The sequence below is a fragment of the Cupressus sempervirens genome, chromosome 1, assembly GCF_028749045.1.
Source record: "Cupressus sempervirens isolate cs-2001-9-10 chromosome 1, ASM2874904v1, whole genome shotgun sequence".
NCBI lineage: Eukaryota > Viridiplantae > Streptophyta > Pinopsida > Cupressales > Cupressaceae > Cupressus > Cupressus sempervirens.
In genome coordinates, this window is record NC_143118.1 from 513,204,122 (window position 1) to 513,492,479 (window position 288,358).

General features: G+C 35.8%; 1 protein-coding gene and 2 pseudogenes across 1 annotated transcript; 2 read left to right on the plus strand and 1 right to left on the minus strand.

Moving 5' to 3' along the window:
* Nucleotides 1–6,526: 6,526 nt before the first annotated feature.
* Nucleotides 6,527–180,498, plus strand: LOC149578487 (SMAD/FHA domain-containing protein). The gene is made up of 12 exons (XM_089829395.1): nt 6,527–7,112; nt 42,424–42,509; nt 45,799–45,878; nt 64,094–64,149; nt 66,214–66,262; nt 112,060–112,221; nt 112,367–112,462; nt 139,328–139,441; nt 139,584–139,711; nt 160,596–160,843; nt 178,643–179,515; nt 179,846–180,498. The coding sequence occupies exons 1-12, from the start codon at nt 6,685–6,687 to the stop codon at nt 179,893–179,895; spliced, it is 2,370 nt and encodes a 789-aa protein (XP_089685521.1). The 5' UTR covers nt 6,527–6,684; the 3' UTR covers nt 179,896–180,498.
* Nucleotides 180,499–244,663: 64,165 nt separating this feature from the next.
* LOC149578488 (uncharacterized protein At5g48480-like) lies at nt 244,664–245,112 on the minus strand (annotated as a pseudogene).
* Nucleotides 245,113–260,334: 15,222 nt separating this feature from the next.
* On the plus strand, nt 260,335–261,237 carry LOC149578489 (cAMP-dependent protein kinase regulatory subunit-like; annotated as a pseudogene).
* Nucleotides 261,238–288,358: the final 27,121 nt, after the last annotated feature.

Genomic DNA, 288,358 nt, shown 5'->3' on the forward strand with positions numbered 1-288,358 from the left:
TGAAAATATGTTAGACAATGCCTACCAAACCTCCCTTTTTTGAATAGTGGTCATTGGTCCATAAACATGAATAAAACTTATATTTTCTAACAAGTGTTTGGAGGAAAATAAAAACCATTGCCATGAAACATCTTGACCCATTAAGGATGCCTGTATAGATCATTCATCCAAAGGCACACTAAGACCACTTGAAGGTCCCAATGCTTCTTGAAAACCACTTTTCCATCTGAGAGATCTTAGCATACATTTTTGAATCTCCTTAGACTTTAACTTTGTTTCTTGAAGAAAAACTATATCTGGCCGAGTGCTTGATCCAAACACTATTTGATCAAGAAGAAATTTTTAAGTGGCATTGCAATCCCTGACATTCCATGATAAGAGCTTCATTTTCCCCCAAAAAGGGCATGACCTCTTCCTAATCTCAATATTTTAGCTTGGTTAGCTACACTATCTACCATTGTGAGTTTCTGCAGATTTGTGACCTCTTCTCTTTTTCTCTCCCACACTATGTTTGGTAATTGTTGGAGGGTTTTACTCAATGGTTCTTTCCTCTTGCATGTCAGGGATTTATGAAAGCCCCAACACATCCTGATCATCATATTCTTCTATCCATACTTCTTATGAATCATAGTCTACTTCTCCATTATTGTCCTTCACTCCTTTAAAGGAAGTCTCCAAGTTCCAAATAGGGTAGATTGAAATGTCCTTGAATCTTTGTGCATAGTCTCCTTCAGTGGCCCCATTACCTTCTAAGTTGTTCACATGTAAGATTCCTACCACTATCTCCTATTTTGTTATAGGGTTCATTGATCTATCTAAGAGCACTTGTTCAAACACATGCCCACATAGCTAATTAATATGTTTTACCATTTCCTCATTCAATCTGGAGTCTTATGGGGGAACCCATTCAACCACCTTAATTTCAACAATACAAACAACACGATTCTCCTCATTCATCATGGAATCCACATTGGGATCATGAAACAACACCTCTCTCTTAGGTCCATTAATTTACCCATATTCATCCCTCTAGGAGGACTCATCAATGGACCCTTTTAAAGATAGCTACAAGTTGTGATGTTGATTAATTTCTTCTCTTACTAGGAACATTATATCAATGATGCAATCCACCATTCCATCCTTATCAATTTGAGAAGATAACTTCAAAGCTAACTCCAAAGTAGCATCTTTTTCTAGGCCTTTACCTTTGTTTACCCCTTCACTAACTGGGATGCAGTTATCTTCATGAAAATTTTCCTCCACCACTATTATTTGCTATCAGTTTCCTTCTCGTGTTTGGATTTCAATTTTGTTTAGAATAGAGCAAGAGCTTTTCCCTTTGATTAAAATTCTTATCTGAACCAACATGTTCTTGTGATCAACTACCTCCTCATGGTTGATGTAAGCACCCAACTTGTCACTAATCAACTTCAGAGCGACCCGCTCCAAATATTCTTGCAGGAGATCGCATAACCTGAACCAAGTTAGGATAAAACATTCCACCTTTGTTGTGTTTGGGTTGAAATTTGGCATCCAATCCAAAGCAGTAAGACAACTTCCTTCCATCATGAAAGGGCCTCTATTCATCACCCATTATTTGTCTATAGCAACCACACATATGACTAAATGGAAGTCGTTAGCCAGGGGCTTAATCTTACAACCTTACCTTGGGGATTTTTTCACAACAATTTTTGAGAATGTGATACATGGGCCATAACCCTACCCATTTAATGATAAAAGTATGATCCCTGAGAAAGTCAACAGATTCTACCCATTCCCTATTTTCAATGGCCAACAGGGTAACCAACGAGTGATCTACATTAGAACTTAATGAGTTTTTGTCTTGTATTTGCACATATTATTTTGGGTGCCAAAACTTATGCTCAATGCTTTTGAAATTAAAACCCCGATCAATATTCAAATGACTACTGTCTACTTGTTCAAAATGAGACCACCCCTATTGTCACTAACCCTTGTTCCAAAAGGGTTTACATGAATCATTGGAACATCTCCTGATACCTTTGTCTGCAAAAGCTAAGGACTTCTGTAATATGTTTGAAGCCATCCATGACACAAATTAAGATTTTTTGTTATCTGGCCATCTCATCTCCATACTGCCATAGTATCTATTGCATGTATGCAAAGCCTTAAGATTTCCCCAATCCTTGTCTACACACTTGCCATCCACTAGTCCCTATCCATAACTTTCGTTCTTTGGCAGGACATTGCTTTCATTCAATTCAATTTTTCAATTCAATTTACCAATCAACTCATAGGATTTAAAAGATCAAAAGAAACTTCAAATGTTTATATCTTTTTCTAATTTTTCATTATTTTATAAATCACATTTTTCATTCAATCTATTGGACCATTCTAATTTTGGTAGGGAGAAAATTCAATTTTCTCTAACAAAAATACAAATATTTTCTAACAACTCTATCATGCATTAATGAATGCATTAATTACAACTTTATCTTTTCCACATTTGAGACAAGTTCATTAGGTTTTCAAAAAAGTAATTTTTTTATCTTCCACCTCACACCACTTTACAAAAATGAATGTCTAATCAATATTAATTATCACAAATTATTTTTCTTATCAAGTTCAAATATAGAGTTAAATGTTTTATATTGCTTATTTTAAATATATTTATTAGTTTTACATTGATGTTTATTTTTGTCAATTGTAAAATGCTAATTCTTTAAGTGTACACTATGTTTAAACTAACTACTATTTTACAATCTTGGTCTAATTTTTTTAATACCATTTTACAAATTGTGAAACTAATACTACCCCTCAAACTTACTAAATATTTTGGTAGTTTGAATCAAGTAATCAACAATTTATTTTTTAAAATTAAATATTTTGACTTATAATTGAATTGATAGAAATAAGTAGTTCATTCATATAATATAATTTTTATTGTTAATTATATATTTCTCAAAATAATATAATTATTAATATTTTTTAAATTTTCTTCAACTCTCTCTATCATTCTACTTTTACTTGTCCTTATAATAACATATCAATTCTCTCTTTTAGCTCTCTCTTTCTATCCTTTTTAGTTCCTGTCGTAGGTAGGATACTAACGATTTCGCTGAGTCCACTGTATATTTTCAATTGGCCAATAAAATTTAAGAATTTTCCTATCTATTTGTATAGAGTAAAGTTTAAACATTATAACTTATTAAAATAATTAAAATAATAGTATTTATCTGCAAGTTGTCAGCTAAAAAGGCAATGAACAAAATCTTATTTAAAAAATTTAATTGAACAAAAATAAATTGACACGTTTTAGAGGTTAGTTAGTGTTAAATGAATATTAAAATGAAACATGATAGGTCATTAACTGCAACTTTAACGTGCAAAGTACATGTTCAAGGCGTACACTATCTTTTAATAAATGAAAATAAATACATCAAATGGATTTCTCTATCATTCTTTTATTTATTTATTATTAAAGACTTCATTCTTTTACCATGTTTCACCATCTTTTCACAGTCCATTGTTCAAAAAAAACCTTCACGATATAACTTCAAATGCATTTTTTTGCAGGCCCTTTTTCCCACTAAAGTTGACATTCAACACATTAATCATCCATACTTTTTTAATCATTCATTCTTGGGGTGTCTGTAAAGTTTTTAGATTTTTCTTTGTTGAGGCGGTGAATGCTATATATTTTTATATTTCATTTGTTTCATTTTCCGAAAGATCTTTAACCTCAATGGATGATTATGGCTTTCTGGACTTAATTTTTTTCCACAGCTATACTTTTTCTTCTATTGCCACATTCCACAGGATTCTGAGTGCTTCAATTTTCACACACAAGTACGTTAAGACAACCTAGCCAATGAAACCTCCTTACGATCTGCAGAAGAAAGACGCTTGGGCAAGTAACTATTTTCCTCATATGCTTTTGTTACTTTCTCTAAGATTTTTTTTTTTGTCAAAATTTTGTTCCATTAAATTTATGCATTTAGGTGGCAATTAATTGATTTCCCAATAATTTTGTGTTGTAAATTTTTTTGAAACTTCTGTAAAGAGAATTTACAAGTTTTTCTTTTTGAGAAACAATTTTGTGATGTGAAATATATCCCTCTTTTTTTCTTATGTAAAGAGTGTTGAGTATATGTTTTCTTCCTACAAAATAAGAAAATGTTTAGAGGATGCTCTGTTGTAACACATTTTCTTTTCCTCGGGAAACATTGGGGATTTGGCATGCAAGATAAATTGCATTGTATGAGTAGTTTCTAAAGTGACGTAATGCCATATATTTAATTCTATTTGAGCCTTTTAAGGGCTAGAATGTTTAGGCTTTCTCTTAAGAGGAATATCAACTTCTTTAGTTGTATCTTTGATGGGAGAATTATTTAGTTTTAGGCTTTAAAAGTTGTACCAATTTTGGGCGCGAAAGAATATTCTAGGTTTTAGACATTTCAAAAATCAAAAGGGGAACATGTCTTGGCCATTGTATCGTGTTTTTCCTTTCTTTTACACTATTTTTCGTTGCTGTTTAGTTTTGACTCGTTGAAATTTCGGCGAGATCCCAGGTTCCAAAGTTCAGTGAGTTGCATAAATCAAAGACTCATGTTTACTTCTCACTCTAGCTCATACCTGATTGTCTCCATAGATTATACAAATACTGTGATTTATGTCACCGATCCACAAATTTTGAGCTACATGGAAATATAACAGAACGACAGCTTTGGCTTGGATTGGATGGCTCCATTTAAGCTTTAAAATGATGTATTTGCGCTCCTCAATTATAACGCCTCTTCCTCGCTCTATAACCTTCAAAACTTTGTCTGTGACACCGACAATGCTCACATTTGCAGGTGAATCTTTACACTTTCCCTGGTGTCTAGGGCCTCAAAATCTCTTCGTTTTACCCTATTACTTCCTATCGTGTTTACATGTTTGTAATCTTAGATCTGCTAATGAGATTAACCTTGTCAAGATAGGGTGCAAATCTTATAACATTATTTACAATTTTGAATATGGAATTAGGCTTAAGTGCAATTATAACCTCAATACTAATAATTTCCCCTCTGCTTGTGCCAAATGTGAGAAGAGTAGTGATACTAGTCCTTATAATTCATTTGTTTGTGTCTGCAAGAATGAGGTTAATACTACCACAGATTGTTACATTCAAGGTATTGTTTCTTTACTATTCTTTTGTTGCTTGATTCTTATAGTAGCTTCTTAGATCACATTCTTTGTACTTTTGATCGTAGGATTTGTGCTCAGAATTTGAAGTATTTGGTCTTTTATACTATAATTTCTTTAAGATTTGATGAAATCACAGTTCCTACATAGGCAACACATGATTTATTGTGTAGAATTATTTGTTTATTGGAATTTGGAAATGACCAGTTTCAAATCGAAGTTTGTTAAATAAAAAATCTGCAGCAAAATGTGATCCGAAGGGGAGAGTGACTACTTAGTCTACTATCACTGTAGCTTCCATGGAAATTCTTTTTGTCAAATATTTAATTGAAATCTGGAAAAGAAATTGTTTGTTACAATATGGCATTTATCATTATACTACTGTGACCTCTAGACCATTTTAATATCCAATTTTGATATGCAATAGAAAATAATATAATGTGTTAAAAGGCTTAATTCTCTAAACAAACTATAGTTCAATAAACGATTAAGAAAAGGAATGGTTTTAATAAGGCCAAAACAATGTATATGACCTAATGTTTTCATATTATTTACTAGAAAGTTGAGAATGACATTATCTTTTTGACCTTAATGGAATACTCTAGATGTCATCCTGCTTTACTTCTGCTTCTTAAGATTTTTCAGAGTATTTATTATAGATAACTTGTTTACCTGAGTATTTATTATAGATAACTTGTTTATCTAAGTATTTATTATAGGTAACTCGTTCACTGCAATACACTGTTTTTCCTCTCTTAGTTAAAATAAAATATTCCTTCACTACTTATTATTTGTACAAATTAGATTTTTGAAATTTAATTGTGTGCATATTTTTTTTACACTTATCTTGTAATCAAGTTTCACAAACTTGATATACACTTAATAAGTTGTGAAAATCTTATTAATTTAATTATTTATTATTTTTCAACCATTTAGTTGAAAAACTAGTACTAATTTATTAACCATTTTAGCCCCTCCACAAATTAATTATTAAAATTTATTTATTTCTTATTAAGATTTATATTATATAAAAAGATCATTCAATTTTAATTCTAATATTTTTTTATTACTAAATTATAATCTACAATAACGACCAAGAACAAAAACTTGTTTCAAGCTCCTCATGCCAACTGTCACCATATAAGACAGGAACTTTGATGCTTGCGCCCCTTGTTTTCTATCTATAAATCTCTATTGCATCTTTTGTTAACTTCCATTTTATAAATATTTTTATTTTTTAACCTTCCATTTCCATCTATATATCTCTATTTTTCTTTTTCCATTATAATAAACTTCAACGCATAGTGAACCGACAATCAATATACAACTATCTCCCAAGGGTCTTTAAACAAATTCCCCTATGTGGGGAATCGGGAAATTCGAAATCTAGCTGGGAATGCTTATATTTTCTGCGGAAAGGGGCGGTTAACCAAAAAAGAAACAACTGTTGGTTAGAACCGGAAAGGCTTCTGCTACGACCCTTACCATCGTCAAGGGCTAACCGTCGTGGAAGAAACGATGAAGGTGCCAATGGGTCCTCCCTCTACTCCTGCAAGACCCGAGGAAGAAACGATGAAGGCGCCAATGGTTCCTCCCTCTGCTCCTGCAACACTCCAGGAAGAAACGATGAAGGCATCAATGGGTCCTCCCTCTGCTCCTGCAACGGAGGAACAAACGATGAAGTCACCAATGGGTCCTCCCTCTGCTCCTGTAACACTCGAGGAAGCAACGATGAAGGCGCCAATGGGTCCTCCCTCTGCTCCTGTATCACTCGAGGAAGGAACGATGAAGGCGCCAATAGGTCCTCCCTCTACTCCTGCAACAGTCGAGGAGAGAACTAGCTCCTCAGCTCAGCCTTATGCAATACCTCCCTGGAGTGAAATTCCTCCTCACCCTTACTTTATCGAACTTGTCAAGGATGGAGTCATTCTTGACAATCTCGACGTGTAAGTACCTGCATTTCATTATTCTCAATTATGTTATTCTATTTTGTTTTGTTTTGTAAAACTCAATGCATCACATAATTCTCTCCAAGCGCTACTGTCGAAGCAAAGATCCATATATTTCTTTTTCATCTTTGACAATGAATCGATAGTGTGCTTAAAAAAGTAATGCAAAATAAACTAACATTTTTACCAGAAGCATCTCACTTGCTGCAGATTTTTCCTCCCTGTATATATCATATTTTTCTGGATTGGTTAATCACGGTCCCTCGTCTCAAAAACAAAAAGAATTACAGCCTTTCACCTGATGGATACAGATTCACATTGACAAGAAGCAATTTGCAAATTTCCAACACTGCCAGGGACCAAAACAGAAAATAGATAACCAAGAATTATCTACCAGGCCTTCAAAATGCTTCATTTCTAGATTACACTCCACAACTGCTATCTGCGAACAAGATTGAGAGGATGCTCAGTTGAACCATAAGTCTTTACAGCACTTCATCTGCGCAATCAAGAGGGAGGATTACACCTTCATGATACAAGAATTTTCAGCAGCTAACGTGGAAGTCAGGGATCATCAAATGTCAGTACAACAGTCAGAGATTCTGAACGAAATGGACTTAGCCCTCCAACTGACAATTGATCCTTCACAACTCTCTGACAACCTTACACTAAACAACCGTAACACCTCGAAGATCCCAAGCTTCGGAACAAAATTTCACTGGGGCAAATGTGCCATAACTAAAGCAAAATTCCCCTAAAAAATACATGCAGTATTGAAAAGAAAAGGAATGACGAGGGACACCTTCTCCAAATTGAGGAAAGTCACTAACAAATTTACAGCTAACATGCCCAACTGCTATATTGTAATTGTCTGTTCAAAAGCAATGATTTTAGAAACTGCTGATGCAAAGCCTCCAGTATAGCAGAAAAAATGAGGTTATAATTTGACTAAAATGATCATGAAAGCTTTTAACAAAACCTGGAGCGCTTACACCTTTCAAAGCCTTAAAAGAGCCAGGGTAACAACCCGCAGAATTGTTACCTTAGCCAGATGATCAAAGTCCTCAAAGAAAAGCAGGGGATCCTGGAGCATGTTCCACACTTAACTATATCCCAATTTTGTCTGGGTACATGATTTGACAATAGCAACCATTGTTTGCAGACTTGGACTTGGAGAGTACTCGGCAAGCTGATTTTTTTAACTCAAGCAAAGACTCGGCAAATAGTTGACAAAAACTCAGCAAAGACTTGGCAACTTAGAAAGTTCTAAAAATTAAAATTAAAATTTCTTTTTGGTAAAATTCAATTACTAGTGGGGTATAGCTTATAGTTCTAGTGTAAGAAAAGAAAGCAGCATATTAAATTAAAAATTGACATCTCAAAAGAGAAAATGCATGATTTTATAACAAATACTCCTTGTGAAAAATGCATAGTAACCATTATTTTATCCATGTTGGCAATTTTACCCAAGTTTTCCTCACGTCTATTAAAATGTGAAAGTTAAACTTGTAAAAATTTGCCCAGCAAAAAAAATTAGAGAATACTGGCAGCGTTTGCAAACTGTGATAGCAACATCAACTACTGTAAGAGCTGCCAATAAATAAAAACAAACCAATGACAGGAGAGTAAGAAGATGTCCCCAAGGCAACATAGGCTTCAAGCACAGATGACATGGCAGACTGAAGGCAGTTCATTCCAAATCCATAAATCTTTTAGCTTCAGTTTCCCAGATATTGCAGCCCTATTTTTGTCCATCCCATTGCTCATTTACTCTGTTTAAGGAACCTGGACACCTTCCTGCCATTTAAGCTACATTTTTAAAAATCTGACTAGGGATTAAACCAAGCCTTACACCAGCCTCCAAAATTGCAAGACGGGGAGGCAATTGGGACATGATGTACATTTGTTTGCGTATGGGCATTGTACAGAGTTTGACAATCTTCAACCCTTTTCTATGGACCATGAGCAAGTTAACATATTGGATAATATAGCTTCCAATCCATCAAGAATGTTCTTAATTTCCTGTCATAGTGCTGCAACATCTGTTTGAGTCCTAGTTTAGTGCTTACCCTGAAGGTTTAATGTATCATGAAGGACATTCCGTCGCCCTTGATGTATACTCTGACCAAGAATGCATGGCTTCATTTATGACCTTTACGCCAAGTTTGGTTTTAAATCTGGAGCATGAGCATTTTCCTAGCTCCTGTGTTACTCAAATCATCTCACTTCTCTTTACAACTATGATCACTTTTACAAGGTACCAAAGCTTTTTCATACATATCATAAGAGATAGCCTCTGTACAAGTCAGTCTACAGTCAAACTGCATCTTTGATAGGATATGGTATTAATAAAAGGGCATCTACTAAATTGATAATGAGATGTGGCGATATGGTATAATAGTTTAATTGCCATCTAAGAAGGATGATACAATCTGCCTTAGCCATTCTATAGATTTGTATGGCTTCTGGTGTTGTACCGATTATATTGCCAAAGAGCTGTCAGTAGATGCAAAATATTTTAACAATTCTCATTTCTGTATTAAAAAAACTTGAAATTTTGCTCCTTCATCAGGAGGATGCGCAGATCAGGCCCCTTTGCCATGACTGATTTACAGCTGAGCTTACACATGGACGATACAATCTGCCTTAGCCATTCAATAGATTTGTATGGCTTCTGATGTACTGATTATATTGCCAAAGAGCTGTCAGTAGATGCAAAATATTAATAATTCTCATTTCTATTTGAAACAATTTGACTTTTGCTCCTTGATTAGGAGCAGATCAGGCTCCTCCATTACTAAAGTACAGCTGAGGCTACACGTGTGTTCGTTATTACATGTGCCAACAGCTCCACAGGTCTATCTGCCTGGCTAATTCATTGCTGGAATTTTATCTCTGCAGTGCTTGGAACTATAGCTTTTGCATCTGCAAGGATATTATTAATGTTCTAGTTGGGGGTTGATCCCCATCCTCTTGCATCAATTATCAGTATAGGGTTCCCTTCAACAACTAGTGCTTGGATGCTTAGGCCAATGGAAAGTTTGAGTCCTTAAAGGAGTGCCATTGCCTCAGCTTTCTTGAAGTGCTCTGGGTTGAAGAAGGAAGCTATTCTGAAAGCCTTCTATTGTGATCTCCAAACATGCATCTTTCTCTTGCCAATCTTAGAGTGACTTTTGAGGTCACTTCAAATTCATTTTTGCAAATTTTGGCGTGGATTGTCACTTGACATTTAGGCTCAAGTTTTCACTTGACATTTAGGCTCAAGGTCACTTCAAAAGTGATCTGCAAAGAAAATAATAACAATAACAGATATACACAGAAAATAAGAGCAAGAGAATGCTACTGTATTATGTTTATGGTACCACTCTGAGGGGGTAAGCCTCCCAACAGAGCACAAACTCCAGTTACAATATTCAAGATGCTTTCCCATTGCTAAGTCATTACAATATATGGAGTTTAGCTAAAGGCAATTACTACCATCTTGTGTATGTGGGATTGCTATATTTACTCTAGCTTAGCATATTGGCTGAGTTACAAAGCATATGCATCAAAGCTATTACTAACTAATACAGAATACATACCACATGGAGATCCTAACGTTGGTTTCCCTTATTAAAAGCTTTTGTGCATAAAGATTGAAATAAGGATACTTGGATAGAATGCTGGTAGGCTCCCATTTGATTCTTGAGGCTGTGTATGCCTTTTCAGTAAACTAAAATCTCTTCAATAGCATATTAGCAAAGTTACTTCGTATGCTTGTCTAAGAATACTTCTGGCTCCAAAAATTATGGATCCTTCTTCATCCAATTTGGCAAGATTTGTTAGTACTTCTATAGCTTTGCCCAATAATTCTCTTGAGGCAAGTGACGTGCAAATTTACGTGGATCTTTGAAGAGGTGGAAAGTGGGGACTTATATGCTGCATCTCCTATTTACTGAGCGACTTGATAATGGCCATAAAATTTGGGACCCAACTTATGACTCGCCTTGTTAGACAAGGAGAACTATTTGTAAAGCTGCAGAAAGACCCAATCACCAACTCTTAAGCCTTAAGGTACACTTGAAAGTATGCTGATCCACTTGCTAGTAACTAGGGTTATGCACATGCTACAAGATATAGAGAACTTTTTCTTGGTGGGAAAGGAAGCTATCAACGACTTGGACCCATGAAGAACCTATAACTCAAGTAGCCAAAGAAGGTGGTGTTGAGCGTGATGGAGCCTAAATTTTTGCAAAATTTTTGGGTCTCCATTTGTGAAGTCATGTGAGAGAATAGTGATGAAGTATTGTCATTGATATCATTTGAAGTATCTGAAGCTTGGAGAGCATTTGTAGCATTGAAATTGAAAGAGTTTCGGGATAAGAAAATAAGATAGGACCAACACTCATTCCAGTTTCAAACAGTAAAGAATTGCATCAGTATTTGCCCCAGCTCATCTGGTAGACATCAGATGGCATTAGAAGGAAAGAATTCTAACATAATTCATTGTAGAAGTGCATTTTTTCCAATTGCAGTACGCAGAATAGCAGATTCAGTTTGTTGTAGCATATTTGGAAAAGATATTGTGAATGTTGGGGACCTGCAAGTGAAATAGCTCCAGCCTGATTGGAGACATCTAGAGCTCTTAAAAGTGTCTCACATCTCATCCAGTGATTGAAAAACATGTTTGGGGAATTAGATGGTTTTTGATAAATAATACAGCAGTGTCGTGGCGGGTCTTAAATTGGGAGTAATGAAACTGGAGTGGATTTGCATCAAGTAATACTATCCCTCAAGTGTCAATTGAAAATTGTGTATAGAACTATGAAAATGCAAGAACATATATTGATATAAACGTCTATGGTGAAAGGCTTGCTACCATCACTAATGCAAACATCTGGGCAGTAACGGATATTCATTGTTTTCTCTGTATATGGGCTTGTTGAGATGATGCCATGTCCAGTGTTACAAGAGCAAACTTCTGATATGGATAAAGTTACAATCAAGAAGATTATCGAAAGTGGTATGCAGTATGCGGAGGAGAATACATCATCGTGCGGATTGGTGGGAGCCACGAGGCCAAGTGCCATTGCAGATGAGGTTATTTCTATCCAGCATCCAACGTAAGAAGAGTTGAATACATTCCATAAATGATATCGAAGGCAGCCAATGCCAATAGAAGATCGCAAACGGCAGATGTCTGATCAATACACCTGGACAGAAGTTTGTATTGCTGGGTGAAGACATTGGAACCAAATGTAATATGTCTCTTCTTGATGTCTATGTGTGTTGGAGACAAAGGAAGACAAGAATGATGCAAAGTCTAAAGATGCCATCGGGACATTAAGTATTAATGGGAACTGCTCGTGCTTGAAGTCTTCAAAGTTCAAGAATCCAACTTGCCATGTTATCGAAGTATTCAGGTGAATATAATATTGAAGGCTCAATGAAGAGCAAATATCGCATACCACAACTGGACATGGTGTCTGCACATTCGAAGGATGAAGAAGGGATGTGATTCCCTGCAATACAGCCGAGAGTGGCATTATATGGTCCTACTGGATGTTAATATTGAATTTCTGAATTTAGTATGAAGAAATGAATTCAGAGTATTGTCTGGAGGCAGCAGTTTTGGAATAGTTTCGGTCACCCGATATACTAAACTAGCTCCTTGCGTAATCCTGCAGAGTTATTATTTTAAAACAATTAAAAAATTTAAATAACTTGTGCGGTTATAGTTATTAAATTGGGATTAGGTATTTAGAAGAGGTGTGATGGTTGAGGACATACCTCTCCATCTTCTATAAATATGAGATGTAAAAAACAAAAATATACAGTTTCACACAATATATACACTTCCTAAAAATTTCTCTACATACAAAAACTATACATACACATTTGATATGTTATGTTCTTCTGTTGGTGAAAATTAAATGATTGAACACAACTCGTAGATTTGGATTACGGGATAAAATTTTATGCGATTCTGGGATAAATTTATAGTAGATGGATCATCCGTAAGGAGTGTCTTTATTGCAATTTAATTTCCGGCATAATCAGTAAGCATAATTATTTATTTTAATTTTTATAATTGAAATATTATTAAGTTGTGTCCTTTATAATAATTTTAAAATTCTATAAATAGTTTATATGACAAATAAGTGGATAGGGTCAATTATAGCATTTTAAACTTGATTATTGCAGATATTGTGAAATATTTAATTGTTTCCGAATCTATGTTTGGTTTGTCTCCTAACCATGGGAGATAAAGCACATTCTAGACTAGTTTAAAATTACGTCTATATATTTGATCCATCACGTCTTGATTACTAAATTGTTTATGATTAAAGTGCATAGAATTTATATAGAGTTGTACGTAATAACTTATAATATTGACTCCGTTTGCCCTTTAAATTTTGGCACTGGTCTTTATGTTATTCATGATTCATAATCCATACATTGGCAATTGTTTCACATCTTTTCTTTGAAGAATTAGTATATTCATTTGTTGCATTAATCCATAATTATTCTTATTTTAAAACATTCATATAGTCATTTATTATTCTAAATTCATTATTTGCAAGTTCAAAAGTTTTCTATAATCTTGGCCATTTGGGAAACTTTCATTGCATTCATATTCAAATTGATCTGATATAATTATTTTGGACTCAAGTGATTTGTTCAGGATTAGGTATACCCACCTTGGCCTTGCAAGGCCAGAAGTGCAGAAGACTTGAATCAAATTGATCGGTCTTGTCAAGTTGGCCATAACTGGCTGGATATCCCAGCATCGAGTTGGCAAGACTCATAGGATTCCAATCTGTGGTTTTGGGAACCAACACAGCGTAGAGAGCCTTATGTAGGATCATCTTGGACACATTATGACAAATGGTTGTATCACCATTTTCTAGTGGTGATTGATTGGTTCATTCCCCTTGTTTCTTTGACATAAAACATGAAAGATTGGTTTCTGAGATTTTATTTACAACTTCTGTCTTTGTCCACCAATTTGAGGATGATAGGCTGAACTCATGTTTAAATGAGTGCCTTGCAACTTGAATAATTTTTGGTTGAATTTGTTTGTGAAGGCAAGATTCTGATCATTGATAATGGAGTGGGGCATACAATGAACTTATGAAGCTTGAAGATAGTGTCCAAGAAGTGTTGCAATGATTGCTGCTGTGTAAGGGTGGGGTATGGCATAGAAATGAGCTTACTGAGAGGATCAGAAACTACTAGAATGACTTTTTTTTACCTATAGAAGGAAGTCCAACAATGAAATTCATAGCAGTCCAAGAGCTGTAGAAATCTTAGTAATTTGATCGTCTTCTATTTCTTTGCATTAATGCACATTATACTTGGCCACACATGCTTTGATATCCTGCATAATTATATCTCAAAAAGAACTTCTACTTGAAGCACTCGTGTCTACAAGACCCTAGAGGGACTTTATATTGGGAATGAATAAAATTCCGTGAGCATTTGAGGCTTGAGTTAGTAAGTGTGACATAGTTAATGTAGGCATGACATTTCAACACTCATCCTGACCATATAGACCTTGACACTAACTAAGAATCTTGTTCGAACTATTGGATAATATTCTAAATCTTGATATTAGCTTCTCGTCTACTAGGATAGCAAACCACAAAACTTCCTCTTTATACTTGCATGAAAGTGCATTAGGTACCACATTTCTTTTATCTATTTATAACTTATTTATAATTAACATCATAAGCATAAACCAGTATATTAGTCACTCATTTTTGTTTTTCAAGAGTGGACAATGTTTATTGCAAAAAAGATATTTTAGGCTTTGATGATTATTTGTAATTTGGTGCAGCCCATTATGTAAGGATGCCATTGTGGAATATCATGTAGAATCTCTGTCTCTATCTCTGTCTTTGTCTCTGTCTCTGTCTCTCTCTCTCTTTATGGATTTAGCTAAATTTTTCCTTTTTAGCTACTTCTTGTTAAGGCAAGTTAATAGCCCTCTTTTACACAACAACACGTATACTCGTCCTTGAGGCATCGTGCTCTAGGACAAATTAAGAATTCTCAAAACCAAGGCAGAAGACGTAGCTGCTTTGAGGGCATGAACAACCATTTTTGCTTTGACTTCCACCTAAAAGAATTCTTATTCAGCAATGCCACCAGAGATCTTGTAATTTGACCATAGCTTTGAACAAATTGTTGATGGTGCCTAGTCAAGCATAAGAAACCTTTTAGTCTCTTGATAAGTTTGGCTTTGTGCCACTCTTCCATTGCTTCACTCTTCTTTGGATTCACTTGCTTTATCTCTTTTGTGAAATAATATTTCCTAGATAATCCACTTGTTGCACCTTGAAAACACTTAAAGTGCGTGGCAAAAAGTTAATATTTCTTTTAAATCTTGAGGGCAACATACACATGCTTTAGATGATAACTTTAACTACAAGTGGGATTTCCATCAAATAATATAGATGAATTTGCAGTAGTCTTTGAATACCTTATTCTTTAGATATAGAAAGGTAGAGGTAGCATCTGTCAAGGAAAATGGCATCTCCAAGAACTCATACTAATTGTTTGTCCAAAAAGCTGTTTTAGGAATATTTCCTTCTTGAGTTTTTGGATTTTATGATGTTTAGAGCAAAGGTCTAGTATAGTAAAAATAAGAGCCCATCCAACAAATCATCTGTGATAAGTATAGGAGACTCATCTTTGATAGTCAACTTTGAAAATTAAAAAAAATCAAAGTACATTGCCATCCACCATCTTTTTTATGACGCATCACCATTCTGGACAAATGAGAATATCTAATGGGGTCTAATTGCACATGCCCACATTAGCCTATCAAGTATCTTTGCAATTTCATTCTCTTGTTCACAAGGATATTGATAGGGTTGGATATTTGGAGGTTGGCTTCTTGGTATTAAGAAAATGGCATTGTTTTGTGATTATTGCAGAGATGATTCTTTAAGTTTTGATGCAACCATGGTTGGAGGGTCCAATGAAGGATTGTCTAACCATGTACCCTAAAGAATAAACACAGAATGAATCTAAAGAATAACATGATCCTTTACTGATTTAAAGCTAAGTTAATGGTTAGAGTTCGATTCAAAGTTTGAGTTTGAAGAACCGGTTTGTTGGCACAACAAAATTTTGGAAAGGGGTTGGATTCATTCGTACAAAAACATGCAAAAATTGTAAATTTTTTTACACACACACACACACACACACACAAATTCATGAAGCCTAGAAGCACGGGTTAAAATTAGAATGTCTCATAGTATCATGTTTGGGCATGGTTCACCCTGGTTCCAACTGACAGCTGTTTACCATACGGGTAAATGAATTAATGCACACAGACAATAGATAAGAACAACAGAACTCCTTGTATTATTCGCATATGCCAAAGACATTACATTATGCTTATGATGATTTACAATGACCCAAGAGGGTGTATAAATACTTTTCGAAGAACCTTCTCGAATGGGTCCGTCGACTACATGACAATTACCGAAGGGCCCGTCGGCTACATAAAAAGAACCTTCCCAAAGGGACCCGTCGGCTGATACACAAATTTACCGATGACATCATCCCGCCAAAAAAGAACAGTCGTCTTTGGATGACAATACAACAAAACTCAAAATAACAAATTACCCAAGTACATCAATACGTAAATACTAAACAGCAGGATGGGTCCCTGGCATAGTGGTCCGCGCTCTCAACTTGTTCAGGTCTGCCCACAGCTTGTAGACTTGTTCTTTCCTAACCTTCAACTCGGCCTCCGCTTCCATCTGAAGCTCTAGAGCTGATTGCATCATCTCTCCAACTTCTCCCAGCTCTTTCTCCTTCTCTGCTACCAATTGACTCTGTCAGACTAACAGGGCTTCCCTCTCGGATTCCCAGGCTGCCCTCTCTGAAGCTAACTTGATAGCTAACTCCTCCCGAGCTCTCTTAGCTGCTACCTGATCCGCCTGACTCCTCTGAAGAGTTTAGTATGCCTCCTTGTGTAACTTCACTATCTCATGAATTAGAACCTCCACGCAGCTTTCCACACCAAAATTTGCTGTGGTGGCCTAGTCCTGACGCATCTCATCAGTCTCCACATTCGGCCATCCCTACTCCTCAAAACAGACCATGAAGGCAGTTGGGCAACCCAATCGCATAAATGAGATGACTCCCTCCAACTCCTTCATGACTGAGTCCAATGCTCGAGTCTCCGTCGAATCCAACACCTGGCGAGCCCAAGATGCTAGAGCTGCGAAATCAGCAAGAAATGCCTCTTTCATTCCTATCTCTCATGCTAGTGGGTGTTCCTGTTGCACACCCACTATGCGAAGGTCCAATGCCCTGAACTGGCTCTGCTACCTGCGCCTGCTGAGTGTCCACCTCCGGAATATCATCTCGCATAGGAGTCTGCACATAGTCCATCTGACGAGCCGGAGTACGATGGAACCGTGTACTCAGAAAAGTACTCACCCTTCGAGCTCTACTCTCCCTATCCTACTCCGGTGATGCTAAAAGTGCGACATCCACTGTAACCACTGCATCAGACCCTATGACATCCAAGTGCACACCAGGCGTACTCTAACTCTGCTATCTTCGGTATGGGAAGGTCAGGTACCTCCATGGCAGTCTCCTCTCCACCTTCTGGTATGCTTCCTACTGTAGGTGCCTCAACTGTTGCTACTGGCTATGCCTCAACAACTCCTACTGCTGGCTGTGCTTCGACAACTCCTCCTGTTGGCTGTGCCCCAGATTCTGCTACAGGAAGTGCATCGGCAGGAGTTGGCATATGCTCTTGGCTGATAGGTGCTGCCACTCATGCAAACCCTACGACAAATCCAACTCCTAGTTGAACTAGAGGGGGCCTCACCCCGTGCTGCTACTGTAACTGCCTGCTGGGGTGCTGCAGTCATCACTATTGGCTGTCGTGTTTGTCCAAACCTTGGTATGTGAGCCATGTGCAGACCTGTTGGGACTAAATAGGGAGTGGCAGATAGTGTAGTGCGGGGAAATAGCAAGGGGTTGGCTATGACAATCTGAACCTCCTTGTCATCTTCTTCCCCTTCTTCGTCCCCCACACGGTTTTCCTCAGAAGATGTTTCCTGTTGCACACTGTCCGTATCACCTCCTATATCCATCCGCGGTCTCTTTTGTCCTGTAGGACCCTTCTGCACAATGGCTGAGTCTAAGTGTCTCCACTGCATGATAGGGGGTTCTCCAGGAGCTAATGGCCTAGGTTTTGCCTCCAACGCATCCTCTGGAATCATCCGCGCTGTAGCATCAAGGAACAATCCTATGGCATAATGTGGCATATAAAATGTCTTATGCTAGAGGGTCATAAATTCGTGCATACGTTCCGCCAACACAGATGCCCAATCATACACTTTCCTGTTCATTATACCATTCATCAAAGATACCTGCGAAAAGGAGATATCGGATGCCCTAGATGATCCCATAAGCCTGCTCTTGACTAAGTCCATCAGGCATCGCCAAGGTCCCTCCTGGATGTCTGTTTTCTTCAAATCCCTTCCTTTTGATGTCTTAGCCAATGCTTCCTGCTCCGCTTCAGTCATGTCTCGGCATACCAGCCTAATCAAACAGTTTTACCTCCTTAGAAATTTGCTCAGGCTGAACCTTCTTGCCCTGCAGCCTTGGTATGCCGAACACTTGCGTGAAATCTACTGCCTTGAATGAAACGATTACGTCTTTGTCCAAGTACTGAAATGTGGTCTTCCGAGAGCCTCTGCCATAAGTCTCGATCATGGTGCGCAAGAAACCCTCGTAATCCCAAATGCAAAAAACAGGCATCCGAATTGCCCATTCCACCTGTGCCCTTTTGATGCTGGCTTTTACTGCATGGTTGTCAGGGGTTTCTTGCCACCACTTTCTATAGTCTATTCCACTCAACCCTTCAAATGCTATAGTCTGTGGTGTGATCTTAGTGGTTGTAAGTGCTTGAGCCTTTCGTTTTTGCTTGCTGGTGCCCTCACTCTGGTTACTTGTAGTCGCCATTATCTTACCTTCCCCAGCTATAGATTGTTCCAATTGTTTTTTCCACTTCCTCTTGCTTGTAGAACCTTCCCGAAGGGACCCGTCGGCTGATACACAAATTTATCGACGACAACAGCCAGCAAGTTCAAATTGGGTCCTTGATTTTTGAACCTTGCCTAGACCAGTAGGCGAAATGGACTAGGAACAGGTACCAGCTCGTACCCAGGCATGGTCTAGAGGTGCTAGGGGCATACTAGGGTAACTAAGATTTAAAGTCCTAAGTGAATTACAATCAACCATTATGGGCTTCCAACATGCAAGGGTATAGATGTTTAATTACATATGGGAAAATTTCAAATTTCTAATGATATTGCAATGTAAAATGTAATCCAAAACCTAGATTTCTTGAAGTATACCTTTAAATAATCAAGAGAGATATTTAAATAGCAGTTTCTACTCAAGGAATGATTCTCAATCAACCACAAGGAGGTTCGAAGCAATGCAAGATGTAACTTGTAGATGAATCTTGTAGAATGAATGCTGTAATGATGTATCAATGAATCTTGAATCAGTTCATACTATTAAGCTCTATTGGGTATAATAAATTTGGAAACATGTTCCTATATTGCTGTAGACTTGGGTAAGACTTTGTAAATCATGATTAGTAAATTTGGATTTGATTTTTTTATACTTGGTAATGAGTCTAGAAGTGAATTAGGTCTTTCGCGGTGAATATAATCTCATAAGATTTGGATGGAATGTTGTTGGTACTTTGCTGATCACATGTTCCTAACTACAAGACAGAATGTGCAAAATGTGTGTAATGCCCCCTGTTGGGACCTTATTTTATCCTAAATTTCTCTGTTGGATTTGGATTGTAACGTCCAATGATAGAATTAGTCATTTATCTTATTAGATTTAAGTTTTCTGTGCAAATTATTATCATCCATTCTTACCTTATTACTAACTATTCCAGCTCAAAGAGAGAAGGGGGTTAGTGCTATCCAATTTTCCTAGAAAGCAGCAAATGACTCCCTCAAACTGTATAGGTCCAAGTCTATATCACGAAGGCTTATGGAATGCTGACCCCTACTCTCTCTTGGGATAAGATCCATTTGCTTGGATTTATGCAAGCCCCTCCTTGGAAACATCACAACCTTCCCTTCTCAGATTGTAATAGTAATGGGTCTTCTTTAGGTATTAAGTAAGAACAGATCTGAATATATATATATATATATTGCCTAAATGTACGTATAGTTCTGATTTTACTATTATATAATATTACTATATATGTTTGTATATTTATAATCTTACTGTTATATTTCCTTCAGGGAAAAAACCCACCACCACACAAGGCCAAGCAACTTTGTATTACAGGAACAAGTTACATACAAAACTCTGATTTTTCACAGGCTCAGATTGCCCTCACAATCAACTTGGCTTTCATACACACTACTCTAACGAATTCTTGCAACCATTAAAACATACAGCAATTTGTTTTGGAATTCGGTACAAAAATGGTTACAAGCAAAATGACGGTTACAAGCAAAACAACTTTACTGTACTGGCTGTAGAGACCTTCACACATGAACTCCATTGTACGCCTCATATCTCACCCACCATCCACCATACACAAAAAATTGGCATTGGTTCATCGTACAGTGGCTTCACCTCCATCGTATGGTAACTCTTCACCACCGTACGATAGTCACACCCGTATGGTGTCACCTCCACCATACGGTGGACTTCGTCAGTCCAACAATCTCCCACTTGATGAAGTACGAAGTCACACAAGATGGCTAACAAGAGTGAAGGGCTTTAAGCCCCATAGAGCTTGTGCACCATTTGAACTTGGTTGTGTTCACTGGCTTTGTTAATGCATTTGCAACATTCTCTTGAGTGTTAACCTTTTCTAGATTTACCTTTCCATCTTCAATCATGTCACAAACAAAATGATATTGTACATCAATGTGTTTTGTCCTGGCATGGAAAGTAGGATTTTTCGCCAAACATATTGCACTCTGACTGTCAAAAAAAATTGTAATTTTCATTGCATCATAGCCAACATTAGAACACAAACGCTTAAGCTAAACTGCTTCTTGAGACGCACGAGTAGATGCCATATACTCTGCCTTAGTTGTCGACAACGCAGTTACACTTTGTCGTTTGCTCATCCAACTAATAACACCACCATTCGCCATAAATACATATCCACTGGTGGATCCTCTCCTGTCAATGTCCCCAACCCAATCCACGTCAATATAACCTTGAATGCTTATTGATCTATTAGATCCCACTGAGTTACCTTGATAACATATCGCATTTTGTGACATACCCTTCAAATATCGTAGATCTCTTTTCACAGCATCCCAATGTGACTTGCCCGGATTTGCCATAAACCGATTCAATACTCCCACTGCTTGCGCAATGTCTGGTCTGGTACTGACCATTGCATACATGAGGCTTCCAACAACACTTGCATAAGGTGCCTGCTTCATGTCTTCAATCTCATTAGGAGATTTTGGACTGTTATTGACCGATCACTTTGTTCCATGTAACATTGGAACTACCTGTTGCTTGCAATCAATCATATTAAACTGCTCCAGAAAATTGGTAATATATTTTTTCTGGCTAAGCCAAAGCTTTCTGCAAGCCTTGTCCCTTTTGATTTCCATCCCCAAAATAAATTTTACTGATCCTAAATCTTTCATTTCAAACTTCAGGGACAGTTGAGATTTTAATTCTTAAATCATTTCCTTACTATTGCCTATAAACAACATATCCTCTACATATAGAGCAATAATAAGTATCCAATCACCTTCAACTTTATAATACACGTAGTGATCCGATTTAGATCTCCTAAAACCCAAAGACAAACCATATGTATCATACTTTTGGTACCACATTCTGGGTGACTGTTTCAAACCATACAGAGACTTTTTTAGTTTACATAACAAATGCTCTTTACCTTTTTTTGCAAAGTACTCCGGTTGGGACATGTATATCTCTTCTTCAAGATCACCATGAAGAAATGTCGTTGTCACATCCACTTCAAAGTCATGCGCTATTATAAGTGACAACAAAAATCTGATAGATGTTAGCTTAGCTATAGGAGAAAATATTTCTCCATAATCAATCCCTTCTTTTTGAGAATACCCCTTCGTAGCCAATCTTGCCTTGCACTTTTCAATCCTTCCGTCTGGACCGTACTTCTTAAACACCCATTTACATCCCACGGGCTTTCTACCGTTAAGCAAAGGTACTAGATCCCAGCTTTCGATATTCTCCAAAGATTTCATTTCATCCTTCATGGCTGACAACCAATAATTTGAACTTGGCATATTAATTTCTTCTTTGACAGTCCTAGGCTCATCAACATCCATAAGCAAATCATAAGCACAATTAACATTCAATATAGAATAAATAAACCTCTTTGGTGAATAACCGTACCTATCAGGTTGTTGCCTCTCCCAAGTAGATCTCCTCACTTCTTGTGGTGAAACTTCGTGTGGTTCAACATGAGGTTCAGGAACATGTTCTTCACTTGTATGATTGCTCGAGCTCTCCTCATCCTCATTCAGGTAATTCTGGATTCTCATTCTAACCTTCATTTGGAGTTTGAAATACCTCTTGTCTGGAAGCTAAAGGGATTTGAACTGCTTGCTTTCTCTTCTCAGTCTTCGCTGGCTGTTCTAGTGAGATAGGCTTCATCTCACGAAAGATAACATTCCTGTTGTACAACACCTTTTTAGTGAGAGGGTTCCACAATTTGTATCCCTTCACACCAATACCGTACCTGATGAAGATACACTTCATTGCTTTGTTATCCAACTTTGACCTACTTACTTCAGGTACATGAGTGTACGCTTCACAACCGAAGACACGTAAATATCATAATGAGGGCTTCTTACTAAACCATGCTTCCATAGGTGTCTTGTCAATTAGCGCTGCCGTAGGAGAATGGTTCAACAAGTAACACACTGTTGCCACTGCTTCGGCCCAAAACTTCTGTTCCAAACCATCACCACCCAACATGCTTCTTGCTCTTTCCATCAACGACTGATTCATCCTTTCCACTACTCTATTTTGTTGCGGAGTATAAGGTGTCATCTTATGCCTCTTGATTGCATGATCTACACAGAATTTGTCAAAATCTGCATTGTGAAACTCACCACCATTATTCGTCCTTAAACATCTAATCTTTCTCCTAGTTTGGTTTTCAACAAGGTTTTTAAATTCCTTAAAACGACTTAACACTTCTGATTTGTTCTTCTCAAAATAAATGAATGTTCTTCTCGAATAATCATCAATAAATGATACATAATATCTTGAATTAGATAGAGAAGGAACATCCATAGGACCGAATACCTTAGAGTGAATATAATCGAACACACTAGAAGATTTTTGAGAAGCGGAATAAAATTGAACACAGTTTTTCTTTCCATAGATGCAATGTTCGCAGAAATCAAATTCAAGGTTACAATCAACGAACCCCTCAACCAAGTTTTTATTCTTCAAGGTTTTTAAACCTTTCTCATCAATATGGCCAAGCCTATAATACAAGAGCATTGTTTTCTTAGCAGGAAGTTTAACTTCCATAGTGTTTGTACCACCGGTTGTCACATTATACTTATCAACTTTACAGAGACACTATTACAACATACAGGTTTGGCATCTAACTTATACAGTGTTCCAATGTGTTCACCCTTAGCTAAGACAATAGATCCCTTAGTCATCTTGCAACCACCATGGACAAATGTTACCTGGACTCCGACATCATTCAACTTACTGACTGAAAGTAGGTTTCAAGCCAAACTGGGTATGCAAAGTACTCTGTCAATCCGCTTTACCTTGCTGTTGGGGAACTGGATTCTGACTTGTCCTCTTCCAATGATTTCCAGTGTGGAATCACTTGCCAATAACACCTTTCCACATTTGTACGGTTCATATTTTGAGAACCACTCTTTGTGAGACGTTGAGTGGAGTGATGTTCTTGAATCCACCAACCATACGTTGTTCTAACACTTCGGATAACCTTTCTACCCACAATTCCAACACTTCACCTTGGACTTCTTTCTAGGAGTGGTAGATCGCTCCTCAGACTTTTGACTTTGTGTCCTCTGTACTTTTGTCCTTAGATCTGCCTCGTACACCTAGAGCTTTTTTAGTTGTCTTAGAGGACTTCTTTTGCATCTCCTCCGATAGAAGTGCAACAATTACTCCGTCCATTTTCAACTTGGTAGCCATACTTCCGATAGCCGTTGCCAAATGATCCCACGAATTAGGCAATGAGCATAACAGTAGCATGCACCGATCTTCTTCATCAATAGACACACCAACAGATGTTAATTGTGCAATCACCATATTAAATGAGTTTAAGTGATTTGCAATAGTCGTTCCTCCATCCATCTTCAAGGAGTACAATCTCTTCCTTAGAAAAATCTTGTTTACCAAGGATTTTCCTTGATAAATGTCTCCCAATTTCTTCCACAAGGAATGCACGGTTTTCTCTTCATGGCCATTCAATAAAACTGAGTCTGCAAGACTCAGTCTTATTAATCCTCTGGCCTTCCGATCCATTAGTTCCCAATCTTCCTGTTTCATGCCTGAAGGCTTAATGCTAGACAAGACAGTCCACAAATCTCGATCAACTAGTGGATCTTCTACTTCAAGTTTCCACAACTCAAAGTTGGTGCCATTGAACTTTTCAATGTCCACTCGTCCTGATGTACTCGCTATTTCAATTTACAGACAAACAATTGCAAACTCCCACTGAAACCAAATTGGCACAAAAAACCAAACCCTACCCAACAAGGATAGCATTACTGGCTAGGCTCTGATACCACTTGTTAGGAAAGCAATGGTGTAGAAACGCTTTCCGAATGCCAAAGTACAGGGAAATAAGCAACAACAAATTTAAAATAGAGTCATATGAGCAAGCAAATAAATTATCAAACATATTAGACGCAAGACATAGAGAAAACAAAGTTTAATGTGGGAAACCCTTTCGGGAAAAAACCCACCACCACAAAAACCCATGCAACTTTGTATTACAGTAACAAGTTACATCAAAACTCCGATTTTTCACAGGTTCATATTGCCCTCACAACCAACTTGGTTTTCATACACACTACTTCTAACAAATTCTTGCAGCCATTAGAACATACTGCAATTCTTTTTTGAATTCGGTACTGAAACAATTATAGGCAAAACGATAGTTACAGGCAAAACAATGGTACCGTACTGGCTGTAGAGACCCTCACACATGAACTCCACTGTACGCGTCATATCTTACCCACCATCCATCGTACATGAAAAATTGCCATTGGTTCACTGTACAGTGGCTTCACCTCCACTGTACGGTAACTCTTCACCACCGTACGGTAGTTACACCCATACGGTGTCACTTCCACCATACCGTGGACTTCGTAGCAAATGGAATTATTATATTTGATACATACATACTTCTATGTATGTATGTGTGTTACTATTATATTTGATACATACTTGCATACATAGTATGTATGGTTGGTAATCGCTTTTGACTGGAGTTGTGAACCACTGATGCCGCAAACTCCGGGGGCCTCATCCCCTGAAATCAACACCTGAGACCCAGGAGTACATAAGCCTAGCAGAGACATCGAGCCCAAGGGGCGCAAGAGACACACCCAACGTGGATTTGGCACAAGGTCCACAAGCACTCCTAGCCCAACGAGGGTTTGACAGCTGGATCAACATTAACACCATTATCTTCATCTCCATCGGCAACTATATGCCACAATGCAGTACCTTGTCAGCGATTCCTTCTGACTCCCACGACTGCTATGCTGAATGATGACTCCTTCCGACTCTCATCACCACTTACTCTAGTTATTTCCACGTGCAATTCCCGTTAGATTCAAACCATGTACTTATGCTGAATGACGATTCCTTCCGACTACCGTGCCCAACATACATCATCTAGCTTGAATACAATTCCTGTGATTCAAACATTGAAACTCCCTATCTCAAGGGCTCGCAGCAACCACTGCATTGTGAGCTCATGCTCTACATGTATGTATGTATTAACCATTAATAGTATTCTGATATAATATTGTCAGCATTCAGCATTTGATTCATATATAAGTTACAACATATCACTATGCAGTCATACACCATATATTATAATATGAATTCTCTTTAAATTAGCACAATTGATATGTATTCCTTTGCTGAATATTGTGTATGATTATAATCCTCATAGCAGTGGTTGCATAATATAAATATGGTCTGCTATATGTCAATTCTTGTTACATATGTCTGTTTTCTTTTCCTTTCCATGATCCCGTAAATGGCTGAATTCAATCTATATATGTCCTGTATTACTTAATGTATGGGTTGTATATAAAAAGACATGACTTATGTCTTCCCATAACCACATCTGTACATTATATCTTTTTGGTAAGTGAATCATAATCTTCAGACTGATGCTAATTGAGTTATCATACCAATTATCTCCTTATACTGCATTCTTCACTAAATACCATCTTTTAAATTGCTGTTATTTAATTCATGTTGTGTCTATTTATTTGGCTGCTTGTGATTACCAATAATTAATAGTAATAGTTGATATTTCTTAATATCTCCACACTGACATTAATTAGCATTTGCGTATCAATAATAATATAATGTCTTATTATATTAATCTTAATAAGAAATTGTATTATATTACCTTATAAGATATTATTATTTGGTTTCTCATTAATTTTTTTCTATTTTAGAGGGGCTAGTACAACGTAGTAGGATTTGATGATTGATTGAAGAATAAAATAATATTGAAAAACTTTTAAGTGAAAGCAAAATATTTTTGGCTGGCGAAGATGTCTCTTAAAAACTAGTTCCTCTTGCATCAAACACTTAAGATCCTTTAAAATGGGAGACCTTTATTTTCTGAGGTTAGAGGGGAACCAAAATGGACACCTTAGTTTTTGAACTCCATGATGACATTCCTTAGGCATTCTTTCCAGATTCATGAGTTACTCCTGATATTGTTTTTTCTAGTACTTACTCCAATCCCATTGCCCAAATTGTCTTTAATTTCCACCTTTTTGTTCTTGTGGCATGTGATTCCTCCTTTCTGCTTTTGTGCTACCTTCTCCTAATTCTCCTTGATGCTACTAGTAAAAAATATGCACTATCGAAGATTGATGATATGCTAAAATTCTCTACTAACTCCACTTCATATGCATTTCTTGAATCAATTCCTTGACTATTTGGCAAGCATTAAACTTTTCATCATCAACTTGTTACATGTTATGATAGTAAATTTTGCATTTACTTTCATATGTTTTGCGAACTCTTTTGTTTCCACACTTCTCTTGTCTTCATTTATGACATCCTTCAACTCTAACACATTCCTTTGGCTGTTTCCATTAGCAACCTCAAATGATGTTTTTTGGGACTCTTATTTATTAAATAATCAAAAGTAAATTTTGCTTGTGCTAGCACAATATCCCAAGTTCCTGTCTTTTTTAGTAGGCATCTCAATAAATTTCCTGAGCTTTCTGTTCACTGATATTCTTTACCCATCTATTTGTGGGTGATGTCCTGAACTAGACTTGAAGTTTGTTTTCATCTTCTCCGATAATATATGTCAAAAATATGATATATTCCACAAACCCTATGTTTTTGTTAGAACAATTCAACCTTACAATCTTTTAGACAAATAAATTAGCTACCAAATCATTGATTTTTTTACATGTGATGAAACACACCATTTTAGAAATTTTATCCGCCACAATAAATATAGAATCATGCCCTCTCTATGTTCTAGATTATCCCAATATAAAATCCATACTTTGTCTTGCTAAGGTTTTTCATAACTAGAAACAACTAGCACAATAAGGGACTTTGATAATTTCCCTTTACAACTAGACAAATTCTTCAACCTTGAACTTTTTTTCTCATATTCTTGTATAATTCAGGTAAAAAATAGTATTTGTTTGCCAATACTACTGTTTTAAACTTTTATCAATACCAAAATATTCAACCAAATGCCTGCCATTCTTTTCCTTGATCAAGTTCTCCATCATTGAGCTTCTAGAAATATTCACATTAAATCAAATAATGGAGCTACTAACTCCTATTTATGGTTGTAGGTACTTTACATGAATTCCACTCTATAAAATTAGGAGTAGCCTTATACTTTAGCATCATTAATTGTAAACTTGTACAATCTATACTAACTTTGTGCCCTTCCCTTAGTGGGTCCTATCCTAGCTCTTATCCAAGCCTATTTTTGATTCATACACTGGAAATCTGATGTCATATGTTCACATGGTGATCTGAGCTGCTGTCTTGAACTGTATGCACTTGATTCTTGGTTGTTGGCCCTGTTTTGGCAGTCAATGGTGTTTTCAGTCCATTGATCCACCAAGCTAGGTCCAAATTTAAACGCGTTGGTGCCAGGTTCTCGCCGGTTGATCCTTGATCCCAGTAGTTAAATATGACAGTTAGAGGTCGGCTTAATTCATGAAATACCTTTGGTTGGTAAACAGATTTGTCACTTCAAAGATAATGGGACTCACCAAATTGTTACCATAGTTGGATAGATTATTTGCAAGATAAAATCTTCCTTTGCAATGAGAGGGGTAGATCCCTTGTATGATGTAAATTTGAGATTTTTGAGTGCGCTTTAACCAAAAATCACATAAGATTCATGTGAACTTAAAACAAGAGATAAACTAATGTACAAGCGTTATCAAAGTGTTGGCCCTCATATGTACCCCGATTAAAAAATTTAAAATGTGGATGTTCCCCATCTCAACTCTTGGATCTTTTATCTCAGTTCTTCTTGGGTCTTGATCCTCATTGAACTAAGTTCAATTGGTTCGAAGTAGTTCATATGGTTCGACAGCGTTGTGCAAGTGCACATGTGCTTAAGATGGTACTAGCAACTACATGCAGATATAAATGGGTCCAATATGGTTCATATTGGTTCAAAATAGTCCATGTCAGTTTGTTTCAAAATATTTTCTAGAGGTTCAACCCAATTCAAAGTTCAAACTCATCAATTTCAAAGGTATGGTTCATCAACTCAAATGCAGATTCGTGTTCAAAACACAGGTTCATTGGTCCAACAGTTGATGTTCAATGATTTGAAGTTACATTAGTCCAACCAATTTGCAGTTCTAGCATCATAAAGTTCAAATGATTTGAGGTTTAAAAGTCAAGATTCTAGATGGAAATTTCAAAAGCCTACTCTCCTCTTCACAATCCAGAATTCATAGTTAATTCCTCATTAAACCCATGAACTCTAGTTAATTTTATAGAAGCCGATGCTCCAAACCTACCATACCGATGTCTTATGAAACAGTGGGGTCGTGCTCAACAAAATTTCCAAATCTATTGGCCCACAGCGGGATGATCACGGTTTTAAACCCACAAACATGGAATGGTTTATTTGACATAAAGATGCTTCTGCTTCATGCTTCATTAGCACGTACTCGGGCCAACATGGAGAATGTGTGCAAGTTGTTTGTCAGAATGCCTGATCTATTGTGGCTTGAAATATCAAGGATGTGAAAGTAAAACTGATGTCCCTTCTTATAAATATCAACCTCATTGCCCATGGATGTGACCGATTTCTCGCACCGAGCATGGCAAAGATATCTACGTAGTTCAAGAACCCATGGGCTCCAAGGAATATAAGCATAAGGAGTTAAATGATGGAGGGAAAAATAATGTGCATGACAATCTTGGATTAACACTTTCTAATGAATTGGAGGATGAACATGGTAATCGAATTCCAGTTCCCCTAGTATCAACTTCCTTGCTCTGAAAGATGTGCTTGGCTAGAGTTGAGCATCAGCTTCTTGAAAACGCTAAAACCAAAAATAAAATACAAGCTCCGAGATACATGCTGTTATTGTGTGTAGAACTGAAACATTTTCTGCCACAACAGATCTAAGAGTTAGATATTCAAAACTCTCATGTACGATGAACAAGCCTGGGCCAAACATTTTGATGACTAGGCAAGCACATCACAGTGAAGACACAAGTGAAATATCAGCGAGCATGGTTTTCTTATAATCCCGCGATACATGATTGGGTATTCATCCAAAATTAGATTCTTCCAGATATCGGATAATGTTTTCGGTAATCATCAAATGTAAGGTAGTGACGGTATACATCATCTCAAGGCAGAGCGAAGTATTCGAAATGTTTGACAAAATGCTTACAGATGAACTTGAGTCCGACTCTCCTGTTCTACTAGAGCTTGAAGGATGACAATCAAATAGTTTGACAATATGTTGGTGAGTGCTCGCTCGCAAAATCAATGCTGAGCCTGAAGGATTTGAGCCTCTCGCATGGCATTTCTTGCATAATTCTGCCCTCCCATATGGCCCGCAAACTCCAAAATGATGATTCATGTTAATTTGATGACAATTGGGGTGAAGGTCTGTGATTGCAGACATCTCGACCTTCCACGACATATGTGATGAGTCAAAATCTTTCTTGGATTTATTTGAAGAAATGAGGAATTTAATGCATTTTGAATTCCTTTGAGGGAAGTGACAAATGAGGATCGGGCCATTGTGAACTTGGATGGAGCACGATGAAATTCTTTGTACTGATGGTGCATGATATGTCATGACGAAACCATGATAATAATTATTGGTTTGCATATAAGAATTAGATCTTTGTTTGAAAACCATACAGGAGTTTGGAAATAGTGGAAGATAATTGTAGAAAACATTTTCTAGTGTCCAGTGTAGAAGGTGCTATGTTCTTGGCATAATCAATTATAAGCCATTGATATACGCACATAAATATATATAAAAGGAGTAGGAGAGAAAATGATACAAATGAAATGATGTGGCAATCTGATTAGGGGGTGGAGATTATGCAGTTTTCAAAGATAAAACAATGAAGTGGAAACTATTGCCATGGCCACCTCTCAATATGTAATAAAATAAGGAAGCATGGTAAAGAAAACGAGGTATCTTTGACCCACTTGTCACAAAACAAACGAAAGGAGAAATGAAATCACTAAGGAATTGGAAAGATGGGAAAGGGGGATTTTTTTCTTTTAAAGAGGGGTAAATGCTTTGACTTGGAGCTATGAACTAGTGAGGCCACAAACGGGGGACCTCATCCCCATTAGATTTGAACCTTGATGACAAGGATAACAACTCAACAACTTAACCATCACAACATGCCACTATTGGCACGGGAAAGGGGGGATTAATTAGTAATTTCTCCCAAGAATTAGTTGTTGAAACTAGGTGGAGGTTGCCCATGACTACTTATTGTAGAAGATTAGAAGAGAAAGGTGTTCTGCTTTTTCTTGTAGTGAGAAGCTACAGGAGGGAGGAGAATACTTCTTTTATGTGCTATTTGTAACAAGGAATAAAGGGGGCAGGAAGTTAATTAATTTTCATTTTCTGAACAGTTTGATGGATATGCAGGGCAAAAATAATCTCTATGTTGTCTTTATTGAGTACTCAGAAATAAAGAGAGATTCAATGGTAAAGTTGTAGGTTTATGTATTGATTTCTCTGATTGAGTGTAACGCCCCGCTAGGGAACCCAAGTGAAATTAACCTATAATGATGCTAAGTTTGCTAAACATTCTTTTTCAAAAGATTGAAACATACAAGATAAGATTACAGAAGCAATAGCTCAGATACATATCACATACATAGATAAGCAAAGCAATACTAGTTACATCTCTCAAGGGTTCCATAACGTTGAATCACATATATAAGTTTTATTAAATTTTAAGTTTGATAATCGAACCAGTCCATGACATAGGAATCAGCGCATCTGCAAAATCTCATGAAAGAATATACAAGTACAAAAGGGTGCATACTCATCCACTGCACATTTTGCAGGGTATGAAATGCTAAAAGAACATACATCATGATAAGAACATCATCCCGTAGGATCTCAACAACTGAAGTACAAAATTTCAGAGTATGAACATACAACATAATCATCAGTGGAAAGAATGGAACAACTACATCAATGGTATAATCAACATCAGTGTCCAGCTGTTGGATCTCAATGGCAAAGAATCCCTACCTCCCGGCCTTTGTGGAACCTAAGTGACCTCGTGAGATTTGTAGTGTCTGTCGGATATCTTCTATCTGATTATTGCTCAAAAGGAACCACATATACTCTCAAATATATATATTAATTGACTATATTAAACTGACTCGATCTGTTCAAACTCTGTACATATGCAACGGTCATATCACAGTATGAATATGATTCCATTATTCACTATTATCATGAGCCGCTTCATTGTGTTATATCACTGATTGAGATCAGAAGTTCTGAATTGCTAAATACCAATCATGATTCGATTTCTTGAAGCACTGATTGTGATTTAGTATAATGGATCCTAACTAATGATTAAGGACAACTGTTAAGGGTTGTCTTACATAGAGACATGACCCTATGTGCCCAAAGGGCACGTAGAGTCATGTCTCTACATGAGACACAACACCTCAATCCTTATATATACAAAGTGGCATGATCGTTTGGAAACACATCAATATAACACATGCTATTACCAGCGATCTGCATTCTTATATCCACATGCGATTAAAAGAAGAAAGCATCAACATTATTCATTGAAGGATTCAAATACAAGTAAGATATCAAGATTCATTTCTTGAATGATCTAGTTATATCCTCATTGTGATAAGTATTGGAATTAGAGCAGTCAAGTCTGAACACAATTTAAAGAATAAAGTTCTACTGCTGATCTCATTTTCCTTAACATGGTATCAGAGCTTGGCTGGTATAACGAGCATTAAACCGACTATGATTGATTCAATATCACTGAAATTTTATTCATCACATCAACCATGGTAAATAATTTAAGAGTTGAGGATAGACTAGAAGGCGCCTTTAACTTTGTTTCATGAAAAATTCGAATCACAGCAATACCTTAAAAGAACTTAAATTGGAGTCATTTATAGAGGAAAACAAGGAAATACCTAAAGATGAATCAGAAACATTAACATGGAAAAAACAGAATAATAAAGCTAAGAAATTAATCATTGATTGAGATAAAGATCATATTCTTCCATCAATAGCAAAACTAACAATTGCTTATGAAGTGTTCAAGACCATTCAAGATACACTTGAGATAAACAATGCAACCAAATTGCTTACATTAAAACAACAACTCCTAAACATTAAGATGGACAAAGGAGGTAAAATTGCATCCTATTTCTCCAAAATCTGTGAATTAAGAGATCAACTCCTTACCATTGGAAACAATCTTGAAGATGTTGAATTATCCCTAATAGCCCTTAGAGGACTGCCAATATCATGGGAATCATTTATTTAATGCATCAGTCGTCCCTCTATACCCAAATTTGATCAACAAAAAAATGAATGTACTCAAGAAGAGGCTTGACTAATCTCAAGAGGTATCATCTCTAACAAGGAGGAAGAGATTCAAGCATTATATACAAAATCAAGCAATAAGAACGGAAAATTCAAAAGGAAGAGAGGAAAGAAAACCTATAAGAAAAGATATCTTGTGATATTGCTATCAGGATTTAAAGATATCTGTCAGAAGTCCAATGTTATAAATGTGACAAATTTGGACATACTCACATGTATTGTCCAAAAAGGAAGAAAAATCCTGTCAACATGGCTGAAGTCAAGGAAGTAGTAGACAAGGATAAAAAATATTCACTATTCTACCATGCCTTATCTAGTGAGTTAAACACTAATAAAATCACCTTTATAATCGATAATGGAGCCTCTAGACATATAATCAGATTTAGAGATAAATTTGATACTCTTGAAGAATATTCAACTGAAGAAATGACAATAGGCGACAACTCCACTTACCCTATGAAAGGAATTGGGACCTGTTCCATATAACTAAGCACCGGCGTTAACTTGCACCTAAAAGATGTCCTATTTGTTCCTGGAATCAAAAGAAACCTTATCTCTATATCTAGTCTAGCAAATCAAGGATATTGGATTGCTTTTCTAGAAAATAAAGTTCTGTATTGGTCAAAAGTTTCAAAGATAAAAAATGCTATTTCTATTGGAGTTAGAGAAGGGCGCCTATACAAACTTTGTAATTCCACAAATCTAGCCCTAAATCATGAAATTGGGAAGACAAATGAGATTTGGCATAGAAGACTAGGGCATCTGAATTTTAAAGCGTTACCCTCTATAGAGAAAATTGTAAAAGGCTTACCTAACCTTGAACTTGAAAATGAAACGATATGTAAAGGGTGTGCATTAGGAAAGAACCCCAAAATCCCTTTTCATCCTAGTGAATATAAATCTAAGAACATTCTTGAACTCATTCATACTGATCTATGTGGACCCATGTCAGTACCTTCATTAGGAGGATATTCATACTAAATCTTTGTGGATGACTATTCTAGGAAAATCAAGATATATTTCCTCAAATTGAAAGAATCAAGTGAGGTTCTATCCAGATTTAAAGAATTCAAAGCTTTAGTTGAAAACCAAATTGGGATGAAGATCAAAATTTTAAGATCTAATAATGAAGGAGAATATATCTTCGAGAACTTTAAAGAATCCTGTATATCTATTGGGATTAAGAGGGAGTATATTGTATCATATAATCCTGAATAGAATGGAGTAGTAGAAAAAAAATAGAACTAAGAAACTAAGTAGCAGAAAAAAAAATAGAACTAAGAAACTAAGGCAATGATGCACGATCAAAATTTGCATACAACATTTTGGGTTGAAGCATCTAATACTATTGTATATATTCAAAAAAGATGTCCTCATGGAATTCTAGAAAACATAACCGCTGAAGAGGTCTTCTTAGGAAATAAACCCGATCTAAGTCATTTACGAATCTTTGGTTGTCCTGTATATATCCATATTCTTAGGGAGAAAAGAACTAAACTAGAGCTCTCAGGAAAGAAAGGCATATTCATTGGCTATAGTGATTCTTCCAAAGCCTACAGAGTATATGTGCCAGGATCGAGGACAATTGAAATAAGTAGAGATGTCAAGTTTGATGAAGATACTGCATACAAAACTTCTAAAGATATAGAAGAACCTAATGATGATTCCATTCTTGAGAATAATGAAAGTTCTATGATTGAGACGGAGAGTGGTATAGAAGATAATGGACCCACTACACCTAATCTTAAGGATAACCCAAATCCACTCATTAAGAAAAGACCCTTAAGGGCAAGAAAAGTGTTTGAAGAAAACAATGCGGCCCCTGATGAAATGCCTAGAGAAATTGAGAGGACAAGAAATCATTCATGTTATGTTACTCACCTAAATTAGTCCACTAAATCAGAACCTTTTGATGTTGAAGAAGTTCTAAAATCTCAAGCCTGGAAAGATGCCATGATTGAGGAATGTCAATCTATATTAAAAAACAATGTTTGGGATATTATGCCAAGACCCAAAGACAAATCTGTTGTCTCCTTAAGATGGTTATTCAAAACCAAATAGGCACTTGATGACAATATTGAAAAACACAAAGCTTACACATTTGTCAGAACCATACTTGCAATAACTGCATCCAAAGGTTGGAAGGTACATCAGATGGATGTAAAGACAACATTCCTGAATGGAGTCATTAATGAAGAAGTATGCTTGGAACAACCAAAAGGGCTTGTTATCCATAACAAAGAGTCACATGTATGCAAACTGAAGAAAGCTCTCTATGGTCTTAAACAAGCTCCCAGGGCATGGTATGAGAGAATAGATAGCTACCTTATCAAATTAGGGTACTCAAGAAATGAAGCAGATCCTAAAATATACTTCAAGAAATCAGAGGGAGATATGTTAATACTAGTTCTGTATGTTGATGATGTTCTGATAACAGGCGACGACCATCTTATTGTTAAATGTAAGCAAGACCTCATATCAAAATTCAAAATGAAAGATTTAGTTCTTCTACACTACTTCTTGAGATTAGAAGTAAGACAAAAGGAAGAATACATTTTGCTAAACCAAGGGAAGTATGCCACTGACATATTGAATAAATTTGGCATGATGGACTGCAAATCGCTATCCACACCTATGGAAACAAATCTCCATAGTCTCAAAATTGAGACATGAGTCTGAGGCCATTAATCCTACATGTCATAGACAGATAATTGGATCATTAATGTACTTACTAAACATACTTAGTAAACACCCGTCCTGATATTTGTTATGCCACAATTGCACTAAGTTAGTTAATGTGCAAACCTAAGAAGATTCACCTCATGGCAGCAAAGCACATTTTGAGGTACTTGCGATGCACTATTGGACTTGGTTTGAAATATGAAAAAGTTGAGCTATAGCTTCATGGATATTCAGATTTTGATTGGGCTGGATGTTCTACTAATTGAAAGAACACTATAGGATGCTGTTTTAGTCTTGGCTCTACAATGATATCCTGGTTTAGCAAGAACCAATCTTCTGTTGCTCTAAGTTCCACTGAAGTAGAGTACATAGTCACATCCATGGCAACTCGAGAAGCAGTGTGGTTAAGGAAGTTACTGGTTGGGCTATTTGGGAAGCCTCTAAAATCTACAGTTATACATTGTGATAATCAGAGTTGTATCAAACTCTAAGTGAATCTAGTCTTCCATAACAAATCAAAGCATATAGAGATACTAGTCCAGTACATCAGAGATTTGGTAAAAATAGGTGTCATCAAGTTGGAATACATCAACACTGAAGAGCATTTTGCCAACATATTCACCTAACCTCTTGCAAAGTTGAAAGTGGAATACTTCAGAGGAAAACTTGGTATGACAAAACTATAATTGTAACTCCTGAGATAATCTCTCAGTTGTAATATATGTATATAACTTTTATTGTTGTTCAAAGAGTTACTATTGTGCACATGTGGTTGTTTATGAAAGGTGATGATCTTTCATTTTATGAGATGTTAGGTTTCTATTGTAAGGTGATAACCTTAACAATAGATTGACTTGTTGTCATAGACTTCATTAAGTTATTATCTCGGAATGTGCCGGATAATATGACAATAAAAGTTTCATGATTGACTTCTATTCTTGTCACGGAATGAGCCAGAAATCATGGTACTACTTGTGTTGTTATCTAAGCTCTTGATCCATTTGTCATATGAATACTTGTTTTGGAGTGTACCAAAATTCATAGCAATGAAATCATGATAGACTATCTTGGTCTCGGAATGAACTGAAGATTTCTTGAAGCATTGAATGTGATTTAGTACAATGGATCCTAACTAATGATTAAGGATAATTGTTAAGGGTTATCTCATATAGAGACATGACCCTACATGCCTAAAGGGCATGTAGAGTCATGTCTCTACATGAGACATAACACCTTAGTCCTTATATATACAAAGTGGCATGATCGTTTGGAAACACATCAATATAACGCATGCCATTACTAGCGTTTTGCATACTTATATCCACCTGTGATTGAAAGAAGAAAGGTAGATTCCTTCTGCTTAGTGTGCTCTGCACTGTTCGCTTTGTGTTGTGAACTTGATTGCCTAGTTTGGGCAGCTAAGCATTTTTGGCATTCAACCTTCATGTGACCAAACTTGTCGCAATAGTTGTATTGAATGTTCTTCTTCTGAGAGCCTTCTGAATCTGGAGTAGAGGATTTCTGCTAAGACTTGCCTTTATCCTTTTGCAAGGATTTAGTAGCAAAGGCTTGCTTTGTGGACGTGGAGGTGGAGCTGCTACCAAACTGTTGTTTCCACTGATATTGCTGAAGCAGGAGTGTGGAGAGATCTGTTAATTTCAGAACAATACCAGAAGAAGTGATGTTGAGAGTCTCGATAAAATGCTCATAGCGCTTGGGTAAACTTGGTAAACTCCTGAGAGTGATGACCACAATGTCCTCTTCCTCCATCTTGCGACCAATGGCAAGCAATTGATCACGAATTTCCTGAATCCTATTCAGGTGAGCTTGGAGTGATATTCGCTCATCCATGATAATAGAAAACAAAGTGTTCTTCAAGAAGAAAGCTCTGTTATCGTCAAAAGTTCGTCAAAAGTTTCATGAAGATATTTGAGACGTGTCCATATCTCAACAAAGTGTTCTTCAAGAAGAAAGCTCTGTTATCGTCAAAAGTTCGTCAAAAGTTTCATAAAGATATTTGAGACGTGTCCATATTTCAACAGCTATCTTGCCGGATGGAATTTGAGAGAGCTGATCACTAGCTATAGATAATTTGAGAAGCATCACCGCCTCTTGCTTATTTAGATCCCATGTATCTTGATTAGTACTAGGGGCAATCAGACTCTGTGTAATACCCAGATAAATCTGATTAGTATTTAGATATTGAAAAATTGCTATTATTTGCTGCTTCCAAGTGCCATAATTTTGACCATTGAATTTTGAATTGCTCTCGAGCAAAATATTAGTCAAAGATGTTATAGCACATTTTCCAATGAAAAAACCTGAAAATCTGTGAAGGCACATACTTTGAGGCAAAAAAATGGTGGACCCAAAAAATTTGAAGGGGTAACCAAAAGAGAGCTCGAAAAACCTAGAAAGAATATGTTGTCGGTTTTTGGATCCGCTGGCTCAAAAATTGAGGCACAAAAATCGAGGCACCCAAAAAAAAATAGATGACAACCCAATTGAGATGTCGAAAAACCTACCAAGAATGTAAAAATTGTTTTTTGATCCATTAAAGAAAATTAGGATTTTGAACAAAAATGGCCCTGCTGCAAAAAAGCCACAAAAAATGGCATAAATGTGCAGAAAAAAAAGTGACAGTTGCAGAAAATGGCCATAAGAAGTAGATATCACAGAAAATAATTTGAAAACTATTGCTTTGATAATTTTGAACAAGAAACTATAATATTTTTCAAAACAATTCAAAGAATTGGCTTGGATACCATTTTACAATGTAATTGGTAAAATACTTGCTTGATATTAATAGATACCGGGAGGTCAATATATACAAAATAATAAAACGATGTTTCCTTAAGAAACGATTGTAAAGAATAGAAACATTCTATTCTAGCGAAAAGAAAACTAAAGAAAGCTAACAAATAACTACAGACTAACTAATATTAGAAACATTCTAATATTTACAATAGATTACAAATAGATAATCATTAACTAATAATAGAAACTTATCTATCATTGTAATAAAGCCTAGGATCATTTTTCTATGTTGCTTTTGACGTCTCTTGAAGGAACATTGTGACATGTACTTTACCTTTGCTGAACTTAAGACATTGCCTTGAAAGTTCTGTAAGACTTGAGTGCCTCTGCTAAAATTTAATTCTTAAAAATAATTACAATATTTCTGCTCAGCATTGAAGTAGTATGGTTTTTTTGAACATCATTCAATTCCTGAAAATAGCCATACATATTACATACATCAAGAGTAACAGAAATGACACAGCTTTTTCATTATATCAGCACCAAGAACTTGTTGTTGGTGAATTCTGCACTAATCCTATCTTCAATTTTGTTTTGGATGGTGTGAGTATTGATGCCCGGAAAGTCATTCGATACACTGTAAGTCATTCTGCAGTAACAGTGAGGGGATCATCTAAAACTTTATTTTTTATTTTTTGGCAGGTTGCCAATAACTTCTCTCGTTTCATCAAATTCTGATTAATATTCACAAGTTTCCACCCTATGCTTTTGAACCACATTCCACATTGATTCTCTGTATTTGCAATGATCTTTTCAGCAATCAAGACATTAATATGTACCTGTATTATTTCCTGAATTCTTCAACATCCCTTCCAAGGGTCATTTTTGTTCTTTTGTGCTTTTAAGTTCGTTTGAGTTTCCTGTTCTTGAAAATCTACTTTTTCTTAGGTGACCTTCACTTGAGTAATGAAGTCCAAAGTTTCTGCTTTCATTTAACTTATCCATCCTCATAGCATTTTACCATAAGACCAACATACGTGTATGTTTGTGATGACTCCTTTCTCAATGGTTCCTTTAGAATCAGCTATCTCCAAAGGTGAATTAAAAGGATTCTCAATGGATTTGGTGTAAGATGACAAAACCTACTCTTTGATTTCTTACTTTTTTTTTGTTCTTGGCATCAATTTAGCATCAGAGACCTGAAAATTATGCATATCTCCTTAAGTTGTTGAAGGGCCAAGATCCACATAAGTAATGCTATATCCACCTTTATTTTCCTTTCTATATTCTTCTCTGACATAGGTTGAGCAACTTCAACACATAGGCTACCTGCTAAATAATAAACTGCCAACCTCGATTCAATGTTGAATCTTCTTTGGCTCGGCTGTCCATTCAATTAAATTGGCAACCATATTAAATCCTGGAGCCACTAATTTTATAACTTGCTTCTTCTTTTGTAGACTCCATTGCAACCACGGAGAAGAAGATGCCTGTAAGGACTCTCAAATGTCAATGGATGATGGGTTCATTGATGTATCGATAACACATGATGAAAGAGTCTCATTGTGGGGAACATTTCTAACTAGTATTGCAAGAGGGGCAAAATCATCATGAGGTGGTGATGTAATAATTGTAGAAGAGGAAATGGAAGGAATTTGCTGCTGGCAATTATTAAGAGGTTTGTTAAAGAACTATATACTCCCATTCTTCTTTTGCTTCTTTGATTGCACCCATTGGCTTTTCTCTTGGCTTTGACCTTGTCAACATGATTTTAAGATCATTTTCACATGCTCTTGCAAGTTCTCCCCTTTTAATTGGATCTTCATCATCTCCACCATCACACTGAAAAACATTTTCTGAATTCTTGACTAGAGTGGAAACTCATGGATTAGAAGTCATGATCACTATGTTGTTTTTCTGTGTATATTTAATAGGTGCCAAGCGAGGAAGTTTTCACTCTTCCTAGATACTTATCAGTGGTGCCCCTCCACCAAGGGTTACCACTCTTCACATGTGGCCCTATTAAGTATATTATTATAATAATTATCACTTATAGTTAATTATATATTAATTTATATAATTGAATATAATCATATTATCTCAATAAATATCATTATTATATTATCAATATAATGATAATAATAATAAATATAATTATTAAATAATCAATATAATTATGGTATAACAATATAATAACTATATTATCAATATAATTATTAACAACCTTTATGTTACCCCATTCTTGGCTTGAAGGAATCCGACCATAGATACAATAACATTAGCACTCCCTCTTTGCTAGGGAGGAATCAATATAAGTTATGTAGTAATATCCACCATGGCTACTCTACGAGGGTGGGTTCATCATTGCTACTCCCATAAATGGAAATGCAGATGATGACAAGTGGTCATTGCGGAATCACTCAACATAATGTTGGCATCTTATTATGACGTTCATCATAGCTACACTGGATGGTGAATAAACACAAGTCATGGTGTCTCTCACGTGACATCCATCATAGACATGAAAGCTTCTATGCCTGCATGAAGAAGCTCTAAGCTTTTCCACAATTAATTTGAATGGGTTTCTTTGAGTGTGATTGGAGGGCACAAGATGTCTTGCATCATACCCAATTTGAAGGGTTGTTTATGCTGTTTTTCCTTTATTGCAGAAATGTGCAGAATGTTTGGCATGCCCAGTTCAAGGGTTTGTCATTTCTATGGCTACGGTTTTCCTGAGCAGTGCAACAGTTTTTTCGGCAATTTAGTTTTCCACACTAGCATCTGCTAGAGGTTGGGGTTCTCTGCATGAGATCCTTTGTGTTGGTATTCTTGTTTTGGATGATTTTTTCGACAAAAATAGTGATTTTCTTGCAAAAGGGTTTTTATTGTGCGATGGACTTTTGCTACTTGCAGTACTGTGCAATGAGTTTTTCTGCACAGATTGCTCTTTGTTTCTCTTTGTTTTTTTGGCAAAATTTTAAGAACAAAGTTGTGGCTTTGAATATTTGACACAATGTTTTGAAGATTTTTTATAGAAAGGTTGTTTCCAGCAGGGTAATGGTCGTGTAAGTTATTTTTTTTAAGTCAGTCATATTTAGTATGTTTCCATTCTTCAAGTTGTTTAGTTAGTTTAGTCACTTTCGTTTCTGTCTTTGGTTCTCAATTCTTTTGTAATTGCTTATTCAAAGATTATTCCTCTCCTTTGTTTGAGATAGAATGCCTCAATCAATTATCATATCACTAATACACGTTCATTTTACATATTAAATCTTGCAATACCAAATCGTAAGCCAAATGCCGTAATGTTATTTACAAATATTGTATCTTCTCAAATAATTAGTTGAATTTGAATATTATTATTTTGTAATACTGCCTCTTGTGAAGTTGGCCCATTAGTTATTGACTGCTCATTGCCTATTTACCTGTTCCATTTGGCATATATGATAATAAAATTCTGAAATTTAGTAATTGAACTTGATGTTGAAAAATGATTGTGATTGTGAATGCAGTTCCCAGAAAGGAGCATATATGTTTGGACGCAGTGATCAATGTGATTTTGTTTTGGAGCATCCTACCATTTCTCGATACCATGCTGGTAGGTTTAGTTAGATTTGCTTGATTAAGCAGATTGATTCATGATTCAAATCTCAAAGTTACTTTGGTTTTGCAGAAAGTATAGAATCAAGTACATGATTCAATGTGCTTAATTCTCTGTTCTTATCTATATATTACCTGGACTTTTCATTAATATTTTTTAGTATGTTTTCAATTCCAACATTAGATAGGTATACAAAATCAATTTAATTTTTGGAGTATAAAACAGGAAGGGAGCAGACACCACAATAGCATGACCACAAGATATACATAACACGTACGTTCATGATGTGATTGAACAACAATGTTTGATAAATGATCAGCAATTTCCTTTTTGGTTGTCAAGACTCAATATACTTATAGTCCATTATGTCTCATGTATAGTTTGTTACGAGTCTCAATTCACTTGAATTAACTGATTGTCTTTTTGTTCCTTTATGATCTCCATAGACTGCCTACCTCTTTAATGTATTTGGAATAGCTGTCAATCCCAACAAAATATGAGTAGTTTTCTTTACATGCACCCTTTGTTTTAGGAAATTTAATCTAGTGTTATGCCTTATTCTTCTATGGTACTTATTCTAATGAATACATCCACAATTAGATTTTCATGTTCTCTTTCATCTTTTCATAAACATGACAAGCCAATTCTCAGAAAATTAATCACTGATTGGAAGGGTTTTAAAATTCATTTTTTATATATAACAATTAATATACATTTATGGTGAAAATTAAAAAAATTCAATTTATGTTATTGGTTTGGTATTTTTGTCTTCGTGTTTTATCTGATTTTATAACTTTGCACTTTGGTTTGATTGAATTTCACAGTTTTTATCCACTACACAGAGGTGGCTCTATTTTTAGGTTGCCACGTGCATCCCTTCCCAGATACGTTTATCAGATACCCAGATATGGATATTATGATCCCAGACAGCAGAATTTTGTATCTAGTAATTTATATACGAGCCTGCATTTGGCTGTGTCCAATATGTCTGGATATGAATCCAAACCATTTGATGCTATATCCAGCTTAGGGTTATAAAAAGATGTTAAAAAATAAAAAGTACAAACTAAAGAAATAATACTTCAGAATTAATTAGTCTACACACATTTAAATCATTACAGACACATAGTTTATAACAGATGAAATATCATGAATGAAACATAGAAAACTAATTTCTATGTTAGATGGTGTTGGAGATTTGACATATTTGCAATTTTAGGAGGTACCATATTCATTTCCATGTAACTCCATTTCCTTGTTAAATGGGTGGTGCTTACTTTCAACGTTCAATCTATTCACAAAATTCTTATTGTTTTGGATACGACCTTGTTGAGTTTTACATTGATAATATTGAATACGTTTACATTTTTGTTTCCAAACTAAAGTAGAAATAAACTTTCTCCTTTTTGGTTGGTATTGACTGGCAGCTAGACACCCAGTTTCACCTATTTTAAGATTGAAAAGTTTAATCAATCTATAACATAACATTGATTATCTGATTATAAACTTTGCACTTAGGTTTGATTGAATTTCACAATTTTTATCCATTACACAAAGGTGGCTCTATTTTAAGATTGCTACATGCTTCCCTTCCCAGATACGTGTATCAGATAGCCAGATATGGATATTATGATCCCAGACAGCAGAATTTTGTATCTAGTAATTTATATATGAGCCTGTATTTGGCTGTGTCCAATATGTCTGGATATGAATCCAAACCATTTGGTGCTATATCCAGTTTAGGGTTATAAAAAGCAGTTAAAAGTACAAACTAAAGAAATAATACTTTAGAATTAATTTGTACGCACACACTTAAATCATTACAGACACATAGTTTATAACAGATGAGATATCATGAATGAAAAATAGAAAACTAATTTCTATGTTAGATGGTGTTGGAAATTCATCATATTTGCAATTGTAGGAGATACCATATTCATTTCCATGCAACTCCATTTCCTTGTTAAATGGGTGGTGTTTACTTTCAAAGTTCAATCGATTCACGAAATTCTCATTGTTTTGGATACGAGCTTGTTGAGTTTTACATTGATAATATTGAATACATTTACTTTTTTGTTTCCAAACTAAAGTAGAAATAAACTTTCTCCTAATTGGTTGTGTATTGACTGGCAGCTATACACCCAGTTTCACCTATTTTAAGATTGAAAAGTTTAATTAATCTATAACATAGCATGATTGAAAAGTTTAATCAATCTATAACATAACATAACATAAACCTAAAGATGACTTATATTTTTGTTTCTTGTATAAGCAGGATTTGTTTTCAGAGGAGCCTTAGATAGTAGCTTAATGTTTCAGTAGTCAGTAGAATCAATGCATGAATCTAATAAATGACATGGCCTGCTCATAATCTTAAGTAAATTGCAGTATTTTTATCCACATTGTTGTATTTAAGTTGACCGCTTTGTAAATTGTGATATTGCTATCAAGATTCAATGGTGCAGTTTTTGAGTCAAATCCATTGACCCATGTTTCATGAGTGACAGTTCACAAAAACCCATCTCTCATGAGAATGAATGGAACACTTAGCACTCATTGCATCTAGGTGATGCTTATAGGGATGAAACGTCAAATCCTTTGTGGGAGGTCACCCATTCTCTTATTGCTCCAACTCAAGCATGCTTAACCATGGAGTTTCCTCAAGGTTAAGCCCACTTAGCTTGCTAGTCAGTCACCCATCCTAGTAGTCCTCTACTTTTAACTTAGCCATGGATTTTCCTCCAAGGTTTAGCCCTTTTAGCTTAACCTTTGAGCAGAAAGCTAAGTGGGCTTGACCTTGGAGGAAGCTACATGGCTAACCCCACTTAGCTTGCTACAATATTGGGACAGGGGACCTTCATTGAAGGGCCCGATGCTTCACCCTTGTGAGCATCACCTAGATAAAATGAGACTTGGTGTATCATTCATTCTCATGAGAGATGGGTTCTTGTGAACCACTACTCATGAAACATGGGTCAATGAATTTGATCAAAAACTACATAGTTGAATCCCAATAACAATATCACAATTTGACTTGCTATGGAAAACATCTCCTACTTACGTTGTAAATTGTTCATATGATCCCAAATGTAATTCACATTCTTCTTACTGAGCCTCTTAATGAGCATACATGTTTTGTTTTAGACTCTAATGACATTAGATATGGATAATTTTCTTGTGGAATGAACTCAGTATTGTTTCTGCAACTGCATTTAGTGTGCAAAATGATCACATGTATTTTGATGTCTTTTTAGTCCAGTAATCTTGCATGTGGCTGTGTTTTCAGTTCTACAGTACAGAGGAAATGGTGATGCATTTCTTTATGATCTTGGAAGTACTCACGGTTCGTTTGTCAACAAGATCCAGGTATTAGTCTGTAGAAAGCAATGAACAATATTTATCAAATTTGATGCATGTTTGTTGTGAACATACTAGGTTACAAGGCATTTTGCATGGATATACACATTGCAAAGATTCTATTTTCTTTGCTTAGGTGTCACATAGTTGGATTTGTTTGCACGTGCTAGGAAAGTAGTAAATTGGTTATAGATCCTTTTGTAATAACTCACAATCTGCTTTAATGAATCAATATGAGTTTTGTTCAGTTCTTTTTTTATGAAAGTGGTATGACTATGAAACTCTTGGTTACCTATGAATCATGTCTTGTGGATCATATCAGATGTATTAATTCCGATTAGACAGTTTTTTAACTTCCTAGACTCATGGTCTACCCATCAAATGGCAAAAAGAAGCCAAACCTGAGTCTTACTAAGATTGACCACGAGCTGCCGTTGATCGCAAAAAGAAGCCAAACCATCTAGGAGTCGCTGTAAATTGTCAAGGGAAGAGGCCAGCAGGATTACATCGTCTGCAAAAAGGAGAATAGAGCTCAAAACTTGATGTAAATAGCACCCATCACCAAGGTGTGAGGAATTCACGAGGAAGTCCTCGAGCTCGTCGATATATAGACCAAATAGAGTGGGCGAGAGGGGGCACCCCTGTTTGACCCTGATAGTGCTCTAGATCAGAACAGAGAAGCCCTCAGGAGTCCTGAATCTACCAACCACAGACTCATAGAGTCTCACAATAGGATTTAGCAACATATCCAAAATCCCAATCTCACTAAGTGTCTGGAATAGGGCCATCTTGGGAGTGGAATCAAAAGCCTTCCGAAAGTCTACAAAACAGTAGTAGTCTTTCTCAGACTGGTGCCTAGTGTCCTCGATAATAGCCTATAGAGTGAAGATGTGATCCATAGTCTGGTACTCAACACGAAAATCGGCTTGGCCTCTTGCTCTACAACCTCTCATGGGAAGTTCACTGGATAACATAGTCTTCAGAGTTGTGGCATAAAGTTTGGCAAATGTATGCCCAATCATGATGGTCCTGTACTTGTCGGGGTCAGAGACAGGCCCAGACTTATGAATAGGATAAATCACATGTCTCGACCAAGAATCAGGAAAACCAATGCAAACCGCTCTATTAAATAGTGTAGTGAGGTAGGAGCCAAGGACTGAGGCACCAAGCTTGAAAAGTTCGGCCTGGAAACCTTCCTCACCTGCTGCTATGTTGCATCTCATAAGTTTGACCTGGAAACCTTCCTCGTCTGTCGCTCTGCTGCATCTTATGGATCTGATGGCCTCGTAAACACTGGAGGGGGTGAATAGATGGTAGTAAGGAGGCGGAGTGAGATGGAGAGATGGTTGGTGAGGAATGTCATAAAGTGTAATGGTATGAGAGGTCAGGGAGTGGAAGTCAAGGATGGAGGGCGGGGGGGAACACTGAGGAAATAAGGTGTGCCAGAAGATCTGGGGATTGTGAATAAGCGTGGAGCAAAGGGATCTACACTGCGAAGAAACAACAAAACATTTCTTACAGCGAAGAAAATGGTGGTAAGAATAGTGCAGATGGGTGAAATTAGGACAATGGGTCTCAAAAGCGAAGCAAATGGAGCGATGAAACAATTTGCAGTCGGCGTTGAACCATTGGTTCATAGGGAAAGTATTTCGACGCTTAGATCTGTCAGAAATGGTAGAGCGATGGGGGATAGAAAGGATGGAAGACTCCCAAATGACATCAACAAGTAAATCAAACATGGAGGAGGCCTCACACGAATCACTGAAGGAAGCAAGTGACAACAACTGTCGAAGATGGAAGGAAAAGAGCTCATCATCACCCTTGAGAAAATAGAAACGAGTAGGTGGTGTGCAACGATAGGCGAGAGGCAAGGGGATAGAGGAGAAGGCAATAGGTGGGGGGAAACGTGGAGAACAATGCTAAGAAGGGCATGGTCGGCAAAGGGGAGACATGAATCAGTGAAGTTGTGAATGGAAGGAATGAGGGAGGAAGAAGTGAGGGCATAGTCCACCACACTCGCGCCACCACCATGGGGCCAACAAGCAAAGAGCTCAGACTCAAGAAAGGAAGATAGGCCGTTCAGAATGAACAAACCAAACAACTCACAAAGTTGGAGGAGGTGACGACTGTAATAGGAAAGCGGCCCAAGAGCATCATCTGAGGTACATTGAAGTCCCATACTCTTCGGATCTATCTCAGTAGTGCAGATTGAATCAAAGCCACGGTCATGGATAGTAAAATCTAAATATTATGTGAGTCTCAAAATAGTTTTTCTACTCAGAGGAAATATATATGTTAGAATTTAAATCTTGCTGGGGCTTGATCAAGAAGGAAAGAAGCTAGAGGGTGAAAGCCTAAGGCATGAATTAGAATTCACTGGTCATCCTCCCTACTAAGAGATCCTTAGAGGTGCTTGTGTATTGAATGGCTTTCGGTGTCCTACAATAATCTAAGTTTTCAGTTTGTGTTTAGGACAGGTTCTCGTACAAGAACTTGATTCGTAGGTTCAAATTTCTTTTTTTCATTATGGCTCGAAGGGATTCATTGCATATATATACCTACATACATATATGCATTATATATACTAAAGAATAAGCGAAATATACAAGAGTGTAAAACTAAATCATTTCATAATATGATGCTTGACCATTGATCAATGCCAAAGATAAACATTATAACATGATTCCATCATTCTAATGAAAATCATTGCATTGAATTACTGAATTAAAATATTTTTCGTGAAAGTTTGAAAGTTGAAACATGACACGAAGTTTAATTGTCATCAATAATCAAAGTTTTGATCAATCATCAAATGGATTATCAAAAAATGCGTTTTCTATAAGATTTTCATTTTCCGCAGTTGCTAGTAGATCCTCATTATCACCCAAATAGGTTTTGCTAGCACTAGATCGACTGAGTTCCATGTCCTCATCGTCATCCACATCAACCATAGTGTCTCTTGCGAGATCCTGAATGGTCATATCCAAGTTAGCAGACTCAATTGCTATACCCCACAACTTCTTTGCTCCTTTTTTGTATTTCGGATCCTTGGGTGCCACAAGATGCAAATTGGTGTGAATAAATACCAAGTCAACTTTTTTTGCAACCAACTAGTTACATTGACTGAGTGGACAAAGGAGTAAGTACTCTAGTCCTACTCAACAAAAAAAGAGCTAGTAACTTGAAGAGAGAACAAACAAAATAAAAAATAAAAAGTACAAGATAAATTCAAGAATTTCAAGTGTAAAATTCTACAATGGAAGTGATCGAAAAAGAGAAAAATTAAAAAATTTAAAACTTACTTGCAAGAGGATCTTAATGGCAAGATGTTGGAGGTACACATAATCCTGACCATGAAGGTACTACCATGTAATTGTGTCCATTCTGTTTTGGTTGTTTATAACAAGAGGGAGATCTTTTCTTGAGATGAATGATCCAAATTCTTCTCTAACAACTGTCTTCACCTTTGGATCACTACAAAGGTTGCTAAGTGGTCTCTTGTACCCACAAACAATCTCAACATCTATATATGGTGGTAGTCTACCACGAATATCGAGTACCTCTACACTATAGTATCTAGGAAAGAGAGCATAGGTGAGGAGGTGAAGAGGCGTGGTCATTTTGTTTTAGCAATGGCTAACAATTGTTATTTTTCCAGAGATCACTGCAAATGTAGCTGCATTGCCATTTTGGTATATACTTTCCAAATGGAAGCCATCTCTCTAATATAGGATGAAGTATGGATAGACATGTACCTTCACAGGACATGTCTATTCATTAATATTTAATTAATATAATGACAAATAAATATCTCATACATTCAATATATTAATATATATATTATATCTCACACTTATATATATATAATATATATATTTGCGTGTATATCCAACTGAAGCTACCAAACGTTAACACTCCCTCTTAGCTAGGAAAGATAAACAAGATTCATATGCAATATGAATAACATATTACCTTAACGTAAAAATGTTTTTTTTGGAATATCAACTCATCTGACTTCTCGGTTTATTGAATGCCAACTCGTTTGGCAAATGTCAACTCATTTGACATTTGAAAGTCAACTAATTTGAGTTTCTAGTTTCTTGAATTTCAACTAATTTAATGTTTGAATGTCAACTCATTTGACATTTGAATGAAATTATTGTAAGATCGTCACCTTACAATAACTATTGCAATTACAAGTCATAATCATTTTGAAGTCGTCAGTTCCTCATGATGTACACAGGGGATAGGCCCATATAGTAATGAACAATATTCATAAATTGCAGTCCTCTTAACTGTTTACAATTTATTTATCATTGGAGAATCCTTCTTAACATGATCTACTCCCTTTGAGTCAATAAGTCCGAGATCATTGAAGTTTGACGAAACCATATCCTCTATCTGCTCCCTCTGTTTCAAGGTTGCATCTAATGAAATGTCAAGCTCCCTCTGAATCTCAATCTTTCTCTGAGTCGAAAATCAATCTTCCTTTTTTTTCTTGCAATAACATTCTTGAAAGATCAAGGCAAAAAACTCTTATAGCATGTTTAAAAATAAATAAAAGGGATTTACAATATTAGAAATATAATACTTAGAAATTGTACTAAAAAGATAATACTTATCTTATGTAATCAAAAGATAGTGCCCTCCAGATGAATTCTATTAAGTCATAGTTTTCAAGATAAGTAACTATTACCAAGGATTCCCTTCTCCATTGCATGACAATCACATATCACTATATCTGTGTTGTGGCTCATATAACAAGTAGTAGTTTATAGTTTATCATATTATGCAATGGTCTTGGATGTTGACCAATCTTAGTCACTACCCAAATGGTCTTCTTCCCCATTGACCGATTCCTCCAACAAATTTTTAAAAATTTGTTTAACATCTATGCCAATAATCATAAGTAACATCCTTAAGACTAATCAAATAAATGATCCAGATAAATGATGAACTCGATACTCCTTTTGTAATATCCAATAAGGTTCCTAAACTTCACTCTATCTCTCTTCGATAACCACATTACTATTTATTTGTCTTCATTCATTCTTTTGTGCACTAGTGTAAATGGTTATTAATCATGCAATGAGGAAAATAGGTTTCGATAATGAATCAAACAAATCAATATTCAAGCCTTTCCATAGTCAGGCAAAACATATCGTATATCTATTTCCTTGGTTTTTGCTTTTCAATTCCATTATTTGATCCTTGATTCCTTTCTCACTTCCTGCGGTTATTAGTCTACATATAATTATATACAATGATTTGTGGTTTTGAAATGATTGGTTGTTTACTATTGTGTTGATGGAGGTAGCACTAGCATCCGTATGGAATCTCTTAGATTTGGCTTGTATCACATCTCTATACAACAGGCTCTTGCTTATTCGGTAGTTCAAACTTACAAATGTAGTCAAATCTACTGCATTGTAGAGATAATATGGAATGCAACAACCAAGTCTCTAAGCGACTACCATTATAGTCGACCAGGCCTAGTCCATTTAGAATTCACTAACATAATTGTATTTCATTTTTCCACGGCCAAGATTACTGTCATTCTTCCTTTTGTCTGTTTATTTGATGACACGCTATTGGACCCCAATACAATACTTCTGGACAAATAGTCATGACATGAACTCCTCAGAACATTTGGATACAACACTACAATCTGAGCCTTCCACGTTGGATGTAAATATTGAAGAACGACTTCATGGTGGGTAGAATCTGCTTATATAATTTATCTCTTCAAAACATTTTCTTAAAACTCTTCAAAAAATTATAATCTCTTTATTTTCATCTCTTTTTCTGCATTTGCACCTTGTCTCTGATATTGCAAATGTAGTTGCATTGACATTTTGGTATATACTTTCCAAATGGCAGCCATTTCTTTAATATAGGATGAAGTATGGATAGACATCCCTTCACGGGAAGGGACATTTTTCATTAGTACTTAATTAATATAAATATTAATGACAAATAAATATCTCATATATTTAATATATTAATATATATACTATATCTCACACTTATATATAATATGTATATCTGCACTATAGTTTATCCAACCAAAGCTACCAAACATTAACAACAATTGCTTCCACCTTTTTATAAAAGGTTTCTTGTGGATTTTTCTCTCTTCTTTGTATCACCTGGGATATCAAGTGATATTCATGTAAGTTATCTTGATATAAGTTATGTTAATTAAAAATTTAGAAATCTCTCAATAAACAAGGATGGAGGAAAGTATTATAAATTAAGATTTATAACTTACTACTTTTATCTTCTCCAACATGGTGTCTATGGCATCATAGACATTCCAAGGCATAGTTTATCAATGTCAACAAATTGAAGCATGGACATGATTGGATTGGTGAATCCAATACACAGTCCACACAACCCCATTAATCACCATCCAGTATCATTGCCTTCACTTATTGTGCCCTTACTATGTTGATTGCTTCCAAATGCCCCACTAGCTGCTAATGACCATCAATGACAATGCTTTGTTTACCTTCACCGGTTGTCTCAAGATGATTGTGTAAGAGGCAAAACAAGTTTCAGGGACTTAAGAACATGTTAATAGTAAGTTAGTACCACATTAAAAATATGTTAACAGAACAAACAATATTTTATTCAAGTATGCAAAATATGACATAAAATGATAAATGAATCTAAAAATGAAAAATTTAAATTTACCTTAAATAGTTCCAATTTTGAGAAAGTTCTAAAAATTGCTTAAGGTGATTTGTCACAAACATCTGAATCTCCTCACCCTTCTAATAAATTTGTTTCACCTAGTCTACTTGGGTGCCAATTGCTTACATCACCAAATTGAGTGAATGTACAGTGCATGGTGTCCAAAATATGTGATCATATCTGGCCTCTACCAAAGCACTTGCAGCCCCGCAAACTTTTGCATTGTTTTTAATTACTTGGACAACATTATAAGTACTTGCAACCTCTATAGTATTAATGAGAATCAGGGAAATAAACTCTACATCTTTTACTTCCCCCTGACAGTCATCAACCTTAAAAAAATTGCCCCCTTGGGGGACACAACAATAACATTGATTGAGGGACGATTTTTGTAATCTTACCATCCATCAGAGATAACTGACACACTTGTTTGAACCCTTGAATTTCTAATTGGTTTTTATTGGGCCTCTACATTTTTCCTCTCTTTATTCAATAACGAGGTGCGCACCTTTTCAAATCTAGGACCTTGGTAACTAGAAGGTGCATTGTTTATTGCTGTTACCATCTCTGTCACCATTTCCCTCCAATATGGTGACCTCACTAAGCTGAATGAAAGACCATTCACATAGTTGCAATGAGCAACTTTTTCATCCACAATATCTCTTGCCTCATTTTGAAATGCGTGATCTAGTGGACCCCTATTGAGGGTGATGAATTGTGGTTCATCTTCATCTTCATCCTCACTTGAAGGCATAGGCAAGAAGGGATGTCTAGAGGCTAGTTGAGTGAGTGGTGTTGGCATTTTGTTTTTTCCTTGAATAACCACTTTGTTTTCCTTTTGCGACTAATTTCTCTGCATCTTCTTGTTCTTTATTGAGTGCTGCTATTTGTCTAGGTGGAAGCCCTTTCTTATCTCCCCTCGGTGGACCCTCACGCATATTACTCCCTTTACCTCTAGGGTCTATAAAATGAAGTTATAGTCGGTAGTAGGAGTTTCTATATTTTGAGTTGCAAAAATTACATTTCCATACACACCTGTATTGGGTGGATATTTTGTAACTGATTGTTTTGTGAAAATCTAGTCACAAAATAGGTAGACCAGCCACAGCGTATGAGATCAAGTCTCTCCTACATTAAAGGGAAGGCTCCCTCTTCTCATTGTTCCTTGGATCAGCTCACAGTAAGCAAGAAGTTGAGATATTTTGTAAGGGGTGTTACCAATATTTTTTCCTCTTAACTTTCAGGAAAGAATCCACTTACCCGCGAAGTGAGTAATGGGTAAGATGAATCTCTAACTACACTTCTATCTTGTAGTTGGAAATGGTGATACTGATAAACCAACACCAACTCAAAGGCCAATTGAAAGCGTATCAGTTTGGCTCTAAGTCTTGTTTGTCTAATTTAAAAGAAAAATCATTACCATTGGGGTGCAAAGACTTCTAGAAGTAGATCTCTATTCTATAAGAAAAATCTCTACCATTGGGGCGCAAAAACTTATAGAAGTGGGGAAATTCAAACTATTTTTTGTGAATTTGAGATGCTAACACAAGCTACAGTCAAAGCTTCTAGTCTATATATTACCACAATTGCTCCTAGTCAAAGCTTCGGCTCTGATTTCTTCTTAACTCACTATGCTATTATTATTGAACACACAATAATATCATGAATCAGACATTAGACACAAATTATAGTCAAAGCCTCTAATTTGCTTTATCACAATTGCTTCCAGTCAAAGCTTTGAATTCAATTGCTTCTTTTATTTACCATTCTCTCAAATTCGTATTACACAATCAAAGTTATGCTTGCACAAGTTTGAAAGAGCTTTCTTGCAAACAACAAAAGACGATTTTTACAATGAGGGGGCACTCCTTTATATAGGCAAAAGAGTTGAGAAAAAGTGGGAGCAACTCAACCAACTTTGACCTGGTCTAACTAACAAGAGAAATTATTGGATTACATGTCATTACACATGATAATTGTATTATATGTAATTACACAATTTCCAGCAAGACATCCTCTACAACTACAAACATGAAAGAAGAAGAAGAAAGAGTTGAGGCTATTAATTCTAAATGAATCAATCTTGTGGATTTTTGGCAAAGGCCTTGTATTTGATGATGATCACGGGATCGGGGATTCTTGTATTCTATGCCACTGCATTCACCATGATGATTTTCCAGTTGTGGTTTGACAACTCGACATGATCAAGCTTTTCCTTATTCCAAGTTGTGAATTATCTTGTCAGACTTGCACATTCTGGATTTTTCGACATTTTGAAGACCTTAATGATGTCTGGAGGTAAACTTGGAACAACTTTTTGACAAGCATTTGCAACTTCCTTTTTTTGTTTTTGTTTTTTGAAACAAAGTGCTTGGCGCATTCCCACACGAACTCAGGTTCTCGGACAATCATTGGCAAAATGGAGACCAAATGAATTACTGCTTCTTTGATTTGAAGCACGTCTTCTTTACTGGATGTCTTCATTCTTTATAGAAATTCTGGCATATGTTGACTTTTTCATGTCCCCTTTCTAGAGTGGACATCATAGACGATAGAGTTAGCCTATTAGGGAGTCTTGTAGGCTGGTAGTGGTGTTTAGAGACTCAGTCAGGGTATATAGTGTTCGGATTTGGAGTTTCAAATAGTTGGAGGGCAGTTGAGAGCAGTTCCTTAATTGTAGGAGGAGTTTCCTACATTTTAGGAGGTGGATGTTTACTGCATAGGTTAATTAAGAATTGCACACAGATAATGAACACGAACACGAACAACATAACTCTTCTTATTATTATTCGCATATGCTAGAACATTACATTATGCTTTTTAATGATCTGATGATTACAATGCTTTCCAAAGGGGTTATAAATACTTTCCGAGGAACCTTCCTGAAGGTATCCGTTGGCCAGATACATTATGTCCGCTACAAACTATTTTTTCGTCGGCTACATAACAAGAACTTTCCCGAAGGTACCCGTTGGCTAATACAAAAAACTTTCCGAAGGGTCTTGTCGGTTGATACACAATTTCTACCGACGACATCATCCCCCCCAAAAAGAAAAGTTGTTTCTTGATGACTAGCAAAATTAGGAGACAACCCACAACCAATAAAAGAAATACTAGAGAGAAGAAGGAGGTGTCCTAGAAGAGTGCTGTTGACGACGTAACTCATACACCTGGTCAATCCGGATGTGCAGATCTGTCTGAATCTGTGAATCTGTCGTTGTAGTATAGTGGTGAGTATTCGCCGGCAACGGCGCCAAATGTTTACCGCATAGGTTAATTAAGAATTGCACATAGATAATGAACACGAACACGAACAACAAAACTCTTCTTATTATTATTCGCATATGCCAGAACATTACATTATGCTTTTTAATGATCTGATGATTACAATGCTTTCCGAAGGGGTTATAAATACTTTTCGAGGAACCTTCTTGAAGGTATCCGTCGGCCAGATACATTATGTCCACTACAAACTATTTTTCCGTTGGCTACATAACAAGAACTTTCCCGAAGGTACTCGTCGGCTGATACAAAAACCTTTCCGAAGGGTCCTGTCGGCTGATACACAATTTCTACCGACGACATCATCCCCCCCAAAAAGAAAAGTTGTCTCCTAACGACTAGCAAAATTAGGAGACAACCCACAACCAATAAAAGAAATACTAGAGAGAAGAAGGAGGTGTCCCAGAAGAGTGCTGTTGACGACGTAACTCATACACCTGGTCAGTCCGGATGCGCAGATCTGTCTGAATCTGTGAATCTGTCGTTGTAGTATAGTGGTGAGTATTCCCCAGCAACGGCGCCAAATGTTTACCGCATAGGTTAATTAAGAATTGCACACAGATAACGAACACGAACAACAAAACTCTTCTTATTATTATTCGCATATGCCAGAACATTACATTATGCTTTTTAATGATCTGATGATTACAATGCTTTCCGAAGGGGTTATAAATACTTTCCGAGGAACCTTCCCGAAGGTATCCGTCGGCCAGATACATTATGTCCGCTACAAACTATTTTTCCGTCGGCTACATAACAAGAACTTTCCCGAAGGTACTCGTCGGCTGATACAAAAACCTTTCCGAAGGGTCCTGTCGGTTGATACACAATTTCTACCGACGATAGTGGAGATGGGTTATAGTCTTGAGTCTCTACGAGATCATTCTATAGTTTCAGCTTTGAGAGATTCGGAGACGTTCCTATTTTTTAGGAGTATCCCTAATTTTGAGGGATGAGACTGTCAGTTATTTCAGATTATCCGGCATTAGTCACAGGGGGTGACAAGTTCAGTTTCATCTTATAGAGGTGTTTTGGCTATCAGTTCGCTATTTGGGAAATATTTTAACATATTTAAATATTCTCCTAAGTTAGCATTTTAATAATTTAAATAAGGCTAAGTTATAGCCATTTTGGAGTAATAAGGGGTTTTTTGGCCTCATTTGGGTGAATATCCCTTGGTGTAATAGCTCGTTGGTAAGGTCTTGAACTCTTCTAAATAATTCTCTTTTGACTCAAAGCAATTCGGTGAATGACTTTCTTTCTATTGGGAAAGAGGTCATTTTCTGGATACTTGACCACTTTAAAAATGAGAAATTTATTATTTTATAACTCAACGCCACATGGAGACGCTTTTAGGTTCAAGCTAAGTTTAGTGGGTTATAAGGAGGTAAAGGACAAAGTTCGAAGGCATTATTTACATATTACATCTTGGATTTGTGTTTTGGGCTCTGATTGAGCTTTTAGCATTTGGGACACCAATCCCATTTGCTTTGCCTGTTTGGGATGTAGCCCCCAAAACAGTGGTTTGGATTCTTGTAATCGGAAGCATCTTGGAGATTGTGCATTGTTTCTTCTGGGGAACGCAGTATTGAGTCAGAGTTTTAGTTGGGGTTTGGGCATTTTACCCACGTGTGGGCACTTTGCAGCTATATGGCCACGCCTGATAGCCATAGTCTTTCCCACGTGCAACATTTGAGAGCTGGATTTTAACTGTAGCTTCCTTCTGGGCTCATATTTCACCTTCACGCCTTCAGGTTGGCCTTATTCTTGGTTGTAATCGTCTGTATATTATTATAAGTCTTCATTTGGTTACATATTAGGCGTATATTCAAAAAATCTGCTTGAAACAACTTTGCTTTAAATGTATTTGGAATACATTTTCAGAACTGGTTCATGTTATTGTACTTCTGTTATTACTTATTGAAAAATCATTAAAAATATAAAACAATCAAACCTATGTTCCACGGAGTTTCAGGACACGGACGTTTTAGGGGACGGGGACGTGTTTCCGGTACGAGTACGGGTCGAAGCCAAAATTTAGGGGACGGGACATCAGGGGACGGCGATTAAAAACATAGGGGATTTTTTTTAATATAGAGACAAAATTCCAAAATGTATATCATAACATTGATAAACCATTCACCATAGACATTTTAGAAGATAAATACATGGAATATTATCAAATGACAAATACTAAGTGCTTCCATTATAACAATATCACATACATATATAGCAAAAATTAAAATGCCTAAAGGCTTCAAGTATCATGCTGAAATCAGAATAAAATAAAGAGAAGTCCAACTAAAATAGTTAGTAAATAGTAAATACCAAATGCAATCTTTCCTCACTAAACACAATCTTTGCTCATTGCTGCTACTGCTCTTATGTTTTTTTCCTTCCTCTTAGCAAGTATGTTAAATCAAAAAATGAGTAGAAGAGTTAGTGTTTTAATGGACCAAATATGGGTTGCATATTGTTATTATGTCTTTAAGATGACTAGAGGCCACACGAACAACAAAAATTAGGAAAAAATATTTTTTTGGGGATGGTTTGCCTTTACTAGATTGATTGGAAAAAAGGGGACGGCCAGCAGTTTCGGGGACGGATAGGGGACGGCAAAACCGTCCCCGATATTGTTGGCCGTCCCCAAGTTTCCTGCCAAGAAAAATTGGCCGTTTTCGGGACGTTTCTGAATTTTTCAGAAAGGGGACGACTCAAGGGACGGTCAAAATCTGTTCCCGCATCCCCGTTTCATCTCCGGTACGGGTACGAGGGTAAAACCCTAGGAAATGCATCCTCGTGGAGCATAGAATCAAACCCTTTTGCAACTTCTATCTAGTTCTGCACGAAAATTTTAATAAACAGGGAAAACATATTTTAAAATATAAAATTACAGTAAATCAGCAGAAGAGATCCATCAGGGATCTTTCAGACTTGTTGCAACACAAAAATTTCAATGGGATTGAATCCATCATTGGAAGATATGGATTCTGACTCCATGAGAATATTGGCAAAATGGATCTTGGAGGAATAGTATATTCGGAGTATTGATTAGATACTTATGGAATATATGCAATGAATTGGATGTGATATGGAAAGTACATGCAAAGGGCTAAAATGGGACTTAGGAAGATGGATGGCATGTAAATGCATATGGGAAAATGATGAGTTCTTATAAAAATGCCTTGAGGAATGAAGGCTAGGTGCATGGAAATGCGTGCAAATGGTAACTTTTGACTGTAAAAGTGTGACCTTTAGTCAAAAATAAGTTCTGTGGATGTCATTACACATAAAGTGAATTGCATGTAAAACGAATATGCATTTAGGTTCAGAAGATGGAAATGCGAGTAAATGGGTATGGAGAGTGAGATTACATGTAATTGTGGATGGAGGGTGAGATTACATGTAATCTCATGTGGAGAATGAGATGTAGTGTGTCATGACATGGAAAGTGGAATTACATGTGCCTTGGAATTACATGAAAGGAATGGATGCACTGTGCCTTGGCATGTAATGGTGAATATGAAATGAAATGATGCACTTGCATGAGAGGTGGAAGGTGGAGTGAAGCGAAATGTGCTCAAGTTCTTGGGAAAGAACTTGCAATTTCTTCCAAATGAAGAAAAACGAGAAAGCAAGCAAAATGCATTTTTCATGGCATATATATGGACAAGTGTGCAACTTCAAGCTAAAATATGCATTGAAATAGCAATATAAGCATGAATTGATGAGCAAGTTTGAAGATGTCCACTTACTTGGAGGTTAATGAGCCAAAATAGCAAGATTTATAGACTTTGAAGACCAATTCTATTCCAAATCCGGATTCTCAAACAATAATTTGACATCTTCCACACTTGCACTCAACAAATATTAATCAGCAATGAAGGGTCGAATTTGACACGGGAATGCCAAAAACGTGCTCTCCAAAGGCAATAGCGTACATTAAAACTAAAAAAAACCCCCATTGATTCAAATGTATGGGCTGGAAATGCCATTTTTTTAGTGTTTTTAACAAAAACATGCCCTTTTCATGCAAAAATCTGAGTCGTCTTTGCAAAAACGTGGCTCACAAATGCATATAAATTGATTGTATTTGGCTTGGGATTGCAAAAATGACTTCCCCAAATGCTAACACATGAATCCAAATGCAAAAACGTGACTTCAAAACGCGTAAGTGGATTAAAAAACCCAATTTTTTGGGCGTTTTTAGCAAAAACGTGATTCATAGAAGGCATGAAATGAAGCGTTTTTGATACCTAAAGCAAATGCAAAAATTTGAGTCATTTTTGTCTTGGATATGCAAAATCATGATCCCCAAATGCATATATATGCATTAAAACTCAAAAACGCCCCCCTTGTGAAATATTTCAAGCCATTATATAGGCATATCTAAGCATTTTTGATGTAAAACGTGTTCTTGGAGGAAGAAACATCATGTTTTTTGCCCTTGAATCTTCAATTTCGGGTTCTATGAGGGCATATGCATGTTTTTCAAGGCAGATCACACATTTTGGAAGAGATTACATGTTTTAAAAACATGTAATAGAGTCTCATTCAAATCACACTTTTTGAGTGCATATACATGTGTTAAAAACATTTAATGGAGTCCAAGAGCAAAATCACACCTTTTGGGGTGCATTACATACTTGAAAATATGTTCACAAATGATCCTCAGTGCAAAATCGTACTTTTCGGGGTGCATTACATATTTCAAGGCCATGTAATAGAAGACTAAATGCAAATCACACCTTTTGAGTGCATATGCATATTTTAAAATTTGTTCACAAATGACCCTTAGTGCAAAATCACACCTTTTGGGGGTCATTGCATATTCTGAAAACACTTAAATATGCATGTCTCACCTTTTAGGAGTTATTGCATATTTTAAAACACATGTATTTACATGTTTTATGTGTTTTAAAATTGCGTTTTCATTCAAAATCATGGTTTCTAGAGGCAATTACATATTTTGATATAAATATGCTTGTAGACATGTTATGCACAACTTAAGTGATGAATTAAGTACATGTCAATTTAAATTTTGAAGAAATATTACTTAAATGGGTCATAAATAATATTTATAGTATATAGATAAATATATAATGTGCAAATATAATTCAAAAAGTAATATTTACTAAAATGTTTGGATTAAAATTCAAAAATTAAATCAAGCTATATAGTTAATTGTGATGTCCCCATTTTAAAATAAAATTTTAAGAAAAAATTAAATAAATAATGATAAGAAAATCATATTCAAGTATAGAAATAAGAAATACAAATTTCATGTATAATATATTATCAATAAAATAATATTTATTATAATATTTTAAAACAATCAAATAGTAATAAATTTAATATGAAAAAAATAAATAATTAAAATTAAATAGAAAAGAATATTGTAGAAAGTATGTTATCTTTCTAAATAAGATTTAATAATAAATGATAATAAATACAAAATAGATAAGTAAGAAACAATATAATATAAATCAACCAAATCTAATAAAAAGTCAAGAGATGTAATAAAAAGATGTGACTCTTTAAAACTAAGGTATAAAAGGGAGGAGAGTTCATTTTAAAGAGTAAGGAAGAAGAGCAGAAGAGGAATTAAAGAAGGATTATTAGAAGAGGAATGAGAAGAAAACAAGTGACTTTTTCAAATATTTTCAATAATGAAAAGATGTGACTCTTTGAAAGGGTTGTGATTATGAATGGTTGTGACTCTTCAAAAATATTTTTATCTACGAAGAGTTGTGACTTTTCAAAAGGATTCTAATTATGAAAGGTTGTGACTTTTTGATAGTATTGTGATTATGAAGTGTTGTGACTTTTTGGTAGTTTTGTGATTATGAAGTGTTGTGACTTTTCAAAAGTATGAAGTGTTACGATTTAACCAAAGGATTATGATTATGAAGGGTTGTGACTTTTCAAAAGGATTGTGATTATGAAGGTTTGCAACTTGTTGAAAAGGACATGGATGAAAAATAAAATATGGGAGGATTGAAAAGCAATTATACCTAAGAGAGTTGAACTACAAAACCATCAGAGTAGAGAAAGTAAAGAAACTAAACTAATATATATTGAATGTCAAGAATTGAAGTAATATATATTCTATGAAGGATTATAAAATGAAAAACTAAGGGGAACTAGAGGTGTGTTTATTTCATAAATAGATACAAATTGTTTGGTAGATAAAATTATCAAGATCAAGTATTGAGATGAGAACTTTATAGTTCTCATAGAGATGAAGTAAGAACTTGGTAGAAGGTATTCATTAGAATGTCAAGTTTCGTTTAAGAAAAGTCAAAGATTAAAGGACATTCTTAATTGAATGTCGGGATTCCGAATTGGATTCCAGAGAGAGATTTGTAGAGAATCTCTTAGAGACAATATATATTGTAGTGGATAATCATATGCATATGTTAGAGACAAGAGGCTTGATTAGAGGTGGGATCTCTACCAAGTATGTATTGTTAATGAGTTCACTTATTAATAGAGATCCCAGAGGCCTTAGAAGGTGCTCTTAACATTATGGTTTCCTAATTGAGAGTTATTCTCATTAGAGGGTTAGGTAGATTTGAGTAGAGCCTCCTTCAAAGGATTAGGCGGGTCTAGTATGGGAATTAGTACTTGATGATTTAATAATATTCATTTTGTTAATTTCTAATTATTGTTTTATACTCATATATGTTTATGTTGTCTTTTCCATCTACTAACATTTGTTACAAGTTTTAAGCATCAAATACCCAAGATGGGAGAAGAGACATTACATTAATATAGTTACTTAAGTGAAAAATTAAAAAGCAACTCAACTTAAAAATATAACATAAAGTGCTCTATAGTTACTTTAAGTGAAAAATTGAAATGATAAAGTAACTTAAAAACATAACATAAAGCAAACTTTTGTTATATTTTTCAAAAAGTGAATGTCAACTTCAAAATATAACATGATATTTTAATTTGTGCAGTTGCACCTAGAAAGTCCACTTTTTAGGCACTAAAATAATCATATCTTTTGATTGCCAATTCCGACTAAGCCCTAAGGTAGAGCAAATTGAAGGAAAAACTGAAAGCAATGACTTGAGCAAAACCAAAAGACCAAAAGCCAACAAACACACATTGAAAAATGTGAAAAGGGATGTTGAAGGCTTAAAAAATCAAGCATAGGTTCAACAAACAAAAAAACCAAAAAGACTTGACGAAATCCTTCAATAAATGGATTCATTATATCAATTAGAATCGATTGGTTGATCAATACTAACCAATTAAATAATGAACTAAACTCAGAGAAATGAGAAACTAAGTTGAAAAAGTTTCGTACTGTTACCTGCATTTTGTGGTGGCAAAATGTAGGACAACCACCCCCACCTCTAGGACATTGAGAAATCTTGTAGTGTATTTCGATAGAGGTGACCCATTATCAATTAATTTTTTTTGAGACCTAACTATTGAGCTTTGAATACTCATTGTTGCAATCTATAACAAAAAATGGAAAAACAAACAAACTTCAAAATTTATACAATAACTTTTCAAAAACTTGAAACAATCTATCAAAAAAATTAAAGAATATGCTTGAAATGCATAACTTAAATATTGAAATGTCCTCTTTCGAAGGATACAATCACTTCACTTCAAACTTGAAAGATGTATATAGCAAAGTGAGAGAGCAAATGTGAAATGAAATGTGTTTGGAGGCTCCTTATTAGGGTCGTTTTAGGGCTTGGAGAAAAAATAATAAAAAATGTCATTTTAATATGTTTTGGCCCCACTTTTTTACTTAACTGCTATGGGTCCTTGGTTTTCCATGTGGGTCTATGCTAGGTCTTCTCGGGTCCCTGCTAGGTACCCCTAAGTCCACATAGGGTCCATGCTTGGACTTGTGGATCTGCACGTGTCCATGGTGGTTTGGACCTAGTCAAACCCATAGGTCCAAGCATGGACCCTGCCTGAACCTGTCATGAACCATTATGCAAACCTAAAACCGAACCCGGTTCAAGGGTCTAGGGTGTGAACTTGATGATGTAGATAATAACTACATAAAATCTATGGGGAAAATAAAAAGAATTCATTAATGTAATGAATTCTTAAATATGATTCTTAAATGCATTATGTGCAGATTCTTAGATGAACATAATACATATATTTTGATTTTTGAAGCTAATATGTTTGAACCAAGAATTATTTTTTTCTGCTGCAATTTGTCAATGTTTTTAACAGCATTTTTATTTTTCATTTTTTTCTTTTCTCAGGTTAAACCAAAGGTTTATCAAGAGTTATATGTTGGAGATGTTCTTCGATTTGGCCAGTAAGTTGACTTGCATCCTTTGCAAAGGTCTAAAACATGATATATATATATTTCTTATTTATGTTTTAAAAGTTTTTGAATTTATGATAGCATTTTTTTGGTTCTTTTGAAATATTTCACAAAATGCTAGTCTTGTATTTGCTAGCTTAATACAACAGCAATTATGATATTGCTATTAGGATTTAACTGTGTAGTTTTTGAGTCAATTTCTTTGACCCAAGTTTCATGAGTAGTGATTCACACATAAATCCATCTGTTATGAGAATAAATGGAACGCTTAGCACTCATTGGATTTAGGTGATGTTCACAGAGGTGAAGCACCAGGACTTTCCGGGAGGTCACCCATCCTAGTACTACTCCAGCTCAAGTGCGCTTAACTACGGAGTTTCCTCCATGGTTAATCTCACTCTGCTTGCATCCTCATTTGCAAAACCTTCACCAATTGTTTATTGTTGTAGGAGATTTTGCAAATGGGGATGCAAGTAGAGTGGGTTTAACCATGGAGGAAACTCCGTAGTTAAGCGCGCTCGAGCTGGAGTAGTACTAGGATGGGTGACCTTCGGGAAGTCCCAGTGCTTCACCTCTGTGAGCATCACCTAGATCCAATGAGTGCTAAGTGTTCCATTTATTCTCATGAGAGATGGATTCATGTGTGAATCACTACTCATGAGACCTGGGTCAATGAGTTTGACTCAAAAACTACATAGTTAAGTCCTGATAGCAATATCATAATTTGACATACTGTGGAAAATCTCCTACAACAATAATTTTTGAAGTGTAAAATTTATCTCTATTGCATTGCACATGTATAGATGGCAACCATATATAAAATGGAGTTGCATATGGGTGGTATGTTTTTGTTGTAGGTAATTGTTTGAAATGTTTACAACCTACTACTTTTTAAGAAGCCTCTGGAAATTTAAATACTAGAACACATTTAAGGTCTGATGTGAAATATTCTGAAGGCACTGAGTAACCTAATGCTGTGTGTACCCTTATCCCTTTGAAAAGAAAAAATTAAAACCAGACTAATAGCTGGGACAAAATATTTTATCTGAGGATGCAGGAGGAGCCTACCTTGGCTGGAGTATTTGTGATGAAAACAATATAGTACAACCAAGACCAACTGCTGAGCCAAATTCCTAACCCTGCTGTAAGTACCAATTCTGCATCTATTGCTGCTTCCCCATTACGATTCGATTGTCTGTACCAACTCCTTACCTGATGCTGCGGTGACCCTAGAACTATTTGATGCTTGTGAATGAATGTATTGTGGTGGCAGATCAAATATGCAGCTTTCAGGAGTTCGTAACTTCAATATTGAATTTTTTTAATTTACAAATGCCCTATCAAATTTCCTGTTTTGATCTTAAATGTTTAAGTTGCTGGCATGCATGATGTATGACTATCATGGTGGCCTACTCTTGTAAGCTATCATGGAAAACTATCGATCCCCATTCATTTCGTCATTTTGTTTTGGTTAGTCCTCCTGCAAAGATGTATATAGTTATACTATATGCCAATAATACTAAGCCACTTCAGTAATCATCCTTCACTTGCATACATAATTTATGCATTCATAAGTAAGAATTTCTTTCATCAGTAAATTTACATCATGTTGGACATTTTCCTTTGGCCAAAGTCTCTTGAAATTTATGACTTCTGCTTTCCCTCACTGTATGTGAATTCTGAATTAAATCAACTTCAAATTGATTCTCTAGATCCTTGTCATCATTCGTGGTTTATTAATTTTCTCTGCCATAGCTGACCAAACAGTTTCATTTGATTATTTATTATTCTTTCTTTATACTATGTTTGATGAAAACACATATTGGCTTCTTTATTCCTTATCCTTGTTCCATTCTATTTTCCTATTCAAATACCATTTCTAGAATTTTGGGAGTATTTGGAGGCTTCCTTTCTGCATTTTGTTGCCTTATAGTTTTTTTTCATGCTAATTATAGCTAAAAATATGCAAGCTCTTTAAATGCTGTATCCAACAAACTTTGATTGCATTTGCTGACTGATTTCAAACAATTAACCTTTTTGTTTGTTTTGAATCAGTTCTTCACGTTTGTACATTTTGCAAGGTCCAACTGAGCTGATGGAAAAGGTTATTTCTTTCTTCAGTCATCTCTGTTTAGTAAATCAAAGAAAATATGTACTCCAATTCTTATCACCTTTGAGCAATTGTATTTATGCATGACATGCTATTAAAAAATAGATATGAAAGAAGAAATTTCTCATTTTACATTACAGTTTTGACACAATTAGAATTTTTTTATAAGTTTCTAAGTAGTTATATTTTTTCTTTTGGGGATTACAGCTAGTTACGTGGAATATTTTAGCATTTGTGGAAGGATTTTATGTTAACGAACCATATATTTGCTCTGGTCTCTGTTCTCTGTTATGGTGGTACTCGACATGAGTTTCTTTTGTAGATTGGATGATTATTTTAATTGATCAAGAAATATAGCCTAGAAATATCACCTACCACAAAGTTCTATGTCTCATTGACATTTTGTTTCAAGTTAAACAATTTAGAAACTTAAATGAATGAAGGAATTTTAATGACATCCACGAGACCAATAGTGTAAGGGACCCATCATAAAATCTTATGTCATCTTCATGTTCTTCTTGATATTTATTTCTCCTGCTATGAATCTTTATAAAGAAATCAACAGCTTTCTGAAGTTTTCCTCTTCAAAAAATTGGTTTAGACAACCCTCCTTCAAGCTGTTCTCATACTATCCATAGATCTCTTGGTAAGAAACACACTTAAAAATGAAGTGCTATTAAGCTTCAACAACTCATCTGTTGCAGAAAATACACGTTCTTTGTTCCCAAGTCTCTTTGGGAGCCGTCCATCTACATGTTTTATACCTTAGATGATGAGACCTGAATCTGAGTTGTAGCCTTACCCTTAATTGCCACTCATAACTAGTCTTTCTTGTCATGATCCCAAGTGGGGTTGAACTCTTTCATATAATGGGCTTCTTTTCACCCCATTTGCTTTGTCCACATGGCAGCCCTGAATTTTTCTAGCACAAGTCTTTTTACCTCTTCATTAGTATTGGGACACTTTTGCAAGTCAATGTTCCATTTACTAAACCATTTCTTGTTTTGTTTCATCCACATCTTCTTTCTATGAACTAGTCTCTCCCCAGCAAGCAGCTTGGGCCAGCGGTGTTTACTTATATTTTACACTTTATTTAAATAGATTAAAAAATGGATAATTGCTGAAGCTTCCATTGGAAATAAACTTGCTTAAGCCAATAGACCAAGTGTCACAACTTTTATTAATATGGTTGTGGAAGCAGTGGTTGGTATGTAGTTTTCTGCAAAGGTTTCAACCAAAGGGCTTAGTGGCAGAGTCACAGAGGTAAGCGTGTTTCTTTTGAAAATGGGAGGTGCCAAGCCAGAGTCTTGGAAGGAGTTGGATGCGTGATGCTGATGATGACCCAACATTGCTTTTGCTGGTCATTTTTGGGTGGGGATCTAGATGTAGTTTTGGCGGCTTCCTATTTTCTTGTGGCAGTTTTGACAATGTGGCTATCCTATGTCTGATTGGAGTTTTCATGGTTGGAGTGATTTGTAGCCTTATTGTTGTTGGTTTTTTCTTTTGTCCTCCTCGAATGTTTGGGTTCTGACCTCCCTCTACTTGCTTTGTTTTGCTTGATGCATATTTGGGGTGTTTTACCCCTTGGATATGCTTTTAGTTGGTTCATGTTTTGGGGAAGCTATTAGCGAGGGAGTTGTTTTTTTTTCTCATAGAGCTTTTCTATGCTCTTGGAGACTTTGTTCTTTCTTTATTTTTTGTTGAGGGTTATGCTCTCTTGTTCTCTAATGGTTTCTTCATCTCTTTCATGGGAAAGTGGAGAAAGAAGCTACCTTTTCTGGGGTTGCCCTTTGCTTTTTTTTGTTGCTTCTTTCCTTGTGAAAAGGGAGGGGGTTGCTTTTGACTTGATTGCCGTGGGTGCTTTGGTGAGCTCCCTTGGGGCTCTCTGTTTAGTTGCTATCAGGTCCAGATCTTTGGAGGAAGACAATGGTATTGTAGATGGAGAGTTGTGGTCAACCCTTACCTTTGGTTGAAGTCTATGGGTGACAATCTCAATGGTTTTTGAGTTGGTTTTGTTTGACTATGGATTGATGACTGTTGACTTTACCTCTGATGCAGACTTCTTTTCTATGCTCTTGGATGAAGACGTACCAGTGTTGGGTGTAGGGTTCTTCTCCCCAGGTTCATGGTCTAGTGCTGTTGGGTAGGAGCTTGTTGGTATTCTACAAATTTGTTGTGTTGGGTATAGAGTTCTGTTTTTGGTTGAGTGTCCCTTCTGCTGCTTTGGAAGAGAAGATTTCCATGGTGTTTTTTGAGTGTGCTCTTGTTCCTGACTTATTTAATTTATTGCTGAGGGCCTATTTAGCTTCTACCCTGCCCTATTTTCATGGGTCTCCTGTATAGATGGAGAGTTCTTCTATGGAGGGGGAGACAGCCCTTGTGAGATGGAGTGAGGGTTTGTAACTTCAGCTGTTGGCATCTTCTTGTAATCGTCCTTATGAGGTTGTTGTTTCAGCTATTGAAGTAGAGGAGATTTGTATGGAAGAGGCAGTGCAGTTGCATGGGGGTTGTTGCTGCCCTTTCTTTGAATATTGGTTGTGTAGTTTCTTTCTTCTCCTTCGTATTGAGGCGGAGTCTTTAAATGGAGAAGACAGCTTTTGGTTTTGCTTGAATATTATGCTAGACTTTTGAAAACCTATGGATTAGGTTACAAGCCTGTCAAAACCCTTTAGTTTAGTGGCTTCAGCCTAGTATTGTTGCATCTCGAGCTTATCTTGATTTATTTCCCTTAGACTGTTGTTTAGCTGATGGTTGGGCTGATGTAGTTATTTGTTTTTTCTTTCAGAGCGGTTTGTAATTGGGTTTTGGATACCATGAAAATCTATTTGCATTGGGTTTTGCTGTCCCTTCAAAACTTGTTTTACCTTTATCCAAAAGCATGAGTTTGGGATAATGGTATAGGAAGACCTTTCTCCTACAAGATGTTTATAATATCTACAAATCTAATGCATTAAATTAAAAGAACAATAAATTGCTACTGTTACTTTAAAAAGTAATTGCTTCCTTGCAATGCAAGTATTATTATAAAATCTCATGCACTAAAACCTAAGTTACTTGTTAAAATTCGGATGTGGATGCAGATGTAGATACGACACCCAGTACATGGATACATGATTTTTTTTTTTTTTTTTTTGGTTCTTTGGATGCCTTCGGGTACGCTTATATATCTATATACAAAATAAATGCAATAAGTTTACAAAAGTAAACCACTCGATAGTATGATATTTCATTATTGATCAATGCGAAGTGCCAAAGATAAATATTAAACACCAATTGATAATTCACAAGTATTCAAATAAGCCATATCATATATATTTATGTTCATGATTCCAATGAAAATTAGATAACCAATACGACTACAAAATTTAGTTCACGATTCATCAATCATCATAAGGATTGTGAAAAAAGTCATCTATCAGATTTTCATCTTTAGCAGCTGCAAGTTCAGAATCATTTGAACCCAAAGCAGTTGTCATCGCACTAGATGCACCATGTGTAGGGATGTAATCATCATCATAAGCTGTAGTGAATCTAGTAAGATCCTCAACGGCTTCAACTAAGTTGGTACATTCAAGGGCTACATCCCAAAGCTTTGCTGCCCCATTCTTGTAATGTTCCTCCTTAGTGACAAAAGATGCAAGTTCGGAATGAATATAAACCAAGTCTTCACCTTTTTTTGAACCCAACCGATTACGCTTCACTGGGTGGATAAAGGAGCATGTACTCCAATTCCTTTCAATGGCATAAGAACTTGCAACCTAGATAGTTTTCACAAAATTAAAATAAAGATGCAAAGTAACTTTAAGAATGATAATTACTAAATTTTAGAATACAAATGACTAAATAGAAACAAGAAAACCTTGTGAGAGGATCTTGATTCCAAAAGGCTGGAGATATCCAAACTTTTGATCATGGATGCACCACCATGTTATAGCTTTCATGTTGTAGTGGTCATTAATAACTGTTGGAGTATGATTTCTAACTAGGGCAATCATGCCGAATTTGTGACTAACTCCTTTCTCCACTTCATCTTGCAAGAGTCTAGTAATGCCCACTTGTATCCATTGGCAACTTCATCATTTGTATATGGTGCTAATCTCCCTGGCATAGAAAGCACTTTCTTTCTATAGTACCTCGGAGATAAGGCATATGAAGGAGGTGCAATGGGGTGGTCATCTTTTCCCAACAATGATGAATGATTGATTCCACCTCATTGCATAAGGTTCGACATTCTGCGGGCTCATCCTCATGATTTTGTATTGCTAGTCTTACTTTCTCTACCATCATGTCCATGTCATCATTGACATCCTTGAACAAGGTGCATAATTATTAGCAAATCGAAGCATAGTCATGATAGGCTTGGTGAATTCGAATACATATTCCACATGAGCCCACTAATTGTCATCCAAGACCAACGATTTGACCTTTTAGGCCCTCTCTAAATGTGAAGCCTTATATACACCCTATTGGTTGTAAATAACCATTCTACCCAATGCCTCTTTCAGCGTGAAAAAGTTGTCTCATAACAATAGTATGAGTCTTGGGATGCAAATCGGGTCTTAACATCCTAGGCAAGTTGATCACGATATCAATATGTAAACAACGCATAAAAACAAATAATTTTCAAGAAAATTTATGTACAAATTAATAAATGAATGACATAAATGAAATCTAGTATTTTCTTTCAACAAGCCAACCTTCAGAAAGATTTGAATATTGATTGTGACATTTGGAGGTTTCTTGAGTTTAACATGCAATATTATTATTTTTGATTGGTAATAATAAAAGTTTGTATTTATCGAGAAGAAAGTTACAAAAATGGGAAATCAGACTAATTCCCATGAAATATCAAAATGGCCTTTGCCACCCCATGATCTAAACTACTAACACATACGTGACAAGAAAACAAAAAGATTTCTGAAACAACAAAAGAGAAGGAACACTGACCATCGGAGAACAACTAGTAACAAAAACAAATGGCCACACAGAGCTACTTGAACCGACCCGCTGCCTCATCCTTGGAGAAGTTCAGGATGACATGGCTATTCTAGACGACCTTGCCTCGGTGCCCTACTGCATGACTGGTTGAAGGAGCAACTCGGGAAGGCAGGAGGGAGGTGTCGATGCCCACCCTAGCGAAACCCTCCGAAGCAACCTCCACTCTAGTGCTCCTAGCTTTCCTGTCTGAGCTTGGCTCCCTAGACACCATGCCTGCCACATCCCCAACCGCCATTGCCAAGTTGTTTTCTCCTGCTAGCATAGATTGCTTCTGCCGCTTGATATCTCAGGGAGGGAGTTGGCACTAAATTAAGAGACAACCTTCATCATCCAATGGAGCATTTGACTTAATCGGGGTCGATTTTTTGCGTCTTACCCCCCCGCCGTCCAACACTGCTCATTCCAAGTTGACAGATTGAAGAAAGAGCAGGAGCTTATGCCATCCCCATTGAGCAACCAGTAAGTGGGTCTCCAGGGGATCATTACTTCCAGACCATTAATTGCTGAAGTTCACCACTTCCCCCACCAATCAAATTTCATGGTAGCTGGCCCATGTGTATATCAACACCCAACTCGGGCCAATTCACAATACCCTTGAGACCACCAGCCCATTTAGCTTCCAAGCATTCCCTGGCGACATAAATCACTTTTGGTTATGATTCCACCACCATCATGGTGATTGCCAAGAATAGAGAAGAGATTTCCAAATTTGACCTTGACCTCCATCCAAAGTTCTAGTGATCTTTGCCGAAAATCAATCTCAATGCTTCCTAGAAACGTTCACAATTGTGCTTGAAGATGTGGCGTAATCGAGTGAGAGATGCTACCTTTGAAGGCCACAATTTGCCATTCGTGTTCAAGGAAAAATTTGCTTCCATTGTTGCGCAGGTGTTCAAGGATTTTGATTTGCAATGTATGCCCAAAAACGCCTAACCCCTAGTTTTAAAGCAAAAAGAGGTCACTAGAAGGTCCATGGATGCATTATCATGAGCCAATTTTTGTGCATGGCCTGAGTATGAGCAATCACTTGATCCTAACTCACTTCGATGCCGAATGGCTAAAAGTTGTACGCAATAGGGATTGATGAGTTGGTCTGGCTAAGGCACACAAATTAATGATGTGCACAAAACTTAGAGTACAAATTTGGTATGTGCCAAATCAATCCTTCTGTTAATCGGCAAAAATGAGTTTGGATAGAAGTAAATTGGTTGAGTGGCAATATCTCCATTCAGAATGCCATGTAGCGAGGATATTAATCAAGATCTGTGGGTTGGATCTTAGTATAACCTTCAAATAGTTTGAATTTTGAAATGATTTTCCAAAGAACCTGCCACCCCAACATTGGATAACTTGTCGGCCAATGTATTCACACCTCTGAGAATGTGAGAAACTTTGAAATCGTTCAAGCCATCTAACAGTAACCTGATTTGTTTCACAAACTTATCAAGATACCAAGAGCCCATGCTACCTTTGGCTATGCCATTTACTACAATTTGTGAATCTCCTTCCAAATGGAGTTTTTGGACACCAAGTTTGACTCCTAGAGCAACAACCTCCAAAGTAGCCAAGCATTCCACTTGATTTTTAGTTCTGTCCTTGATCTTTTTTAGCTCTTGGAGCTAGAATGTTTTCGTCCTCTGAACAAGCTACGACTCCAATACTTGAGGGGCTTAGGTTGCCCTTTGCTGCTCCGTCAAAATTAATCTTAACTCATCCAGTATGAGGAGTCTAGATTGCTATTATAGGTGGAGGGAGAGAATCAACTCTCGGGAGCCCCTGAACGGGCCTAAAAGGAAACATCAGATATTGTGTTGAGAGTGGGATTTGAACCCATGTTAATAGGCTATCGAAATGCCATCTCCAACATATGCATAGCCCAAACTAGTAAAACAATTGCAACTTAGAGAACAACACAATAGTCTCAATACCACTTGAACTTAGCCGAACCATCTACTCTTCCAAATTTCAACACACAACGCTTAATCAATTCACTAGAACTAGCTCCAAGACCGTTCATAGATGAAGGCATCGAAGCTGCTAGTCAATGGGGGTTTTGTACCACAGACTCATACACTATCTGCAGTAACATTTCTTAGACTCATTTTTCCTCTTCCCCAAAACATGGAACCAATTTGTTTATTTTTCCAGCATACCCTCTCATGTCTCCCAAAATTGAGTATAATCAATCCGCGCTTCCTAAGCCACTCCTCCCATTTCATAATGCACAAATTTTTGATAATGTTCTCCATACATCCGATACATCGAATAAGGATGAAGTTAGTAAAAGATTCCATTAATTTGTATGTGGCCTTCCACGATACATTGCATAAGGATAGAGTTAGTAAAAGATTCCATTAATTTGTACGTGGCCTTCTAATTTGATTCATTAGGAAACACTAAATAATTAATAACACTTAAAGTGGCCTCATAAGGATATAATAAAACAAAATTTCAATTTGCTCACTTTAATTCCCATCTTATTATGAAGACAAATATAATTTAGCAAATAATCTCCATGATCCGACTAAAGTCCTTAATTAGCCCTCGGGATTGTAATAATATGGGCTAATGATTGATGTCTAATGCTAGCTCAAAAAGGGGACATTAGAGTTTGTCCCCCTTGAAATTGCTTGTCCTCAAGCAATCTCAAGCTTGGATGTTGCAAGATGTCCTCATTCTCCCATGTCACATTCGTATTTGGAATATCCTTCTAAATTTCTAATGCACCAAGTACTTGTAAGAATCCCTACTTGATTTGATCAACAAAATTAAACTTGGTCTGGCGGAATTTTGTGAAATAGTTGGTATGAAATCAAGGGTCTTAATCAAAGGTACTACTGTAATAACACTTTAGTGATTTTCAACATGAATGCCATGGAATAGTTATATTAACAATGACATAGAGACTTCAAGAACGTAGATTAATAGTGGCACAAGAACAACAATTTGTAATATCAATTTATAATAGTAACAACTAAGATCTATTATACATGATACCATTGATTGGATATCACATTCATATAAGATTAACTTAAATACACAGCTACTGGATATGCGGGTTAGATAAGTGAAGTATAAACCCGTTTGTTGCAATGGAGGATGCCGTAGTGGAAGTTGGTTATATGGTTTGTGCTTGCCCAATGTTCACGTTCAGAAACCCAGTCTTTCTAATCTCATACGTTGCATGCGATCTTCTCGGCCCATTTGCTATAACCCAGTTGCGTTAATTACCTTCACTCCCACACGTTTGGTCTTGACGTTGGAGTTCTGTATTACCAGTGCCAACATCCGCAATTTGCTTGGGAGTCACGTGGTCTCAAACTCGAGCATCTTCCTGGCTGCTATGGCTCTCGTCTTCACCAAATTTCTCTGTGGTGTACATCAGAAGTGCTCGTATTGCTATTTCCACATGCTACAATTGCCCTACTGAAATCACAATGAACTTCCACAGGTGCAAATTATCTCCACTAAGCCGTACCTATCTTAGTCGATGATTCTTCAGCCACTGTCCCAAATATGAGTAATAAACATTTCACAAACTCTGTTCAATATGAACCTCCAAGAAACAGTCGGGGCTACGTCTAGCTCTTCTACTATGCTATTAAGGGTTTGCGTTCTTAAAGCAACTAGTCACATTCAAGCAACCACTTTTCGAAGCAATATATTAATATATTTCATGGTGATAGTTCCAAAGAAGATGCTTGCATTTATAACCTTGAAGTGGGGAAGATGCGAATAATTAAGCAATGTGGGATAAAACCCTATTTTGTCTTTTAGTCACTTAAGTCATTTGGTCATAAAGTGATTGTAAATAATAAAGTACTTTATAAATTCACTTAATAAAACAATGTGACTTAACCTTAGAAGTTCCCACTTAAATATCTCCCCAACTAAAGCCCAAAAGACCCCTGTGACTGGATGGCATCCTAAAATAAATGGCGTTAGTCCATCTGGATGGAAAGATAGACCAACAAGGCACTATTAGGTCTAGAGTGGAGAAGGGGACATTACAGTCCTCCCTTCCCGGGATTGCTTGCCCTCAAGCAATCTCAGTGTCGGATGCTGAAGGATTGATTTGCCTTCCCAAGTGGCATCTTCATATGTAAAATCCCTCCAACGAATCAGATACTCCTTGACGGACTTGTTATGCAGCTTTCTTTCTTTGACCTCTGTCACCTCTGTTGGAACCAAAACTAGCTTCCCTTCCTCATTAAGTGGAGGCAATCCAATGGAGGGTACTACATACTGACCAATTGCTTTCTTGAGGTAAGAGACGTGGAAAACGTCACGAGTTCTATTGTCACCTGGCAAGTCTAGCTCATAAGCGACCTCCCTAACCCTCCAAGTAATGCGATAGGGACCAAAAAATTTAGGCTGAAGTTTTTGAGACCCACTCTTCTTCAAGGAACTCTGCCTATAAGGTTGGAGACGAAGATAGACCATGTCACCCAACTAGAAACTCCGCTCTGTTTGACGACGATCAACGTACATCTTCTGCTGATTCTGATCTTGTAGAAATGTTCTCCTGAAGAGATCAGAGAATATCCTGCTGATCCTATATCCAGTCCCTAGCGAGTGGTCCTCTGTTGTCCTGCAATGCCAGATCTACGAACGACAGAGGCTTGCTGCATGGAGAGCTCGAAATGGAGTCAATCGGATGGACATGTGGTAGGAGTTATAGCAATACGCCCCTAAATATAGCCACTTAACCCAAGCTCTCTGTTGTCTTGCTACATAGTTTCAGAGATAACCGTTTACCCATTTGTTTACTATTTCAGTCTGCCGTTTGTCTAGGGGTGGTAACTTGTACTGGGTGTCAATTCCATACCAACCAATCTGCATAATTCTTGCCAAAAGGTGCTAAGGAACTTGCTATCCCTGTCGCTCACAATGATTTGAGGAAGACCATGTAGGCAAAAAACCTCTCAAAAAAATAACTCAGCTACCTAAGAGGCCGATCAATCTGTCGCTATAGCAAAGAAGTGAGAGAACTTAGTCAATATTTCTACCACCACAAAGATGGAATCTTTGCTCTGCACCCTCGACAACATTGCAATAAAGTCCATGGAGATACTCTCCCATTTCTGTGCTAGAATAGGGAGGGGCTGTAATAATCCGGATGGAAACTCGTGCTTTAACTTGTTCTGCTGACAAGTCCAACATTCTTTGATATGCCAGAGGACATCGTCCTTGAGGCCCTTCTATGAAAACCTTTCCTTGATCTGTCTATAGGTTTTGAAGAACCCTGGGTGTCCGACTGATGGTGCATAATGAAGAGTTTCCATAATCTTTCCTTTGAGTTTAGATTCTGGTACAAGGTAGATCCTATCCTTATAAAAAGTCACATCATCGATTACCTTGTACCTGTTGTACTGAAGCTATCCATCCATAATTTGACATCCTTGAGTATTCTTAGAATACTCAACCAACAACTGGGACTTCCAATCTGCCGATATCTCGAAGATAGCACAACATTTTGCTACTGAAGATCTCTTGGAAAGTGCATCAGCAACTACATTGTTCTTACCTTTGACATACTCAATGTCAAAATCATAGGCTTGAATCTTGCTGATCCACTTTTGCTGTCTTTCATTTAGATCCTTCTGTTCTCAGAAGTAGTGCAAACTGTTGTGATCTGTCTTAATTGTGAATCTGCCTCCCACCAAGTATTGTTTGAACTAGTCTAAAGTGTGCATAATGGCCATCATTTCCTTGTCATAGGTGGAGTACAATCTCTCACCATCCTTGAGCTTCCTGCTCTCATAAGCGATCAAATGCCTCTCCTACATCAGAACTGCGCCAATCCCACTCCCTCAAGCATCACACTCTAGTACAAATCACTGAGAGAAATTAGGCAATGCTAAGACTGGGCATGTGCTCATCACTTGCTTGAGCTTATCAAAGGTCACCTCTGCATCAACTGTCCACCTGAATGCCCCTTTCCATGTGAGATTAGTGAGGGGAGCTGCTCTTTGTGAGAAGCCTCTAGCGAACCTTCTGTAATAGGAGCAAAGACCTAGGAAGCCCCTCAAATTTGATACGTTCCTTGGTGGTGGCCAATTTAGGATTGCCTGAATCTTTTCTTGGTGTACCTTCACCCCATCTGCATCAATCACGTGACCAAGGTAAATAATCTCGGTCAAACTGAACTCACATTTTGACTCCTTCGCAAACAATGAGTGCTCCATAATACTAAGTACCTGAGCTAGATGTTGCAGGTGCTCTTCCCAAGTTCTGTTGAAAACTAGGATGTCATCAAAAAATACTAATACACTCTTTCGCAGCTATTTCCTAAAAATATTGTTCATACATGACTGAAATGTAGCTGACGCATTAGTGAGTCCAAATAGCATAACCAAGAACTTGTAGTGTCCATAGTAGCATCGGAAAGCTGTCTTATGCACAACCTCCTCGCGATCCCGTATCTAATGATATCCAGATCTGAGGTCTATCTTTGAGAAATAAATTGCCTCATGTAGCTCATCAATGTGAGAAATGGTCCTCTTGTTGAGAGCATGGTAATTAATACACATGCAAAGAGTGCCATGCTTCTTCACCAATACAGCTGAAGAAGCAAAAGGACTGGAGCTAGGTCTAATCTGTCCCATGTCTAAGAGTTCCTTAATCGTCTTTTCTATTTCATCTTTATAGTGCCTGGGATGATGATAAAGTGTAATGATGATAGGTTTGGCGCCCTCCTCTAACTCAATGATATGCCCAAACCCTCTATCTAGGGGAATGCTCAGAGCTATGTCCTCAAAATCCCTCTTGTGCTTATCAAGCAGTGACTGAATGTTGATATGAATATGCTGCCCTGAGTCTAAGGTAGCCTTAGAGGAAATAAAACAGTGCGTTGCCCACTCCATGTCATCATGCCTCATAATAGCTTCCATCCTGTGGGCTGAAATCAACCTGAGTTCGCCATCTGGCATAGCCTTAAGGATCACTTGTTGGCCATCCTGTAAGAATTCCAGCTGTATCTTAGCATTGTCAGCTATGTACCTGCCAATAGTTTGCAACCACTGTCTTCCCAGCATGGCATCTAATCCATCCAAATCGACCACATAAAAATCTGCCTCAAGAAGGAAGTCATCAAAGTGAATCGACAGTCTTGATACTTCCCCTGTGCATGTTAATCTCTCACCTCTTGCCACTCTAACCTTCAACTCGGGTATGTCATCAATCTGAACTTCCTATTTGTAACCTAGCATGTGCTTATGAAGTTATGTGATGCACCTGTATCTAACAAAAACACAAGATGCTGTCCCCTGACTATTCCCCTCAAACGAAAGGGATGTCTCGTGGGATCACTGGAAAGGGAAGCAATAATAGGAGGCTATCCCTGAATGGATACCTTCTTTCTCTCTCTAGGTGGCCATTCCTCACTTTCTTCCTCATTGCTGCCATCAGCATCGCTTCCCTTCTGCTACTCATCCGCCTCCTCTGAGAGTACCTCGATGTAATGTATTTTGCCTCTGCCAAGGTATCTATGATCCAGTTTCCATGGCTCCGTGCAAGTGAAGCATAACTTCTTCCTCCTGAGCTCATTCCATGTCTCAAAGTCTAGTCAGGGAGGGGTGGCTTTATGCTGGTTCTTGTTCTTTTGGAATAAAGTGGACCCCTTATAAGGTTTCTTAGGAGGCTGTAATATCGAAGAGGGTGAGTTTAGATCGCGTGCGATCTTAATAGCATCATCCAAAGTGTTTGGCTTAAGCACCTTAACCAAACCTCTATATTTGTCTTGTAAACCCTTAGGAAACAACATTACCTTACACTGTTTTGACATATTCAGAACCATCACTGAAATCCAGTGAAACTCATCTATGAAGTCATCTAGAGATCCACCTTGTCGCAACTGTGCCAAATCCCTGTAATAAGTTTCTATATCCTTCTTGTCAAAGTGAGTGATCAACTCAGAGTTGAAAGTCTCATAAGACGTAATGAGACCATGATCCTAGGTGACCATCCCATGATGCCACCAATCATATGCTGCTCCCTCTAAATGCATCGTAGCGAATCTAATGGCTTCTATCTCTAACATGGGCTTAAGTGTTAGGTAGGTGTCTAGCTTGTGAATCCAAGCTCTTATGGATATCTTATTGTTGCCATAAAAAGTAGGGAGAGATAGCTTGTTCATGGCATGCTTCAAGTCCTTGTTCTGTGCTCTAGGTCTCTTATCTTGCTGTGGTCTCTCTATCTCCCTAAACCCATTTACTCACTATGTCAGTTTGACGGTTGGTTTGAGGGTGGTAGCTAGTGCTTTGGGTAAGCTTGGCCGCACATAACTTGAAAAGCTCCTCCCAAAATGAACCAGCTGTCCCGATTATTGACAATAGTTCGTGGTGATTCATGCAACCTCAATATCTCCCTAAAGAACAACTTCATGACCTGTATTGCAATATATGTGGATGCGACGGCAAAGAAGTGTGCAAACTTTGTCAAGTGATCTACCACTACATATATGCAATTCCTGTCTTAGACCTTAGGCAAGCCGGTGATGAAATCCATTGAAATGCTATCCCATTTCTTTTCTAGAATTGGCAAAGAAGTGTGCAAACTTCATCAAGCGATCCACCACTACATATATGCAATTCTTGCCTTGGACCTTAGGTAAGCCGGTGATGAAATCCATTGAAATGCTATCCCATTTCTTCTCTAGAATGGGCATAGACTACAACAACCCACCTGGGAAAGAGTGCTCATTTTTATTTTGTTGACAAATTGTGCATTCTCTTACATGCTATAGTACATCTGTTTTGAACCCCTTCCATGTGAAACACTCTCTCTCCTATTTGTAAATTTTGAAGTATCCCCGATGACCTATCATAGGCAAGTCACCAAAAGCTCTTAAAATCTTTTGCTTAATAGCAGATCCAGGTACCACCAAATTTGATCCTTATGCATGATTAAATCATTCAATACCAATACCCCTCATCTTGTGTATTACCATCAATGATACTTGTATCTCACTTGTTCTTTGCATATTCTGCCAAAATTAGCTTCCTCCAATCATCTGATAAAGCTCCTAAAGCACACAAGTGAGGTCTTTGAGACAAGGTGTCAACATGTTTTTCTTCCCTTTGTCGAAAACTATGTCAAAGTCATAAGCATGTAACTTGCTGACCCACTTTTTTTGCGTGCTATTAATTCTTTTTGCCCAAGGAAATGCTTCAGATAATGATGATTTGTTTTTAATTACGAATTTGCTACACATCAAATATTGTTTGAACTTAGCCAATGCATGCATAATAGCTAACATTTCATTTTTGTAAATGCTATTACTCCTGTCAGAACCTCTTAGCTTCTTACTCTCAAATGCAATAGGGTGCTTATCTTGCATCAAGATCTCCCCAACCACCTCTCTAGAAGCATCACAGGGTAACTCAAGTGCTTTGTTAATGCTGAAGTGGCTAAAACCAGGCAAATGCTCATCAATTCCTTAAACCTGTCAAAGGACTGTTGAGATCTATCTGTCTACTCAAAAGCATCATTCCATGTCAAATCTGTAAGAGGACCTGTTGAATGTGAATAATCCTTCACAAAGCGGTGGTAGAATCCACATAAACCCATGAATCGTCTAAGATGTGAAAGATTCCTGGTGGCTGCCAATCCATTATATCCCGGATTTTCTTTGAATCCACATGAACATCCTCAACACTAATTGTGTGTCCCAAATATAACAACTCGGTCATCCCAAATTCACATTTCGACAATTTGGCATATAGGGACTGCTACTCAAAAGTATCGTTCTGAGTTAAATCTGTAAGAGTAGCTGCTGAATGTGAATAACCCTTCACAAATCAGTGGTAGAACCCACATAAACCCACGAGTCCTCTAACATGTGAAAGATTCATGGGTGGTGGCCAATCCATAATAGCCCAGATTTTCTTCGAATCCACACAACACCCTCAACACTAATTATGTGTTGCAAATATAACAACTCGGTCATCCCAAATTCACATTTTGACATTTTAGCATATAGGGACTCCCGCTCTAGGATGCTCAACACATAATCAATGTGTTTCAGGTTCTCTTCTTAAGTCCCAGTGTATAACATCAAAAAATATCAAAACAAATCTCCTTAACTGGTCCCTGAATACTTTGTTCATGCATGATTGAAAGGTAGCTGGTGCATTAGTCAAACCAAAAGGCATGCCTAGGAACTCAAAATGCCCATAATGGTACTTGAAAGGTGTCTTTTCTATATAGTTGATGGTAGCTTGATCTGAAATCTATCTTGGAAAAATAGTAGGCTCCATGTATCTCATCAATAAGCTCATTTATATGGAGAATTGGGTACCTGTTTTTGATCGTCCTCTTATTCAATTCCTTGTAATCTATGCACATTCAAAAAGTCCCAACCTTTTTTTTTAGCAGAGCCACGATTGAGGCGAATGGGCTCTTACTAGGTCCAATGTTTCCCAGCTCAAGGAGTTCCTTAATGGCTTTTTCTATCTCATCCTTGTAACTCTTCAGATGCCTGTAAGGATTAATAATCACTGGTTTAGCCCCCTTCCTCGTGCTCCATCACATGGTCCATTCACCTATCCGATGGCTTTCCTAGTGGTATGTCTCCATAGAGTGTTTGGTTAATAACTCCTGTATCTGTGGAGGATAATCCTGGTTCTGCTGCACACTATCCTCTGACATGAATGTCCCCAATCCACAAAACCTAGGAGATATACAATTTTCCTAATGTGTGCAATCTGGAATATAAAGAATACAAAAAATAGACGCTGAAGCCACCAGAATAAATCCTGATCAGGAATATAACAAACTTGCAAACCTGTTTCAATCAAATCAATCAGCAAGGTATAGAGGATCCAACATCTCCCACAAGATATATTTTCTTAAATCCTCAAATGATGAAAATATGATAAGTATACTAGCTGTTTCTTTGTACAAGCTACAATGAAATGTTGAACGGTAATAGTAACTCTCGATAGCACCCACTTAATATTTAATATAAATTACTGATATCAATATTAAAACCAAAAGCCAAGTAGTGCTGTTACAAATAATGGATAAAGAAATTGACTCTGCTTGGCATAATGCAGCATATGTTTAAACAGCAAAATTATAGATGTGATCCGATATAAATCACCCCTTGAAAGCAGACTTGAAATAGATATATTCTAGATTGAAATTGGTTTCTGGTAAATTATCACTCAATCCCACAACTTTAACCAATTGTATACAGCAGCTGATATTGACAGGAATGATTAAAATGTTGAAGTGGTTGAGTTGCACAGTTGTTATGACAGTTAATGTTGACTGGATAGTTATAGCAGGGCTGTGGCCTATGCTTTTCTTGGCATTGTATGTTAACTGGCAGCATATTTAAAAGAAACGATCACCCAATTGCTGCGTGAGTCAAAACCCCAACTCTATGACATAGGTACTGGAATAATATATACAGAAATAGCTATTAATTATGGTAAGGCAAAATTTGTACGGCAGAAATGAAAATTTGCAGAAAATAGAATCCCCATTCACATAAATATATGATAGGAAAATGTGATCGACATAGTTTTACAATGTTCAAAGCCCAACAAACAGTAACAGAGAGACTGAAACCAAAAGATCCAACCTTTGATGGAAACAAACGATTCTTGGTTGCCTCTACAAATAGCAGTGATAATGATTTGGAAGTATACATCTGTTTTGGTTGTGAATATTGATTAATCTTATACTCCACAAAACAAAAACATTTAAACAGGACGATTTTAATCTTTTAATCTCTTAACACCTATGTGATTCCTGGATGGAATCACTGCACATGGCAAAAAGGGTTTTATCCTCAGTTCCACTATGGAAACTAAAGGGTTTGTCATTCCTTCAATCTCTCACACTAAGGTTTTCATTTTTGAATTCTTCAATTTCCAGAATGGCATGATATGCTTTTGATCAATGCCTTTCTTTTATAGTTTGTTTTCTGGACCCTCTAGTTGACTTTACATTTTTATGAAAATATGAGAGTCAAATAGAAGCAGAATAATATCACACAAAATAATGCCATGCTATTTATTATTCCACTCAAATGCATTACATATATATAGGACTTGTGTTTCCTAATTTATGGGGAACATCTCTATAACAATTCTCCTATAAATATTTAGTTGTTTTTAACAACTCAGTTTACGCCACTATTATAATAACTTGTTAAATAAAGCTAATTATTATTTTGTGTATTCTATGACGCAATATTGTTAACACCTGTGTGAACACTAATTTCCAACTTTGCCCCTTAGTGTGAACATGGGGTGAAAGTACATTACAATACTTGATGACCACATCTAGTAGTTTATCATAACGTATGCATAGGGATATATACATCTACTCATAGAACCAAGGATAGGGGCTAACACATCTATCCAAGTTATTACATCAAATTTGGATAGGGATGAACACATCTATCCAACATCTAAGTACTGAACTGGAATACCCACACATGTTCTCACAAAAATTACAATGGGGGACACACATATCCAATTATAGTCACCAACTTATGTGACTGAGAACAAACACTTCCAATCGCTGAGACCATTTTGTGAATGGAGACAAACACATCCATTCACAAACAACCAAGAGTGTGACTGGGGACAGATACATCCAACCACAAATACTCATTTTGAGAACAAAGGCCTCGCTGTCGTATATGCAGCCACCATTATAGATCAATGCCAATATGATCACAAATGATCTAAGATGGTTGACGCTACCACCTAGAAACTGATATTTGCTTTAGTTGTTTTGGCACAAACATGTTTGTCACCAATGAAATTTCATGACCCCATCACTAGTGACTGATGAGAGATCACTGAATTTTCTCTAGCCTCTGGTGCTCTCATCCTCCTCTTGGTTTGCTACTAACTTAGTAAATTTGACTTTTAATGTCATTTTGTTAATGTTGAGGAAAGAATACATTCTCCTCCCTTCATATGAATTTATATAAACAATGGGAGTGTTGAGTACCACCGATCATACACCCCAAATACAATTGAAGCAATTTATTTTTTGTTTTTTTTGACATGATAATAGACCGTATTTTGAATAAAGCAATACAACTTGATTTTTAAATTAACACCTAAAATATTTCGAATATAAAAGAATTAAATTTTAAATAATACGATACTTAACTTGGTCTTACCACTATTTTGAGCACATCATTTTGTCCATTTTGTCCAAACTAAGATATTCTTTGTATTCCCTGTCAAGTGCCAAGTGCACATCAAAGGCTTTTCACAACTCTTAGAAATATTGATGAATTGGACATCATGTATGTTGGGTGGATCTCTAATTACACTTCTATCACGAGCTGGAAACAGTGATACCGATACATTTTAACTAACTCAAAGGCTAGTCAAAATGTACCAGTTTGGCTCTAAGTCCTGTTGTACTTCTATGTAGTAAAATCTTTACAATTAGGGCACAAAGACTCCTAAAAGTAACAACAATCTAACTATTTTGCAAATTAAGACGAACACCCAAGCTACAGACAAAGCTAATAGCTATGGATTTTCACAATTGTTCCTGGTCAAAGCTCTGGATTCAATTGTTTCTTAACTCTTTTCTATCAATCACAAGATACAATATCAATGACAAAAAATAGTACGAATCAAAGGTAACTTGAATGAATTATAGACAAAGCTTACAATTCACACAAATAACAATCTCACTTAATCAAAGTTAAGTCTCAAAAGCTCCTTTGTATTCACTTTCTCTCAAAATAGTGCTACACAAACAAAGTTCTGTTGGCACAATTTCTCCAGAGCTCTCTTGCATAAAGATAATGATGATTTTACAATGAGGGGGCACTCCTTTATATAAGCAAAGAAGTTGAGAAAAAGGGGGAGGAGAAAGTGGGAGCAACTCAACCAACTTTGACCAAGTTTAACTACAGAAACTAATGGATTACATGCAATTGCACATGCAACTCGCATTACATCTTTTACATACATGCAATTCGCATTACATGCAATTACACTTTATCATGTAATGCATCTTAAACAACTACGAAATAGAAATTACATAACAATTTTAAAGATTGCTTCTTAATGCCTTGAATTTCACAATGATGTCACGCATTGTAGGAAGATCAGCAATTTCCATAGTCTTTGATATGGCTTCGATTCTCATTGCATTTTTATATGCTAATTGCACGACTTCGGAATTTGTTGTTGTAGTATTTAACAAGTGTTTTGTCAAGGATTTGTACAAAACGAATTTGTTCATTGTGTGTGAACCAAAATCTTTGGAATCTACATCAGCATCGATTCTGATTGTATATTCTGAATTCACTCTCTTTGCCGCCAAAAGATTACCAAGATTATTAGTAACACGGCATCCCAATTGCTCCAAATCACAAGTAAGGCTTGTTTCAATTGCTTGACAATCTTCAAGAGCCAGTTGCAATTTTGTGATCAACTTTCTTAAGGTCTCTTCCTTGTAACCAATGAGTCCTTGAAATCTGAAGAACATTTCACATGACAGAAGAACGTCACATGAGACCATAGCATTTAGATCAAATTTTATCATTTCATCCCAATTCTCAAGGATTTCCTTTAGGTTATCTACTTCCTGAGTCAAAGAAGAAATTAAGCTTAGTTCCATTTTGTTCATCTCTTTGATACGCTTTAGAACTGCAAGTGTCTCTGTGATAGCTCGAACTCCTTCAACAATGATTTCCTGTATCCAAGACTTAGCAGCTTCAATCAACCTTCTCTCTTTAGATGTTTGTGATGCAACAACAACATTCTGAGAAGATTGCTTTTGGATGACCTCATTCAAACGAGCTATTTCCTGTTTCAATTGATTCTTCTTTTCCCAAAGCTCATGATTGCTTTTTGATACATTTGTCAATGCATCATGAGCATCTTGTAAAGAACTCAAACGAGATTGCTTTCCAACTTCAATCTTAGTAAATTTATAATCAGAGCTAGTGAGTTCTTCAACAGGTTTATCTACTAAGGGCTCAACAACCTCAACATACTTGGTTTTGTCAGAATCAACCAAAATTTTAGAAACAATCTTGTCTTTCAGAGATTTGGATTTAGTCTTCTTCACAGGAAGATTGTTAGGAGGAACAACCACCTTCTTTCTCTTCGTTGCTATTCTACTCAACCATCCAGGTAGGCTGAAACTTTCATCTGTAGAAGCAAGCATAGTGGAGACCATTGGCATTGTTCCAGATTGTATATCTGTAGTGACTGAACAAGATTCAGTTTGCACTGCTGTAGGCATAGGAACATGTTGTGAAGATTCTGTCATGAAAAGTTCAAATCTTGTCAAAGATGTATCAAGTTGGGAAACTTGATCACTAGTAATAGTCGAAAAATCTTAAAACACATTTGGTAATTGTTCAAATTGATCATGTGCAGGAACACGAGGAGCAGCAGATGAAATTGGCAGAGCCATGGTGTCAACCTCCGAGATTTGAATGGAGTGAGTGAAAACAGTAGAAAATGAATCTACATCATCATCAACCTCATGCAAAAAGGGCTCTCCATGTGGAGAAGATGTGCAGGCTTGGGAGGAGATGTGATTCTAATTTCTCCTTCTTCATCTGAATCTTCTTTCTCGGATTCTGTTTCCAATTCTTCTTCTGATTTTGTCACTGATTCTTGAATTGGTTCAGGAACTTGGGATGATTTAGTTCCTTTTCCGCCCTTTAATTTGAATTTGAGAGTATTCTTGACATTTGAAGATGAAGCACCATCTTTCCCTGTAATTTTCAGTTGTGACTTCCTGTCAGGAGGACCAAAGCTTCCACAATGCAGACCCATTTTAGGCCTTTACTTTTCAACCACTTGTCAGTGTTTGCTAAAATGGATTGAAACTTGTCCGTAATAGATGTACCTTCTTTTTGTTGCCATTGAATAGGAAAATGACACATTTTATCAAAACCGGCTTGATGAAATTCCGGATCAAGGATGTTGCCGTCATCTTCAACTTGGAAATCTGGAGGAATTTCCAACATATTAAGATCAATTATTTGTTGCAAGGTTAACCTGCAATAATCCATCTTCATAATATCAAGCTTTGTTCTCATGTCAATCCAAATATCTTCAATGCGATGAACATGAGTATAAGCCCTCTTTATCTGAGAGTTCATCTCTCGATAATCAAAGTCAAATCTAGCCTTGAACCTCTTCAATGTAATCAATTGCAACTTTGCTTCCATATTTTTTGCTTTGGGCACCGAAACAATTGAATAATTGCCAATAGATAAAGGCCTAGCTGAGGTGATGCCAAATCCGGGCCTATGTGATGCATGCTGATCATTCTGCACGTCCATGAGTTGTCTTGCTAACTCTATTAGAATAATTCGATCTGTAGCATACCTAGGTAAGGTATACGGCTCTCCTTTGAAATATCCAACTCTCAAGTATGTGAAAGTGGGAAATTGAAGAAAAATGCAGCCGTACTGGTTTACCTTTTCCCATGCTGCATCAGATACTCTTTTAATACACAACTGTTTGTCCAACAAACATCTGTAATGTCCAAAGAAAGCATCTTGGACTCTTCTGTAATGATATTTACTATTAGCTAAAGTAATTTGGTCATAGTATTCCCAAACAGGTACTTGAAGACAATCACCTTTGGTGGAAAGCCTCGAAAAAGATCCCATGGCAGCAGCAATGTAAACTAGATATGAATTCATGTAAAAAGGTACTGATGTTCCTACATTGCATATCTATTGATAGATCGCAGTACTGATAAGCTCTCCCCAAAAGATGTGTTCTTTGTTCTCTATGATTTGAAACATAAATTTGTACATCCATGGCTCAAAATCGGAAGAATCCTTCAGACCACAGATCCTGCTGAGAAGGATGATGAGATCCTTGTATTCTTGTTTAAAATTGGACCGATGAAGAGTCTTTGGCCACCTGGAAAAATTACTTCTTTTGTTGTCTAACCAGTAAAGGTTGACATACTTCTGATAGTTGCTTTTTTGTTCATTTCAACAAGCCAATGACAAATCTTTGGTCAAATCAACACATTCTGATTTTCGAGGAACTTTGAAGATTTGTTCAATCACTTTAGGATCAAGGCTAATGATGACCTTGCCGTCAACGTCTTTGATATTCTTTGTCTTCGGAGTGAATCGATGAGCGCATCCGTAAACAAAATCAGGTTCTATGGCCGCCATGGGAAATGTAGAAACCAAATGAATGTTGCTTCTTTTAATACGTTTCATCTCATTCGTAGCTGGAGCTTCAATCCTTTGTAGAAAATTGGCTACATCTACGTGACCAATCTTGGTGTCTAGTATGTTATCCAGAATAGACGTAACTGAAGAAGGAACTGCATGAGCCAATTCTTTGTCATATTGGTATTTCATCTTGCCCTTGGATTTGGAAGGCAAGGACATTTCTTGTGCTTGTACTGTAACACAAAAATTCCAAAACACAAATACATCGTTAGAAGGAATCTCCATGTAAGTGGATTCCAGAGCAGCAGTGAAGATTCGAGAATGAGTGACTTTCGAAGAGAAAGCGTATGCATATGCAATGGAATGTGAAATGAAATGAAATGAAAGTATGAATATGGAAAATGGAATAGAATGAAAATGCGCGAAGGTGAAATGCATGGGAATGCGTGCAAAGTGAAAGTTGCTGATTTCAAAAGTGACTTAAATGTTTTCAAGGCTTTATTGAATGAAACATGCATATATGTAAATGCAATATGTAATGGAAGGTGAAAAAATGAAATGAGGTGGAAGTACGAATGCGTATATGAAGATGGAAATGAAACAATGGAGGTGAGATAATGACTTTTGATCAAAATCGGACCTTTTGGATGCAATTACACGTAAGGCATTTTGTGTAATCGTGTCGTGCGAATGGAAGCGAAAAATGAGATGGATGAAAATGGAAACGGAAAATGGGATTACATGCATGTGCGGATGGCGAATGAAATGATAAACATGTAATCGCATTTTTTGAATGAGATGTGAGATGTAATGACATGGAAATAGAATGTGAAAAAATGAAATGATAATGCTTTCGCATGTAGTGAAGGAAAAACAAGTTTTTGGGAAAAAACTTGCAATTTCTCCAAAATGGAGAAAAATCGGCAACGAGCACACAAAACCAAAACAAAAGAAAAACATACCTTTGAAAACAACTCAAAAAATGCCAAGATGCAATGCACTCCAAAGATGAAATTTGAATTTGGAACTTGGGGAAGAACCAAAGAGATCAAAATGAAAAAGAAATTCATATTTAAAGGAAAAATGCATATTCTAAGGCAAAGATTTTTACAAATGGCATCCATTCAACGATTTCATGCATAAAATCAGCAAGGATAAGCATGAATTAAAATGTAAGAAAGAAGAGGTCCACTTACATGATGAATATGTGCCCAAAATGAAGGAAAATATGCTCTTTGTTTGAAATTTTCTTAAAAATGATGAGAACTTTTCAAATCTCCAAAATCGAAATGATGAAGGGCAGCAAACAAGGAGATTATTATGCAAGATCCCAAAATGTGTCCTAAATTGGCTCTTGCCACATTTTAAAGCTTGCATGTTCTTGAGCCGTTTTTGCCAAAACAAGCAAAAAACATGATCTTTGAAGTAAAACGTTTTGATGATTTAACACCAAAATAATGATCCTCAACCAATGTAATCACCTAATGAGGTAAAAATGACTTGATCTCATGCAAAAACGTGATCAAACTTGGCAGATTTATGGAGCTTTATGCAAAAAACGTGCCTTAGCTTGGGAGTTTCAAACACGTTTTTGGGTGCAATAACTTGATTTTTGATGAGGGCACAATGATCACCTCTCCAAAACATGATGAATGCAATTGATTTCATTCAAATCCATGGAGAAAATCAAAAGTTATGAACAAAATCGAAGGTTTTTGGAGCAAGAACATGTTTTCTTCACATAATAGGACATTTTTATGTTCATTACATATTTTAAAAACATGTTATAAGACAAAATCAGACTTTTTTGAGTCCAATGCATGTTTTAAAATATGTTTTTGATCATAATCTCACTTTTTGAAGCCCATTACATATTTTAAAATGTGCAAGTCTCCAAAATCTCACTTTTTGGAGTCACTTACATATTTTATAAACATATCTCACCTTTTTCATGCACAAGCATGAAAACTCAACTTTTCATATCATTGCATCAAAAAGGTCCACTTTTACAAGCTTTTGATGTAATGACTTGAAAAAGGTCCTCAAAATGAGTTTTCATATGCATTAGCATGAAAAGTTTCCACTTTTCATGGTTTTTTACATGCATACGCACATAAAATGTCCACTTTTAGACTTTTAAGTTATGCATTTCACTTATTTTTATAAAAATGTCAACAATATGGGTCAAAAATAACATTTATGCATTATATTAATCAATATAAGTCATAAACATTAAGTTAAAGTGACATTTATATAAGTATTTGATTTAAAAATAAAAAATTTAAAAAGTAACTATATAGTTCTATAGTCACTTTAAGTGAAAAATTAAAAAGTAACTCAACTTAAAATTATAACATAAAGTGCACTATAGTCACTTTAAGTTATAAATTTAAATGAAAAATAATTTCAAAACATAACAAAAAGTGAATAAATGTTATATTTTTGAAAAAGTGAATGTCAAAATGAAAATATAACATCATTTTTTTAAATTCGTGCTGTTGCACCTAAAAGGTCCACTTTTTGGGCACTAAAATGACCATATCTTTTAACTGACAACTTCGATTGACCTCTAGGTTAGACCGAATTGAAGGGAAAATCGAAAGGCATAACATGAGCAAATTCAAAAGACCAAAAACAAGCAAACACAAACTCAAAAGCAAAGAACGAACTGTGAAGGCTTAAAAAATCAAGCAAAAGCTCGACAAAAAGCAAAACAAAAACGACTTGACGAAGGCCTTCAGTAAAACAACTTGATATTTGAATTGAAATGGATCAATCGATCAACATTAAGCAATTGAATATCAAATTCAAGCTTAGAGAAACAGGAAACTAGCTTGGAAAAGTTTCGTGTTGTTACCAACATTTTGTGGTGACAAAATGCAGGACAACATTGTACATGCTTGCACATGAGACAACGTGCAATACCTTTCTTGGCATGATCGTGTAGATTTTGGCACATGGATCAGACATATCCATAGTGAAATCAATGTATACCACCATGCTAAGTTGCCGGTTCGGATTCTAGTTCGTATATGGGTTTGACATTTGCTCGAATTTTTTTTTTGGGCTGGTTTCGGATTCATTCATACAAGCTTTTCAATTTATATATATATAAACATATAAACATATGCTGCAGCAAATAAGTTTATACACCTCTATGCTAATATTAAAGCAATTTAGTAACATACACCACTGTCTTTATATACGATTTAGTTTGAATAGCATGACAAGATGTCAAAATACACCACTATGTCAATGTTTTAGTTCAAAAATAGTAATGTCAATATTACTAATCAGTAATCACTATCAATCATGTGATCAAAAATCATCAAAGAGTTCATCATCATTAGGAAGTTGCAGATTAGAAGCATAATTAGTGCCACTAGCATCAGCAGTCTTAGCTACAGCCTCAGGATCAACTTCAACATCACTATCTATCTCATCATCATGTTCACCATCATCAATTGCAAGTGCATCAAACTCTGCTTCCAACTCTGTAGACTCTGGTTCAACATTCCATCGTTTTGCCTCCCCTTTTTTGTAGGTATTCTCTTTATGAGTGAAATATCCCTAATAGATATTTACTCGTTCTAACCCAAAATATATTTAGAACTGAACATTTACAAATGTATTAATCAAATCCAGTAGAAACCCCAACAAATATTTATCCAGCTTGTTCTTGAATATAGTATTCAAAACTCGAATGTAATAGGATACAATAATAACACCAGAAGATTCTCCGCAAGATAATAACCTATTCTTTCCAAAATAATATTCAAGATTCGAGCATATAACAACGTGTTACAATCAAGTCCTCAACAAGCCATAGGTACATATGATCAACACCTGGATCTCAAACCCTATTGTCATATCCAACCAATATGATAAGGTAGAAATGTATCAATGAACTATGCATAACCCAATAGATGGTGACAACCCGACCTAAATAGATGATGTAAGAAGTAAGCCGCTCAAAAATTGAAAATAACATCATGGGCGCATCAAATACCATATTGTTGTCATCAATCTGGAGAACCTCCGGGTATATAGGTACTATGAATAAGAGTGAAACTGAAAAACCAATCCTTGTGATTGAAACATAACTCTCATCAACACTCCACCAAGTTCTATCCAATGGCCGATGTAGGAAATCCATCCAACTCCTATATGGGGTGAAATTGGAAACCATGTTTGGACTGATCCAATGACAAGCAACAGTAGTTAATTCACCCCTCCCTTCTTGTGACCTACATTCACTGCTAGGAACTGTACTAGGATCCAATATCCTAAAATCAAAATCCTCTTCATGGCAATCAAAAGGAGTTCCCTCGTTTATCACAAAAAGGGGATTATCAGAAGTCCAATCAGCAACAACTTGAAAGAAAGGGTTGTATACAACCTGAATGTGATTTGAAGTTTTGATACTTGATCCTTTGGGGCAGCTATCCAAGTCAAATGTCTGCTGAATGCTATCAAGTTCATCAATGACTTTTTGGAAAAACTCTTGTCTCACTTTACACTCATGTTCCTGAGAGTGATTCATGACCCTGACCTGATTTTCTACTTCTTGAAGAGAAAATTGAGTTTCATCCAATGCCTCACGAGCATACTTAAGCTCAATGTTGAGCTTCTTAATTTCATTCTTTTCTCTATTTGACTGATTAACATATATTTCAGCAACCTTAAGCATATAGTCCCTGTTGGACAACAAATCTAAATAATCTGATTTCATAATTTCGAGAGCTGTTTTGACCACCTGCAAATCAGCAATAGGCCAATCTCCTTTCACTTTCCTCTTGGCCTTCCTGTAGAGATCCTCAACCAACTTGTGAGTGCTGTCATAATGTACCAAAGATGCCACAACCAAATCTTCACTAACCTTCAGCTGGTTCTTTAAGATATGCATTTCATTGTTGTCCTGTTGAAGTGGTTCATTGTTTTGTAGTGTCATCTTAGGTTGTTCCTCTAAATTTATGTCACAGGTATCAAAAATATATAGTTCATCATACAAAGATTCCAATTTGCTATTACCTCATGTGCGACCGACCTCATCACCGTGCTTGTCAAAACTAACTTCTAAATCACCAATGTAGAAATTTGCACCTTGTGTAACATCTACGTGATCGCGAGAAGGCTGCAAATCAATGGTAGTTGACTGTTCTTTTTCAAAACCCTCTATTCGATGATTTTGATCTGTCGAAAATTCTTCATACACACTTTTGCACCGGTTTTTGCAAGGAGATCTTGAACCAATTCCAAATATTTTCGTTTTGCCACATCAGTCTTATTTTGCTGCTCTAAATGAAAATCCAAGTAATCACCGAATGATAAATCATTCTGAGTTTGGGTAGGAAGTTTTGGATACTCCTTGTAAATGTTGAGTATTTCTGTTCTTATATCTACTGATTGGGGCACCCACGGTCTAGAATATGCAACTCTTTCTTCAGGATTGCTATAAACCATGAAGGGTTGCCTATTGACTTGCCTTTCATCCCTTTTGTAATTACTCATAGAGACCTCTTGCAAGAGAAATTTATTCAAATAATCTTATACTGGTGGTTGAAAAGGAACTGATTTTTGTAACTTTGATGAAGCTTCTGAAGTATCTTCTGGTTCTCACATAGTAATCAACTTTTAGTATCGGCTCTAGTAAAACTTTGCACTTTGAGTTGCATTTCAACACTTGAAACAAACTATCCAGAATAACATAAACAACGATGAAAATTATTGCCTCAAAATTTTGTTCCTCTTTGGTTTCTCAACACAATGGGCTGGAATAGATATCTTCATCCCACCATAAACATGCACATCTCCCTTTTAATATTCATATTAATAGACCCAGCAAGACAAATTCAATGGACTTCCTTCACGCACAGTTTAGCCACTCCACCCAGAAAACAAAGATATTGATTTTTTAACAACTGCAGTGACTGGAAAGCATTCAACTCTTTTCAGGAAAGACACTCATCACAAGAATGATCATATTGTGATTCCCTAGCTTGAACTATGTTGTCCCGACCTGTAACTTGCACCCACTTTTTCAAAACTCACAAAAAATCACCAAGAATGTGAGTCCTCCAAAAATACCACGCACAACATGAATGCTAAGGAAAATGATTTCCAATAATGACAAGCATCACCAACTCTTTCCAATTCATACACACATAATATAATACTCTTCTTTGATAGACGTAACTCTTTTATTTCAAAACATATCATCACGGTACCACCAAACCATCCCAAATATGCTCTCGACAATGATGCTCTTCTTGTTCTTGGGGTAACTTTCCACTTCTCAACCAACACCTTCTTTATGTTTGGACATTTGGAAACTATAGTGGCAACACCAACAATGGTTATAAATTGGCAGTAAACCATATGTTATGCTTCAAGTTTTGTGCAGTATTTTACCAAGTAACCCACAATAATATTAGTGATTTTTCGACAATGGGATAGAACAATATCCTTTAGATGTGAACAACCTTCACCCAATGCAGCCAATCCCATGTCACCAACATTCTGGCACATGCTGATGTCTAGATGACTTAGAAGAGGGCAACCCTTTGATATAGCAGTATTTCCAATATCACCCACCCAATGGCAACCACTAACATTCAATCGCCATAGAGAAGGACGACTTTACCCAATAGAGATGAGTGCATCATTTCCAATTCTATCACAAAACCGAAGACTTAAGTCATGGAGATTCCTACAGTTGCTTCCAACAACAATGATGCCTTTATCTCCAACCTGTAAGCGTTATTGAATAGATGATTCCCCTGCAATTGGATTGTTGATCACACCCGGGGTATCCCTACACAAGCTCCATACAATCGGTTGCAATTGTTTCTTGTCACCCTCAATTTCAGAAAGAACCCTATACCTGACCTTTGTACCCTTGTCAAATAGCACAAGCAAAGGGTCTAACAAGCTGAACCCAGTTTTTTTTTTCAATCTCAACTTTTTGATAGCAGAGTAGTTGTCTGGGGTTGAGCAACCTTTGACGTTGGATAAATTACAAACTCAAATCTTGGAAGCCTCCTTGTATTAGACAATGCAGAAAGCAAGACCACTTATGAGCTATTGTTGATTTCTGTCCGTAGTGTCTTCCTAAAGAGTGGACGTCTCTCTTGCAGTTACGAGAGCCCACTATTGTTACCTACATACTTTGCGTGTCTTTCAAACGACAATATTTGTCTGGTATTTTCGATGGCGTTTCAACTCCAGTGGCGATTATACCGCCGTTGATTACATTCGCATGATGGTAACTTTGCTTGATGTGGTCTCCACTTCTCGATCTTTCACTTCCACTGCCGATTATTCTGTAGTACTTCTAATTTCTGCAACGTTTCTTTAAAAACTGCAGTTTTCCTTGTTTGCCCCAGACACATGTCTCTCATACTTGAAACGTTACAACTCTCGGCATGGGACTTCAAATGTCAATTCACTAATGCTAACCAACTCTCGCCAAAACTTATTAACACATAAAAAGCCTATGATTATAACTTCCCGAAGCGACGTTTCATCTTCCTACTAAAACTCGATATCATTCCAATGGAGGTAAAGGCAATCTCTACAATGGTTAATACGACTCCTTTGAAATTGAACTTCCTCAGAAATAACACAAGCCTGTCAACTTTGCAACTGCAGTCTAATCGTGGCTTCTCCAATGTACTGGTCAACTCTTCAACATAAATCGTATACCAACAACCTAGTGGTGTTTCAAGATATATGAAGTCATAGGAGAAACTCTAACTTCTTTTTCATTGTGTTCTTTGCAAGGTTAACGGTGTAGCCTTCTATAGGATTACCTAGCATTCCATTGTGACTTAACAATGCATTATCTCTGTGTAGCTTCTTAAGGTGATTTTTGCATTCCTAGAATCTAAAGAAGGATGCTCTTCATCTGATGGCTTAGAATCTCTTTTAGATGACACAACTCATGATCTTTGCAACGTGATTATAGCCTTAAACCATAAAAGCTAGTGGATCTCAGACAAAACAAATCCAGTGCCATCATAATTTTATTATATCTGCTAATTTTTCTGCTGATGTAGAGAGCCTGCTAACAATTTGGGCTATTACATTTGATCCAATGTACAGTGTTTGAATTTTGGTGCACCCAACATGTTATATTCAGTTACCTAGCTACTTGCCTTTTGGAACAATGCAATTCCTCAACAAGGTTTATCCTTGGCAATGTTTCAATACATTCCCAATTACAATTCTATTTCGGACGACATAGTACATAATACTTCACTTTGTTACTTAAAAGAAATCTTTCATTACCCACCGCTATTTAACCTAGAATCGATATTTTTCAGACTAAAATTTCTTCAAGTTCGATGATTACTTCAAGGCCACAAAACCCTTGATTTATGCTATTCCTTAACCTTCATAGGCTGGTAGAATACATTGGCTCTGATACCATTGAAATATGCGTAACAGATATTTACTCGTTCTAATCCAAAATATTTTCAAAATTGAACATATGTAGATGTATTAATCGAATCTAGTCGAAACCGCAACAGATATTTATCCAGCTTGTTTTTGAATATAGTATTCAAAACTCAAACATGGGTGTAATACAATACAATAATAAAACCAAAAGATTCTCGACAAGATAATAACCCGTTCTTTCCAAAATAATATTCAAGGTTCGAGCATCTAACAATGCGTTACAAACCAGTAATATAAAAAAATCAGCAAACTCTTATAACTCCTTAAAATATGTTATTGCATTATACAACAACAATACAATAACCAGTACTAACAAATCCAATCTTAAATACAGTTTAACAATCAGATTGGAATACCAGAATAAGAACCTGTAAATGTATCTGAAACATCTGAATTGATGTCTCCCCGAACTATGGGTTTGCATCCACTGTCTATCGGCACGAGGGGCTACGTCCTCATACTAGCTAAAAGCTGAAGCTTTTTGAATAACTCTCACAAGAGAGAAAACTGAAACTGAATCATAAATTAAGCATATCAAATGAATGAGTCTCATCTCCTTTTATCTTCACAACTGTGACTCTTCGACACCCTTCTAGCCTTTTGTCTTATCTTTCTTTATCCTTTTTACCCCACTTTACAATATTAAATTGACCTTTTATTATTTGAGTTCACGCTCTCCAAGTCAATTTTAATATTATGCAAATATACCTTTAACTTTTTTAATGTCTCGAAAAAAGGACATTGTAATGAGTTGTGAGCCTCAAGTTTGAATGCACAAAGACCAAGTTATCTGCCTTCTTGGAGTTTAGTCGGTTGCGTTTTATTGAGTGGATAAAAGAGTATGTGCTCTAATTCCTCTCAGATGATGATGAACTAGCAACCTATCAAGATTCACAAATTTGAAATTATAGAGTGAAGAGTTTTGAATATTTATGAACAAGAAATTACAAATTAGAATCTTAAGATTAAAGAACTTACCTGTCATAAAATTTTGATGGCAACAGGTTACAAATGCTAGTACATTTGTCCTTGGAAGTACCACCCTTTATGAGCATCAACATTGCTCTTGTCTTAAAGAGCATCAAGACCACAATCATCAGTGCTCACGAAACACATAAATTTAGACCTCATGCCAGGTCATAGGTGCTCGGGAATGAGTCCTTCGAGGGCTACCTTGTACCCTTGAGCAACTTCAAGATCTCTGTATGGGGTAACTCTAGTGGTACTCTTCTTGAGGACAGCTCGGCTATAGAACTTGAGGCTCAATACAAAGGCAAGTAGATGCAAAGGGGTAGTCATTTTGTTCCATCTCTCTACCATGATTACTTGTAGCTCTTTGAAGAACTTTTCATCAGGATCTTACTCTTTCTCATTTATAATGGTTCTAATATTCTCAATCATCAAGTCAATACCATAATATGTCTGACCCAAGAGCAAGGCCTATCCATGTCAGTGTATCGGATCATGCTCAATATAGGCTCAATTAACTTTAGAAGGTATTCAACACGATCCCATCAAGAGTCTTGTAGTATCCTTGCCTTAATGAAAGCTGCCCCTTCACTATTAGGTTGCCTCCATACACTCTAGTTAGCACTGGTTACCATTCTAGACAATGCCTCTTTAACTATGACAAGGTGTCTCAAAACAATAGTGTTGGATGCAAAGCGGGTCTCAACAACCTATTTTAAGATCAAAACAATCGTAGATAAAAAATAAAAAATCAAGTAATCTATTTAAATTTTAAAAATAAAAAGTTTACTAAACTAATGTGACTAGATTTTTAAAAGTAAATTCTAAAGATGTTTAAATTTTAAACAATTGAACTTACCTTCAAGAGCTCCAATTTAAAGAATTGTCTAAATATGGCTTGCGTCATATGGTGGTTTGTGACAAACATTTGGATATCCTTTGCCTCTACATTCGTTTTTTTATCCACTCAACCTTAGTGCCAATTTTTTGCAGCATTAGGTTAAGTGAGTGCACAGCACAAGGTGTCCAAAAAATGTGTTCATATCGCTCCTCAACCAATAAGCTGGCAGCCCTACAATTCTTGGCACTGTCGATTACTACTTGAACAACATCCTGAGGGCCAACTTGCTCAATGGCTTGGATGAGAATGTTTATAATGAAAGTACCATCCTTTACCTGACCTTCACCATCCACAATTGTCAAGAACATTGCACTTCTTGTAGACATTGCAATAACATTCAGCAAAGGATGATTCCTCACATCATTCCATCCATCCAATACTATTGTGACCAGTGTAATGAGACTTGGACTCGGCTCGGACTCGGCAAGGGTAACTTGACTTGTGACTCGGCTTTGACTCGTGAACCGGCTCGGTGGTGACTTGGCGGTGACTCAGCAAAGTGAAAAAACTTCAAAATTTTAAGATTTTTTAGGATTTAAAGAACATTCCATGCACCCATTATTGAATAAAGTGTAAAGACACAATAACATCATTAAATAGAAGATAATTTGATCATAATGCACATGCCACATACTTAAAGTTAAAAACTTAAAACTTAAAAGTCAAACATCGATTACATATGTACAATACTACAAAGTTACAAACTTACAAAGGTAAATTGCTAAAAGTAAATACTATATTACTAGTAATTAAAGTCAAACTAAGATAAATCCATGCAAACCATCAAAATGTATATGTATTATTATTTATGCATTATGAAATCCAACACATCAAGATTCAATAGTCATCATCAAATTCAAATGTTCCAAACGCTAATCATATATCAAGTTACTGTTAAACAGTTAAACAAAAAGTTAAAACAAGACTATAAGTCTAAAGCTATGGCTCCTAGTCGGAGTCCTCATCATCATCCTCATCCTCAGGCTCATCCTCATCGTCATCCTCATCATCATCGTCATCCTCATCCTCATCCCCAACCTCAGCCTCAACCTCAAGCTCAGGCTTAGTATAATTTACAAAATGCCTCTTAGTAAGGCGTCTAAGGTAGGTCCTGGATGTCTCAGTAGCCATAGCATCAGCTCGTGAGGTGCCTCTAGGATCAACTGTACTCTCTGCCTCTGGCTCTGCCAATGTCTATGAGCTGCCATTAGGAACAACTGGAGCTCTCTGGTCCTCTGCTGCCATAGCCACAGCCTCAACCTAGCCCTCTCTTTTGCCTGGTCAAGCCACTGTAGGTCCTCATCATCAAAGACAGGATCAGTAGCCTCAGTGATCCAATCAGACTCTGGATCAACCTCCTCTAGAGTAATCGGAGAGGTATCACTCCAAAATCTCCCTGATCCTAATGCGTAGGTTGTAGTGCACAAAGACTAGACTATTCATTTTCTGCACAGACAACCTGTTATGCCTCTTCGAGTGGATGTGCTTGAACATGCTCCAGTTGCGCTCACATCCAGAAGCGCTACTTGGCTGGCTCAAAATGCGGATGGCGATTTGCTGAAGGTTTTTGGTTGAAGGCCCAAACATTTGCCACCATCTATCTGAATTTTGAAAAAAGGAAAACAAAAAAATATTAGTCTCATTTCAAAATTTGAACTTTAAGTTTAAAGCTAGAAATTTAGAAACTAGATTGTATAAGGCTTAAGCTGCAAACTTTACCTGGCTACAATTTTGTACGACCTTATTTGCAAATTTGACTTGAAAAAATGGGCCCTGATGCATTATTATAGGCATCCGTCTCAAGCAATATATTTGTGGGATTAGGGGACATCTTCGATACCACTGTGTATAGGCCACTAAGAACCTCCTCATCTGCCTTGAAATCATCAAGGAAACAGTATGCCGGATTGAGGTAATAGGCTGCTGCATCAATGGGTTTATGAAGCTGATTTTGCCATCTCCTATCAATTATGTTCCAAATAGGGCCATAGTTTTCCTCAACTCCTACATATTTGGCCTTAATAGTCTCCTTGACCCTATCCATGTCCTCATAAATGTAGCCCATAGAGGGCTTCTCGCCATCAACAACTTGTAGGAGGGCTACAAGGGGCTCGATGATCTACATAACAATTAAACAAAAAAACAATTTAGTGAATGATGAAACTTTGCAAAGGTGCACAATGAAAATAAAACAAAAATATGTATGAGACAAATTAATTTATAAAATTTTAAGACTTATGCTTTTAATATTTAAAATTTAAATTTTAAATTACCTCCACAATCTTCAAACATGGCTCCCAAAAATCATCATCATCATAAATGCATTTTGTTGCATCTATCCCTGCAGGGCTGCTCGCAAAGGAGGAGGAACTCCATTCTGGACCAACAAACATGCACCTCAACTCTAACTTTGAACTCAACAAAGATTTTAGTGTGATAAAGTTAGAGGCAAATCTTGTGATACCAAGACGAGCCAACTCCTTTCCCTTCGTGTATTTCTTCATAGTGTTGAGGACCAACGCATGATTATAAATGAACTTACAAAGATTTTTGGCCTTGATAACACATGATTTCACCCATACAAGCTTGCCAATATCTTCTAACATGAGGTCGATGCAATAGGCCGCACATGGAGTCCAAAAGATTTTTGGGTGTCTCTCCATCAATAGTTTTCCTGCAACAATTTTAAAGTAGTTAGTAAACAATGAAAATTTTTGATGTATTAAAAAACTTTTAATTTTCAAAATTTAATGAAAAACTAAAACAATTTTTTTAGAAGTAGAACTTAGAAAGTTAGAATTTTAAATTTTACCTACAACAACATAATTAGCTGCATTATTTGTCACCACTTGGACAACATTGTCTTCCCCCACCTCCCTTATGACCTCCTCAATAGTCTCACATAAGAATTTTGCATTTTTCACATGAGGAAGCATCTATGGACCTCAAAAACATGGTGGATCTTGAAAGTGAAAATTAAACAAAATAATTATCATTCAAGAATCAATACTCAATAAAACAAAATTTTCGTTATTCAATAATAGTATACATTAAATTTTAGACTTCAAGAAGTAGAGCATGATGAATTACCTCCACTAGAAACAAGAAAATTTAGGAGGGTTCTGGACCTCCTATCTGTCCATCCATCTATCATGATGGTACACTCCTTTTGGCTCCAAATCTTTTTGTGGTCCTTCAACTCAAGTTTCATTTCCTCAACCATATCTAGCAAGAGGGGGCCACTCAACTCATCTTCAATGGGGGCTTTGAACCCTGCACCATAGATGGAAACTGCATCAATCATCCCCTGCCAATAAGGAGTCCTATTACATTTATAAAAACATTTTAATTAGCATATTTCAAATTTTCAACATCAAGTTAAAAGTATAAAATTGAATATAAATTTTAAAACTTAAAACGTAAAACAATCAAATATAAATGAAGTTGAAAACTTGAAGTATCTGACTGCTATAAATGGAATGTCGCAAAAATACCAAAACTTGCAAATTGCTCTTACTCCAGTTTCATGTATCTCCCTATTCCAGCCCATGCTCTCAAGTGAGGGTTGTGCACCAGGAGTGGTACGCGGTACAAAAAAGTTGTCCAACTTACTAGATTTTATGACTCTAGGACGAAGAAGAGCAACACTACTAGAAGGGGCAGCAGCAGTAGCATCACTAGAAGTGCAACGAATAGATGTAGAAGAAGCACGAACAACAAAAGCACTAGGACGATAGGGGGGATGGGAAGAACCTTCTCCAACATAGCCTACTGACTTAGAAACATTTGCAGATGAGCGTGGAAGGGAACTAGAGCCAATCAAAGCTAACTCTTCTAATTGTTTTTTTTAAAATTTTTTTTCTTGTTCATATTTTTCCAAGGCTACATAACAAAAACGTTGAGCCTCAACAGTTGCAGCTCCACAAGGCTCAATATCATGACCACGTAAGCCAGTAATGTGGTATTTTAATCTATTTATCCCCCCACTATTAATGGTTTTGCAAAATAGGCATTTTGTTTGACTTCTCTTTTTATCCGGAAATTCTATGGTGAACTTCCAACACTCATCTTTTTTGTTGCCTTTAGAGAGCTTGGGTTTTTTACCTCCAGAAGCCATTATGACTTAATTAAGGAAAAATGTAAAGGTTGCTGCATTAGGACATTTTAGACCAAATATTACCATTTCAACATTGCATTTTATGAAGATCTAAAGTAAAAAAAAAAACTCATAAACAAACAAAAAAAATTCATGCAAGAAACCCATAAGCATAGACAAGAAAATCATCAAAATCCAAACAATCAAGTCTTACCTCTTTCAAATGCTTTGAGAAGTGTTGAGAAGAGCTCCTATAAACTCCTTGATGATCTAAATGCAAGCTCCAATGTCACAAATGCAAGCTTTTTTCCTCCTTTCAGCTGGTTGCAAAACAAGAAAACTCTATTTCTCTTCTACCTCTCTCTCTCTTTCTTCTTTTCACTATAGACTGTTATGGGAGCCCTTTTAGGGTTATATGAGTGAGAAATGTAAAAAAAAAAAAACATAAAAACAAACATGTAAAAAATAATATTTTGAAGGCCCGATTTCAAGCCTGTCGTGGCCAAGTCAAGCAGGCCGGGTCACGTGAGTCACACGAGTCACTCCTCGTGACTCGCCGCTCGCGGGTCACGAGTCATTGTGACTCGGTGAGGTCAGCGCGGCTCGCTGACTCGTGTGACTCACGTGACTCACCACGAGTCATGTTACCCTGATTGTGACACTTGTTTCGGTCCATGAATCCTTGATGGGCAACATGACAACCTCTACATGGGCCACCTCTTCATCAAGTATAGTGGTGCGTATCTTCTTATGCCCAGGGCTCTTGAACCTCTTTGGAGCCTCATTAACTGCTCTTATCATGCACTTCCAATATGGTGAGCGAACAACATTAAATAATAATCCATTTGCAGATACGCATCTCACTATGGCTTGATCGATAATGTCTCTAGCTTCATTTTGAAATGATGTTTCCAATGGTCTTGTTGCTTTCTTACTTACAATGTGTCATTGAGGAGAATGTAAGAATGGATGACTATCTACTGGTAGTTCATTGGTAATGGAAGTTGAAGACATAGATGACATTTTTCCTTTCTTTGAAGCCCTTACCACTTTGCAATGGATGAGAAGCATTTTCCCTCCTAGTAGCTTCATTTGCTTGCTTGTGTTCTTGAATGTACTTGTTCACAATGTGGTTTGGAAGGAGGGTTTTAGGTAGCACTCCATTTACTCTCGGCTTCCCTATACAAAATATAATGCCTTTCTAAGGAATAAAGCACAAATGTGCTTCACTCTGCTATAGGAGCTACTTGGTTTCTCTTTGCAATGACTGCAAATCCACACATAACCTCCTCCACCCGACATTGGTCGAACCATTTCCACATATTTCTACAATGAGGAGCATATAACCTCCTCCACCTGACATCGGTCAAACCATTTCCTAATATTTCCATAATGGGGAGCATTTGTCAATTTTTGAAGTGGGGTTTTTGTGTGCCAGAAGCACTTGCAACCATTCTTAGAATGATAGAATATGCAAACAATAGACAACAAAAAAAAATGAAAACAATAATAGTATGACTAAGATGAGAACAAAATTACAACATATTCATTATATTCATATTATTATTTCTTTCTGGATTTTGTGTATCAAAGTTGAAATTTTATAAAAAATCGAATAAATAATTTAATAAAACAATATGATACCATATCGGTATGATATAGCATTTCTTAAATCTTGATAATAAACAAAATTTAATTACAGTTAGACTCCTGAATGATAGGTAATAAACTTTGAAAGTGGAAGCATAGTATATAGACTTAGTATATATCTGTGTACGAAGCCTTTGCCTTTGCTGCGAATGGTCTATTGAGAAGAAAAAATGGTAACCCATAAGTTTGTAACCTTTCTTTTGGATGCAAGATAACTTGCCTTTTGGATGCATGACAACGTTTTTGGCTTGCATGATAATGTTTTTGAATTGCATGATAACTACAATAATGTTTTTGCCCTTCTCGATTTCTGGACGCATGATAATGGTTTTGCCTTTTGGATGCAGAAGAAAAACGACACGATAATTCAAAACAACGAAAAGAATGTCTAAAATGTTATGTAAAATGCAAAAGTAATGCAAAACACTTCGACGTTTTAGGGTTTTAATTAAAGAATGTAAAAAAAATAAGTTGAAAAGTCAACAAGGACCAAAGTCGTTGGTCAATCATTCCGAGTTCTAGATGGAGTCTACGTATATTGTCAACATTCGCTGCAAGATCACACTGTTGTCGACCAGGGTCCTTCCAAGCGAACGAGGAGCGAATATGCTAGTTTGCAGGCGAATGCGCATCAAATTCAAACCGAATTTGAATTTGGACAGTGTTAATTTATATGATCTCTAATAGAAATGATAACAGATTTATATCAGACTTTACTTACTTTGGGTTACTTGAATGCAAAAATGCTGATAGGAATGTAGTTTGTAATCTGCAATGTTGCTTTGTTAATTCTGGGACTGCAAGTATGTTATGTCTCTCATATTGCCTTGTCCAGCGATAAGAGTAACTATATATATAAATGTGAAGGGTTATGTCTCCGTAGGGACATGACTCTACGTGGCCAAAGGCCACGCAGGGTCATGACCCTACGTGGTCATAAACAACCATTTGATAACCATAATCACTCAGTAATTAATCATGCCCGATAACATGTTCGATAATACTCTTATTGTATATTGATGGTAATACAAATGAAGCCCGATTGTTGATTGGTGATGACACTCAATAACTGAATGTAATCCGATGTGAATCAGTAGCAGTAGTAATATCAATCATTGCAGTAACCCGATGTGAATTGGTAACAGTAGTAATATATATGCCCGATTTGAATCATGTCTTGTCAAAGTTATATACATACATATCTATACATATCTATGCATGCATATTATCATATGTGTGTGTATATATATATTTATATATATATATCAGAGCATAATAGATTCAGATACTGAGTATTACTTTGACTGGTGCTAAACTTTCAATACTCCCTCTTTAGCAAAGGAGAAGTAATAAAGAATCCAGATATTAGAATATCTACCCATAATACATTATATGACACACCACTCTAAGAAATAGAGACTCGTTAAATAACATAAATCACAATGCTGTGAACACTATCATAACATAAATTATGATCTCTAATTGTCCAAAACAATATTTGGAGTAATCATAATGTATTTGTTATTCATGACTTCTGGAATATCCGGAGCAACAGTCATAATAATAGGCCTATCATTTTTTAATATTGAATCGTATTCTTCAATCATAGCTTCCTTCCAAGGTTGACTTGATAAGGCTTCTTTAGTGTTAGAAGGCTCTGCTTTGATAAGCTCTATTACTAATGCAATGTAACAAGACTGAGTTCTTTTTTTCTTGCTTTCTTTTAATACTTCATCAGGTTCAACGTGATTTTGTTCTATGAATTTTTTGGCCCAATGTGCTTTCTTTTTATTGTTGTTATTTTCAACATCATCCGAAGTAGCTATAGGAGATGAAGTGTCGTTCTCCCTCTCATTCTCTAGCGAATGATCTTCATTTGTCTCAGTGGTAGGTTTTGTGAATATCTCATCATTATTTTTAGAAAGGTTGAAGGCAACGTCTTCTTCAAATTTAACATCCCTGCCGATTTCAATTGTTCTCTGACTTGGAATATAGACCCTATAGCCTTTGGAGTTTTCACTATCCCCAATAAGAATTCCTTTCTTCCCAGATGGTTCTAGCTTTATTCTCTTTTCTTTAGGAATGTGCACATAGATTGGACACCCAAATATCCTTTGTTCTCTTTTCTTTAGCAATGTGCACATAGACTGGACACCCAAATATCCTTGATCAGAAAGGCCAAATATAGAGACTAGATGCCTTTTAATTCTAGGTACATATAAAACATTGTTAAGTTGAAGAGTAATGCTAGAATTTAGATGAATGGAACAAGACCCAATACCTTTAATTGGATGTGTGGAGTTATCCCTAATGGTTACCTCTTCTGAGTTGCATTTTGAGAAGTTTTCGAATTTTTCTCTAAAAACTGTTATATGTCGAGATGCTCCATTGTCTATGATCCAAGTGTTCTTGTTTGAGTTTAACTCATTGAAGAGTGCTAGATAAAATGCATGATTTTCTTCTATTCCTTCTTTTCTTCTTTTATTTCTGCTAGAGCAGCTTGAATTCTTTTTTCGTTCAGGGTAGACATTATGAGAGTGACGAATTTTGTTGCATTTAAAACATCTCACTTTGACCAATCTCTTTTCTTATAAGGTTTGTTGGATTCTCTCCTATTTCGATTGAATTTTCCTTTCTTGTTGGAACTTACTTGAAGTGCATGAATGTCTCTCTCTTGATTTAGGCTTATCCCCCTTGAGACTAATCTTGATTCCTCTAGAGTGCATTCATTCTTGAGTAATTCAAATTTTGGAAGCTCAGGTCGACAACTTAGTCCTCGATTAAAAGTTTCCCAAGATAGAGGAAGTCCCCTTAGGGCAATCATGGTAAGTTCTTTATCATCAACTTGACTTCCAATTGTAGCAAGCTGATCTTTTAATTCAAAGATTCTTAGAAAATAGGAAGTGATAGTTTCCCCACTATTCATTTTTATGTGTAATAAATCCTGCTTTAATGTCAATAACCTGCTAGTATTATTGATTTCAAAGGTGTTCTTGATAGTGGAGAACATTTCAAATGTTGTAGAAAGGCTAGAAATAGACGGGAGAATATGATCCTTAACAAAGTCTATAATTATTTTCATGGCTTTATTGTTGTGCGTTTTCCACGTTGTTTTGTCTGGATCATTTTCTGGAATAGTTTTATTTGTTTCTACATATTCTTCTAATTCCCTTTCTCTTAGGATTATCATGACACAAATTTTCCATGAAGAAAAATTTGATGCCCCCTCCAATCTATCCTCTAACCTTACGTGGTTAACCATTTTGATTTTTAAAATTTTTTTTAAAAAAATGGTAAAGTCTGAAATTTTATATATAAGAGTTCTGAATAAAATTTCTTATCAGAATGGCTCTGATACCATGTTAATTTATAGGATCTCTAATAGAAATGATAACAGATTTATATTAGACTTTACTTACTTTGGGTTACTTGAACAGGTAGATACCTTCAGAATGCTTTTGATATGCTGTGACTGGAATGCCAAATACTGACAGGAGTGTAGTTTGTAATCTGCAATGTTGCTTTGTTAATTCTGGGACTGCAAGTATGTTATGTCTTTCATATTGCCTTGTCCACTGATGAGAGTAACTATATATAAAAATGTGAAGAGTTATTTCCCTGTAGGGACTTGAATCTACGTGGCCAAAGGCCACGTAGGGTCATGACCCTACGTGGTCATAAACAACCGTTTGATAACCATAAGCACTCGGTAATTAATCATGCCTGATAACATTTTCGATAAGACTTTTAATGTATATTGATGGTAATACAAATGAAGCCCGATCCCTAATCGGTGATGAGACTCAATAACTGAAAGTAATCTGATGTGAATCGGTAGCAGTAGTAATATCAATCATGGCAGTAACCCGATGTGAATCGGTAGCAGTAGTAATATCAATCATGGCAATAACCCGATGTGAATCGGTAACAGCAGTAATATATATGCCCGATTTGATTCATGTCTTGTCAAAGTTATATACATACATATCTATACATATATACGTATGCATATTATCATATATATATATATGAGCATAATAGATTCAGATGCTCAGTATTACTTTGACTGATGCTAAACTTTCAACAGACAGAACCGAATACCGACTTTGAGGTTGCAGGGACGAATATGGCAATTTAGCCACCATGTGCCTTCCCCTTTTCTATAAGCCATTTTATAACTGTAACTTTGAAGGAACTTAGATGAAGAGTTGGTCTTAACTTACTGTTCAACATCAAATATAACAATTCGGCATTGATCATGAGTCTTGTAGAACTCCAAAATATGACGTGGTCATAGACAGGCCTCACCAATTGCAGAAATATGCATTGGAAAAATTGCTCCACCCTTAAATGATTTTAGCGAGCCACTGATTGATAGAGATCCCAGCCAAAATACTTCCCAAAAAGAGTGAAACTAATGCACCCTGAGTTATAAATGTCAATTATAGGTTTCCAGAGAAAACCTCCAGTTCAGGTCCAAAGAAATCAATGGCCAAATGAAAAGTTGCCTGTAAATGGGCAGGAGATTGGTGCATCATAATGCTGAATCAAATAGATTCTCCCTGGTTCTCTGACCTTTAAAGGAGAGTCTCTGATGTTGAGACTAGAAGGTTTATCTTAGAAAAAAGAGAAAAAACTGTGTAATAAATGATCACCACACTTCCGCTGTGCCTTCTATCTAGGAAACACCGAGAATACAGGTACTCCTGCCTTTCCCAATATAATTGTCACATATGAATCTCCAATTACAGATTGTGAACCAATGAATAAATCATCTGTCCAAACTAGAATGAAAATGCACCAATTTATCACCTGAAACATAAAACCATCTCCTTTGATGAAGATATATTGCTCACAATGAAAATGAAGTAAGTGAAATATGCCAAAGGGTGAAAACGTGCGACAAGCAGCTGAAAACACCTATATTTGTTGTGCCAGATCTAATAAAAAAAATTCTCCATAGACAGAAAAGATGTCCAAGGACTCTAAGGCTGTCTCACTGTGGCATAGCACACCTCTATGCGTGAAGGAGAGACTTAACAAGTGGCATGAGCTGTAATGAGCCCTGCTAACTCAAACTCTAATTACTCTGTCAATTGATCAGTTTTTGATGTTTTTGGCTATCTATTGTATTTTTCTTAAGTTTTTGAAGTTTTAATATTTTTATGATTTTTTGCAAAATAATGGGCACATACATGAAAATCAAATCTGAACTCTAGCAATTCAGGAATTGAAATTATTTGTTCCATTCTTTGTAATCTCATTACATAATAATGTTCAATATAAAACCTAAATTAATATGTGTTCAAATATGGAACCTGGATGTTCAAACACTGCTTGATAATTGTGCCAAACCCTTAAAATTCTGATCACAGCTATCACAAACAGATGGAGATCAATGTAACAACATGAGAAGTCTTCCAAACCCTCAAAGATCACCATACATGGCCAATAAGTTACTAGATGCCATTTTGTAAATTATAATGAGCACAGAACATAGCTCATTCGAGTATAGAACCCAACTGTCTCCCCTGGGAGACTCATGTGGTTCTGGTCTGAGTATGGCTGCCCCTTTTGATGCACAGAACCTTCCTCTAAATCGCTGGAAACTCCTATAGCTGACCACAATGTTAATTCGCTGCCATTATTCAAATTCAATCCCAATGGTGGCTCCTGTCTGAAACCATCTTTGAATGCACAATATGAATGGATCTTTCACTATCTCAGAGTGCTGAAAACATTGAAGAATTGTCTCCCTTCTATGCAAACAATCACATAAACCCTCGTTTCTTCCCATTTCACAAGAACAGACACCAAACCAAGTCAGAGAGCAATCATTCATAATGAATCGATTTCCCTTGAGAAGCTTTTTATCTTATTTCTCCATTGGTACAGTTTAGCATTGGCTTTCTCATTAAAATACTTTCTTTTATTACCATATGGTGTTAACCCTTGGTTTAATATATTTAATTTGTCCCCTTTATTATATAATAAAGTCATTAAATGCATATTAATTGAATAACTTGGAGCATCCACTTTATTATTTTATAATTGGCTTTATAATATATTATGAAGAAAGTATGACTTTATTAATAATAAAACTATTGTGAGCACATGCTATAAAATCTACTCCGAGGAATCAGCTGTAAATCGAGATGCACACTGCAAGTGCCATACATCCCAGTGCCCGGACACAAATAGTAACTGGGCTAAACTCTAATTATAAATAGAAAGTATCCTAATAACTGCTCAAGGCAATGGTGCCAAATCACAATACACTGCCACAAACCTGTTCAGGCGCTCTGGTAAAGATAGAAAGGCTGATTTTCTTGAAAGAGACCCTTATGTGTGCCAATCTGAACCAAACTTAAAACAATCCCTACGAGGGTCAATGATGTGCTAAACCAAACAAGAAACTGTGTCATCTCTAAAAGGGGACATTACATGAGCCTTGGTCACGGCTACATGGAGATGCCAATCAAAATATGAAATGGCCAATAGATGATGCAACACACACAATCCAAAACCAAAAATGAATAGAGCCGATGAATGCACCCTTAATGAATTGCATCATATGGGTTCCTACCACTACAAAAAATATGGCTTCAGCCAAAGAATCAATCCAAAAGCTGATCACTAGCATCTGCTCCAATTCCCACTGCGATGACACTATGACTCAGTTTCATACCCCACTCATAGTTGAAAGTGCTAAATGCTATCTCCAATACAAAATCAATCCCACAAAACCCTTGTGCTCTGATACCGTATTAGAAAAAATGGGACAGAGTTAAACAGAAGCAGAATAATAGTACGTAAAATAATTCCGGGCTTCTTATTATTCCACTCAAATAGATTACATATGTATAGAAGTTGGATTTCCTACTTTGTGAGGAACAACTCTATAACAATTCTCCTATAAATATTGTGTTGTGTTTAGCAACTCAATGCATGCCAGTATTAGAATAACGTATTAGATAAACTTTAACAAACCTAGTTATTATTTTATGCATCCTACGATGCAATATTGGTAACACTTATGTGGACACTAAATTCCCAACAATATTTTCAGTCCATGCACTAAAATTACTTTTTGAATTGCAAACTCTGTTTTTGAATTCTGCATCAAAAAATGTTCAAAAACACATTTTATGTGAGTGAGCTGCGAGCTTTGTAAGCTTAGGGAATTCATTTCTTGTTTGAGAAAAATGGTTGTTTGCTTGTCTGTATCTCAATGTTGGCGTTTTCAATTAAAAAATGAGTTGTTGCTAACAAACTAGAAAAATAAATTAATTTTAACTATAGTTGTTTTTAAAGAATTATGATATTTTTTCTATAGCAATTTAACAATCTTCTGTTTCTTACTATCACTCTAAACAAGCTGGTCTAGTACACAGCTTTTGGGTTGTATGGCCAATCAACCACAATTCTAAGCCAGAAATTGATTTGGCTTAGTTACAAAAATACAATATTGTATATGTGTTTCAATGTTCTGTAATACATTTCGCTTACCTTATATCTGTATCATGACATTGTTATTCAACAGTTTTAGCTTATTCACACAGGAAAGGCCAACAAAAGGCAGAAACCAGAGACTCAGTGGAGCCAATAATTTAGAGGACTTGGTTGATATGGAAGCCTCATTATTACGTGCAAAGAGGGAGGCTGAACTTGCTGATGGCATATCATGGGGAATGATGGAGGATGCAATTGAGGAAGATACAAAGGTATTGTTCAAAACTTCAAACCAGTGATAGACTTTTGCTCTTTGAAACTTCAAAAACATTGTTCCTGAATCACACTAAACTGATATTTATTCTTTATGACCAGCATTGAGTGTCTAGTTTTCATTTACTTTTCATCTGTATGTAGGAAGAGGATGAGGAAGTTACTTGGGTAACATACAAAGGCGAGCTTACTGAGAAACAGAATAAAACTCGAGATAAAATTATCAAGCGAAACGAAAAGGTAATGCATACAATAATATTGAAGTAGGATATCTGGATTCAGAATCATACCTTTATGCTGGTAAACTTCTATTCATAAAAGGATAGTATTAGACATTATCTGTAACAGTCCTTAAGGCAATAAAATAAATAAATCCTGGAAACATTAATAAATGTTATGAGTGGAATGCTTTTGGAAGGTTTACTGCATAACAGGGACTGAAATGATATGAAGCTCATATTGTTGGCACGTACGAATTAAGAGATTTGGAACATAAATAACAAATCCATATGTAAAGCCATTGCCAGGAAATTGTAGCATAAGATCAAATGCTAGTGCTCTGGACTTGACCTAGTATCACGAGCTAGCCTCAGATTGAATCAAAAATCAATTCCTTCGAAGTCACAAATGTGGGCATAGAGGTTTCAAAAATATTGTTATGGTTGGTCCAGTGTTGCAAGCTTGGATTGCATACTTGATTGAGGATTCACATTTTAGAAGTGCCCACTAATTACATTAGTTAATCATTGTTGAATGATTTGCACGTTGTTTTGGGCATATCGTTGTTGAATGATGTGCATGTTGTTGTGGACATATCATTGTTGAATCGTGTGCATGTTGTTATGGACATGATTCTAAGAGGACAGGTGGGGATTGCATTTAGCCCTGACGTGCTCCAGTTATTGATAGATAGGGTAGTTATCTGAATTACATCATTTTTGTTAGAAGTCTTGACTCTTGGCCATATATGGTACTAGAACTCCTTCTATCTGGTAGTGCAGATAGACATCTTTTGCTTTAGCAAGGACAGACATATTGCCATACCATGTTTTGAATAGGAAACGGCCATTGTATACTTATGTTCATTGAGTCTTTTGCGAGGAAGATATTGAGTTTTCAAATTATTATGGGCCAGTGGGATGAGATCCAAATTGGAATGGAGTGTGCCTTCTTCATGGAGTCATGAAATATCAAGATTAATAAGAGAAGATACATTATCTTTTAAATTTGGCTCTCTATTTAGGATCCATTATTCCATTAGTCCTTGAATCATGAAGGATGGGAAGGCTTAACACTATTATAAACTTATTTTTTGATTAATTGTATATCTCTTACTTCAATGACCAAATTGTGCAAGTCTAGTGTTTGTATTGAACTCGCTTAGGAGCAGATATATCATTTTGCCAACTTTCCCACCTCCTTTTTAAGGATTTTTTTCATTAAGTTACCACATTCATTGTATTGGTAGCGAATGGTGGCATTCCATGTATTATATTTGCATCAGACCACCTGTCTTGAACGAGGCTAACTTCTTCAGGAAATACAATTTTTTGTGTGGCCTCTTCCAGGGGACTATTTGGATATCTGATCCTATTTTGTCTGAAAAAGATTCTCTACCCCATTTTCTATTAAAAGGCATTCATTGGGATAAACTTCCATGTAATATCCCCAAATTCTTGGCAAATTAATTAATCAAATCGATTATTTTGAAGTTTTCTAAATATATTAAGTAATAAAAGGATGACTTTAATATTTATTATTTTTAATTAAAGTGACCAAAATAAAAATATATTACAAAGTCACTTTTTTTAATAAAATTCCCCAGCTTGTTCGAGAAGCAAATCCTTGAAAGAAATTATGGATGGTTCGCCAGGTTGTTTATAATGGAGGGTTTGCAATTTATTTTGGGATGTTAAGATGTTATGTTAATAATTTGTCTGGCGCATTTGCAATAGCTGTTTTCCTGGAGATGAATTATAAGGTATTTATCTGATTTCATAAATTAAAGATATTATTCTGGCAACATTAAAATATTACTTGGGCACGCTAATAAAATATGCAGTGATTTATTTTATGTTCTGAGTATTACTGGAAAAGACTTGGGGGTCCTAAATTTCGGTTGGGACAATTCATATAATTTATACTACTTTATATGTTTTCCGTGAATGAAATTTTGAATAAATATATCATTGCGGCTAAGAAAGAGCCAATGTTTGATAAATTTATAGCATCGTTTAAATGATTAATTAATCGCCATTGTATAGTTGCAAAGAAATATTGTATTGCCACCAGGATATATTACAGACATGTATTATTGGCAAAGTATATTGAAATACTTTTTCCGTGAATGGTATTTGGGCCTGAACTATTGGTTGATCTATTTCTGAAGCCTGCATCTGAATATTAATTCTGGAATTTGGCATTATTCACCTGGAAGCCATCATATTGAAGCTCCACGGGTACTACTGTGATTATAATCACTGGGCGCAATTATATTACACTGCTAGCTCTCCACATCCTAGCATGATTCTTACCTGGAATGGTTGATACAATTTGATTGAAGACTCCATCAGAAGGTGAAGGGAAATCAAAGAAATATTGGAGTATTGTGCTGGCAGATGCAGACATTACCAGTATACAGCAAACGACAGTAAATATACAGTGGTAAGAGGCATCGATTTTCTGGAGTTGCCATTGGAACAATGCGTCAGTTATATTGCTGCACGTTTTCACAAGATATCTTTGTTACATGCTGAAGGTTTAATGGAGTTGCAGTCACTCTCATAAGCAAAAAAGAAGGATTATCTATTGTTGTGTAAAGACTGAACTAGCTGTTCACTTTTTCTCCATTGTCCTAACTTCCCAATGACAGTTGGCATGTCCGATGTAAAATCTGAACTGGAGATTATTCCTGGATCTGATATTTGTTGATGTAATGTCTCCTTTTTGGGACATTAGGAATTCTGAAGTTAAACTCATAAAATATTAAATCTAACTTATGAGAATTTAAAAGCAAATTAATAAATGGGTCAATTTAATATTGTAAAAAGATTTAAAAGGTGACAAAGAGGGAAAAAGACAAAGAGACAGGAGAAGGAAACTAGAGAGTCATTGTTTTGAGCATAAAAGAAAGATGAGGGGTTCATTTTCAGGATGCTTGGATATATATTTGGAGATGAGGGGTTCATTTTCAGGATGCTTGGATATACATTTGATTTTGTTTGGTTATTGATCTCTCTTGGAGAATCAATTGGAAGCTTCAGCTTTCAGCCTGCTTGGAGGACGAAAACCCACAAGACAGAAGACGGTGGACAAAAACCCATTGTAGTGGAGGCGTCATTTCAGGTGTCTCACTTGCGCTTAATTGCATCTCTTGTTTTAGCATTTCCAATGTGACTGTAATTCTGTTTTTTAAGATTGGATTGTTTGGTGATAATAATAGTTATTGTATTGCTGATGTATAATGCAATAACAAACCTGAGATTATTGAAATATGTTATATTGGAGGAATTGCTAGTTATTTGTTGAATATTTGATAAAGTCAGTTGCAAGTATTTGCTGTTCATTATTCTGCGATTTTTATTTGAGAGTTTGAAAACAATGCCTAGATGTGTTATTAGAGTGGTATTAGAGCTGATTTTTCCGCCAACCTGTGAATCTTTCTAAGACAAGATTACATAAGGTTTATTAGAGGGATTCTTTTTGGATACAAATTTGCAGAAAAATGTCAGAAGAAATATTCTTGTTAGAACAAATTTATAGAAGATGCAGTATATATCATTTAATTTTTGGAGGAGCCGAAATTTCTGTTCACACGAGAAAGAGAACATTTGTGGAATTTTGGGAGAAACAAATCTGTAGGGAAATAAGGAGTTTTCCGTGACTGTTGCGATTGGAGAAGCTTTATTTGATTTTCAACCAATACTTGTAAAATTCCAAAATATATTGTGTGAATTTCCTAGGCGGAGAAAAGTTTCATTTGGCCTGATTGATACTTCAGACATTTGACTATTGGAGAGATTAACAAGGGTGTGACGTCACAATTAATTGGTGTATATTTTATTAATGTCACAACACATGATGAATTTCTCCTATAGTTTGTGATATATATTTCATGATCGCTATAATCTTTGGCTCTAATATTTCCACGAGAGTTATAAGGATTTCAATATTCTGTGTTTTGAATTATTTTATTGGCAAATACTATCAAATTGTTGATCCTTCTGTGATAATCATATGGGGAAATATTTTGGTAATTGTTGTGAAGGCAGACGATGGTTCAAATAATAAATTTCTTTTGGAGTTGTATAAGGATTACCATGAACATGTAGTTTGGCCTTTGAAGATTGATAGTGAGTGGGAAAAATCAAAGATTTGTTGATTACGACCAATTCAAACAAGTTTATAAGGACCAAATTTATTGCAAGTGTAGTCATCTAGCATGGAAGCCAGTAAGATAGCATCAAGCATCCAAAAATGAATATTAGCTTGAATCATCTCCAAATCATCGTATTCGGCCAACTCAGTAGAACAGGCTAGCAAGGATGGTTTTGGTGGAAAGAACACGAGAATACTAGAGACAAGATTTACCGTAAGATATAACATTGGAAGCAAAGAACCCAGATTCTATGTATTGAGCATTGTATTCCCTTCAATTGTTGTTGGGGCTATGAGTCTCCATTGAGATTGAGAATAGAGGTTTTTTTGGAATGCATATGAATATTGGGGATGGAGCCATTTCATAACTAAGTAAAGAGTTCACGATGATGTTTGATATTATGAGTGCAAATCTTGGCAATTTGTTCATAGACTGTAGGACTTCTCCATGGAAACACTGGCCACTTGCAGAGATCTCTTCCAAAAATCAAGTTACAATTCTAAGAATCTAGACACTTGAAGTGTTTATTTTTGTGCAAATATATTGAAGGAAGAGTAAATGGTGATATTCATCAAACCAAAGAAGTTGTGAACGTGTCTTGCCGAACTATTGCATTCATGGCATAGGTTGTTAACTGCAATATTTTTGCCTCCAACATTTAATTTCCTAATGTTTACTGGGAAGAATAAAGGGGTCTAAGGGGTGACGATTATCTTCCAATGTGAATATTATAAGAGTAACGTTGGGTGCAAACACATTATTTCTAGCAAGCATTAATATTGATTTTGCTCAACTATAACAGATGTGTGCTCAAGTATCAGATGCAAATTTGAGTGTTAAGTTGGTTCAGCTGCATGGTGTTGGGGTATACGAAGCTTATCATTAGTGAAGAAGGTTTGATTTAAGGCTATAGATTCTCGTCTGTGAAAGGGTAGTCTTCAACATAGGAATCATACACTGTATAAGAACGGGCTAATGTCTATACTTCAATGTGCAGAACCATTAGCGAAAGATATATACCATGCAATTTATTATTACAGTAGAAGTCTAATAAACGATATCTGGACTGTGCATTAGGGGCATGGTATGCTTAAGTAAAATTCGATAATGACCGATCTGGTGAGCCTTGTGTTGGAGAATTCATTGGGAAGAACTGTTTGACAAATTCTTTGGAAGGAAAGGAGTGAAGCGGGGTATTCGAAATGAGATGTTGACCAAGATGCTCTACGAAACAGGTAGCAGGATGGGGTCAAAAACACAAACAAATGAACATACTCTCATCACTTTGATCAATTTGGATGAATGTTTAAGCATGGTTGAGCAAACACCCTCTGACTTATTGCAGTTTGCTCTTGTTCCCATAGTGACCATATTGGATCCCCTCAAGTGGCTGGAATACTCAAATAGCGGGGTAAAGTTGTTAATAACTACTTGTTTGTTGGAAGTTACAAGGATTTTAGCACCTCAAGAACCTTTTGAAGAAGAGGTAATGACGTACTTCAGCTCATTGTTGATAGCTTTCACATTCTTGGGGATATTTAAAGTCATCAATTTCCTACAAGGGCTGCTATACTGAAGTCATTTAGAGAAATCAGATTATACAATCTTCTTCTTGACATGAGATTGTATGATTCAATACGTACCATGTTTCAAAGTCTATTAGGCACAATCAGGGAAGAACACAATGCAGATGTTGCAGCCATGGAAGACATTATGGTCATGACAATTAATGGGAGTGATGCTCATTTTCAGCCACTACTACAAATGTTGTTAGCAATTTCAAGTAGAGAACAAAAGGCATCAAAGGCTGCTTGTAAGTTGGTCAACAAGGTGCTCAAACAATTTGAGTAAAAAATTGAGAAGTATAAACAACAACGGGCTGAAGAAGAATTAAGGGCAAGGGAATTACAGTTTGAAGAATCTTAGAAAATGAGCAAGAACCAAATGAGGAAAGAGCAGATTGTTTCACTTGCAAACAATTTTGGTCACTTGATCACATTTGTGGGGGTAACAAGTGTTTATGCCAATATAATAGAATATTATGAGCAACATATGAGATGTCTATAGTTCATAACGTTATCGCCACATCTATCTATGTAATTGGAATGATGCACAATTGGTAAAATATATTTTTATTGAATGTACTAGGTCAAGTTACATACCCATGCTAGAATAGTTCCAAAATTCACCATACCATCCTATTCCATGGCGTACTACATATAGTGTCGGAGTTGGTTAAAATACCAACTAACGCAACTCTTGGTATAACTTCCTAACTATTATTACTTTAATTACTCATAATGCAAATTTACCTACTACAACAAGTAAGGAGAGACAACTCAAGAAGTGTAGGTCAGCAATGAGGAAGTTGAAGACTCATTATTCCAACTTCAACGTGATGAAGATCATGAGAGGAATTCCACTATGAATGGTGGTAAGATTTGTACTAGCATCTTATTTGGTGATTTGGAGGTTATTATTGACAAACATTACGATGATCATAATGATGAAAGTGAATCTCTCCACGAGGATGAACTATGTGAAAATGATAATGTCATAGTTGATGAAGCCATACATTTGGAGGTGGAGGTAAGTCGTGAAAAGGGCACAACTCAAAATGATGCTGATAATATATGGGCTGAATTCAAGAGCTAAGCAGAAATTCTATTTTAAGTTGATGATTTCAAAGCATATAATTTGGAGGATAAGCTGAAAGTATCAAATGATATGGTCATTGCAGCCTTAGTGCATTTTGATAACACCCGTAAAAGCATTGAAGAAGCCATGTGGGAGGTTAATAATGTTGAAAAGAAAAAGGGAATAACGAATGGAATCAATAGTGCATACCTTCACACTCTTAAGAGGGCATTGGAAAGAATGAAATCAAACTACTTGAAGTTGCTCAAAGAAAGGGATATGGGAATCAAACATGCCAAAGATGAAGAGAAGGAGATAGATGAGTTATGTCTCCAACTAAGTATGACACAACACTCTTTACATTAGGCTGAAAATCAAAGTTTTACAACAGCCATTTGCATAGATCACGGATCTCATACACATTGTAGAAGGGATTGATACCTGTGATGAGGATGAAGGCGAACTTAGTATTCCCACTTCACCCTATTTATATGAGGCTCTTTATGCTGAGGAAGACCTTAAGGACCGGCAAGAAATGAACAATGACAACTCTGATTTTTATGGAAGCATTTATATATCTACACAATGCCATGTGGATAGGGATGAAACAAGTGAAATGATTCAGAGACTTCACTTGATGGTGATCATTTCATTGACGGAGGTGTTGATTTGAATGATGATACTCATGGAAATGCTGAAAATTAAGACGCGTCCTTAGTGTATACTAGGAGTTCCTATCGAGTATCGAGAGACATATCACCAAATCTTCATGAGATGGCTGCTATTCATTTGTTAGCTGGTGATTCTATCTTTATGCGTACTCCAACTGTCAGTGGGTTCTACTTTCGGTCTACTGTTATATTTTCAGATTTGGCTCAACTTTTGGAAGATATTGAGTTGCAATTTGATTTCCTCTCGAGGCACGTATCTCATGAGATGGTTTCTATTCCTATTTCATATTATAGCAGCAGTGTGTAGGGATCTTATGAGTTGGACTTCCTACATAGTTGAGATGATTATGGTTTTGGAGGGGTGATCGACTCGTTCAGTTGGCCAATTCAAGATGATGACAGGTTGATAGACAACTATTTCTACTCCTAGGATCGAGTTGATAGGTTGGTTTGGAACCTAAGTTTTAATAGGATGTATGTTTTACATTTCATGGGTCATGATGTAGTGCTATAGAGTTGGAGATTTCTAATTAGAGTTGTGTAGCATACAATCATAGCAGAGATTGGGAGATTCACATGGGATCCAGGGATCATAGTGATGGTTGGGTTGCATTCCCACTTTGGGTACCACAACATGGCAAATCCTGACTTTAGAGTTACTAGTATGGGCCTAAGTGATGGTAGTAGATGGATATGGGACCTTGGTATTGGCTGATGGACTCATGATTGCTTGAGGGCAAGCAATCTCAAGGAGGGAGGACTTGTAGTGTCCCCTCTTTGGGACATTAGGAATTCATAAGTTAAAATAAAATATTAAATCTGACTTACAATAATTTAAAAGCAAATTAATAAATGGGTCAATTTAATATTGTAAGAGGAGTTAAAAGGTGACAAATAGGGAAAAAGACGAAGAGACAGGAGAAGAAAACTAGAGAATCATTGTTTTGAGCATAAAAGAAAGATGAATGGTTCATTTTCAAGATGCTTGGATATACATTTGGTTTTGTTTATTGATCTCTCTTGGAGAGTCAATTGGAAGCTTCAGCTTTCAGCCGGCTTGGAGGATGAAAATCCACAGACAGAAGACAGTGGACGAAAACCCATCATAGTGGAGGCATCATTTCAGGTGTCTCACTTGTGCTTCATTGCATTTCTTGTTTTAGCATCTCCAATCTGACTGTAATTCTGTTTTTAAGATTGGATTTTTTGGTGATAATAATAGTTACTGTATTGCTGATGTATAATGCAATAACAAACCTGAGATTATTGAAATATGTTATAGTGGATAAATTGCTGGTTACTTGTTGAATATTTGATAAAATCAGTTGCAAGTATTTTCTGTTCATTATACTGTGATTTTTATTTGAGAGTTTGAAAATGATACCCAACCGGGGCATTATAGCTGAGTCTTGGTTTGTTTAGGTGGTTTGAAACAAAGTTGAAGTGATATTTCTAGTGGTAGAAGATAGGTCTTCTCATTGGAATCTGATATGACATCACCCTTTCATGTTGATGAGCTAAGTTAGATTTACTGTGAATATCAGCCTTGCAGCCTTCGAGAAAATTAAGGCCATCTCTAGACTTCTGATGACTTGTTTTCTGGTTGATATTAATAGATTCTGTCTAGCCCCTCCCATGTTAAAGAACCCTAATTATGATGTCCATCTTGAAAAAGAAATTAATAGTAAGTAAAAATTAAAAAATAAAAGAATAAAAAAATGAATGATATTATCATAATACAAATAAATACTATTATTACTGAAATTTAAATAGAAATACAATACTGTAAATACATAAATATAAACATAAATTGAAAAATATTATTTTTGGAAAAAGATTTAAAAATTTATTGAATCAAATCCATGCTACAAAGCAAAGGCCTTAGTTCCACCAAAATAGGAACAAAAAAGAGGCCAGCAAATAGCACCAACACTAGCATTACATATTCTTGTCCTCCAACAATAACCTCTCTTGGGTCTTAAGATAATGAGGAGGCAACCTATCCCTTCCACCAATGTCCCAACTGGCAACATTGTTAGAAGCCCACTTTGCCAAGTAGTTAGCCACTCTATTCCATTCTCTGGGGATATGACAAAAGGAGATTGAATCCAAGGATCTACAAAGACTATGAATCCATCTAGCCACAAAGGCTTATTTCCAACTAACATCATCCAAACTCAGGTTGTTCAACAGATCCACAATAATGCGATTATTTGACTCACAGATAATCCTAATCTAGTATGAGGAGCATCCTCTTTCAATTTCAATCTTAATAGCAAGGTCCTGCATCAAATTATTGGAGTGATGTTCTTTGTAAACGGGGAACTTCTACCTATACCACCAATACCAACATGACCTAGGTTCCCACGAGAGGAACCATTTGTATTAATCTTTAGGACCCCAATTGGGGGAGGCATCCATCTCCCATCTCGACAAGCCCTTTTCTTAACATTTTAGGGTTTTTTGTCAACAATCAACCCCCTCTACCATCCGCCAAGTTCAAATTCCTCACAATAGCATAATCACCAGTATCTATATTTTCAGACATATCATGCTTAGGAAAATTAGTCTCTTGAAGCTTGCTAGCTATCTTCTACCATAACATAAAACTCTGCAACTTGGAGTTAGTAAAGGTCCTATGGTTTCTTTCCAACCAAAGATTCCATATATAAAAATAGGCCCAATAGCCCAAAGTACCTAAAGGAAAGATGTCTTTGCTGGAAGCTTACCCAAACTTTCCTAGAATTCAATTAGGGAGGTAGCATGAATACAGCCATGATGTCCTCCCACCACATGTGCTAGATCTCTCTAGAAAAAGGGGAAAGAAAGAAAAAATGGGATGTACATACCTCACTATGCATGTAGAGAAAACAAACAGGGGGCCTTAAAAAACATCTTGTGAAGGTTCTTCCATGTGAGGCATTTTCTTTGAGCAACCAATCATAAGAAAAAATGCATTTGCTCCAAGAAAATTTGTTACATTCCTTCTACCAGGGGACCTCAATGAGATTATGTAATTACTTGTCTAGCATTTCATAATATTGAGCAATAAGAAATTTTCCTTTTGGGCTAGGACTCCAAGCTAGAGTATCTCTCTCATTAAGGGAATTACAAAACCTACCTTCCAATACTTAAATCCAAATCGACATGATCCTCAATCAGAATCACCCACGGGCCACTTACAAGGACTCTTCCAGCAAGTAACCTCTACTTGACCATAAGAAAAAAATGCATTTGCTCCAAGAAAAGTTGTTACAGTCCTTCTACCAAGGGACCTCAGTAAGACTATGAAATTGCTTGTCTAGCATTGAATAACATTGAGCAATAGTAAATTTTCCTCTTGGGCTAGGACTCCAAGCTAGAATGTCTCTCTCATAAAGGAAATTGCAAAACTTACCCTCCAAGACTTAAGTTAGATCAACATGATCCTCATTAGAATCACCTAGGGGCCACTCATGAGGATTCTTCCAGCAAATCACCTCCACCTAACCAGTACACTCGATAGTTTTAAAATGCTCCACATTAATCCACCCAACACTAGTAAAAATTTGGTAAAGGGGTTGATGCTGAGGGACACTGTAAAGAATAGGAGGGTGGCCATTCCAAGAGTCATGTTGAAGCAGAGCATTAGAGCCTTTATTACAGATCTAGAATAGGCCATTCTTAGTAAGGTAAGCTCCCTTTTTTCCCAGATACAATATCCCTTGCCTGACAAAGCAATACATGCTAGATCATGGCTATCAACACCTAGAAGATACATTTGGTTAGAATCTTGGTCCAGTCTTGCTCCTAATTGTTACACAACCCCCAATACAACTTGGCCGACTACCAAGTAACAAACTTGAGACTAAGGCCCCCAACATGCTTTGGTCTACAGATAGATTCCCAATTGACTAAACTCCACTTGGGACAGAAGGTTGCCTGATCAAAGGAATTGATGAGAAATAGCATTACATTATCTCACAAAGGTGGAAGGGGGAACCTGCACAAAACACTTGTAAATGTGGGGAGCCTGCAACCCAATCTTTAGGAGAATCATTCTCCTAGCAAAAGATAGCCATCTTTAAGTCCAATGGATAACGTTACTTCGGAATTTGTTCAAAATCCCTTGCCAATAATCTTTAAAGAGAGATTCCATAGCCAAAGGAATCCCAAGGCACATGAAGGGAAGAAAACCAATCTGAAATCTAAGGATCATCGCAATCCTTCTATGGATAAGTTGAGGAGTATTAAAGAAATAGATGGAAGATTTGTTTTCATTAATTCTCTGACCCGAAGCTTTCAAATGGATGTCTAAAGATCTCCTAAACTTCATTGTCTCATTAATTCTGGTAATGCCCATCAAACTAGTGTCATCCTCAAGTGGAAGATGGGAATAGGGAGGAAGATTATTATTTTAGCTCCAACCTGGGATAAAACCTTGCCTCATATAAATTCGAAGGAGCAAAGGGCTCATGTTTACTTAGATCATAGGTTGTCCCTTGCTCCTGAATCTGATGAGTGATATTATCCAACTTATACTGAGTTTCCATCTTCAACCACCTCTTATATATTTCACGTATTAAGTTTGTATTTCACATGTTGAAGCCTTTTCCTAAAGTATACATAGTCATACCCTGAGTGGGCAACCCCTCATACCACTAGTCCATCATAAGATTCTAGAGAGATTGATCTTTCAACCACATCAACTGAAATTTAAAAGGATTTTTGGTAAATATATAAGAGGTTTCTAAAAACTTGAGAGGCCAATAATTATAGCCCGTCCTCCAATCAAGAATTTCTGAACTAGTGGTCACCTATCATGTAGGAGACCAAAATTCACCTAGTAGTAGGAGACCAAAAATCTATCAAGCCTTTCAGAAATAGCCTCAACACACTACTATTATTCCATGTAAAGATAGCATTAATTGGCTCCACATCAAATTTAAGAAGCCAATATTATCTCTGAGCAAGTCTAAAGAAGGATCCAACTTGGCTAGCCCATCTTGTTTTTCATCTAGACTAGAAACAACATTAAAATATTCAGGGGCGAAAGGGATCAAATGATCAAATAGAACTGAAGTGATCCCAAAGATGTGACTTACCCAAAAGCTTAGTAGGAGCATAAATATTAGAGAAAAGGCACCCTTCTCTAGTCTTACAGCTAGATGCGATCATAGAAATGGAAGACCAACTAGAAATTCACCACAAGGGAGAAACCTTCCTCAGGTTCCAAAAGAAAGTAGTTCTTCCTGAACTTCCCTGAGCTTCTATCCTAAGCCAATTTCTCTGGGGCCAGATACAAGGAGCACAATTAGCCAAACCATCCAATGTAAGCTTGGTTTTCTGAATAAAGACTTAGGAGACTGAGATTCAATCAATTTGCGAACAACCTTTTGTCTAGGGATGTTAGTTAACCACCTTACATTCCATGAATAAACAATCATTTGTGGGGTTGAGAGTAATGGGAATCAATGAGCTTTACAAACCTGACTTAACCAATGTATCACCAATAATCTTGACCTTTCCTTATCAATCTTTCGTCCACTCTAGGAGGGTTTTTCTAAAGATCCCTTTTTAAGGAGCTTCTGTAGTAGGCCTAAGGTAGGAGACACTTTGTTACTCTTTATAGAATTTGAGTCCACCTTAGTAGTAGGCACAAAAGCCATCGCCATTGCAGCCTCTGGAACCTGTGACCCACTAAGATCTCTGAAATCTTGAGCTTGAGAGGGCACGTCTGTAACCATTTGTTCATCCTGATGGTCTCTTGAAGATAAATCATTTGGGCTTCCTCCCTCTTGAAATGAGTCATCTAGAACATCAAACTTGTTGAAAGTGTCATCATTCTGTCTATCTATTTGAGTTCTTTTCATTCTTCTACACTTATTCAGAGGCTTAATAGGAACAAAACCTTACTGATAGGACCATTAAACATATGAGCTTTTATTCTCCCTAAGAACAAAGTGAGGATCGAAAACAACCAAGGTAGAATATTTATTTCTTGGGCATTTGTGATGTAAATGACCATATTTGTGACAAATTCTGCATATAAATTATAGGCTTTTGTAGTACAATTGTTGAATCTAGGAAGATGTTCCCTGACATTTTTTCATAGAATCTGGTGAAGGATTATTTAAATAAACTTTTACAAAAATGCACACATAAGAAATCACCTTTGAATTTTGAGTTTGCGTGGCTGAACCCACAGGGTTACCAAGAAGCAATGTAATTGAATGAGTAATTTCTTCCCTCCAGAATTCTAGAGGAAGCCTCAATAATCGAACCCACACAGACACTTCGGAGGGGAGCTTGTCAGCAAAGTTGATGTCAAAACACCAAGATTTGATAAATAGCCCCGCTTGGTTGAAAAAATAAGGGCCACACTCAAAATCTCTATTCCTATTGGACATGCTAGAAATAATTAGCAGAAAGTAGTAATTAGCCGCTAGAAGTATTCACATATATCCTTCAGGGTTCTAGACTCGATGTGCTCGAGATTCTATTGCAGGTAATAAAAGGTAGAGGCCAATGGATTTACATATGGGAGCACGATTGCACCAATAGTCAACATTCTCTAAAACTTGCTTCGATTGAATAACCAAAATTGGGTGATCTTGGGACCTCTCCAAACAACCATTCACTTTTTTGAGTCAAACATGTCCCTTTTGATGAAGAAATTTCTTCCCCTTGAAGGGGTTTACCTATTTGCTCCATAATACTAGCATGCACCGGAAGAGGTGCGTCTACTATCTCCAAGTCTTCCAATAAACTCAATGAGAAAAATAAATAGTATAATAAAACTAAACACATGTTCTTCTTTACCTGGCTTTAGGGTATATCTTCTACATTTGCAAACCGATGAAGAAAACAATGATCCCTCTTCTCTCTTTTAGCTCTGTAATTCATGAAGTACAAGCCTTGAAGGTCCAAATCAGCAACCAATCTTCAAACATGTGTCCATGCCAACTTTAACATCTGCATCTACTTTGAAAGTGTCGTAGATGTAATACTTGGGGTTCAATTAGTAGGCAACAACATGAATATGTTGGTGGAGTTGTTGGTTCCACCTAAGGTTGATTATGTTCCACATGGTCTATATTTGGTCTTATTTGACCTATACAAGTGCTGAATGGCCTCTATGGCCCCGTCCATGGCCTCATAGAGATACCCCATGTGGTTTTTATTCTCATTAACAATTCGTGGAACCATCACTTGGGACATGATTTTTTTAACAAAAGTCAATGAAATGTAATAGCTAAAAATTAAATAATAAATCATCTCTCAAGGTTTGAAAATTTACACTGATGATCTCCATTAGCTTGCCAAATCTAACATTAAGCATAGCGTTCACAAACTTCTCTTCTTTAGGCTTTGCATAAGGACTCTCCAACCATTTCTCACCCACAAACATTTGCTAATATGGCTAATATGCTCTGCAAGGTGAGAAAATTAGTAGCAAACCGCATGACCCCCATTTGCATGAGATCCTTACCATCAGTGTGCTCACTCATAAGACTTTGGACCCATGTGTGGTTGTAGATGTACTTGGTGATATTTTTTTTCCATCTTCAACCACCTTGGTTGTAGATGTACAGTTTGAAATGCTTGTAAACGCATAAATATGTAGTTGAAACTTGAATGCACAGGTTGGAGAAGGAAGAAATAGCTGGTTTGGACTCTTATCACTATGTTTTTCACACATTGCAGTCTGATTTCTTTCTTTTGTAGACTGTACCTTCATATAATGTTTTGCACGTGTTTGTAGATGTTAGAACATTGAATTAATTTTTCATTGCATTTGGTTTCATTCGATACAAAATAACCTACATGCACACCACAAATGTGAATAGAAGCCAACATAAGCCTTTCACTTACATTTTTTAGGGTTAAGGACATGAAAACTTAATAAAATTTGCAAAAAAAAAAGTCACTTTTTGGCTGTCCGCAGGGACTAGTTGGCCCAAGTTTGACCTTGGTTCGATCTGGGCTAGACCAGTTCACCTGGGTCCATCCATCATGGCAACAAGCTCGAACATGGGGTCCAAGATCTTGAACATGGGGTCCAAGATTTCAAACCCTGACCGAACCAGGTTGCGAACTGTACCCAGACCAGGTACGAGTTTGGACCCATGCATGGTCCAGAGGGGTTATCGGTGTACCAGACTAACTAAGGTTTCATGGAGTTACAGTTAGTCTGTAATAAGGAAGAAGCGGGATCATTGATTCTTGTGTGAAGACTTAGTCTGTAATAAGGAAGAAGAGGGATCATTGATTCTTGTGTGAAGATTGAACTAGCTGTTCACTTTTTCTCCATTGTTCTGACTTCACAAGGACGGTATTGCTGATGTAAAATCTGAACTATAGATTCCGCAGGTCAGATATCTGTTGAGTCTTGGGTGTGGTGATGTTCAGGTGGTGAGAGACAAAGCTGAAGTGATATTTCTAATGGTAGAAGACAGGTCTGCTCATTGGAATCTGATATGACAACCTCACCATTTCATATTGATGAGCTGAGCAAGTTATATAGTTAGTTTTACCATGAATATCAGCTTTGCAGCATTCAAGAAATCTAAGGTCATCTCTAAACATCTGATGACTTGTTTTCAGGTTTATATTAGCAGATCCCATTCTTAGATTTTTTATTGTCTTTCCAGCATATGAATGTATACTATTTGTGTTTCATGTATTGTCATGGCTTAATTATCATGGAATGAAAGATTGACAAACCCAACTATACAAAATTTCAATTTGCAAAGAAACCCGTTGCTCTTAAGGAAGCTTTCAAAGTTTTTGACAGAATTACTTTGAAAAGATAGTGATAATTTCTAAATAAGACTTCTACACAATTGTTCGATGAAATGCCTACTCCATGAATGTGTGATTTGTGATGAAATCTCAGGACAGAACTAGTAAAGGTTCTTACTCTTTGCTTGTTGATGTGAGTCGGCTAAGATATGTTACTTTCTCTTTAGATGGGGCTTCTCTTCAGTGCAAGTTGTGCCATTAAACATTGTTCAGGCTCTCTGATTAGAGCACAGCCTCTTTGGAACCTTTTGTTGTCACAAATAACAAGGCTGAGGGTCAAGCTTCTGTCTTGAGCATTCAGCTGGTGTCTCCTTGTGGTTTGAAAAGTTTATCTATCAAAGGTGATCCACTGAACATGATAAATGGTTTTAGAAGTTTGTTTCTCTTTGAATTAGGTTTTGATAGCACCTTTAGGCAAGCACAATGAATGTTGGATTCTTTCAATCATATATCCTTTCAGCATACCTATAGCGAAGTGGATAAGATTGCTATCTTGTTTTGGATAAGATCTCCATCGATTGCTAGCTTTTGGTTGATGATAATATTGTTTGGTCGTCCAACATGTCCAGATTACAGAGCTGATGATCTTTTCTTCCTAGGTTGCCAGTTTTTTTTTATTGGTTTTGATTGCTTTGTAGGGTTCTCCCCTCAGCCATCTTTTTATGATTGCAATTTTTTTGTTTCCCCTCACTTGTTTTTACTTCCCTTGTTTTCTTTACTTTAGTTCCAGGGCTCCTTTTTGGCCTATGGTACTTTTTTATTGTAAGAAGTGTACACCCTAGCCCCTACATGGATGTTAATACAATTTATTTCTTGTTGAAAAATTGTCTCAAAGGACTCGGCTTTTTCATGTATTCAGTATAGGCTCTATATGGTTGAGTTATGATACCAACTAAAGCTAGTTTGAAATGAGTATTCTTTACTTGAATAAAACTCAAATTGTAGTGCCTACCCCTAGTTTACTTTTCAGTTATTATTGCTGAACTCTTTTAGACCAGCTTAGCTTATGTTTGATGGTTAGTGGTGTTTGATTTTTTCAGATTATTGGATATTGTTTCATACTCAGTTGACTATATGATGAGATTACTTTGGTACTAGTTATTTAATATATGCATAATTATACTTTGATGATGATTGTTTACAGTGATTCCAATTATTTCACAATGATAGTTAGATGAATTTTTTTTTTTTTTTCTATGGATACTTACCCCATACTTGCATGTGTATGGTGTTTTCTTTATGTTTGACGTATCTGATGTGGTTGAGGAAGGTAGTCATAGTCACTTGCTAGTCGGGATCTACACGACGCACCACTTCCTGCCAATGCCTATAAAATTTAGAATATATGTGTTTGTACATGCGTGGATTTTATGCAGATTGTACGTACCGGGTATCGACTTCCTTGAATTGCCAGGATGAGCGTATCCTATCATAATATCTCAATGGTAAGAGAGGGGAGATAACTCTTGAGTCCGAATCCTATCCTTAAACCGTTTGTCCTAAAAAGTAAGGCAAGTAGGGTGAACCCACAATAGTGGGTTTCACTTTTTTTCCTAAACTGACAATGAACTATGAATTTTCAAGAAAACTTTCACTTTCAGATGCAAATTGCCATTTAACAGTTAGGAATTTGAAGATGAACTAAACTAGAGTCTTTTAGAATTTTCTATGTAGAACCTAAATATATTTTTTTAAAGAAAATTTGACTCGATTTGATTGAATTATTTTTTCTCCCATGAAAGCTGGTATGTTATCAAAAACCTGGTTTTTAAAAAGTGACATTGTTTTTGATACACATCTTTTTTCTACAATAGATATCAATGTGATTCTTTCAAATTTAGTTTGTTAACATCCATACCAAAACAATAGAGGTGATCTGATGTTTTTATCCTTAGTATTTCATATTTTATTAGTGTTTAAAGTTGACCTAACATGAATCTGGACGTACATGGCTTTTGACACATTTAACTTATTATATATTTACCTGATTTCAAAATTTCTCTTTTTGATTGATAGAGGACTTGAATACAAAGACCGTAGTTATTTTTCAAATTTTTTTTTCACTTAGTTACTATTTTTCCATGAGCGTTCAATATAGAGATTTATTTTTTAGAATGAATGTCTGTTCAATTCACAAGCAAAAACATATACCTAACAAATTCAAAATGTATCAAATTCATAGTCATTAGAAAGCTTGTTCAGAGTACTTCTATCATGAAAAATGACATGATTTTAGTGCTCCATCTGGACCTAGTAATTGAGCCTGGAAGCCATGAAAATAATTGAAACTATTATAGAATTTGCAAAAGACATCTAGTTTTCTTGTTTCGATAGAAACTTTCTATCGAAAGTTTTTACATAGTTTCCATAGAAACTATTAATATTTAGTTTCGATAGAAACTAAATAGTTTCTATCAAAACTATTTAGGTTGATTTTTTGTCCTTAATAGTTTCGATCGAAAGTATTTAGTTTCTATCGAAACTATTAAGGACCCTTTTCTTCCATTTACTTAGTTTCGATCGAAACTAGGTTGCAAATTAGTTTCGATAGAAACTATATGGGTACTTTCTATCGAAAGTTTTTAGGCAAAAAAATCATCTTTCACGATTTTGGAGGAATTTCTTCCTCCAAAAAAGTGTAACCCACTATTGTGGGTTCACCCAGTATCTGAGATGTTTACCCTTCCAAATTCGTCTTATGATGTAAATTCGTGATTATAATCTTTGAGTTTGATCTTGTATGTTGTTTTTTATGATGGGTTTTCATAGTTCGTCTTGTGGGTCTATGGTGTTTTTTCTACTAATTAAATCAAATTAAAAGAATATTTAATGATTTAATTTAATGAAAAATTATTAAGATAATTTGAATATTCAATTATATTTAATTAATTGAGAAATTAATTAAAATAAAGGAATTAAATTTAAAGAAACAGGAAACCCTGTTTTCCTAAGGGAAATCAGAACCAATAACCTTAGCAACAACAACAGAAGGGATCATACCCTTTGGTACAGAGTGGTGGCGGTGGTTCTATCTCTAAGAACTATTATAATGCACAACACAATAGGCGAAATCAGAACACTTAGCTTGCGCAGAGCAACTTGTCTTTTGCTAGTAAGGATAGCCATCGGCAGCTGAGTGCACCCCTAGCAGGGAGGGGATTTGGCAGAGGCACGGGATGTTATTCTTGTGATTATTTTGGACACATTGTAGCCAACTGCCCACAGTGTATATCTCACTATTCAAGTTCTAGGCCAGTAGCATCTGAGCCTACAATTGGAGATGCAGGTAGAGCTCACAGAGTATTTGTAGCGGTGGACCACCATTAGGTAGATCATCAGGGGACTGTGGTTGAGACTACGAGAGCTATCTGAGGTACACCTCTCTTTGTGTTGTTTGATTCAGGTGCTATAGACTCTTTTATTTCACCATCCATAGTTGCTAAATGTAAGCTAGAGGCGGTAAAGCAGGGTTTGGGTTGGCAAGTGGAACTAGGCTCAAGCACTAGGGTTTCCATAGATTCTGTAGTGCAACAGTGTGAATTAAGCTTAGGAGGGTTTGTTACGTCAGTTGACCTTCGGGTTATTCCTCTTGGCTCTTATGATGTGGTCTTAGGTATGGATTGGCTTGGCTCTCATAGAGCTAGTATAGATTGCAGAAAGAAGACCATTTTGTGTAAAGACGATCAAGGGAAGGACTCAGAGATTGTGGGTATCCAAAGACCTATATCTCTACGGATGATATCAGCTATGCAATTAAAACAGTGTTTTTGTAAGGGATGTCAGGTGTTTGCCATTATGGTGACCGAACTGGAAGAAGAAGACCCTGTAAGGAAGACTTTAGACCACCCTATTCTATAGGAATATGCGGATGTCTTTCCTAGCGAGATTCCAGGTATGCCTCCAAAGAGGGATATTGATTTCAGCATTGATCTTATTCTAGGTGCAGAGCCTATTTCTAGAGCTCCTTATCGTATGACCACTTAGGAACTAAGTGAGTTGCACCTACATCTTGAGGACCTTCTAGCCAAGGGTAGTATTCGATCGAGTATATCTCCATGGGGAGCATCAATGCTTTTTGTGAAGGAGGCTGGTTCGTTGTGCTTGTGTATATTGACTATAGACAGCTGAACAAGGTGACTATAAAGAACATGTATCCTTTACCAAGGATTGACAATTTATTTGATCAGATCAAGGGAGCCATAGTGTTCTCCAAAATTGATCTAAAGTCAGGATACCATTAGCTTTACATTCATGATGCTAACATTCATAACATTGCCTTCCGAACTCGCTATGGGCACTACGAGTTCAGAATAGTCCCATTTGGGTTGACGAACGGTCCATCGGTTTTCATGTGTTTGATGAATGGAGTGTTTCGTTCCTATCTTCATCAATTTGTACTTGTGTTCTTAGATGATATTTTGATATATTCTAGATCCCAGAAGGAGCACGAGGAACATTTACGTTTGGTTTTGCAGTGCTTGAGAGATAATCAACTTTATGCCAACTCGGTGAAATGTGATTTCTTTCAATTAGAGATATAGTATTTAGGGCATATCATATCAGGTGATGGTATCTCTGTAGACCCTGTGAAGATCCAGGCAATGGTAGATTGGCCTGCACCCACTACCGTGTCAAAAATTTGTAGCTTCATGGGTCTAGCTGGTTATTGTCGTAGGTTCGTCCAAAACTTTTCCATAGTAGCACATCCTATGACTTCCCTTTAGAGGAAAGGAAATAATTTTATATGGATGGAGAAATACGAGGAAACATTTCAGAAGCTCAAAGAGCTTTTGACAAATGCACCAATATTATCAATACTTGATCTAGCAGGTGACTTCATGGTGTGTATAGATGCTTCCCTAGAGGGGATTGGAGTAGTATTGGTGCAGGATGGACGGGTGATTGCTTATGAATCGTGCAAACTCAAGGATCACGAGCTGAATTACCCTACGCATGATCTTGAGTTAGCTGCGGTAGTTCATGCCCTAGTGAGATGGAGACACTTCTTGTTGGGACATTGTTTTGAACTTCATAGCGATCATCGTAGTCTACAGTATATATTCACGTAGCCTAATCTAAATGCTAGGCAAAGGCATTGGATGGAGTTCCTTTCTGAGTATGACTTTGAAGTGAAGTATATCAGGGAAAGGAGAACATGGTAGCTGACACTTTTGAGTCATAGGAGACATGACACTATCTTTGACTCTTAGTGTAGATTTGAGGAGCCGTATACTTCAGGCACTTCCTACAGATACTTGGTATCAGGAGGTGAGTAGGGAGATAGATTCAAGTAGACATTTGGAGGGCAGGTTTTCAGGTTATGTTTTGGAGTCAGATGGCCTTTTGCGCTATTCAGGAAGGATCTATGTACCACTACTGGATGAGCTTCGTACATTGATCCTATCAGAGGCTCATCGTGCACCTTACTCGACACATCCAGGTGTCAAGAAGATGCATGCAGATTCACGATGTCTATACTATTGGACATGGATGAAGCGTAATAGCGTTGATTTTGTGGCTAGGTTTCTTGAGTGCCAGAGAGTCAAGGCAGAGTACCAGCATCCAATAGGGCTTTTATAGCCTAATTTCATTCCTTCATGGAAGTGGAATATCATCTCTATGGATTTCATTGTAGGATTGCCTATGACTGCTCGTCAACATGACGCTATCATGGTCACCGTTGATCGGTTGTCTAAGGTGGCACACTTTTCACTGATGAGGTCATCCTACACAACAGCTTCTGTAGCTAATGTCTTCATGCGTGATATTGTGAGATTACATGGTATTCCACGTAAGATCATTTTGGATGGGGATCTTGTATTCACCTTTGCATTTTGGACATCACTGCAGTATGATCTTGGAGCACAGTGAACTTTAACTCAACTTATCACCCAGAGACAGATGGTCAGACCAAGAGAGTGAATCAAGTTCTGGAGGATATGTTGAGGATGTATATGATGGATAGACAAACTCTACGGGTATCACAATTCTATTGGGAATGACACCTTTTTAGGCTTCGTATGGTCGTCATTGCTATACACCTTTGAGTTGGGACAATGTAGAGGATCGCATCTTGTTGGGTCTTGAGATGCTTCAAGATATGAAGCAACAGGTAGTGCGCATCTGTGAGCACGTGTTTATAGTACAGGATAGATAGAAGAAGTATGCCGATGCTCATAGGACAGATAAGTAGTTTGCAGTGGGTGAGAAAGTTTTCTTGAGAGTGCATCCGTAGAAGAGTCCAATCCATTATGGAAAGGGTTCGAAGCTAGCACCTCGCTTTGTGGGACCATTTGAGATTCTTGAGAGGATAGGTCCAGTTGTCTACCATCTTGCATTGCCGCCTAGCCTAGCTCGTGTTCATGATGTTTTCCATGTTTCTATACTTAGACAGTATATTCCTGATGTGATACATATTCTTGATTGGAATGCATTATAGGTAGAGGACGAGCAATTGGCTTTGGAGCCGGTTCGCATTCTGCAATAGTGGGATTTGACCCTTAGGGGTTGAACCATAGAGCAAGTAAGGGTCCAATGGGACCCTACTGATGAGTCATCAACTGCATGGGAGGATGCATCTGGATTACGGGATGTATACCCCTACTTTTTTATGGGCTTCTAGGAGTAAGCCTAAGTCTAGGGGGTGGATGTAGTGCCTACCCCTAGTTTACTTTTCAGTTATTATTGCCGAACTCTTTTAGGCCAGCTTATGTTATGTTTGATGGTTAGTGGTGTTTGATTTTTAGATTATTGGATATTGTTTCATACTCAATTGACTATATGATGAGATTACTTTGGTACTAGTTATTTCATGTATGCATGATTATACTTTGATAATGATTGTTTACAGTGATTCTAGTTATTTCACGATGATAGATGGATTATTTATGTGTGTTTTCTATGGATTACTTACCCCATACTTTCATGTGTATGGTGTACGTGTATGTCTTCTTTATGTTTGATGTATCTAATGTGGTTGAGGGAGTCCTAGTCACTTGCTAGTTGGGATTTACACGATGCACCACTTCTTGCCATTGTTTGTTTAGTTTAGAATATATGTGTTTGTACATACATGGATTTTATGCAGATTGTAGGTATCGGGTATCGACTTCCCTAAATTGCCAAAATGAGTGTACCCTATTGCAATATCTCAATGGTAAGAGAGGAGATAACTCTCGAGTCCGAATCCTATCCTTAAACCGTTTGTCTTAAAAAGTAAGGCAAGTATCTGAGATGTTTACCCTTCCGAATTTGTCATGTGATGTAAATTCATGATTATAACCCTTGAGCTTGATCTTGTATGTTGTTTATTTAAGATGGGTTTTAATAGTTCGTCTTGTGGATCTATGGTGATTTTTTTGTTAACTAAATCAAATTAAAAGAATATTTAATGATTTAATTTAATGGAAAATTATTAAGATAATTTCAATATTTAATTATATTTAATTAATTGAGAAATTAATTAAATAAAAGAATTAAATTTAAAGATAAAATTATAGTGCTAATTTTAGAGTGTAATAATATTTATTTAATTTAATAATATATTTAAGAGATCATTTTTAAATAAATGCTAAATATTATTATTACTTAATAAATATTTTTATCAAAAACCCTTTAAAAATTAATTAAAGAGAGAAATTAATTTAATAAAGATATTTTAAATTGCAAAAAGTGTGCATGAATATTTAAAAGTTAATAAAATATCAAAAAGATTTTGATCAATGAGTTCCCTCACGTGAGTGCACAATTAGAGCCCCAAATTAAGGGGAGAACTCTTTATCAGAGATTTAGAGCTCATTTTGCAGGGATCGGGATTTTGGAGTAGGGATTTTTTGAAAGAAGGGTTTCAGAAGAAAGAGGATTTCTCATGTGCTTTGTGTGTTTGTGAATTAGCATCAAATTCAGGTAGAATTTTGTGGTTTATTCGCACAGTGATGTCTGTTCTTCGAATTCCTGTCTTCTTCGTGTCTGATAAATCTGTTTTCAAAGTTTTATTTAAGATGAATCTTTTGTGGTAAATTTTATTGTTATTCGTATCGAATCTATCTGTATTCGAGAAATTGAGTTTTAGAACCCTCGTTTTATGGATTTTAGTCAGTTGAGTAGTTTAATCAAAAAGGATCTTGAAAAGAAATTGAATTATAGAATGCAAAAAAATCGATTGGTTTATTGGATTTTCCCTATCAGAGTATTATTCACATTTCTCTTTATATATATATATATATATACTAAAAAAAAAAATTAAGTGGGGGAGGGCTGGGGGGGGGGCACTGTTTTGTTTTTATTAAACAAAAAATTAAAAATAAAAATGATTTTGGTGGGCGGGGCCACCAATCCCCCCACCCAATAGCGAGAGGGCTGCTAGTGGCCATTAAAGGTTGCGCATGACAGACCCTGCTATCGTGAAGGTAGAGTTGTCGTGATAGAGTCCTAGCCTACGGGCTTTAAAATTGTTAATGAAAGTTAAAAAAAAAAAAAAACATTTAAATTAATTTAAATTTATTAAATTAAAGTAATTTGTATTAAATGTTAATTTTAATAAATATAAAATGTTATAATATAATAATAATATTATTATTTTCTTTTCATAATAATAATTATTAGATCAATAATTACTTATTAGTAATTTAATATTTATATTAATTTATTAATAAATTGGTGATTATTATTATCTTTAATAATCGAATAATTATTGAATGAAATATTAATAATATTTAATTAAAATTGGAATTAATGGATTATGATATTGTATGTGAAAAGTAAATTCAGAAATTGTAAACTTCAGTAATTTGAAAACTGGCAATGAAATGAAAACTTAAACCTTACCATAAACTCGAAACTGTGTTTTCAAAATCAAACAAAACCATGAAACTACACTGTTAATTGTATGCTTTCTTATGTTTTGGGTTTGGGGTTGACCTAGACGTGTTGACTAGTTTAGGATGTCTATCAGAGGCCGTGAGTTATTGTTTTGATGATTATATATGATGTCATGAATTGGGTTATGTATAATTTCTTGGATCAGTGCTGTTAGGATGATCGTATTAGTGATGTTTGTACTTTGACCAATAATTTCAGTACTTGTTAGTTGCTTGTTTAAGAACTAGTGTATGGTATGTGGTCTTTTGAGATCGTTTTGTTTTATTGAGCTTAGGGTAGGTTATCTGTATGTAATGTCGAGAAATGGCTTGCAATAGAGGTCGGAGCCCAGAGAAGCTGCCTGGGTAATCCATTGTAGGTTGTTTAAATAAGTGATAGCATTACATTAAATGAGAGTAAAATGAATTAACAAGATTCATTGTCTTTCCTCGCTCATGCCTCGAGTGCTAGTACATACTTAGATAGGAGTAGAGAGGATGCTTGGTTGCGACCTTGCTTCATTAGTATGCCTTGTCAGTATGAAAGGATACTAGTGCCGCATAGAGTCACTAGGGTGTTGGAGTCTAGTTAGGCTACCAGGGTAACTTTAGAGTTGACTCCTGCGATGACACTTGCCCACTTACATAGTAGATATCCTACAAGTCATTGTTGCCTCTGGATTTAGATGTCATTTATATCTTGGTACCTTTGAGTTAGATTGCTTTTAGGATTTCCTTGACTTAGATGTTGGATTTGACTTTTGAGTTTGTTATCTTGTTTGGGAGTTGAGACTATCTCCTCAGTGTGGTGGGAGTGACCTTTTTGGGTTACTATGAGGTCGAGTGGTAATGCTTTTTACTTTTACCATTGAGATACATCAGTTCGATACCATGGCTGGAGTTCCTTGTTCTGCATTTCCTTTCATTCCATCTTTGTGTACTATGATGGATGGTTATACTTATTGTCTTGTATTTTTATTTCATGGATCTTAAAGAGATGATGTAATCTATTTTATGATGTATATTCTTGCAGCCTTTCATACCCTGTGACTTGTACAGTGGATGATTGTGCATTTTGATTATTGCCAAGTGGCATTCAGGACAATTTTATATTATTTAAATGGATTTGAATTGTAGTTAATCTTTAATGTGGATGTGTTATATATTGGATTTAATATTAATTAAATTTAAATGTAATTTCAACATCATGGGATCCTTAAGGAATGTAATCTGTTTATGTGTTGTTTATGTATGAATGTATGTTATTGCTTCTGCTGTTTTATAACTGTTGTTATATGTTATCTTAAAAAAAATTGTTTGACAAACTTAGTGAAAACTTTAGGTTAGTTCTTTTGGATCCCTTGGCGGGGTGTTATACAAATTCAATTGGGTCATTGCCTTTGATTTTTGGTTTTCTCTTGATAAGGCGAGCCATAATTGTGAGTCCTCAGCCACTTTATGGAAATTTTTCACATTGCTGACAACTTGGTGATCTCCTTTTGATGTCTAGGCTTAGAAGTAAAATAATGTTGTAGGCACAAGCTTGAAATTTGATGACTCTTCTTTGGACTCTGATTATTAGTACTCACATAATAAAATGTTTATATCTTTCTTTATGTGTCATCATCCTGTCCTTTCGAATTTCGTTGCATGTTAAATTTCTTTAAAATAAAAATTGAAGTAGCTACTATTGATGTAATAGAGATAGTCATGTATTTTGATGATGAGCAAGTCAATATGATAGATTCCGACTGGCTGGAACTTTCTGTTTGTGAAGGTTGCTAATCTGAAGAAAGAAATTGATGCGATTCAAGCAAAGGAAATAGCACAGGGTGGTTTAACACAAGGTCAACAAACTCAAATTGCGCGGAATGAAATACGCGTACAGCAGGTTTTTATTTAAGTAGTAGCTTGGTTAAGTCTTGTGCTTTTCATTTTTTGCAGAACCTATGCAAAACAAATATATTTGTACCACATATTCATTCTGGCAAGGCTTTTGAACTGATGTTGAGGTGGTACCTTGATTGTTTAAGATTGCGGAGGAGCTTGAGAGTTTAGAAGAAACCCTCAATGAGAGTATCCAAGAGAGCATTGGGGCACGAACTGGAAGAGTAGGTCCAAAAAGGAAGGAAGGAGTTGTGGATGAAGATGAGGGTGAAAGGTAATTTCAAGTGATATCTTTCATTATATGCTTTGCTGTTTTTTTTTTTCTGAATTCACAACAATAAATATCCTTCGGGTTTATCTGGCCTAATGTTTTCAATTCTACAAAGAGATGATGACTATTTTTGTTAACCTTTTATACTTGCAATAAAACTATAAAAGAGTGTGGTTGTCTACTTTCTTTATTCATAATTTTTTTATAAAATTCTATAGTTGCAACTTGCAGATAGCTTCTATCTAATTCAAAACTTTATTGTGTTAAATGAAACTTTGTGATGATCCCACCACGAAAGAGATACCTAACATAGATGGATGGACTGATTACGAAAAACAACAGGAACACATATGACATCAGTCAGCATTTAAGGTCAGTGATTACCATTATGGAACTGTGATCATTATCTGTTGATCCTTATTCATTAAGGAGCAGCAATCGTTACTCATTAAGGGACAACTGCAATAACATAACAGGTTACAATTAAGGAAACCGTTCTTTAGTTAGCAATCAACTACATAAATAACAAACAGTCACATCCCCTCACAAAGAACAGCCATCTTAAAGGGACACACACATTAAGGATTGTAGGAGATACATAAGGAAGCCTGCAGGGGGCAATGAAGGACAGCAGCTCTGACAAGAAAGTATTCCAATTCAAGGAATCAAATAGACTTAGTATTGAACCTCTACATTTCCATTAGCAAAGACATCAAGTATTATCAACCATTGATAACATTCAGTTCAGGGTCGAAAGCAGAAGACTTATACTCTTCTGAGATCTGTTTTCCCAGCATTTTATAATCTTACAACTGCTAATGGTATTTATTTAGATTATGCATTGTTAGACAATAACTATATATGTATATTCATATAGTGGAATATAAAATGTATATGCCTGATGATGAAACTGTTTGAAACTGATCTCGAATGAAAGGTAGGTGGTGTAAGGGGGAGTTATAAGATGACTATTTAAGTAGGCTACCCTAGGGATGTTCATGGTGCATTCCCTTGGGTCCAAGTGGGCAAAGATCCGCTCTTGGATCTGAACAATCAAGAAACCCCCTTTACAATCATCTCCTCGATGATGGTTTTGTCTTTGGGGGGATAAGGCATAGATAGGGAAAGCAAATACAAGCACCTCGCTAAGTAGGTCACCTTGGTGGATGTCCATGTCACCTGTCCACCAGTGCCAACAGAACCCATAATGTGGAGATTGCTTTAGGCAGATCATACATATCTGTTCCTCTAAACATATTGTGTTTGAACTTTGAATAATATTATAGATACTGTATGAATATTACATGTTCTTGTCTAACCCCAATAGTTGGAAGTACACACACGTGTGTGTATGTTTCCTTCATTATGGTTGTAGGGTTAACATCTAGGATCATATTGTCTACAATGATATTTTACTTCGTAAACATTAATTTCTAATGCTAATTTGTTGATTGTGATTCTGGGTTCAATGACTTGGTTTGTACCTGTAGGTCCCGAATCGGGTTTGGGTATGCACTCAGTATGGGTAAGTCTGTGGGTACTAATGGGTACTTGCTGAATACTGTGGGTACATGATATGGCTTATCTGAACATTTTTCAACTATCAATTACCATTTAATATTTATATTTGGCATTCAACATCGATAAAAATGATCAAGTATCATATTATGAAATGATATAGTTTTACAATTCTATATATATATAGTTGGTGTATAATACTACACACACACACACACGTGTACCCAAACTCGTAATTATTTTCCACGTACCTATTATGATATTAGATAGTTTCTATTTTCTCTCTCTGAATACTGTGGGTAAATGATATGGCTTATTTGAACATTTTTCAACTATCAATTGCTATTTAATATTTATCTTTGGCATTCAACATCGATAACAATGATCAAGTATCATATTATGAAATGATATAGTTTTACAATTCTATATATATATAAAGTTGGTGTATTATGAAATGATATAGTTTTAGAATTCTATATATATATATATAGTTGGTGTATAATAGTATACACACACACACGTGTACGCAAACCCATAATTGTTTTCCATGTACCTATTATGATATTAGATAGTTTCTATTTTCTCTCTCTTCCATCTTTTTCTAATATTCACTCTTTTTGTAATGTTTCCATAAACTCCCTCTATTCTTTGTGGAAACTTTCTTTTTCAATCTACAAGAAGTTTCTATTTCTTCTCTCTTGTTTGTTATAGAAACATTCACTTGTATCTTGTATATGTAGATCATTCATGATCTTTATTTAATAACACATTCATTATTTTTCCATAATATGGTATTAGAGCAAATTCCTAGCCTTTTCGAAAAATTTTAATTTCTTTTTTAAAATTATGATTTCAAAATTTTTCGAAATATTTACCGTAGTGTGTTCAAAATTTGCATCTTTTTTTTTCCTCCAAACTCGACTAGGGATTTAGTGTCCAATTTTTTTTGTGTTGCATGATTTAAAATTTGCCTTTATTTTCAAATCCACCCATCATTCAAGAACTCAGCAAAATTTTTCAAGTTTTTGAATTTGGCTATGGTTTTTTTGAAAATCGTTGATTCTTGTGTCGGATTAACAATTTTTTTGAAAATTCCGGGTGGGTATTTGCAAATCTCAATTGGGTTAGTCTCACTTTTTTTTGGGTGCATTGTTTTTCATGCCTCAATTTTCGAGCCAACGGATTCAAAATCTAATTTCAGATTCTTTGTGAGTTTTTCAAGCTCTTATTCGGGTCTTCAATTTTTTTGAGTCTTTTGTCAATCTGTCTCGAAGTTTGTGCCATCTCATATTTTTCATGCTTTTTCATTGAAAAATGTGCTATGACATCTCTCACTAGTCTCATTTTGGAAGACAGTTAGCATTTCAATAGAAAGAACTACAACACCTGGAAGCAGAGAATGATGACAATGTTCGAGTACTGTCGCCTTGAGGCGCTTGTTCTGGGAATTGAGACGACTCCTACCACAATTGATGCTACTCAAGAAAAGTTTGCTGAGTGTAATTGTGAAGCAGCTATGCTTATTAAGCTTTCAGTTACTAATGATTAGCTGCCTCAAGTGCCATCTGGCATGACAACTGTAGAGTTCTGGACAACACTAAAGGGTGTTTAGCGTAAGGTGGATGCAGTGGAGAAGGCTATGGGTACACATTAGGAACACCCACTAGCGTAGGAAACATCGATGATAGAGGCAGTTTTTCTTGATGATGTCGCAGCTCTAGCATCTCGGGCTCGCCAGGTTTTAGATTTAGCAAAGATGCAGGCGTTGGAGTCAATGGAGAAGGAGCTGGAGGGAGTCATATCCTTCATGTGGACGGGATGTCCAATTGCCTTTATAGTTTGTTTTGAGGAGAGGGGACGGCCCTATGTGGAGACCACGAAGATGTTGCAGGACTGGTCGTGACGAAGGAACTTGAGAGGGAAAGTTGGATTGAGATACTGATTCAAGAGATAGAGAAGTTACACAGGGAGACGTACTACACTCTTCGGAGGAGTTAGGCGGATCAGGTAGCAGTTGAGAGAGCTCGGAAGGAGTCAGCTATCATGTTAGCCTCAGAGAGGGCAGCCTGGGAATCTGAGAGGGCGGCCTGGCAATCCGAGAGGACAGCCCTGTTAATGGAAAAAGAAAAGATGGCAGCAGAGAAGTAGAAGGAATTGGGAGAGGTCGGAGAGATGATGCAGTCAACCCTAGAGCTTCAGTTGGAAGTGGAAGTAGAGCTGAAGATTAGAAATGAACAGGTCTACAAGCTAAGGGCAGAGGTGAACGAGTTGCGGACGCGAACGACCACTACGCTAAGGAAGCATCTCTCTATCTAGTACTTATGCATTGGTGTATTTTATTAGTGGAATTTTGTTGTATTGTCATTTGGAGATGACTTTTTTTTGGGGGGGATGATGTTGTCGGTAAATGTATAATGTAGCCGAGAGGTATAGTAGAAAGCGCGTGACGCTCTAGTCACCCCTTCAGAAAGGTATATGTACACGTCCGAGATGGACTTTGGAATCATCATTGATCACTGTAGTCATTGTAATTGGATTGTAATCAGAAAATGCATACATGAATAAAGTACTTGTTCTACATTGAGTCGTAGATGCGGCAGGACTGGTCCATGACGAAGGAACCTAAGAGGGAGAGTCGGATTGAGATACTGATTCAGGAGATAGCGAAGTTACATAGGGAGACATACTACACTCTTCGGAGGAGTCAGGCGGATCAGGTAGCAGCTGAGAGAGCTCGGGAGGAGTCAGCTGTTAGGTTAGCCTCGGAGAGGGCAGCTTGGGAATCTAAGAGGGTGGCCTGGCAATCCGAGAGGACAGCCCTGTTAATGGAAAAAGAAAAGATGGCAACAGAGAAGGAGAAGGAATTGGGAGAGGTCGGAGAGATGATGCAGTCAGCCCTAGAGCTCCAGTTGGAAGTGGAAGCAGAGTTGAAGATCAGAAAAGAACAGGTACTTTATTCATGTATGCATTTTCTGATTACAATCCAATTACAATGACTACAATGATCAATGATGATTCCAAAGTCCATCTTGGACATGTACATATACCTTTCCGAAGGGGTGACTAAAGCGTCACGCGCCTGTTCGGATACTACTCTAACCGTCGGCTACATTATACATTTACCGATAACAAAGGGTCTCCACAAGACATCAGATAAAAGTAGAGCCTTCTTTCTGAAGAATCAACTATTCACTATTATTATGGATGAGCATATGCTTTTATAGGAACGTCTTTAAAAGATTAAGGACATTAGAGATCAACTTGAGGTGATTGGTCGTACTATGGAGAAAGAGGATATGGTGGTCATTATTTTAAAAAGCCTACCACCGTCCTATGAGCACTTAATAGAGACACTCAACATTATTGTAACTAATGTTGACCTGAAGTTCTCATATTTGTGCACCAAACTTCTGTAGCAGAATTGTTGGAAACAACAGTTTGGCAGTAGTGCTCGTTCGTCCTCCTCTGAACAAGTGTTTTCATCCCAATCCTTTAACAAGGATAAAGGCCCATCTCAATCATCTGCTCAGTCTCAAACTAGCTCCAAGAAGAAGCAAATCCAATGCAACTATTGTCACAAATTTGGTCATGTGATTCAAGATTGTAGGACCCGCATTGCTTCCGAACAGTGGAAGCAGGGAGGGTCTCAACTACAGGCCAACATTGCAGAATATGCAGACCTCTTTGATCAACCCAAGGCTGCCTTTTACGCTTTTTGAGCACATGCAAAATTTTATTTTTTGAAGATAGATAGACCTTTAAGGGAGGGTATTACGTTATTAGATAGTTTCTATTTTCTCTCTCTTCCGTCTTTTATAAATGGTCACTCTTTTTGTAATGTTTGCATAACTCCTTTGTTCTTAATGGAAACTTTCTTTTTCACTCTACAAGAATGTTTCTATTTCCTTTCTCTTGCTCGTTGTAGAAACATTCTCTTGTATCTTGTATATATAGATCATTCATGATCTTTGTGTAATAACACATTCATTATTTTACATAATAGTACCCACATCCCAAGCTCTCTTACCGTACCTATTCCCAAACCCGATCTGGTAACTTAAATTCTAGGGAAGATTTGGAAGGGGACAATACAATTGGTATCAAAGCACTATTCCTACTAGCCTAAGGGACAAAAAATAATTAATGCAAACTAACCAAAGGGCTCAAAGGGCTTTGCATAGAGAAAGAAAGAAGCTTACATCTACCACGAGTGAACGAATGGGTAATGAGATGAGGCGTTTCATGGAGCACACTAATCAAGCTCTCATGGAGGAAAACCAAAACAAATGAAAGAGAAACCTAACTTTTCCTCTGAGCCATTCAAAACATAAATATCAATAACTCTTGATCCAACTAGAGTGTATAACCACTCTGAAAATGAAAACTCAACGGGGGCATCCACACCTAGACTAACATGTTTACATTGAAATAACAAATGGGAGAGCATACATGTAATGTCCCCTTTTTGGGACATTAGAAAATTTAAAGACATTCATATAATATTAATATTGACTTTGAGAGTGTGGATTCAAATTATAAAAGGTCAATTTAGTATTATAAAGTGTACTAGAAATGACAAGGAGAGATTAGACGAAAAACTAGGAAAGATGTTGAAGAGTCATGGCTTTGTGGATTAAAAGGAGAGACTCATTCATTCTATTATGCTTAGTTTATGATTCAGATTTCAATTTCTCTCTTGCGAGAGTTATTCAAAAAGCTTAAGCTTTTAGCCAGTGTGAGGATGTAGCCCCTTGTACCAATAGACAGTGGACGCAAACCCATTGTTCATGGAGACGTCACATCAGGTGTCTTGCGTACGCTTACAAGTTCTTTTCTTAGTGTTCCAATTGGACTGTAAAATTATGTTTTTAAGGTTGGACTTTTGAATGTTGGTTATTGTATTGCTGATATATAATGCAATAGCTTATTTCAAAGTGTTTTATGATAATCTATGGTTAATATTACTAGTTTTATAATGAAACCTCATATGTTTATGTTTTGAATGTTATCTCGAGAAAGAAATCGGGTCAATATCCATTTGGGATATTTCAGTGGTCCAGAGCTTAGTATCCTACCAGTTTGCAGTGTTTACATTGCAGTTTTGATAGTTTTAGTTTTAAAGTATTGAAGTTTTACGTAATACTGAGAATCAATAATTTTCACAAAGGTAAATAATATTGTGCAGTCTTGGAGTTTTTATCAGAAAATAAAGAAATCTTTGGGGAAGTAAAATTCTTGATATTGGCATATTAATGTATGGTATGCAGTATTATAGCCATTTCTAAAGCTGCATTCATTTATGAGACGTCGTATATGTTGAAAAGATTGACTGTATGTTAGCTTTACTTGTGAAGGAGTCATTTCAAGAAGAAAAGTTTGGACAACCTCAACCATTGTTTTTGTTGAACAGAAGACAAGGTGCGATGAAGTTACAGATGCCGTAGTAGCACAAGACCTAAATGTAGTTTCTTTGCATGGTGGTCGTAGTCAAGGGGATAGAGAAGCTGCTTTGCGTGAAATTTTGCAGTGGCACTACAAATATTTTAGTTGCTACAGATGTGGCTTCACAAGACTTGGATGTGACAGGTGTTGCACATGTAGTTAATCTGGATCTTTTAAAGGCCATGAAGGATTACGTACATCGCATTGGTAGAAGGTCGTGTTGGGACTATTGGACGAGCAACTTCTTTTTACATATATCGTGATATGTTTCTGTTTGCTCAAATTTGAAAAGCAATATCAGATGCCGAAGTAGGGACTCTCCTATCTTGGTAGTTTTTTAAGAGTTTTGAAGATCCGTGGAAGTGTATGGTTATTTTCTCGCACAAGTATTGTCGCTAAATCTGTCAATAGAAGAATCTGAGTTGCTTGCAGCGTCAGATGTCCTACACAAGGTGAATAATGTATGCTAGTTTCAATGTGATGCCTGTGGATCATTCAAGTGACCTGGCATTGGTAGTTTGGGAAGACGACAAGTGCCGTGAATTAATATTTCCTATTTGGAGCGTTACTATATCTTGCCAATAACCATTCATATTATAATTACTCCACCGATTATTGTTGCAGGGAGGATAATTGGAGCCAATGTTATTTGGTGGAAGCCTTGCTGGAGAAGAATTGTTACCAAAAAACAACTTCTGTATAAAATATGAATAGTCATTGCCGTTATAAATCAAAGACGAAAACGTATGTGGAGTGGTCTCTAGATGTCAAAACCAGGAACAAATATATCTGTTATTGTTAATACCAAAATACATAGTAGCAACAATAAAATCATTGAGCAATGCAAAACTACAAATAGACAGTTTGAATAGGTGTATCGTAACTATCATTGGAATAAGTGTTGTTGAGAAGTTGGTCGCAGGTTATTCATTGCTACTGACCCAATCCATGAATTTGCACTTTTCGTGGTATCATATCAAATTGCCTTTGCACCTACCATTACTTCCGCTTGCTATCCTTACGAACTATTAAAGTGGGAGAAATCTATTTGAACAAAACTCCTGACTACCATTCCATCGCTGTAGTCTCTGTTCACAGTGAGGCAAATAGAATTCCATGTCATTTCATTTGTTTGTTTATTGTGTATGGTGGTGTCTCCCAAAATACAATGAAAGATCTTGATTTACTTTCGGCAATAATTAGAGTAGTATATGGAGAGTGTTGGCTTCAAAACGGCAATATCAAATTTCTTTTGAGAAGTAACCGGGTATTCTTCTATGTTGATGTAGATACTATCCGCCAAATCTTTTCTTTGTTCTTGCAATACTTAAGCTTGCATGTGTAGTTTATCACTTTTCATTCATGGCTTATGTGTTGTGTAGTGATCTTGAAGGTGTACTGAGTGCAAAGGCTGACAAATTGAAACCATCCACAATCCTATAAACATCCTGAAATGGTGTAAATGCTTTGTTCTTGACTATGCGATTTCAACGACATAATAATTTTGTAATATTGGGATCTTAAGGCCTCAAATATAATAAATGCCTCAAGACACTGGGTTTTTCATTACTGTGTCATTGCCGTATGAAATCAAATATGACCATTGGCTGATCCCATGCTGTGAACGATCTTTTAGAAGAAGGCTCTTAATTCTTCACTATGCAGAAGTTTGAGTTATATAACTGAATTAATAGACTATAAAAATTCATTAACGAGTCTTTGACATCATGGTTGTTTTGGATGTTTGGTGCGAGTTTTTGGTACCAAACATTGCCAACTCACCTTGAGAAATAGTTGTGGGTATCTGGCATTTCCCTTGATGGTTGTTTCAATGGTTTGAAAATCGTTCCAGAAATCAAAAGTGTTCAGTTGAACAACCAACTTAGATACTTGAGATGGTAAATATCTATTTGTGAAAAAGGAACACAAGCGTGGTTGTATCTAAGAATATTGAAGTGAAGATCTGAAGGGCATAGAATAAATCCTTTGAAGGAGATTTGTGATCAATTTTAATATCTTGGTGTATATGCACATTTCAGAAACCAGGGCATAAACATTTGTGAGAATTGATATAGTCAGGTAGAATGGGCAACGATATCGAGCTGAATCTTTGTATAAAACAGAGCCTTCTTTGTGGAGTATTATCACAATCAGAATAAGGGATCTTGTAGGAAAATCAGCTTAGGAATATGGATTAACAGTATTTCAAGGCAACAAGAAAACTTAGTTCATATAGGGTATTATAGTAACATTTGTGAGAATTGATATAGTTAGGCAAAATGGGCAACGATATAGAGCTGAATCTTTGTATAAAACAGAGCCTTCTTTGTGGAGTATTATCACAATCAGAATAAGGGATCTTGTAGGAAAATCAGCTTAGGAATATGGATTAACAGTATTTCAAGGCAACAAGAAAACTTAGTTCATACAGGGTATTATAGTTCGCAGGTTATTCATTGCTACTGACCCAATCCATGAATTTGCACTTTCCGTGGTATCATATCAAATTGCCTTTGCACCTACCATTACTTCCGCTTGCTATCCTTACAAACTATTAAAGTGGGAGAAATCTATTTGAACAAAACTCCTGACTACCATTCCATCGCTGTAGTCTCTGTTCACGGTGAGGCAAATAGAATTCCATGTCATTTCATTTGTTTGTTTATTGTGTATGGTGGTGTCTCCCAAAGTACAATGAAAGATCTTGATTTACTTTCGACAATAATTAGAGTAGTATATGGAGAGTGTTGGCTTCAAAACGGCAATATCAAATTTCTTTTGAGAAGTAACCGGGTATTCTTCTATGTTGATGTAGATACTATCCGCCAAATCTTTTCTTTGTTCTTGCAATACTTAAGCTTGCATGTGTAGTTTATCACTTTTCATTCATGGCTTATGTGTTGTGTAGTGATCTTGAAGGTGTATTGAGTGCAAAGGCTGACAAATTGAAACCATCCACAATCCTATGAACATCCTGAAATGGTGTATATGCTTTGTTCTTGACTATGCGATTTCAACGACATAATAATTTTGTAATATTGGGATCTTAAGGCCTCAAATATAATAAATGCCTCAAGACATTGGGTTTTTCATTACTGTGTCATTGCCGTATGAAATCAAATATGACCATTGGCTGATCCCATGCTGTGAACGATCTTTCAGAAGAAGGCTCTTAATTCTTCACTATGCAGAAGTTTGAGTTATATAACTGAATTAATAGACTATAAAAATTCATTAACGAGTCATTGACATCATGGTTGTTTTGGACGTTTGGTGCGAGTTTTTGGTACCAAACATTGCCAACTCACCTTGAGAAATAGTTGTGGGTATCTGGCATTTCCCTTGATGGTTGTTTCAATGGTTTGAAAATCGTTCCAGAAATCAAAAGTGTTCAGTTGAACAACCAACTTAGATACTTGAGATGGTAAATATCTATTTGTGAAAAAGGAACACAAGCGTGGTTGTATCTAAGAATATTGAAGTGAAGATATGAAGGGCGTAGAATAAATCCTTTGAAGGAGATTTGTGATCAATTTTAATATCTTGGTTATATGCACATTTCAGAAACCAGGGCATAAACATTGTGAGAATTGATATAGTCAGGCAGAATGGGCAACAATATAGAGCTGAATCTTTGTATAAAACAGAGCCTTCTTTGTGGAGTATTATCACAATTAGAATAAGGGATCTTGTAGGAAAATCAGCTTAGGAATATGGATTAACAGTATTTCAAGGCAACAAGAAAACTTAGTTCATACAGGGTATTATAGTAACGATCTACAGGGGAAGTGTGTTTTAGATTTGGAAACAACACCATGGAAGATTTGAAAACGTCTTTTCAGAGGAATTTAACAACACATTCAATGGCCCTCAGCTAAGAGACTTGTAGAAAGAGAAAGATTTTGGTCGGCTATACGTACTTGGGTTGCAATTTGAAAAATGGAATCTTCAAATGAGGTTCTCTTCAAATTGGAAGAGATAGAAACTTATTTGACCGATGTAGAGCAGGCAGATCGTAGACTCTTAAATTGGCTTTACAACCTTCAATGGTGACCTTGGTCCAATCCAAATTTATAGAGCATACAGATAAATGGGTTAGCCCTATGGTTGCTTCTTGTCTCAATGAGATTATGCGAATAACATCTCCCACAACAGCCTACAATGATGTGGTGTTAAAGATAGTTTGTAGCTGATAGTGAAGAACTTCAAAGGTTTATAGGCTAAAGGAATTCATACGAGGCAAGAACAAATTTGCTTGACATGTGAGGACACTAGTACACCCGATCTTGTTTGTGAGAGTCGTAATAATGAAGAGGGGGCAAAAGAAATTCAGACCAGCACAAGGAAAAATGTAGATACGATAATTTCAACCGTAGATAAGGAACATACAATTTTCTACGTTGGTGATTTGGAGGTTAGCCTTGACAAACATGTTGATGAGGTTGGTTCTACTTGAAGTAACAACATGTTGGAGTCTTTGTGTGATAAACCATATGTTTCTTATACGCATGATATTAACCTTAACGAATAGTCCAAGATGACGTTACAAGACGATGAGGTGTATCAACATGACACTAATGAGATGCATGTCTTAAATGTAATAACCCCAACTGGTTATAACTTTGTCAACCACAAATTCTTCTCTAATTCACTTGTTTGACATTTTGTCAAACACTTTGCAAGCAAGCTCTTATACAACTGTAAAATCCTGTACAATTCTGATTTTAATTTCTTGATTGCTAACTTGAGAATTTCGTCAAACACTTTGCACACAAGGGATATATATAATGTAGATCTAAAGTTTAATTACTTTCTAAATGCCAAACTTTAATTGATACGCTTGCGAAACTCCAAACAACCAACAACAAACGTTTTTGTATTTTTTTCTGAAACATAGAATGAATGAATGAAAGATTTTAATGACGTCCATGAGGCCATAAGCCTAAGGGGCCCACAAAAACTCCTAATTAGTTTAATGTGATTTCTCTAGCCCGTCTCTTTTGTTGTGAATCTGCATAAGTAAAATGGCCCCCTTGAGGAGTCTTGGTCCTTCAAAAAGGTCTTTGATGTTGTTCACTTTTAATGTTTCTTTGTGTTGGCTGCGAATGTCTTCGCAGGCTGTACAATCCTTCAGATAGTGCCACTTTGTTTCCACCACACCCTCGTTGCAAAATCTACAAATTCTGTCCTCCCACTCTTCCTTAGGGACCTTCCATCTACCAGTTTCACATCTCAAACGATGGGAACTAGATCTCAATTGAGCGATTAGGATGTTTGCCTTTCCTTTGATCTTGGCTCTTAAATATTTTTTGTCGTCATGTTTGCATGTGGGATTAAATTCTTTGACATAATATGCTTTTTTTCTACCTAGCTGGTTTGCCCACATGACAGATCTGATTTTTCTTGCCACCCATTTTTTTATTTCAAAATTGTTTTCCAGGCACACTTGATAGACAATGTTCCACTTGTTGAACGATTTATCATTTTGTTTCTTCCATGTCTTCTTCCGACGAGCTAATTCTCCGTCAACCACCCTACTAGACCAGCGTTGTGCATCCATTTTACTCACTTTTTTTAGATAGCTTAACAATTTAACAATTGTCGAGGCCTCCACCGGGAACATGCCCGCCTCTGCTAAACTAATCTCGTATGGAACTGTGGATTTGATTTTGAGATTAGTTGTAATGAAGTGTTTCTGAATTCTTTCAATTTGTTGCCATTTATGGTTTGATACGCTGCTCCCCCACACTTCGCTGCCATATAAAATAACTGGTATCACCAGTAGTCCAAAGAGGGTTTTCTTAGTCTTCTAATCCCATAACTTTGCTGTCCTGCACCTGTTTTGAAGAAGATAAGAAGCTTTCCATCCTCCCTGTATCCTTTTAGATCTGCATGTTTCCCAACTGAGCCGGTAATGGAAATCTGTCCCTAGATCCTTGTATTCTTCTACAATTTCTAACACTTTGTCATTAAGTATGAAAGTGCATTGTTGTTTTCTCTTCCTCAAGGAAAAGACCATAACCTTAGTTTTACAACTGTTGACCTCCATCCCTACTTCCGTGCAAAAGGTTTCTAAGTTCTTCAAATGTTCCCTTAGCCCCTGTGCTATTTTAGCAATGAGAATGAGGTCATCAGCATACAAAAGCAATCTGATCACATATTCAGCCAGTTGAATTCCCTCTCCATTGGCTTTGTTTATCCATTCCTCTAACTTGTTAATATAGAGGTCAAACAAGGTAGGAGATAGCCGGCACCCTTGTTTGACCCCTATGTCACTGCCAAAACATTCTAACATGCCCACCTTGGTTCTGATTTTCGCTTTAACCTGTTCGTAAAGTTTATAAATAGCAGCTCTATACTCTGTTGGGACCTCCAATTCTTCATCCTATTCCATAACTTATCCCTAGGGACAGTGTTGAAAGCTATCTTAAAGTCAACAAAGCAGCAAAAAGCCTCTTCCCCCTGTTTATCCCATGCTTTTTCGATAAGGAACCTTAGGGTAATGCAGTGATCAATGGTGGAATGTTTTGGTCTGAAACCCGCCTGCTCCATAGCTCTTTTCTCTTCTTTTTCTACCCATCCGTTGATTCTCCGTTCTACCATACTATCGTAGAGTTTTCTTAATAGGGGGTTCACCATGATGGTGCGGTAGTTGGAAGGGTTGTTGACATTCCCGCTCTTATGGAGAGGAATGACAACACTGGTGGTCCATCCCATGGGAAAGCAACCTTGCATGACCATATTAAAAATGTTCTTGATGTGTGGAGTCATCAAATCTGTCACCCACTTTAGAAATTCAGCCTGCAGCCCATCTATACCCTGAACTTTTCCACTCGCTAATCTCCTTATCCCTAGAGTAATGTCTTCATCAGAGAATAGTTCATCTGAATTGTTGGTTGTGGGGAGCGAAGCTTCATCCTCCGGTCTCTCATAAAGAGATTTTGCATACTCTAACCATTGAGAATCCGTGATTTTATTTTCAACCTGTTTCCTAGCTTGTTGTAACTTCCTCCAAAAATCTTTAGGATTGTGCTTTCCTAACATGATTAGCTCCTTCCTTCGATTAATCACATATTCTTCTTTTTTGGATTTGATCAGTTGTTTGTATTCTCTTATGATTGTTTTGTTTTTCTTTCTCCCTTTGAATTTTCTTTTTGTGGCCTTGCATTCTTCGTCATACCATGGGTTAGTTGGAAAGGTGTTTGAGATGCTCTTCTTTGTCTTTGTTCTCTTACAACCCTTTAGTGCTTACTGAATTAATGGGATTAGCGAGCTGCTGCTGGAATGAGTTTTCTTATCACCATTTTCCTTGGTATTCGCGATGTCATGATGGATTTGGATCTGCTGTTCAAGAGCGGTGTAAAATATCTTTTTATTTTCATTGTTTATAAGAATCTTGCCCTCCTTATTGCCTTTTGTGCTTTCATCTAGGACTTGATCACTTTTCAATCTTTTGACCTTCATATTGTATTCATTACAAAGAGGCATATGGTCTGAATTTAGCTCTATAGGACATTGTTTAATTCTGAAATCAACTACTTTGGTGATGATTGATTGTGAACATATCGTATAGTCTACTATATCATATCATATAGAGCATTGACTATAAATGAGAAATATACATCTACATCAATAAGACATCAAGGCAACAATTCTGATGTAAAATTCTGATTAAATCAGATTACAAATGATCTCTAAATTCTTCCCATGTCCTAAAATATTCAAATCTAACCTCCATGCATTACAAATGAAATAGATAGGAACTTGGAAAACTGCTCAAGGGAATCTGATTTTTTTCTGTAGCAAATTCTTGTAGCAACAATGACATTGTAGTGACGACACTGTAGCAACGTCACTACAGCAGCGTCACTGTAGCAGCAGTACTATAACAAAGTTACTGTAGCAGCGGTACTGTAGTAGAGTTCCTGTAGCAATATCCAACTTGATAAGTAGGAGATAATTTCCACAGCAAGTCAAATTGTGATGTGAATATCAGGATTTAACTGTGTGATTTTGAGTCAAACTCATTGACCCATGTTTCATGAGTAGTAATTCAACATGAATCCATCTCTCATGAGAATAAATGGAACACTTAGCACTCATTGGATCTAGGTGATGCTCACAGGGGTGAAGCACTGAGACTTCTCGGGAGGTCACCCATCCCAATACTACTCCGGCCTGAGCGCGCTTAACTACAGAGTTTCCTCCATAGTTAAACCCAAAGCTTGCAACCCAATTTGCAAGCTTAATCACACAATTAAATCCTGATATTCACCTGAGTTATGCAAATCAGTGGGAGTGTTCGTTCCCAATGATCAACGTAACAACTGCAGAAACCTTTGGCTCCACAAGCTATCCGGAAGAGTAGATGACAACACATTCGATGCTCAACAATGAGTCTGCCCTCCCTATTTATTCTTTTCCTCCAATAGATGGACCTCCTTCTACAAGATATAAAATAATATTTAATTCTCCCTTCTAGAAGATTCTTTTGATTTATTTAATTAACTTTAGTCACTTTTAATTAAATAATTAAATATAAAGTCACCTTTTAATTTTAATTTATTTAATGACTTTATAAGAAATTAATTTAATCAATTTCTCCTTATTTCTCCACTTAGCCTTTGGAGAATGAAAAGCTAAGAAATCCATTAAGAAGCTAAAAGATGGGGAACAGTACAGTCCACCCTCCTTGAAATTGCTTGTCCTTGAGCAATCCAACAACACAATGAATTCCAACCTCCACCCGGATCCCAAATGAAGTAGTATATGACATCTCTGTCAACATTGAACCAACTGCATACCACTAACGTCATCAGGTCCAACAACATAACTTGCAGTATAGCACTCAAAACCTATGCTAATGATGTAGGAGTTAGAATATCACCTGAAGAAAACCCTACAAGAAATATATTCATCCTGGTTCCCACCCATAAAATATATCAGACTGGAATCTTGATCAACAATCCGTTGAAGAGATGTAGCTATAGGAGAACCATATGCACTCATGCCAACTGTATCAACAATAGGTGTAGCCACATCAAAATATGTGGACACAAGAACATTGCCAACTGCCGCAACACAAAACTGAATCTTTACAGATGGTGAAAACTAAGCCCAACTCCTCTCAGGTGAGTGATCAACATCAACCTCAAACAATGGATTGTCATAAGATAATATTGCATCCATGTCGAACATAGGACTGTCCATGAAGTGAACATCAACACTTTGTTGATTGATAGTATAACATGACTCCATCACTACATCACTCACCTCATTAACAATAACAAGTGTACTATCATCAGAGCACACATCTACAACTGCATACATATTGCTAAACTCCTCATTGGATGGTTCAACCAACACAAAAGTGGCTGCTGATATGACAGTATCCTTGCATGTTCCTACTCCCACTATTGCTACATTGCCATCAAATACATGATTCGAGTAACTCACGCCAACAACTGCATCATCTAACTTGACATGAATTCTCATCACATTCCACCTCAATTGCGCCCAACTCATGCAGTGTTTCATAAGAAATGTCTTGCAGATTTGAAAAACCGATATCATGCTCTGTTCAAATCTCGGATTTGAAATCAGTTGGGTTGTTCATTTGTGAAGACATTAAAGAACCAATTGAAGGTTAGTGAAGACATGGTTGTGGCATCTTTGGTATGTTATAATAGCACTCATAAGATGGTGGAGGATCTGCATAGGAAGGTTCAAAGGGGAGTGAAAGGAGATTTGCTTGTTGCTGATTTGCGGGTGGTCAAAACAGCCCTTGAATCTGTGAAATCAAATTATTTATGTTTGCTTTCCATCAGGGATTATATTCTTAAGGTTGCTGAAATATATGTTGATCAATTGAATAAAGAAAGGAATGCGATTATGGAACTCAATAAGGAGCTTAAGTATGCTCATGAAGCATTGGATGATACTTAGATTTCTCTTCAAGAAGCAGATAATTAGGTTAGGATTGTAAAGTTTACTTACAAATTTTTATTTGCAATGCTAAAGTATGTATATTTCCTATAGGTATAGTCAACGCCAATGAAGAATCCAAAGTGTTGCATAGTTATATAATTTGAATGCAATGATATAAATATTCCTTCAAGATTGATGTCTGTATTGCCTTCGATCTGCATACATTAATCAATTTCTATGTTGCAATATCGGGCGGCATATACTATGTATACAAGTCTGGACGGGTACATGGGTAAATGGGCATGTCTCCAAATGGAGACATGACCATTCACCGATACTATGTATATAAGTCTAAACGGGTACATGGGTAAATGGGCATGTCTCCAAATGGAGACATGACCATTCACCGATGCACCCGATGTGATTATTCATAACAAAACTTAAGACTTTAACGAAGTCCATTGCAATCGTTTAACAATCAACATAAATACGATTGTTTACTGAATTCATTTTTGAGATATTACTTCAATAATAATATGCATCGACAGTTTTTGAATACTGCAATCACCATAATGAAATGCAAATTATATTCATGTACATATACATATTGATATTCAACATATCAACATGAGTATAGTCTCATGTGATCAGTGCAATTATTTGAACCAAAGTTATTTGTATCAACAAGGATCACAAATCATTTTCGGGAATATGAGGGTAAAGTGAGGCAGGAGTTTTCCAAGAAGTAATTGATGAACTGGATAGCATTCAATAGACTTATGACTTGGCTAGTTGTCCCAAAAGACCAAGTACCAAAATTTCAGATCACATTCAGGCTTTCAGTTTGTAGACAACTCCATGTTTGAAGTAGACACTGATTGGACTTCTGATAATCCCCTTTTTGAGATAAATGAGGGAACTCCTTTTGATTGTCACGAAGAGGATGATCTTGACTTAAGAATATTGGACTCGGATACAATTCCTAGTAGTGAATCTTGGCCACAGGATTGGTGTGGTGAATCAACTACGGTCGCTCACCCTTTGATCAGCCCGAATATGGTTTTCGATTGTAACCCATTTAGGAGTTGGATATGTTTCATGTATCAACCTTGAATAGATCTTGGTGGAGTATTGATGAGAGCTATTTTTCAATCATAAGGGATGGTTTTTCAGCTTTATTCTTACTCATAGCACCTATGTACTTAGGGCTTCTCTAGATTTATGACGACAGTTTGGTATTTGATGTGCCCATGGTGTTATTTCAAGCTTTTGAGCTGCTTGTTTCTTACATCAACTTTTTTGGGCGGGTTGTCACCATCTACTAGGTTATACATAGTTCCTTGATACATTTCTACCTCATCATATCAGCTGGTCATGAAAACAGGGTTTGGGATCCAAGTGTTGACATGTAGCTATGGCTTATTGAGGATTTTCTTGTAGTTCTACTTAGTTTGAGGCTAGATGCAACGATAATCAGAGTTGTATAGCCTACAGATGCAATGATATTTCATAGATTAACATGGGATCCAAGTATTTGGTTGATGAATGGGTTGCAATTTGACACCTTGCTTCGTAGTGTGGCCGGATTTGTTTTCAGATTGGGCTACAAAGCTACCTGCAAATTCATATGGGATCCTGGTACTGATTGCTTGAGGGCAAGCAATCTCGAGAAGGGAAGATTTGTAGTGTCACCTTTTTGGGACATTAGGAAATTTAAAGACATTCATATAATATTAAAATTGACCTTGAGTGCGTGGATTCAAATTATAAAAGGTCTATTTAGTATTATAAAGTGGGCTAAAAATGACAAGGAGAGATAAGACGAAAAGCCAGGATGGGAGTCGAAGAGTCACAGCTTTGTGGATTAAAAGGAGAGAGGCTCATTCATTCAGTTATGCTTGGTTTATTATTCAGATTTCAGTTTCTCTCTTGTGAGAGTTATTTAGAAAGCTTCAGCTTTCAACCAGTGTGAGTACGTACCCCCTCACGTCGCTAGACAGTGGATGCAAACCCATTGTCCGTGGAGACGTCACATTAGGTGTCTCGCGTGTGCTTACAGGTTCTTTTCTTAGTGTTCCAATTCGACTGTAAAATTGTGTTTATGGTTGGACTTTTGAATTTTGGTTAGTGTATTGCTGGTGTATAATGCAATAGCTTATTTCAAAATGTTTTATGAGAAACTATGGTTTATATTACTCGTTTTATAATGCAACTTCATATGTTTATTTTTTGAATGTTATCTTGAATAAGAAATTGGGTCAATATCCATTTGGGATATTTCAATATATGTATGCCAAGAAGATAGCCTCAAAAAAATAGCAAAAAGATCTAAAAAGGGAATTTGTGCTTAAAGTGTAAAGAATGATGGGAACACAAACACGTGGAAAGGGAAGGTACTCTCATGATGGAGAGGCAACTTTCGACAAGAAACAAATGAGAACTCTAGCAAGAAGGAAAAGTACGATGGTGAAGAGCATGAAGCTCTAACTACCATCTCTCGAGCCACTAAACACCATCCATTTGGAATTAAAGGCACTCTTAAAGGGCATAAGGTTGTCACCATTGTGGATAGGGGGGCATCCCACAACTTTATTGATGAGAAATTAATAGTTAAAGTGAAACTGGAAACCAATAACTTAAAGGGGTTTACAATATCCCTAGCTACTGGAGCTATGGCTCAATGCACTAAGACAAGTCAGTAATCACCTTGGGGAATCACACCATCAAAGAAGATTTGTCATGTGGTAACACAATATGTCAATATGATATTGGGAACTTCTTGGATACACTCATTGGTATGCTTCATAATGGATCTCTAAGAGCCAAAAAATTACTTCCAACATAATGAACATTAAGTCACTTTGAGAGGGTTACCTGATGGATTGCCAAAATAATCTCCTGAATGGCAAACCCCATTATTTATTTTGGTGAAGCTCCTAGAATGATGTAGCTTTTGTAAGAAACTAGACAAATTTTTAGTAAATAAAGTGACCTTCAATAATAACTTATTATTTAATTCAAGTCACTCATAATTAAACTTAAATAAAATCACCCTTTTTAATATTTAATTTATTCAGATAACATATAAATAATTAATATAATTAATTATCCCGCCAAAATTGGGGACATTATTGGAAGCCCCTCTCAAACATTCTGACAATCTATACATGAAATATAACTTAAAGTATAATAATGGAAAAACACATTAAAATGTGACATATATGTAAAAGCTATTTGTAAGAATGACATAGCTTTTGTAAGAAACCGGACAAATTTTTAGTAAATAAAGTGACCGTCAATAATATTTTATTATTTAATTCAAGTCACTCATAATTAAACTTAAATAAAATCACCCTTTTTAATATTTAATTTATTCAGATAACATAAAAATAATTAATATAATTAATTATCCTGCCAAAATTGGGGACATTATTGGAAGCCCCTCTCAAACATTCTGACAATCTATACATGTAATATAACTTAAAGTATAATAATGGAAAAACACATTAAAATGTGACATATATGTAAAAGCTATTTGTTATATTTCATCTATATATTCTACTGAACCAAAGAGAATGAGATTGACTTGAAGGCAAAGAGTTAAACTTTACATTTGATGTCTATTTTGGAATCATAAACTCAACAACATTAAAAAAAATCAGTTTTTGCCAAGTTTGAGGATCCAAACTCGCTCAGACTTGACAAGTCCTTCAGACTCAGATGAGTCCGGGCCCCTCGGACTTGCTGAGGGTCAGCTGGCCCAAGACTCGTCGAGCCTGGGCGAGTTTGGGAACTATGTTTCTATTCATTCAAGTATTTAAGATAATATGTAATCAAACTTGCACATCATGCAAGCAATCATAGCTAGAGTAGAAGTTTAGTCAATTTATTTTATTACAATGCAGTTTTGTAAATGGTGGCTTTTGACATTGTGTCATCAATCGTAATTCTTGTGTTTCACTTTGTGTTATGCTGAAATTGTTGCAATACTTTGTTGCAGTGACAGTGATGAATTCTATGACCGCACAAAGAGAGGATCCGGATCAGCACAGATGGCAGAAAAGCAGCAAGATGTTGAGACTGCAGAGACATTGCTTGAAAAAAAGGCAAGCATTGCTAGGGATATAGACAATACAATAGCTGCTTTACAGGCTGAGGAATCTGGTAATCCAACAGAGAATGGGAGAGAGAGCATTGAATCAGAGGATCCCTTAGATTCATTTATGAAAGGACTTTCATCTCAAATAGGTCAGAAAAGTTACATTCTGTTATTCTTATGTTTACAATTTTTATTTTTTTTGGACTCTACATTGCTCTGAATCAGGACGAAATATTGCAAATGTGTCTTTGTTGGTCTGTCTATTTCCAATTTGCACTATTTTACCAGTATATCAATAAATAATATTTGTTTTTAGCTCAGATTTGTGATTCATATTTGTCTACTGGTTAGTATTGTCTCCCGAGCCTGCAAGAATTTAACAGGATTCAATCTTTTATACAAGTAAATGGCAAGGAAATATTCTTGAAAGGGTAAAATTCTAATAGAAATAGGTACCTCATTATGAAATCATGCAATTTTTGGTAACTATAGGGAGTTTTTCCTTTGAAATTTTGAGTGAATGAATAGGTAGGCACTGTGAAAAGTTATTTTTTGCCTCTGAATTTAATTTATTGTTTACGAAGGGGTTTAGCTTAGTTGGTTGAAGCAATGAGTTCTCATTGTGGACACCTTGGTTCAAATCTTAAGAGGGACATCTTTGTGGAATTCTAAGTTGTGACTCTTGGTCTTCCCATTGTTGTTTCTAGTGTGATTGCTCAAAAGGAGCTTGAATAAGTTGTAATTGTTGTTCTTAAGGAGCACCCGATATGTAAACGATCTTAATATAAAAAACTTTGTGATTTTAAGTTCTCATAAGATGGATATATTCTTGTTGCTAGTAAAATGAATTCAAAATGTTCAGTTCTTTATTTTGTAGTAGATGATCTTATGGGAAGTTATTCAGCACCATTTCCTTTGGGGCAACAAATGAAATCTATTTGACAACCATACAACTGCTATCCTACATTGTTAACATACAAGCTGATTATATCAGATTGCTCCAATTTCTTTCGAAAATTTTCAGGGAACAAACTTGTAGGATGAATCTGTGCTTGGGATGTTGACTTGTATTTATGGTTTTAAGTTTTTAACCAGCTGGTGCCAAACTTAATGCCCCCTGCTGGGAATCTGCTCAAATTTCAAACAGGATTTTACTTTACTATGATATGAAATTAAATTAAACAAAAGAGATAATTTATTATCCATAATTTATATGATAATTAACATACTCATTCCAAATTCCCTATTCCTTTCCTAACCAGCAACCTTAAGGACGGGGATTTACTTGTCATTACGGTTTGCAGACACCAATCTACATGTAGGCTTTCTCAAGGTTTCCAAAAACACATGCATACCTATCTTTGGACTATCCCCTCAAGGATTCGTGAGAGATGTCCTTACCTCATCTTGGGATAATCCTTCTACATTCTGTAACAAAAGCAATCTAGCCTCTTAATGGTATTAGTGAGGAAGTTAAGAAAATTGGGCGAAGAGTATACTATAATACTAATTATAAAGAATATATATAGTATGATTATATTTGTATAAAGTATTACATAATAATCCATGTATATCTACATATACAATTATGAATGCTATTACTAAATATCACAGAGTACATTTCAGCTTATTATAATTAATTTTAGTCTTGAGATATTGTAGTTCAGTATTGCCTGGTATATGTTTGCATGCTACTTAGGGCCCGTTTGGTTGCTGAAATACAACCAGAATAGTCACTGAAAATTAGAATATCCAGTTGTATTCTTTGTTTGGTGCATGGAATGAGAATGGGGAATAGGAATATGTACTCCCATTTTAGCCCCAAAATTAGCATAGGTCCATTCCCAAAAATACCTTTTATTGGAATGGAGAATAGGAATACTTCTTTCTTGGACAAGCTAGTTTGGTCTGTGGGCCCTGTTCTTCCGTCGGTGAAGCCCGAGTTCGATTCCTCCAAGCTTGAACCTGCTGCTATTGTTCTTATCTAGTTCTTATTACATTTTGCATGACCTCGTACACCAACAGTTTGAAGTCAGACTCTTCACTTGAAATGCAATAGAGCAGCTTTGTGATGTTGCTGTGTCGGATTAGTCCCATTGCATTTACCTCTACTTCCCCCTCTTTTTCCTCTTCTTACTCAGCTTTACTTCCCGTAAATCTTTTCCCAGCCCATCTGCTCATATTGTTTCTGGTCTTCTTAATAGCCACTACTTGCCCATTCTCCAGAAGAATCTTGTAAACTTTTCCAGCACCTCTGGATCCAATCACATTACTCTCCTTCAAAATCCAGAGGATGTGTAACTCATCCACTTCTATCGAGTAGAATAATGTTACTTTCCACAACGGCGCTCTTCTTTGCTTCCTGAGAGACCAAACATATAGGCAAATGGAGCACAAGGCCACGCGTGCTTGTCTTCGATGGGATTGGAGGATCAGGGCAGGATGGGATTGGAAACCGCTGCCTATTTGTATGAATTCCCAATTAAATTTCAGGTGAACCAAACAGGACTGGGATTGACATTTTCCATTCCCATTCCCGTATCCCATTCTGATTTTCTATTACTATCCTTGTAACCAAATGGTCCCTTAGAGTTTTTTCTGTCGCCAGTTATCAGAACCGTTACCTTTTGAACAGTTGTATATATATTAATGTCTTTAGATATATATATATTTTTGATATCAATACATCGATGATCCTCTGGATGGTGTTTGGTTTCTCTTTTATACCTGTATCTCTCAACAGTCATTCCACGTGGGAATGAAGAGTCACACCCATGTTAGTTCGTTGTTAATAAACAATTAATGATAATTTCTGATTACAAGATTTTATTTTCTGCAATTGAGTAATATAAATCACTCCCTCATTACTGTTGTAATCCTTTTCATTTTCTCTACACCTTCATCATCTCCCAATTCTTCTGAGACACTGCTGATTGTATTCCTGTCTATAGCTAATGGGTGATAGTATTTATTGTGTATTAGTGTTGTGACAGGGTCATGACAGCGAATGGATTGGTGAAGTGAACATAAGACACTTCCACTGCTAACGATGTTTCAGTCTGACAAGAGGTTGTTCCTGTTAATAAGAATCAGCAATGGAGTGATAGAAAGAAGAATGAGCCACCAACAATTGTGTGCACCTGATTATTTAATTAATGTATTTATTATATTACGTGGTTTACAAATCATTGATAAATTAAAGCTATAACTGGAATGCTGTATGAGCATGGTTATATAAATCTACGCAATCTTCAGTTAATACCTAGTGAAATTGGACAGAGAAAGTAGGATCAAGAAGTTCAGTCATTATATCAAATTTCAATAGACTACTTTTGAGACATGCAGTAATGAGGATCAACTAGTTCTTTGATGCAGTGATGATGTATCAATCTGTTTGGCATGAGCATGATAAATTGCATTCTTCACCAACTTCAATACATTGAAATTGTGTGTGGTAAGCTTGAACACTTATCGGAATCCTCAAGCATTACTGCAGGTTTTGTTTTAGTGTTTAAAAGTATTTGATCACCCATTTCATTTTAGCAATTGAGAATATTTGTGACTCCAATATCAAAATGCTGGATTGACTAGGATGAATGGACAAACTAGGGAGCTCACGCCTTGTTCTTTCATACATTGGAAGAAAGATGATCTACTAGGTTGAAAGAGACTCCAAGTGCTGTGTGGATGGAAGGATTCCTTGCTATTATGGAAGATGACCATGCAAATGTAAATTTGAAATGGAAAATATAAGATCTAGGGAAATGATAGATGAAAGATAAATAATATTTATGCAGGCATTTAAAAGACTGTAAGCTTGATTATGAGACTAGATTCCGTGATCCAAGACAATGACTAATCTGTGGTCCACTGTCAAATTGTAGCTCTTTGTCAAACTTCGCTATAGCCTCCCCATAGTTGCACCACTTGTCACTTGCACACAAATATGTGGGAAAATGTTTGTGGAAAGGGGTTTTCCTAAGTCAAACTTCCGTTGAGGAATCAACCTTCAAACTGAAATAGAAATGCTTGAAAAGGAAGCTTGTTGTTATGTAGCAAAGGCTTGATAAGATGCTTATGCCTTCATAAACTTTTGTGGTTTTGAATTGCTCATGAAAATTCTTGAGAGTGATCTTGATGTTGTCTTCACCTTGGTGTAGGATAGGCAAAAACATAAATGCCTTCACACATGCTTAGGTCTAGACATTATTCTTTGTCTTCCAGGATTGATGCTTGAATGAAATTGAACTTTGTTGCTTGAGAGGCTTGATCTTGAATTTGTTAGCTCAAAGTTGGCAACAAATGATTGACTACCAAAATGAGGGAGCTAGATTGTTTGCATACCTCACCTAGCCATTTTAGTGCTCAAAACTTAAAGGACGCTGATGGGGTTCCAAGGATCATGATAAACTCAAAAAACTATTACACCATTCAAATTTGGGCTCATTTTTAGGGTATGGAGCAAGTCCTAGGTCAAGGATGAGCGGACTCACCCAATACCCTAAGTCACAAGGTTTGCCGAATTTTCAGCTTCAGGTCCGAATTTTGGCAAACCCATAAAAAATGAAAAGAATTTGCTAAATTCGGTAAAAAATTTGTAGATCAACGTTCTAGCTATTGTTTTGCAGAAAACATATTTCATTATGATATTTTTTAGGTTTTCAGCCAAAACAATTTAAAATGAATCTCTGTTTGCTCTAAAAAAACTTTAAAATGAACCTTTGTTATCTCTAAATGCGTCAATCTTCTAAAGATCATTTCTGAAGGATGGTAGGGCAAATTGTCTATTGCATCTTGGAAATCATTTGCCATCGTCTATGGAGGCTTGAGACATTGGAAATCTTTTGGCATCTAGTGGCTGAAATCATCTGTGTCTGAAGTAGAGGGTCAAGGCATCTGAACTCGTCGTTCGTCATTTATGTTGGTCGTCCATGTTCAGCATCTGGTGGCTGCTGGTCCCTGTGAGCTGGTTGTAGCCTGTCTGCTGTAAGGTCTCAACAATCTCCTAACGACAGTGACTACTACCAAGTCCTGATTGTCATTTTCATTTGTAATGATTTTCATTTTAATTTTAGGTTTCAATAGTTAGTAGCATTATTATAATGTATGCTATTTTTATTTCTTTATTAATAGTAAAATATTTTCATATATATATTTTTATTAGAAAAACATTGATATTTTACGTATATTTTATCTACCTTTTTCTTATTAGTAAAATATCAATATTTTAGATGTTTATTTATTATTACATTTCTTTTTTTAATATGTATTTTTGAAAATTATATAAGGTGAATTTAATGTCGATTTTTTTTTTGAATTTTTTGGACCTTGCCGAACTTCATAGTTGTCGAACTTGAACCTTGTGACTTAGCCCATACCTACCCAATCGACTTATACCTGCCAATTTGAGCTCAGATTTGGGTGAAGGTCAAATCTGATACAATGATTCAAAAAATGTGCACAAAATTGATGCTGGATCAAGCATAATGGGCATGGAAAGCCTTGGACACTAAAACGGGGCTTAGCTAAGGACTAAAATTGTACATGGTTTAGTATTCAGTACCAAATTTTGCTTTACAAACTCAATAGCTGTGAAGATTTTCGTTGAGCAGTTGTCTTGCAAGGAGAGTTCTATAAATTCTGATCTTTCTTATGCCAAAGATTCTTCATTAAACACAAATACTAGCATAGAAATTCCATCAAACAAATACATATAGAAACTAATTAATCTGAGATAGTGTTCATGAAACTTTGAAGCTTATTTCCCATCATTCATTTATTCAAACAGTTGGCGGGCTAATAATCACAAATGACTCATTAGATTCTCTGCTAAAGAATATGTGCAGTTTACAAATTGTTCACTAAAAATGAGAAGTGTGTTAAGACACTTGCGCCCGACTTGATGATTACTCAGCTGAAGGATAATGTCTTGAATAAAAGCAATGTAGGGGTGGTGTTAAATAGGTCTGGATGCTGCTGCAGTCCTCTTAACAATCGCCGACTAGCAAAGGATGCTCACCTTGGTTTGACAGACTAATACTTACACACTTGCAAGGAAAACTCAGTTAAAGCCCAACACCATTGATATGAGTTATGCAACTGTGATCTACAGAAACATTTAACAGCAATGAGACTGCCCAAGTAATCAATCTGCTCAGAAATTAGTTCCAACCTGGTATGCTGGGAATTACTTTCCAGACTTCGGTCTACCTTTCCTTGAACTGTTGTTACTGTCTAAAGCCAGGAAAAGAAGGCATGAGCTCCAGAACAATGTCAATCCCTTTCAGAACAGCTTAGATGCTGTGAATAATGAGGTTTGACAGCTTGTGATTGCAACAATAATTCTCATATTCGAATGCGGTCTTGAAAGATTGTGAAAACTTCATAAATTTAAAAGACGTCAAACAGAAAGTTCACCATTAGACTCTTTTTGAAATCACCCATCGTTGAGGGCTGAGTTTCCTTCCAACCTCAAAAATCTTAGTAGGCTTTGTGTCCTGGAAGAGCCAGTCACCATTTCCAGCAATAATAAAAACATATTTTAATAGCTAAATCTCATAACATGTTCGACCCATAGATTCTCCTGCTTATATATTTTCAAATGAGCATGCTCTTAAGCGTTACAATACGACTGCTCAATATCACTAAAATAATTATAACGTTATATTAGGTAGAGAAAGTCACGCCCCCTTCGTAAATTTAACATCATGTCATAGAGAACAGCCTAAGCATCAACAAATAATTTACTTCTTTAACATGTCACCACAAACAAAAATCCTGATTGTTCAGCATCCCTCATGTAACAAATATTAGCCTATTGGGATGGAAAATAGTCTAATTGTGTTCCCACATGGATTACGCAAGAGAAGGGGACATGATAGTCCTTCCTTCCTGTGATTTCTTTCCCTCGAGCAATGTAAGGCTAGAAGTTGCAGAATATTTTCACCTTCCCAAGTCGCCTCCTCAATAGGTAAGTCCTTCCAACACACTGGATATTCCTTGATAGTTGTGTTTCTTAGTTGCTTTTCTCTCTCCTCCAAAACCTTTGTAGGCACCAACAACGATTTTCTTCATCATCCAACGGGAGCAATCCTGGTGAATGCACAAGATTTTTTGAGCCACTCTTTTTTAAAGAGCTCTGTCTGTAAGGCTGAAGGCAGAAAAATACCATATCCCCAATGTCAAATTACTCTCGGTCCTATGTCAATCAACATTAATTTTCTTCTGGTTCTGCACCTATTGGATATTATCTCTAAGTGCCCTAAGGAAATCTGGATGATTTTGTAGCCAATCCTTGGCTCAAGGAGCCTTGCTGTCATCAAAAGTTAAATTAATAAAAGATAATGGCTCACAACTGTAGACGGCCTTCAAAGGTGACATGCCAATAGTCATATGATATGTAGAGATATAACAATCCAAAATATAGCCACCTGACCCAAGCTCTCTGCTGCCCTGCAACATAATTTTTGAGTTTAGCTTCTACCCATTTATTCATGATCTTTGTTTGGCCATCTATCTGTGGATGGTGGCTGTTACAAGGACTCAATCCTATCCCTGCCAAACTGAATAACTCCTGCTAGAAAATGCTGATAAACTTCTTGTTCCTGTCATTGATGATGGTCTTGGGTAGACCATGTAATCTGAAGACTGCTGAAAAACAATTCTGTCACGCGTGAGGCTGTCCAATCAGCTACAATAGCATAGAAATGGGAAAATTTAGTCAACCAATTGAACACAACAAATATGGTAGCCTTACCCTAAACTTTCCATAGACCTGTAATGAAATCCATGGATATGCTCTCCCACTTCCTATCAAGAATAGGCGACGACTGTAACAAACCAGCATGAAACTTATGTTTAGACTTGTTTTGCTGACAAGGGAAACACTCTTTGACATGTTTAAAAATGTCATCCTTAAGACCCTTCCTAGAGAACCTCTCTCCTATCAGCCTGTATGTTTTAAAATAGCCTTGATGACTTGCTAATGGTGTATCATGCACAATCTTTGTAATTTTGTCCATTAGTTTAGATTCAGGTACAAACTAGATCTTGTTTTTATAATAAACCACATCATCAATCACTTTATACCCGTCATCTTGAATTTGTCCATTCATAAGCTTACAAGAAAAAGTATTTTTGGAGTATTCAACAAGAAGTTGAGACTTCCAATCAACTGAAATTTTAGATGTGGAGCAACATGGAGCAGTAGGTGGTCTCTTGGAAAGTGCATCAGCCACAACGTTCTTCTTGCCTTTGGCATACATGATGTCAAAATCATAAGCCTGTATCTTGCTGACCCACTTCTATTGTCGCTCATTCTACTTCTATTCCAGGAAGCAAGCACTTACAAACCTCTCACCCACTAGGTAGTGTTTGAATTTGGCCAATGCATACATGATGGAAAGCATTCCCTTGTTATAGGTGGAATACAATCTCTCATTTTCCTTCAACTTCCTACTCTTACATGCAATAGGGTGTCTATCCTGCATGAGCATTGCACCAAAACCCTCACCTAAAGCATTACATCCCAACACAAATGGCTGAGAGAAATCTTGAAGTGCTACCACTGGACAAGTATTCGTAACCTTTTTAAGCTTGTCAAATATCTCCTGACCACCTGAAAGATACATTTTGAGTAAGATCTGTGAGTGGAGCTGCAAGGCTTTCCTGAACAACTGCTTAAGACATTCCTGAGAGTAACAAATGTTGTCCTGAACTGGAAAGCTGCAGCGAGCTTCTCTCTTCCTGTGGGTGTCACTTCTTTCTTTACCTTTGATAAAACCAAACTCTCTTAATGAATCCTCCCAAATTCTTAGCTCTTGTTTTTCATAAAGCTTTGCATTTCATTTACTTTTCATTACCTAGCATTTCCTAGTCAGTTATTCATTTCCCTTCCATTTCATGGAATTACAAACACATTTTAAATTAATTTAGTTTGTGTTACATAGGATTCTTATTCCACATCATGGGTTAAAATATCTGCCACCACATCATGAGATGTGGCTTAATGAATAACTTTAGTGCTGCCTTAACAGTCGCATGTGGCTGATAACCTATGTGGTTATTCATGCATTACCACTATGGCATTTGGCTATTTTGTAATATCATTCATGAATAAAATATGAGAAATGTTAAACCATAGTATTTCTTCATTATACTATGAGACTATGTGTAGTTTATATGGTTAGCATATATATTTACTCCTAAGTATAAGTATGTTCATACTTGTTCCATATTATTATAATGCACATACATACATATAAATGCATGTGTATTAATGTTCTATGTATACTATGCCCACGGATTCACATATATAAACAAAATGAGTTTATTAAATGGAATTTGAAATTTAAGATGAAGTGATTATTATCTTATCCCTTGATGGTGAAAACTTCCCATTATCAGAACCTCTATTTGAGGAGTCAATCTTGACCATTCCTGTCCCTGGTTTTCCAAGTGTCTCTAGGGTACATAAAGCTGGTAAAGAAGAATTTAAACAGAAAACTAGAAAAAGGAAGAAGGCTAAAAAGAAAGTTCCCCCAACAGTGTTGTCTTCAGGAGTTGCAACTAGAAGTAAACTGGAGATAGCGTCACCAAAAGTAAAGCCTGATGTTGGATCTCCAGGAAAAACGGGCAGAAAGACTATTAAAAATAAGAGAGAAACATGAAGTATGCAAAATATAGCTGATGGTAAGCAAGCTACTATTCTGGATTTTACCTCTAAAAAATAATGAAGATTATATCCTAGAATTTAAGGGGGAATGAATAACATTTATAAATTAGATATAGTTAAGAATTTTGTTTGAGATCACAAACCAAATATCATGGTGATCCTAGAAACGAAAATGGAGAAAGGAAAAGCAGAAAGTGTAAAATCTTTCAACAACTATGGTCTTTTGGCTGGTAGTTCTGAGGGGGCCTCAGGAGGCACTCCAATCATTTGGAAAAACCTAGCGTTCTTTGGAACTCTGGGAACCTACTGGTATATGGTAAATATATATGCTCCTAATAATAAAAGTGTGAGAGAAAACTTCTGGGACTCTTTATCTAAGGTTAAGAGTTTAGATTATAGTGGTAGAGGGGTTATGCTAGGGGACTTTAACATTCCTCTCTACGAACATGAAAAAAAGGATGTAATCCAAGTCAATTGGAAGGAAGATTGGATCTAATGGATTTTCTTAGCAGAGAGGGATGGATATGGAGTCTGGACCTCCAAGGAATAGATTTTACTTGGAGCAATAAAAGAATTGGAGACAATTGTATTCGAGCTCGCCAGGATAGGGTCCTAATATCCCTGGATTGGACTAAATACTTCGATTGTGCCCTTTCTTTTATCCAAAAGATTGCTTCTGACCACTTCCCCCTTCTTTTCATAGCTGATTCTCTTCAAGTAAGGAAGAATTTTCCTTTTAGGTTTGAGAAAATATGGATGTAGCATCCTAATTTTCTAATTGTTTTTAAAAACTAGCGAAACATCAATATTGATGGTACAAACCCTTTCCATGTAGCTAAAAAACTTAAGAATGTGAAAAAAGGGGTTAAAGAATGGAACAAGAGCTCTTTTGGAGATATCTTTGCAGGTAAATCTAATTTGAAAATGGAGTTAAAGAATATCCAAGATAGAATTCAGTCTGATGGTTATTCAAAGGAGTTGTTAAAGTAAGAGAATGAGAAGCTGGTTAATTACCATGATATTGTTTCAAAAGAAGAAACCTTTTACATGCAGAGATCTAGATCTATTTGGCTTAAAGAACGTAATCGAAATACTAAATTTTTTCATCTAACTACTATGAAGCATAGGGCTAAGAATCAAATTTCTAGCCTAATTAAGGGAAGGGATAAAATTACTAATGAAAATGAAATCACAAGAGAGATGGTTTCCTTTTTCTCCTCTCTTCTTTCTATAGATCCAAATGTTGATGATACTAGACATAGGGAGCTTCTTGAAACTGTTCCTCAAATCATCACTAATCAGCAGAACAAAATGATGACGGCTATTCCTTGTGAGGATGAAGTCAATAAGGCTGTTTGCTCCTTTGAAGTAGATAAATCCCTTGGTCCAGATGGTTTTCCCATGTTTTTCTTCCAGAAACTCTGGGAAGCTATTGGTAAAGATGTCTGTGATGCGGTGAAAGAATTCTCTAGGGCTAAAAGAATGCTAAAGGAGATCAACTCTACTTTTCTTTGTCTGATTCCAAAGAAGTTGGGGGCTGATTCTCTGGAACAGTTCAGGCCTATAAGTCTATGTAATTCGATCTACAAAATTATTTCAAAAGTTCTAAGCGTATTCTGACTATCCTTCCAAACTTGATTTCTGATCAACAAAATGGCTTCATTCCCGGAAGGCAAATTCTGAATTCTATTATAGTTGTTCATGAAAACATTCATTTATTATCTCTCTCTAACTCTCGACTCGAATTTCCATTCAAAAGGTAATGCAGGCCTTTGGTTTTAGTTAACAATGTCTAAAGATCATCATGCAGCTTGTTACTACTTCCTCCCTGGCTGTCTTGGTCAATGGGAGTTCTTCAAGTTTCTTTAAACCAACCAGGGGTTAGACAAGGTGATCCTATCTATCCTGTTCTCTTTACAATTATGGCTGATTGTTTTGGTAGGTATATTAGCAGGCTTGTCTTGAAAGGAGAAATTCAAGGTGTTAGGCCTACCTTTCGACCTCTCTTATGTTCTCATGAACAATTTGTGGATGATACTATTTTCATGCGAAATGTTGATGGTAAGGAGGCTAGGAGTCTTAAAAGGGCCCTAAACTTATATTCTATAGCCACAGGGCAAGTGATCAATTGGGAGAAGAGTTCTCTATTCTTTATTAACACCCCTATTATCAAACAAAGGAAAATTGTAAATATCTTGGGATGTTCTATAGGCACCTTTCCAAGTACTTACCTTGGTCTCCCTTCGGGGCATAATCCTTCATAATCCTTTTGGGAGGATCTTGTGGAGAAATTCAATAAAAAATTAGCTTGATGGAAAGGAAATATGCTGAGTTAAGTAGGTAAAGTAACTCTTTTGAAGGTATGTCTTCAAAGTCTCCCAACATATGCTAAGAAGCCTCTTCAAAATTGTAGCTAAATTTTCAGATGCTATTGATAAAATACAAAGGAACTTTTTGTGGTTTGGCACTAAAGAAAGAAAGTGGATGGCTTTGATTGCTTGGGAAAAGGTATGTAAACCTAAAATTGAAGGTGGTATGGGTATTAGATCTATAAGAAGTATGAATAAAGCCCTCCTAGCTAAACAAGGATGGAGAGTGTTCCAAGATGATAAGGAATGGGGTTGTATTTGGAAGTATACATATCTTTATAATGTTCCAATTATGTCAAATTTTTTATCTTACCCAAATATTTCCAATTCTTATGCTATTTGGGGTGCATTGTAGGGTACTAAAGACATTCTAAATAAAGGTTGTAAGTGGAAAGCTGGGGATGGAAGAAAGGTTAGGTTTTGGGAAGATGTGTGGTTATTGGATCATCCACTGCTGAATGACTTTAATGATATCCCTTCTATTGATAGATGTAAACAGGGTTTTGGGGATTTTGTGGGCAACTATTGGAGAAATAATGGATGGGTTAATCTGGTAGAGATTTTCCACAGCTTTAACAGTATTCAAATTTCTCTCAAATCCTTTATTCTTAATCCTAGTATGGAGGATTCTATGGTATGGGGTATAGAACCAAGTGGTAAATTCAAGGTGTCTTCAGTGTTTAGATCTGATTTAAATGGCAGTCCTCCCCCGTGGGCAAAAGCTTGGAAGAAGGGTCTTATTCCCAAAATTAATATATACTTCTGGACTGCTCTTCAAAACAAAATTTTAACTCTAGATAATCTTCACAAAAAGCGTATTTATATTGTGAATAAATGCAGTTTATGTAAGATGGAAGCTGAAGATATTAACCACCTTTTCATCAACTGTATTTTCAGCCAGAATGTTTGTGGAATTCTCCTCTAGTACTGGAATATATTATGGCTCCAGCCTAGTAATCTTGTGGAATGTTTCCAAAATTTGAAATGTCTTGTAAGAAATCCTAATATTTGTTTCCTATGGAGTATTCATCTCCCTCACCTTTGCTGGGGTATCTAGAAAGAAAGAAATGACAAATTTTTTTGAAACAACGAATCTCCTGAGTGGGTTGTGGGCCAAAATATTCTTAGGGCTATTAAAGAAAATTTTATCTTCCAGTAAAAAAATATTGATGATTAGACTATATGCAACCTTATGAAAATTAAAGGAAATAAATGATAAAATATAATGATAGTAGAGAGAGAGTGTCATATGGAGTTCCCATACTATGGGATGGCTGAAAGCTAACTTCGATGAATCTGCCAAAGGAAATCTTGGAAGAGATGGATGTGGTGGAGTTTTGAGAGACCATAATAGCAGAGTGGTGAATGTTGTGGTGATCCCTATTGGTCACTCGATGAGCCATAGGGCAGAAGCAATTGCTGCTCTTATACTGTTAGAATGGTAGTGGAAACTAGTTATCGGAAATTATGGTTGGAAGGGGATTTGTTAAATACTATTAATATGCTGAATAATAGAAATATGGTGTCATGGAATATTGAAGGGAGTATCCTAAAAATTAAAAATCTGATCAATAAGTTTGATAATATTATAATATCTCATAATTACTGAGAGGGCAACAAAGTGGCTGATTGGATTGCTAACAAAGTAGTGAATGCGAATAGTAAGTTGACGTGGATTGACAACCTTAGCAAGGAAGGGGAGTTAAAGGAGATCATTAATTATGACATGACTAATGGAGTCAAAGGAAAGATTATTTGACATTTTGCGGATTAATATGGCAAGTGGTGGCATTAATAAAGGGTATTATCTATTTTCGAGGGAGTACCTCTTCATAATTGCCAATAGGACAGGGCACCTATTCTGGGCGAAAAGTTTCTTTGAGTTTAAAGAAAACCCTTCTTCTATGATTGTTATCGTTTGTTGCAGAGTTATCAAAGTTGAGTGTATCATGGGTGATGAGCCGAGGAAGTAGGAGCCATCTAACTATGAAGAATGGAAGGCAAAATGCGCGGTGTGGGAAATTCTTCAAAAAGGTTAAGGTGACTCTGTATATTGAGAAGTTGCATGGTTTTACACCACATATTATTGACCATTTCTTCAAGAATTGGTCTGGGGAGACGGTTTCTCTTCATGGGGTTACTGTGGACGTCACAGAGGAGTTCATTGCTGAAATTGTTGGTCTTCCCATGGAGGGTATGAAATTAAAAAAGGAAACCTGTATATCTAATGTGGCTTTTCAAGAAGTTTCCCAAAAACAAAGAGGAAAAGAAGCTAGTGAAGGAAGGGGATTTCTATGAGTTCGATCAGATTAAGGTAATTTGGCAAGACGTTTTATCTTTTGTTTGTGAGTACTTTATTTTGGATGGGAGGTCGAAAGGGTTCATAAATTTCATTTTATTTTTCTGAACCATTTGAAGTATTTGCTGCTTAATGGCCTCCATGCCCATAGAAAGAAAGATAGTAGGCTTGTTCTTCATGAAGGTCTTATTTTGTTAATTGAAGATTATTGTAGAAAGAATGCCGTGAAACTTTCACTTGTTGTGGGTAAGAAGAGGAAATCTTCCGAGAAAGAGCCTCTAGATAAAATGAGTGCTAAAAAAACTAAAAGCCATAATGTGAAAATTGAGGAGGTTCGCAGTGAGATTGTAAAGGGTAACAAGGAGGCTGAGGTTGAGAATACTCAGAAGGTTAACAAGGATGATACGGATTCTGGGAGCAAAGAAGAAGACGGTGAGATGGAGACTGGTGATCTCAGTTCCAACTTTGATTGGTGTTTTGGTAGTCGGGGAGCTTCTTTGGCTAAAGATGATGGGGAAAGTAGTAATGACGGGTCCATGAAAATGGTGATTAAGACTCACTCTAAATGCTCGGGCCAGAATGAGGATAAAGGTATCACGACTCAAGGTGAAGGGTCAACCCAAATGGAGGCTCAAGAGCTAAAGCCCTTGGCTGATTCAAAAAAGAAAAAGTCTATTGACAAAAATGCCCTTGTGATTAATAATCAAAATTTGAACAAGGAAAGCTAGGAGGAAAAAACTGGCCAGGGGGGTTTAAACAAGGACAGTTAGTTAAAGTTGGATGAGACCCAAGATGCGAGCTATAATTGTGAGAATTTGTTTGAAGATGAGGCCAATGAAGATGAGAATAACAAGGGGAATCTTACTTTTCTCCAAAAGGCTAAATTGAAAGCTGATGCTTCTCTCTAGGTTGATTCTTGGCTCTACAATGAGATTATTATTCTCAAGAAAAAGATGGGGGAGCTTTAGAATAACCTGGATGAAGAAAGAACAAAAAGAACATAGCTGGAGAACCAGGTGGGTAATATCCCTGAGAAGGTAAATGCCTTTGAAATGGAGTTGTGTCAATTGGTTAAGGACAATGGTCAAAGGATGGATATAGTTACGTCGAGTTTGTGTGCAGCTGCTACGAGCATCGGTAGAAGAAGCAATGAGGAAATCATCTCCCTTGTTGCAATTCAGTTGATTGGTGGCCCTAGTAAGAGAACCAGGCAAAGTTCAAAGAAAGTTGTTGCTGCTCCTGGTTCAACAGTGGAGGATATCCTTCAAGGGACTGTGGCTGCTGGTAACGAGATAGCTAAGGTGATCAAATAACTAGCTTAGTTGCTGGTTCGAGTTGCTCGTCTTGGTTCTCTATTTTTTCTAGTTTTTGTTTTTCTGATATACTGCTAGGTTCTAGGTGTTGAAGATGTAATGCAAACTAGGTGACTGAGAGGAGGGGGGGTGAATCGGGAACCACTTAAACTTCTTTCGCTTAATCCACTTTGTTAAGTTGTCTAATCTACTTGCATGCAAGAAACATAACCAGTAAAGTAACAACACCATAACACAATATTTGATAACCATAAACCATCCAAGTAGAAGGTAAAATTGGGTGGGGATGACACCCATAATGCTTCACTACTGCAGTAATAAAGTTGGTTTGTTAAGACTTACAATTATCACTTCTGGTGATCTTACTCGGTTAAGAGTAATAAGGACTATTAGGTCCACCTTGTGAAAGGATTAATACAATATAGTTAAGTATGTACTCTGTTAGGAGTTTTTGCAAAGGACTATTAGGTCCACCTTGTTAAAGGATTTGAGATTGATGCATCTGTTAGGATGAATCAGTGGATTGATCTCTGAAATGCAACTCTAATTGCTGATGAAGATCGTTTGAAGTAAATTGATCACCTGACTGTGATAGATGAGTCTCTTCCTTTCCTTATGCTGATTGCAGCCTTCTAGATATACTGCTCTTCCATGTTTGCTTAATGCTTGAATGATGATATAATAATGATTCGGATAAACAAAATGCCTCATACTTATATTGATCCAAAAAATTCCTTCATAGGCTGGCTACAACATAATCATTTCCAAAAACAATCACCAAGTCAGCTTAGTGCTGTAACTCAGGTCCAATGACTTACTCAGGCGATGCTGAAGACACTCGGGCATCATTGTCACCTTGACTAACTTTGGCACTCAGTTGATATTGGATGCTCGGTTCATACCAATCACTTGGTAGACACTTCTAACTCAGTTCGCACTGCTCTGCCAGCTTGATTATCATCTTGGAAAACTCTTTTGACTCAGTTCTTACTAGAGCTCGGTAGAACTGTCAACTCGGTTGATACTACAGCTCGGTGGGAATTGTCATTTTGGTTGACACTACAACTCAGTTGACACCGCTTACTTCATGCAAGGTTAACATTGTTTGTTTGGTTCCTTTATGAGCTTGGTTAACACTGCAGACTGGTAGCTCAGTTACTACAATCTTTCCATTATGACTAAGTGTTTTGACACTAATTGACAATATATCTTGCAATGAGATTATCACCAGGTCCTTGTAGAACCTAGTTCTAAATGTTGACCGTTTATTTTGTAAGTTTAGGTCCTTGCAAAGCCTGGTTTTTTGTTGCTGTTTTGAATCTTAGGTTCCAAGTCCTTGTAAAACTTGGGGTACTTTTATCACTTATTCCTTTTTTGCTGTTGTAAGGGGTTTTGGGTCTCCTCAAAACCTGCTTTTACCGTAATCTAAAACATTAAACATCTTTTTAATTATCATTGTCAGAACATTAATTTTTCACTTGATTCTAAAAGGCCCAGAACATTAATTTTTTGCAGGAAAATATGGATCATAAAAGGCCGAAGAAAATGCCAAATTATAGTCATAGGTAGAGAAATCAGCACACTTTTTTCATTTTTAATACTTATCTAGTTATTTTCTAATGGTGATCACCTTCTATTAAAATTTGTGATTCAGATTCTCTCATCATATTGCACTTTTAGAGCTCATTTGGATACAATTCCAGGAATTGTTGTTTTACATGGCTTTTTAGCTTGTCAAGCAATTCTATATATGGCACTCTGTGTCTTGATCCTCCGATGCTACTGGACCCTGTAGTCATGATCTGTCATCATTTTCTAATTGTTGTAACAAAAGGCAATTTTTTGGCACTCATAATGTTCCTATTCTTTTGGACGCATTTTATACTCTTCTGAATGGAATTGTCTATGTACAGGTGCCAATCTGATAATCATTATATTGTATTAGCTTAGCGAGGAGATTTTAAATATATTATGATGCCAGGGATACCATGTATATGACAAGTAACTTGTAGCAACAGTTAATTTTTTTTTTTGATGAAATGCAATGGCATATGGGACTGCAATTTGAATGTAGTACATGGATAATTTCTTGAATGCTAAAAAGTTTAGTTAACAACCAATTCAGAGATCCTTATTGATCTTTTTATGTGTTGAAATAATTGGTGGAATATGTGTGATGAACAAAGTTTATATGTTGCAGAAATATCTAATTGCATAGAGTTGTGGAAAATAGCTAGGATGGAATTAATCTGAGGATGTCTTTCATCTACTGATACAAAAAATTCTCTTTTCAGTGCAAGATCGGACTAGTCAACTTCAAAAGAAACTTGAAAAGCTTCAATCCGAAATGGACAGAATTGTTTTCTTACTTAAAATTGCGGACCCAACTGGAGAGGTATGTCGGAAACAAGAACCAAATTTGTGTTCATCACATGCTTTCCAACCAGGGCAGATGCTTTTAGGTTCAGGTAAACCTATTGACACACTGTTCTGCAAGGACAAGAAGAATCTTACCAAATTACAGAGAGGAGATAATTCTGTTGGTGTAAAAAACAAATCATTAACAGCAACGGTTGATGGACCATCACAAAATGTAAAAAGTAGCAGTAGGGTTTCTGACGAGGAGGTGAAGAATAGCAGCGGGGTTCCCAATAAGGAGACTTCAACTGTAATGAAAAAACAGTGGCTTGGAGCTGCACATAATACAGAAGACAATGCATGCGATCAAGGGCAAATTACTCAGAATGCATCTGATTCAAGTGAATTCATTGGATATAAAGAGAGAAAAGATGTACTTCCAAGCACCACAGAAGATAGAACATCAAAATCTATTCTAGAAGATGCTGAAGGCCTTGTAATATTAAAACCAAAAGGGATGAATTGCATGCCTGATCCCATTAAAACAAGGAAGGAGGATAATAAAAATGAAAATTTGCTGTCCAATACTGGAGTGGATGCAGAAACAGCTGCAGAAGATGCTGTTGCTCTGTTGCTAAGGCACAAGCGGGGGCTTGCTTCTTCTGACAAACAAGACCAGAGTGAAGAGGAAGACATAACATGTAAAGATGAATCTACTAAGAAAAAGAAAGCTAGAAGACTTGGACCTGAGAAACCAGCTTTTTTGGAAGAAGATCACACACATTATGATGCATGGGTGCCTCCTCAAGGTAATTACTAACGTGGGTTTGAGAGACTTGATATCTTTTTCCTTTTATGGAGCAGGGACACACACACATATTGCAGATGAATAAAAGATTTTTTGTCTGTTAATGATTTGATGCCACTATTTGGGTTATATGCTAGAGTGGAATGTATTTAGAACATTTTAAATTTTTTTTTATGATTGTCCATGTTAATGTAGTACATTTGAGCCTCTTTATAAGGGCTTTCTTGGGAAGATCACTTCTGCATGGATTACAATGAAATTAACTAGTTCAAGCAATTTATGTTTGCAAGGTAATAATGCATCTTCTATTGGATTGTTTTTCCAAATGCAGGACAAACAGGAGATGGTCGCACTTCACTTAATGATAAGTATGGATATTAATAGGGTGAATAATATTGAATACAGTTATCAATTGATTTGCGGTACTTAAAGATTAAGTACATGCTTCTGTCAGCATACAGCAGTACAAAAGTGACCTAATTTTAGTATTTTGGAGTTACTCTAGAAATGTAGACATATACAAAAGGATTACGGACAAGACAGAAAAAGTAATGCCGACAGGCATGTAATGCTCCATCTGCTAGGTGTATATATCGAAGAAAATGTACATGTTCAGTGTGCATACATGTTTGCAAAGAAGCTTTGAGCATTCTAATTGGAAGAATGTAAAAATGTTTCATATGCAGTGTGATTCATTGGAAATTTCCTGCCGAACATTAATGCTTGATTGGACCATTGCGTCTTACTATTCCTGCATGCCTGCAAAGCCATCTTCATGTACTTGTATCATTGTGGCTCCATGATTACAATTTATTGTATAGTAGGTATAAATAAAAGGTTGTTTCTGCAGAGATTCATCACCCATTTCAAATGTCGTGTAGATATCCTTTTGACTGAATCAGGGGTCTGTATGACATAAATCTGCCACTGGCTATTGTATTGTACTTTATTAGTTATCATAGAATGGCATTGAACTTTTATTCACATTGCACTTGTGCTAGCGATCTAAGCCATTTGATTTTAGTAGTAAGACATGTTTTTAATGTTAACTCTAGTGAACACAAGGTGATATGTGAACTGCTTATTAGGAAATATACGTTCCTCTAAATTTCTGGGGTGCAAATGAAGGGGATAGGGGGGTGTGATTCTTGAACAGATTTTTTGGGAGGCCAGCAGGGGATTTATAGTTATACTAAAGTATGTGGAAAATTTTACAATTTAAAGAAATTTCAAATATGCTTATGCTAACATTGATAAGACATTCATCATATACATTATAGAACCAGAGCATGTAACATCAGACTTCCAAAACTCCCCTCCAGATTTGGGAGGTTTCATGCTATGAGACCATAGAAAATTCTGTTTGATACATTTTGAAGGTTGACGAAAACACTCATCTTTCACTTATGGTAGATTTTGACATCTCCAAGCCTCTTTAGGGGAGGTGGTTTTGATGGCAGGGACTGACGTTGGACTTGACTATGTGACGATGAATGTCTCCCTTTTAGATGCAGATGTTGATTTTCATCAGTCATCCAGCTATCATTTGTCCTTTCTCTCAATGTAGGGGCACAACTACTTGGTGGAAGAATGCTATTGAAGGTCACATGACTATTTGTGCCCCTAATTCTCCAACAGATGGCTTCCTTTAGGTGTGGTTGAGTGGTTTGGACTCCTCCATTGCTCATGGTATATATTTCATTTTCTTATCACTATATTGTTGGACAAGGATTTGGGCCCGTCTACTCCGACTTATCAAGATATAAAAACATTAGACTTGAATTGCAAGAGATTTATCAAGAGACATGATACAAATTAACAATTATTTTTTTCTTATCAATGTGCATGGATATTATATTATATTACGAGCTAGGGACAAGAAGTCTCACTACCTGCCAACAAAATGCTCAAAGCTTGAGAGTTTCAACTCAAAGTGACAAAAACATGGAAAATATGTTTTGCCTATTCAACATTTGTAAGATTGCGTCAAACCCAAAGTCCAATTGTACATCTAAGTCCATTGTTGCCTCATCCATTGGTATTCAAATCAATCCTTCGCTCTTAACCTATGTGGTATCTATGGGATCAACACTCCAATGTTCTCATTCTTCTTAATTTACTATATGAAGTTATAACTAGGGTTAATTGTTAGTGCCACTTGCGAGGGTTTGGGGGTTGTGCCCATAATCGGGTTGAGGGGCAATGCCCTTATACAGATTTGGGGCAATGGCCCTAACAAAGTTGAGAGTAGTGCCAATTGCAAATTTCAAGGACAAGATCATTTTTCGATTTTTTTGCATAATTTTATCTCATTTAAGCCTCTTAGATAGTTTTGATGCTCTCTTCCATTTTCACTATCGTCTTCTTCCTTTCTTAAAATTGTTTTCATTGCTTTTCTTTTTAATATGGAAAAATAACAAAATGAGTTTTTTTAATAGTTTTGATGCTCTCTTCCATTTTCACTATCATCTTCTTCCCTTCTTAAAATTGATTTCCTTTCTTTTATTTTTAATATGGAAAATTAACAAAATGAGATTTTTTTGTTTTTGTTTTTACTAGGATTCTTGTAGGTATAGGGTTGGTGCAATGAGATTCAGAGGTGGTGGTGATCCTCCCAAGACATTTTTCAATTTTTAAAATTGCATTTTATATTGTTTGCTTTGTCATAGGGATGACCAATTATTCTATACTATGCCTTGCCATTTCCTATCTAACAATAGCCATCCTTAAACATTTTTGTATTGTTTTAAAAATTAGCTGTGGGTGGGCACATTTCCTACCCATTCTTGCATCCTTGAAACACTACTTGTACGGGATGAGGTCAATTAAAAGAGACAAGACCCTAATGTACGTGGGATGAAAATACAAAATTGTAATAAGGAACATGGAGCTATACAAAGCTTCGAAATTATTGTCATCATCCATTTTGAATGCAAGAAGACATCACTTTAGTATTCGAGTGAAAATTTTTTGTCTTGATGATAATTATCTAAAATTGGCTTCTATATTGTACTTTATCAATAAGCATAGTATGCCATTCAAATTTTGTTTTCATTACATTTGTGCAATTAACAAACTAATGTACTTACTACATGAAAATAAGGTGACATATTTGAAGAATTGTTATATTAGGAAACCCTTTTAAACTACAAATTAGCAAGCATTGGTGAGATGATTAGGTTGTATGAAGCATTGAAACAATTGTCATCATCCAATTTAATGCAAGAAAAGTTGCAATTTAATTTCATCATTCTCATTATATAATTTTTTTGAAGTAAGTGCCAATGTTGACATGTTGTGACGATTAAGTTGTGTTGTTCTTTTCGTCAAGGTTCAAATTCCATTCGGCATGTGGTCCACCATATGTGCCCTCATCGGTTGATAGCTATGGGTCAAAGCATTTACCCATCTTTAAAATAAATAAATTTGAAGCTAGCATCTTTGAATGGATTTAGTGCATCACTATAAGTTCTATGGTTCAAGAAATATAGTGTGTTTTGAAATATATAGTTTTGCAATGACAACTTAAGTTTGTAAAATGTTTACATTTAATTTTTAGAATGGATCGATTAGTGTATTTTGTTCTTAAAACTTGTCATTAATAATAACCATCCTTCCAAAGATGACAAAAAGGAATTTGGACTCTAGCAAAAGGTTTAGCATTTCAAGCTTAGCAATGTTTCACAATAGGGGCTTGATGATTTTTGAAATTATATTTGATGCCTTCAAGAATTACAGTGTCTTAGCTACCCATTCCATAGTTGCCATGCTCAAAAGAAATATTTGAAAAGTAAACATCTATTAGGTGGGAAATTTTAAGGATGGTACTCACTTCAAGAATAAATAAAAATGAGGCAATCTTTAGAGGAATGTGCTCCCTAATGTGCTATGTAGGTTAATTAAATAATTGTGACCAATTAATATAAAAGTAGTATAAATAGTAGAGTTGGGTATATTGATGTGACAAAAAGTGCTATTTTAGAAAATTAAATGAAAAATATGGGTACAATTAGCTCCTGAACTGATATTGGGTGATCAACGTGAAAGACTTTAGAACCATTTTGCCTCGATATAGAAAAATAATGGCTTAGGGGTATCAATGGTCGTTGGACATTGGGCAGGCCAATTATTTTGTGGATTGATCCTATAACTAGATCAATCTTGTAGGGTGCAAATTTGTACCATGGATTGATCAGACAAAATGTGTTTGTTAAACTTTGTTTGCTTCAATTTTTTTGGTCTATTAGTGCTTAATTACTAGTTGTTGTTAAAAACATCGTTTGGAAATTCTTGATTTGTAATGGTTCACATTTTACTCATTCAACCATTGGAAGGATTGACCTTATGATATTGGGAAGTAGTGGTAGACAACAAACAAGCATGCAAATGAACTATGTTGCAAATTCTAATGTAACATTTTTTTTCTCTTGAAATTCAAATTTACCTAAGAGCACTCTTTTTGCTATGAATAATAATTTTTGGATGTTTTTATTAATGTTCAAATAAATATTTATAAATATCAAGACAAACGAATTAATGCACAAATGTATGAATGAGTCATGATGACTTTAAAAGAAATGGTAAATGATAATCTAAATGATCTTTGATTAGGAGATATGATATCTTAGGATTAAGTATGAATATATAAATACAAAAGTAGTATAAATATTAGAGTTGGGTATATTGATGTGACAAAAAGTGTTATTTTAGAAAACTAAATGCAAAATATGGGTACAATTAGCTCCTGAACTAATATTGGGTGATCAACGTGAAAGACTTTAGAACCATTTTGCCTCGATATAGAAAAATAATGGCTTTGGGGTATCAATGGTTGTTGGACATTGGGCAGGCCAATTATTTTGTGGATTGATCCTATAACTAGATCAATCTTGTAGGGTGCAAATTTGTACTATGGATTGTTCAAACAACACGTATTTGTTAAACTTTGTTTGCTTCAATTTTTTGGGTCTATTAGTGCTTACTTACTAGTTGTTAGAAACATTGTTTGGAAATTCTTGAGTTGTAATGATTCACATTTTACTCATTTAACCATTGGAAGGATTGACCTTATGATCTTGGGAATTAGTGGTAGGCAACAAACAAGCATACAAATGAACTATGTTGCAAATTCTAATGTAACAATTTTTTGCGCTTGAAATTCAAATTTACCTAAGAGCACTCTTTTCGCTATGGATAACTTTTTTTGGGATGTTTTATTGATGTTCAAAAAAATATTTCTAAATATCAAGACAAAAAATTAATGCACAAATGTATGAATGAGTCCCGATGACTTTAAAAGAAATGGTAAATGATAATCTAAATGAGCTTTGATTAGGAGATATGATAATCTTAGGATTATGTATGAATAGTATATGGGTTGACAAATGAGAGGAATGTATGGAAATCTATGGGGTTGTATAAGATCTTAGACAATAATCTACACCAAAATTTGGTCAATTTTCACAACTTCAATGCATAAGCATTTTGTCAAGCAATTTGTGTACTTTCTCTTATGATATAGTTTCACTTTTTTGATATATTTGAAATCCAAACATTCTATATTGTAGCACTTCATTTTTCAATCAATTTTTTTTGCACATTAACAAAAAAATCTTCAATCTTATACTACAGTTGTAGAAAAATTGAAATATGGAGAAACTAAAACATCTAAAAATTAGTGTTTTAACCAAACTGTGCTGAACTACACTAATAATTAGCAATACATGAGCCCAAAACAACAATTTGGAGTCATTTACTAACTCTAAATATTGTCATTGTTTCCTTCTTTATCACTAATTTGTAGTCATTAACCAATTCCAAATATTATCATCATTTCCCTCCTTATTAGGTATGGCTCCCTAGAAGTGGTACTCCAAGTCTTTATGTTGATTTCCTTTAATGATGCATTGAATTAAAAATCCTCCAAACAAGATTGTGGCCTAAAGTCTAAGTCTCTCACTGAATTTAAAATCCTCCAAAGAAGATTGTGGCCTAAACTCTCTCTCTCTCTCTCTCTCTCTCTCTCTCTCTCTCTCTCTCTCTCTCTCTCTCTCTCTCTCTCTCTCTCTCTCTCTCTCTCTCTCTAGGAGGCTTAGGATGTAGTACACATCCCTTGAGGGACTATAACTCTACATATGGAGATATTATTCACAGTTGTTAGGATCACTTTTTTTGTAAGAAAATAATTAATAATAAATGGTGGTGTGAAGAGTGAAGAAATACAAGAACATTTGTGGGTGTGTGCAAATTAGTATGAGCAACGAATTGTATTGTGGGTGCACATACACATTGCTCATACTTATTTGTACACATCCATAAATATACATCACTTATATGCATCTCCTTTTCTAACCATGTGCACATGCAACACAATTTACTACTCACACTTATTTGCAAACACCTACAAATACTTACAAATTTGTTATTCACTTCAAAGAAAAAGTGATGTCACCAACTATAATTAAAACTACATTTAAGCCTAGGCGGGGCTAGGGTGAGCGTGCCCTAGTTTGTGATTCTCCTTGGGTCTCTCTGTTGTCAGGTCTGTGTGGATTGATCCTCTACACTCAGTGGTTGGAGAGTGGGTGAGGGGTGTGTGCGAAGATTGTAGGGGGTGTTGTGTGATCATTGGTGGGGAGCATAGGGTCTGTGTTAGTTGAGGCTAGGCCTGGTGTGTGTTGTGCATGTGGATATTTTTTACCGAAGGGTAGGGCTTCTTTAGGTTTTTGGTATGGGGCAACAAGGATTCCCCTCTTCTCAGATTTTATCTACTGATATGGAGATGGCTCAACCTTCTTTGTCAATGCAAATTGGGGCCAACGACCAAGCTAATAATCTTCCATCTGGGGTTGATGCTTCTTCTTGGAAGGGCATGAACTATATCAAAAAGGTGAATGAGTGTCTAGAGAGATCAGAAGACCAACAAGTTTTGGTCATTCAACTTGAGCAAATTTCATATGACATTGGATACTGGAGCAAGCATGCACTTATTTGTAAGTGTTTGGGCTTCCGCCTCTCTCTTCTAGTGTTGGGATCATGGGCACGTCAGATTTGGAACCCTGAGGGGGACATGGAGATTCTCTTGGCTGCTAATAACTATTTTTTTGTAATTTTTTCAAATATGATAGATTGGAATAATGTGTTTGAAGGTGGACCATATTTCTCTAACTAGGTGGGCCTCTTCATCAAGCCCTATCACATGGATTTAATTTTAAAGAGGAGATCCCCTCTTGGGTACCTATGTGGGTTTGTCTGCCAAGGCTTCCTTTGGAATTTTGGGAAGAGGATATTCTTCACTCTATTTCACTACTGTTTGGGAAACCTGTAGGTTCGACTACACAGACTTAAAGACTATAAAGTAATCTCTTATGCATGTATTTGTGTTGAGGTTGATCTAAATAATCCGCTACTAGACTCTATGGAAATTTGTTTGGGCCCTACCTCATGGATACAACAATTGGACTATGAAACTCTACCTTTTAGATGTAGGATATGTCATGAATATGGGCAATTACAACACAAATGCCCTTGAAATAAATCTTCTCAATTGTTGAGTTTTGCTGCATCTTCTTCTAAGGAAGATAATGGCAAGGCCTCTTTGCCTAATGGACTTGCACGGCAATTTAAGCAATTTAGCTTCTACTCTCCTTTCTCATAAGGGGATGATAGATAGTATGAAAAGTACCAGACTTGCATCCACATTAGGATTACAACAAAGTCTTTTAGAAAAAGGGCCATCAGAGAAGCCATCCAACAGTGGAAGGAAGATTGATCATGAGACGGATAAGATGATGTGGGAGACATTAGTTGAGTCAAGGTTTATAAATCCCATTGATTCCCACTTCTCTCAACCTCCCAAATGAGTATTCTCTCTTGGAATGTGAGGCAGTTGAATAACATCCCTAGAAAAAAGGTAGTCCATAGATTAATTGAGTCTCAATCTTCAGATATTGTTTTCATTTAGGAAACCAAGCTTATAGTTGATGACTTGGCCTATGCTCCAAAGTTGTGGCCCAATGGTGGCTGATAGGGAGTGGGTGCTCAAGGTAGCTTTGATGGAATTGTTTGTCTTTGGAATCCAAGGAAGGTGTCACCTTTGTGGTGGATTTCAAGTAGGTCTTCTATTTATTTTATTTTTTCTCACTTTGAGACTAGAGAAAGGTACAAGTTTTCTAATATTTACATTCCATATGATTTGGTGGGTAAATCTCTTATGTGGTCTCATATCACCCTTGTTCGTTCCTTAGATCCTTTCCTCCCTTGGATTGTTTTTGGGGATTTTAATGTTGTAATTAGTTTAGATAAAAAATGAGGTAGGATAGCTTGGTTGGACCTTTCCTCAAATATGCTCAGAGATAACATCAATATCTTGAATCCCATTGATGTTAAACTGGCAGTGGTACTTTCACGAGGAATAACAAAAGGGGTAGGATTGAAGCTTTTTCTGAAAGGTTGGATAGGTTCTTAGTTTATTGTTATTAGATGGATGTCAGGTGGTCTACTAAATCAAAAATTCCTGATTGGAGAAGCATTGATCATTGGCCTATTAAGCTTTCTGTTACTCCCTTCAAGGCCACTAAAATCCCTTTTTTCAAATTGTAGTTGATGTGGTTAAGAGATCACTCTTTGCAAAATCTTATGATAGTGTGGCGGCATGAAGGTAGGACTTCTTATGGTACTGCCATGTTCACTTTTGAGAAGAGGCTTCAACATGTGAAATTTAGGCTTAAAAGGTGGAAAAAACATTGTTTTGGGAATCTGCAAGACCAAAAGTTAGTAGCTCAGTCTAGGTTGGACAATGTCACTTGCCAGATTCAAGACAAAGGGATGATTGTGGATTTGATTGCTACCAAGGCTTCATCACTCAAGGAGTTAGAGGAATGGGAACTTCAGGAAGAAATCTTTTGGAAGAAAAAATCTCATGTGGATTGGCTTCAAAAGGGAGATAGGAACACTTCCTTTTCCATAACATGGTTAAGGCTCATAGGTTTGGTAATTCTATCTTCTCCCTCATCTCATTTACTGGAGCAGATCTCTCTTCTAAGGAGGAGATTTCTTTAGAGGCCATTAGATACTTCTGCAATATTTTGTCTAGGGAGAAACCCATTCCAATGTTGGAGGCAAGGACCATTTTAGATTGCATCCCTCACATAGTTTCTAATGAAATGAATATGGATCTCTTATGACCTATTTCATTAGAGAAAGTGGTGTATGGTATAAAGAAAGGTAAGGCCCCTAGCCCCGATGGTTTCCGCATTGAATTTTTCCAAGAATTCTGGGAGATTATTAAATTTGAACTTTTAGAAGTGTTGTGAGAATCCCATAGAAACAAACAAATGCTCAAGTCTCTGAATGCTCCCTTCTTGGTTCTCATACCCAATATTGATGGGGCCAATAGTTTGGATCAACTAAGGCCAATTGCTTTATGTAATGTTACTTACAAAATTATCACCAAATTAATTGTTGAAAGGCTCAAGCCCCTTTTGGGTACTTTGATCTCTGAGGAGCAAGGAGGATTTTTTGGTGGTAGACATATTCTTGATGGTGTTGTAATTGCATCAGAGGCTATCCACTCTGTGGGCACTTCCAAGGAAATGACTATGTTTATCAAGCTAGATTTGGAAAAAGAATACGACTAGGTAAGCTAGGATTTCTTGAGTAGAATGCTTCTGGATTTTGGTTTTGATGTAGGATGGGTTGATTGGACTCTCAATTGTGTGACTTCTCCTTCCTTTTCTGATCTTATTAATGGAGAACCTACTGAGCTATTTTTAGCTTCTTAGGGACTTTAGAAAGGGGACCCTCTATCTCCTTATCTCTTTATCATTATGGAAGAGGGCTTGGGTAGATTTATTAAATTCTAGGTTGAAAAAGGGCTCATCCATGGGTGGAAATGTAATAATAATCTCTCATCATATTCTCATCTCCATTTTGTGGACAACACTAGGCTGATGGGCTTGGCTACAATCAACGAGGCAATAAATTTTAGAAGGGTTTTAGACACCTATTTGAAAGCCTCTGGGTAGAAAATCAACGAAGATAAACCCTCCATTCATTTTTTTAATATTTTGTAGCCTACCTAGAATAGGATTGCTAGGATTCTTAGATTTTAGATTGGCTCTCTTCCTTTGATGTATCTTGGAATCCCCTTGGCTTTAGGAGCTCAACAAAATGATTATTGGTAGGACCTTTTGGATTAATTCTAGAGTAGGTTTAGCCATTGGACTCATAAGTGGATCTCTTCTACTGGAAAAGTTATTCTCTTTAAGACAAGCGATTGAGGCCCTTCCTATCAACATTTGTTTTGTGTAGATTTTCCCTCCTAGTGTTATAAAGGAATTTGATTCTTTGTCTCAACAATTTCTTTGGTCTAGTAACCTTCTCTCTTTGAAGTGGAGTTTAGTCAATTGGGAAACTGATTTCTTGCCAAAGTTTGCTGGGGGTCTAGGTCTTAGGTGCATGGCTCTTGTTGTCAAGGCTCTAGCTGCTAAGTTATATTGGAGGTGGTGCAATAACTAGGATCAAGATTGGGCCAAGATTCTTTCCCAAAAGTACTTTCCTGGAGTGGACTATTAGGATATTCTAAGACTAAATCTAGTTGGGAAAGAGTTTTATTTGAGACACTCTAAAAAAGGGAGCACATCTTATTAAGGATGGCTTTTTCTAGATATGTAATGAGGGATCATGTGCTTTGTTCTAGCTGGTTTCCTAGGATGGTCATCCTCCCATTCTCTCTAGTCATCATCCCCATCTTCATCTCTTTGCCATATCTTTACGGATGCAGGGTGAATTAGGGTGGAACACTTTAAGACTATCAAAAGGTGTGGATTAGTGGATGTGACCTTTTGGAAGGACCCACATGAGTGGCCTTTAGGTAGTTCCATGGAGATTCAAGCTGATCTTGATAACCTCCTCTTGGATAGGCTCTACAATTCTATTAGGGACAAAAATATCCTTGCCTAGGGTCTGAGTCCTAATGAAAATTTTAGTGTTTCCCAAGGGAATGCTTGGCTAGATAAATAATGACATGGATTAGTAGAAGTACCCTAGTGGAAGAATGCTTAGAATAGTTTTTCTTGGCCTAAGTGTAATTTTTTCTTATGGTTGGCTTCTCAAAAGAAATGTCTTACCTATGATAACCTTTAAAAGAGAGGATTTCAAGGGCCTTCTCGTTGTTCTCTCTATATGCATGATGAATAGAGTGTATCCCACCTATTCTTTTTTTTCCTATTCTCTAGAGAAATATGGAACAAGTGGTTAGAGGCGTAGCATCATGGTTGTATCCATGTTGCATCCCATATTGAATTTTGGGAAAACCTTGGTAGACCCCCTGCAAAAAATACTTTCCTTCAGGTAGCATGCGTTATTGGACCTATTTTCATTATATGGAATCTTTGGTTGGAGCAAAATGAAAGGATTTTTTGCAACTCAATTTGGGGAGTCACAAATTTGTGGGAGAAGATTTTGAGTAGGCTCTAGGAAACTATTTATGCCAAGTGTGATATGTATGAACATATTGACCCTAGAGATTGTAGTATTGTGAGGAATTTGGAACTGGTGGACAAGGGTGTAGGCAACACAGGTGGTAAGAGACCTCCTTCGGTCAAGAGAAGGGTTTGTAGAGATGAGAGGTGGAGATTGCCCTCGACTGGTATCCTAAAAATTAATATTGATGGCTCCTCTCATGAGAATCCTAGGTAGACAAGTATTGGGGCATAGGAAGAGGTAAGGATGGTGAAGTTATCTTTCTCTTCTCTATCTATAAAGGTGAGTACTCTAATAATTTGATGGAAGCCCTTGCTATTAAGACAACTATTGAGCGAGATGTTCTTTGGGATGGAAGAGGATCATATGTGAGTTAGATTCTCAGATTGTTGTGGATATGATAAATAACCAAAATATGGCTGATGTTAACTAGAAATTAGCCTCTATTGTTAGAGAGATTTTGAATCTGAGTAATCATGTGGATTTGATATCTTTTTGTCATATTCTTAGGGAATGGACTAGAGTGGCTGATGTTTTGGAAAAATGGGCATTAGAGAATGGTTTTGGTTGGGATATTGTAAGAAATGATAGGCTTCCTGCTAATTATCTTGGGACTTTGGAGCAGTTAGTGGAAAAGGATAGGACTCAATAGTTGTTGTGGTTATTTCTAGATTTTTTGGGCCTGAGGCCTTTTCTATTACTTTTGATTTGATTGAATAATTTTTTACCCCTTTTAACAAAAACTCCATTTAAGCCCAAATGTGAAATGTATTGTGTCCCAGCTACAAATAATTTTTGTGCAAACTTAAACCTTGAGTGAACTTTACAATATAAACTAGGGTGGATTTTTCATTACCTGATTCTATTATTGGCTTAACGTGTCTATTCTAAGGCTATATTTGAACATCCTTGTTCAATCTTAGCACTCATGGTTTTCAAAAAACATCAAATATCTAGAATGTCAAATGAGTTCTTTCATTCTACTTTTATAATCTTCACAAAATTTTTTCCAAAAAGATAATTTAAAATTCATCTTTTAGGAAAAGATTTGGAAGCTACCTTTTAATCCCTTCCTTAAAATTAAATCAATAAAATAATTCATCTAAAGTGACTTTATAATATTTACCTTAAATAATAAAGTCATTGTTAAAAATATATTTTAAAGTCACTTTATTATTCAATGTCCATAACCCAGGTGATTTATAGTTAATTAATTAATTAAATATGAGTTGTTTAAAAATGTCAACTTAGGAATTGTTTGATTAATTATTTCACTATTGTTTATTAAGGTTGAAAAGGGGCAAATTATAATCCCTCCTTCTCGAATGTTGGTCTTGAAGTGATCAGTACTATATTAAATAAGTTTAGGAGGTTTTTGAATCTTCTAGTGGGATACACTATGCTATATCACTCTTTTAATTGGATCATCCTTTGAATTTCTCACAAAGATTGTAAATATTCTACAATATGTAGCAAAATTTGCACACATAAGCTTTGTTCCTTTCTCGCTTTTCTATGCCACACTGATAAAGTTTCATAAGTTCACATCCATAATTTTATTTTCCCCTCTAGTGCCTTTGATTATTTTCTATAACCATATGGAAGTTCAAAATTTTGTATTTACCCAAAACTAAATCAAATTTTAAAGTTGATGCTATTTTTCTAGCTATAATTTGACAAGGTACACTATGATGAATGCCCTTCAATGCCATCACTTTCATCTCTTGCAAAAAGATAAAGTTCATGGTTAGATAATGTAAAATCCCACTCTTGGATTGCCTTATACTTTGCAATAAATTCACAAATCCAAGTGAATAAAAATGGCAAGGTTAGAGATCATTTCATTCAAAATATAATGAGATAGATTTCTTTTGAAAACTTGCAACTATGTTTGATAACAATGTAGAGGTAATAAATGAAATACATCCAATTATGTGGTTTAGATAGATAGAGATGCTTATACAAATAGAAAGATATATGGTTGGATGGATAGATAAATGAATTTCAGGGATAAATGAATAGATGGATGGATGAATAGATAGATAGATGGATGGATAGATAAATATGTAGATGCAAAAATAGTTGGGTAAATGGGTGGATAGCTAGATAGTTGGATGTATGTACAAATGATAGATAGATAGATAGATAGATATATGGTTCATAATTTTGAATTTACAAAATAAGGCAACACTATGGAATTGTTGTTGTTAAATTTGTTGTTTTTCTCTCTAAGATAGGCATTTTGAGTCCAATTCTCAAATTCTAAGAGTTATTCCTTGCTTCAAACTTTATTTTTTTTTCCTTTGGGTGTCGATTATCAAGTTTTTCATAAAGTTTTTCTTGGTTGTTTTGGAAATTTTGATATTGATTTTGCTGATTTTAAGTACTTGATTTGTGAAAATTGAGAAACTGTATTTCTTCTTCTTGTTGTTTTTACCTTTTTTTGTTTTAAGGTCTTGGGTCATCAAATATAAGAGCATTGAAGGCATGTATTTTGTTTAAGTGAAAATAAAGCTTAGAATACCTTTAATTGGGTTTTTAAATACCAATTGCAAGTGTTATTCTTTTTATTATATTCCTAAATAGGTTCCTAGAAAAACTAATCCGAAAACTTGACATTATTTTGAGTATTATTTTTAAATTGTGTTGCAAGTTAGTAGTAAATATAATTGGGGTTTCAAAACCTGATAATATTTTTCATGCTTTCCTTTTGTTAAAAGATAACATATTATAATATGTTTGGCAACTCATATTGCTATTGGATTTTTGTTTTTTAATAGTAAGGAAATAAAATTTTAAAATAAAAACTTACACTCAAGAAACATTATATTACATTCGAGAATTTTTAACTCAATAGTAGTAGTGTTATTGTGCCTAGGCTTGCAAAATGAGTTCTTACAAATTGCATGCAAGTTTTTTTTTTTTTTCTTTCTTTTTTAATATGAAAAATAGAGACCACATCCCATGTGCATGCACAAATGGCAGAGACCTAGTCAAACCCAAACATCTCCATTTTGGTCTTTTTTATCTACACTTCCACCATATAAACCCCTCTTTTTTATAAAATTGTTGAGTGTTTGTTGTTGAAGATTTGGTTGAAAGGCTTGAGATTCCCATTGTTATTTAGAAGAGATCAAAGATATCCACTTCTTTTGGGCATTTGCAAAATTATTAGATTTTTGCATCATTGCATTTGGGTGTTAGATTTTAACATTGATTTTTCTTTAAGATAGATATTTCTTCAGGCTATTTTTGTTTAGCTATTAGATATTTCTTCAGGCTATTTTTGTTTAGCTATGATATTTTGTTGGTTTATTGTTCATTTGTGAAGTTCTATTTGAAATATTACAATGTGAACAAATGCAATATTTTGAAATCATTTCTATTTCTTCCCCTTTTTCAAAACTCACAATATAATGAGAAAATTTTAGAGGTGAATGAAAGGCTTTCCCAACATGAAATATTTTTTCCAATTCTTGGAATGAGGTTACAAATTCTTTTCCAACTATTTGATCTCTTCAAAATCTCTTCTCAATTTGAGAAAATGACGTTTTTATGAAAGTAACATCCTTGAAATTCAATCTTGAAATTCCAAATGCATGGTTTTCCCTTATATGCACCTAGGTTTCTAAAATCCTATTTAATTAATTCCCAAGTGATAATTTTCTTCCTAGCCTATAATCAAGCTTCCAAGTCCCAATAATAAATTTATTTGTCAAATACAAAGGAATTTGCAAATGCTACTACAAGCACGAAATTCCTAGATGATATTCCCATTTGTAGTTAAGATTCCCAAAATCCAAATTTGGCCTTTGAAGTCATTTCCAAAAAAAAATAAAGAATTTATTATCCTACACATTGTCAACATTTTGAAACCTGAATGCATACAAAAGTAATTCTAGAAATATATTTGTAGTTAGCTTATTTTTTTTCTTGATTAAAATTAAAATTTATCCTCCATGATATGTCTATAAATTTGCAACTTAAATTCTCATTTTTGAGTTCAAATGTATATCTTTGGTCTTCCTATAGTGCTCACCAAGAAACCCAAAATTCCTCATTGGCCTCATTTTGAAAGTCAATCCCTTCCTTTTTCCTCTAAATTTTCTTGTTCCAAACTCCTATACTACTATTCATCAACATACAAGTGTACCAGATCCTAGAACAATGTGTGCATCCATTTGTCAATTTGAGACTTTCATGGACAATCTCTGAAGCAGACCATAAAATGTCTTGTTACAACACACTCTATGCTTTCTATGAGTAATTGTTAGTTTTGGTTGACGTCTTACATGCAATTGAATAAAAGGTTGTATTTCAAGTGACATTTTCACCTCCAAAGTTATTACATGTAATCAAATTGTAGGTTAAGGACATTAGGACTTGCAATCTGAATATGTCAAAGTTACTTAATGAATAGGTCAAAGTTTATTGGGTTTTCCCATCTTTTTCTCCTAGAACCCCATTATATACAAGTGAGCTTTATTGTAACGGCACATACTTTAGTTCTATGAAAGTAGACTATGTCGAAGTTCTTCTAATGTAACAAACTGGTGTTTCATAGTGCAAATATTTGCAATTTGAATTAAAAAAGAAAATTATTTCAAACTTTTTGATGGATGTTAGACATAGTTTGGATGACTAAAGAGTTATATTTGAATTGGTTGGACCACTTCAAAAGAAGAATATTTAACACTATCTCTTCCTCATATGACATGTTAGGATTAAACCACAAACAAAAAATAACAATTACATGCAAATATAACCAATAAAAGAAACTAATAGATCACATAGAAAAGAACACAAGGCACCAAGATTTAACATGGTTCACCCAATCCATGGGTTACATCCACCAAATAACAAGTTTGATATTATTACAATCCAGCGATTATAACCTTATTACAATCCGTAATCCCTTACAGCTCAATAGTGCCACAAGAACCAATTTCACACCACAACTTAATGAAAATACCTAATCCTAAGCCCTTTTATACAAGTAATTTTATGTCTCTTTAGAGTTACAACATTTTGGCCATATGTCAGCCACATGTCGGCCAAAACGTCAGCCAAAAGAACTTATGAAGTATGTACAATACTTTCTTGACCAATCACCACAAACTAACAATCTCCCACTTGAGGACTGATCAGGCTCCACACTGAACTACAATCTCCCACTTGAAGACTGATCTTGTAGCTATGCCACTACTCCATGAGGCTCCCACTAGATCAAACCACCCTAGACTCTACTGTTCTTTTATTCATGTTCAGTGTAGAAGACCAATTGAAGCTAAAGAGGAGTTCAACTTCTCCCTTGTTACTACCTTGGTATACATATTTGCTAGATTATCATTTTTATGTATCTTGTCCAAATTTAATTGTCCATCATCCAAAATTGATCGAATGAAATGGTACCACAATTTTATGTGTTTGATCTTTGAATGCAGAGTTGAATTCTTCGTAGGATGAATGGCACTCTAACTATCTGTAAACAAATAATTATCCTTCTAAGGATGTCCCAATTCTTCCAAAAAGAACTAAAGCCATATCATCTCCTTGGCTACCTCTGTAGCAGCACCATACTCTACCTCTATAGTGGATAAAGCATTAACCTTCTGTAACCTAGAAACCCAACTCATGGCTACCCCACCAACAATAAAGACATAACCTATAGTACTCCACTTGGTATCAATATCCCCTGCCAAATCTGAGTCAACATAGCCCTCTAAATCAGTAGTAGAGCCCCCAAAGTGTAAACACTTATTGGATGTTCCTCTCAAATATATGAGAATCCATTTGACTGCATTCCAATGCTCAATTCCTGAATGACTCATATACTGGTTAATGACTCCCACTACATGTGCAATATCTGGCCTAGTGCATACCATAGGATATATCAAGCTTCCTACAATGGAAGCATAGGGTACCTTGGACATCTTATCCTCCTCTTCTTGTGTCTTGGGACACATCTCCTTAGTCAACTTTTAATGACAAGGTAAAGGTGTGTTGACAGCTTTAGCATTCTCCATAGAGAAATGTTGCAACACCTTCTCAACATATTTAGCCTAAGATAGAATCAATTTCCTATTCTTCCTATCTCTGTAAATCTTCATACCAAGGATTTTTTTTGCTGCCCCCAAATCCTTCATAGCAAATGCATGTGCTAATTGGTGTTTTAGCCCCTTAATGTGATCCATGTTATACCTATCCACAAGCATATCATCAACATATAAACAAAAAATAATGTAGCTATCATCATCCAACCTCTTAAAGTAAACACAATGATATGAATGACACCTATTGTATCCATGCTCATGCATAAAACTGTCAAATTTTAGATACCATTGCCGAGGTGCTTGCTTCAAGCCATATAAACTTTTTATCAATTTTCACATTAAGTTCTCCTCACCTTTGACCTCAAATCCATGTGGCTAAGCCATATATATCTCTTCATTCAAATCACCATGAAGAGAAGTTGTTTTAACATCAAGCTGCTCTAAGTGCAAATCTTTAGTAGCCACAATACTTAAAACACTATGGATAGAAATTATTTTAACAATAGGAGAAAATATCTCATCAAAATTGATTCCTTTTTTTTGTGCAAATTCTTTTACAACTAACCTAGCTTTAAATCTTTTCTTACCTCCTTCCTCTTCTTTCAACTTGTAAACCCACTTATTCTATAAAGCCTTTTTACCTGCAGGCAACTTACATAAATCCCATGTCTTATTCTTCAGCAAAGAGTCCATTTCGTCTTTCATTGCAGAATCTCACTAAAACTTAGTATCCACCTTTATAACTTCATCATAACATTTAGGTTCACCAACATCTGTTAATAAAATAGAATACAAAGAGAGAGAAAATCTTTTTGGAGGTCTAATTTGCCTTGTTGACCATCTAACATGCACTGCTGTGTGTGGTATTTGTGGTTGCAGTTTTTGCACATCATGAGGAATGGCAACCTCATGCTCCTTGTACATTCCATTATAGTCCTGTTCATGCATTCAACCACTCCATTTTCCTGTGGAGTCCTTGGAATAGTTTTCTATCTATGAATACCATTAGTGGAGCAATAATCTTCAAATTCATGACTGCAATACTCACCACCATTATGAGATCTGAGACATTTTAGTTTCTTACCAGTCTCATTTTCAACCAAGCATTTCCATTTCTTAAAAGTTTGAAATACATCAGATTTTTGTCTAAGGAAATAAACCCATACTTTTCTAGTTGCATGACCAATTAATGTAACATAATAATGAGAGCCACTCAGGGAAGATACTTGAGCCGGTCTGCATACATCAGTATGCACAAGCTCTAATTTCTCCTTTTTGTTTTCCTTCCCAATCTTCACAAAACTCACTCTCTTTTATTTTCCATACACATAACTTTCACAAAAATCCATATTAACACATTTTAGACCTGGTAAAACTTTCTTTGAATGAAGTACTTTCATACCTTTCTCACTTATGTGCCCAAGTCTATTGTGCCACAACACTCTATCATAATTTTCAACAGCTATTTGTTCTCCCTGCTCAATTATAGCAACTATTCCTGAACATTCATTTTTCTTTGAAACAATTAAAGTAGAAGGAACAATATGACCTGTAGAAAGATATAAGGTACCTACTTTCACCATTTTTCTACTACAAGGGAACCTTTTGAAACCTTCCAATTTTTATTAGTAAAAGTAACTACACAACCCTCATCACCGAGTTGCCCTGCTAAAATTAAATTCCTACTCAGCCTTTGAACATGTCTTACCTCATGTAGTAGTCAATTATTCCCATTTTGCAACTTAATCTTAAATCTTCCCTTTCCAATAATCTGACAGGGTTCATTATCCCCCAAATAAACAAGCCCAAAATCCCCTTGGACATAATCAATGAAATAACCTCTATGAGGTGTAGTATGAAATGAAGCACCAAAATCTAAAACCCATGAATCATCAACACTTTCTAAAGATAGAAGAAAAACATCCTCTTCAGATTTTTCACTTAACACATTTTCCTCCTTGTCTCCATCTAGTTTATCTCCTTCATTTTTCTTTCGATTCCACAATCTTTCTTTTTGTGCCCTAGTTTCCCATAGTACCAACAGTCATTCGGTCCTCTCGATTGAGACCTCCTCCCCTTTGACTTTCCTCTTGATTTTCCATGATTTTTAGAGTTACTTCCTCTCTCAGTCATTCTTCCCCTACTTTGTGCATTCAAAACACTTCCTGATGTAGATCCACTTGAGGTTTTCCTACAAGTTTAATCACTCAAAACAACACTGATCACATCTTCACATTTTAGGGTACTAGATCTAGGAATAGAATTACTCACATCCATTACCAAGCTATTCTAGCTTTCAGGCAAAGAACACAAAATTAAGAGAGCCCTAATTTCTTCATCAAAATTGACACCCACAAAAGATAACTAACTAGTAATAGTATTAAACTCATTTAAATTATTAGCAACAGATCCACCTTCTACCATTTTCATATTAAATAAATGCTTCATGAGAAATACCTTGTTTGAAGCGAAGGGCTTTTCATATAGTTTCACTAGGGTTTGCATCAATTCTTCTATTGTCTTTGCTTTTGTAATATTAAATGCCACTGATGGCACTAGGCATAATCGAATGCTTCTAAGTGCCTTTCTGTCTAAAAGATTCCATTCATCATTTGACATGGATCCCTGATTCCTTGTTTTGCCTTCCAACAACTTCCATAAATCCTTTTGATAAAGATAGTCTTCCATTTGCATCTTCCATAACTGAAAGTTCTACCCGTTAAACCTGTCAACCCTCAGCTTACCCTCGTTTGCCATTGCTCCCACTCAACTATGAGACTCCCACTTAACCATGAGACTTTCCTACAGAGGATAACTAAAAAAAAACCTTGCTCTGATACCACTTGTTAGGATTAAACCACAGACAGAATAACAATTACATGCAAATATAACCAATAATAGAAAATAATAGATCACATAGAAAAGAACACAAGGCACCAAGATTTAACATGGTTCACTCAATCCTTGGGCTACATCCACCAAATAGCAAGTCCAATATTATTACAATCCAGTGATGACAACCTTATTACAATTCGTAATCCCTTACAGCTCAATACCATTGCAAGAACCAATTTTGTATCACAACTTAATGAAAATACCTAACCCTAAGCCCTTTTATACAAGTAATTTTATGCCACTTTAGGGTTACAACATGTCGGCCACAACATTAGCCATGACCCAAAATTTTTTTTGAGGTGAAACCCTAAAGAATTTATGAAGTATGTACAATACTTTCCTAATCAGTCACCACAAGCTAACATGACACTTCTCATATTTGACAATTATGGAAGCCATGTGACATGTATTTGAAAAAGAAATGTAGCTAAGCATAGATATACTCACACTTCCTTTACATACCAACCACAAGTGTCAACCATTATATGTGAGTTTTATTTCACCTCTCAAGATGTACTTCAAACAACATAAAAAATTTTTGTTTGCCAAGAACTGCTAAATTGACATTGGACATGAAGAGTGTGCAATGTTGGCCATCAAAACATTGAAATTGGAACCAACCTTAGCCAGTATAATAAATGGATTTTGTAAAAAAAATATATGACCTTTCAATATGGAAGCCTTAATGGATGATATGAGGCCAAATGAGGGCTCTATTATTGATGAGGATGTAGGAAAGAGAATAGTTGGGTCTCATCCTAAACTTGGATATATTGGATCAATATGATCAATTATTGTTTCAATAATTGATGATGTGAACGGAGAGAAGGAGGCAATCAAAATTGAAGAATTTATGCAATTTAGAAGATACAATGAAGATACAATCACCATTTTTGTGAGAAATTACACACAATACTACAAAAGGGTGACAAGTAATGCAACTAAAAATGAGAAACCAACAAACCATGAAAATATGATAAACCATGATCAACCAACAAATTATCATGTATGCTTGTGTTTTCCACCATAAGATGGTCAACCAAATTGGCTACAAGAGGTTGCCACAAAAATAATTCAAAAAATCAACTACATGGATGTAGATGTTTCCCTACCAATGTACTCCCCAACACATGTGGATCCATTCGATGTTATCCACTACTTTGCAAATGAAAATAGTTGGGACCAATGGGATAGTCACTGATATGATGATACCCAACTCCAAAGTTCCCACAATGGTGATGTTGACTTTGTTTCTTGCATATTTTTTGACACTACACAACCTACTACTTCATCAAATGAGTTCCTTGTATTACCCATGCAAAGGATGCATGCTTCTGCACATGGGGTGCTTCATCTAAGAAAGAAATCATCAATAGTTATATATAATGACTAAAGTGAACAACTATGACAAAAAGTGAAGATTAAGAAGAAGATTGAGTAGAGTACAATATGCAAGGAGTAGATGAGGGAGATAAAAGATTAAAGAGAGGCAAACACTATAGTAGTAGGAATTTTAAGGGAAGAGACACAACAACAAAGGATGATAGATGTTGTAGAGAAAGAAAAATATGTTGAAGATAAAACATGTCTAAAGGAACAAAGGAGGAGAGAAAGAGAAGAGAGCCCACATTCTTGTAACAAACATAGAAGCAACAATGTAGCTACACCTTCCAAAACTAAAACTATTATACTAGGTGCATCTACATAAGATATTGTAATCCCATCTTCCTTAGAGATAGTGAGTAGGCCTAGCACACCTCTTCTCTCCCAACACCCTACACTTATTGATGTGTTCAATATTTTTTTCCCTAAACTAGATAACCTTAATGCACAACAAGTACAACACCAAGAACCCTCCTCATAGTTAGAAACTAATGCTGACCCCAACATTGCAATGTTATCTTAGCTAGCTCATTTGAATAGGTACACTCCTACTTTTGTCACATATCCTAATAGTGGATGGGAGAGAAGTGGAATATGCTACTAGAGTCCTCTTTCATTTATTGATTTTATTAAAAAATTAATGGCACTTTACTTGGTAGATTTTGACAGTTTTAAAATAAAATTAGTTTTGTGATGCATTTAGAAATGCAAGATCAAAAAAGAAATAATTACCATACAATTACCTTATCTAATTTTGAAATTGACTTCATTTTGTGATGTATGATTTATGCCTATTCAAATAAACATACAAATAAATTTTAGCAAGTTGTTGTTCTTGTTGTAAGAATTACATTGTCTATTTTCAATTACTAATATACTTTATTTTTCTTCATGGTTTTCTTGTTTCTCATGGTTGAGTGCATGAATTAATTAGAATTAAGGAGGGTTGACAATACAAAAATAAAATCAACATTGTGCACTTGTTTTCAATGTCAAATTAACCATTTTCAATCACCGAAGATATATACTTGCATTGTGCTCATGGTTTGCTTGCCGCTTATGGTAGTATATACAAATGCTTAGAGTGAATGTCTATTGAACATTACACGTAGTTTATTTCATCAATCAGAACGTAAGAATCCATGTAGTCATTGTTTGGAGAGAAGACATATAGTTAATTAAAACCAAAAGAAATGCATATAGTCTTGTGTCTCTGTACTCATAAACTCTATAATAAATTAAGAATGTATTTAGTCAATATGAGCATTATGAAAGTCTCAAACAAATTCACAAGGAGACAAAACCTAGAAATATATGTTGCAATTGGATTGATTAATGGATGTATTTGTAAGTACAACCTATTTTGAATTGTAATGTAAAAATAAATTGATTAATTAATATATTTGTAATTGTAATGTGAGATTGAATTAGTAGTTGGAGCCATTTATGAATGTATATATAATTGCAATGTGAAACCATATTGATTGGATTGATCAATGAATGTACATATAATTGTAATGTGAATTTGAATGACTTAAATGGATAAGGGAAAAGATATTTTATGATGGACACCAAATCACATATGAAAATGTAGGCCTAATGTTATCCAAAATCAAGAGGAATGGTTGAACAATCATGCAACATCTATTCAACATTTCTTGGTGAACCATTTCCATTTCAATATTATAAATTTATAATTTTTTAAAAATTAGAACTATGTTCATAAAAAATAATTTAACAAATGAATGATTTGTGAGGCAACTAGGTCCATGTAAACTAGATTAATTTTTTAAACTTGAATGGTTGTATGCTTGGACAAGGACATGTGAGGTGTTATGAATCTTTTCAAGGTTTCAAGCATTTGAAGGAGGACAACTTTCATCAAAATCACCTCCTTCGCCAATGTTTTTGATAAGATAAACAAGTTTTTAAGGGAGCCTCAAACCTTGTACAAGTCTTATGATTTTCAATAAGTTGATATACAAAGATACTACAAGCAAAAGTAGAACTAGTCACCCCCCAAACAAAAGGTTACCAAGGTCACAAAAAGCCTATCACCAAACAAAAGTAAAGATCCAGCAAGGGCCCTCCTTCGCCAATGTTACATGTTCTACAATCTCTCTATTAGAAAGAAGAGACAATATTTGTCCTATTTATGTAAGTCCATTTCTCTAAGGTTCTATTACAAAATCCTGCCCACTGCAAGCTTTTAGTCTTTCGTCCTTTATACTTGTAAAACCATTACCTTGTGCTTTCAAATTTATATACATTTTAAATTAATTTTCCCACTTAAGTGAAGGGTTTTATTATCATAAAATGGGGCCATGTTGCTATGTTGCCTAAGCCTTACATTTTTTCTACATGGTCAACTTTAATATAATTAATTGATTGTTACTTTCCTATTCAGAAATATCCTTTAGGTCATAATTTTTTTTATTTTCCCCATGTGTGTTGCACCTCTTCATGTTTTAATCTTGCAATAATGTTATCAACCATTCACTTTTTAGTAAAATATCATGTCGTAGTGTCATTTGTCATGATTCCTACATAGTCCTCAAATTTTGTTAGCATTTGAGTAAATAAAGATCTACAAGATCCAATAGTTATCATAATCCCACATTGGAAAGTGCTTGATCATTATTGATCACGGGATCATATGAGATTTTGTTGCATGTCCATTATGGTAAATAGGGTTGTACTAGCCCAATGTGTATCCAAATGATCTTTTTTTCTTTATGATTGGTCAAGGACACTGATGGGGAGATGATGTGACAACGCTACTCATTTCTTGACATATGACTTATGTGACACAATTAATATGATGTCACCATGTGTCCAAAATGAGCAAAGATTCACGAATTTGTAAGTTTGACCAAACACATCATTTTTGTTGGAAAGATTTAGCTAAGATACTAAGAGATGGTGGGGGTGGGGGGTGAATCATTACTATACACTTTTTCCTTTTTTTAACCTTTTAACCATAAAAAGATAAATTGTAACTCACTTTTATCTAAATTTGTTGTAGTATCAACTAATTCATTGATATGAAATAAATTTATACCTATTACTAAAATGTAAAGATGTCTAAATAATCAACATGTAACATGTAACATTCTATTGTGGTTGGTAGTGGTTATTTGGTAGTTGTTGTAGATAAGAGTATTGTTTTTGGCCCCATTAGTAGTTGTTCTATGATGGGTGGGTCTTGTGTTACTTGAGTTATTTTTATTGATCTTGTTAGATTTGATGCTTGTGTCAATAGTTCTGTTGAATCACTAGCTTGAGATTCTGTGGAAACTTAAGATTGAGGAGGGATGGATCATAGTTAAAGGAATTTAAAAAAAAAAAGATTCCACTCTTATTCTTCTTCTAATCTCGACAAGTTGGGGATAAAGGGGAAATCTTAAATTATGTTGCCCCATTGGGTGGTCTATTTACTAAGTGTTTATCCTTTCTTGGACCACTAGGTTGTTTTTTGGAGTTTTTGAATTTTTTTCTCCCCACTTTCTATCTAAGTTTTGTTGTGTCTTTGTCTAGTATCACTTGGTAGTGTGTAATGCTTATCTTTCAGGTTTGCTCTTTTGGTGTTTAGCTTTACACTTATTTGTACTCAAGTTTTAGGGCCCCTTGAAAACCTATTTTCTTAATAAAAAATATGTAGCATAAGTAATCCCACATAAAACCCATAGCTCAATATTACGGTCTCACCGAGAACCCTTGGTTAGAGGGAAAATTGTAGTGGGAATGGAACCCACAACTCATCACTGCAATAATAAGGTGCCCAGTTAAGAGCTTACAATAATGACATCTTTTGCATGATTGCACCCTATTAGGAGTGACTGATACCCTACTAGAAATATACACTTTCCTATTATTGACTAATCTATTAAGAGATTTCATCCCACTTATGCAATGTTCACCCAGTTAAAGGATTTACAATAAGTTCTACATAGAAATTTTAAGTCTTGTTAAGACTACCCAATTAAAGGATTTCTTTATCTTGTTGCTAAACTATTAGGAATAAATCAACAAGATTTTTGACCTATGATTGCTTCTTCAAAAATATTTTTAGTAAGCTCTTCCTCTTCTCCATAATTTCTATGCTGAGTGATCGCTCCACAATTCTATATTTTTTGTTCATATCTATAGTGCCTTTCCCATTTAATTTCTATAAGTCATCTGGATGGATGCAACCGTGATGTTCTTTCCTTCTAAGTGATCTTGTTGGAATTCGTAATTGGTCTACACCCTTGGGGTGATTTGATTTATATTGGTTCATTAGCTAGTTGATTATTCTTACGCCTAAATTATGAGATTATGATGAATTTGATGGTTTCATTGAGGTTTTTGCTAGTGGTTACCTAGGATGATACAGTAACATGATGTTTCTCTATGATTACCCTAAGATAGGATAAATGGTTATCCTATGTATTATTTTTCCTTTCACACTTGAGTAGGTTCTTGCAATAGTGTTTATTCATGTGTTTGACCATGTTGACTTATACACTCATAGTGTCATTTATGATTTTGATTAATTATTATTATTTACATTATTAAATATTTGGATTAATTGATTTATTATGCTACAAATAATTATCTTGTCTCTTTAGTAATTTATATAAAATGACTTGTTTAATGATTATGAAAATATAATAAATAAGATTCTTTAATTATGGAATTATCTATAGTTTTTTGTTTGACTATGATATATTGTACATCTACACTTGATTGTGTTCGTTTATTGTGCAAGAGTTATATCCCCAATAGTGACATATCAAGTAATGATTTCATCCATCCATACCAAACCAGTATTATTCCTGTATGGGTGACATATATGTGTTATTAAAATAATATACCCTGTGATTATTTGGTAAAACATGGATTTATTATGCATTTTTTATTAGAACCATGTGTTAGAAATGCTTTAGAATAACTGAGAGGGGGGGTGAATCAGTTATTTAAGGTCCACATGTCCTGATAAATTTTTTTCACTAAGTATAGTGAGCCCATTTAAGTAATCATGCATCCAACCTTAACTTTCTACTTAGCAAGTCACTGAAAATCAACATGCAATAATAACACATGAAAGATCAACACATAACACAGTGATTTACGTGGAAACCCAATTTGGAAAAAACCACCAGTAACATGCGACTCAATTCTCACTCTTTTGAAGTGATGCCCTGTGGAAGGCCTACCTTGTTAAAGGCTACAACACTATTAAATATGACCTAGTTAAAGGATTTAACCACCCTATTAAAAGTGGGCTTGGTTAGAGGAATTTAGAACATTCACTTGGAATGCCACCTTGTTAAAGGATTTATGAATGGTTGTTAAACCAACCTAATTCCATAGGATTTTACCCTAACTAGTACAATCGTTAGAGAGTAACAACAAGGGCTTTTTACTTGATATAACTCACAACTTAACTTGCAGATTTCAAATCTCAGTTCAACTCTCAAATTTGCCTAGCTTTTAGTCTTTGAAGCTCTGATAGCTTGTCCTCCTTTCAAGCTTTGTCTCATTGAGTCTCCATGCTCGATGTACTAGTGCAATCTCCTATATGGCCACTAATTGAAGCAAAATCTCTATGACTCTATGCCTTCCTCCTCAATGCCTTCTCCTTGACACCCTTTAACAACTTCGTGACTTGGCACCCCAACAACTCTTGCTTCTTGGCATGTGACTCCTTAAATAGAAGTCTAAAAAAAATTTCCACTCTTAATCTTCCTATTTTTAATTTTAGATCAAATGAATTAGGTAGGATTCAACAAATCTACCCCTTATCTTGTTCCTACTAGAAACATCACGAAGAATCCTCCTGAATTTTCCTAAAAATAGTTTACCTAAAATTTTGTGCCTCCAGCTCATCATCCTTATCCTCCATTTGGTTCACAAAATTCAAGGTAACAAACTTGTTGACTCAAATTTGGCAAATCTTTGGCTTTTCAAATAATGCAACAGCTTGGCATTATTGAAATTCTAGTTCTCACACATACTATGTTACTCGACACCAACTACATTTTATTGATGCTCAACACCTACTGTGGATTCACTCGGCATCCACTAAGTTTTTTGATGCTTGGCACCTATTACTTGCTCAACTCCTTCAATTTCACTCGGCGCACACTAGATTTTACATTTTCTCGACACTAACTAAAAAATTTCTTAGCATGAACCAACTTGCTCAACACCTACTAATAAACTTAGTCAAGCTTTGTAGACAGCTTTTTTACAACTTATCCTTCTAAAGTTTCTAAATGTAGCCAACCTCTATATCTTCAAGTATACTATTAATACATCATTTTACCATTGTCTTAATTGATCCTTGTACTTCATTAAAAAATCATAGCTCAACCTTTCCCTTAGGTGCTTTTGTTACATCTTGTTGATCAAATACTCTTCATCAATCAACTAAGTGATAGTACTTGGATCTTATAAGAAATTGTCATTCCAACAAATAGCAGGTTTGACATCAGCAGCAAAAAAATGATTGAAAACATTCTTTAGATCAATAATCTCCATCTTTACAACAATCTCTCTTCTTCTATAATGATATTTTCAATCAAATTTCCAACAATCTCCCTCTTTGACATTGATGGAAAACCAAACTAATCGACTATGTTGAAAATGCTAACTAAGTTAAAATAGTAAATCAAATGCCAAAAAGAAATTGTGTTACCATTTCTATTTTCATCAGTCTTCACATCTCTCTCTTTACTGATACATTGTACATTGTCTTCTCCCCTTTTTTGTTCTACTCCCTCTCTGATCTGCTATCCTGATTTCATCGATCCCTTTTAACTACAATTTCCTTTCTCTTTCCTTTCTTCTATTTCTTCTCCCTCTGCATGTTTGATCAATTCTTGCATGAATCCCTCTTTTCTATACCTTACCACTTTGATCAATCTTGCTCTTCCTTGCCTCTTAGCCACTTTTTCTCCCTCTGCACATTAATCAATTTTTTTGCTATTCTGGTAATAGCTATTTCTTCCTTTGTCCATTTGCTTTGGTAGATTTGATCAATTTGTTTTCTATTTTTCTCTCTTTGACAACAATGCCAAAGATACATTATTTCAACATCTCATCATGCAAGTATAGCATCTTTTGGAACTTCCAATTTCTCCCTCTATCACCTTGCTTGTGACTGATTTAGATCTTTAGTACTTTAGTTACTTCAGGTAAAAACCTAAAGTAAGTATCCTATGTATCAATTTGTGACATTTCATCATTCAGCTCAGTTGATGGAGGGAAATCTTGTTGTTGCTCAAACAACCTTGGATAGGGCTATCACCCCTAACTTACCTCTAAGATACTAAAATGCATCTTTAGGTAATGCTTTTGTGAAGATGTCAACAATTTGTTCTTTTGAACTAACATATTCCATCCTCACTTTCTTGTCTTCCACCAATTCTCTTACATAGTGATACTTAATTGCAGTGTGCTTTATTTTGGCATGCATCATAAGATTATTTGATATGTTGATGGCACTAGTGTTATCACAATAAAGTATCATAGGATTAGTTACTTCTTCTTTCATACCTTGCAACATATGTTTGATCCATACAATATTGGTGCAGTTAATGGCAACAGCAACATACTCAGCTCCTACTATGGATTTTGAGGTACAACTTTACTTTTTTCTAGTCCAAGTGACTAATCTTCTACCTAAGAAAAGTGCTCCTCCAGTGGTGCTTTTTCTGTCATCAATATTACCTCCCCAATCTGCATTAGTCTAGGCTTTCAACTCAAAATTTTCACTCCTCTTGTAATATAAGCCAAAGTCATCTGTTCCTTTTAGGCATCTTAGTATTGTTTTTACTACCATAAGATGATTTTCTCTTGGGTTTGCAAAAAATCTTGCCATTATTCCAATAGCTAATGCAATTTCTGGTCTACTATGCCCAACATACTGTAACTTTTCAATCATTGATCTATACAATGTTTGATTCACCTCAGCTGATTCATCATTCTTGGATAGCTTATGTCCTATTACCATTGGTGTACTGACTGGTTTTGAATCTTCTAAACCAAGTGTCTTGAGTATCTCCTTGATGTATTTTGATTGGGTCACAAATATACCATATTTCAGTTGATGTACTTGCAATCCAACAAAGAATTTTATTTCTCCAAACATTGACATCTCAAACTCATGTTTTATTTGATCAGGCATCTTTTTCTCCAAATATTATATCATCAACAAAGATTTCAAATATCAAAATGTCTTTACCTTTTTCTACCTTGATATATAGGTTGTTGTTGTCATCTGTTCTCTTAAATCCTATCTTCACAAGATATTTGTGCAGTCTCTCATACCATGCTCTAGGTGTTTGTTTCAAACTATAGAGTGTTTTATGTAGTTTATAGACCATATCTTTATTTTTATCATCAACAAATCCCTTTGGTTGTTCTATGTAGACTTCCCCTTCTAGTATACCATTCAAAAAAGCAGACTTTACATCCATTTGGTAGACTTTAAAACCTTTGTAGGTAGCATATACAAGTAGTGTTTTTACTCCTTCCATCCTTGCAATAGGGGCAAATTTTTCCCCATAATCCAGTCCTTTTTCTTGTGCATAACCTTTGCAAACTAGTCCTGCCTTGTTTCTTGTGATCTCACCATTCTCACCTAGCTTGTTTTTAAATACCCATTTGGTACCAATCAAATTCTTATCATTTGATCTTGGAACTAAAGTTCAAGTTTTGTTCTTCTTTATCTAATCTATTTCTTCTTCCATAGCTTTATACCAGTCATCATCTTCGAGTGCATCTTTCACTATTTTAGGTTCAATCTTGCTCATCAGACATGATTCATTTCTTAGTTTGTTCCTTGTCATTGGTCTGGCATCCTTGTTACCAATGATTTGTTCTATAGGATGATGTCTTCTCACAAACTTGGATAGTTTTGATTTTTTCCTTCTTTCCATGTTTGATCTTTCAGCTTCAAAGTCACTGTGCACATCTCTTTCTGGTTTTTCATCATCTCTATGATGTGTACTAATCTCAAAATTAGAATTAGAATTATCTTCATTCTTCAACTTAGCTTTTGAATGCAGCTCAAAATTCATTGGTTGTGACTTGGCTGATACTAAAACTTGTTGTTGATTCCCAACCTAACTAGCAGCTTCTTCTTCAGTAGGCATTCCTTCATAGAAATATACAAAAGATCCATACTCTTCTAGTTTCCTAGTTTCATCATCCTAAGCTTCTTCATGCTCATCACAGTTTACATTTGCACTCTTCACAATCTTGTTAGTGTTAGTATTCAAACACTTATATGCTTTACTTCTAGTGGAGTAACCAAGGAATATGCCTTCATCACTCTTTGAATCAAACTTTCCATTCCTAGAATCTTTAAGAATATAGCATTTATAACCAAATACCTTGAAATTTTTACATTGGGTGAGTCACAATACCATAATTCAAAATGTGTTACATTTTTACCTTTCTTGACTTCAACTCGATTCAGAGTGTAGACAATAGTAATAACAACTTCTCTCTAGTACTTCAGTGCAACATTCTTCTCCATCATTAATATTCTGGCACAATCTATCACTGATCTATTCCTTCTCTTTGCATGCCATTCTGTGGAGAAGTTCTTAGTGCTGATGTTTTTCTTTTAATTCCTTTGTCATTGCAAAATGTCTCAAACTCTTTTGATGTGAACTCTCCTCTATCTAATCTTAGGCACTTCAGACTATTTCCTGTTTCTTTCTCAACCTTGGCCAAATACCACTTAAACATTTGAAATGCATCATATTTTTGTTTTAAGAACATGAAAATCATCATCCTAGAGTAGTCATCCACAAAAAACATTATGTATATGTCTCCTTGGTAGATTTGTACTTCTATTGGGCCACATAAGTCTGTATGGACTAGCTCTAATACTTCTTTGGAGGTGTAGGTTTTTCTTTTGAAACTTGACTTGGTCATCTTCCCTAGTTGAAATTGTTTGCACATTGTATTTTCAAGCTTTTTTAGTTTAGGAAAACCTCTGACTTTCTTCATTTTGCTGATGCTAATCAAATTATCAAAGTTGACATGACATAGCCTTTTATGCCATAGCCACATATCATCAAGTTTTACAATAAGACTAGTTGCATCTTTCATATCTAAGTAAAACAAATTACTCCTAGTCTGGTCTCCTTTTCCTATCAAGTTTCCATTAGTGTTATAGATTTTGGTAATTTTGTTTTCAAACTCTACTTTGCAACCTATATTTCCTAATTGTGACACACAACAGATTGTAGTTCAATCCTTCAATATAATATGCATTATCACATGAAATTTTCTCTATGAGTTTAATAGAACCTTTTCCTTTGACTTGACATGGATCATCATTTCCAAATCTAACACTATTTCCATCATATTGAGTAAAGGTAATAAACTTACTTTTGTCTCCTGTCATATGATTTGAGCATTTAATGCCTATGATCCACTTATCATTTTTGCTCACACAGGTTACTAGTGTTGTTGCCTCATCTTCATCTAACTCATCCTTCATGGTGACATAGCCTACCTCATCATCATTATCATCAGAATCCTCTTCTTCAGTAATTTAGCACTTTTTACCTTTGTCTTTGTAATCTCTAATATCATCTTCTCTTCTATTCTTGTTCTTTTAGTTCTTCTTCTGAGTGCATCTTGAACAATATGTCCTACTTCATTGCAATTAAAAACATATGATAGGTAGCTTACCTTTGAATTTACCTTTGCCTCTGTGAAATCTTCTGGTCAGTAGTGCTTCCAATTGTTCCACATCTTCTTCATCTGTGCTACTATCATTGGATGCATATTTTTCCTTTTTCTTCTTCTTCTTTGGTTTCACTTCCTCAGTGTCTTTCAATGATAGCTTGACCTTAAAAGCAGATTCAAGGTTCTCAGGTCTATAGTTATCAAAGTTGAATAACTCAAATGCAATAAGTCTTCCTACTATTCCTTCAAAAGTTAGTGTGTTTCTTGGTACACATCTTAACTCTTGTATGGCTGAAACTTTGATAGCATAGATGGGGAGCAAGGTTCTTAAGAATTTTCTATTAACAATATCATCTTCTAGATGACCACCCAAACTTCTTATTGCACTTTCTACTTCTTTCATTCTAGAGGCATACTGAGGAACATTCTCACCTTCCTTCATTTTCATGTCATCAAACTTTCCTCTAAGGCTTTCTCTTTTCTCTTTTTGAACATTCTGATCTCCTCCATAAATATCAATCAAGGCTTTCCACATTTTGAATGCAGAGTCACATCCCTTGATGTCATCAAATTCAACATAGTTGAGGGCAGAGGCAATCTCTAGCATTACCTGATTATGCTCCTTCTTTTTCTCCATATCTTCTGCAATGGGTACAACTAGATCAACATGTTCTACTTCAATTCAGGTTTGTGCATGATCACTTATTGATCCAAGGTGTAGCTTCATTAGACTTTTCCATGCAGTGAAATTATCTCTAGTAAGCTTAGGAACTTCTCACTTGGACATCTTGATCTTCCTACTTCTAGTACCTTAAAACTAAATCAACAGATGGATCTGATACTAATTGTTAGAAATTCTTTAGAATAACTAAGAGGGGGGGTGAATTACTTATTCAAGGTCCAAATGTCCTTATAAATTTTTTTCACTAAGTATAGTGAGCCCATTTGACTAATCATGCATCCAAGCTTAACTTTATACTTAGCAAGTCACTAAAAATCAACATGCAAGAATAACACGTGAAAGTTCAACACATAACATAGTGATTTATGTGGAAACCCAATTTGGGAAAAACCACCAGTAACATGCTACTCAATTCTCACTCTTCTAAAGTGATGCCCTGTGAAAGGCCTGCCCTATTAAAGGCTACAACACATTGTTAAATGTAACCTGGTTAAAGGATTTAACCACCTTGTTAGAAGTGAGCCTAGTTAGAGGACTTTAGAACATTCACTTGGAATGCCACCTTATTAAAGGATTTACAAATGGTTGTTAAACCAACCTAAGTCCATAGGATTTTACCCTAACTGGTACAATTGTTAGAGAGTGTCAACAAGGACTTTTGACCTGATACAACTCACAACATAACTTGCAAATTTTAGATCTCAGTTCAACTGTCAAATTTCCCTAGCTTTCAGTCTTTCTAGCTTTGATAGCGTGTCCTAAGCTTTGTCTCCTTGAGTCTCCATGCTCGATGTACCAGTGCAATCTCCTATATGGCCACTTATCAAAGTAAAATATCTATAGCTTTCTTCCTTCCTCCTCAATGCCTTCTCTTTGAGACCCTTCAAAAACTTCGTAACTTGGCACCCCAACAACTCTTGCTTCTTGGCCTGTGACTCCTTAAATAGAAGTCTGGAAATTTTTTTTGCTCTTAATCTTCCTACTTTTAATTTTAGATTGAATGGATTAGGTAGGATTCAATGAATCTACCCGCTATCTTGTTCCTTCTAGAAACATCATGAAGAATCCTCATGAATTCGCCTAAAAATGGTTTACCTAAAATTTTGTGCCTCCAGCTCATCATCCTTATCCTCCATTTGGTTCACAAAATTCAAGGTGACAAACTTGTTGGCTTAAATTTGGAAAATCTTTAACTTTTCAAATAATGCAGCAGCTCGGCATTATTGAAATTTTGGTGCTTGACACATAGTATGTTAGTTGGCACCAACTACATTTTAATGATGCTCTGCACCTACTGTGGATTCATTTGGCATCCACTAAGTTTTTTGATGCTTGACACCTATTACTTCTTGGCTCCTTTTGTTTCACTCGGCACACACTAGATTTTACATTTGCTTGGTACTAATTGAAAATCTGCTTGGCATGAACTAGCTTGCTCAACACCAACTAATGAACTTAGTCAAGCTTTGTAGAGAGCTTTGTTACAACTTATCCTTCTAAAGTTTCTAAGTGTAGCCAACCTCTATATCTTCAATTATACTATTAATATGTCATTTTACTATTGTCTTAATTGATCCTTGTACTTCATTACAAAATCATAACTCAACCTTTCCCTTAGGTGCTTTTATTACATCTTGTTGATTAAATCCTCTTCATCAATCACTAAGTGATAGTACTTGGATCTTATAAGAAAATGTCATTCCAACAAATAGTAGGTTTGACATCAGTGACAAAATAATGATTGAAAACATTCTTTAGATCAACAATCTCCCTCTTTGCAACAGTCTCTCTTCTTCAATAATGATCTTGTCAATCAAATTTCTAACACCATGAGCGTGTCTATTCATTTAGGAATATGTAGTGGTAATGGAAGTTATTAAAATATTACAATTTAATTATTTAAAAGGAATTTTATATTTGGTCTATATTTATTTCTATTACTGACTAGTTGGTCAAAGTTAAATCCTAAGGAATTCGGATTGCCAAATCTCATTGGGTTAAGGGGGCTAATTATATTATTTAATTTAAATAATCTAATTTATATTTTTCATTGTAAAAAGTGCTTGTATTGGCTAAAGTTGAGTTTATTCTCACTTCTCCATTGGAATTCATAATTTTTGGAGCAAATCCTCCAAAACCCCCTTGTGATCTTTTCTTGTTTTGTTCGTTGCAAGAGATTGGATCAACTGATTGATGTGAGAGTAGTCTTGTTGGATCCATAGTAGGAAAATCATCTTTTGCTGAATATTGCATCAGATTCAGTGGCTTGTTTATTTTACGATGGCTTTTTATGGTTTGCCCACATCGCTGTGAGGTAGGACTCTCTTATTTTATTATTTTCGATTCATTTTAGTTCCTATTTTTTATATTAAATTGATCGAAGGTTGAGAATTAGTGTTCCCTTCATTTTGGCATGCAATTTCTACATGGTTGGGCAAGTACAAATATTTAAGTGTTTTCAAGGGTTTTAATTTGGAGTTTCATGTTGTTATACTAGCCATTTTTGCATATGAGCTTGGAACTCAATTTTCATTTTATTTTTAGGAGTTCAAAAACTATCTAGATAATGGGTTTATATCTCATTAATTTTTGAGCAATTTTCACATCGTCTCATTTTGCGTAACACATAGTTTTCTGGGGTATATCTTGAAACTTGTTTTGGTCATGGATTTGGAATGTATGTTAGGTTTCTAATCTTACCATAGTTTTACTTTACCATCCTTTGGATTTGGGTAAAACCTATACTCCTAGATTTAGGCCAATTGAGTGAGTACATGGTGCTTGGTAATTTGTTGCCTTGTTAAGATTCATGTTGAATCCTTACTACCAAATATGGGCCAATTGAGTGAGATTATTATACTTGGATCATCTGTTGCATTTCTCATATCTAACCCTTGCATTGGTATTACTTGATTATTTTGTGAAGTTGGTTGTGCCCACACATGTGCACGTATACGTGTGTATGATGGGATCTTGTGAGACCAAAATAACCAAATATAGGCCGGTTGAGGGATTGTTCATTTGGGGGTTGGATTGGTAACTTGCATTGTCTTGAGGCATCCATCATGTGATGAACATGGGTATGTAGGGTAGACATGTGGAGTGACTTCTCTTGTATACTTTGATGTATATTCCAACAAGGTAACATTAAAACTTTGTAACACATGATAAATAAATAAATAAATGGGCAATGAAACTTAATATAAGATAAGTGAACACTTGAGAAATTAATCTGAGGGTGTGTTCCTGTGTGGTTAATATGAGGGATAAGTGTGATGTTTTCCTGAGGGATTCATTCTACACCAAATATAGCTTGGGCTTCGTAATGCCAAGTGAACTACATTCCACTAGATTCCCTACATTGTTATCCCATAGAATGCCTAACCAATGACCTAATGTACTACATTGCCTTCATGATCATAAAGATGTTGGTATCATACTTGATTAGCATTCATATTATCTATGAGTGACTATCTTATGTGATTGTGGTTGAGTCATTATGTTCATGGCACAATGGGTGTGGGCTTGTAGGTACCAAATTGTTAGGAGGCATAACTACCTATACCACTATTGGGGACCAGTGTACAAAGATGACCTACTTCTAGTTAAGGCCGGTGTTGGATGTTTACTTGGTACTTCAATGTATCTGTGGTATATTTCCTTGTGATTTATGGTTTACATTGGATGCATCTAATATCATGTTTAGATTATGTTTAGTATTTTTCTTGATGCATTCCTTTATCATTATGTTGCATCTTATTTCTTAGTTGATGTTTCTTATCACTTCTTTGTATTAGTGATGCTATTGGTAGATAAGCATGTTAAATATACTTATTCATGTGATGTTTATTGATAGTTTATTGGTAAGAAATATCTCATAAGACAACACCAATGATCTTGTTGACAAGTTGAGTTTTCATGCTTGGGGGTATGGTTAGGGACCTTGAGGTCTCATGATGCCATTATGGTAGGACATGATTGATTTTATTCAGTTGTATCTCATGTTGATAGATTCCTTCTAACTGTAATGTTGCTTATGTTCATGATTGCTTATGATGTTGTGGTTTAGATGGGTAGATGTTAATTTGATATGCATATTAGCATGTTTAGAGTTTTTGTTTCTTATTGATCTCTTTATGTGTGGATCCAGTACTCCCTGGTGTGGAGTTAGCTTTCTTTTCATGTTGTATGTTGGTTTCAACATTCATTTATTATTCATGACACCTTCCTATTGCCTATATTGGTAGCTAGGTTCATCAAATTTTCCTAGGTTATTTTCCTTTGCATGTAAATAATTTTGTGCATATCCTAGGTTGTTTTTATCTCCATTTCTTATAGCTTGTCGAGAACTTTTTTGCTCATTTTGAGTGGAGTTAATTGGAGTTTAGACATAAAATTCATGGCCTCTGAAGTGAAAGGAATTCTTGCTACAAGTGAATAGTCGTAAAAGAAAACACTTTAAAGTGTTTAATCATACAAGGATCATTTTTTATAGTATGTGACTATGGTAATCCTCATACAAGGCCCCTCTAATGTGAAGTTTCATAAGATGAAAAATTAGCACTTCCCTACACTTCTCAAAGGTGGAAATGAGTGCTTTAGATGCCCTTTTCAGTGTTACACCTTCCTAATCTATAACAATTATGATACCTATACATTCTTGTAATTTTTCCTCGAGTTTCTCTGCTTGATTGTGTTGTAATTGGTAAATTGAATTGTATGGAATAAACACTTAGGAACTTCAGATTTAAGTTTTAAAATGAACCTTGATTATGATGTTAGATTAGGTCATGAGATGAATATTATATGAGTAATTATAATTAATTGGAATGGATGCATTTGTAAGTGATGAATGCTTGGGGATATTTGGTGGTTTTATTATCAATCTTCCATGTCATCTTATTTTATATTTTTATTTGCATGTATCTATTCTTTATCTTAAAAAAATATGTTAGTTTGTGCTTATCCTTATTTCCAAGGATCTCCAGGTGGGGTATTACATCTAGTATTAGAGCCCAAGTTCAAACATTGGGATCTATGTGTATATGTTGCCCATGTGGTTTTTTGTTTGTTTTGTAGGATGAGTTTGATTGTCTCTTTGTGAACTCATGATGTCTTATTTCTTGGGTATGTACTTGGGATGAACTTGATTATCAAGTTGATGTGACTCGAGTAATGTAAGGAGAAGGAAGACAATATTTTGGTTTGATGTACCTTTTAGGGATGGATGACACCCCTTAGTGAGAACCTCATCCAAGTATACTAGACCATTTTGTGATTTGTTTCTCATGAATTTGAGTGGTTACTGGCCCTTTTGTGGTCCATGTCTTGGCCTTGAGTGCCTCTTGTGTTGCTCCTTGTGGAGTAAGGTGCATTGTTTTCCTTGTGTTCTCCTATTGAAAGTAAATAAATGAAATGTATTTGTAATTTATTGTCACTTCATGATGATATTGAAATAGGTTTTTGCATTAGATCATTTTAGTTAACGACTTATGTCCCTATATATATATTGTTTATTAATCTAATGAAGCTTGTAGTAATATTGTTCCATGTCATAATATTGTATTTCATGGAAAATAATTAAGGAAATTGTAGCATGCATATATATGATGTCATTAATGGTATATTGTCTGATGAGCATGAGTGTGTTATCTAATGATGCTAGGAAGATGTATTCCTTAGCATCGTGTGGTGGTTAATCCCTCTTAGGTCATTGTTCTCACTCATCACATGTAATGTGATGTAGTTGATACCTTATTATATTTGGCTGGTGGAACTTTCCACATGTTGTTTAGGATAGCATTGGTTTTTGGTACTTTCCTCTCTTGGACTAGTCATCAAAATTTCTCTATCTTCCTCTTGTGACAATTGTCACCTTGACTTATTCTTGAAACTATGCACATTTTTTAGATTTATTGTTGGAATTGTTAATTCCCTCATTTGGGATTTTCTCATTTTTAATTCATGGTGACTATTTTGAATGTCTTATATTGTTGTCCAATTGTGTATTGTGACTCTTTCATGTTCTATTTGGATTTCTGTTATTAGGTATAAGGGATGATATCATAGAGAACATACTAGTGTGTTTGTTCATAGATATACAGTTGTAATGAAAATTATTTTTGGTTAAATATTGATAAATGTAATGTTTCTTATGGAAGAAAAATAAGGTTGATAAAGGTACATACATGTTAGATGATAGTTTATTCTTGATGTATTTCTCTATCTTGAATCCAATATTCATAACTTCTTATAGGATGATTGAATTAATGATGATTATGTAAATAAGGCTATTTGGTTTAAGCATATGTTAATAATTTCTTGTCTAGTTCTAAGTTTGTGATATCATTCAACACCTATGGTGAGGTAGAGTGGTAGTAGTTTCCTTACTTTCTTGTGTTGAGTTCATGGTTAGATGGGTTTTATTAGCACACTAGAAGTTCCTTGTTGAAGGACTTTGTGTTAGTATAGCACCTTTGCTGTCATGGTTAACCTATTTAGGGGGTTGAAAAGAAGCTTTGTGAGTGTTGGAGTGGTGTGGTTTGACTTGTGGAGAAGTCAATAGGGTTTTTGTGTATTTTTGGATTTTTTTTGGGCACTTGGTGTTCTTGGGTTCTATTCTTGGACTACATGCTTCTAAGAGTAAGCCTAGTCTTTGGGGGGGATGATGTAATGCCTCTCTCATTTGATTTTTGTAAGTCATCTTGATGGATGCAACCTTGATGTTATTTCCTTCTAAGTGGTCTTGTTGGGACATGTGAGTGGTCTACACACTTGGGGTGATTTGATTTATATTTTTGCATTAGCTAGTTGATTATGCTTATGTATGGTTTATGAATTATGATGCATTCGATGGTTTCACTAAGGCTTGTGCTAGTGGTTAACTAGATCAATATGGTATCACAATGTTTTTGTGTAATTATCCTAAGATGGGAGCAATGGTTGTACTATGTATTATTTTTCCTTTTGCACTTAACCAAGTTCTTGCAACAATGTTTACTCATGTGTTTGACCATGTTGACTTATACATTCATAGTGCCATTTATGATGTTGAGTGATTGTTGTTATTTTTATTATTAAATGTTAGGATTTGTTGATTTATTATGCTACAAATAATTATCTTTTCTCTTTATTAATTTACATAAAATGGTTTGTTTAATTATTATTTAAATGAAATTAATTAGATTCTTTAATTATGTAATTATACATAGTTGTGCTTCAACTATGATATATTATGCATCTACACTTGATTGTGTTCATTTACTGTGTATGACTTATATCCCTAACAATGGCATATGGAGTAGTGATTTCGACCATCCATACTGATCCAATGACATTCCTACACGGGCAACATATCCATGTTATTAAAATAATAAACCTTTTGAATATTTGTTAAAATCCAGATTCATTATGCATTTGTGATTAGACCCATGAGTGTGTTTGTGCATTTAGGAATTTGCAGTGGTCTCAAAAATTATTAAAATATTGCAATTTAATTATTTAAAGAGAATTTTATATTTGATTTAAATTTATTTCTATTATTGGCTTAATGGTCGCAGTTAAATCCAAAACAATTGGGATTTCCAAATTTCATTGTGTTAAGGGAGCCAATTAGATTATTTAATTTAAATTATCTAATTTATATTTCACTTTATAAAAAGTGCTTATATTGGTTAAAGGTGAGTCTATTCTCACTTTTCACATTGGAATTCATGATTTTTGGAGTAAATCCTCCAAAACCCCCTCATGAATTTTTATTATTTTATTCATTGCAAGATATTGGCTCAATGGATTGATGTGGGAGAGGTCTCATTAGATTTGTGGTAGGAAGATCTTCATTTTTTGAACGTTTCATTGGATTTGGTGGCCTATTTATCTTACGATGGTTTTTTCCTATTTTGCCCACTTGGTTGTGAGATAACACTTTCTTATTTTATTATTTTGGCTCCATTTTAGTTCTTATTTCTAATCATAAATTTATTTTGATAACTAGTGTTCCCCTTCATTTTGGTATGCTAGTTCTACTCGATTGGATGACTATGAACATTTGAGTGTTTTCAAGGGTTTTAATTTAAATTTCATGTTGTTATGTTGGTTGTTTTTGCATTCAATCTTAGAACTTGATTTTTATTTGATTTTTTAGAGTTTGGAAACCATTTGGATAATGAGGTTTAATCTCATTGATTTTCGACAATGTTGATTTTTGAGTGATTTTTACATTGCCTCATTTTGCATACAACCCAATTTTATTGGGTATTTCTTGGTACTTGTTTTCATCATGGATTTGAAATGTGTGTTTGATTTATAATCTGACCATAATTTTACTTTACCATCCATGGGATTTGTGTAGAACCCATACTCCCAGATTTAGGTCGGTTGAGCAAGTTCATGGTGCTTGGTGATTTGTTGCCTTGTTGGGATTCATGTTGAATCCTTATTCCCAGTTATGGGTCAGTTGAATGAGATTTTTATACTTGTAGTATTTATTCCATTTCTCATATCCAACCCTTGTATTATTATTACTTCATTATTTCATGAAGTTGGTTGTGCCCACACACGAGCACATATGTGTGTCTATGATAGGATCTTGCAAGACCTAAACTCCCAAATATAGGTTAGTTAAGGGATATTTCATTTGGGAGTTGGGTTGGGAACTTGTATTTCCTTTGAGCACTCATTATGTAATGAGTATGGGTATGTAGGGTAGATGTGTGGAGTGGATTCCCTCATATACCCCAATGTATATTCTGACAAGGTAGCGTGAACAAGTTCTAACAAGTGGTAACTAAATTAATAAATGGGTAATGAGACTTAATATAAGATAAGTGAACACTTGAGTGGTTAATTTGAGGATGTGCATTTGTGTGATTAATCTGAGGGCATGATGTGACAATTTCTTGAGGGATTCTTTCTGCGCCGATGCGATGGTTTCCTAAGGGATTCATTTCACACCGAATATAGCTTGGGCTACCTGATGTCAAGTGATCTACACTCTATTAGGTTCCCTTCATAGTTACCCATAGAGTGTTTGACTAGTGACTTGATGTATTGCATTTTCTTTATGATCATATATATATGTTGGTATCATACTTGATTGGTGTGTATGTTAGCCTCGGGTGACTATCTTATGTGATTTTGGTTGGGTCATTATCTCCATAAGCATGGTGGGTGCAGGCCTAGGATTACCACATGGTTGGAAGGAATAACTACCGATAACATAACATGGGAATGGTGTACAAAGATGGTATACTTCCAGTTAAAGTCATTGTTGGATGTTCACTTGGTACTTCAGTGTATCTAGAGTATGTTTCCTTGTGATTTATTTTTTTCTTTGGATGCATTTGATATCATGTTTAGATGATGTTTAATATTTTTTTTGATGCATTCCTTTATCACAATGTTGCGTCTTATTGCTTAGTTGATGTTTCCTACCACTTCTTTGGATAAGCGATGCTATTGGTAGATTAGCATGTTAAATGTACTTGTTTAAGTGATGTTTTGTTGATGGTTTATTGGCAAGAAAGATATCATAAAACAACACCAATGATCTTGTTTGCAAGTTGAGATTTCATGCTTGGGGGTATGGTTAGGTCTCTTGAGGTCTCATGATGCCATTATGGTAGGGAGGAAATGAGCATAGTTGATTTTATTCATTCAAGTATCTCTTGTTGATAGATTCCTTCTCACTGTGATGTTTCTTATGTTCATGATTTCTTATGATGTTGCGGTTTAGATGGGTAGATGCTATTGTAATCTATATGTTAGCATCTCTAGACTTGTGGTTTCTTATTGATCTGTTTATGTGTGGATCCAATACTCCTCGATGTGGAGTTGGCTTTCTTTTCATATCATACATTGGTGTCAACATGCTCCTTTCATTTATTGTTCAAGCTTCCTATTGCCTATATTGGTAACTAGGATCACTTGATTTGCCTAGGTTGTGTTACTTTTCATGGAAGTAATTATTGTTGGAAGCTAAAATTGGAACAATTTTTATGTTGTCATTGATGTCAAACCTTATTGGTAAGAAAGTTTTCTATTTGAATTGAGTTCCATATCTCGATGATTGATGAAGAGGATTTGAGAAGGATATAACAAAAAGACCTAGAGGAAAGGTTGAGTTATGAAGAACTACAATGGCAACTTGACTAGTTAGACTTTGATAAGATAAAGTGATTGTTCAATCATAACCTAAGTGAAGAAGATAATTGTATTGAAGCCTAGAATAAGTGATCAAGGAATCACCAAAAGAATAGGCTTGACTGAGCAAAAGAGAAAAAGATTAAGGAACTTGAAGCTTATTAAAAGTAATGCTAGTGTCAACCGAGTGCTAGTATAAGACAAGAAAATATAGTGTCAAACAAGCATTAGTATTGACCAAGCGTTAATAAATGTGCCAAACAAAAAATATAGCAGTGAACAAGTAATTTACTGATAACCAAGTGTTAGAACACAGTGTTGGCCAAGGGATGACATTTGGCAGATTTAGAGGAAATCATGATTTCCATCTGATGTGCAGTTAATTTCTTGGAATATTTAAAGGTTGTTGAAGATGAAGATGGATGACCTAGAACATTTAATTCAAGGGAAATTGTGTTTGAGTGTTTCTATGCAATAATTCAAGGGGAAGTTTTGAGAAGTTTTTAAAGAGAAAAAAGGAGATGAAATGATGGAAGGATTTGATGAAGTTGGCCCAAACCTAAGATCTATTTTGATGTTTAAGAGGAAAAAGATCAAAATTATCTATTTAAGGAGGTACAAGGGCTAAGCTTATAGAGGTTAGCAAAGATGGTGAAGACCTAATCAAGGTTGGAGTTGTTGTTGATGCTATTGAGTGGAGAACTTGTGTAGGAGACTAAGAAGAGTTGTGAAGAGGTGAAGTGTGTTTGCTTGAAGGTTTTCCAAGTAGATCAGAGAGAGAGATAACAATGGAGGTCATTCAGTGGATCAACATATGAACCAAATTGTGATATGTATTTGCAAAGTGAGTTGTATTTGTCAAATCAGCCTATTGTTACTTTCTAACCATTATATCAATATTAAAATCCTTTAATCAAGGTTGATCTAAAAGTCATATGTAAATCCTTTAATAAATGTGGCATACTAATGGAATGTTCTTAAGCCCTCTAACAAGGCCACTCCTAATAGGATGATTAAATCCTTTAACAAGGTCACATTTAATAGTGTTTTTTGTAATCTTTAATAGAGTTGGCCCCTAACAAAGCTCACTTTAGAAAAGTGAAAATTTGGTGACATGATTATAGTAGTTTTTCTCAAATTGGATTTTCATGTTAAATCTCGGTGTCATACTTGTGTGGATGTCATTTGAGATATTCTATAGTAAATGTTTTTTTTTGCAAGTTTGTTACTATTAGGATAGTGGACTTCAAGTTTATGTTATTGATTATCTACTATAGAGACCAAGCTATTGAATGTTTAGATTTGAAGTGATTACAAGTTCAATTGGTACATCAAGACTTCAGGATAATTTATTTACACCCCCTCTCAGTTATTCTAAATCATTTTAACAATTATGTGCATGTCCTAAGGTGGTTTTATCTCCTTCATGTAATAGAGTGTTTTGATAACTTTCCAACACATTTTGAACATAGTTAGTCATATTCTAGACACAAAATTTATGGTCTCTAGAGTGAAGGCGATTCTAGTTGTATGTGAATATTTGTATGAGAAAACACTCTAATGTCTTTACTCATATAAGGATCCATTTTTACTCATATAGGACTATGGGAATCCTCATGTGAGACCCCTCTGATGTGAAGTCTCATATGTGAAATAATGGGCACTTACCCACATTTCTTGAAGTTGAAATCAATGTTTTAGATACCCATTTTAGTGTTACACCTTCCTAATATGTAACATATTTGACATGTATGCCTTGTTGTGATTTTTCCTTAAGTTTCCTCTTCTTGCTTACGTTGCAATTGGTAAATTGACTTGTATGGAATAAACACTTGGGAACTTTGGATTTGGGAATTAAAATGAACCTTGATTATGATGTTAGATTAGATCATGATATGAACTTTATATGAGTAATTCTAATTAATGGTAGTTGATGCATTTTTAAGTGATGAACATTTGGTAATCTTTGGTGGTTTTATTATTAATCTTTTGTTGCATTCTCTTTTATGTTTGTAGTTGCATGTATCTGTTCATTATCTTAAGAAATATATGTTAGTCATTGTTTATCCTTTTTTTGAAGGATCTTTGGGTGGGGCATCACATTATCTTACTCTTTTGATAACCTTTAGCAACCTCTAATCTCTCAGCTTGATCACCTATATATTCTTCCTCTTCCTTTTCCTTTCATACTTGCCTAAACCTAATTAGGGTTTGTAATGTCCCCACTATTGGGGACAATTGGGGATAAATGTTACCTACAAAATAAATGTTAGAATTTAACAATAAGAAGTTTAAAAATACTGTTATACCCTCTAATCTAACCCCAACCTTAAAGATGTCTCTAGGTTGGGTCTCCTAACCCTTATTTATCTAACCATCTTCTATGAAGTGCACCCATTAAGTTTCTTTTTGGATGGGACATCCTCTATCCAAGTGTCATGTCCCCAATTTTCTGGTGACAGTTCGATTTAATTAATTTAATTAATGGTTGTCCAAGGATGACTAATTAGTTATTTTAATTAAATAAATAAATATTAAAAGATGACCTTGTATTTAATAAAGTGACTTTAGTATTTAATAAAGTTACTTGGAGTATTTAATAAAGTTACTTGAGGGATAAGATCAAAAAGATTCTAGAAGTCTCTGGAGAGGATGGAGAAAAAGAATAAATAGGCACCCCGGGGCTCCATTCGAATCAGGCAGTTGATTATCTCTCTTGATTTTTCAAATTGTGATTCAATCACGGGTGCATTGTGGAAACCTAGGGTTTCGGCAATTGTCACAGTTGGCCATTGAGAACGATAACTCTCAATTGGTTCGCAATTTTGAGGGTGTGAAATATCATCCGAATTATTGCAGATTGGAGGTGACATTCAGTCATTTCATCAGGGCGTTAACCTGTGGCTTAAGGCCAATTTTGTGATTCATGGACCATGGGAGGATCAGTTAGCAGGAATTAACTATTGCAGAATTGGAGGAGTTCGAAGAGAAAACGCAAGCACATTTGTAATCAGAAACTTTCTATACCTAGTCAAATTACATGCAAAATTGTTACCGGGTCTTACCTAAACCCAGACGGCTCAATCATCAACAGGATAATCAGTGCGATGAATCGATCTGGTCCCAAGAGAACGGAGCATCAGAGAGGGCAAGGCAGGACCATTCACAATCGTTAGCTGCATGACGGACAAAGGAAACTCAGGTGTTGGATCGTTTTAGGCTGCCAGATTCCATACAAGACTCCGCTTAGGATTACATCGAAGAATTGAAGGGCAGATCACGGGAGAGGGAACATATTGAAGGTTTTCAGATCTGTCCATTTTCCGCAAAATCCTCGAAATGGAGATTTGGGGGAAAGTGATCGAGCTAGGAAAGTGTCTTCATTATTTATAAATTGGATGACTCCCTTCAGCAACCGTAGACTTACTGTCACCCGCGTTAAATCATTGTAAATAGTTGCAGGAGACGCAAAGAGTTATAAACTCGAACTTGGATTCCGGTTGAGAGATTGGCATTTTCTATCAAATAAGAACGCATCTGATCTCCAGTCTGGACCAGTGTCATCGATCTGAGCACAGTGGACGTCAACTATGTGAGCAGTCATATTTTTAAACCTTTTTGAGGACTGTTTAGCTTGATCTTAGGAGGAGAAAATGCCCTAGACGATATGCAGCGAATGATGCAAATGAGTGGAGGATTTGGGGTTGATCCATCCAAGACTCTTGGCGCAGAGAAAGACGGTCTAATTCAGCATGAATAGGCTCTGCCCAGGATAGAGCAGAGAGCGGAAGCAATTCTAAGAACCCTTGCAAGCTAGTCACACCTTAGACACCTGCGGAACCAGCAGATCCATGGTACGGGCACAGCTGCAGAGGCATTTGGACAGTGGGCCCCAAACAACCATTATGATAAGTACGGGTAAAGGCCAATTACAGTTTTTTCTTTTGACACTATTAGCTATTGTAGATGTCCAGTACAGGCTCTGTATTCAGTTTGGACTATTGTTGGATATATAAAGAATTTGCTTGTAATTAGATCCTTTCTTAAAACTTGCGAGTATCATTGTCCATTGTATCATGTTAAACAATTAGTTCACGAGAGTTATTACACCCTTATTTGTTAACGGTTGCATACTAAGTATTAACGGGTTGTCACAATTTCGTAATTAAGAGCACGATTGCTAATTGTTTGAAGAAATGTCAAACCTCTGAAGTTTAAGAAATTTAGTGCTTAAAGAAGCAATAACCTGTCAGGGTTATTAGAGTGGTATCAGAGCGGTTTTCTTGCCATCCTGTGGGGTGAAGACCGACTTACATGAGTGATCAGCACTCTACTTCCACCAAGATGGACAGGTATAACACAAAGTCTCCAAGGACACAATCTCGGACAAGTAATAGACGCAGTATTCAGAGTCGGAATTGTGGAAAGGAGGACTATTCAGGTATTCAGGATGAGCTCAGAAAGATCAAACATAACATGTCTGAACTGTTGATTAAGCACCACCGTATGCTTGACAGGCTGTCCGTCCCAGCTAAGGTGAATAAATCAACTGGATTTCATTTTGACAAATCTTCTCACAAAGCGTTGACTGATACAATGAGAGATGCTACTAGGAACCTTAATGAGGAGTTCGAGAAACAAGTGTGCAACCAGTCAGAGGCTTCAGTTCGGTCACAAGAAGAAGTGGTGAAGGATACTACGCTGATGGATAGTAACTGTCAACTTGACACTCAAGTTGAGACAGTTGAATACGAGTTTTTCGAAGGTGATGTCTCATGTACGCAAGGTAGTTTGGTTCCGACAAGCAATGATTACAGTGAAGTGAGTTCAGATGATGATGAAGATGTCATTGTGCATGGTAATGAGATACCTGGTGGAAATGAGTAGACATCGAGCATTCACGATTTTGCTGACAGAGAGTACCAGGCTCAGTTAGAAGCTTCGTCACATGAGGATGACAATGGCAGTACTTCATATGATTTGTCCAGCCAGCTGAAGGTAAGCAAAGATAGTATTGTGGCTTCTTTATCTCATCATGACAGGATGCGGGAGATGTTAGAAGAGCACATCCAGATGATTCAGTTACAAGGAAGACATAAGGGAGTTCAGGCGAATTCTTTCTGCTGTGACTTACATGCAATTGGTGAAGGAATGGGAACGACTAAGTTGAGCTATTTACATCTTCTATCAGATCGTGACCATCTTCTAAGCCTCACCAAAGACTATTCAGATGCCTTGAGGAGGAAGGAAGAAGAAGTTGTCAAGCTATCTCGCGAGCTTGAGGACACTCGAGCAACTTTGGCATTACAGGACTGGGAGAGACATGGGAATGAGCACGACATGGAGCTAAGCTTAAGTTCATCTAGCACTCAGTTTTTGACAGAAGACGGATCATATATGGTAGCTGATAATGCTACGAGTTCATCTTGCATTCACATCCAAGATACAAGGACAATGGCAGACAGGTATGTGAAGTTAGCTGGTATTGGTCACATTACTCAGGTAAGTAGTTTGCTTGAGTTACCAGTTGTTTCTTGCATATGGATTCGGGAATGTTCCAGCAGCATTTGGGATTCAATCAACCGAAGATCTTTAGCACTTTATGATAGCCATGATTGTTTGAGTACTATCATGGATTTGATTAGCAGAATATACGGTGTTGTCTTTCCTTGTGCCAGCAGAACATCCGATGTTGGTATTAGTTTTTATACACCGGTGTTAGGTTTGGTTCATATTTCCAGTCGACCATTCTTGCTGAAAGGTGTTGAAGGTTTTTCATATTTGGAAGCATGTACTGATGAGTCCCAGGATCGTTTCAGCCTTGATGACATCCAGGAGGATGAAGTGAACAGTTTTGAAGATTCAGCTTCCTTGACAGATTCTTTAGGTACAGAAGAGCTTGATAGCAGAACTACAGATTTTGACACTCTGGATGTTGATATGAGTTTTGAAGTTGATTCAAAAAATATGGATGGTAATAATCCAGAGACCAGTATCTTTGAAGATACTCCTTTAGACAATGTGTCAGAAGGAGTTGATAGAAGACAGTCTAGCCAGAGCCATCATGTGGTTAGCCAGTTGAAAGTTAGTGAGCGAGACATTGCTATCACTTGTGAGCATTTTGATACTACTCGTCAGTTGTTGGCTGTTACTGGTTGGGGTTCTTCTATGACAGAAGAGTCCAACGGTGGTTACTTTTCTTTGGCTGAGATTCATGCCTTGCGTGAAGCTGTTCGGATTTTGAAGCAAGATTATTTACGATTGGTAGCCGACCGTGATCACTTGGTTGAGTGGGGAAGTACAGCATATGAGGCACTCTTGGATCATGAAGAGGAGGTGAGTGAGCTTTCCCAGGAGCTCATAGCGACTACTGAGGCTTTAGAGGACACACGGCGGGATCTACAGAAGTCGCAGTTTCAGTTGAAGGAGGTGACCGTGGAGTTGGAGGATTTACAGTCAAAACCAGCCCCAGACCCAGTTCATTGGACTATTGAGGTAGATGACGGTAAGTACACTCCTACAGTTGCTTTTGAGGAGCTTATTGTTGAGACTGACACACATGTTCAGGGTTTGGAAGAAGTTGGTCCCAATGAGTTCGGGATACCGACAGAATCAAGTTTCCAGATTGATTCTTCTCAGTTAGTTGATAGTGTGGTACAGTGGAGTATGCCACCTTCATAGGAGGATCAGTTGTGGTGTGCAGGGAAGTATATTGATGCTTCCTCATATAATTTTTACTGCACTGAGCCGTTCATGAAGTATTTGTTGGATAGTGCGTGTGTCCAGTTAGATTCGCATAAGGTGACAGAAGGTGTTCTCATCCAAGATACTAGTGTTATTTGCAGATTGGTTGAGAAGATTATAAGGGTCCTTTCTACTATGCTACCTCACAGGGATCTTGAGGAGGGGTTTGTTGACCAGAATGCACGGGATCCTGTCCAGCCTACAATCACTTGGGGTCAGAAAATGGAGCCATCTGTTGATTCCCAGTTCAGTGATGATGAGCCAGCAACAGAGAGTGGAGGTTCTTACCGGCATTATACGGTAGGGTACGCTCATCATTGTTCTTTTGACACAGAGATAGAAGACTTTATTTCACGCAGATGTAGATTGGCTCCAGTTTCTTATCATCCATTAGGGGATAGATTGGCACCATTTTTTGAAAATAAAGTTGGTAGTAGCAAGTTATTCAGCCTGCAGCATCGACACACCCGGAGTAGTTTTTCAGAGATTGAATTTGATGGCAATAATTCAGGTACCTATGGCTGTTGTCATATCTACAATGCAGTTGGGTGCAGGTGTCTTTTTGACAAGAGCTTGAGTTATGATAGAGTTGATGTTTCAGTTGGCTTGAGTTCCGCAGCATGGTTTCTTCTACTGACATCTACAGTTGGTTTTCAGATGATTTCATCAGAGTTGTCAGTTGTTTGGATGTTGAGTACAGTTTCTCAGCTACTGGTATTGATGATTTCTCCACAGGAGTATGATGCGGATTGGGATGATACACAGATTTACATTTGGGATCCAGGCAGACTGATTGGGTCATGGTTCAGCCATTGCTTGGGGACAAGCAATTTCAAGAAGGGCGGACTGTCATGTCCCCAATTTTCTGCTGACAGTTCGATTTAATTAATTTAATTAATGGTTGTCCAAGGATGACTAATTAGTTATTTTAATTAAATAAATAAATATTAAAAGATGAACTTGTATTTAATAAAGTGACTTTAGTATTTAATAAAGTTACTTGGAGTATTTAATAAAGTTACTTGAGGGATAAGATCAAAAAGATTCTAGAAGTCTCTAGAGAGGATGGAGAAAAAGAATAAATAGGCACCCCGGGGCTCCATTCGAATCAGGCAGTTGATTATCTCTCTTGATTTTTCAAATTGTGATTCAATCACGGGTGCATTGTGGAAACCTAGGGTTTCGGCAATTGTCACAGTTGGCCATTGAGAACGATAACTCTCAATTGGTTCGCAATTTTGAGGGTGTGAAATATCATCCGAATTATTGCAGATTGGAGGTGACATTCAGTCATTTCATCAGGGCGTTAACCTGTGGCTTAAGGCCAATTTTGTTATTCATGGACCATGGGAGGATCAGTTAGCAGGAATTAACTATTGCAGAATTGGAGGAGTTCGAAGGGAAAACGTAAGCACATTTGTAATCAGAAACTTTCTATACCTAGTCGAATTACATGCAAAATTGTTACCAGGTCTTACCTAAACCCAGATGGCTCAATCATCAACAGGATAAGCAGTGCGATGAATCGATCTGGTCCCAAGAGAACGGAGCATCAGAGAGGGCAAGGCAGGACCATTCACAATCGTTAGCTGCATGACAGACAAAGGAAACTCAGGTGTTGGATCGTTTTAGGTTGTCGGATTCCATACAAGACTCCGCTTAGGATTACATCGAAGAATTGAAGGGCAGATCGCGGGAGAGGGAACATATTGAAGGTTTTCAGATCTGTCCATTTTCCGCAAAATCCTCGAAATGGAGATTTGGGGGAAAGTGATCGAGCTAAGAAAGTGTCTTCATTATTTATAAATTGGATGACTCCCTTCAGCAACCGTAGACTTACTGTCACCCGTGTTAAATCATTGTAAATAGTTGCAGGAGACGCAAAGAGTTATAAACTCGAACTTGGATTCCGGTCGAGAGATTGGCGTTTTCTATCAAATAAGAACGCATCTGATCTCCAGTCTGGACCAGTGTCATCGATCTGAGCATAGTGGACGTCAACTATGTGAGCAGTCATATTTTTAAACCTTTTTGAGGACTGTTTAGCTTGATCTTAGGAGGAGAAAATGCCCTAGACGATATGCAGCGAATGATGCAAATGAGTGGAGGATTTGGGGTTGATCCATCCAAGACTCTTGGCGCAGAGAAAGATGGTCTAATTCAGCATGAATAGGCTCTACCCAGGATAGAGCAGAGAGCGGAAGCAATTCTAAGAACCCTTGCAAGCTAGTCACACCTTAGACACCTGCGGAACCAACAGATCCATGGTACGGGCACAGCTGCAGAGGCATTTGGACAGTGGGCCCCAAACAACCATTATGATAAGTACGGGTAAAGGCCAATTACAGTTTTTTCTTTTGACACTATTAGCTATTGTAGATGTCCAGTACAGGCTCTGTATTCAGTTTGGACTATTGTTGGATATATAAAGAATTTGCTTGTAATTAGATCCTTTCTTAAAACTTGCGAGTATCATTGTCCATTGTATCATGTTAAACAATTAGTTCACGAGAGTTATTACACCCTTATTTGTTAACGGTTGCATACTAAGTATTAACGGGTTGTCACAATTTCGTAATTAAGAGCACGATTGCTAATTGTTTGAAGAAATGTCAAACCTCTGAAGTTTAAGAAATTTAGTGCTTAAAGAAGCAATAACCTGTCAGGGTTATTAGACCAAGGCCACTCAGATATGCATATGTTGACATCATCAAAATATTTTGGCCATTATCTAATTCTCATGTAATCATTCATATAGGGTTACTCATCTCTCACACTGGCACACAAACTATTTATATGAGGATCTCACTTCCTACAATAGCACTATGGGATTTTACCTAGTCATTCATATAGAGATGACTTCATACTCTATACTGGTACATAATCATTCATATAGACATGAGTATAATTCCAAAAGAATTAAATTAATTAATTAGATCCATCTAAAAATATATAGCTATCTTTCTATACATTAATCATTCTTAATATTAAATATGTTAATTTACCAAATCTCATTTATTAGATAAATATTGTCCTTAAACAATACCCTTGATGATATATATGTTTACATGCTTATTTAAGTATTTATAATGTATCAATTAATTTATTAACAATGTAAGAACTTTAAACAAGATATTTCATAATAATAACATGAGAAATAAACTCCCTTGGCGCATCTTTGATGGGGACACAACCCAAGAACAGAAAGGACACAAAAGAAAAGGGAAATTGTATTAATTGAAAAATAAGCTAGTACATTTAGTATAGAGAAAATAAACTTCAAAACATGCCCTAAGGGCGTACAATAGCATAAATGTGGAGATAATTTCTCCTTTCAGTACCTCCTCTCAAACTCCACTTTGAACTGCCTTTTACAATGCCAGAAATCTCCTTAAATAGACCCCAGAGGGTTAAGGACTAGGAGTACATTCTAGAAAGTGCTAGTAGGCATCCACCAACCAAATAGAAGGTTCCAGAAGCTGCGTTAGAAGTCGGCGCAAATCTAGAAGAATCCAGAAACGGTAACCAAACTTTCGAGAGGCATAACTTTTGAACCGTAGCTCCGATTGACGAACCGTTTACATTTTTAGAAAGCTCTTGAAGCGCTCTATAGCCCTATGGACAACTTCACTCATCCCCCATTTTTTGGCCCTTTTCGAGGTCATTTAATGCCCCTAACCTGACTTTGAAGCATTCTTAGGAGGTCTCCAAAACCTGAAAAACTGCAATAACTTTCAAACCGTGGGGCCTTTTGACCTGATTCTTTTTCTGGAATGCTCTAAATCACAATTACATTCATCTGGCCAATTCACACCTTCTAGTTTACCAAAATGATGGCCCAATTACATGCTCCTATTTTTTTTGGATTTTCTAACACAATCTGGATGCTCCTGCATCAATCTTTCAAGGCACAAGGGTTTGGAGGGACATCTTGGCTGAGAAGTACCTGGGAGGCCTATCTCTCTCCTCCATTTTCTAGGGGGCCGAGCTGCCGTTGGGTTCTAACATTTGGAATGGTATATTGAAGGCCCTTCCCCTTGCTAAATCCAAAGCCAAATGGAAAGTTGGAATGGGAGACAAAATCCTTTTTTGGCAGGACAGCTGGCTTTTTCAGGAACCTCTCAATAACCATCCTTCATTCGGCAAGTGGGCTGATCAGGCAATAGGCAGATATGGTATATTGGTTAGGAACTACAGAAATGGGAATGAATGGTACACTCTGGCGGAGCTTTCGCAGGATCTCGAGCCTTTGATGGCCTCTTTGAATGCTATCAACATCAACCAGATAGGCAATGCCTTAGTCTGGGGAGACTCTTTTGGAGGCCATTATACTGTAGCCTCAAGCTATCTTTCCCTTGTGGGCACATGGGAGAAACCTATTTGGGCCAAAGCCTAGACCCCTGGATCAACACCCAAAATCAACATTTTCTTTTGGCTCCTCTTGCAAGACAAAATCCTTACCCTGGATAATTTAGCCAAGAGAGGCCAAATTATTCCCAGCAGATGCTGCCTTTGTAAGCATGACCTGGAAATGGTTAATCACATTTTCATTCACTGCCCCTTTTCCTCTAGAGTGTGGAGTCTTCTGACTTCCAAAATGAACTTCTACTGGTGCCCGCCAGCCAGTATCCAGGAATTCTTCATACAGTGGAGTAGCAACCACAAAGGCCTGAACTCCCAAATTTTGAGTTCCTAGATTATCCCACACTTTTGTTGGGGAATCTAGAAGGAGCACAACAATAAGATATTCAAAGATAGAGAAGCTCCTGAGGGTATTATAGCAGAGAAAATTGATGGCCTCATGAAAGAGAACTATTCCACAACAAGAGATGGAAACATAAAGGACAAAGGGAAAATTAAGACCAGGAAAGAAGATAGGATCAAAAGAAGACAGCAGGCTACTTGGTCCTTCGCCCTCGAAAATTGGCATAAAGCCAATTTCAATGGGGCGGCTAAGGGGAACCCTGGTCCCACTAGATGCGGTGGAATCATAAGAAACAGCTTGGGAGGGGGCATTGCTGCTATCTCCTCCCCTATTGGTCACCAAACCAACCATTTGGATGAAGCCAGTGCGGCCAGACTCACTGTTAAGCTGGCCCTGGACTCAGGGATCGAACAACTGTAGCTTGAAGGAGACTCCCTAAATATAATAAATTGTATTTTAGGAGTAACCAAACCATCATGGACCATTAAAAGCATAATTGAGGACCTAAAAATGGACTTGAGCAAATTTAAAAATTACCACATCAGCCATGTCTACTGTGAAGCTAATGTGGTTGCTAATTGGTTCGCAAACGTAGCAGTCACATTCAATTCAGTGATGACATGGGGAAACAATAATCATTTTTTGGCGGCGGCTATGGAGCTCATCCGAAAGGAGCAAATTCAAGGTACCAACTCAAAATCTTTTTTATGATGATGAGACATGCTAAATCATGTTTTAAAAAGGGAATCATTTGGAGTTATGTGGAACCCCCACCATTTCATAATAACGTGTATGGATTACACGAGCAGAAGAAAGCCATAGTTAAACCCAATAACACGCGCATTAAAGCTCTCGTCCTTATCGATTTTTTCATCTTTGAGCTCTACAATTCTGTTAAGGGTTTAGGGTTAGAGAGGCATAATATCGCAATGGTGGGAGAAAGGATTAGAAGAGAGCCATGGGGAGAAACAGAGAGCTGGAAAGAAAAAGGGAAGGTTTGGAAAAAAACTCTAGAAGGGCGGCATAACCAACTTCATGGAAAGGCTCCATGGTTTCGACGTGGGGGTTACTAAGATTATGGTTGAAACCTGGCACAACAGAAAGGTCAAAATTGATGGTGTCTCCCACCAAATCATAGAGGGTCTCATTGCGGAGGTGACAGGCTTCTCCCAGGAAGGCATGAGCTTCTTCAGGGATAAGAAGATGTCCGCCAATGCTGTCAACGCTTTCATCAAGAATGACAAGGAGAAAAGCAAACTGGTAAAGATTGACACCTACTATGACATTGAGTCCATCAAGAAGATTTGGGGGCATGTTCTAAAGATCATCATAGAGTATGTCACTTTGGAGCCCACGTTTGATAGAGTCAGGACCCATCATTTTGTTCTGCTTAATCATTTTAGACATAAAGTGAAAATCTCCTTTCCTTTCTATATTTATACTTCTATGACTAAGAATATAGAGAGTTACAAGAAATGTCTTGTCAAGAACCCCACCCTTCACGAAGGTCTTCTGCTCCTCATTTTTGAGTTTCTAAAAACCTAGACAAGAGTCGAGTCCATTGGGGTTTCGGGTGGCTCGTTGGAGGACATCGCCAGCTCAGACTCAGGGGAAGTGCTCATTGTGAAATCTGTCAAGTCTAAAACCCCAAAAGCCAATTCCTCTCCCCACTTCCCTAGAAGGAAGAGCCCCAGGTGCCCTCCCCCTAACCCCCCTTCCCCTCATCCTAAGGAGTCTAGTGATGAGTCGGATACGGAGTCGGAGGAGGCAGATTCAGTGGCAGAGAAGGAAAGTGAGTTAGAAGACAACAAGGAGAAAGATAATGATAAGAAGGAGGTGACCCCCTTGGTAACCCAGGATAACCCCAAGAAAAGAAAATTGGACCAAACCTCAACCCATGATCATCTCAGTGACCACGCCGATTTGCCCCCCAGCCCTACTGCGCCCACCTCCCCCTTGGAGGTCCCCATTTTGCCCTCAGAAGAGATGATAGAAATCATGGTTGAAAAGGGGGGGGAGGCCATCAGAAAAAATAAGAGAAGAGCTTGGAGCAATTTCAATGTGGATAGGGTCAATATGGGCATTGTCAGAGAACCTGCTAAAATCCAGGTGTTGAGGGATCTCGACAGTAGCACCCATTATGATGAGCTCCTTGACCCGACTCTTCTGGTTCTCTCTAACAATGTTCGTGAAATGGGTTTCAACTTTCTCAACAATGCAAAGAATAGCCTGATTGACAATTTCTGCTCCATTAAGTGGCTTTTTGAGGAAATTGAGACTCTGAAGGACAGGTCCAACCAGACCAACAACAGGGGGGATGTCAAGGATCATGAGGCCAGAGGTAGTAAAGACCAGGTGAGCAGCCAGGAAAAAGACAGAAGCCAGGACCCCAGAGACAATCAAGAGGACAGAATCACCTGGCTCAAGCAGAAGGTCCAAAGGCTGGATTCCGTCCACCAGATTGTGACTAAACAGATTGTGGATACCCTCCATACCTTGAAAGAAAACATTGTTAATCTGGGGGACTATCTGACCAATGCCGGTCTTGTGGGGAACGTGGAGTAGAGTACAAAGCACGAAACCAGCCGGGAAGATCCTCAGAAAGAGACTAGAATCCAGGAAAGTTAGGCGGACTAGATGCATTTCCTCCCCACAATCCAGGAGGAAGAGGCCAACCAGAAGGAAAGTGACGCTGCAGAAATCCTGCAGGCAATGGAAAAGAAGGGACACTAGTCTGCCTGCCAGGCTCTGTTCCTGGCCTTTGTTTCTCAGGCTTCAGGCCTTTTGAGGCAGCTTTTTTTTTTGTCTTTTCTGCTTTAAGTTGTTTTTTGCTGTAAAACTTTGAGTTTTAGGATCCCTGTAAAACCTATTTTCCTAATAAAAAACATAAGAAATAAACTTAAGTAATAATAAACTACATATACTTAGCTTTTTTTTAATACTTTAGCTATAATTTATATATGTTTCGTTCCATGTGAGCTCTTTCTTTAAATATGATTTGTTTCCTCTTCTATAAGGCTTCTCATCTCAAATGTTTACCTTTATCCTTATTTTTAAAGTAGAATATACTTTTATACTTTGACTTTTTGTTGATATATGTGTCATGTCCAAAAATTTCATGGCAAAAACACAACTACGATTTTTTTTGAAAGGTGAACCCAAGTTACTAACTGTTAGAATCTGATAAGATTAATAACCCAAAAAACTAGTGCAAAGAATAAATATCTAAACTATGAATGCAAATGATACAAAATCAAAATAGCACCATAGAGTTAGTCTCCAAGAGAGTAATGCAAATGCTGGAAGAAAAATAGCATTAAGAGGATGCAAAAAAAAGAGATTCAAATACAAGCCAGGTAGCATGCTTATATAGGCTAGGAAGATGGAGGAGGTGGCAACACCAACCAATGAGGAGCAACCATTTATCGGACTAAAGATAGAAAAGTATCTTCCCAAGATAGCTAATGGATGCTCACATGTAAGAAGGTGACACCTCACAACCATTCACCTAATAAGACATGCTTTATTAACCTAAGCGAGATTACTAAAAGTGTAGGAAAAACCTAGCAAAATAGAAAAAAAAAAAAACTACACTAACACCCCCCCATAAGCAAAGCTTAGGTCGATGTAGAAATGGGTCCCGACAACAAGGCCTAATCAGGTACCCAATACAAGAAAAAGAACTAGATGAAGGAAACTAAGCCTCCAATCTAGGAAATGTCCCAAAGAGAGGAACAAAAAAGAGCACGAAGCATCTTCGAAGCATGAAGCTGCAAAAACTGTCAGAAGAAACTACTGGAACCCCCATTGAAATAGTGCATGACCAGGTAGAGAAGACAAAGTTTGAAGAGCTGATCAATCGAAGAGGTGACCTCCAAAGGTAGGAATGAATAAGTGTCTATATAGTAGCTAAACCATCTCACCGAAATGCATAGGTGCCTAGCCACTGCATCTGCCTAGTACATAGGAACAAAAAATGAATACGTAGATCACTCAATCGAACCAAGGAAGCAATAGAGCCAACAGGTGAACCCCCCCATAATGCTGAACAGGGAGAGGGGTGACAAGAACACTAAAATGCAATGCCAAAAACATCTACAAGAAGAAGTATCAGGAACACCAATAGTGCAATAGAAGTACAAGCACAGGATAAAGGGTGGTGTCATCGACACACTACATGGGCTATTGTCGTGGAAGAAAAATTCACTTGACAAAGGTGGATGAGCACAAAATGACAAAACATCATGACCCCCCATGGCACTTTATAACTGAGTGCGAGTACAAACAAACACAAGGTGTACAAGATCTCAGATATGCAAGAGCAGGCACTTTATCTCAGTGCGTTTACAAAAAAAGGAATGCAACAGAATAGAAGCATACAATGCTCAGAAGTCAGAAAGAAGAGTGAGCCAAAAGAACAGAAGAAGAGATTCCAGGACCTGTAGAATCCAAGTAATCCACTAGAGTGCAAAAGTGAAAAACTCAAAGGAGAAAGAACCTGGAGCAGAATCTAGATAAAAGACCCTTGCAACTGAATAATTCACAAAACCAGATTTCCAACGATATAAAGCGAGCCCAAAAAAGAGTCCGGATGAGCGAGATATGGCTCCCGAAAGGCAAAACAGAACATCTGGCTTTGATTGCCAAAATAGGCAACCAAATTGCACCAAAAATAAAAAAAAACTATACCATCATCTCTGTCTCGGAACTAGCTTTTCGGAGCATTTTTCAGATCGAAAAAACACGTCCGTATGCTCAAGTTACGAGAGAAAAACCTCCAGGCTCTCCTCATGAAGAGCATATACTAAAAGTGAAACTTGGGCACAATAATCAAGGAAACAAATAGCACCACTGCAATCTTCTCGAAAAATCATGCACTTTCAAAAAAAGAATCACCTCAATACGAGGTTGTATGAGAAAGTTATGATCCTTCGAAGTTTTCAAAACGAGAACTATGCATAGTCACGACTGAGAATCTACAATTTCTGAAGAATTCATGCATGAAAATCAAAAAACAACTCCACTAGTGGATAGAGCACAAAAAAATAGCCAAGTTCATAACAAGAATCATCAAAATCGGAGTCCATATGAGCAAGAACGAGACATTTAAAAACTACGTTCAAATCTACGACTGCCAATGGAGAGGGGTATGGCTGTAGCTTTGCATGCTCGATTCTGCAAAATATACAGCTTGCATGCAAAATCTAAAAGATACCCAGATGGTTTTTCGAGGCTTCGAACAAAACTCATAAAGCATTTTTCTTTCTGATGTACAGAAGATGTTGCTATAGTGTAAATTGGACGTCTTTAATAGTAAAAAATGGCTCCAAAAATCAAAAAATGACCCTAGCAACCAAAATATGACATGCAAATGCTGGACCAGCTTCCTAAGTCCATCAATGACATGCTGGAACCTGCAAAACTAATTGAAAACTCCAAATATGCAAGTTGGTTGTCAAATTTGAGATTGAAACCCCAGAGAAAAATCATTTTTGTCAAAAATTTTTTGATTCTCAAGATCATCTAAAGATGCAAGAGAAGAGCATACTTCATTTTTCAAAAAATTACAATAAAGTTTATTAGCCCTCTCCAAATCTCTCAAATAAGGAAACTAAAATATACTCTTGCACATAAAAAAGCTCCGATACCATGTTAGAATCTGATAAGATTAATAACCCAGAAAACTAGTGCAAAGAATAAATATCTAAACTATGAATGCAAATGATACAAAATTAAAATAACATCATAGAGTTAGTCTCCAAGAGAGTAATGCAAATGCTGGAAGCAAAATAGCATTAAGAGGATGCAAAAACAAGAGATGCAAATACAAGCCAGGTAACATGCTTATATAGGCTAGGAAGAGGGAGGAGGTGGCAACACCAACCAATGAGGAGCAACCATTTATCAGACTAAAGATAGAAAAGTATCTTCCCAAGATAGCTAATGGATGCTCACATGTAGGAAGGTGACACCTCACAACCATTCACCTAATAAGACATGCTTTATTAACCTAAGCGAGATTACTAAAAGTGTAGGAAAAACTTAGCAAAATAGGAAAAATAAAAAACTACACTAACACTAACACCTTGACAATTAACAAGTTACAATTTAGTTATCAACTAGTTATATTTTCAAGACACACCTACTCAAGGTTATCGAGGAACTATTACAATTGATTAGTGTCCTAAATGTCCTATTTGACAATCAGAGTGTTAAATTCTAACATGTTCAACAACATAGTCCAAATCGCAATTCTACTTCTTAGTACAAGGATATTCATATCCTAGTCATGATCGATGTCATAGTTACTAAGATACATGCTGTCAAGGCTCGCATCGATGTACTTACTAGCCTTAGGTTCTATTTGGACATTACCAATTATATATATTGATAGGTCATTTGTGAAAATAACCTACCCTTTCTTCATTAATTTATATCCAAATTATATGACACACTTATTTATTCACTAGTTATTGAATGATAAGAAGGTAGGTTCATCTATAATTACTTTAGCTATAAAATAATATCAAGGTTCACAACTTTTATATATATATGGGACCTTATGTATACATATTACATATGTAAATATGAATAATTATTATGTGTACTAAAATAATGGGTAACAACTTAATACAATCAATCCCGTGTCAAGTTTACAATCAAATATTGTTACTAAATGAATTGAATTAATAAAACCCAATATCAATCACATCTCCATACCTAAGGGCCTACCTATATCAAATATCTAATTATGTTTATATATATGTAGAACAATTACATCTTCACACTTACATTTTTAACTATACAATATAATGGTGACTCATATATATTACCATTTAGTGTCATAGTCCATACATATCGAGACCTTATATGAAAATTGATAATAGAAGTAAATATAAAAACTACTATGTATATCAAAAGGTACATGACAACCTTGGTAACATTCATTACTATGTCAATTTTTATTTCTATCTACAATGTGAACTAGTTTAATAATATACATATACATTCACATCTAGGCTATTGCTCTATACATTACATTAATTGTACATTCTAATGTTAACACTAAATATTATTTATTATATGCCTATTAAATATGAATAACTATACCAACTTACTATGTGTAAAACCTTTTGTACTTGTTAACCATATCCTATTAATAATTATTGATCCAATTGCCTTTGTTATCATCTAACCATAGCCTTAATTAATTACTAACACTATTTGCTCTATTAACATTACCTCTTACTATAATAACACTTACTACCAATTACAAATTTTCAATTATTTTTCAAAAAAATCTATTCATTTATAACTGTTAACAAATAAATTAGATTTGAACCACTTACTTTTACCTAAGCTAATTATCCTACACACTACTAACAATATCATTATTCTTTATAAATTATTCTAATAAATACTAACATCTACACTACCGATCTACCTATTACTAACACCGAATTCACTTTCTAATTAATTCACTAACATAACCTACTAGTTATTTACTTAGAGTTTAATTCCAAAGTAACCCTATTGACTAGCTACTCAAGTCGACCCCTACCCCCTATTTATTCTTACCATCTCACTACTTTTCTAATCCCTAACTTGTATATCCTAACTAACTTCTCTCTTCTTCCTATGTAACCTAGCCGACCCTTCCCCCTTGTCTTGCATCACTTGACAAACTTATTATTTACTTTTTCCTACTCCAACTTGGTCAATGCCTATTCAGCACCAGCACCCAAGGGTGAGTAGGGAGGACACAGATTCCTATGTGTTACAGTTTTTCCAACGCATGGGGAAGAAAGGTTTGGGAGTTTAGGTAGTTGGCATGATAGTGGAAGGTGAAAATGTAGGTGGTTAGTGGGCTAGCTATTATAGTTTTTTAGAAACAAATTTCTTTTGTTTTGCATCATGGTTCAAATTTTACCTTGATGGGAACTCTTTTGGAATAAAGGGAATGTGTGGCGTGGGACATACTCATTCTTATCAAATTGTTATCATTTTTTCAAAAATCAAATAGGATGTACTTATGTCAAAAAGGGTACTTTTATATCTTTATATTTATTTTGGAATGAGGATGTCTACTAGTTCTTACATATATATGTATTATTATATATCACTATTTTATTGGCTATGTGGGTTATGAGATATTGTTAATTCCTACCATTAAGGTAGGAGACTAAAGTTTTCAAGTGCTACTTTTGCTATTAGTTCATATTTTGAAAACAGTGTTCCTACTTTTATCCTATGGTTCTACTTGTATTATTTATTAAACTTATTTTTCTTCATTTTAAAACTTCTTTCTGATTGATTGTTTCTATTTGCTAGTAGTCTTTTACTTTTTATGGCAAAAAATTAGAGAATATAAATTCTCAATGTGGTATTCTACTTTCCTTCCAAGTGCCTTGTTAAAACTCTTGATAGTTTGCATAATGCATTACATGCATGCCTAGATTACATGTATAGCGCCTCCTGTTTCAATTCTATGAAAGCACAACCATATTTAAAAAGCTTCTCACAATGACTGGATATGACAGCCTGGTGTCAGATTTTTTTCCTCTCTGAAACCCTAACTCTAGGCGAGGGCAATGCGTGAGGATTGTTGAATGTCACAATAAAATTGTATTGATTTATTAGTCCTTGCCTATTTATAGGCAGGGTACTAATGTTTTTTTTTACCCCCCCTCCCTATTAATTTTTGACAACAATTACTCTATTTCTAAAGTTATTCTTAAAGTTCAACAAACTTTCTATTTTAAAATGAATTTATGTTGATTTATTACCTTTTTCTAATTGGTCCATTACATTTTTGATGGGGTTTATTTTATTTTTCCATTTCAAAAAATACAATATTTTCTAACATGCATTAATGAATTCATTAATTGCACTCTATCTTTTACAACTTTATTATTAATTACAACTTTATCTTTTGTATATTTGTCACAAGTTCATTAGAGTCATAAAATAATTAAAATTTTATCTTTTAAATATTTGTCACAAGTTGATTAGTTTATTAATAAAAAAATCATGTTTTTATCTTTCACAACAAAAATAATGTCTTATCAATATTAATATCACAATTTTTAGTTTTGAATATAGTATTTAAAAATGTTAATATATTTTATATTATTTAAAAAAATGGTTTTATATAAATCAATAATTACTAAATTTGATTTTTTATTAAAATATATTATCGCTATTATTTATTAAAATATATTATTGCTATTAAGAACTGTATTGCTTTATATATATAAATTTTACTATATATCAATTAAAAAAATTAAAAACAATTAATCTCGAAATTTAACTTATGTAATAAAATTTTAAAAATCTTAAATTTCTTAGTTAAAACTCTATTCATTCAAATCTCGCAATTTTACAATAATTGCATTATGTTGTATATTTTTAGACAATGGTAGTCGCCACATTATTCTATAAAATTAAAATTTAAAATATTAACTATTTGCTAAAATTTATAACTTCTCTTTTCAAAACCATAATTTTAACAAATATTACCTCCAATTTATTTTTCTAGAAGCAGACTCCAGCTCTCAAAGAGCTCTTGTTGTTTAAGTATTGGAATTTAATGTCTTTTTAATTTGCTCAAGCTGCCGCAGATTAATATTTTCTCAGTTCTCAGTGCCTATATGATCAATGATTATATCCGATTGTTAAGCAACTATATGCTACAGCTGGTAATTTATTTTTTAATCCTATCTATTAACATATGCGTCCGTGACTCTAGTGTAGTGTAATTTTTCTTTCTTTTTCTGAACTGCTTAACACATTTTTTTTATGGAGTGGAACATATTTGGCTAGAAATTCATAATGTCATAATCTGTTTTCATTGCCTACATTGGGTTGCTAAATAAGAAAATCGGGTAACAACTCACACAGGCATTCTTCTGTATGGATTTTGTCTTTCATAACCATGCTTCCACTAGTCAGACAAATAACACCCAGCGAGTTGAAAGCATGGTTACAAAACTATTGTGTTTAGAGAAAAAAAGGCTTAGTAGCTGTGGAAAAATTTAGTAGCAACATTCAGTAATGGTGAAGCCATCAGGTAGATATCAACAAGTAGTGATAAAATAATTAATTTGAAGGGATTCTATTATTTTAGTTTTAGGAGAAAATTGAATGTAGGTTAGTTTGTCTTTTGGTTACCAAAGAGTTACCAGGATTTTATTTGTTAAAATAGTTAAACAAGTCCGATATTATCAAAATATAACAACATATATGCAAAATGTTCAATACCATTGAAAAAGTAACACCATCAAGAGAAATCTGTGATAAATGAGCCCTAGATGAATCCTATTCAGTGAAAAAAATGTGAATCTTGTAATGATGATGCAAATGCTAACATCACTTAAGCTGTTGATTCGTGCTTAACAGGAGTGGCGATGCTCCATACAAAACCAAAGGAAATTGTCCCCATGGTTTCTCTAATATGGGCTCTGTCACCATTGCTGCTGCCTCCACTGCCTTTTCAAATGTACCCTCCACACCATCCGTCTCCAAGTACAATATTGTAGACATTCCTTTTAGACTAAGCCACGACTTCACCTCTTCACTGGCTTCCTCTGTCTCCTCAGTAGCATCGAACATCAATCAGAGGCTCTTGCTGTACCGTGTGCTTAGGATGCAAAGACTTGGCAACCTCTTCTGCTCCAAAAGCTCATTTGTAAAATTGAATAGTGTCCGCCGCCTTGGGAACCTTGACCATTAAATGAGGCCTTGGGAGAAAACACAACTCCTGCCTTTGCAGCCGCTACTTCACTACCATTCTGCTTTCCATTCGCTTCCTGGGTCATTTTCAACCCACTCCAATTTTCAACTATTATTGACAGCTGGTAGCGGGTATTTTTACAATTGATTCATAATTATTTGATATAGGCAGGGACTCCAGCAATCTTACTATTTTATTGAGTATATTAGTTTGTGGACTGAGGGGAATTTTATACTTTTCTCATACAGAATTCAAAGAGCAATTTGCTCACTTGCAGATTTTTTTTTTACTTCCACGTATGTGCTTGCAAACTAGTGTCTACTTGACCCATTTCCTTAACTTTAAATATAATGTGACCAAGAATTATGTTGGATATTTAGTTAGCTATTAACACAATCATTCCAATGATTATGCCAAATTGATGGTTCTATTGAAAACTCTTATGATATTGTAGAGTATAAAATGGAAACTTAAAAATTCGATCATACTTGCTATCCTACATCAATATCATGTCTAATATTTGAACAAGATCAATAATGACATCAACTAGTTCATTCCTCATAGTGAAACTTTAAATTAAATTCCTTATCAGTTAAACACAATAGGAAATTCTTTTACATGGGCCATCATATTTGAAATGCACCTTCCTTATATTATTTCATGATTCAAACAATGTACACGGTTCACTTTTCCTAATCATTCCAATGAGAATTCAGAGCAATAAACTATCTATTTGAGATTATCACTTTTGCATCCCTGAGTTGGCCTAGTGGTGGAGAACTTATACTCTTGAGAGAGAGGTCACAAGTTCAAATCCCACTGGGGGGTAGGGTATGTACGCCTTGTTTGTAGCGCCAAGCGCCTCTCGAAAAAGAGTACGCGGTAGTCCCATATCACTGTCATCATATGTAAACCCAAAAACTATGGCATAGTGTCGTGGACTATAAAACCACCTTACCTTACCTTACCTTACCTTACCTCCCAATCATACCTATAATGATGCTTTAATCTTTCAATTCCAATGCATTCAAATGCCCATTAATGAAACTAGGATGCAATTACATATGTTTTTGATTGCTTCCATGTAATCATAATTCACAACCAAGTAAATAAGGTGGAGAATTCTCCAATACAAATGCAATAGACATATGACAAGTTCTCCTTCATATTACATCAACACATTGGGCAACCCAAGCTTCTCCTATGGATCCTTTGAGCACAAAAACTGGAAAATGCATTTTAAATAATAACCTTGGAGGCTCACTTCCCATCCTAGGACTCATGGAGGCTACCCATTGAGATAGGAGAACCAAGGCTCAAACAAGATACAATCAAGCAAGTTTACATATGCAATAGACAACACAAATACAACATAACAACCCCAATCTTGGCTTCACAATGATTCATGTTTTAAATCATGAATATTGGGTGAAGGTGAGCTCTCCAAGAGGAGAAGTTCCATGTCAATACCAATCACATAAATTTGAATTCACCATGCCTCTACAAGGATTACACAATACATTCTTCTATCCACAAATTTCCCTTATCATGCCCAAAGCACAATATCAAGACAATGGCTTCAATGGAGCCCATACTCCATGAAATTTCTCTTCACAATTTTCACTTATTACCCCCAAAGAAAAATATCAAGACAATGGCTTCAATGGAGCCCATACTCCACGAAATCTCTCTTTCCTCCAAGAGAAGAGGCTCTCAACTACATTACTGAGCTCAACTAACCTCTTCACCCAAGGCTTCTCTTCCCTCCCAAGGATGAGTGAAGCCTTCACACCCCAAAACAATATTCAATGCAAAACAAGGATAACAAGAAGAAGCTAAATATAACAATTTATCCACATTCTTCAAACACAACAAAATACAACAGTACACACATTACACATTTACATTTCCTACATGAACATGAATTCAACACCAACATTCAAGCTACAATGTAAGAACAAATCAAGGCATGAAATACCAACCTTGGTCGAAAGCCAAAATAGAAATGGAAGTTGTTGTAGAGGTCCCTTAGTTTCACATTCCTCCAAAACCCTAAGTGTCTCTAAACTTAGAGAGTGGGTGAACACCCACTAGTTTGTCAAAAGCCCTCTAAAAGGCCTCAAACTAACTATTTCAACCACTAACTCACTTTTGGTAAAAACATAAAGCCCACAATCTCTTACACTCTCATCCCTGCTAAAAATAAAACCTTGACCAAGTGTGAGGGTGAGGGAAAAAGTCACGGGACATCTCCATTTTCGAATTGGTTAAAGAATGAATTGTTTAGAGGGTCTCCAAAGTTATCTAGACACTTAAATGGTGAAATTTAGACCCCTAACATGTCATACTATCATGTGGGTAACTTATTTCCACTAAAATGACACTTTGGAACCACTTTTAGGTCCTCTAATGTCTCTATCAAGTTTAAATTTTAAATTCAACATGATAGTAACTTCTCCTAACACTCTCCCAAGTGGGATTAACTTGCATATTTGATGGGGGTTAAATTTAGTTAAAGTGACTTCATGCCAAAAAACCCTAAATGACATGTCATCTAGACATAGACAATACAAGTGTCAAGTGACACATTGAGGTACATGACAAATCATGATGACATGCCTCTAATTCCACATGAATTTATATCTATTACACACATACAATTCACATTTACAAAATAAAACACATAACAATGAGGTTTCAAATCTTCGAAAAGATTCACCTTGGCTTTACCTTGTTCACATAAGTTTGGGCCTTGGTTCTTTGATTAAATTCCATGGTTCAATTTTTCGCACACTAAACTCGAGCATTAGTAGTCGAATGAAAAATCATATAAGGATTCATAGTTGTTATTTATATATATGAACATGTAAGTATTCTAGATACTAATTTGTTTATTGATTAAAGGAGGTTATAAATATATAATTTTATTATATGTTTTATATATAATTGAAAAAGATTTGTATAAGTGCATGTGGAAGCTTTGTGAATACTTGGGTGTAAATCAAGTGGGAGTCCAATATTTCATCAGAGGATTTGTTGACTATAAGAGGTTATAAAGTTAATACAATTAATAGAGATTGAATTTTAAGAACAAAAATGTTAGAAGAGGAGTTTCATCTATTGGCTCGACTGAATTAAGAGACTTTAATATGGAAAAATAGATATGAAGGTTACTTCGTGCTTTTAAATGGCCACTCAACACATAAAGGTGATGAGGTAAATTATATGTTTTCTTCATATATTATGAAATAATTGTTAGTATGTTTGTTATTATTGACACATTTTATTGTGATAGTTAAATACTTACTATCAATGGTTCTAATCAAATAATTACAAGGAAATGACATTGATTTTTAAGTTGACAATAACCAAAGAATGTTGTTAAAAGGTCATCATCTTCCAAGATAAGGTAAGGCCTGCGGTGGAATGGGCTGGGTGACATCACTCAGGGTACCGGATAAAGCCTACGGGTACCGAGTAAGGCCTCAATGATGGAATATCTCAGGGTACATCATACAAAGTCGCTATCTTGGAGATGATGGTCGAGGAGAGATAGCAATAATGAGGGAGAATGGTGAGGCCCACTGATTGGGTAACAAGGCACCCCATTATGGTTTCTCCTCCTATAATTGAATGATAAGATTAACTATCTGATATTTTAAAGATTATGCTTTAAAAGACTTCTTATTGGAAAATAGTTGATAGAATCACCTTAAGATCATGATTCTCCAAGTTGAGATAAGGCTTGTGGTGGAATGGACTGGGGGACATCACGCGAGGTACTAGATAAAGCCTACCGGTACTGGGTAAGGCCTCGGTGATGGGACATCTCAGGGTACATCATACAAAGGCGCCTTCTTGGAAATGATGATCAGAGGAAGGTAACGATAATGAGGGAGAATGGTGAGGCCCACTGGTTGGGTAATAGGGCACCCTATTATGGTTCCTCCTCCCATATTTAGGAAATGATGAGACTATAAACACCATATGAGGAGATTGATTTATATATATAATGTGTACTAATAATTTTTTTGGTTGTAGGTTCACAATTATGGAAATGCATAATGTGTGTCTTATGTGTTTGCATCGTGTTTGCTTCGTGTCTTCAACTATCTGTATCGTGCTTACTTCGTGTCTTCATGCATTCAAATAATAGAAACCAGAACTTACTACTCTACCCTTAAAGCCAACAATAGTAGATGAACCTTTCAAATAATGGGGTATTTATTTCATTGGTCCCATTGACCCACCCTCTAGTGCAAACCATATGTATATCCTGACAACAAAAAATTATTTCACAAAATGGCTGCAGGTCATTCCCACTAAGAAGAGTAATTCTTAAGTGGTGTACAAGTTCCTAAAGGAGTATATCTTGGCATGCTTTGGAGTCCCTAAGAAGATAGTATTCAATAATGTCACCTACTTCTCTTCTCAAGAATTGACTATGTTCTTCCATGATAACAACATCTCTTTAGACCATTCCTTCGACTATTTCCCTCAAGGAAACAATTGAGTCAAGTAATAAAAACTTATTGGCTATTATGAGAAAGTTGGAGAGTGAAAATTCTAAAGACTAGCATATGAAGCTATACAAAGCACCATGGAATAATAGAACCACCCCAAAAAGAAAAATTTACATGGCATCATTTGAACTAGTGTCTCACATGGGTGTGTAGGTCTCATTGCCTCTAAAATTAACAACAACAAAATTGCAAATGATTGTAAAAGATGAATAGTTTCATAGATCTCTAGAAAAAACCAATTTTTATCTAAATAAATTAGAAGAGGGGAGGGAGAAGTTGGCCAATCATATCACATAACATCAAATGAAAGTAAAAAGGATATTTGATAGGAAAGTGAGGAGAAGAAGATTCATGAAGGGTGATGAAGTTCTACTATGGGACAGACTTAGAGAACCTAAAGGATCTCATGGAAAATTTGAATCACTATGGAAAGGACCCTTCAAAATATAGGAATAAGTTAATGTAAATGCATTCAAACTGATGTATTTGGATAGGCAGATCTTACCGTTCACTTACAATGGGTAAGATCTAAAACTTTTCAAGCTTTGAACTAGATTTCTCTTTTATTGTACATATTTCCTTATTTTATTTCTATTTCTTTTATTTTTTTTATTTCTTCAATTAATTTTCTTTTTTGCCCCCTATTTTTCTTCTATACATTGTCCCATTCAAGGTTAACTAGAGTTCTGAGTTCTCCATACTTATAGAAACTCAATCCCTAGTTAAAGACAATGTTAGTTTGATTATTTTTTAGAGTCACATTGAGTTTGGTTTCCAATGTAATTTCAAACCATTGACTTTGTCTCTCCCTCAATGTGAGATAATCCAAGTGTATATCCCACAAAGTTCCTCTAAGTCAATAATGATCTTTAGCCAATTTTTGGTAGATCAAAGCCTAATAACTTGATAGGTCTTGAACCTCTATACCTTGGAACCTATTTAAAATTTTGAACCTTTCCAAATTTTTTGAACCACTTTGAACCTATTTCAAACCAATTTGACATTGCAAAAGAAGTTCCTATAGGAAAAGTGGTGGGACTTGAAAGAAGCACATAACAATATCATATGAAGTTGGATATGGAAAACATCGAGTTGGGCTCTTGACATGTCATCTGATGACATATAAAGTAAAAAGGTGATATGGAAATAATGAATGAGTTAATCAAACGAAAATGAATCTTTTACAAAATCATTAAATGTTAAGTGTGCATAGACAAGTACGTGGCATAATGCACAAAAAATATAAGGAAGGTAACCTTGTGTAAGGATAATGATTATTAATTAAAGGCTAAAAAGTGAAAAGATATCTATTTATGTTAGTTTTCTTGAGAAGTCTTGTTGTACAACACTTTTAGGCAAGAAAATATTTCCAAATCCTACCGCCATAATTTTCTCAAAAGGTTTGGTATTTTACAAGCTTTCTCTCAAACTAGTAAGTTCATTCTTGCTCTAAGTGTTAGGTGTGGAGAACACAAGATGAGAGCTTCAAGAGGTTCAATAAGGCTTATTACTCCAAATTCAAGGTAAACTTTTGACAATTTTTCTTTCTAGTTTTCAATTCTCAACATTTTCTCTTTGAGCTTGGTCAAGATTTGTGATTTTTCTTTGGATTTTGGAAAGTATGAGGTCCTCTCTTCATTTCTTTTGGAAAAAACATCAATATGAATTTTAGAGGTCGCCTAATAAATTATACAAACTTAAAGGGATTCAATATAGACATTATTTGTGATAAAATGCAAGAAAATGTAGAGAGTGACTTAATGGGTGAAATCCTAGATGGTGGTTTATTATTAGTTGTAGCCTTTACCCAAACTACCATAAGCCTAAATTGGTTCAAGTATATATAAAAAATTATGATATCAGGTCTCATTGTATCAGAAGTAATGATGGAAGTGTCTTTCTCTTAGTTACCATGAAAATAATGATGTCTGTATTCAAAATACCCAATAAGTCATTCATTTACTTCACTCCAAATAAGTCCTATGCCAAATTCAATAAAAACTTAGACAAGAATTGTTCTTTCATTGCCTATCATTGGACTAGAAAGTTCTATAAAGGTGTTTTAGAACTCCCAAAGAGTTTGACTAAAGACCACATGAAACCTTACATCCATAATCTGGTAGCTTTGTTACATAGAGTTAGGGTTTTGCTAGAGGCACTTATGTTTGAAGGTTAGATGTTTGACTTATTAAAATCATATTAGAGGGTAAGAAATACTTAAATTGGACTAAGATCATAGCTAGTTCAATGAGAGAACATTTGAAATTAACCTAGACCATCAAAAGGATTTGTTTATGTCCTCCTATCTTATGTAATGTCTAGCTTGTACTCAGGATCTCTCTTCCCTACCTCATGAACCTTTGGATCATGATATCCTTCTATAAAATTACTTCCCATTACTACAAAGGAACCAGATTTTATCTAACTATAGAAAGGTTCATGATTTTTTATGGGTAAGTTATGTTCTGAACTAGTATGTGTATCAGAGCAAAGAGCTTCATTGGAAGCCTTCCAATTGATCCAAATCTATGGTAGTCTACTTATTCAATTTTCTAGGTTCACATACCTGATGTGCCCTTGAGATTACCTATGTTTTCTATTGACTTCTTTATGTTGGCTGAGATTTGTTGATAACTTATCACTTTAATGAAGAAGTTCCTATCTAAAGTTAAATGGGATAGTTTATTTCCTATAAATCTTGGTAAAATTTCATGCAAAAGTTTAGAAGGTGCCATGAATATTTGGGGTGACTATTATGGTTTTGATTTCAAGTTTTATCATGAGAGAAAGGGGTTTGACAATAAAGAATATACTAGAAAATTTTTGGAGGTAGAAGATCAATTCAAACCTCTATCTCACTTGGAGGACTATTGTGAAGAATGTTTAAGAGAAAGAGAGGTTCAAAGGAGTGAAAAATCTAGAATTATATTGTCACAAGTCTCTACCTTCAAGTTGAAATTAAACATTAAAGGAGTTCAAGAAGACCATTTGGAGGTTGTTGAACTTGAGTAACCAAAACAAAAAAATGGACCCCTACCTCTAATTGAATGGTCTAAACTAGAAGATGATGACATAGTATGAAGGAATGGCTAAAACATTAAACACACCAAAATGTGGCTCCAACATAAAAAGAAGGAGTGCATGCCTCAAGTTCAATCTAAAGGCATAGTTCAAGAAATTTCATCCTCGCCTGATGCTAACATTATCTTTTCCACTTTTTTTGCAAGTGATACTAAGAGTTCAAAAGCCTTGGTCATTGAACTAGCTAAAAACTAGTCTATTGTAAAAATGGAAAGGTCAATGACCAATTTCAAAAAAAGAAGGTATCTTAGGGACAGGTTCAAGTGGATCTTGATACTAAAAATGAACATAGCACAGGTTCAATGGATAGTGAGCAATAGGTAGAGTCAACCTTAGAGAATATTTCATAGGTCTTGGACTCCCTATATACACCAATAAAGGACGTAGGAAAGGTTTAAAATTCTCGATCTATACCAATCTGGCTTACAAATTAAGTAAGAAAGAAGAGGAGCCTCATACTAGTCTCTATACTTGTGAAAGATATGGTGAATAAATAAATCTCTAGAACCTAAAAACCTAAAAAGATAAATATTTTTACTTGGTAGTTGCATATGCCATGACATGGGAGGTCATAGGTGAGGTCACTTTATATAAACCCAAAGATGGTTCTATAAACCTAAGTGTTGAAGACTTTGAAATCACAAAAAAGGGATTAGGCGTACTAAACTGAGAAACAAAAGAACATTGGTTAGAGAAATATTATCAATATACATTGGCTTAATCTCAAAAATAGGAAAAGGAGAAAAGGGAGTTGAAATACATTATTAGCATAATGGTAGAGTACATTAAATCTTTGTGTATATGTGGCACTCTATCCCTAGTTCAAGCTCCTCAGAACTTTGACCCCACTCCACCAGATAGAAAGAAGTTGTTGAACCAACTTCAACATAGAAAATCCATAACCATAGTTGTGGATGAATGGGTGTATGGTGTAATTAAGAAGAGAAAATAGTTCTTCTAGTAGTGTACTATAATTTTTAATAATGTTGATTCCCTATTAAGAGAGGTTCAAAGGCAATTGTTAGCTTGGGAAGTAGAACAAAGAAAATGGTTTGTTGTTGTTACACAAATCTCATACATAGAGCAATATTGTGTAGAAAAGTTCTTCATAGAAAATCACCTTAAACAAATAGATGTTAGCATGTTGTACGTGGTCAAGAGGAGCATGAGCTAGAGGTGTTCAATTTATAGGTCGACTATCACTAAAGTAAATATCATTAAAATAAAGATCAAGCACACATATAGTGGTTTTATCAAAGATATGTGAATAATGAATCCTAATAGTGTAGTCCAGTTTGATGAAGGGAACACTGACATTGAACCCCTAAAAAAATTGTTTGAGGAGGAATTGGAAGCAATCAAGAAGATGACTAAACTTAAGGCCTTGGATCTCACAAAACTGGCACAAATCAAAGCCATGCTGGTCTTTTGCATAGAGCACCTACCATACTACATAGAGCAAGTCACCAAGATGAAATGGGCCAAAGACATGTGGAAAATATGATTGCTAAGCTTAAGGAACTTGATTTCCAATTTTGTGTAGGATTTCATAGGTTATTATCATGGTTAGAAGTTGACATGTGGAATAATTGGTGATGAGGAACAAGCTGAGGACAAAGGTCATAATTCACCTGCATAATGATTTTTTTTTCTTTTCTTTATGTTAATTTAAACTAGGAGAGCATGTGTCCATTTCAAACTTTTCTATTTTTATAATTTCTTTTGTTAACCGTCAAGGGGGTTGGGTTTTTAGGGATAGCCCGTTGACATCAAAGACTATAAATGATGAATTGATACACATTTTTAGGGGTTAGAAGATAGAGAAGATGAAAGACATTTTAGTTTTTTCTCATTGTTAGTAGTTATTGGATGTTATCTTTTTTTATGGTAATGCATGAATCAAATGAAATATGATGGTTTGAAGGTTTATTTTTTTATGGGATTTGAATCAGAGGAAGGTGAATTAGTTTCATAAAAATAATCTAGATCTTTGTTATTTGTGATTAGATTGGGAAATGCTACTTTGTGAATGTTGATATTTAAATTTTATATGCTATTATGATCTCTAAAAATTATGGTTCAAATGGTTCTTGTGTTATCATTGATCTTATAATAAAGTTCTAAATTTAAAGGAACTTGAAGGGCTTTGTTACCTTCATGTTTTTCTCATTAATTCTAAAACTACTAGATCATTAGCCTCACATCCAAGAATGAGTTGCATTACCTTTATGCTTTTGGGTCAAAAGCACACTGATATGTTTTAGTTTAGGGATTCATTGAAAATACAACAAGGGAGTTGTACCTCATATAATTAAAAAGAACGTTAATCATTGAACCTACCCAATTGTTATGAGTGTTGTGTCTTAAAAAAAGGGAGGAAATAGAGTTAGTAAATAATATATATGAATACAAAGATTAAAATTTTCCCTTTCTTATTTTATATGATATTTAAAGCCTCTAATCAGTTTTTAAAATCAAACAATCAATATTTTCAAATATCAACCAATTTCTCAATAAAACCCAAATCGGGCATGCTTGAAATAGTGCCAAAAAATTCACAGATTCACATATTATCAATAAATCTAAAAGTAAAAATTTTTACAAAAATTTTTCCAGAATAATGGCCCACAAAATGAAATTTATAGATCTATATAGAGTTTACACAACAACTCCCAAATGGAGGACAAAAACAATGCTCATCGGGCTCTTGAAAATAACACAAAATAGCTCGAAAACACCACAAAACACTAATAATCTATCATAGTAGTATAACCATGACCCAATACATGTATTAAGATCTATTTTAACATCTAAATGTCTTAAATACAGAAGAAAACCAAACTGATATGAAATACTCAATTGGAAACACACACGAAAACTCACAAATTTGCACTGTTCAACACAAGGGAAAACTTTGCATGAGCTTGCACATGGAATGACCTTAAAATCCCATCCTTCTATTTCCTAGAAACCTACAAAGTCCCTTCCATGGGTCTCCTTCTCCATAGGTTTGGCAGCCTATAAAGAACAACAAAGCAATGAGCAAAAATCAAGTTCTAGAATGAGCCCAAAATGCCTCCAAACCCCTTTAAAAGAGAGCATAACCCTAACTCATGACCAAGAGGGGTCAATAATAAATATTTAAATAATAATTTTCATTTATTAATCCATTGGTTTCCAAATATTAGCCCCTTTTCCTGAAACTTCACTTTTTGAGCTTGCCAACCTTAGCAAAAGTTATGATTTTTTAATTATTTGAAAAGGGGACATGACAAGCCCTCCCTCCCAAAAATTGCTTGTCCTCAAGAAATGAATGTTGGGATGCTCAAGAATATTTTCTCCTTCCCAAGTTGCATCCTCCACTGGTAATCCTTTCCATTTGACCAAATGCTCTATGATGCTCCTATTTCTTGATCCTTTCTCTCTTGTATCCAAAACCTCTTCTATTATCAAAACTAATTTTCCTTCATCATCACGAGGTGGTAATTCAAATCTAAGAAATACCAAATCTCCCAACTCAAAATATCTTTTAGTCCTTTTCCTATCCACATAGAACTTTTGTTGGTTTTGTGAATGTTGTAGATTATTCTTGAGGGACCTTAATATGTCTTGTCTTTGCTTGATGAAATCACTTGCTATAGCTACTCTTCTATCTGAAAGTACTAGATCAACAAAGGAAAGGGCATTATAACCATAAAGAGCACAAAAAGGAGGCATATCAATAGACATGTGATGAGATGTATTGTAACAATACTCCCCTAGGTGCAACCATTTTACCCAAGCATGTTGTTGATTTGAAACATAGTTCCTCAAATATCCCTCTATCCATTTATTATCTATCTTTGTTTGTACATCTTTTTGAGGGTGATAGCTAGTACTAGGAGTGAGTTTAGTTCCTACCAAATGAAAGAGCTCCTTCCAAAAAGAGCTGAGGAATCTACTGTCCCTGTCACTGGCTATGTTTCTAGGCAAGCCATGTAACCTAAAATTTTTCTTGAAGAACAATTTGGCCACTTGTGATGCCTTGAAATTAGATGTGATGGGAAAGAAATGTGCATACTTAGTCTATTTACAACCACATTTATGCAATCATTACCTTGAGCCTTGGGAAACCCAGTGATGAAGTCCATGGAAATACTTTCTCATTTTTGTTCAAGAATAGGAAGTGGCTGCAACAACCCTGCAGAAAAAGTTTGCTCAATCTTGCTTTGTTGACATATCATACATTCCTTAATGTGTTTAAGGACATCCTCCTTCATATCCTTCCATGCAAACTACTCCCAAAGTTGCTTGTATGTCTTGAAGTATCCTTGATGACCAGCCAAAGGTGTGTCATGAAAGGCCCATAATATCCTGTCCTTAATTTTTGATCCTAGCACTAAGAAGATTATATTCTTGTAATAAATCAATTCATCAACAACATTGTACCTATTATCATCCACTAACTTATCCAAAAATCTTGGTGGCAAAGGAATCTTTAGCATACTTTGAAATTATGAAGACTTTCCAATCAACAGAGATAGATGTTAAGGAACACAAAGTGGGCTTTCTTGAGAGAGCATCAACAACCACATTATTCTTTCCTTTCATGTATTCAATATCAAAATCATAAGCTTTCAATTTTCTTACCCATTTTTTTTGACGATCATTCAAATCCCTTTGATTCAAGAAGAACCTGAGGCTATTAAGGTTTATCTTTAAAATGAATCTCCCACATACCAAATATTGTCTAAACTTATGAAGTGCATACATGATTGCCAACATTTCCTTATCATAGATGGAGTAACCTTTCTCTGATTGATTTAATTTTCTACTCTCAAATGCTATTGGATGTTCCCTTTGAGTTAGGACAGCCCGTATACCTTCTCTAGAAGCATCGCATTCAATAACAAAAGATAAAGAGAAATTTGGAATTGAAAGCATAGGGCATGAACTCATTACCTCCTTAAGCTTATCAAATGTTTTTTGTGCCTCTTATTTCTAAATAAAAGATCCTTTCTTTGTCAAATAATTCAAGGGGGAACAAACCCGAGAAAATCCTTTGGAAAATATCCTATAGAAGCTACATAACCCAAAGAAACCTCTCAAATGTGTAAGATTTGTGGGTGGAGGCCAATCCAAAATTGCCTGAATTTTTTGTTGATCAACCTATACTCCTTTAGAACTTATAATATGTCCCAAATATAGGATCAATTGTCAAACCAAAATCACATTTAGATAGCTTAGCATAGAAGGATTGCTGCTCCAAGATTCTCAAAATAGTGTCTATGTGCTTTAGATGCTCTTTCCATGTTTTACTGTAAATCAAGATATCATCAAAAAATACCAAAACTAATTTTTGAAGATGCTTGTTGAATACCTTATTCATACAAGATTGGAATTTTTCTAGTGCATTAGTGAGGCCAAATGGCATAACAAGAAATTCAAAGTGCCCATAGTGACATCTAAAAGCGGTCTTTTCCACATCTTCCCTCCTCATGCAGATTTGATGGTACCCTGATCTTAAGTCAATTTTTGAGAAGTATACAACACCTTGTAACTCATCAATGAGTTCATCTATGTGTGGAATGAGATACCTATTTTTTATGGTCTTCTTGTTTAGAACCCTATAGTCTATACACATTCTCATTGTACCATCCTTTTTCTTGACAAGTACCACATATGATGCAATGGACTAGAGCTAGGCCTTATGAATCCCATGTCCAGGAGTTCCTCAATAGTTTTTTCTATTTCTTCCTTATAACCTCTTGGATGGTGGTATGGGGTTGTTATAGCTAGTTTGGTACCCTATTCTAACTCTATAACATGCTCAAAACCTCTACTTGGTGGTAATCCCAGAGGCAAGTCATTGAAAACTATACTATGCTTATCAAGAATATTTTGAATTTAAAAATGGAAATTATCTTGATTCTTTGGAGAGCTTGTTGGATGGATTATGACTCATGTTTCCCATGCTACTTGTCCTCTTCAAAAAGTCCTCTCCATCCTCTTTGCAGAGACCACCTCTTAATAAGACTTCTTTCCCATTGGAATGAAATTTAAACTCCATAGTTTGATGGTTCATGTACTAGCTTCCAATAGAGTGCAACCATTGAACACCCAATACAAGATCTATCTCTCCAATGCCACCAACATAGAAGTCATCACATAACTCATAATCTCCTAAGGTCATCTTGAGTTGTTTCATGACAAATCCCCCATCAATAAAATTGTGAGTTGCCCCACTATCAAGAAGAACTATCAACCTTTGCCCTGCTAGTACCCCTCAAATTTGAAAGGGATGGTATCTTGGGACTCCTGATAATGCTGCTAAAGTACCATCCTTTCTGATTTCTTTTTCTTTCTCTTCTTCTTCCTCCTCCTTAGTGTCATGAAATTCCTCATGCTCATCTAAATCAAATTCTGAAGCAACTTCAATATAGTGCACTTGACCTTTCCCCAAACATCTGTGTCCTAGAATCTATGGTTCTCTACAAGTGAAACAAAGCCTTTTCCTTCATAATTCACTCCTAGTCTCTTCAACCACCTTCTGTTACTAAATTTTTGCACATGTGTAAAAATTTAAGCATGCATGCAATGAAAGTATAAAATTGCTTTTCATTTCATTTAAACAATAGAAATGTCCTTGTATTTATTTATTTTCAAATATACATTGATGTTTTTAAAATATGAAATGAATGGAAGAATGCTGAAATATCCCACACAAGTCATGAATACATTTTACTGTCTTTCATATGTATTAAAAACAAGAAAAAATAAAGCATATGTGAGAAAGTTAGAGATAACCAGTCATTTCCTTTTAGACTTTGATTGGTTGGTGTTCTTTAATATCACCTTATTGCTCCTAGTCCAACCCTCAATCCAATAAGCTCCTGGTTCTTCGTTTGCCTACATGGGAAAAGGTGGGGTTAGATCTTTTAAGATCTAAGCAATGACTAATTACTTGTAACTGTGTACCTACACATGTGATATTTTTTTTCCCTTTTCCAAATACATATGAAAAATAGAAAAATGTATTTCAAGTACTCTAATGAAAAAATTGAAAAATATAATATTAAGGGGACATATTAACTCTGATATGAAACTTTCCATTATAATCAAGAACAAGCTTGCAATTATAAAATAGTGGTTTCATGAGTTTCACGAGCCTGTGCTTCAACCTCATACAATACCATCTTAAAGAACAAAGCACTAAGGAGTTAGCATCATTGAACAAAGCTCGGGAGTTATTTCAAATCACAATACTCTTAAGATCAAGGATAGAAAGGAATAACTGGTGTCATTAAAAGAAAAAAAGAGAATGTTGGTTTCGGATGCTCAAATGGAAGCTCCTACAGATTTCACAACCAGAAAGAGAAAATGAAAAGAGTGAGAGCACAAAGGCAAAAATAAATCAAGATCGGTAAAGAATGATATAAAGAGTCTCAACATTCTACTTTGGAGAATATTTTTTCCTTTTTACATTGAGAGAGTGCTATATTAGCTATCATTATACCAACACCATAACTTCTTTTTTCATCTAAGGATTCTAGCATGGATTGACAAAGATATATTGCTTAAAGACAATATTCGGCTTTGAAAAAGTAGCAACAGTTATCAAAATCCCTATACAAAAGATTACAAAAAGGCCTAAAATTGGAAACTCGAAAAGAACTACAATTAGATGTTTTGAGATACAATCAACTGGAAACTTCAAAAGAAACATGAGCAAAAGAGAAAGCATAGGATGCAGACCCACTGCACTTTTGGCAAAGAGAAGAAACTCTGTGAGTGCAAAATGCACTCCTCTATTAGCTTTTGTACAGTTCAAACCAACAATTATTCCAAAAGTTGATGATAGCAGGAAGAGAATAGAAGAAGCATTACATAACTGTTTCCTTTTAAATCTCTTGATAAAGAGAAAACCCAAATTGTTATTAGTGCAACTAAAGAGATGAAGTATGCAAAAGGGGAAATCATTATTCAGCAAGGTGACCCAGGAGATCACTTCTTCATGTTGGAGGAAGGGACTTGTGATGTGTGGATAGAGGGATCTAATGAGAAAAATTCAAGGATGGTGAAGAGATATATAAAAGGTGACAACTTTGGAGAGCTTGCTTTGCTCTACAATGCTCCAAGAGAAACAACCATAAAGGCATTCTCAGACTGCATGCTTTGGGAAATTGATAGGAACACATTCCAAACAATAGTAATGAGCACTACAATGGTCAAAAGAGATCTCTATGAGAAATTTTTGCAAGATGTACCACTTTTGGAGACACTTGATAGGCATGAGAGGTCTGCAATTGTAGATGTTCTGTTGGATGAATATTTTGTTGAAGGGGAGAACATTATTGTTGAAGGAGAATCAGGGGATAAAATGTACTTCCTAGAAAATGGGAAGGCTGAGGCAATTTGTAAGGGCAAAACAATCATAGAGATACAGTAGAGGTGGTTACTTTGGAGAATTGGCTTTGCTCAACAGGCAACCCTGTGTTGCAACAGTTACTTCAGTTACACAATGTAAATGTGTTTCAATAGATAGGGATAGCTTCAAGAGACTGCTAGAGGAAGTTGGAAGTCAACTTCATATAATCGTAAACCTTAGACAATGCAAGTTCATGTAATGGCTGATATAAGATCCATGAAGGAACAAAATTTAGTGAGGAAAAAATAATTAGCTAGCTGAAATGTAAAGAAGAAAATGTACAAGTTTTGAGTTCATCTAGCAATGGCACATGTTTTTGAATTATGGATTGCTTTGTTCTTTAATACAGAATATGATATTCATGAGTACTGAAGGACCCAATGTCAATTATGACTGTTGCATTAGTTTGAGGAACTACCGTACATGCACAAATACAACAAACCAAAGAATAGTTGAAATCAAAGACATCATATTTTTCAACCTCTTATGGCAAACCAAAAGGGAACTGCAAACATTGTTTTAAAGTGCACAAAAAATTGAAATATATGCAGAAAACTTGTGTATCATAGTGATTGTTGATCCAAAATGAAAAATCTCACCAACTAGAAGATTTTCGCAGGCAAAAAAACAAATTCTTAGCAATAAAAATGCTTCTAGAATCATTTTATTTGTTGGAAAATGAAAAACAGTTGGAACCCATCTAATTTCTAGCAAATAAAATGATATATCAAATGTAAAAAATGTTGTTCCTATCCCAAATTTACATTTATAGCAGTAACAAATCATGCAAGGGAAAGACTAGTTTAAAAGCAACAAAATAGCTTACAAAAGAGAACCATATCTTTAGATAGTGGCTCAAATTAAGAAGAAAAACCCAACAAACTTTTCAAAGCAAAGTTTCACTTAGTGATTTTAGCTCATGTTTTCAGAAAAGCAAATATCAGATACATAAAAGTATTCATGGTGACCAATGAGAATGAGTTCATGTGCAAAATGACACAGGTTTCATACCTTTAAGTGATACGAACAACTATTATAGAGTGAGCTCTAGCGAATGCATATGGAGGAAGAAAGAAAAATCATCAGATGTAAGTGCCGACTCTGCAAGTCTCCTCAAACCCTCATTTCTCTCCTTTCTTATTCGAAAGCTTTAGGATATCAAATGATGAGAGTTAGGGTAAAACTTAAGTTTCAACGCCTTATATTATTTTCTATATAATTTGGGGTTCGTGGCTTTTAATGGGATTTTAATCCCTTTCAAATTTTATTCATATTTGAGGGGAGTGATATTGTTTTTATTGTTAATGCCTTAAAAGCTTTTTAAAGCTTATAATGTTGTTTTTTTGCATAACTATAACATTAAAATGATATTAAAATGATTAATTTTAATCATTTAATATTATTTTCTTAATTCTAAAAATGCAAAATAACAAGAACATTATTTTATTTATTTGTTTTCCTTTTGCATACACGTTAATGTGAAATATAAATATTTAAATGATGTTATTATAAGTCATTGGATATTTTTTATTATTATTAATTCAAAAGGAATCAAATGAGTCATCTTTTTCCCATTATGGCCTTTAAGTTTTTGTAAACATTATGAATCCTTCTAGGAGAGAATATAGGCTTTGGGGTCGAATTTGACTTTGCCTTGGTAGTTGGAGGAGATTTATTGGCTGTTAGAGTGTTTTTAGGGCAGTTATCAGTGAGTCATTGGGTTCTTTATGAGATAATAGAGTTCTCCCAGGGGTAGGACTTCATTATGTGAGTGATTAAGTCCTCTTTTGGGGCTATCATTCTACATATGAGCCAAGGAGTTGGGCATTGTACTTAAAGAGTTTTCTAACTCATTTTGAAGGGAGTTCTAATTTTGATGATAAAGTTTTGAGACATCCATTTTGAGTCATAAGCTTTGTTACAGGGTCTATAATTCAACTTTTTGAAGGAATAATACCAATAACAGCAGTGTGATCATGCTTATGGAGTTAATTGTTAAGCCCTTTTCCTTTCTGCAAATTCTGTGTGTGTCTTTGAATGGTTTGATAAGTTAACTTGTGAATGTTTTCTTTATTCCTTGTTTTCTGTCTCATTCCAACACCTTTTTGTAGAAAAGTAAGTTTGTTTGCAGGTTATGATATGTGTTTATAGGTGAAATTAGTCAAAGTGAGGTAGTAATTTATCCTCCTTTTGTAGTTTTAGTATTAAAACCTTATCATAAATCACTTGTGCAAGCCTTTACAGAAAAATGTGCTTTATTTGTACTTCATAGAGCTATATAATCCTCTCTCTATTACATGTGTGTTATGTCTTCCTAGTAACTTTTGGTGCATCACCTCCTTAGTTTAGACTTTAGGATTTAAATTTTTTTTCAGTCACTTCTTACCTTTTCCCTACAAGTTTTTATTGAGTTTTAAAGTGTTTCACTGAAGAATCTAATAGGAGCCAGCCTAGAATTCAGAGGTTTCATTTCATTAGCAAGTCTCACATGGTGAAATGACTCCCATGTTAAGTAAGGGTTACTGAACATTACCAGTTTAGTAGGGTGCAAATCTTGAAACTTAACACCTTCTTTTTTCCTACATTTATCACATTCTTTGGTGGTAGTGCTAGAAAAGTCTTTTTTTGAAAATTCCCCTTATGTTTCCAAAGATTTGGGGGTTTTTGATTTGTGACTGGTTTCATAGGCACACAGGTTTCAAGTTGCAAGCTTCTTTTGATAGCTTCCTATAAGGTTGAGGTTGAGAAAGCCTTAACCAAACCCTTAACAGAATTTTCCAACCCATCAAGAAAAAGATAAACAATCCTCCTTTCATTCATATTAGGTACCATAACAACCACTTTTTGAAACTCTTCTATATACTCATTAACTGATTTGGTTTTCTTCAACTTTGACAATTCTTTATAATACTCTTCATCATCCTTGAGGTCAAATCTATCTATCACTCATTGACTAAAATCATCAAATGTATTTACCTAATCATGACTTTGAGTAGTCATTCCATGATACCACCAATCATAGGCTACATCTTCCAAGTGTAGACTTGCAAATTGAATGACATCACTCTCCTTCATGGGGTTAAGTGTGAAGAAGGTCTGTAATTTTTGTAGCCATGCTCTAGCTAAAATTTTATTTGTTCCATCAAAAGTAGGTGCTGTAAACTTGCTTATTTTATTTTTTGAGCTCTCTTCCACTTATGTCATGCTCCCTCCTATACTCTTTCTTGGGCATCAAAGTGTTCATCATATCCACATATTCTCTAAAAGGGACTAAACTACGAAAGTCATCATCTAAGCCATTGTAAGTAGCTCTTAATGTAATCAAGTTACCTGTAACCTCTTCCACAGGACTAAGGGTTAGATTTGGTACTAGTGGCTCATCTATAGGTAGGAAAATAGTTTCTTTTGATTTAGATGGTGTGGGTTTCAGATTTCTTGGCTCCTCTAAAGTGCTTCTTCCTTTCTCATTAGTAGATGCAACTCCTTGTAGTTTTTCTGTCAATATCTGCAAAGCCTCTCTAGTTTCTACCAAACTATCCACTATTTGTTTCTGAGTATTCTAGATGTCTTGGAAGAATTTCTTTGCCATCTCATTTGCATTAGCCATACTTGTTCCTTCCTTGGATTTTGTACTTTTATTTTTAACTAGAGGTTTGATCAAAATTTCTTTATTCTTTCCTTGTTGCAAATATCTCTTTTCCATTTCACTTAGTTGCATACAAACTTCTACAAACCCTCAAGCTAGCAAGATCATAGCTCTGATACCACTAAAATGTTCCCTTTCTAATTTTATATGATATTTAAAGCCTTTAATCAGAATTGAAAATCAAACAACCAATATTTCCAAAGATCAACCAATTTCTTAATAAAACCTAAATTGGGTATGCCTGAAATAGTGCCAAAAAACTCCACAGCTTCACATATTATTAATAAATCTGAAAGTAGAAATTTTTACAAAATTTTTCCAAAATAATGGCCCACAAAATGAAATTTCTAGATTTTTATAGAGTTTACACAACAACTCCCAAATGGAGGACAAAAACAATGCTCATCGAGCTCCTAAAAACAACACAAAATAGCTCAAAAACACCATAAAACACTAATAATAAATCACAGAAGTATAAAAAAAACCAAATATATGTATTTAGCTCTATTTTAAAATCTAAATATTTTAAATATAGAATAAAATAAAATTGATATGAAATACTCAACTAGAAACACCAAACTCTTACAAGAAACACATCCAAAAACTCACAAATTTGTACTGTTCAGCACAAGGGAAAACTCTACATGAGCTTGCACATGGAATGGCCTCAAACTACCATCATTAGCCTTCCTAGAAAGTTACAAACTCCCATCTATGAGTCTCCTTCTCCATAGGTTTGGCAGCCTCTAAAGAACAACAAAGCAATGAGCAAAGATCAAGTTCTAGAATGAACTCAAAATGCCTCCAAACCCCTTTAAAAGAGGGCATAACCCTAACTCACAACCAAGAGGGGTAAATAATACATATTTTAATAATAATTTTTATTTATTAGTCCATTTTTTCCCAAAGATTAGCCCCTTTAGTTTTGAGCCTGTCAACCTTAGCAAAAGTTATTATTTTCTAATTATTTGAAAAGGGGACATGACAAAGACCAATATGTTTACTAACATATTCATTTGTACCAATTAGGTTCTTACTAAACTTTGTACCAATAGTATTCTAGTATTTGTATAACATTACCATTCTTTCCTTTTCCAATAATGTCTTCTATTTTTTGATAAGACTTATGTATTTACTTATTTTCTCAACTTTCTTACTTATTGACTTTATTTCTCAATAGTGATAATTTAATCCTTTATCATTTTCCTAAAATGATACCTATAAATTATTTTTTCAAGTAACAATGTTTAGTCTACGTCAAAGGTGGAGATTAATCTCCTGCAACATCAAATAGTTATCATAATCCCATAGTGAAAAATCCTCAATCATTATTGATCGTAGGATTATGAGATCTCTACACACATTTAGGGCCATGGAAAAGGACAAAAGTGAGTCCTACCATGATGAAGGTTCTCAATACTTATAAGTGGTGGATTTTTTTATGTGACACCAAGATGTTTGATTATCTAGTGTAATGAAGAATAACTATCGAGCAACTAAGTTTGCATCTTGTTGCACATGGGCTAAATCAATGAAGATATTTCATTTGAATGGTGAGAATTTATTGATGGTCCAGAAATTTCTATGTGAGTGGTGGATTAAAGTTTTTATTAAGATCAATGGTCCTCATAATATCACTCTACAAAGTGATTTACTATTAATGATCATGAGATTATGAGATGATGTCACATGTCCCAGGCAAGAACAAGTGCCTGGTGTTAATCCAATTTTGTGTCATAGTATTTGTAGTGACATGTGGAGTTTTAATTGATGAGGTGTGGACCTAGGTGACATATTGGTGGTCAAATGAAGGTGTATTTATGCTTTGATTTGATTTAATATGGTACATGAAGATCAACAATTGTAATTCAGAGTTGAATTCATATTGATTTTCAACCATTTTCTCAACCATATGAATTAATGACAGACATAACACATAATAAGTGAAGGCTTTAAGGTGTTTAAATGTAAATTTTCTTCAAATTTTTATCATTTAGGAGTTTTTTCACTCTTTCTACAAGCAACATTGATTTGATGAAGTTTTTTACAAGTAGAATTGAGCTAAAAATATGCCAAAATCCATGTCTCCATTCCCTAATTTGAATTATTTTGGTATCTTTTGAGTTCTCTTCTACATAAGTTTTGTGTGGTTTCTATTCCTTTGGGTAGTTATTTATGTATGGTGTCAAAATTCCTACAAAATTGATAGAGTTCTTGAGTTTAGAACTATATAGTAACAAAAAACCCTTAGTAGGTTTTGAACCCTAGTTATAAAAGAGCCTCCCATTAGAAGATGTTTAGGGAAGACAAATTACCAGGATAAGAACATGTTTTATGACTTCATAGATTAGTGAAAACCCTCTACTAATGAGAGAATAACAACCACTAATTTGGAAAAGACTGGTAAAGAAACTCCTAGTGGGTTACAAGACAAGTTTGGAAATGTAGGGGATGCCAAGTTACCTATTTATTGACTTGAATTAATTAGAAAGTGGTATAAAAAAGAATTTTTTTAAACCTTGAGTTTAATTCCTGAAAATATGTGTTAGGGAAGTTTTTTTTTTATAATGTGTATCTAGATGTGGGCCTACTCTTAAGTCTGGCAGAGAAGCATAATCTAGTTACTAGAAAAATTAGAAATATCAATCTTGAGGTCTTATTGAAGGTAAGTGCTAATGAGATAAGAAGGATATTTGACACTTTTAAGTTGTTTGTAACCTTAGAGGAGGTCAATTTGGACATTTTTTCATGTTGAGTATATGAGGACTAGGAAAGTGATAAACAATAATCTCCTTCATGCACATTTAGCTAAGGTTAGATATGTCAAGTTCTCTTTGGGTGACCTTAGTCAAGAGATATTATATTTAAGATTTTTTGTAAAATATTTCCAAGGAACCTGATCTTTGGGCCAAGTGTTAGGTAGACAAGTTGGACCTATTATTCTTCTAAACCTCTTAGAATGGTAGCATGAATCCAACACCTAGACTTTGTAACTATGTGTGATTACCTAAGATATTTACAAAAGAAAATCCATTTGGGTTTGTTACACTTGTAGAAGGGTGAAATGAGTTATTCTTTTGGTATTCCATTTTGATGCACATTATTCTAGAAAATAATGTTGATTACTTTAGAAAATATATGAATCTAATTGTAATCACCTAAAAATGGTCACTTAGACTATTAGCCCCCTTCTCAGTATTTTGGCTAAATTATTTAATATTCACCTATGCCACATTTCTAGAAATAAATTTATTTGATTTTAACCTATAGTTTGACTATAATATCCTAAGTCCATATTTGATTAAAGACCATGTCCCATTTTAATTAAATAAAAGACCTCATTATTCCAACCCATTCTAATGTGCACACATAAAGTCTTTTTCCTATCTACAAATTAAAAGAAAAGACTTTGTCTGAAATGAAAAGTCAACTCTTTCTCATTGGTTGACATGATCTTGCAAATGGATCATGCTAAAAGTCAACTCCCACCCTTGATTATCCACTTCTTGATCTTGATCTCAGCCATTTGTACACCTTTAAAAGGGAGAGCTCTCTCCTCCAGGGATCTTAAAATTGAGCTATTATTATGATGTAGGTTTCTTTATAGATTTCTTAGCACATCTTGTGGAGAAATTCTATCCTTTAGTCTTATTCTTGCATCTTCATTATAGTTTAGATTCATTTGAATTAATCTAGTTTCTTTGTTATAGCATATATCACATAGCTTGATTAACATGGTTGTAACACTCTCATTTTTCTTAGTTTATTTGCATTGTGCATCTCATCTTATCAGAGTTCATTCTTTCATTTCATACACAAAAGTTTCTTTGACACTAGCACTCTTGCTCTTGTCTAACAAAATCTCCCATTTCATGGTTTACTAACAAGGGCTGCATCTCTAAGACTTAGCTGAGAGCCTTCTTTATGCTTATTTATATGCCTCTTGCACTCCATGACTAGGGAGCTCTAAGTCACCATTCAAGCTTTCCAACTCATGGAATACCTTGGAGACAAGGGTTTAGAGAACTACATAATTTTAGTGTATATTTTTGGCACCCACCGTGGGGCACACCACTTGCATTTTTCCTCTATAGTTGCATTTAGCCATGCATTTTTATTTGTTGTTTATATACTTTTTTTCTTTGTAGTTGTAAATATCATGTGGTACTTTATTAGTATCGTATGATAGTTCTTAGTACTAGAGTGTGATATTTTACCAGTTAAAGCATCACATGGCTATTTAGGAAAATATCATACTAGTATTTTAATTTCTATCACATAGACTATAGTGCCCCACCCATAGATCCTTGGAACAAAGATCCAATACAAGCCAAGATAATAGTTTTTTTAAAACAAGTATGGATGTACATGACACTCAACATATGAGGATCAAAAAGATCACAACAGAAGACTTAACTGCAATCCCAACAAATAATGAATCTCCAAATGCCACTACCAAACTGACACACACAAATAGAGAAACAAAGACCAAAGACAACTACAGAGAAAAGAATCTCAGATCTATCAAAGCATGGAAAATTAAGAAAACCCAAACAGTACTTAAGACGACAAATTGTGTTCCCCAAAAACTAGTGGAGATGCCCCTTATTTTTTGCACAAGGACAACAATAGGTAGAATTCTCGTACGAGGAAGTACAACACACAATGCAAGAAACTGCCTTTTACATAAGAAATACACCAAATGATGCAAGGAAGTACTTGTCCCAACAACAAAAATACCCATAGCTAGTGTAAAGTTTTGTGCGAGGAAGTACCAAGAGCTACATGAGAAAACCCAACACACCATGCGAATTTTTACTCTCTCACATAAGAAAGTGGAATTTCACATGAGGATCCAAAACAACATCTAGAAAACATAAAGTTAAAATGATAAGAAATGAATTTCCTCCACAACAAGGATTAGTGGATCCACAAATCAAGGCATAGACACTCAAACCCTAAATTGCAAGATGGAAAATTCAACAACCATCTAAAATAAAGTAGTAAAAGAATGTCCTAAAAGTAACATCATAGTGAGTAGAAGAAACATCACCATGAATTGAAACAACCAAACTGAGGGCATGGTTTCTCCCAACTATAATAGCATCATGCAACCTCAAAGGCCCTAGCCATCCCCTAGGCATAACATCCTAAACTACCAACTAGATAGTCAAAGTTGTCTTATAAGGACATCACTTCGAAAGCATAATAACATCATAAGAATGAAAGTCTAACATGCTAACCAAAAGAAATAGATATTCCAACTAAGAAAATAACATCATCTAATTACATGCTAAACATCATAATAAGGAAATATGTCAATAAACTAACATAATCTAACATGATATACAAGCATTTCAATGAAAACATAAATCACAAGAGAGCATAGTCTGGAAACTGAAGTACCAAGTGAAAACATCCAACAATGGTCGCACTTGGATAACATACCATCTTTGTTCTCTAGTCCCTAGTAGTGGTAGAGGTAGCTACACCTCCCAAACACATGAAACCCATAGGTCCACTCCCATCATGTTGATGGAGATAATGACCCAACCAAAAAAAACACATAAAGCACAACACCCATGGCTAACACTCACACCAGACAATAATGATGACTAAAACCAAGATCATGATACAATGCAAGTGCTATAGGTCTTTTTCAGACACTCAATGGGTTACTATGTAGGAGCTGACATCATGGAGATTCACTTCACATCATAGGGCCCAAGCTTAGATCATGTGGTTCAACTCCCCAATGGAAGGCTCTTGCACTAAATATTTTATTATCTTAAGTTTTATTACCACCTAGTGTTTTATTTAGTTATCACTTGATTAAAGCTTCTACACACAAATACACTGGGCATGAACACCAACTATTGAGATAGAAGCCCCCTCCATATGCTACCCTACCCTGTCCATGCTCATCCAATGATGAGTGCCCATATACATGTACATTCACAACCCAACCCCAAATGATCATAACTATTGGAATTACAATGGAAGATTGGGCTTTACAAGTCACCTGAAAGATGTATGCATATGTACTCATGTGTGTTGCACCACCATCACAAAGATCATAACACTAGGAGTAAATGACAACATAAGAAAAATATCACTCAACCAAAAATAGGCTATGGAGAATAGATGTGGCATGCATCCTAATACAACATAAAAGTACAACAATGGTCTAACTGACTTCCAAATGGATGATCTAGGTCCATGACCAACATCATGTCAAGAAAACTTGAGAAAAATAGGGTAGCATGCAAAATGAGGTAAAAATTCCCAAAATTGGAAAGCTTTGAAATTAAAACCCATTTGGTCTTTGGGTATAAAAGCCTCAAAAATCCAATAATATTTGGTTTTGGACATTGTATGCAAAAATAGCCAGTTGTTAGTACCCGATGTGGTCACAGATTTAAAACTTCAAATTCAAAGTTTTTGAACTACTTCAAACTGAAGTTCAAAGTGGTTCAAAGCAGGTCAATAGTTCAAATGGGTTCAAAAATGTAGGTTCAGTTCAACAAGTTCAGAATCTCATCTTTTAGACTCAGATTCTACCAGTTCAACAGTTTCAAGAAAGTGTAGAAGTTCAAGAAGTTGAAGATAATGGTAATATGATGGAAGTTGACATTAATGATGCTAAGAGACAGATGGAGCCACAGGTCACTCCAAGTTGGTGTTTGGTATTTGCAAATAAAGTTCCTCATTCAAAGGCACTTCTTTAATGTGAAGATGAGGCTTTAGATTTTAGTGGAGATGTTGGTGCTATTGGTCAGTTGACTATATCTAAATCATCTTCCAGAGATCATGAAATCTTGTTGGAGCTCAAAGGTGTCATTTATAAAACAACAATTGTTCTATCATATACATTTTGTGTAGTAAATATTGAGACCATTGTGGATAGTTTCATATAGCTTGATCCACACTCCAATATCCATGAAGTTGAGAGTATGGTTGAAAGAACATTGGATGGCTTTATGTCTAATTCTGATGATGAGGGAGACAGAGTGATTGGGATGTTAGGAAAAAAAGGAGATCTATGTTAGCTGCATATTTAAAGATGAAAAACTCTTGAATCTTATGTGAATCAATAAACTGGAGACTATAATTGAGCACATGAGGATTCATATTTATGTTTGCTCATATCCTTGACTCCACCAAAATAGAGGATTCTTTCTCCTATGATCAGTTCAACACCAATTGAATCTGGCTCACTGATCCCATATGTATGTTGATAAGGCATATTAGACATCCAAATCAAAGAAATGCTCATGTCACTCATCAAGTACTTATAAAAATGTTCGGGCATCTGTGACAATTGGCATACTATGGTTTCAACAGAGCAGGGTGTTGACTATGAGGAAGTTGACAAAGATATACTAATGGTGGTAAGTTGTAGCACCAAACTCGACCTTCCCTCACATCTACAAAGTCTTTCACACACAATGGTAGACAAACATGTCGTGTAAAAGCAAGTGAAACTACAATGTTTGCTTGTGTTCAACATGGAAAATCAAGTGGAGTTTGTTGTAATATGCATGAAACCTGTCGTGGTGATGATCACAAAGCTTTAGAAGGTGAGTTACTTCATAGTTATAATGATCATACATACAAAACTCCAAAATCTTTAACAACTATGGAAGTCCTAAAAGTCATGCACATAGGCAATTCTCATAGCGTCATTTTAAGAATGCTTTCAACTGGATATTTGCATAATTCTGAGCCATACTTGTCAATGATTCTTCATGCATTTAGAGCATCAAAACTCTTCGAATTGAGATGCAAGGCATGCATTTTTGTTCCAAAGGGGGCATGCTTGATGGGCTACCTGGATGAGAGTAGAACATTAAAATATGGTGAGACAACTTGTTATTCAAATTGCTCAAAGGAGAACCCAGGGAGGGGAATACCAATGTCTCACCTAAAACATATGCTTAGGAACTGGAATCATATTTTGATCCAAGGGACTCAGAATAACAGGTATCTGTGGATGTATATGGGCTCACTTGGCACAGCTATGAGCCTCCTATGGAAGGAATCACACACATTATAACCTCTTCTATGCTCGTGATCTATGTTCTAGATCAATCTTGCCTTTATTGGAAGCCTTAGCGTCGAGTCTCTAGTTTCAGTCCTATTTTTGCTAGGCTTGCCCTTCAGAAAGCACAGGGTGGAAAACTTGAGACAATATTATTTGATGGCAGCCTCCTCCCATATCATGTTAAATATGAGGTACAGAAAATGAACAAGGATGTTTCTTAGTGGAAGTGATCAGACAATAGTAATAATGGAATACCAAAGAAAATCCCATTTATAGCAACCCACAGACATAATCTTGGAGTGAAAAACCAGTGGAATGTATGTTGAAGGGGACATGTATAGTATTTGAAGATGGATACTAAAATGAACTACGGTTACATTCAAACATATCAAGTTGGGAAAAGTCAAATGATTTCTTGGTCATTTTTTATTCAGAGCACAATACGAAAAGTGGGAGCTGAGAGAAATTTGTTAAAGGACTATAAATACAGATGACAAAGCTTGTAATAAAGACATCAATAACTTTTCAGTTTGAAAAGATCAAGCACAGGAACATCAGAAAGAAATTAAAAGATTCCAAGAAGCGGAATATAAAAAATACTATGTTCTTTCTAAAAGGTTTAATAAAATAGCTCAGTGTGATACATCATCAAAAATTCCAAGTCATCTGATGTGGAATAATATGGGATACATTAAAAGACCCTGTAATAACCCCTAATGGCATAGCATGTATTTGAAACATCTCACTATTAGAAACACCATCGGATCTTAAGATAAAAATCCATCTGTCATAAAGACCACAAAATCAAGAATTCATTAATCAAGATCTGAAGGGTCATTTAACAGGTGGCAGTTAAGATAAATAGACAAAAACATTGCAAAATTTCATATGTATCTTTGACATCTATCATGGAGAGGTGTGGTTGGTAGATAACAACCGATGGAAACTATTATTTGAACCAAAAAGAGGGTACATAAAGAAACATAGGCTACGGGGGCTTATCTTTCATGAAATTTAATTTCTTTTTCAAACTTGGAAGATGACACCTGTTCTTGCATATATCATAGTGCTTCTCAAGATTCAATTACAAAAATTGAAAAGGCTAAGGGAAAATAAAGGTTAAATAAACAGGTGGCGGAGAAAGCAAGGGTTCCATTTTCTTTTTTGGAGTAAAGACTTTGGGCTGTAGAATAGAGGAGCTAATTAGAAGTTCTATTTTTTTTTTTGCTGAGAGAGAAAGAGCTGAGTATTATTTAAATTTTTGGACTATGTGTTGGAAAATAGGGAATATTTTGATTTTGAATGTATGCATGGCAAGGGAATTCAAGTTTCCTTTTTAGTTAGTGATTTAGATGCATAGTGTAATGAGAACTTTTTTGTTTCTGCATTTTTAGAGGAGGGAGACTCGAAAGATAGTTGCATATCATAACTTTGAATTTGGCAATTTTCTTTCCACTGATCGTTATCTTTGTATGACCTTCAGTTTTCTCTAAATTCATTTATGTCATGACTTTATGAATATATTTGATTTCAAAGTGTCTTTAAAGCTCTGATCCTTTATTTTCTCAAGTTTTTTTCTCTTTGGAATGCTGCATGCAAATGAACTTTGTGTCATTTGTCACATATTCTCTTGCACTCATTTAGATTCTTACATCTAAATTGTATTTACGGGTAGATGTTTGATATTCTTTTATGCTTTTTGGTAAAAGCATCCACATTTAATTCATTGAACATCTTGTATGGGGAGCTATACTTGATAAAAATTCAGAGGAATGTTATCAACCCCATGATAAGCTCTCAAACTGTTGGTGTTAGTTTGTTCTTTTACTTGGACATTTAGGGTCATATTTGCATGTATTTCTTCAAAGGAAAATCTATTCACTAACACCAGTATAATAGTGCAAAATCCCAAACCCTCATCCAAAAAACTGGGAAAATGCATACTTGACCAACTAGGTAGAACCAACAAATAGAAATGGAGGGGAACACAAGTTCTCAGCCTCCAAACAAACAACTATGAGAAATAATACTAGAAATGGAGCTGAAACATGAAAATGGGAGAGCCGTACCTAACAGCCAAAAGTAATAAAACAAAAAATAACTAGGTAAAATAAATAACTCACAGATACGACCAAAAATGATGGAAAAGCAAGGTCTCTCCAAGATGGATCCAACGAGTCTATCCTTGTGAAGATCCCATGCCCATAACTCTCACAATGAATAGAAAACCAATCCTTTAGAAAAGGATTGAAGAAAAAGCTCTCAATTTTCCAAATTGTAAAAGTGAGAAGTGAGGAATTAAATTCCTCTTTCAATACTTATTCTCTTTTCAAGTGAATAATCAATTAGGGTAAATAGCTAGTTAGACTAGCTAGACTCTGAATCAACCCAAATGAAAACAAGCTATTCCTAGTAATAGGAATTCATCTATAGAAAAGCTATCAGAAATTAAAAATCAATTAAATAAAGCCCAAAAACCCAAAATCATATAAATTTCCTTAACGAGTTGGGAATAATGTGAAACTCTAAAGGCACAAATATGCTCACTGGTCTATCACATAATTCAAATGAGACCAAATTTAACAAATCAATAGAAGGTTTAATGAAACATTTAAATAAGATACATCAACCATACAGGGACAACATTGGTAAAATATAAATAGTTGAATCACTAAATCCATGTGCCACTACTGGGGATATAAATCATGCACACTAAAACACACGATCAAGAGAAATTGAATATAATAACATAGCCAAAGAAATAAATGCATTTAAGTAACTAATTTAACCATTTATTCAATTATATTAATATAATCCATTTACATCACTCACGTTTGCATAAAACATAATGAAACAAGAATGAGGTAAATATCTATAGCATAAAATCCATCACATAATAAAATTAGAGATATATCCAAATATCAAATAACCAAATATCATCATAAAACATACTATCATCTCAAAATGGCATCAACATGAAAATATAATAAACTAAACAACATAGTAGTATAGCATCTATGATACTAAAATCAAGTATAACATCTAACCCTTAGGTCATTTCAAAAGTAACATGATAAGAGTATCAAGTAACTCTCAAATCAAAACATAACAAGGTTTAGACTACAAACATGAGAGGCACTACATCCTCCCCCACTAGGCATAGTCTTACTCCTAGATGCCAACAAAAAGATAGGGGTACAATCCTCTCAAATGTGTAGCATCTTCTGAAGTCATAAAGGTCTCAACTCTTAGGTCCCACTAGACCTTTACCTAGATGATGTCTCGACCTCTCAAACTAAACCTTTGATGTTGAAGGATACAAATGGGCTCCAAAATAAGCTTCTCATCCTCCACATAAAAAGCATCCCAATCAAGAACATAGGTCACATCAAGAATATATTGTCTCAAGATAGAAACATGAAAAACATCATGGATACATGATAGGCTAGGTGACAATGCTAGTTGATAGGCAATAGGACCAATCCTCTTGAGGATCTAAAATAGTCCAACAAAATTTGGCACCAACTTAGAGCCTTTCCCATAATAGATGGGGCTCTTCCTTGGATGCATTCTCAAAAAAACCCTATCACCAACAAAAAAGTGACAGTCCAACCTATGGCAATCTGTATACTTCTTCTGCCTATCCTGAGCAATAACCAAATACTCTCTAATATGAATAATTTGCTACTCCATATCCTAAATCATCTTTGGACCTAAATGTACTTGGTCCTCTAAATAATCCCAACTCAAAGGGGCATGACACAGTCTACTGTATAAGGCCTTAAAGGATGACATGCCAAGAGAACTATGATACCTATTGTTGTATGCAAACTCAACAAGATATAAATACTCCTCCCACTTCACCTACCTATCCATCACATACATGTAAAGAATATCTTCTAGAACTTGGTTCACTCTCTTAGTATAACCATTAGTCTCTGTGTGATAATGCAAAATAAAATTGAGTTGCACGCCCAAAGCATGTTGGAGAGATATCCATAGTGAAGAAGTGAACACTAGATCTCTATCCAAAATAATCTGATGAGAGATTCCATGCAAATGAACAATATCTTCCAAGAAAAAATGTTCTATAGAAGAGGCTATGTCAGATGCTCTCATGGGTGAAAAATGTGCTACCTTGGATAACTTGTCCACTATCACCATAATACAATCATGTCGTCGTGATGACATAAGAAACCTTATGATAAAATCAATGGATATCATATCCCATTTTCAATCTAGAATGGTATGGGGTTACAAAAGACCCACCAGATGGTGATGCTCTACTTGCACTATCTGGCACTCAAGACACCTACAAACAAAATCAGCAACATTGCACCTCATCCCTACCCAAAAGTACAACTGTTTAAGATCACCATGCATCTTCTTGACACTAGGATGTGTGGAATAAGGTACATGATGTGCTTTCAACAAAACCAAGGTATAGATATCACCAGACATAGGTACATAGATACGCCCCAAGTGTCACAATAGTCCATCAGACTCAAGCAAATAACCTAATTTTATCCTCTCAAGGGTACATCTAGACTTGATCTCTGCCCTCACTTCCTGATAGCAAGTGTCACTAGGAAAGGCCTCTAATTTATGGCTTCACAAATCCACTCTAGTGACAACACTGATATCTCATGTCACCTTTTATTCAAGGCATCTTTGATAACATTCTCCTTCCCCTTGATGTAGTGAACATCAAAGTCATATTCACACAAGAACTCCATCCAGTGACATTGTTGTGCATTTAGGTTTGGTTGAGTAAAGATATACTACAAGCTCCTATGATCACTATGCAACTCAAACTTGTGTCCCAAAAGGAAATGCCTCCAAAAAACTAGAGCATATACTATGACTAAAAGTTCTAAATCATGAGTGGGGTAGTTAAGTTCATGGTTCTTGAGTTTCCTAGACTCATATGCAATCACTCAACCATCCTGCATTGACATTGCACCCACATCTTCTAACAAAGCATCTGTGCAAACCATGAAATCACCTACAGGATTAGCCACTACAAGGATTGGTGCATTGGTCAAGCACTCCTTAAGAGTATTAAGTATTTCCTTGCACTAGTTTGACCAAACATATTTCTTCCCTTTCTGCTAAAGAAAAGTGATGGGATGAAGTACTTGTGAGAAATCCTTCATAAAGAAATGGTAGTAACCTGCAAATCCCATGAAACTAAAAACTTCAAAAACACAAGTGGGTACCGACCAATCCATGATAGCACAAATTTTCTCTAGATCCACCTTAATACCATCATCAATGATGATATGCCCCAAATAATTCACCTGCAATTGGAAGAATCCACATTTACTCAAGTTTCCATACAACTGATGGTCTCTCAAGCACTGCAAAAATAGACATAAATGGACCCCATGTTCCTCAATTATCTTTGAATAGATCAATATGTCATCCAAGAATACAATGAGACACTAATCAAGGTACATGTGAAATAAACCATTCATCAAACTCATAGACACTGATGGTGAATTGGTTAACGCAAGGGGTATAACTATAAACTCATAATGACCATCCCATGTATGAAAAATTTGTTCAATGAATGTTAGACTCTTAGATATGAAGCTGATGGTATCCCAACTTAAGATAGATCTTTGAGAACACTCATGCTCCCTTCATATGATTGAACAAGTCATCTATCCTTGGCAAAGGATATCGGTTCTTCACTGTCACCTTATTCAACCATCGGTAGTCAATGTAAAAATGAAATGATCCATCTTTCCTCATTAAAATATGACTAGTGTACCCCATAGGGATGCTCTAGGATTAATATGGCCCTTGGCCAATAATTCCTCCAACTCTAATTTAAGTTCACTCAACTCCTGAGTAGTCATGTCTCACTTGTGGAATCAGCTCTACTCCTAGTACAAGATCATTCCAAAAATCAATGTCACGCTATAGTTGCATAATAGGTATCTCATTAGGAAACACATCTACATACACATAAAGGAGTGGGTGATCATCAAGTTTCACCATATGGCTCTTGGATTCCTCAAGATCAGTGATAGAAACAAGAAACATCATAGAACTTTTCCACACACTCCACTTTAGCTAATGAGCTGAGATCATTTGAAGTGAGACTAGTCTCTGGACTCCCAAAAGTTCCACCTTCCCACCTATGTCATTAACACACTGTACCAACTTATGATGGCAATCTATATTCACCCAATGGGTGGCTAACTAATCCATGCCCAACACAATGTCATATAATCCCAAAGGTAGGATATGAAGATCCACTATGGTGGTGAAGGTATCCAAGTTCAAAACACAACCACTAACCAAAGAGTCTATAGCTACTTAGGAACCCATGGCTAACTCAACCTCCCACCTATCAACCTAATGTACTACCACTAGCCCACATTGCTAAACAAGAGATGGTGAAATAAAAGAATCTAAAGCACTCTAGTCAAACAAAATTGAAGCTAAAATACCATGCAATGTACTTCTAGCCTCAACTACCATACCTTAATGCTCAGCTTGGCACTTATTAGCCACCAAAAGTAATTGATGATTCCTTCCACCATCTCCCATTATAGGCTTGGATCTAGCTACATCCTTACCAAGTCCTATAGATGGTTTAATATGATGCCAAAAAGATTTATGACTGGGCTGGCCACAAGAATAACAGTTTCCCACAAAGTTAGAACTTGTTCCATGACCACCCTAAGTAGTATTAGGAGAAAGTGCACTACCCCTACTAGAGTTTTTTTGACCACTCTAAGGAGGGAAATCCTACTAAGATTTCTTCCCATGACTCTGATTATCTCCTTCCTTTTTGGAGGTACCTAAAATCTGTCTAGTTTTGGTCCAAAGCCCATTTCAACTCTTGCTATAGTATCCACCCTAAGAGGGTGCTGACTAGACTGAGCCATTTTCATTAGGATTGAGAATACTATGCATCCTATCCTAAAGGTTGTGCACTTTAGTTTTGAGAAGCAAATTTTTTTCTAAACCTCCTAGTCACATTACTCTCCATAATTCTTTCCTTTTCCATGACATGTGCAAGTGTCCTTAGCTAGTGAACATAGACATATCCAATGATAGAGTTCTATCCCACTTTGGAGTAATTTAGGCCCCCTCATCTTACCCTTACCTTTTTGAGGCCTTTTTCAACATCCTCATGGAGTAGGCTTCCTCCTTATTGAGGCTTCTATTGGCATCCTCATTTAGGTAGGTATGCATAGGCCCAGAATAAAACCTTTATGTTTGTCATGAAGGTTACCCTGAGTTCCAAAGGCCCCTAAAAAAATGATATGTGAGGAGTGCCTCATTATGTCAGTAACTTGAGTACTATCTCAACCCAAGGAAATGCTTCTCATACTAATCTACTATCATGTTCCCCTACTTGAGTTCATGAAACTCATTAGTATGGGCCTCATGATACTATGGAGAAAGGAATTTCTCCCTAATGTCTCCTTGAAGATCTCCCAAGTGAGATCTACCACATTGATATGAAACTTCTTGAACTGCATATCCCACTAGATGGAACCATGTTCCCTCAACTATGTGATGGTGCAATAGGCTTTCATGTTTATCCTATAAAGTAGTAAAGGGAAGCAATGCCCCATATCTAGTAACCAAGTCTCAGCGTTGAGTCCTATCCCTTAGCAATAAAACAATGGTGGTTTGGATGTCTAAATTTCCCACAACATTTCAACCTGAGTGAAATCATCATCATCCTAACCATGATCCCCCTATTGGTGCCTTCTTCCACTAGCTAGTGTGTGAGAATATTCAGGCTTATGGTTACATTCCTCTTCCCTATGCTTAGACCTATGGGAATCACCATGATGAGATTCATTTTCTTGACCATCATCACATTAGTTTTCCTTTGCATGAAGTCCCAACCAAGCTAGGATCTCTTGTAGCAATGGCATCAATTCCCCAATGTTACCCTATTCATTATTACCTTGATCTCCCTATCCACCCTGAAATTCATCTTACTGGTGTTATTCTTCATGGTTATTCTTTTGGTTACCACCCCAACCATTAGGTCTATGTGCAAGAGGCATTACTATGGAGTCATAAGATAAGGATTAGAACAAGCATCACAAGAATAGAGTCATAAGCATGAACCACAAGGAGATATCAAAATAAGAAAACATAAGATAAAAATAAACAAATAGAAAACACAATCATAGTGGAAGCATAACAAAGAGATCCCAATGTTGCAACATGGGCTTTGATACTAGATGTAATGTACCACTTAGAGATCCTTGGAACAAGGATTCAATACAAGCCAAGATAATAATTTTTAAAAGAAAAAAAGTATGGATATACACAACACTCAACATATAAGGATCATAGAGATCATAATGGAAGACTTATCCACAATCAAACTAACACACACAAATAGAGAAGCAAAGACCAAAGATGACTACAAAGAAAAGAATCTCAGATCTGTCAAAGTATGGAAAATTAAGAAAACCCAAAGGGTACTTAAAACACCAAAATGTGTTCCCCAAAAACTAGTGGAGATGCCCCCTATTTTTCACATGAGGAAGTACAACATGCCACTTGACTTTTGCATAAGGAAATGTACCAAATTATGCAAGGAAGTACTTGGCATAGCAACAAAAATACCCATAATTGGTTGGGTTTTTGCATGAGGAAGTACCAAGAGCTATGCAAGAAAACCTAGCACACCACACAAAATTTTACTCTCACACGAGAAAGTGAAATTTTGCACGAGGAGCCAAAGCAACATGCCAAAAAACATAAATTTAAAAAGCTAAGAAATGAATTTCCTCCACATTGGGGGGTACCAGATCCACAAATTGAGGCATAGACACTCAAACATTAAATAGCAAGATGCTACAACAACCATCTAAAACAAAGTAGTAAAAGAATGCACTAAAAGTAACATTGTAGTGAGCAGAAGCAATATCACAATGAACTAAAACAACCAAACTAAGGGCACAATTCATTCCAACTGTAATAGCATCATGAGACCTTGAAGGCCCTAGCCATCCCTCATGTGTAACATCCAAAATTTTCAACTAGATAGTTAGAGTTGTCTTATAAGTATGTCACTACTAAAACATAATAACATCATAAGAATGAAAATAAAACATGCTAACCGAAATAAATAGATACTCCAACTAAGAAAATAACATCATCTAATCATATGCCAAACATCATAATAAGGAAATTTTTCAATAAACTAACATCATCTAACATGATATACAAGCATTCCAATGAAAGCATAAATCAAAAGAAAACATATTTCGAAACCCAAAGTACCAAGTGAAAATATCTAGCAACAATCAAACTGGGACAATAGACTATCTTTGTACTCTAATCCCCCATAGTGGTATAGATAGCTATGCCTCCCAATTACATGAAACCTATAGGTCCACTCGTACTATGCTGATGGAGGTAATGATCCAACCATAAACACACATAAAGCACAATGTCCATGGCTAGCACTCATGCTAGACAATAATGATGAGTGAAACCAAGACCATGAGACAATGCAAGTACTAGAGGTCCTAGTCAAATACTCAATGGATTACTATGTAGGGGTTAACATCATAGAGAGTTTTTTGGCATCATAGGGCCCAAGCTCAGATTGTGTGGCTCAACTTCCCAATGGAAAGCTCTTGCACTAAACATTTGATTATCTTAAGTTTTATTACCGCCTAGTGTTTTATGTAGTTATCACTTGATTAAAGCTTCTACATGCAAACACATTGGACATGGAAAATAGGCTACAGAGATAGAATCCCCCTCCATATCCTACTCTACCCTATCCATGCTCATCCCATGATGAGTGCTCGTAGGCATGCACATTCCCAACCCAACCCCAAATGATCATAACTCCTTAAAATACCATGGAAGATCGGGCCTCACAAGTCATTAAAAAAATGTATGTGTATGTACTTGTGTGTGGCATACCACCATCACAAAGATCATAACACAAGGACTGGATGAGAACAGAAACAAAATATCACTCTACCAAAAATAGCCTTGGAAGGATGGATGCGGCATGCATCCCAATGCAAAATATAAGTGCAAGAATGGTTTGATTAACATCCAAACATATGATCTAGGTCCACAACCAACATCATGCCAAGAAAACTCAAGAAAAACATGATGGCACACAAAAGAATGTAAAAACTCCAAAACTGAAAAACTTTAAAATTAAAACCCATTTGGTCTTTGGGCATAAAAGGCTTGAAAATCTAATAAAATTTGTGTTTGGACACTGTATGCAAAAATGGTTAGCATAATGATATGGAATCCCAAACGCTCATCCCAAAAACTAGGAAAATGATTGTACCCAACCAACTAGGCATGACCAATAAACATAAATAGAGGGGAACACTAGTTCTCAACCTCCAAACAAATAGCTACAAGAAACAATACCAAAAATGGAGCTAAAACATGAAAATGGGAGAGCTCTACTTGATAGCCAAAAGGGATAAAACAAAAAATAGCTAGGTAAAAGAAATAACCTACAAATACGGCCAAAAATAATGACAAAGCAAGGCCTCTGTAAGATGGATCCAACAAGTCCATCCTTGTGAAGATCCCACACCCGTAGCTCTCACAATGAATGGAAAACTAATCCTTTAGAAAAGGATTTTAGAAAAAGTTCTCAATTTTCCAAATTGCAAAAGTGAGAAGTGAGGAATTAAATTCCTCTTTCAATACTTATTCACTTTTTGAGTGAATAATTGATTGGGGTAAATAGCCAATTAGACTAGCTAGACTCTGAATTGACCTAAATGAAAATGGGCTATTCCCAGTAATAGGATTTCCTCTACGAAAAAGCTACCAAAAATTAAAAATTAATTAAATAAAGCCCAAAAACCAAAAATCACAGAAATTTACTTTACAACTTGGTGACAATGTAAAACTCTAAATACACAAGCACTCTCACTAGTCCATCATATAATGCAAATGAGTCTGGATTTAACAAATCACCAGAAGGTTTAATTAAACATTTAAATAAGATACATCGACTATACAGGGATGACATTGGTAAAATATGAATAGTTGAATCACTAACTCCATGTACCACTGCTAGGGATATAAATCTTGCACACTAAAACACACAATCAAGTGAAATTGCATATAATAACATAGCCAAAGTAATAAGTGCATTTAAATAACTAATTTAACCATTTATTCAATTATGTTCATATAATCCATTTACATCACTCACGTTTGCATAAAACATAATGAAACAAGAATGAAGTAAATATCCATAACATAAAATCCATCACATAATAGAATTAGAGATATGTCCAAATACCAGATAACTAGATATCATCATAAAAAATAATGTCATCTAAAAATGGTATCAACATGCAAATATGATAAACTGAACAACATAGAAATATAGCATCTATGATACAGATATCAAGTATAACATCTGACCCTTAGGTCATCTCAAAAGTAACATAACAAGATTATCAAGTAACTCTTGAATCAAAATATAACAAGGTTCAAACTACAAATACGAGAGGCACTACACAGACATATTTAGAAACATTGCACAGAGAAGAAATATTGCCTCTATATACTAAGAAGTATTGTATGATACTTTGACATGAAAAAAAGTGTTTCCCTTTATGGAACTGATTGTTGTTTGAGTTATTTGATCAAGTTTGCATCTTTAAGCATTTTTTTTTCCAGATTTCTAAAGTTTATTCATCATCTAATAGAGGTCTATTACAAGGTTTTATCTCATTTTAGACTAACCCTTTGTTGGTCTAATGCATTATTTTGTAGGATTGCACCAAAATTACTATAAAAGAATGCATGTCAAAGATCTTATGCTAAAAGGCTACTAATGCTTGTTTATAGGGATGCCTAAAAGAAAAAAAATAAACAACCAAGCATGCTTGTACTTCTTTCATTTTATATGCAGCAATATACTAGTTGTTCATTTTGCATAGGAGCATAATCACTTGCTCCACTAAATGCTTGTCACTTGGTACAAAAGTATGCTCTTCACCTTTTGGTGAATTAGATTTCTCAACCCACTTGATATGTCAAGGTGAAGTAAGGAGTCACATAACTTTCTTGGTGTGTTTGGGGGAAGCATTTGTACAAGGAGAGTATTCACTTCACCCTTGGGGTGAATTAAAAATCTTGACATCCAAAAGTGGATGTATTTTTTTAGGGAGATAATACCTTTAGCAGGCCTTCTCTTGAGAGATCAAGAGGAATGACCCAAGTGGGGACAAGCAAACCTAACTATTTTGACTAACTATAAACTCAAGGCTATCAAGGAAATAAAACCTTGGTAGATGTAGTACTTGTCTCCATCTAGTGAAGGTACTTGTGGGATTGTGACCATGAAGAAATCACTAGGTGGCAATGCTTAAGGTACTCTTATAGCAACAAGGTCTGTTGCTAGTTGCAAGGTAATGTGTCTTGTATTGGGAGAAAGGGGAGTATTGTGAATGGAATCCCTTTCTAAACACCATAAGATAGAAGCTACCTTATTTTTCCACTCAACATCTTGGTGCAAGGACCAATCCTAGTGGACTACCTAGATCACCCCAAGATTTTACACTCACCATTTATGTAGTGTCTACCCCTAGTTTACGTTTCATGTTATATTGCTGAATTCTTTTAGGATAGCTTTTATGGTTTTGTGTTATGATTTAGTGGTACTTGGTTACCTAATTTCATTGATGTTATTTCATACTTAATTTATATATTTGATGAGCTACTTGATACTCTATTATTTCATGTGTTCATGCTTATTCTTTCGATAATGATGCCTTGTATGTTCATATAGTGATTTTAGTTGTTTCATGATGATAGTTAGATGGATGATTTATATATAGTTTTTATGGTTACTTACCCCATACTTGCATGTGTATGGTGTTAATATTTTTTTTTATGTTTAATATTTTTGATGTGGTTGAGGGAGGGAGTTCTGGTCACCTATTAGTCGAGATCTACAAGATGTACCACTCCTTGTCATTTCTTGTTTAGTTTAGACATATATATGCATATGTACGTATTCCTCTTTTATGCAGATTACAGGTACTGTGCATTGACTTCACTAAATTGCTAGGATGAGTGTGCCCTATTGTAGTATCTCAATAGTAAAGAGGGGAGATAATTCTCGAATCCAAATCCTAACCCTAAGCCAATTGTCCTAAAATATAGGACAAGTATATGAGTTATGTACCCTTTCAAATTTGTCAAGTGATGTGTATTTGAGATTTTGACCCTTTTGAATTTGATTTTGTACTTTGTCTTTTAGATGGGTTTTCTTATTTAGTTTGTGGGTTTGTTGTGAATTTTAGTTATAACTAAATCAAATAAAGATATTATTAAATGATTTAATTTAACAAAAATATTATAAAAAAAATCAAATTTTAATTATATTTAATTAATTGAGAATAATTAAATAGAGGAATTAAATTTAAAAGATTTAATGAAAAAGCCCAAATTTGGAATAATTATATTTATTTAATTTAATAGTAATTAACTTATAAGTTTCATTTTAATAATGAACTCTAAATATGGATAGTGGAACAATAATAATATTCTTGGAAAAAATGATGACATTATCGAAAAAGGCAAAACTAGCAAAAAAAGTAGAACATAGTCGTGCTTTCCCATCTGATTGCACTAATCTAAAGAAGGGCTTCTGCCTTAACGGGGAAAAACCATTCATAAAATATCCACTAAATCACCCCAATCCTTGGTGATAGGGCTAGTGGGAGCCTCCCTGTGTATCTACCAAAAATAGATTCGATGTCCTCTTTGCAAAACTAGAAGAAGATAATGGATAAAGGAGGGCATATTTCAAAACCTTAGTCAAACTTCATGAAGGAAGGGACAAAGAAATTTCCAAAATGCAAGGAAAATAGATCCAAGATTTAGCAAATGAAGAGGGAAATGGATGGAAAAAAGTGACAAAAAGGAGGACTAGGAGGGGAATAACGTCTCAAAAGAAACTAGAAATAACATCAAATTACTCTAAGGAAGAAGTGTTAGTCAAATTACAAGAGGTTTTCTTCAATAAAACAAGATATGCAAAGAAGCCATCATTGATCAATGAACAAAAAATACCCAAGATGAAGACTGATGATACTAAAGAATTTAGGAAGCAAAGACCTGCAAAAGTTTCAAAAGCGAATAGTATTCCGTTAGGCCATAAAAAATAGAAGAAAGCTTTTGAATCAAATCTTAGGGTTCCTCTAATCTTAACTCAAAACATGAAAGCCTATATTCCCCCCCACAAAAGAACAGATGGGAGCAAGGACAAAGATAAATTCTATGTGCCTCCTAACGCTTTCACCAAAGAAACCCTAAATAATCATAAATTATATTCTGATACATAGATCATAAATGATAGATATATAGAGGAAGACATGGGTGGAATGTTTAGAGCTAGGCATATTTGTTGGAAATGTAGGAGTAATTGAGAGGGGAGGGGTGAATTAGTTACCACAAAAATAAATCTTAGATCCCTTAGATGTCAATACAAAACAAAACCAATACACCACTGACAATGAAATATTGCTATAATTCAATTAACACTAAGAATTTTTGTCACTCAACAAACACTAAAATATTTAGTTCTCAAGATGTTTAGTGTTGATAACCATAATTAACTTAGTTGCAGAATCATAAAGAAAATAACATGAACACATATGATACCAAGATTTAACATGGAAACCCAATTTGGAAAAAATTGTGAATTGCAACTAGTTATTGTTTTTCACTCTTCTAAAGTGAGCCAACTCTCACTACAACATTTGGGGTCAAATTGTGATGACAATTTGTAACAACGGTGTAATTTGTGTGATTTTAATTTTTTTGCAATTCTCCCTGATGCCATCACAATACCAACATTTGAGTTGCAATTGCGATGCCTTCGGAAGCATAAACCCAAAAAAATAAAAAAATAAAAAACTATTTTCCATTTGTTTTGATTATGGAGAGTTTCACATGAAAGAGGTGGAGAGCTCTAAATGAGGGTGGAGAGCTATGAACATTGTCATGCCCTTATGATTGATGTATTTTGTTATTGTGCCCTTGTGATCTCTACGTTTCATTTTCATGCCCTTGCTCTATGATTTCAATGTCATGACATGCCCTTGCTCTACAATTTCATTGTCATGCCATGCCCTTGCTCTACAATTTCATTACCACCTCATGCCATTGTGATCTATGTGCCCTTGCTCTACGATTTCATTATCATGTTGTGCCCTTGTGATCTACATGTTGTTACTCTATGATTTTCTTCAAGGGCGAGAAGAGGTACATATGTATTTTTTTTCCTTGTAAACATGTGTGTCTTTATATTTCCTTCTAAACATGTATCTATTTATATAGTCAAAGAGATATATTTTAAGGTTCTTATTACATATTATCTCACAACAACAAAATGATTCAACTGCATACATATTCTAGAATCCAAATAATAAAACAAATAAATTCACTCAAGCTATGCTAAGTGACTTACCTCAAGATCTTGCACAAAAATAATACAAACCACGAAAAAATGGAAAGAGTTCATAAGAAATTTTACAAAAACATATCATAGATGATATTTTTAGAAAGAAGCAAGCCATGACCTAGTTAAATTACTCTAGTTGTTGATTAGCTGGGTTGATTACA

Coding starts and splice junctions, on each gene's coding strand:
- LOC149578487 (XM_089829395.1), top strand. CDS start 6,685: ATGAAGGTGCCAATGGGTCCTCCCTCTACTCCTGCAAGACCCGAGGAA. Junction 139,712..160,595: donor GATGAAGATGAGGGTGAAAG/GTAATTTCAAGT, acceptor ACTTTGTTGCAG/TGACAGTGATGAATTCTATG. Junction 160,844..178,642: donor AGGACTTTCATCTCAAATAG/GTCAGAAAAGTT, acceptor TTCTCTTTTCAG/TGCAAGATCGGACTAGTCAA.